The sequence below is a fragment of the Mya arenaria genome, chromosome 3 (genome assembly GCF_026914265.1).
Source record: "Mya arenaria isolate MELC-2E11 chromosome 3, ASM2691426v1".
NCBI lineage: Eukaryota > Metazoa > Mollusca > Bivalvia > Myida > Myidae > Mya > Mya arenaria.
In genome coordinates, this window is record NC_069124.1 from 63,463,191 (window position 1) to 63,751,548 (window position 288,358).

A 288,358-nucleotide genomic window follows, 5' to 3' on the forward strand; every position below is an offset into this window, starting at 1 on the left:
TGTTATCAAGATGAATGATTGCAATATTCTGGAAATGAAAAAAAAAAGCTTTCGTACGTACGAATTGAACTCTCTATATTCGAACGAAACACATCCTGAAATCATCATGTGGTCGTAATTGGTCGCGTTGTTTTCCGGGCACTTTTGAAAAGAGGTCTCTAGGTTGCAAGGAAGTGTGTACACAGCTGTCTAGGTTGGATCAAAACTGTGTTAACATGACAAAACAACACACAAATGTCGCAAAACATAGCTTGCTGGAAATATATCACTAAAATCACACCTCGAGGTTTCTTAATTACTTAGGCTTAAAGCTGTGACGGTTTACTATAACATTTTTAAACACGTTTTCTATATGTTGTTTCCATATTGACAATTTGCTGTGTTATATTATTGAAAATTCCTTTTTTTGCGTTCTGAAGACAAAGACATACATTTGGAGATTTCTCAGATACTAAGGCTGAAATTTTTGGCGTTAAGAAATGTGCTGGGTGGATTAATTGTTCTGTGAATTGTGTTTGATGGCAAATATCAATTCTATGTACAAATATATGTCATGTTGTCTTTATGCCTTTCGTCATTCCGTTTTAGAGATTAAAGACAACAAGGTGATCAGAATCTCTTAGAGCAGAGTAGTAATTGCTACCCTTGAATTTCACAGCAAATTGGCGATTTTATTCGTTAAACAAAGCGCCAATGTCGTTACCTGTTTCTTAAATCGAAATATATTGGCTTCCGTCACTACTGATCGGAATTATCTTATCATCTTAAATCTTTGTCACAAAGAACATGCTGCTTTGCCCCTACACTATTTAATATTATTCAGCATCCGCGTTCAGTACGCAGATACTTCCTCCACTTTGTTTATTGCTCAAGTACTTGGAGATAAAATATGAACTATGTACCATGCATTAGATAGCACATATGCTTTCATAAGATCAGTTTTAAATAAATATAACATTTATCAATAAATCTTCTTTCTTTCTCACTTGAATGCCTTTATCAGAACATGATTTACTTTCTATGATCATTGAATCCTCTACTATCTATTCTGACGGGTATAGCCAATTGGCTCTTTTCGACAATTATTCGAGTTCAATACCAGTTGCTTCTGAACGCTCCGGTGAGTTACATACTGAATTACATCTTCGTAAGTTATGACTAGCTGTGGATCAAACCATCCATTATATGTTATGTATTATATAATTAAAATATATTCCGCGCCCGGCAAACAATATGAATGAAATGAATAAAGTTAATGACGTTTACTCATCCTTACCGTCGTTTCTCCCTCTGTAACTGTCTTTTTTTGCTCATTTACACATTATTTTGCATTCATTATTGCCGCTACGTATTTTCTTTTCAAAATGAACGAACATTCAAATTTCCAAGTATAATGTTCACAGTAAAAGTTGGAGAAGAAGGATTTTTTTCAACACTCCTAGTTTTATATATAGTATATGTTAAGTGTTGTTTGTGGAGTTTTGTTTTGTTGTTCCGTGTTTCTGGTTTGTTTTTTGTGTTCTATGTCATTGGCGTTGACCCTGTGCCATTGAACGGTGTTAATGTTTGAACTTTCGACTATTCGACTTATTCCTGTTGTGTTGTGTGTTATTTTTTTAACATATAAATATGAATTGTCCCTGTAACCCGTCGATTCCCTGGTGTCAAGCATGTCTCAATCAATGGTTGACATTAAATTGCCATCAAACTTATTTCCAATAGCTTATACAGTGAAAGTCGCGTTCAGGTACCGAAAACTATAGAAAAAGGATTAATTGTTTAATGGTTAGGGGCAATTTGCCTTTCAAACTCAGTTTTGTTCATTAATCATGTTGGCACCGATGCCTTGGATCTGTATCAATATGGGTCAACTTAGGACATTTTTTCGGTTAGGTGGTATATTCAACAGTTTTGTCAAGATGTCGTTATCTTGGTGTGGTAATAGTCTGGCTATTCATGACACTCCCAATGATTGATATGTTCGCCTATATATGTTTAAGAGTCGGGAGAGAGGGTGGCTATGATAGGAGCTATCGCCATGCGTAAACGAAATTCATCAACTGATAGTATCAAAATAAATGAGTGAATATCCGTTTAAAAATAAGTTAAGCTTTCGTACGTACAAATTGAAGTATATGAGTTCCTACATTTTGGAATCATCATGTGGACGTAAATAATAGGGCTGTGTTCATGGCACTTTTGAAGAGGTAGCAAAATTATATTCAAAGTGGATAAACAGCAGTCTAGTTTTGCTTGAAACTGTTCATTGACAGGCAGAACAACAACAAACACATGTCGAAAGAGAAAAACAAGTGTCCTAAAGCCAATATTTAAAAAAAGTATATACCGGCAGACAATCCAGAAGGCTATCTGGCCAAATATTCAGCCTTTGAAACTAATTAAACGTAGTAGTTAGTAGTAGTAGTAGTAGTAGTAGTAGTAGTAGTAGTAGTAGTAGTAGTAGTGGTAGTAGTAGTAGTAGTAGTAGTAGTAGTAGTAGTAGTAGTAGTAGTAGAAGTAGTAGCAAAGCAGTAGCAGCAGCAGCAGCAGCAAGAGTAGCAGTAGTAGTAGTAGAGTAGTACTTTCTCCAGCCATTTAACGTGCCATTTTGCAGCAAAGTATGTTAAATTGGAATAACATTCATTTTAAAGCTACAAATATGACACCGTACATCTAAAAACAATAAAGGGGCAAAATTTCATATCCGGCCCCATCAACCCAGTGTATACCTCTAACCTAACCAATATATTTCGATTTGGTTTATTTTCAAAAATCTGCCACAATCTGAAATAAAACGTTTGGAAGGCAGGTCGCATCATGCAGGAATGATCTTGACCCAATATTAGTACGAAAATGTAGGATCTCAGTATAACTTTATAGTTATGAAGAAATGTATAGTAAACATCATTGAAATTAGAAATAAAAGAACGAAAAAAAACTTTAAAAGAGGCAGTAATAGCAGTTTTCATTTTTATTCATTTGTGCTTTCTTAATACTTTATTGTATTATACAATGCAAGAAAAATAAATGGGTAATTCTCACTGAAGTTAGCGACACTGGTGTTGTGCGCGACACATCCTCTGACTATGATGGTCACTTCTGCCAAATAATTTTATAATCCGACATTGTATGACAAAAAAAAACTATTATCAGAAAAGCTAATAAAGCAAAACATACTAATTTCAGAACGTTGCTGTGACCTTGACCATGAGGTAGGAACACGGGTCTTGTGTTCCACACATCCTCATTTCTATGATAGTCACTTCTGTCTAATAATGTCAAGATCCGACCGTGAATGAGAAAGATATGGACCGGACACGAACTATTATGACTCAGACTTATATAGCAAAACATGTAAAGTTCAAAATGTTGCTGTGACCTTGACATTGAAGGTCAACACATCCTCATACTATGGTGGTTACTTCTGGCAAATCATTTTAAAACCGACGAGGAATAAGAACGCTATGGACGGGACAAAGTGGGACATACAAACATATCATATTCAGTTCAGAAGTTGATGAAGCCTTCAACTGAAAGGTAGGGACATGAGTATTCATGATATGCAAGTCAAATCTGCCAAAAAATCAAAATCCAACCTTGAATGAGAAAATTATGGAACGGACGCGAACTTTTATCGACAATATTTATGCAAAAAGCTACAGAAACAAGCTCAGTAGCAAAATGTTTAAACATAAACCCGGTGTAATGGCACTGGGTAAACGCCAAAGACATATAACATAAAATCACAAACAAGAAACATAGAAGAACAGCACAACACACCACAAGCAGCACAGTGCATACATACTATATATAATAAATTAGGCATGTTTATCAAGAATTGGTACGCCTTGGAACGGTCAGTATAATGTAAATTTACTGGGGGTAAAAACCAGTTTATGTGCACAAACCTCACTCTTATCCCAACAATCCTTAATAAAGATAAAACGTAAAAGGTAAATCTTATCAAAGTATGCATTAACTTGAGGAAACTTATCAATAAAACAAATCAAGCCTTTTTCATCTATCATGTTGTCACCCCAGTGGTTGATATCCTAATTAAAATGAGGATTCATCTGATGACATATCCCCTGATCATGTTATATTGTACATTTGGTAAAGACGTCGTTAACTTAATGCGAGAATAGACTGACAATAAATTTAAAAAGACAATAAACACTAAAATCTTAACGGATTCGTAGTTACCGAAATGTGGAATTATTTAAGAGTCGGAGAAAAATCTGCGAAAGAACAAGGGAATGTACCCATGTGTTATGGAAATCAATGACTTGGTATTATCAAGATGAATGACTGCAGTATTCGGCAAATGCAAAAGAAATTATTTCAGCTTTCGTATGAATTAATCTGTCTGCAGTTTCTGATCATCGCGTGGTCTTAATTGGTCACGCTTTGTTCCGGGCGATTTCGAAGGTGGTATTTAGCACAGTTTAGGTTTGATCGAAGCTGTTCATTAAAAGTACAAATAAACACACACTTGTCGAGAAAAGAACACAGCAAGCAAGCAAGTGTGCTTGGGATACGATTATAAACGGCAGCAATATGTTAATACTAGTATTTCAATTGAATAATTGAAATAAAACACCTGGAGGTTCCTTAGTCATTGAGGCTACAACCTGGTAGTTTACGAGTATATGTTTAAGGGCTTTTCACAGTGCAAAAGTCGTTTGAGGGATTGAATATTAAATGTTTGAAGAATTGAATTTGATTTTAGGTTCAATACTTAAAGCATATTTCATATATCCGTTGCAATATGTGAAGATTGTCAGTACTTCCCAATCAATGACTTGAGGATTTGTAGAGATTGCAGCTTTTTTAAGAAAGATATTTGTATTTTTACCAAGAAATGAATTTAATCCACTATTGTTCAATATTTTATTGAATATCTTTCTTATTTGAAAATAAGTATCATCAAGAACCTACAAGACATTGTTCATAGGGTAGTCTGTGACCGTTATTGTAGCCTGTTTGTAGGCTCACCTGTATTTATATCCACAGGTTATCCCAGTGGACTGTTTTGAGGTGCCAGTGATAATATATGAAGCAAAGCTAATATATTAAGCCTAGCCTAGTTAGCCTATTTCTATCCCACTACAGGATGCAATGGTGCGTGAAGGCATGTCTTAGACCATTCCTGTTCCCCTGCTCAGCCTGTTGACTGCCACCGCCCTTAAACACGTAGTCTGTAGCGGGGAACACATCCACATTTACATGCTCCAGAAAGTCGTCAGATATGAGAGATCATATCAACATGTATCGGCCAATATGAAAAAGGAAATATACCATGTGCAATTTAGTCTTGCCAACATAAATATTGTCAAAATACAACCTCGGGGCATTATTAAGCAAAAGATTAAAGCTGATATTGGAATTAATTGTACTTGAATTGAAAATGGTGACTGTTATTTTAAATCAATGAAAGATTTAAGTGTAACAAAAAAAGCATCGACCCTTTTTTTTTGGCCACCTGACAATATTATCTTATTCAAAACATGGTTTCGGTAGTTCGAAAATTCCTTAATTTACTTTAATCCTGAAAAGGGCGATGGTTTGAAAAGTGAAAATGACATTCACACATAGGTTTCCCTAATGAAAATTGATTCCGACCTAAAACATTATTTTTGAAAAAATGAATATTATTAGCAAACATTAAGATGGAAGCACATTATTCTTTATTCAACGAAAAGGTGTTTACGACCACAATGTGTGAATGACTGGCTGTAAATCCCCAAAATACCGAGGTATAGACGAGAATAACAAGATGGTTGTGTGGCTGTCACAGGCAGCGATGAGCGGACACAGTTCCTACGGTTTGTGTCGGGTCTTGCACGCCTCCCCACCAACCCTGCAGACATATACCCGTCATCAACCACTGCAAGGCAATCGATATGGACGATAACATGCTCAACCGGCAGAATTGATAATGAGGGAAACGGCCTGTTTTACAAAATTTGGGCGGAGGGGAATGAGGACTGAATGTGTTGTGGTGGCACTCAACAAGTATGGGGGTGTTGAAGCCATTAACAATACGTTAAGACAGATACTCTAACAGCAAAGTTGATGGCTAAAAATGTGTTATGAATTCTAGGTCTATAAGCAAACGTTATAAACCGAATTAGTAACATACACCGTTATTGCTTCCTTCAAGTCAATGGACTCTTGGAATTTGCAAACATGTATCACTAATACATTAAATTATCACTCAACGCGCTAGTTAATTATAATATGTAACTTGAAGGCAGAATGAAGAATTTTGTATACGTGTGTGAAAAAAATGATTTTGCGAGCAAATAATATGAAAAAGTGTTAAATACCTTGCTTTGAATAAATGTAGTTTGAGCTCGTCACCGCTAAGCCGAGGGTGATTTATAAATCGTACTTTACGCCTTGTTCATGCGTTATGTTTGTTTCACGCCGAGTTATTAGACATTTACATATATCTGTGGCCTACAAAAGAGCTCATAGTTAGATCCCATACATCCTGGTGATAAAACTGAGACCTTATTTTTTATGAGAAAGCTAGAAATGCCTGAATGTTTCCGCTACTGGATCAAAGCACGCTAGAGTTCTGGTCCTGTACTGTACATCCGACATATCAACATGAATTATTATTCGCCCAAGAAACTGGTTATTACAATTTTAGTACCTTATTATTTATAGATATCGCTATATCAAACAACAGTATTAGCATTATACATTACAAACGCTGTACTATAGACGTCCTCTTAATTACACACCCAATTGCGTTTGGGTGGTGTTCAGACAACAAGGGTCCCCAGCCTCAAGCCATTTAATTCTTTATATTTCCAGTTCCAAACGGATCAACCTATAATACCATTATCATTGATTACTACGATGAAGCCTTACCTCTGCCTCGTGCTCATGAAGTCGTTCTTTCAAAGTTCGAGACGTTTCCCCCGACATTAACCATTTTGATACATTTGTTGAACAATTTAATGCGCTAAGCTCAAAGCCCTGCATTCTCGTTAACCAGCAAACTTTACCTCTCGTTTGATACAAACCACCCACAGCTTTAAATATATGGTTAGTTCATGTTGGATATGTATATTCAGCACTTAGTTTGTTGTGCCATAAACTAGTATGTGCTCCATGTTGATGTTCGTTTTATAGGCTTAAATTGGGACATTCCAAAATACTAGTACTTTCTTTTGTTTAACTGATGTACTAATTGTGCTGGTATGTTTCCATACCTTCTTGTGAATATCTGGTTTCAACCAGAAATCTTTCTGTGGATCGTTGTGTGTTTTTTTCTGAAGAAGATCAGTTCCGCTTAAATCGTACATTCAAGTTACTTGGTTCTCAATGAACTTGCCAGTGTATCCAAATCATTTTAACTGTCAAGATTTCTCTCGTCGTTTGTAATCACTTTCAATTTTTTAAGTCTGATTTGAAGTCCATATGGTATACTTTTCTTCACCATTCCAGGGTGCCCTGATTTGGACTACACATACTGGTATTTTGCCTGTTGGCTTTTCGAACAGGTCTTTTTCTAGTATTACTTTTTTGAGTCGTACCATTGTGTATATAGTGAATTCAATACTGTCATATTTCCATCCCAGCCCAACTTTAATGTTTCGGTCTCATTTGCATGCTGAAGGAAACGAATACGGTTTTCTTTGTCATGTGTCTTAACGCCAATTCCATCGTCAATGTATCTTTTTATAGAAAATAGGTAACTTCTCATCCTAGGTTTTCAAAAAGCAAAAAACACTATTCGATAGAGTTTTGATCCAATGGCCACACTCTCTGATGTGATTATTCCTTCCCGGCAAACTCTGATTAATTATTGTCAAGAACTAAAGTAATCATTTCTATGACGTTATCTGTCGGGATACGTGTTTTTGTTCTTTTAATATGCGCCGTTTTACATGCCACTTTAATATCCTGTTTTGAAATTAAAAGGTAAAATTTGACTTGTACACGAAAGCAAAATATAATTGCATATTTCGGTGAGATGTGCATTTTAATTTTAATATTTAAACTTTTGCAGAAAATCACAAGTGACTCCAATAAAACTTGCTATGTTAAAACAAAAATCCATTTATTTCTTTTTCTGCCATCTCAGTTATTCTTTCTGCCAATGTATCTATACCACTGACACAGGTTCTGAACGTGTTGTATTTTGCAGATCTTCGGGTTCCTTTTGAAGTGTTCATATCACCGGGTATTTTGGAACAAGGTATTCATTCATCTAGTTCGTGATGATCCCTTCGTTATACATTAGTTTAACAAGTTGCTTTACTCTCTTGTCAGTCTTTATTTGTTCTGTATCGTTCTGAATATCTTTCTTTAAGCATCGAATGTGCTTTTCTGCATGCGTTATGTCCAGTCGTGAGCCTGTACCTGTAGGTCGTATAATTATGCTGGAGTCATTCAATCAATTTATCATCTATCAATGGTTCCATGTACACTTCTTACCACTTACCGGATACCCCTTCCTGGTTCGCGGTAAATCTACTTTTTCTACTTTACTTCATATGCTCTGTATCACAATTAAGAGTTTCCTTATCATGGAAAAAAATCAGCAAGTCGTAAGATGTTCTCCCGTTCTGCCAGATTACTGCGTAGTTTGTGAATATCAATCCGAAGGACTCCACGTGTACTTTGACCAGCCCCATGGCGTTCATATACCCGATAATGACATCAACCCCTCCATTCATTCCTTATATTTACACCAATAGTTCATTATTTCATTCACGTAAAATAGTTTATTTCATTTAAGAAATCTTTCATTAATCCTTGCTTACCCTTTCTGTAAATAGAACGACCGACTGTAACCGGAAACATTTTTTTCAAATGACGTCACAATAACGCGGGAAAAAAGCTCGACCGCTTGAAATCACTTTTTAAACGTCAAATTGCAACAATACATTTAAAATATAATAAATTAACAATTTGTTGATTTATATTTTACGGGACCTGCTGACACAATACAAACAATAACAAGATCAAAAGTTTGCATGTATATTGTTATACGATGAATTGCGATCCGAAAATATCCGAAGATGTTGCGTTCATCGGATGATAACCGCAATTACCGAAAGGCAGTTCATTTAATGAATGAGTGTTGAGGTGTAAATATATACCGATGATATGCTTCTTACATTTGCTACCTTTATAATATCATTTACAATAACATATCGTTTTCGCTTTAACTTGTCCTTCGGATCTACAATCTATCTAAACCATGGGCTGCTTAAGATCCTCTTCTGCTTATTACTGTTCTTTTATGAATAGCTTTGGACTATGTTCTTTTCCACTTTGTGAGATAGCCGTGTTCCCACTGCCCATTCTATCTATATCAGCTCCATTAAATGAAAACCTGTCCATTTTCTCTAAGTTGATAAAGCCCGTTTATTTATGAAATTAAAATATACGCCTACAAAGTTCCAAATTTAAGTTGATATGTGTATATCAAAGTTTCAATTCCATATAGCATACATTTTAACGTTTAAATAATAGCACATGGTCCACAACTTCTTTTCTAACGATATCGTTATCAAACTGTTCGAGAGCCATACAAAGGTAGAAACAGTTCACATCACTTTTTACTGATTTTTCATGAAATTATCACGATCAACAGTAAATCTTAAAAGGCTACCTCAATATTTCGAAGGCCTTCAATATATGTTGCTTTATCCTTTTAAGTTCTCTTGTTCGTCTTGTCTGTCTCGGACACTGTGTGCTATTTCTATCGACTGTATTTTCCTTTGGCAACGAAAATTCCATAAACTTGATTGAAACATATTTCTTAAAATGTTCACAACTCCATCGTATATATCCTACATAGTCCAATTTCATGACCCTGAGGTAATAAGGACTTTCAACACAAATGTCTCATCAGGAATAGGTTCTGCACGAAATTAGTTATCAAAATGCATTTGACATATTAAAATCAATCAAGATCTTTGTTTTAAACCTGTTTAATAGTGACATACACAGAACACATACAACGCCTTACCAATCTTACAATTAGTCTCAAATATATTTCGAAGAAAAAAGTTAAAGATGCACACCTACTCCCAGATAAGATTTACCACAATTATTAATATTGATTTAATATTCCAAAAAGGATCAATTAATATAAATATGGTTCTTATGAAGAATATCGAGTTTAATTTGTAAGAAATTAGCATAAAACACGTTTTTATACTTTAGGAGAGTATAGTAGACCACAGTAAATCCTTTAGCATTCTCCAATCACTTGATAGTTTTGGGCTTTCTGCAGTTAAATACAAGGTTACAATCTTGTTATCAGTTATTAATATTTTACTTTAATGCATTATTCACTAGGTAGTTAAAGGTTAATCACTCAAAATGTATCCTTTTATGCATGCGTATGTATTGAGTTTGAATAAGAGTGTCACTTTAAATAGAACTTATTGCTATTTGCTGTATAAACAAAACCGATTCTGGAAAAGGCTTTAATAATAATCTGCCTTAATATATGATATAAGTGGTTAATAGTCATGCATGTTAAGCTTGTCCCTGTATTTTCTATGGTAGTATGCATAAATGATGAACAGTCGTTTGTTTCGTTATGTACGAAAAGTAAAATGTTCTGTGCACACATATGTTTTTAAATAATTATGTACATATTCATAAATGTTCCATGTTTCTTTCTTCTATTCATTTATATTTACTTAAGTTTAAAGACAACAAGGTCATCAGAATCTTTTTGCGCAACGAGTAGTTGAGAAGTTGTACTGTAAAATGCAACAGCACATGGATGATTCAATCCGTGCCCGCAGCCAGTTTCTAAGGTCGACAGTTTTTCCTTTCCGTCACTACTCAACTGAATTATTGAGTTTAATCCACAAACAAATAACGTTTGTGTTAGTGGATCTAGGCATATACCTGCAACGTATTTCAAATCTTTGTCGCGTAGAACATGCTGCTTTTCTCCGTCTTTATTCAATGTAAAAACCCATGACTGTTTTTTATTCAGTAGAAAAAAGCTTTCTGTGGATTCATTTACTGCCACATCGGTGACTGTGTTATTTTTTTTTTTAGAGTAAAGAACTTTAATACGCTTTCCCTTTTCTGTATATAGACAAAGTTGCTTTCCGGTTGTCACACAAAATGAACTTTTGAAAATGTCAAAAGACACAATCAGATTATCCACGTGAAAGTTTCTGATTTGTACAAATATGTCATTTTTTACACTAAAAACATCAATTTCGTTTGCTTGGTAATAACTGACGGCTACAACCTCGCCTTCCAGCGATTTGACTGTTAATGGATGTCTTTCCAATTTCCAAGAAGAAATCATACTAAGATTTTGATCAATTAATTTTACCTTACTGTTTTGAAAGTCAGATATAACGATCTTCCCATTTGGTAAACAACACAAACTTTTAACATAGCACGTTTTTTCGTCACTGTTTTCCTTGATACTGTTATCATTTCTGTTTTCCACTTCATACACGTAGTCTTTGTGTCTTATTTTACCATCTGCACATGAACTTTCCATTATTGTAACATGTATTGAACTTGTGTCAATAGAAGGTTGTGTCAATAGCAAAAGTTGTGTATCAATGTTTTTGGATGAATAATCTATTTCTGGCTTGGTTTTGTTTGCAAAAATGCTTGTTTCTTGATTATCATTATTCGCCTTTTTATTTAGAACTCTTCCACTGACCTCATAACTCATTAAGCTTCTTTCTTGATTATTATTATTCGCCTTTTTATTTGGAGTTCTTCCATCGACCTCATACCTCATTGAGCTTGCTTCTTGATTATCATTATTCGTCATTTTATTTAGGGTTCTTTCACCGACCCTATACGTCATTGTGTTTGTCTCTTGAAAATCACTATACGCCTTATCTTTTTGGTTTCTTCCACCGACCTCATACGTCACATTTCCCTGTCTGTGCCTTTTCCATTCGTCCATTCGGTCAGTTCCGTAAACGTCGTGGTCATCCTGGAATATGTCGTGTGCGGCGCTGCACGGCATACAATAATACTTCGTGCAGGATTTACAGAATGCTATTGCCTCAGAGTTTTTGCCTTTCCTTTCACAAACCGTGCATAGATAATCGTGAATTGTGTCACTCGCGTCGACATATCGGCTGTCCACATTTATTCCAAGAGTTTCACTTTCTTGTTTTACTTCTATTGTATTTTTTCCTGACAAAGATGTTTCGGAGCTGCATATGGCCCCCATTTTAGTTTGCCATAATATATTTTAAAATTAAACTAGACTGAGAGGTGAACGCATAATGGTTAGCATTGGGAGCTATAATTATATGCAATTTTAAAGAATATAGATTGGTCTCAGGTTTTATAAAAATATAACTAGTTTTATACCTCCAACATACCATACCAGCTTAATACTATCAATAAGATACGTTGAAACACCAACAAATCAATTGAGTAAAATTTTGTCACAATACATAACTATATGTATACCAAATACATTCCATGCCAACCATATATTATCAGTCAAAATATACGTTGAAAATACGTTAACGCGATGGCATGTTTATGCATAAATAAGCAAGTCACTCTGTCTAGTTGTGGCTGAGGAACGGTTATGTTCGTTAAAGTGCAATTTACGGTGGAGATATTGCATGTCCAGGTTTTCAACGTTTTGCTGGTCTTTGGACAAAATTGATAAATATACGTTCACACCAAAATCTCACAACACGAACAAATAATTTTGGGGAAATGAAATAATATTAGTTTTAGTCCTCCCAAGATGTCACAGTAACGGCAATGTAGGGGGTGCTTGATGTTGTTGTTTGTTAGTAAATAGGATCAAAAGTAAAGAGTGTTGGATCCGTTTATGTTACTGCGACAACGAAATGTAAAGTTAAAAAAAGACTGATAAATTGTATAAACTAGCACAAGTAAAAACTTTATTTATGTGTTTAGATATTATATTCAGAGCAGACAGTTTATACGAAAATGTGTTAAGATGGAACAACCATTGCCAACTAGTGGGAAATCCGGTGTCTCGAAGGCTTATAAAGAGTTTATAGAGGGAAATAGTTTATTGCTGCAATAATAATAATAATAATAATAATAATAATAATAATAATAATAATAATAATAATAATAATGAGTCAATGTGCAGAATTGTCTACTTCCTACATAAAATTGTGTGTCAGGTAAATTGTTACTCTTTATGATGATGTATTTGTTGTAGCCAAAGAAAACACCATTAACTTATTCCCGTATTATATCCTGAGCATACAGGTAAAACGACAACTTGTACGATATTATATATTAGAATCAAACACATTCAACTTTCGGCACCAGTCTACTACTTGAGATATCGAATATATTTTCAATTGTAAATCGATATGTGCACATTGGAAATTGTACAAGGACGTATAAACATTTTAACACAAAACTTTCATAAACGACATTCAACTTATCTCAATTAATTCTATATGCTACATTTAGAAAGCGAGTTTCCTATTACAATCGAAACAATGATCTACTATAAGAAAACAATCAAATTATTTTACTGTCTATGTTTGTCCGTGAAAAAACGTGGCAATTTGAGCTCTCTTATTTTTCTTTAATTGCATTTAACAGTTGAAAAGATTCATGTTTAGCCAATATTTCCTGTCAGTTTTCCGTTGAACAGACGAGAAAAAATTGAATTAGTATTTTCAGGATCCATCATAATCTGTCTTATTTATTTGCGGTGCTAGACTTCAAAATAACAATATACTCAAAAGTATTGACGGTGTCTACTTTCAAATGAGGAACTAGACGGACATATGACACTAAACAATTAAATTACTCCATACGTATATTTTACCTGAAGAACACTTTTAACAAATATTAAAGTATTGTGAAGTTTGGAAACATGTAATCGTGTATAAGAGTATCTTGGTTTATTTGATCATGCCGCATTTGATAAATGGAGGTATATCATTGTTCCTGTGAAATTTTGAGCTATGGTCATGCGCCGCACCGATCTTATAAGAAAACGATGAAATGATGACGCATTTTTTTTGTCTGTCTTATAGACAAGTTAAAACATATATAACTTATTTTGAAATTCAGTAATCACTTTTAAGTTAATTATTAAAATCTCTAGGAAATTTACCAGGTTCACAGTGGTGGTATGTCTCCTTCAAACATATGTTCATTTTTGTTTTTTGCCATTGAAATGACATCGAATATCAGGCTTAAAATTATAGTCGGCATGCAAGTGACACACACCCATCAACCTCGCCTCATGCCCCCTCCCCCCCCCACTCCCCACCCACCTAACACAATCCGGTACGGAGTATTGCTCAATGTTGGGTATCGGTCATAATCTGTATTGCCCTCTAGTGTCTGGTTCTAGAGATTGTTAAATATAATGATATGGTCGTACATCGAAACTTAAGGCTATTTCTTTCAAACTGTGTTAAATTTCTTCGACATGAAGTTCTCTTGATGTTGTATTCGACTCGAGTTCGGATTTCAAAAGGCGCGAGCCGAGTGAAATCAAAATCTGCAAAAACCCACGGGAATCGAAAACGACATTCCGTGTCAAAACGCAGTTCAAATGAACCTTTCACTGTATACATTACTGGTGAAAACAACTTTGAAGACACATGGTTTCATAATAATTTCCATTTTCATGATGCATTATTTTGTTTTATGACGTCATTTTTACATCGCGCAATGAAACGTTTACGATGTGTCGTCAGCAGAGTAGAATACGGCAGTTTTGTGCTACGTGGAGTGGGAAAATGAAAACTGGATTTTGCAATATGTATTGCTTGTGGATTATTGATGGGTATATAACAGTTTATATTGTACAGACTTGAAAGTGGAATCACGTATCCTAGAAGAGTTCATATTTATTATATTGGGAAAATGTGAACATTGTAAAGTGTGGGGATTGCCTTCTTTCCATGTAAATAACACACATCATGAGTTCAAATCATCTTAAAAGTAAGGTAAGGTATACATATTAATCTGTATTATCGTAATGGTACGGGTGAACGTTGTGCATTACACAGGTAAGTGTTCAATGTTCCTATGAAGTATGATTATAACTTGTTCAGTAATGACAGGGTCATTACAATAAATGTGTGATCTTATCTAGTAGATGACTGCCAGGTTAAAACAGAAATATAGAAACAACTAAATAACGCTTGAGAAAAATAAGATGTACAGGAAAATGTTAACAATGACATATTAAATACCAAACACTGGCAACGAAAATACATGTAAAATATATTTGGCTTTTAAAGAAATATTGTACACTTCCAAAAAGTATTTAATCATTTGGTTATAAATGCAAACTGTCTTAACAAATGTATGCATAAAAATAAACCTACCAAATTTGAGTTAAACGCGTATTTTGTACCACATACACTTTATCAACACGACAATCGTATGGACAATAAAACCCTGTTCTCAAAGTGCTAACAGCACAACTAGCCTGGGTTACCTACCCTTACCATTTCATAATCGGGCCTTGCACAAGCTGGAAATGGCTGTATCCTGTGTATTCTTTATCTTATAGGGAAAAAAATAATTTGTGGGGCGTTTCTTTAAAAAAAGGTATTTAACTCTTATATTGATGTATTGAAAACTATCGTTAGGTAGTGTTGGTTAGCTTTGGTTTGTTTGGAAATCGGATGTTTACGTAGTTGTATAGTTTTCGGACAATGAATGGAATATAGGTAATTCGGATACTGAAATCTTGTAATACAAAAAAAAACACCAATTATTCAAAACTCGATATGTCAATGTGTTCATAGTATAAAAGAATACATAGTTTAAAAATTAATTGTTGGTATACTGTGTTTAATAGTGTTATCTTTTAAAATGTATTCAACAAAAATGAATAATGCTTGGCCACTGTTAAGTTACACTGTCTATATAGTATCATTATGCAAGTATTACCAGTCTAACTTTCGAAGCAAATCAAACACTTCTAGTGGCAATGTTAGAAAGGCACGGGTTTTTATCTTTATTGTACCGTTTTAGTTATCATAAACATGTAGTTCCAATACACGTAATTCATTTAATATAAGAGAGAAACGTTCTGAAAATAGAAGAGAGTAACAATACTTATTAATAATATATATTGATCTGCAAAACAAATTAATTTAGAAATATAAGTATATATATTTGTAAATGACAGTTTATTTTAAACAGGATGTTCCTGCAAAAATGCATTCAAGAGACTGGACATCCCTTCTTCGGGAGAAATAATAAAATCATTGGAACAAGGAACTCAGACTGGCATAGTGTTGCCTTTATATATACCAGTTAAATAACGGTTGTTGATAATGTTGATAGTCCGTAATGAAATATTTAAACAATGTCGAAACCATATATGTAATGGACACCAGTGAATGGGCTACACAATAAGTGAACTGATGTATCAAGTAAATAAGCACTACCAGTATTTATATATACCATATATATATATTATGCTCAAAACTAAGACAGTGGTCTATGTTAATCACTAAAACAAGGGATAGCATGAATGGAAAGGTCAGCTATGTAATTGGGAGATACCGGTAAGACCAGTCCTTACACTTAACCTAATGCAGAAGGTATTGGCGGCTTGGCGTTAAAGTTGCACTATCAAAGATTTACTGTTTTTACAACTTCTTTATTTTTTGTCTTGGAATGAGCGAATATTTCCGTAAACATCTGCAAACCAGTGATAAAAGACTGCTGATAAAAGATCAGATCGCAGATTTCATATTTCCGTTAAAAAAATAATGTTTAATGGCTAAAAACGTTACTGATGGTTTAAGAAAAATGCATAAAACATCAATGTTTGAACTTAAATATAAAAATCTGCGATCTAGTTTTTTTGTCAGAAGTCTTATATGACTGGTTTACATGCATTTTATCATAAATTGGCTCGTTCCAAGACAAAAAAAGTTGTCAAAACGTTCAGTCAGTGAGAGTGCAGCTTTAAGTATTCAGCTTGTAACAAGAAAATAGACCAAGTTTTTTTTTCTTTTTCTTATTCCAGAAAAAAGCGGGCAAAGGTGCTGAGTCTGTTCACAAAGCTGCATTAAGACGACTCCGTCATTATGCTGAGCTGAAGGACGTTGAAAGGGTCGTTACGTGGACTTGCTTTGTAAGTTGAAAAAAGAAGTAGTTATCATTCTTTATATATTTATTTTTATGAAATTGAGCTGATCTTTAGCTGGAATTATTTTGATTTTTATATAAATTAAGATTGAGCGAATTAAATTCCTCTGTTTGTGATTGAAATTAACCTATTTATGTTTCATCACTGTTTTTGGTCATTATCGGTAGTATCATATAGATCTGATCAGACTGTATGTTTTAATAATGAGAAATAGTTTTACACTAGTTGGTTCCAAACATGTTCCTAATTGTTTCCCAAATTAAGAAGTTATTGCCATAATGCATTACATGTAAGTAAACATATACTTGACTGGGTGATGTTTTCTTGCTCTTGAAGTGGAAAGTGGCCACCTACACAATAGCCAATGGTCCTTTTATGTTAAGACACTTAGGCCAATAGAATGGTTTGGCTAGGGTTACATCTTCTTTAAAACAGTAGGCTCTTTATTACCAGTTAAAATAAACATTACGCTTTATATAAATGTCTGTATGAAGCGGTAAAGGTTTTAAACAACATTAAAAAAAAATCCTTTTATTTTTACCCTCTGACTTTAAAAACAGTAGGGTCAGCACCTTTTTCATAAGTACAGTCGGGTAACTCGATACAAATGTATTTTTAGGCCTTAGTTTTATTAAGAATATAATGGAAGAGAAGAATTTAAAATTGTAATGAGAAATGAAATCTTCATTACCCCTAGCATATGTTGACATGTAAGGTAATCAGCTGTTCGAATACATAACAATACATAAATGTAAATGTGGTTATTTCTATGAATATTATTTTTGCAACAGGTAGAGGCAGTCCTGGACAAATTACCAGAGGAATGATGAGCTCATCTCTAGCAGAGGATTTGAAGTACCTTGTACTGAATAATGTAGAAATGGAGAGGGAGTGCAACACGAAGCAGTGTTTTAAATTAAGAACAATATAAAAAATAGCAAACTTCAGTTGGGACAACATTTAACCAGATTTATGTTGGTCCATGTGGTTTTCAAAGTGCTTCTAGACTCACAAGAGGCATGTAATCAAACCAACGCATGCTCCAACTTTTCATAAAAGGCAAAAATGGAGATGTTTGATACAAAATTATTGTAATTTGCTTTTCTGTTTGTGACATATGCATATAAATTAATAACCATACATGTACACCATTATATTAATTTAAGTTTTAGTGTAAATTGATAAAAATGACATCATTTGTAATAAAGATTAAAACTTAATATATGGCTGTGAATATGCCAGAAGTAGGAATCCATATTTGGAAAATTTACTAAACATGAGAAATTAAGACTGATATTGTCCTTGGCTGAACTTTCACTTATTATCTTAAAGTTTTCCATGAAAAACTTTGAACAAATGCATTTTTTCCAGCATTGATTACTGTTGCAGACAAAATTAGGACTTGGCATTTAAATAGTTTTGTTAATTAAAAACAACTCTCTGGAGTTTGGACGAAACTCCTATCCCCAATCTTGTATATAATGTGCCCCATATCTTCCATTTTTATAGTCTTTTTTCAGCAGGACTCATTTACACATTATTTTGCATTCATTATTTTCGCGACGTATTTTGTTTCAAAATGAACGAATATTCAGATTTCCAAGTATAATGTTCACAGTAAAATGTTGGAGAAGAAGGATTTTTTTCAAAACTTTATTAACACTCCTAAGCTTTCGTAAGTACAAATTGAAGTATATCAGTTCCTACTAAAAGCATTGTAGAATCATAATGTGTACGTAAATAATAGCGCTGTGCTCATGGCACTTTTGAAGAGGGTTCTATAGGTAGCAAAATTACATTCAAAGTGTATAAACATCAGTCTAGTTTTGCTCGAAACTGTTCATTGACAGGCAGAACAAAAACAAACCCATGTAGTGTAGTAGTAGTAGTAGTAGTAGTAGTAGAAGTAGTAGTAGCAGCAGCAGCAGCAGCAGCAGCAGTAGTAGTAGTAGTAGTAGTAGTAGTAGTAGTAGTAGTAGTAGTAGTAGTAGTAGTAGTAGTAGTAGTAGTAGTAGAAGTAGTAGTAGTTGTAGTCAACACTTTACGAAACATATTATAAAATAGTATTGACTTCATAAACTTAATCTTCAATGTCAATATTTATGTTCTTTATCTTTCTTTTTTTAATGTGGTCTGCAACTCTTCTATATTAGCTGCAACACTACATCTCTTCTTCCGTTTTTTGTCTGTGAATCTATTTATAGACCGTCAGAAGCTGTTGTATCCAAAGATTTATGTAAATAATCACACTTTCTCCAGACATTTAACGTGCAATTGTGCATCAAGGTATGTTAAATTGGAATAACATTCATTTTAAAGCTACAAATATGACACCGTTCATCTAAAAACAATAACAAAAGGAGCGAAATTTCATATCCGGCCCCATCAACCCAGTGTATACCTCTAACTTTACCAATATATTACGAATGAGTTTATTTTCACAAAGTTGCCACAAACTGAAATAAAACGTTTGGAAGGCAGGTCGCATCATGCAGGATCGTCCTTGAGCAAATATTAGTACGAAAATGTAGGATTTCAGTATAACTTTATATTTATGAACAACTGTATAGTAAACATCATTGAAATTAAAAATAAAAGAATGAAAAAAAAACTTAAAAAGAGGCAGTAACAACAGTTCATTTTTATTAATCAGTGCTTTCTTAATACGTTATTGTATTATACAATGAAAGAACAGTAAATGGGTAATTCTCACTAAAATTGTATGTATCTTTCGGGAGTTTTAGCATGTTTCTGTGACAGTGACCTCGAAGTTAGCGATCAACGATCGGATACAAACGAATGCATCAAGCCGGATCAACAGTGCTTACTCTTGAGAGGTATGATAAAATACTCCAAAGAAAACCAAGCTTCGTGAACACAATAAAAAAACATTGGACAAGAGGGATATTTTTTCCGAACTGAGTTGTCCTTGTAACTCATCGATTTTCTTGTGTCAAGTATGTTAAGATTGCTATCAGATGTAATTTCAATGTATGGTACTAATTCATGAAATAGCTTATTTGGTGAATGGTACACTTAGATACGGAATAGAATAGAAAATAATCAATCGTCTAATGGTCATAAGCAATTGCTATGAAGTATTTCCATTCAAGCCGTTTTCATCTATCATGTTGTCACCCCAGTGGTTGATATCCTAATTAAAATGAGGATTCACCTGATGACATATCCCTTGATCATGTTATATTGTACATTTTGGTAAAGAAGTCGTTAACTTAATGCGAGAATAAACTGAAATTAATTTTAAAAAGATAATAAACACTAAAATCTTAACGGATGCGTGGTTACCGAAATGTGGAATTATTTAAGAGTCGGAGAAAAATCTGCGAAAGAAGAAGGGAATGTACCCATGTGTTATGGAAATCAATGACTTGGTATTATCAAGATGAATGACTGCAGTATTCGGCAAATGCAAAAGAAATTATTTCAGCTTTCGTACGTATGAATTAATCTGTCTGCAGTTTCTGATCATCGCGTGGTCGTAATTGGTCACGCTTTGTTCCGGGCGATTTCGAAGATGGTATTTAGCACAGTTTAGGTTTGATCGAAGCTGTTCATTGAAAGAACAAAAGAACACACACTTGTCGAGAAAGAAACACAACAAGCAATGTGTGCTTGGGATACGATTATAAACGGCAGCAATATGTTAATATTTCACTTGAATAATTGAAATAAAACACCTGGAGGTTCCTTAGTCATTGAGGCTACAACCTATGGTAGTTTACGAGTGTATGTTTAAGGGCCTTTCAAAGTGCAAAAGTCGTTTGAGATTTTTGAATATTAAATGTTTGAAGAATTGAATTTTTATTTGATTTAAGATTCAATACTTTAAGCATATTTCATATATCCGTTGCAATATGTGAAGCTTATCAGTACTTCCCAATCAATGACTTGAGGATTTGTCGTGATTGCAGCTTTATTAAGAAAAATATTTGCATTTTTACCAAGAAATCAATTTAATCCACTATTGTTCAATAGTTTATTGAATATCTTTCTTATTTGAAAAGAAATATCATCAATTACCCACAAGACATTGTTGATAGGGTAGTCTGTGGCAATTTGACTTAAAAACAAAGTTATAATGTTGAAAGACTTTTCGGAAAAAATGTGAATGATTTTTATCAAAAATCTGTTTAAATCTTCTTACGTAAAATTTGGCACCTAACACCTAAACATGTTACAAAAAAATGTTCATCCTCTCCAGAAAAATATCATTCCTCAAAACTAAATAAAACATGAACCAAATTATATTCGTTTCCTGTTTTACCAAACCGAAATCAGGGAAGTTATGATGCTATGTGCATATCGATGGGTCGGAGTTGATACGTCACGATTTCTTTTTCTATGGAAGTGGTGAATTCATTCCAGAAGAGAAATAATTCGAAAGAACATATCGTATATGTATATGATACATGTATTTCTTTCAGATTGAGTACATATATGTTCAGAGTTGGACGGACAGAAATCCATAAGAGAGGCATCAATGAAACCAACGTAAATGACATTTCTTCTGAAATAATAAATGTTACAGCAGAGTGCATCTTATTACAAATTTGCATAGGTGATTTAAATTTGCAGGATTTCAAACAAAATCTAATAAATAGCAAAGGTTCATTGTTCTATTTGTATGTGTAGAAAGAGAGGAAATCATTGTATTGACTAAAACAAACACCCCAGTTTTGACAGTTATTGTAGCCTGTCTGTAGGCTCACCTGTATTTCTATCCACATGTCATCCCACTGGACTGTTTTGAGGTGCCAGTGACCCTTGGTGTCGAAACATCCCCCTGAACTTCCACCAAAGTCAGGAGTAAGTGGAAAGGGTCAAAGCATGCACACAGCATGGGATACATGCACAGGTAAGGGGTTAAAGAAACAAAACATAAAATATGGAACTCTCTTTTTCCTTAGCTGAAAAAAATCAATAATGTCATAAGTTTGTACATAAAAGAACATAACATGTGCACAACACTAATTTCTTTGCTGTTTAATTAAAACAGCAAATTAGTAACAACATCATCAGAAATTGCAATAAGTTATTAAAATAATGTGACTTTTGCATTTATTGATAATTTATGAAGCAAAGCTTATATATTAAGCCTAGCCTAGTAAGCCTATTTCTATCCCACTGCAGGATGCAATGGTGCGTGAAGGCATGCCTTAGACCATTCCCGTTCCCCTGCTCAACTGTTGACTGCCACCGCCCTTAAACACGTAGTCTGTAGGGTGGAACACATCCACATTTACTTGCTCCAGAAAGTCGTCAGATATGATACATCATATTAATATGTATCGGTCAATATGAAAAAGGAAATATACCATGTGGAATTTAATCTTGCCAACATTAATATTGTCAAAATACAACCTCGGGGGCAGAATTAAACAAAAGATTAAAGCTGGTATTGGAATTAAATGTACTTGAATTGAAAATGGTCATTGTTATGTAAATCAATGCAAAGATTTAAGTGTAACAAAAAATGCATCGACCCTTTTTTGGCCACCGGACAATATCATCTTATTCAGCACATGGTTTCGGTTGTTAACTGCATCGGAAAGACGCATAATTGCCCTGCTTTCAAATATCTCTATTTTACGTTAATCCTGTAAAGGGCAATGGTTTGAAAAGTGAAAATGACATTCACACATAGGTTTCCCTAATAAAAATTGATTCCGACCTAAAAACATTATTTTTGTTTGTGAAATTATAAGCAAACATTAAGATGGAAGCACATTATTCTTTATTCAACGAAACGGTATTAACAAGCACAATGTGTGAATTACTGGCTGTAAATCCCCAAGATACCGAGGTATAGACGAGAATAACAAGATGGTTGTGTGGCTGTCACAGGTAGCGGTGAGCGGACACAGTTCATACGGTTTGTGTCGGGTCGTGCACGCCTGCCCACCAACCCTGCAGACATATACGCGTTATCAACCACTGCAAGACGAGCGGTATGGATGATTACATGCTCAACCGGCAGAATTGATAATGAGGGAAACAACCTGTTTTACAAAATTTGGGCGGAGGAGGGAAATGAGGACTGAATGTGTTGTGGTGGCACTCAACTAGTATGGGGGTGTTGAAGCACTGAACAATACATTAAGACAGATACTCTAACAGCAAAATTGCTGGCTAAAAATGTGTTATGAATTCAAGGTCTATAAACAAACGTTATAAACCGAATTAGTAACATACACCGTTATTGCTCCCTTCAAGTCATAGGACTCTTGGAATGTGCAAACATGTATCACTAATACATTACATTATCACTCAACGCGCTAGTTAATTATAATATTTAACTTGAAGGCAGAATGATGAATTTTTGTAAACGTGTGTAAAAAATAATATGAAAAAGTGTTAAATACCCGGCTTTGAGTAAATGTATTTTAAGCTCCAAACTGCTAAGCCCAGGGTGATTTATAAATCGTACTTTACGCCTTGTTCATGCGTTATGTTTGTTTCACGCCGAGTTATTAGACATTTACAAATATCCGTGGCCTACAAAAGAGCTCATAGTTAGATCCCATTCATCCTGGTGATAAAACTGAGACCTTATTTTTTATGAGAAAGCTAGAAATGCCTGAATGTTTCCGCTACTGGATCAAAGCACGCTAGAGTTCTGGTCCTGTACTGTACATCCGACATATCAACATGAATTATTATTCGCCCAAGAAACTTATTATTACAATATTAGTACGTTATTATTTATAGGTATCGCTATATCAAATAACAGTATGAACATTATACATTACAAACGCTGTACTATAGACGTCCTCTTAATTACACACCCAATTGCGTTTGGGTGGTGTTCAGACAACAAGGGTCCCCAGCCTCAAGCCGTTTAATTCTTTATATTTCCATTTCCAAACGGATCAACCTGTAATACAATTATCATTGATTACTACGATGAAGCCTACCTCTGCCTCGTGCTCATGAAGTCATTCTCTCAAAGTTCGAGACGTTTCCCCCGACATAGACCATTTTGACACATTTGTTGAACAATTTAATGCGCTAAGCTCAAAGCCCTGCATTCTCGTTAACCAGCAAACTTTACCTCTCGTTTGATACAAACCACACACAGCTTTAAACGTATGGTTGGTTAATGTTGGATATGTATATTCAGCACTTAGTTTGTTGTGCCATAAACTAGTACGTGCTCCAAGTTAGTGTTCCTTTTATATGCTTAAATTGGGACATTCCAAAATACTTTCTTCTGTTTAACTGATGTACTTAGTGTGCTGGTATGTTTCCATACTTTCTTGTGAATATCTGGTTTCAACCAGAAATCTTTCTAGGGATCGTTGTGTGTTTTTTTTCTGAAGAAGATCTGTTCCGCTTAAATCGTACATTCCAGTTCCTTGGTTCTCAATAAACTTGCCAGTGTATCCAAATTATCTAAACTGTCAAGATTGTTATCGCTTTCATTTTTATAAGTCTGATTTTAAGTCCATATGGTATACTTTTCTTCACCGTTCCAGGTTGCCCTGATTTGGACTAGACATACTGGTGTTTTGCCCGTTGGCTATGCAAACAGGTCTTTTTCTAGTATTACTGTTTTGAGTCTCATCATTGTATACAAAAATGCAATACTGTCATATTTCCATCCCAGCCCGACGTTAATGTTTCGGTTTCATTTGCATGCTGAAGGAAATGAATACGGTTTTCTTTGGCTTGTGTCTAAACGCCAATTCCATCGTCAATGTATCTTTTTATAGAAAATAGGTAACTTCTCATCCTAGGTTTTCAAATAGCAAAAAACAAAATTTCGAGTTTTGATCCGATGGCCACACTCTCTGATGTGAGTATTCCTTCCCGGCAAACTGTAATGTATTATTGTCAAGAACTAAAGTAATCATTTCTATGACTTTATCTGTCGGGATACGTGTTTTTTTTTAATGTGTGCCGTTTTACATGCCACTTTAATATCCTGTCTTAGAATTAAAAGGTAAAATTTGACTAGTACATAGAAAGCAAAATATAATTGCATATTTCGGTAATGGTGTGCATTTTAATTTTAATATTTAAACTTTTGCAGAAATTCACAAGTGACTCCAGTAAAACTTGTTATGTTAAAACAAAATCTATTTATTTCTTTTTCTGCCATCTCAGTTATTATTTCTGCCAATGTATCTATACTACTAACACAGGTTCTGAACGGGTTGTATTTTGTAGATCTTCGGGTTCCTTTTGAAGTGTTCATATCACCGGGTATTCTGGAACAAAATACTATTTCATCTGGTTCGTGATGATCCCTTCGTTATACATTATTCTATCAAGTTGCTTTACTCTCTTTTCAGTCTTTTTTTCTCATTTATTTTCAACATATATCATATTTACCTAATATATATCAAGAATATGCATATACTTAAACCATTTCTATGTTGGTTAGGAAATATTTCTAACACACACACACACACACACGTACATACAAACACACACACACGCACGCACACACACACATGCAGATACACACGTACATATGCACACACACACACACACATACACAATGCACACACACACATACACAAAGTGATGTCCCTTTTTGTGTTCAAAAATATTACTTTATTTATTTCTGGATTAAAAACTATTATGTGATATGCGTTGTTCAGGCTAGATGTTTCTTCCTATGTATATAAGTTGTTTAGACAATTGAGTACTTCCGATTTATTTCTGTGGGTTTCATACTTATCATTGTTAAATGCTTTTTGCGCTTCTATTTTGATTCTTAATTTCAGATAATGCAAAAAATGCATCGAAAGACAATTGTCTGTCATTACATTTTGTTGAATTGATATAAAATTTCATTAAGATAATTAGAAAATTACAGATTTTACTGTACTTGCTTTTCTTGACAATGCCTAATAGGGCTTCCTGTGTGTAAATTGTTATATTCATTGACGTCAATAAGTTGTTTAATTTATTCAATAATTGTTGTGTTTTTTGACACTCCCAATACAAATGTTCAATTGATTATACATTTGAATTGCAAAATTTACATAGACTACACTACAGTCGACTAATTTGAGTTTGAACAGAAATTGGTTCGTCGGTTATATTCTCATAAGGAATTTGTAGTTGAAGCTACGTAATGTTGTATCTATTGTTGATTTGTAAATGTTACCATATATGGTTTTCCATTCAAGATTTTCACTTGTATCCAGATTTTCTTTCCATTTTGTTTCAGAAGTCGGTTGAAGACTATTTTGCAACAACAGTGAATACATAAGTGTATTTGTTTGTTTTGATGTTTCAACTTTTCCTTTAAATTGTTGAATATTAGTTTGGATGATCCCATCTGTATTCAGCTGAGTCTTAATATGTATTGGAATTGATCGAACAAGTGTTTGGTACTTGGTAAAATCTGTGTTCCTTATGTTATATAGGTATTCTATTTGATTAAATTCATAAAAATTGTTTGTTCTGTAGTCAAAAATATGTTCTAGATACTTAATACCTTTTTCATACCATTGTTTAAAAAACAGAGTGTTTCCTATATTGCAAATTGTTTGGTTATTCCATATCACTGTTTTAGCTGTTTTCATTGAGTTTAAGTGGTAAATTTGTTTAATTTTACTCCAGGCTTTGAGGACATCATTAATGAATGAACCTTCTTCTGAAAGTTTGTTTATTAGGACATTGTTTAATTCACATTCAAAAACCAATTCATTTTCATAATTAATAAGCTTCTGTTTAAGAAATATTTTCCATTAACTTTTGTTTTTGTCGTCTAAATATCTTTTTACCCAGACAGCTTTAATGGAGTAAAGAAAGAGTTCGACATTTGTAAGTTTTAGTCCACAGTTTTCGTAGGTACATAATATCTCTTTTTATTTTGTCTGGCATTTTGTCCCAAATGAATTTGAAGATAGATTGTTTAATGTGTTCAATAATATATTTGCTTGGATTAGCGAGAACAGTAAATGGGTAGATGATTTTTTGGTAATGCGCATGTTTTCACAACGGTATTTTTACCCATTAACGTTAGTTTTCTATGTTCCCATTGTTTTAGTACTTTATGAAATTCTTCAACCTTTTTATATCTTCGTCTATTGTCTTTTGTTTGCTGGTCATTATAAAATGTAATACCAAAAGCAGTTGAGCATTCTGGGGTCCAAATAAATGGTTTAGTATTACAGTATTTGAAGGCCTCCGATAAATGGCCATTGTTTATTATTATTCTTTGAATATCTGTATAGAAGAGTTTAGTCCACTGAATTATCCCTGTGCCAAATTTGAATGATCGTAAACTGTCAAGTATAAAGGAATGATCAATACTATCAAATGCTTTTTGGAAGTCAGCGAAAAATAGGAGACCAGGTTGTTTATTTTCTTCAAGATATTGCATAACTTCTATAATAAGTCGAAGTCTTTGTTTGTTCTGTACCGTTCTGAATATCTTTCTTTAAGCATCGAATGTGCTTTTCTGCATCTGTTATGTCCAGTCCTGAGCCTCTTGCTGTAGGTCGTATAACTATGCTAGAGTCATTCAATCAATTAATCATCAATGGTCCCAAATGCACTTCTAACCACTTACCGGATACCCCTTCCTGGTTCAGGGTAAATCTATTTTTTCTACTTTACTTCAAATGCTCTGTATCACAATCAAGAGTTTCCTTATCATGGAAAAAATCAGCAAGTCTTAAGATGTTCTCTCGTTCTGCCAGATTACTGTGTAGTTTGTGAATATCAATCCGAAGGACTCCACGTGTACTTTGTTCATATCCCCGATAATGACATCAACCCCGCAATTCATTACTTATATTTACACCAATAGGTCATTATTTCATTCAAGAATTGTTAAAATAAATCATTTCATTTAAAAAAACCTTTCAGTAATCCTTTCTTACCCATACTCTGTAAATAGAACGACCGACTGTAACCGGAAGCATTTTTTAAATGACGTCACAATAACGCGGGTAAAGATCAACCGCTTAAAATCACTTTTTAACGGCAAATTGCAACAATACATTTAAAATATAATAAATTAACACTTTCTAAAATGTTGATTTATATTTTACGGGACCTGCTGACACAATACAAACAATAACAAGATCAAAAGTTTTCATGTATATTGTTATGCGATGAATTGCGATCCGAAAATATCCGAAGATGTTGCGTCCATCGGATGATAACCGCAATTACCGAAAGGCAGATCATTTAAGAAATGGAAGTTGAGGTGTAAATATATACCGATGATAAGTTTCTGACATTTGCTTGCTTGATCGTCTTATGCTTATTACTGTTTTTATATGAATAGCTTTGGACTATGCTCTTTTCCACTTTGTTAGATAGCCGTGTTCCCACGGCCCATTCTATCTATATCAGCTCCATTAAATGAAAACCTGTCCATTTTCTCTAAGTCAATAAGGCCCGTTCATTTATGAAATTAAAATATACGCCTACAAAGTTCCAAAGTAAGTTGATAAAAGTTAAACTGATCATTTCTTAGTTAAAACAATATATTGTTCTTTCCATCTGGCGAAGAATTTATATTTCTCTGAAGCCCATGATTCTGTGTGAGCTGATGAATGAAAAATGTGTATATCAAAGTTTCAATTCCATATAGCATACATACTTTTCTAACGATATCGTTATCAACCTGTTCGAAAGCCATACAAATGTAGAAACAGTTCATATCACCATTTACTGATTTTTCATGAAATTATCACGATCAATAGTAAATCTTAAAAGGCTACCTAAATATTCCGAAGGGCCTTCAATTAATGTTACTTTTTCCTTTTAAGTTCTGTTGTTCCTCTTGTGGGTCTCGGACACTGTATGCTATTTCTTTCGACTGTATTTTCCTTTGGCAACGAAAATTCCATTACCTTGAGTGAAACATATTTCTTAATATGTTCACAACTCCATCGTATTTATCCTTGTATTACATAGTCCATTTGCATGACCCTGAGGTTATAAGGAATTTCAACTCAAAGGTCTCATCAGGAATAGGTTATGTCCGAGATTAGTAACCAAAATGCATTTGACATATTAAAATCAATCAAGAGTTTTGTTTTAAACTAGTTTAATAGTGACATACACAGAATACATACAACGCCTTACCAATCTAACAATCAGTCTCAAACATATTTCGAAGAAAAAGTTAAAGATGCACACTTACTTCCAGATAAGATTTACCACAATTATTAATATACATGTTCAATGTATCTTTCTTCTTTTCATTTATATTTACTTAAGTTTAAAGACAACAAGGTCATCAGAATCTTTTTGCGCAACGAGTAGTTGAGAAGTTGTACTGTTAAATGCAACAGCACATGGATGATTCAATCCGTGCCCGCAGCCAGTTTCTAAGGTTGACAGTTTTTCCTTTCCGTCACTACTCAACTGAATTATTGAGTTCAATCCACAAACAAATAACGTTTGTGTTATTGGATCTAGGCATATACCTGCAGGGTATTTCAAATCTTTGTCGCTTAGATCATGCTGCTTTTCTCCTTCTTTATTCAATGTTAGGACGCATGACTGCTTTTTATTCAGTAGGAAAATGTCTTCTGTGGATACATTTACTGCCACATCGGTTACTGTATTATTCATTTTTTCAGAGTGAAGAACTTCAATAAGTTTTCCCTTTCCTGTATATAGACAAAGTTGTTTTCCGGTTGTCACACAAAATGAACTTTTCAAAATGTCAAAAGACACAATCAGATTATCCACGCGAAATTTTCTGATATGTACAAATATGTCGTTTTTCACACTAAAAACAACAATTTCGTTTGCGTGGTAATAACTGACGGCTACAACCTCGTCTTCCAGCGACTTGACTGTTAATGGATGTCTTTCCAATTTCCAAGAAGAAATCCTACTAAAATTTTGATCAATCAACTTTACCTTACTGTTTTGAAAGTCAGATATAATGATCTTCCCATTTGGTAAACAACACAAACTTTTAACATAGCACGTTTTTTCGTCACTGTTTTCCTTGATACTGTTATCATTTCTGTTTTCCACTTCATACACGTAGTCTTTGTGCCTTATTTTACCATCTGCACATGAACTTTCCATTACTGTAACATGTATTGAACTTGTGTCCATAGAAGGTAACAGCGAAAGTTGTGTATCAATGTTTTTGGATGAAAAATCTATTTCTGGCTCGTTTTTGTTTGCAAAAATGCTTGTTTCTTGATTATCATTATTCGCCTTTTTATTTAGATTTCTTCCACTGACCTTATAGCTCAATAAGCTTATTTCTTGATTATCATTATTCGCCTTTTTATTTCGAGTTCTTCCACTGACCTCATAGCTCATTGAGGTTGTTTCTTGATTATCATTATTCGCCTTTTTATTTGGAGTTCTTCCACTGACCTCATAGCTCATTGAGGTTGTTTCTTGATTATCATTATTCGCCTTTTTATTTGGAGTTCTTCCACTGACCTCATAGCTCTTTGAGCTTGTTTCTTGATTATCATTATTCGCCTTTTTATTTGGAGTTCTTCCACTGACCTCATAGCTCATTGCGCTTATTTCTTGATTATCATTATTCGCCCTTTTATTTGGAGTTCTTCCACTGACCTCATAGCTCATTGAGGTTGTTTCTTGATTTTTATCATTGACCCCATACGTCATTATGTTTGTTTCTTGAAAATCACTATATGCGTTATCTTTTTGGTTTCTTCCACCGACCTCATACGTCATATTTCCCTGTCTGTGCCTTTTCCATTCGCCCATTCGGTCAGTTCCGTAAACTTCGTGGTCATCATGGTTTTTGTCGTGGGCGTCGCGGCACGGCACACAATAATACTTCGTGCAGGATTTACAAAATGCTACTGCTTTCGAGTCTTTGCCTTTCCTTTCACAAACCGCGCATAGATAATCGTAAATTGTGTCACTCGCGTCGACATATCGGCTGTCCACATTTATTCCTGTTTCAGTTTCTTGTTTTACTTTTGTTGTATTTGTTCCTGACGAAGATGCCTCCGAGCAGCATATTGCCCCCATTTTAATTTGGCATGATATATTTTAAAATCAAACGAGATTGAGAGGTGAACGCATAATGGTTATGATTGGGAACTATATAAACAAGTTTAAAGAATATAGATTGGTCTCGGGTTTTATGAAAATGAAACTAGTTTATACCTCATTCATACCATACCAGCCATATACTATCAAGATACGTTGAACACGAACAAATCAATCGAGGAAAATAATGTCATAATACAGAAATATAAGTATACCATATACATTTCATGCCAGCCATATATTATCAAAATATACGTTGAAAATAAGTTAACCCGATGGCATGTTCATGCATAAATCAGCACGTCACTCTGCCTAGTTGTGGCGGAGGAACGGTTGTGTATGTATAGTGCAATTTTAGTTGGAGGTATTGCATGTCCAGTTTTTTTTTTGGTCTTTGGGCAAAATTGATATATATGCATTCACACAAAAATCTCACAACACGAACAAACAAATTTGGTAAAGTGGTGTAAAAATATAAGTTTCAGTCCTCCCAAGATGTCACAGTAACGTCAATGTAGGGGGTGCTTGCTGTTTATTTATGTTGTTGTTTGAGAGAATTAAAAATAAAGAGGTTGGAGCCATTTATGTCACTGAGACAACGAAATGTAAAGTAAAAAAGAGACTGATAAATTATATAACTAGCACAAGTAAAAACATTTATTTATGCGTTTTGATATAATATCCAGAGCACACAGTTTATACGAAAATGTGTACGATGGAAATACCATTGCCAGCTAGTTGGAAATCCGGTGTCTCGAAGGCTAATATAGAGTTAATAATGGGAAAATGCTTTAGTTTATTGCTGCATAATAATAATAATAATAATAATAATAATAATAATAATAATAATGAGTCAATATGCGGAATTGTCTACTTCCTACATAACATTGTGTGTCAGGTAAATTGTTACTCTTTATGATGATGTATTTGTTGTAGGTAAAGAAAACACCATTAACTTATTCCCGTATTATATCCTGAACATACAGGTAAAACGACAACTTGTACGATATTATATATTAGGATCAAACACATTCAACTTTCGGCACCAGTCTACTACTTGAGATATCGAATATATTTTCAAATGTAAATAGATCTGTGCACATAGCAAATTGTTCAAGGACGTTTAAACATTTGAACACAAAACTTCTTTCATAAATGACATTCAACTTATTTCTATAAATTCTATATGCTACATTCATAAAGCGAGTTTCCTATTACAATCGAAACCATGATCTATTATAAGAAAACAATCAAATTCCTTTAATGTCTTTGTATGTCTGTGCAAAAACGTGGCAATATTAGCTTCCCTGAATACCATTCTATAACCTCCTATAGAAAACAACAAAATCAATACTTTTCAATGGTATTATTTTGGAAGGCACAGTGAGTGAAGCACTTGGGAAACCGATTAACACATACAGCATGAACTAGCAACATGAGCAAAATATTTCTTGGTAACAACATGCCTGACAAAAATTGAGCTTACAGACATGGTCGACTGGCCGAGGAAAAACTGAGATAAAATCCTCCTTCTGGGGAAAACTCAGAAACCTCTGCCCATTTGTCATCCAGATTTACAGGATTTGTCTCGTACCACTAGATGTCGGGCCTCATCACCCATAAGCTCCTGAACAAAGATGTATAGAAAACATATCATTTTTATGATTCATGTATACGTACTTTATCAAGTGATACAAATGTGTATTACATGATTGTGTTCTTGGAAGACAAATGAAAAATATATTTACCATTCATATGAAGAAATTGCATAGTAACAGAAACCTTTCCCAATAAACATTTTCTTGTAAAATTTAACAATCAATTGAATCGATGTGAACGGATCGGTTCCCCAAAGCTGAATGCCTTTACATTCATATTCGCACGAATTCCTCGTGCTTATCAATCGCCACCTGGCGGTTATTTCATTATAAACAAGGGAAATTAATTTCCTTCTAATTCGTTTTAGTCAAACGTAGAAAATTATATTTCCCTGAATACCATTCTATAACCTCCTAAAGAAAACAACAAAATCAATACTTTTCAATGGTATTATTTTGGAAGTCACAGTGAGTGAAGCACTTGGGAAACCGATGAAGTTCAAAGAACGGGTAAGAGGATATTAATAACCAAATATTCTTAATATGATGATCTTTTCCAAATGTACTCATAATTGACATGGAATTTTAATCTTCTGTTAACAGAATAAATGCCGATTTCAAACAATAAAGAAACCTTTACACGTATCTTTGTTTAATTGATTCACTTAATTAACACCATGTTTTTGACATCCTGTCCTTAACTCCATTGTTGAACACACTTGTTTCTCCAGCAGATCTTAATCAATGTTCACTGCTTTTAATATCGTCATTATCAGGTGCAAGTGTCCGCATAACTTCACCTCATATATCCGTACAAGATGTCAATAAACAGCATATCATGTATAGTCAGTACACATTTCGGATAAAATCATCCTTCATTTCAAATCAATTAAATCCTTTTCAACAGTTGAAATTGACACAAGCTGGAATGAGTTCTAGCTATGATAATCGACGAACTGTCTCATATGAGTTTACTATATAGATTTATACCAAATACATGTCATTCATGAATACTGTACTTAAAACAGAACAGTTGCAAGAGCGAAAATCACAACACTTTAGGCAATTGATTCCTACTTTTCCAACTGAATGAATAACTTTCGTTCGAAAATAATAGTTTTGGCCATCCAGTTCTTTAGCAGTTCCGGGAGAAGATCCATCTTGCCCGCCAAGTCTTCTGGTAAAGCATCTGGTAAAATGCCATCCTTATGAATCTGCAAAAATAGACATGTACACGAAAATGTTTCTGCAAAACCATCATTTATAACTTATTCACATAAATCAATTCAGTTAACAAACATGGCTTATTGCATTCATATTAATCAAGAAAACATCAATATTTACATATAAACTAGTACTGGTGATACCACCGTGTACTATAATCATTCATTTCTGACGATCCCGCCATGAATCAGAGTTGCCATTTTAAATGACTTCATAACAGTATCTATAAATTAACTAGTACTGGTGATTCCACCGTGTAGTAAAAGGATTCATCTCTGGCGATTCCGCCATGAATCAGCGATACCGCTTATTATAACTTCATATGTTTCACATCCGGCCATTCTGCCATAAATCATCAATGTTGTTTTTATAACTTTATAATAATATTTCCAAAAAAAAATACTGGTAAAACCACCGTGTACTTTAACGAATCATCTCTGTCGAGTCCTCCATGAATCATAAATGTTGATTTTATACACTTAAAACAATATTTATATTTATATACTATTACTGGTATTACCACCGTGTTCTTAGACGAATCATCTTTTTGACGATTCCGTAATGACTTTATAGTATCGTTTGTTAAAACTTTATAACAATAATTACATATAAACTATTACTGGTGATGCCACGGTGTACTATAACGAAACATCTCTGACGATGCTTCCATGAATCAGCAATGGTGGTTTTTATAAGTTAATAACAATATTTGCATGTTTACAAGTACCGTAACTGGTGATGCAACCGTAAACAAGAGATGTTTGTCAAACATTATGCCCCCCCCCCCCCCCCCCTGAGCGCCATGTTGTCAGGATTATATGGACAATTAAATGAAATATGCATGGACCGAAATGACTGCTGATTTGTTGCTGTTTTAAGATTATGACCATTTAAGTGTGAGGATAAAGTGTGTTATGACCGTCATGACTCTATGAACTCAAAATCCAGAGTCATCAGCTGGTCACCAGAAACCTAAATGTCAAGTTTGAGGGCCATGGGTGCAGGCATTGTCAAGTTATCACATAACAAGTTTTTTTTTCCTTCAAGGTCACTGTCACCTTGACCTTTGACCCGATGACCCCTTAAATCATAAGGGGTCATCTACAAGTCAGATGCAACTCCAAGTCAAGTTTGAAGGCCATGGGTTCAGGCATTGTTGAGTTATCACTCGGACAACCGTTTACCATTCAAGATCACTGTGACCTTGACCTTTGGCTCTATGAATCCTAAAATCAATAAGGGTGATCTACTGGTCAGGCTTAACATCCATGTCAAGTTTAATGATCATAGGTTCAGGCATTGTTGAGATATCAGTGGGGGAAGATTTGTTGCGTAAAAGGTTACTGTGAGATTGACCTTGGCCTGATGACCCCCAAAGTCGATAGGGGTCATTTACTGGGCAGGCCCAACCTTCATGTCAAGTTTGATGACCATAGGTCCAAGAATTGTCGAGTTTGCTTTCAATGTCACTGTGACCTTGACCTTTGACCCCTAAAATCAATAGGGGTCATCTACTGGTCAGGCCCAACCTCCATGTCAAGTTTGAGGGCCATGGGTGCAGGCATTGTTGAGTTATCACTTGGACAACCTTTTATCATTCAAGGTCACTGTGACCTTGACCTTTGGCCCAATGACCCCTAAAATTAATAGGGACAATCTTCTGGCCAGGCTCAACCTCCAAATCAAGTTTGAGGGCCATGGGTGCAGCCATTGTCAAGTTATCACTCGGATAACCTTTTACCATTCCAGGTCACTGTGACCTTGACCTTTGGCCCAATGACCCCTTAAATCAATAGGGACCATCTTCTGGCCAGGCCCAACCTCCAAGTCAAGTTTGAGGGCCATGGGTTAAGGCATTGTCGAGTTATCACTCGGACAACCTTTTACCATTCCAGATCACTGTGACCTTGACCTTTGGCCAGATGACCCCCCAAAACCATAGGGGTCATCTCCTGGTCAGGCCAATTCTCCAAGTCAAGTTTGAGGGCCATGGGTGCAGGCATTGTTGAGTTATCAATCGGACAACCTTTTACCATTCAAGGTCACTGTGACCTTGACCTTTGGCCCAATGACCCCCCAAAACAACAGAGGTCATCTACTGGTCAGGCCCAACCTCCAAGTCAAGTTTGAGGGCCATGGGTGCAGGCATTGTTGAGTTATCACTCGAACAACTTTAACCATTCAAGGTCACTGTGACCTTGACCTTTGACCCATTGAGCCCAAAAAAAACAATAGGGGTCAGCTACTCGTCAGGCCCAACCTCCAAGTCAAGTTTGAGGGCCATGGGTGCAAGCATTGTCACGTTATCACTCGGACAACCTTTTATTATTCAAGGTCACTGTGACCTTGACCTTTGGCCTGATGACCCCCAAAAACAATAGGGGTCATCTACTGGTCAGGCCCAACCTCCATGTCAAGTTTGAGGGCCATGGGTGCAGGCATTGTTGAGTTATCACTCGGACAAGCTTTAAAATTATTTTACCATTAAAGGTCACTGTGACCTTGACCTTTGACCCGATGACCCCCAAAATCAATAGGGGTCGTGTACTGGTCAGGCCCAACCTTCATGTGAAGTTTGATGACCATACGTCCAGGAATTGTTGAGTTATCACTCGGACAAGCTTTGGTCTACCGACGGACCGACCGACCGACCGACCGACCGACCGACATACCGACATGCCTGTGCAAAGCAATATACCCCTTTTCTTCGAAGGGGGGCATAATTATTATTAGAATACAGCCTTTATTTTCACTGAACGAACCTGCAGATAAGCAATCATTCAGTGCTGAACTTAATCATTAACAATTTCAACTTTCGCGCTTGTCATATATTCCGCCTTCTTTCACTCGTTCTGTACACAATCCCTGCGTCATTGACAATGCGTTAACCAATGAGGAATAAACTCACCCCGCCTCCCCTTAATCATGAAGAATTTACTTCATATCATCTAAATTGTATGTGTTCATCTCTGGCGTTTCGCCGTGAATCAGCAATGCCGCCTCTTTTTTTTTACAACTTAATAACAATTGTATAGTCTTGGTGATGCTGCCATTAAATCTACGATGCAATTAAACTTTAATCTTAGGTTAAGAGAAGCAACAACAGACAAACTCATATGATCTTCATATTATCGTCCTTATTATTATTATTATTATTATTATTATTATTATTATTATTATTATTATTATTATTAAAGTTCCAAAGACATTGAGTAAATAACAGTTTGACAGTATACACCCAGGTATAAATTCTACTTGCAAAAACTGAAAAACTGATGTGTCAAATGCCATATCATCACAATCAACCACTCCAGACAGTGTCAAATGCCATATCATCACAATCAACCACTCCAGACAAAGTACCCCATTCATCATACAAGTGTTCTCCATACTATTAAATATAACACTATCTTTCAAATCCAAAAACTCTTTTTGTAAGCAATATAATTGTTTTACGAAAATTAATGAAATCTGAACATTCCAAGTTTGCCCATGCGATCATTCATGACATTTTGCGAGCAGTTCTATTTAAAAACTTACTACTTTTGATAAGCCTTGCGTATAACTTAGAAATGCCTTTCCCATCGACTTTGAAATATTGCGAAAATTAATGAATATACACTTTTAGAAACAGTGAGTACTTGAATATGTCGGTAGTATCACACCATTTACAAACTGAATATTGAATAAAGAGTATAAGAATTCCTTTTATATCTAACACATTTTTAACCGACATACACACGGACAGACTCCATAACGTTCCATACGCCTCATAATTGAACTTAAAGCAAATGGCTCTGCCATAAGTATCATAACTTGTAATGCTTTGCAGTACTGTTTCAAATATTTCTCTTTCAATTCAGAGATGATTAAATTTCATTTATAATACTTATCTTTTTATGTTGCCTGTATGGCCACAACTATGGCTGACGCTATCTGGTGATATTATAACAGAAAACCCCAACAGTCGAGGGAAATCCACCGGAAGCGAAGCACGTGAAAAGGCGATGACATCAACCCAAAACAGTTGTAACGAGATGACCAGCTTGACCAGCTCATGCATTCACACCTACGTGGTTGAACCGCGGAATCCTGTAGCACCGACTTCGTTGTTTTGCATCTTTCTCCAACGTGTGGCTCGCAAAACATAAATAAAAATGTCACCTAAATATTATTTGATAATATGTCAACGAAAAACACTCTTTATAGGTAAAACTCGAAGCACTAAGTATGAAAATAGCGGTAATATTTTCTCTAGCACAAATTTAAAGATGCCTTAACGAAAGAACATGTTCTCACTAGTATATATGAACTGAATAAACTCATAATTTCTTAATTTTTCACTTTTCCACTACATATATTGAATAATTATTATCATAAATGTAATTCGTCATGTCATATAAATCCAACAAACATATTTTCAATACGACTTACCCTCTGCACGAGGATTTAAACCATGCTTTATACGGCTTATTCAGTACACACGGACTTCTGCATACTGCCCGGTACGACCTCAAATTTAACAATCAATTGAATCGATGTGAACGGATCGGTTCCCAAAGCTGAATTCCTTTACATTCATATTCGCACGAATTCCTCGTGCTTATCAATCGCCACCTGGCGGTTATTTCATTATAAACAAGGGAAATTAATTTCCTTCTAATTCGTTTTACTCAAACGTAGGAAATTATATTTTCTTATTATTTCTTTAATTGCATGTGACAGTTAAAAGGATTCATGTTTAGCCAATATTTCCTGTCAGTTTTCCGTTGAGAAAAATTTGAATTTTTAGTTTAAATCATTATTGGCATTGAATATATTTTCAGGATCCATCATAATCTACCTTATTTATTTGCGATGCTAGACTTTAAAATAACAATAAATATTCCATAAATATGAGCATGTTTCTGCAGCTTTTTGCATATATACTTCAAATGAGAAATTAGACGGACAAATGACACTAAACAATTAAATTAATCCATACGTGAATTTTACCTGAATAACACTTTTAACAAATATTAATGTAGTGTGAAGTTTGGAAAAATGTAATCGTGTATAAGAGTATCTTGGTTGATTTGATCATGCCGCATTTGATAAAAAAAAAAACAATGGAGGTACAAAATGTAAAAATCATTGTACCTGTGAAATTTTTATCTATGGTCATGCACCGCTCCGACCTTCTAAGATAACGTTGAATTGATGACGCAGTTTTTATGACCGCCTTATAGACAAGTTTATACATATATAACTTATTTTAACATTCAACAATCACTTTTAAGAGATATTATTAAAATCTCTAGGAAACTTGCCAGATTCACAGTAGTGGTATGTCTCCTTCAAACATATGTTCAATTTTTTTTGCCAATGAAATAACATCGAATATCAGGCTTAAAATTATAGTCGGCATGCAAAGTGACACACACCCATCAACCTCGCCTCATCAACCTCGCCTCTCTCCCCATGTCTGGTACGGGTGAACCTTGTGCATTACACAGGTAAGTGTTCAGTGTTCCTTTGAAGTATGATAATATAATTGGTTTAGTAATGACAGGCTCATTACAAGATATATTTGTGATCTTATCTAGTGGATGACTGCCAGGTTAAAACAGAAATATAGAAACAACTGATTAACGCATGAAAGATGTACAGGAAAAATGTTAATAATCACCTATTAAATACCACTGACATTGAAAATACATGTTAAATATATATGGCTTTAAAGCAGTACTCTCACAGATATACCATTTTTACAACTTTTTTTTGTCTTGGGAAAAGCAATTTTTTGCCAAAATTCTGTAAACCAATGATTTAAAATTGCTGACAAAAAATCAGATCGTAAATTTTCATAATCCCGTTCAAAAATTAATGTTTATGGCTTAAACCGTTACTAACGGTTGAAGAAAAATGCATAAAACATCATTTTCTGAACTTAAATATACAAATCTGCGATCTATCTTTTTGTCAGCAGTCTTTTATAACTGATTTCATGGATTTTTGCAAAAATTGGCTCGTTCCAAGACAAACAATAAAAAAGTTGTCAAAACGTTCAATCTGTGAGAGTGCAGCTTTAAAGTAATAGTGTACACTTCCAAAAAGTATTAAACCATTTGGCTATGGAAGCAAACTTTCTTAAAAAGTGTATGCACCAAATTTGAGTTAAACGCATATTTTGTACCCCCTACACTTTATCAACACGACAATCGTACGGACAATAAAACCCTATTCTCTCAGCGCTTACAGCGATCTATCATGTATTATCGGACCTATTCCATGTAAGTGTCGTTATAAAAGAAAGTAGAGTCGTAAATTAATCGTATAGAAATGTCAGACATCGTACGAACGCTCCATTTTTATGTACCCTCAATTATTTTAGGTTTTCTTCGAGAGAATGTCAAAAGGGAAAAGGCAGTGACGTCATTGTTTCTCCAGGAATATTCCTGTGAAGGCCACATTCAATTAACTGTTGGCTTGATACAACTAGTTGGTGGTTATGGACTACGTCGAGAATTACTTAGCATACTCAAGCCCGCGATGCATATACCTATCCAGATCTAATTTCGACTGTTAGGTGGGTTTGTTTGCTTTTAAATCGAAGCAAGTCTTGACTGCGGCACGACATATTTTAACAGTTCAAACCATTTGTGGGCCATCCCGATCTGTGATACCCATTACACATTTCTTACAACATGCCACACTGACATGGAATTTGCACTGGATTGTGGAGAGTTGTCATTAAATGTTAAAACGGTTGTTCTAAGCCCTCCCTGCTCTAATTTTGAGCCAAAGATACGTGTTCTTAACGATTATTTGAAATCAAGGGAGGGGGCGCAACCGGCGCGTTTCCCTTTCCCCTAAAATCGTCCAAGTTTCCCTTTTATTTCAATGTAGGAGCAAAATAAGAAATAAAAAACGCCCAAAATGCACCATTTTGGACTAAAATTGTAAAAAATATTAAGGTATCAAGAGATTCTAATTACATGTATTTTTTGTTTGAAACACCGCTATGTTTTTTTGCTGTGACCTTAGTTCTCCTCTTTACCTATTCGGCTGTTAAATTATAGAAATGCATGACAACGTAGGGATTTAAAATGGTTACCTTACAGGTCATGATCCTACAATGAGATTATGAATATCAGCGACTTAGTATGATTGCACATACATTCATCATGCATCCACCAAGAATACACTCTAAATAATGTCTAGAACGAATCTATGACATTGTGCCTCAGTCAAATATCTGTATGTTGTCCCAATGATTTATAAAATCGTACTATTGTTGCTTCTGGTTGCATGCCTACGGGCCCATGAAGAGAATGCAATCGAAGGATGTCCCTACGGACATCACAAGTTGTGGATAAGTTTTCTGTTTCCTGTACATAGACAAAGTTGTTTTCCTGTAATCAAACAAAATAACCACCGTATGAGCCATACAAACGTTTCTGATTTGTACAAATGTGTCATATTTCTTACTAAAAACAGCAATTTCGTTTGCGTGGTAATATCTGACGGCTACAACCTCGTCTTCCAGCGATTTCACTGTTAATGGTTGTCTTTTCAAAGGATAAGAAGAAACCATACATGGATAAATATGTTTAAGCCTTATGTTTTAAAAGTCAATTTATAACGATTTTCCCATTTGGTTAACAGCACATGTATACTTTTAACATAGCACGTGTATCCGTCTCTGTTTTCGATTAAACAGTTATATTTTCTGTTTTTCACCTATATACACGTAGTCTTTGTGTCTCATTTTACCATCCGCAAATGAACTTAAACTTCCCATTGTTGTCATGTGTATTAAACCGTGATGGATGTGTATCAATGGTTGTGGGTGATTTATCTATGTTTGCCTCGTTTTGTTTGCAATTTTGTATATTTCTTGATTATCTGTACTCGCCTTATTATTTGGGGTTCTTCCACTAACGTCGTAAGGAATTATGTTTGTTTCTTGTTTATTAGCAAATAAGAATTGAACTGTCTGCCCACGAGCAAATAAAGTGAGGTGATTTCTGTAAAAAAACAAGATTTGGTGATAGTTGGGGCCATCGTATCGTACGATCGCTTTTTATAATCAATATTTTGATGTAGTAAAATAACCTAGTTCCAAAGTGATTGTTGAATTTGTCAGTTCAAACATTATTTATATGATTTTCCAATGAAACTGTCAACTTTATTTATAACACTGTCTTGATATATTACTGAAAAGCTTGACCTTAAAATATTTTGCCGTGCGCTCGTTGATAACATGACCTTACTGTGTACTATAATATAGTATTCATCAGTTCTAAACGTCGTTATAGGAGTTGACGAGTTATAGTTTCCAGCTAAACATGAAAGTCTTCTCCTGACAGCAGTGAAGTAGTTAATTGAATAAAATAAACTTAAAAATACGTGCAATGCATGTTATCCAGATAAATGCTTTAAGAGCAATTGAAGTGGTAACCAGTACATTATTAATTATAATACGACAATGAGCAATTTCTTGCAACTTTCAAGCGAAGCATTTTTGTAATTTTGTATTTTATTTTTCAAATACCCTTTTAGCTTTTCCCATCGCTCACCGTCCGTAGTCCGTCCGTCCTTTAACATTATTGGGATGTTCCTTGGATGGTGCCCTTTAAAAACTGCTGAAAGAAATTAATAACAAGCAGATCTCTGGTTGCCATGGCAACCGAAAGGAAAACAAGTTTTAAAATATTCTTGACAAAGCGCATGAGGCCTAGAGCTTAGATAGTTGGTGAGTTACATTATCTAGTTGTCCTCTAACAAGTTTGTTCAAATTATACCCCTTGGGAAAAAATGGCCAACTTATGGGGTTCATAAGTTTCCTATAGACTTATATAGGGAAATATTTGAAAAAAACTTCTTGTCTTAAACCGCTGGGCCCAGACCCTTGATATGTTGTATATAGCATCATACAGTTGTCATCCACCAGATGTGTTCAAAGTATGCCCCGATTGGACAAAACTGGCTACGCCTTGGGTCTGCAAGTTTTCTTAGACTTATAAAGGGAAATCTTCTTTTCTCAATCCACAAAGTCAATCCAGACCTTTGATAAAAAAATGTTATTAGCATTAGAGACGCCGGGCGTTATATGTTTTGTACACTTGATTGTTTTAGTTGTCATGAGCCAAACATTACTCTCAAAAACAAACATGTTCCATGTATTTTCTATTTACGCCAACTGAAATACAACGATTTCATCAGTATCTATCTGTGCAACGAGCAGTTGGGAGGTTTTGTTGTCGAATTCCACAGCAACTGGATGGTTTAATCCATGTGATAAAGAACCGAGAGCATAACCAGTTTTCAAAGTTGAAAGCTTTTCCCTTCCATCACTTCTGATCTGAATAATTGTATTTGAGATATAATCACATACAAATGTTGTTTGTGTTATTGGATCATGACATATACCGTAAGGTAATTTCAAATCTCCGTCGTTAAGAACATGTTGTTCTTTGCCCTCACTATTCAACGTAAGAACACAAGACTCTGCATTGTTTCCAACGAAAATATTTCCGTCGGTTTTATCAATCGCAACAGCCTCGACTGATCTGTCCTTTTCTTTAGAGTGAAGAATTTGAATAAGCTTTCCCTTTTCTGTGTAAAGACAAAGTTGTTTTCCGGTTGCAATGCAAAGTAATCCATTGTATGTATCTAAATATTCAATCTTGTGTTCAATCGTAAAGTGATTTATTTCTTCAAATGTGTCATGTTTTACAATAAAAACAAATATTTGGTATCCAAAAGCATAAGACACGGCTATAACGTCTTCTTTAACGTCGTGTTTCAGAAGTTTGACTATTAATGGTTGCAGTCTCAAAGAGCGGGATGAAATAAAATTGAATCTTTGGTCAAACAGTTTTATCTTTTTGTTTGTAAAATCAGATATGATGACGTTTCCGTTTGGTAAACAACACATACTTTTCACATTACATTTTTTTTCTTTGTCGTCACTCTGTTCCTTGATTATAAATTCATTTCTGCTGACAACTTTGTAAACATAGTCCTTTGTTTTCTGTTCATGAACGACTTTTGATTTCTTTTCCTGAACCTCTTTCGTTTTGCGTTCTTGGACGTCTACGCCATTTTTTGGAACGACATCATTTGCTCTTTCAAAAGATTTATTTCCACCAACTTCAAATGATGGAATAGATTTACTCTGCCATTTATCCCTTCGATCGGTTCCGTAAACTTCGTGGTCATCCTGGATTCTGTCGTGAGCGTCGCGGCACGGCACACAATAATACTTCGTGCAGGATTCACAAAATGCTACTGCTTCCGAGTTTCCGCCCTTCCGTTCACAAACCGTGCATGGATTGTCGTGAATTGTGTCACTCGCGTTGACATATTGTGTGTCAATATTTCTTCCATGAGTTTTACCTTCTTTTTTTTATTTCTGTTGTATTATTTTGCGACGAAGATGCTCCCGAGCATGTTGCCCCCATCTTTGATTGCCACTGAATATTTCAAAATCAAGCCAGGCTCGTGACACGGTTGTCGTTGGGGACCATATAAACAAATCATTTAAAAAATATAGATTGGTCGCAGGATTGATGAAAATGAAATAACACCATGCCTCATGTATACCATGAAAGCAATATAATTATTACTAGTCAACAAAATACGGTGAAGATAGCCCGATAACACCTTCAAACATAAATAAACACCTTACTCTTTCTCGGGGTCACAGAGAAATGGTTGTTTACGTTACAATGCGGATTAAATCAATATCAAACATTCATGAACATACTTTCACACACATATCGGACAAAAATAAAATAAAACAATTGTGGAACATGCTATAATAATATTTATTTCAGTCCTGATATGATGCTATAGTAACGTTGATGTTGCGTGCTCGTTGTTTTGTTGTTGTTGTTCCCCCTAAAGAGAACAAAAAGTAAAGTTGTCAAGTATATGTATCTCTTTTCCGAGTATAGTAGCCATTCATATCAATTAATGTGACAACCAAAAAGAGACATATAAATAGCATAAAGAAGCCAAAACGAACTCATCATTTACGCATTCGCATATTGTATCCAAAACAGATACCGTAGTTTATACTACAAAGTGTACGATAAACGAACCATAGTGGAAATCCTGTTTCTCGAAAGCCTCAACACAGTTATATAGGGCAACATATTTATATATTATTAACATACTAAATATATTATGTTAGAAAATACATTGTTCTCTATGCTGATATTTATGGAGTAACCAATGATAAAACATCATTAACGCATTCCCATATTACATCAAGATCATTACTTTTATCGACAACGTGTACGAGATTATGAATCATGATAAACACATTAATTGAGGTTCGGCACCAGTCAACTACTCGATATATCGAATGTTTGATAAGAAATGAATAGATGTACATTTGAACAATGTAAATCTAACAAGGAAGTATAAAAATTAAAACGAAAACGTATTTCATGGAATGATTGAGGCTTTTTTCTGATATTATATTCCACTTTTTAAATACACAATAATTATATTACTTTCAGTTTGGTATTTCACAACCCTTACAATTTCGCTTCTTTAGACTGTAGAACAAAAGAAAACGTTTTGCCAAAGAAAACCTTCATTCAGATAGGGAGTTTCCTATTAAAATTGAAAACTTTGACTGTACATAAATAATCATATTATTTTACTGTCTCCGTTCGAAATCTGTGATGAACATTGCAGTTTGAGCTGTTTTGTATTAGTTAATTACATGAGACAGTTTAAAAGAATTCATGTTAAGCCATTATTTAATCACATTTGTCCGTCAAACAGACGAAAACAAAAGTTTGCATTTATATTTTTACTGATTATTGGCTTTTAATGTTTTTAAGGTTCTATTATATTATATTGAGCTGAAGACTTTAATATTTTGAGCCAAAGATTTGTGATTTTTACCTTAGTACTCCTCTATACATATTCGACCGCCAAATTAAGGAAATGCCTGATAAGTAGGGCTTTATAATGTCGAACTTACAGATCATGGCCCCGATCTCGTCTGTTTGCCATGATTCTACGACGAATACCAACGACTAACTTTATGACCTTGGAGTAGGATTGTTATTAGTCCCAGGTATGACTGTAAAGTAGATTCATCAAGGATGCACCAAAATATGTAACGAATAGATATGTTATTTAGTACACTGTCTAGTGCGAATTTTCTACACGGGCGATTTCAGGCAATAAAATAGGTCTGTTCAAGATCCACTGAAGTAAGATTAACGCAGATTCATTAAGATAAATAATTTCCCATTCAAGCGCATTTTTTGCAATAATTATGTTGGCATCAGCGTCTGGTGTCATTTCTCCTAATTAATGGTTTACAGTTTGGTAAAGACGCGCTCATCTTTATGCGGTAATGGTCTGACAATAAACTTCTAACAAGATCCTTTTAAGAGTCAATGAAAAGATAGAATCAGCGGCTTTGATCGAGATCAGATGGATGGAGGGACCAGACGGCTTACAGGGGCAGGCTACAGGGGTGCCGAGCAGCAGTATGGTCCAAGGGAGGCAAACCTCATTACTGATCATGGAGAATAATAAGCGTTGTAACAAATGGAAAAATAAGTATTTTAATTCAGAACATGTTGAACATTCACAGCACACAAGCCGAATTTATAACAAGATCACATGGTGACATAATTTTAAAGCTGCCCCAAATTCATGTCGTTTTAAAGGACGATATTTTCATAGATCACATCTGTGAAAGATAGGACAAAATTCATCATAGGTGTGACGAATGTGATCTTATTTTTCACACAACACATTCACATTTCCTAGGAAAAATGATTTTCTTGTTAACCTCCTATTTGGACCTACACAAATGCATCATTTAAAAATGTGTGAAAGATGTGATATGTGAAAATATGCCCATACACAGGGGCAGATTCTGGATTTGGCATTCGAGTGGGCGCCGTTTAGGATCACAATTAAGAAAGCATGCCCTATTCCCTAAGAATACAAACTATACATGGTTTTAACCAGTGAAATGCGGCTTCAGGTTGCTCCCAATGAAAGGTTAAGCCATTTTAGTCTGAAATATTGCAATTAAGTGCATTCATTTATAAACTAGATGGTTTTAGAGGGGTGCCTGCTGTATGCTCCGCCGGTGCCACATACATGTACCATCATCATTCTCAGATAGAGTCCACACTGATGATTTCAAATAAAGACATAAGAAATGTTCAACCTATACTAGTATTTCCTTAACCATCATGGTATTCTTCACAATGGTGACATTTTACAAAGCATTTCTTTACCACAAATGTTATCGTCTGCAACTTACAATGCCATAAAATTCATAACAATACAAACACGCTTTTGTATCATATTTTTATTTTGTTTTTCAACAATTTTCATAATTTCATTTTAGAATATATTTGGCTCAAATATTTACATGGCCAATTTTGCATTTGAGGCAAGCAGATCAAGTTTCCATAGCAACAAGTACATAGCAACGACTTGACCTGACTATAGCAACACATGGCCTACAATCAACATGACAACAATGACAAAAGCACGAACCAGATTGGCTCAACTCACACATCAGTAAGATATAATATTCACAATTTCATTGACACTTGTATAACAATGTGTAGTTTATAATATATAATATAATTTAATATAGTTTAATATAACCATACTGAATGTCACAATTCAAATAAAATAAATATTAATGCAGTTCTATGAACACATGTAAATACAAATGAGTAAAATGACCTCAAGATTCTGCTATCAACAACAATTTTGAACTTGCATGATCACATCATGACAATTAATAATAGTGAATCAACAAACTGAACGATCTCAATCAAAATATTGTATAGTACTGTACAGGACATAGTCACTGTTTTGAATATTACAACAAAGAATGAATACAGCGGAAGAAAGCGGATATGCACAGGTTACTGTCACCATAGAATGAGGGGAAATGAAAACAAGTGAGAGAAATTAAGCCCTATTCACAATGATGATAAGGTGTTTGTGTATTGTACACCTAGGATATGCATAAAACGGCTGTTTGCATCAGAAATAGTCAAATACAACATAACATAGAAACAATCTTGGGAAAAACCACTTTGATTCAAAACTAGAACTCTTACTTGAAAGGTTTTAATACTTAATAATACTGTTGAAATATTTTTGAAATAAACAAGAGTGCTGTGAAGCAAATGCCAATGAACGTCTGTTATTTTCTACTCCAAAAAAGGGCAATACTTAAAAATAATTACAGCCAGAGTTATGGGCTCTGCTGTGTGTTTTTTCTCTGTCAACATATTTACCAAGTTCCATTTCGATATCTTTAATGGCTTTTGAGTTCTGTCCAAGGTGCAAGACCCCAGGCTATGACATTACCTCAACTTTTTTCCCAAAAGCAGATGAGCTAGAGTACATAAGTGACCATGGCTTTAGCACAGGAAATGGCATGAACTTTCAATGTTCGAGATTAGATTCTATAGCGCTTCGATTCAAATAACATGGGGCCAATTGTTCAGAACTTTGTAAAAGTTACCAAGATGTTAACATTACAATATTTTCTGCTCTGGAACTTACGTGGACACATTTGTGACCTGCAGTGTGTCTTACAAGATTTGAGACAACTTTCCAGCTGTACTGGTATAATTTAAATCTATGAGCACATCAAAAAGTATTTCACATTAATAAGTTTACAACGATGCCTTTAAACGCATGATTAACTCTAGCCATGTTCTGAGCAATTGGATTATAGTGTAATTTCCAAATCGTGTGGAATATAATGTTCTTGAAATTTAGGCCTAAAGCACAATACTGTTATGTGCTGTCCTCACAAAAAGGTCAAGGCCATATTTTAAGTTACAGTGCAATTCTTTATCATATAAAAACTCGGGTTTTCTGATATACATGGAACAAACTTTGGTCTACATAAACGTCATCTAGCTATTCAATAAACACAAGGCTGAAAATGGTGCGTGCTTGTAAGAACAACTGCCATCAAGAGCACTGGAAGGCCAAAATTAGACTTTGTTTCTTAAATTAAATTCTACATAACTAAACAATATCTTGTAACAAAAATGACTTTGTAGCAACTTAATTGATAAATATTTGAACATAAATAAATAAATATTGCAATAAATAACATAAATACCCAAGAAAATGAACCTTGTTGCTGAATGTGAGCACAATGTCATTAACTGAATGTATGAATACTCAAGGAAAACTAATACAAAAGTAGGAACACTAACAAAATAGTTATCTATTTGTACTTCACACTAAATTGAGCTACTTGCAAACCTAGATGTCTTCTAGATTATTTACATCAGGGACTGTTTCTTGTATGCTTTTACAGAGAAATACCCAGAAAATATCAAAATACATTTGCAATTACTTGTAACATTATAATGACCTATAAAACCTTGATCGCTAATTGCTAATTTAAAAAAAAAAAAGATCCACTAAAGCTGCTGAAATCAGCCGCATGTTCATCTGCTTGTGTAGATCGTTTTACTTATGGCACAATGTATCAAGCTTGAACAAAAAAAAACAATATTTGAACTGCATTAATTGTATGCCATAAACAACAAAACAAGAACATGATTTCAGATGAATCAGGATATGAAATGGAAGACACCCTTTCATCATGTCAGAGTATAAAGCCTCTATGGCCTACACCAAGTCTCACCTAGAAATCTATCCTTTTAGCACTAAGAAAATAGTTTACGACAATATGGCTCACGTAGGATGGAATATAGAGAGGCGGAAATAAACAGTTAGTAGAATGTTCATATAAATATATATATAATGTCACACATTTTTGTCATATCCACAGTTTAGGCAATACATAAAAAATAAATTTTGAACGAAATTGACATTAAAATCTTTATTTTTTTTACAAGGCCTATTATTCGTTTTATATCAATATATATACTGTTATCAGTAAACATCTTATTTTCTAGTGAGTTAGTATATCTATCACAGACAATGTAAAATCAAGTAACCGTATCTACCAACTCTATATCTGAATAGCGCGGAATATAACATCTTAACAAGTGTAAATCTCAATAACAAACATGTTTACTTCTATTCAGTCTTGTAATGCATATTCAAACCATAATATACTCTTTTGATAAATCTAACCTCGCTAATAATATCTGCAATGGTTTCCCATGATTTGGTGTTACTAGTGTACAACTAGTCATGATTGATTTGAAAGACATCTGTAATATTGTTTAGAACAAAGATAGAACCTATAACAACATACATATCTAATTTGACAAGCATATTGCCATGGCAACAGAGCCATATGTTTGTGTAATTTCAGAAAAATGAATAAAATGAAGTAAATTGATCTAAATCATAGATGCATCAATTGATATATGTGAACCACATGAAATCTCTCTCGATGCAGGTGATCGATGGCAGCAAGTTTCTCCACACAAACATCTTGGTTCATTCTTCCTCATCAGTAATAACAAAAATGTTCTGCATGGTAGTTTTCTCCCATAGAATCACTATGTGATCAAGTTTGTACCATGTTTGAGGCCACGTAAGAAAGGCTGAACACAAGTGTAGTCTGGCAGCATGACAAGAGCCCTGTATGTGAAGGCCTGCCCACTCAACAGGGCGTAGACTGGGTGCCACCATTCCACAAGGCATCAGTGCTGAACACAGTCTAGACTGGTACACCAACACATGGGCATTCACGCCTGCTTCCCCGGCTAGGCCGGTGCAGGCGGTCATCACACATGTATATGACTGATGGCCAGTCTAACGTATCTCACAAGGTGCTGAATACTGCTGTGTAATGTCAAAGGTCCACACTCGTGGTCAAGCTCAATGAAGAACTCTGAAATAAATATGAAATTTTTGGTCATTAATTTAGATTCTAATTTAGAAATCAGAGAGATTTGTTTTGATTCTTATCTTATTTATTACCTGTAGCATACTAACTAGTGTCCATGTTAATGTGAGACTTTTATACAACTAATCTATTTTATGGCATTACCAAAATGGTCAAAGTTAAAAGACATGCATCTATTGAAATTTGAATCTTGTCAGATTAAACAATGCATGACAAGAGTTGTTTGATTCACTACAATATAATAATAATGGCATCAGACAAAACCTGACACAATTTTGTCTCACTCTAGACTTCATTAATCATTGTTATTTAAGAAGTTTTTTCACAACTCATCACTGATTAGGCCTTTTTCTTTCAGCATTTTTCTGTGTGATTCCAATTTTTAATCATAAAGATAGAGAATGTTTGCCTCTAGTTTGATCCAGAATACATGAGAAAAATTATTACCATGCATTGTGGAACCCTATGGCAATAAATTCTTTAAACCACCAATCTTTAATTTTGAAAACAAGAACACTGCACATGCATGTCAGCAGTCATTCATGCTTTCGAGTTGGTCAAGAGGCATAACTCAAAAACTATCTAAACAAGGGTTATGGGCTTGCCACATATATGGGATATTTTTGCTGGTCACATGAGCACCTATTTTCAATGATTTCTGTGTTAAAGCCAATGTTTAAGCATGTTTGACACCAGACTGGCTACATTATACCCTAAGTTTATGTGTGTTACACCATGACATGACAAAACAGACAGCTCATGAAACATTTGAAATAAACATGTTACTCTTTTAATTTCCACCACTGACCTCTAATATCATCAGTGACCTTGTCGTCGGCCATTTCCCAGTAGTTGTGAGCCTGTATCAGGTAGTTGGCATTGGAGAAATATTTCTGGGTGATGGAATGTATGCGCTGGCTCACCACTATTGACCCAGGGGGAACCCCGCCCGATGTACCATTACACAGCTTAGACGGAGTCTGGTCACTACCCTGAAAAATACAAACCATTGGTGTTAATGTAATAAAGATTATTAATACAACAGATCGAACAATTTATAGAAAACGTTATATGCCTAGCAGTTGAACCTACAACTGTGGAATAATTGCATTTGTATGAATTGATAAGTTTTAATTTGCTTCTGTTCAGTTTTAGTTTAACATGCATCTTTCACATCAATTCAAAGAAGTAGCAGTTAACATACTTCATATAACAGACACAAATCTACAAAAACATACAACAACATTGCGCTCCCATAGCAAAATTATTTACAAACAGTTCTATAGCTACAAAAGTCAATAGACTCACTTTGCTGGTCTGTATCAAAACCAGTACAGAATTCAAAGGCAAAGATTAAGTTATATATTGGTTACTTAACCCATTTTTATTAATCTGTAAGAAGGTTTAAATGATTAAACAGCAAATGCTTCATCAAGATTAGTGCAATTAACCCATTTCTAAGAATAAATCTTTTCCACTTGCTCTTATTTTTTCCATTTAAGTATGAATAGTTCACAGATCTTATCGAGAGCAGAGATAAGTAGGCCAAAGAAGTTCTCTTATACATTCTGGCATGGAAAATTTTTATCTGTTTCTATAGAACAATTCCGTTTACTTGAAAAAAAAAGATTATTATTTTTCCACAATTTAGAATTTCTACTTTGATTGTAACCAGTAAACATGTTCTCAATTACCATATTAACTGCATGAGTTACAGTGTATTCATGTACGCAATAGGTTTAATGTCAAATCATCATTATACTCTTTCAATGTAGGCTAATTAATCAAGATCTATGTCAGAAAAACATAACAATGTGGAGTTTCTGTACTAAATAAAGCCTCTAATAACAGCCTTAAGACACAACTATTAAGATATTATACTATTCTGCATTCATTTATTGATTGAACTGGGTTGAACTGATACACCTAATCTTAAAAATCTATAATTATAAACATAAATTGAAATTTCTTATTTGGTTTATCTAAAATGCTGTCAAAAAGGCACATCTTAAGGACAAAACACCCGGAGAAAAGCAAAAAAAAAATTGAAAATTGCCAGGATAATAGACAAAGTACTGTACTCCAGTTAATATTACTCTGACTAGCAATTTGTGCTTCTTTTTAATCACCTAGTCTGTATAACCTCTCATCAATTTCATTTTAGTTTCCTGACCTTTGCAGAAAGTAACCAGGGCTGTTTCAGCTAGACATTTTAGCCGAATAAAACTATGGGCATATTGAAATGCAGTTTACGCCCAAGACAAACTTTATTGAAATGGGACACTGAATTTCATAAAACAAAAAAATCACAAGCTGAAGAAAATGCTCATCCCTTGAAGTTTAATTATCCAAACATTTGGATGAGATTGATGGAACTTGCTATACGATTTATATGCATACCAAGTTTCAGCTGATTATTAGAAAAGTTTTCTGAGTAAAGGCAGAAGGAAGAAGTTTTTTGCATGACTACTCCGCTGCTAAGATGATGAAACTTAATGTAGATGATGCTGCAACAATTGTTTTTCTTTTTTTACTTCAAAAGACGAGCGAAAAATACCTGTTAACATAACAATGTCACACATTGTTGACTGTACTCACCACAGATCCGACAGAGCAAATGCTGTTGGCGGGAGATGGTTGGGGGGACATCGGGGAGGGAGTTCCGGTGGATCGGTTCCAGTTTGTCTGATGGGGGGAGGGGGCGGATGATGGCTTACCCTGGGATGCTGCTGGGGGTGCCGAGCTCTGTGGAAATAATGACAATACATATAGCAGGGTCTCGTCAGACAGTTTTAGAACATTTAACATATATTAATTTTAGTGATAACATAATCATCACAATTATCACACTAAAGCATGTAAAACCTCATATTTAGATTAAAACAGAAGTATATGAATTTACACTGGTAATGTACCTTTGAATATACAGTGATTTTTTGGGGGATTATTTTTACTGCTTGTGCCTTGCAAAATGGAAAAATATGTTGTCTTTGGGAAAAATACAAAATCAGGCCAAAATAGCTAATATAATGGCAAATATACATGTTTCAACTTTTTTATGCATACAGTATGCTGTTAAAGAGTAGGTATTGTCAAGATTTTGTTTATATTTCATTAAATTCATTGCTTTATTATTCTTTAACGTAATGGACATTTATCAAATTGGGAAAAAAAAACATTTTGGGAACAATGGACAGTTTTTCACAAGGGGGAACAGCCTGTAGAAGGCAGTTAATTGCACCAAAAAATCACTGATATAAGAGATGATTTGCTATATACATATGTACTAACTAGAACCATTGCTCCTAAAATGCATTTCAGATGTTTGTAGTGAGCTATCACAGATATGAGATGTCATGTGACTTGTACTTATTTACTACATGGCTCACATTACAAACCTTTTTATGGTGTTCTTCAAGGATCTGCTTTAATTTTAGGGTTTCCTTCTTTTTGAGTGAGTACAGCCTCATGAACAGTAGGGACTGGATTCGCTGACTGAAATGGAGAAAAACATCAACTACCATAGAACAGTCTCAGACATAGGAAAACCCATAAAGAAACTTGTGTGACATATTGGTAATTTAAGATGGTCAATCACTCAGTAAATTTCCATGGTTTAAGAACCAATTTCTCTAAAACAAATGAGACTTTCTTTAAAACAAGTGCCACATTCTCTGCAACAAGTCATTTGATGTGAGGATACAATGCTTTGGTGTTTGCAATATAAGAAGTCATCTCAGTAAAACTACTGCGGCGTCTGTTCTCTATTTTCCAATTAACTTTTTTCCTCGCATTCTAATAAACCTACAATCATAAACAGTTCCATTATAAGAACAAATGACACAATATGGTGATTTCAAGCTAGTCATACATGCCATATTTTTAAGAGGCTTCCCTGGGGATTTTGGTTTAAATTCCAGGGAAATTTGATATAAGACAAGGGGATTTTACCCTGTGGAATTTAGAGCAAAATATTGACGTTAATAAAATACAGTAATCTGAATAACTAATGAATATGGTATGTATTTATATAAAAATATTACAAATTTTGAGCTTGATAGTTATATAAATGTATTACTATATAAAACAGTCCTTTTATATAAATTTATATACTTCTGATAATAAGTAAAAGGAAAATGACATGAGTGTGATGTTTATCAGTGATACATTTTACATCTGGGGCTAACGAACATTTGTGTGACAGTCATTATTACTACTTATATTAATAAGAATAGTACATTGTATCATTGATCAGAATATATAATCATATTTTGATGGGTTTTTTTCTTCTTCAGCATTTGCTGCTTTTTTTCTTTCTATTTTCAAAAATTAAACGTTCATCAACAACAAACTGTGTAGAAGTTGGATAGTTGATTTGAATTATCTAATTTGCTAGTCCATGCTGTTTGTTGTCTTCGTGTAGATAAAATCAGTATCAAGTAGTTGAGTACTTATAGTTGATATATTAAGACTCCAGATCATTATCTTAAAATCTAGATTTTTCAAAACTTAAACACATTATTGGAAGGTAAAAATTAGACAGAATGCAATGTGATAACCTTGAAATATTGATTTGAAAAACAAGTTTATACTATTTACGTTACAACAAGTATAATTTATATACATGTATAAAAGTAACCCTTTCTTCTCTCCCTTTCTAATGCAAGGTGTTTTTCCATATATATTTTCTCAAGTCTGCAGTATGCATAACAGTGTAAAGGGCATTGCCGGAATTGCTGGCATTCTTGTGGTTAGCCAATCCTAGCTTTTGGCTACTCCTGGTGTTTGCTAGTTGTCTCCCTTGGTCTAGGGATTATATTTAATATTGGCTCAATGATATATTAATCATATTTATAATCATATTTCTCCCTTTGTATTTTTGTACATGTATATATAAATATAATATATATTTCATGATGTTCTTTTTCTAACAATAGCCCAATTCTTATAAATATATATTGCATGTTCTTTTTCTAACAATAGCCCAATTCTTATAAATATATATGCATGTTCTTTTTCTAAAAATAGCCCAATTCTTATTATGTAATTATTTTTATCACTGTCATATTATCATGAACTCAGCTCTTTCAAGTAATTTTGTAAAACTTAAAAAAGAAAGAAGATTAAACTTAGACCGGTAAAACTTTGTATGCATTGGTGACACAATATTTACAGTGCAAGTTCAAGCCAGGGCCTACAAGCAAGAAAGTTCATGTTAATCATCAATCATATTTAATTGTGCCAATTAGACGAAATAAAATCATAATCATAAATAACCAGCATGTTCTCCGATCTATTGTGATAAAGCTTTAATTGTTAAAAGGAAATGATGAATGATGAATAGCATTCTTGTGACTGTTTTTGTTTTTTTATTGTCTCATTTTATTTCAATATATTAATTTATTGACTCTGAAACAAGTAACTGGCAAACCGCAATTCGAGAATATATCGGAGAGAGAGTGAGTGCCTGAATACCTGCATGTATACAAGAAATACTTCACCACCTCACTATACAATCACATAACAAACCTGACTCAGCCAAAACACTGCGGAAATGCATGTCTATCTTGGAAATGCATGTCTATCTTCGCACAGTTAATGACATAAGGCATGTAAAATACTAACAATGCTGCTCCAGTCATTTTCCAACAATTGTTTTGAACAATACATATGTAGCAACGGTTTTATAGAAAAATATGCAAATACTAAAATATTTCTTGTCTAGTGATGAATGGTCATTATGAAATAGTGTCACCACCACATTTAAGCTTTTGTAGGTTACTTTCATTAACATGAAACACTCATTCAACAACCTTTTTATGCGTATCTCTTAAATGGGTCGAGAAAAACTTTCTGACCAAGAACTTTGGTTAACAGTTCAGATATATTTTCATAAAAATAGATAAAAAATAGAGTATATTTGAAGAGACTGGCAGACATGTATCAATATACACACTCCAACCCACAGTTGTATCCATTTCCCCCCATCAACTATCTGTACATGACAAGATACAAGTAGCAACTGGTTTTAATAGTACATTGTGGTTGCACAAAAACAAGAATAATATGTTCATTTTCAACAACTTGGCAAAACCATCATTATGCTGTATACATGTTACATAATTACTTGTGGTTGATTTCATTTCACATATGGGTTTAATATTATGGGGTTTTGTTTCACTGAAAAGTAACACAAGCGATAGATCATCACTGTTGGTAGATTCTTACCATAATACTGCAAGTTTGTGTTCGGGCTTATCAGGGTTCTGCGGGCTCCGCTGGGCAAGCTCAAACTGATGGTACTGATGTCTGCAAAAAACAAAACATTTTAACGTTAACTTTACTTTTGGTCGAAGAAGTTAAAATTTCTATTCAATTAAAATTTGGACACAACAAAAGCATCTTCCCTAAAATACCTTATGAAACAATTCACGAAGACAGTTTAGTGTTTGTGCCCATGCCTCCTCCAATGGGAACGCCAGACAGTTTCGCATTTAATCATTTAGAATAGCTCTGACAACCAAAAATCCATAAAGAAGATTACAAATGACAAAATTCCATTTAGTAATGAAAAGATCCAGCAAATTCCCATTTAGTTATTTATTGGTTCTATCAAGTTAGTTATTTAGAAGATAGAGCATACACACTGATAAAAATAAACGCTATATTGATTAGTGCAAAAAATGCCTCACAAATCTATAAAGTCTAAACACTTATAAATTTAGCATTTATTTTTGGTAAAAAAAAAAAATACACTAACAATAACATAGTAGACTATAAGTATCTTTCATGGCCGAGAGTGTAAGATAGGTTCATCCCGACTCGAGCGTAGCGTGTTTTGGGGATACATGGTTTACCGAGTTTCCGCAAAACACCCTGCGCGAGGGTCGGGATGAACCTATCTTACATGAGCGGCTATGGTAGATGCTTTTTCTCCGACCTCAGTTAAACAAAATTAAGAAAAAATTTAAATTTTGCTGGAACTCTTTTGTGCGTAGTGAAAATAATGCGTATGGATATTTGATTACTCGTGGTTGTCATGGATATGCGCGCATTGATTCAGTTTGTTTTAATAGTCAAAACGGTCTTAAAATAGTACTGATGAGAGTGGAGCATTATTTCATGAAATGTACGTGAAAACTTTTTTATAGTGACATTTAAAGCGATAAATAGTTAATTAGCATTATAAATATTGCCATTAGACAATGTTTCTATGATGCTACAGACGACTGTCTTCAACAAGGGAGGTAACTTCAATGTGATGACCATTAAAAAGAAGTTCCATACGGGCATTTTATCTTCTTCGCCCCTGGGCAAGATAAGAATTTCTAGCATGGTTAAATTATTGGATCTACTTATCTGAGGTGGGAGAAATAATATTCTTGATGCGCTGGGCTATGGAATCTTTTCAACCAGTAACCTTACTGCACCTAATTTAGCCTATTTCTTTCCTATTTCCATGACTTGTCTGTATTATTTATTTCCTGCAATTGTTTGCTCACCAAGAACATACCTTTACATATCTTTGTGTAAAATGTAATTAAACATGAAAAGAGGAAAAGCCTGTAAGATTTATTTATGATAAAAGCATGTGAACAGCCGGTATGTGGGAGGATTAAATATCTCAACATGTATAGAAGCTATATCAGCTTATTTAAAAAGCCTTACAAGGACGACATTGTCAAGGACAAACGACAAAATGACAAAAAAACGACAAACGAGTACATGTATACTCAAAATATAATGTTCTATATCAAAGAGAAGACTATTGATTGGCTTTAAGGAAAGAGAAAGGGTTTAGAATTGCTTACTTTCTACTCACAAAATTAATGACCTTCATGTTTTGAATCATTATGAATAAACAAAGAAGACACAGAAGATACGCCTTGAAAGGACTCATTGGTGATACAGTTATGTCTTAACCTTCGGACTCGTAAGCTAAGGTTAATAAAGACCAACTGGATATGAGAGCAAGAAACACTTTCCGATTTTGCTATTCAAGTCTAAGGGTAATTCTGTCTTATATCAATAATAACCAATATTAATATATCACTGTAAATTTTTATTCTCTATTTCTAGAATAGCGAATGAATAAGAAGTTGAAATATTTGACATGAACATACCATCATATGTCAATATAAAGACTATCAACATTCCATGGGAAATGTTTTTGTCCCCAGTAATACAGACTTATAAACATACAAAATGATCAATATATCACTGTTTGTACCAAGTTAGTAATGTTGCCACTTTTCAGGTAAGAAGTAGTCCATCATAAGGAAATTAAAGGGATGCAGGAGATATGTGAATATTTCTCTGGTAAGACTGTATTTCATTTTGACATTGACACACATCATTGAATTAGACCAAGACAGAGATTCATATCTCTTGTACACAGTTATACTATATGGGACAGAGAATAGAAACATGGAAATTAAATATTTCTAAGATAACAGCATGAATTACAACCCACTCCAAGTGTTTTACAAGTAATGGCAAACAGCCTAATGGCTTATCTTGCAGGTTGCAGACTCAGCTGGTTTCAATGAGATATCAACTGTGGAATACATCATATCTTGTATATGATTTTACATAAATGTTGGACTGGATATTGAAAATTTGACTCTCATGCGCATGTATTAGTTGTGATAACCTTGTTAAGAAGTTGTAATAAAAAAAACAGTTTGATGGTATGCATTAAGCAAAACACAATTTAACCTAAAACTTATTCAAGACAAGTTAACTAACTGATGATCAAATTGCTTGCTAGATCAACATGGTGTACATGTATAATTAACTAACTTAATTCAGTAGGAAGTAGTTTACTGTAAAAAGCCTCAGGAATGTTAACACTTTCTCACATCAAATAGGTTTGATATAAATCAACAAAATTCTCATTCGGTGAACATTTTCCCCTTTCTGTTATATTAAACTTCCTTGACAAAAGCCAGATTAGCACAAAAAACACATAGTGCATCTTGCTAGAAGGTAGATAATAAATAATGCCAGTAAATGTTAGATAAGATTTGTACATAAACAGCAAAGTTTACAAATTAAGTGCAAACTAATTTATTCTTCTCTGTAACCTGCGGCATTATTTGCATCGGATTTCTATTTTGTTCTCAATAAATATTCACAACATGAAACACTGCAAAATCAAATCATTGTAAACAAATGACATCAAATATTATTTAAAAGCAAAATTAATATCATCAGCATATATCAAGGTCTTTCAAGCTCAAAGAAAAACTGTAACGTCTGCCAATCCTTTTTTTTTTTAAATCAATTGAGCATTTAAACATAAATTTGCAGGGTAAAAAACTTGCATTTCATGCAAACTTCATACAGATCTATATCAACCAGTTAAGGGATTGAAGCCCTAAAAGGCACTTTTTCTCTAAGCCTCTTGCCTCTCAAAAAAATACACCAGTACTGATTAGCCTTTCCCTCTCCCCTTCCATAAAAATACACCAGTACTGATAAGCCTTTCCCTCTCCCCCTCCATAAAAATACACCAGTACTGATTAGCCTTTCCCTCTCCCCCTCCATAAAAATACACCAGTACTGATTAGCCTTTCCCTCTCCCCCTCCATAAAAATACACCAGTACTGATTAGCCTTTCCCTCTCCCCCTCCATAAAAATATACCAGTACTGATTAGCCTTTCCCTCTCCCCTTCCATAAAAATACACCAGTACTGATTAGCCTTTCCCTCTCCCCCTCCATAAAAATACACCAGTACTGATTAGCCTTTCCCTCTCCCCCTCCATAAAAATACACCAGTACTGATTAGCCTTTCCCTCTCCCCCTCCATAAAAATACACCAGTACTGATTAGCCTTTCCCTCTCCCCCTCCATAAAAATACACCAGTACTGATTAGCCCCCCCACCCACCCCACTAGTACTGTTTTTTTAACGATTTGCCCCCCATAAAAATACACTAGTACTGTTTTCTACCGACTCCAAAAAGGGAATAATTCAGCTTAGTTATAGTGGATTAAGAAATATTTGAGACTTACGCCACAAAGGCTTGTGTATCCTTGTACATCTTTGTAGCGTCTGCAGGTATGTTGTTGCGCTCCATGGCACAGCCCGACTGGATAAAACACAGCACCGACTCCAAGTAAATCAAGTTCTTCACAAGTCCAGCATCCTAGCAATACAAATATACAAAAAAATACTTACTATTTAAAACACTTGTTAATGAACAAGACTGAAATACAAAAAAATAGGAACTTTAAACAATATAAAGCTAATCTGTAGCCAATTCCATAACAGGCCATTAAAAGCTTTTGTTGCAAGTACACACTCAAAGTTACTTATATGTTTTTTCCCTTCAAACAGATACTCCAATGAATGTTACCTGATGCTTTAAATAGACTTATCATTTTGATGAACCTGGTGCCTGACATTACTTGACAAATATGAGATTTTTTTTATAGATATTGTGGCTTACACAGCCCACATGAATTTCCTTATCCCCATAAAATCAAGCAACTTCATAAAACATGCCATTCCTCAATTTAATCCATTATGCAAATAAATTTATATTTGAGGAACTTTTTCAAATATGATTTTTTTTAATTGCTTTTCTGTCAGAAGATGAGCAATGATGTTATAGCTTTCTAATAGATATACTTAGTGACCTTGTAATTTTGGGAATCATTTAAAAGGGCATTACATAGGCAAGTGGCCAGATAAGACCTCCCAGTCAAATAATAGCCAACTTCATGATAAGCAGTCCTTATTTGTGTAGGCCCTTTTTAGGGATATTGAGAAAGTGCAAATTTATATACCTGTATGACCTTTAGATCAATATTACTCACATTAATTGTGGCTAAAGAAATGTGAAAATATTTTTTACAGATAATTAAATTAACTAATGAATGGTAATGATAAAAAAAAAATGATTACATGCGGTAATGGACAATTTCAGTCAAACTAGTAAAGGGTTCAGGTGGGTTCTCACAATGAACATTTGAACCAGCCTTGCATGGCCAGCATTTGGGTCAAGAAATGCGCCCAAACATTGGCTAAAGTACGTTTGCAAGAAGGATTTTTTACAGTCGCACTTTGAACGTTTCTGGCACACATAAACTTTTACGAATGATTCCTAGCTTTAGACAACCTGTGCTAGCGCTCTCCCAATTTTTTAACAACTTTTAGAAGCGGAGCTTGACGTTTGCCCAAACATCGGTACAAACATCTTTGTGTGAACCTAGCTTAACTGATTCCTTATATGTAAAATAAATGACTGAAAATACATTACAGTTAGAGTTATGTCAGTTAGTATTTTTGTCCTTTATCTGAACTGAAATCGAAAGTGATACATCTATTTTTTAATCTTTTAAGGTCAAAAGAGTGTGTTTACAATATTGTTATCTGCTTAATGTGTGCACATTCTTTTTCTATGCATTAAACCTTTCCCATAAAACCAAAACAATCCCCGGGTCACCAGACATGACAATACACTGGATACCTTAATCTACGCCTAACAGTATTTGCAGCTTTTAATCAATCACCATGAAAGAACAATAGAAAAAACAGTTCAGGGATGTGATCAGCTATGATCAGCTATGATTAGATCGGGTTTGTGAAGTACACAAGGATCGCCATTGTACAAGCTGCGCACAAGAGAAAATTGCACTTTCACAAGCAATAGCAATCAAAAAACTGTTACAAATAAACTTATAATCAACAGACTCTATCTCCAATATTACATTCCCTATCAACTGTCTCTTTACAATTACAATACAACCTACATTCACAGCCAATGAATTGACTCATCAGCCGGTACAAAGACCAACCAACGCTTAATTGATAAGAATTTCAAGGTTTAGCAGGATTTGCAAGCTCCGCCTACTCAGAATTTGTAAGCATTACCGTATTGTAGAAATGTATTTTTCCTGTCCGTTATAGTTTCTGCCCTTTCAAAACATGTTGACTCATTGTATTGTACATAGTTTTGTTATAATGTTCATCCAGGAGATTTTATTTGTGCATGCATTCAATTACATGAATTTAAGCGTTTTGTTTTGTTGAAATAATACCCTTGTTTCATGATATACATGGGCTTTGTGGTTATTGTTTTTAATTAAAATAAAAAAAAACTCAATCTTCAGTATCACAACAAGAGCCCCAACTTTGGCAAAATACACCCGTCCTCAGCCTCTTTGTAATTCAATAAAATTTTACTTTTTAAAATATCTTCTTAAGATTACTTATATACTGAACTGCATTAAAATTGACATTTTGCATTCTTAACAGAGGATATGTAATATTGATCATATATAAGTACCTACAGATCTATAATAGTAGATCAGACATCTAAAAGAACATTAACCATTATGTCAACCTGTAAGGTGACCTACTGCAGATACCCTAGTAGTTGTTTTATATACAAAAAGTTTATGATAAAGGGTACCTTCATGACTTTATGAATGTACTTGAGAAATTGATAGGACAAAATCTACATAATCAGAACATAATCTAAATCTTAAAAAAAAGGAATTTGCCGTGGGAGAAAACCACATCCAGCTTGTTCCATTTTGAGTTAATTCTGTAATTTCTGTAAAATGTTAGTATCTATAGTTACCATGTCCTCCGCCTGATACTTGAACTTGCGACCCCGATTATGGTACTCATCGGCAGACAACAGCCTGAAACGTACAAAGAAACAAGTTAGTTTACATGCATATGTGACTAGTTAATACAATGGACAACTTTTTTATGGACTTCATACAAGTAAACATAAGGACTAGTATTAAAACTAGAAATGTGTCCATAGGACACGGATGCCCCCACTTTGATTTTTTGTCACAGAAAATAAGCCATAATGATTATTCAGGATAATCTGCACATATAGGATAAGTTGAGTTGAGTTGGGTTTTACGGCATCGCAAGACTGTATAGGTTATATGGCGCCATTCAGGCAGGAAAAAACTTGTTGGATCCACATCTCATTTACATCGAGATGATATTTTTTAAGTATTGTTGGGAAATAAAGGGCCCTAACTCCTAAATGATTAAAGCGATTTCCATGGCTATCGAACTTGATCAAGATATTATGGTCACAATCATGTATGTAAAGTTTGGTGAGGATTGGACACATACTTTTCAAGAATTAGATTGGAAACATATATTTTTGAAGTATTTTTGGCAAAAAAGGGCCGTAACTCCTAAATGACTAAAGCGATTTCCATGACTATCGAACTTGATCAAGATATTATGGTCACAAACATGTGTTTAAAGTTTGGTGAGGATTGGACAAACGGTTTTCAAGAATTAGATCGGAAACATATTTTTGAAGTATTTTTGGCAAAAAAGGGCCGTAACTCCTAAATGACTAAAGCGATTTCCATGACTATCGAACTTGATCAAGATATTATGGTCACAAACATGTGTTTAAAGTTTGGTGAGGATTGGACAAACGGTTTTCAAGAATTAGATCGGAAACAATCTTCGGGACGTACGTACAGACAGACAGACGGACAGACGTACGTACGGACAAGGGCAACCCTATATGCCGCCACTTTGTGGGGGCATAAATAGTTCTTCTAGGTTGTATTATTATAATCTGAGATTTTTAACCCCCAAAAGGGGCCTTTTTACTTCATCCATTTGCCTCAGCTCTTTATGTTTTTCGTCTCAGTCAATTTAATGACTTTTTAGTATCTGTTTTGTCAATCTTAACACTAATTGCTAAATTATCACTAAACGATAAGCACCTTGCTCAGCAATTTTCTATGTGAGAATATAGACACAAGCTACACACTGCTCATACGATGTATGTTCACCACATGTATGTACACATAAACCTTGAGCATGGTCTAGACTGTCAGCAGCAATTACAATCATCAGAAGTCTAGAATGCACCATTCACATCATCGAGATCATCTAGACACTTTTATAGTGTTGTCTACAACACTGGAGAGCGAACATTTTTTGTGGAAATGCGAAACTAGTACTTTTCCATATGGTAATATAGTGATTAATATGTAGATTGAAGTTAAACACAAGAGTTGGCTTATTTCTCCTGTCAAAGGCATCACCATGATTTCAGATTTATTTTGTAGAGAACTGCAGTTTTAGCTAATTAATACCACAGCAAACATTCATGACTTCACAGCACTAACAACCGGCTGAATCATGTGAATGAATTGTTGGGAGTTTTAGGAATTTCTGACATTCCTGAACAGGTGTCACACAGGAATCGTTTGCTGCTTGTCTGCACTTTCTAATGAAAATTTATGAGCTGCAATAAACTGTGTGCCAAGACCTGTAATTCTGAAGCTGTTTTTACCAATAAAACAACTTTGAAACAATTCTAAGGATGTGTGTTATGTGAAAAAATCAAATTTTCTATATGTCAAGGAAAGTCATTAATATATGGAACTCAAAAACAGAACTCAATCCTAGATCCCACTCAGTTATTTGTCTTAAAACTAACAAAAACATTCCTAAAATTAGTATATTACTTTAATGTAGATTTATATCTCATGAACTTTTATATATTGGTGACAAGCAGGAGTAACATTTCAAGTGAACTTTTCACCCCCCCCCCCGCTCTCGTAATAACATCTGAGACTGTAATTTTCCTATAATTATCTTACAGTTAAATACATAATGGTCATAAAATTAATACTTCATAGCATAAGTCTGGTCTATAGCAAACACTCATAAATATTACTAATAAAATCTGCATTTTTAACAATATTTAACGAGTAGTTTTACCGAGACAAACAAAATGCTTCAACAATAATGATGAGGGTAATATCAGCGTTTGACCCACGAGTCATGCTTACTAGTATTTTGCCTCGTACTCAATTCCTCGTAACTGCAAACACATTTTTCTTCTAAAATGGTGCTTGTTAAAACGTTAATAACTGTCATTAAGGAATGAGTGAGATCATTATTATGCTTAATGATTGCACAGTCATCATTATGAACAATTATGGTAAAAAGTCATTTTGTTGGCACTTTATGCTCTAGAGTTATAAACCTTCAAGATCAGAAAAACTGACTGTTGTTACATGTATATGACCTTTGATGTCATGTGACCCACAAATGGTTACATTGCTATTTGACCGTGATTTCATGTGACCCCTACAGTCATGTGACCCCCTACTGCCATGTGACCCATACTGTCATGTGAACCCTACTGTCATGTGACCCCCTACTGCCATGTGACCCCTATACTGTCATGTAACCTGTAATGTCATGTTACGCACCTCTCGTCGTCTTTGTGGTGTTCCAGCAGGCTGAACCCTCCCCGTACAACTGGTGGCCCTCTCAACACACCGTTGTGCTGACTCGTGTCCACTGGAACACTCTGCAATTAAACAACATAGAATCAGATATCGCATAATTGGAGACTTACATTTGTGCATTTAAAATATATGGCAGTTATTTTAGAGGATTTTTTGCAGGCCTGAACCTAAATTAAGAAGCTCTTCTGTTTTAAAGTGCAAACTGTTCATGGTGATCTTAATCATCTTTTCTGATTCTAAATATATTTGACAGCATGCATAAAACATTAAATTTAAACGATAGATTCTAAATTATGCCAAAGAATGTAACATGCCACTTCTGACTAATAAACAAGTGAGTATGCAAGTTGTTTGAGAGCCAAAGTTAAAAATAGACATACAAATAAATAATAAATATAGTACTTGTTGATGCTAACAAGGTTCTTCAAATTCTGACTGTTAGGCCATTGGCCTTTTACTTAGACTGGACAACAAAAATTGATTAACAACTTAAAATGTACCTGAGCTACTTTTATAATTAATTTTAGCTAGGTCTTAAAAATGTGTGTTTTCACAGGAATGAAATTGACATTTTAGATCAACCTTGCAGGTGAGTAACTTATGTATGTCATCTTCAATACAATACAGCTATGATGGGAGACTAAAGATCAGTCTTGCATGCCAATCAGTTTTCAAAGAAATGAGCACTTCTCATGAAAAATGTTCACATTGTCATATCAGAGAATCAATAGAACTCCGGAGAAATGTCATTTTCACAAATCTGTTGCCTGTAGCCAACTCCCTTAGGCCTGTCTCGTTTGTGTTACAAACCTACAGTAATTACAAGATCTGCTATTTTGTGCTGTTTTTTTTCCCACCTCATTATAGATTTAGTTTCAACATATGTTATCCAACAATGATTGCAACAGTGTATGCTATACCATTATAAACTTGATATATTGAAATTGATTTAAACGTAATAGAACGATGTCTCCATAAAAGGAGAGATTATAATGTTGTTGTTTTCTCTGAATGGACATATTTTGATAAGATAAGATGTGATTTAAGCTTAATTAGCAGACTGCATCATCTTTTTTTCATGATGTAAAAATTTAAAACATGCACAAATAAAGCCATTTAACTGAGAAAACTAAATAAAACAGATTTCAGCTTATCAAATGATTTGAAAGAAATTTTTCCACCTACCTGACTATTTAAAGCCCTATCTGACCTATCAATGGAGGGCAGGGTAGGTTTGAGATCTTTGATAGTGGCTGGAGATGGGGCCACCACTGTGGCTGTCCCTGGGTTCGCAGCGACCTTGGGCCGCTTGTTCCCGCGAGAGGAGGCCCGGCTATGGGTTGAAGCCAGGCTGTGTGTGGAGGCATGACTCCGGGTGCTGTGCTGACTAGACCCACTGTTGTGGCGCTCCCGTTTCACTGAGCCAGGGAGGCGAGACCCACCCCGTTCCTCCACTGGGGAAATGGCTACTGGCTCACTGTAATAGACATAACAACATGAGAAACTTAAAGATACTAAGAATAAACTTTTTTTAAGTTTTCAAATTTTAAATGTTAATGGCTAGGATACACCATCAGCTATTAGCATCCCTATTCTGTTATATTGCCAGTCGTGTGTACAAAATGTGCTACAGAAACTTTTACAAACTAGACAGTGTCACATTTATTTTCTAAATTGTTTTTGACATGGTCTTCTTTTCCATTTCATAAGCATCTCCAGATTAATCTTTGTTATAATCTAGTTACAAGCTTTCTAGCAGGCTCTAGCTGAAAATAACTTAGCGCTCTTTAAAGGCTATTTTGAACTCATTTTATTGCTAAATTTGAATTTTTAAGGCTCTATTTAAAAAGTATAAGGCTGTTCCAGGAACTCAGGGCTTATTTTTTATGGTGTATTGACTGGAATGTGATGAGGATTTAAAAAAAAAAAAAAAGCAAAGCTCTAAAAAATAGTGTGGTTTTTTAAGAATTAAGAGCTGCTGGAAAACCTAATAGTGTATGTGCATATGTCTACAACATTTAACCCCAGGGGTTTTGAGACTTCTTCAGCTGTTATTTGTTCCATTTTGTTTCATGTAACTTTTAAATTTTACCTCAATGAAATTCACCTCTTTTTGTTATGAATGCACAAACAGCTTTATTGTATTTTTCATTCATTGACATTAAGTTTCAGAATCAATATCACAAAGCAATAATGGAATAACAGGAGGCCTTATTTATGTCATACAATCATATAATCTGAGACACAACATGCAGGGCTTCAGTGAAATCAATACATGAGAGATGGAATCCAACATTTCTCATGAGACACTCAAACACTAATTTTAAATACTCCACTTACAGTTAAATTGCTTCAGCAAAACTATCAAGGCAAATAACATGATGCCAATTGGAGGATCGTTCAGTTCATCGCTCCTCCTTGTCACTTGTTCAGGTTGTTTGTCAGATGAGCTCTATGTAATCCATTGGATAATACAGCCATGTGGTATTATACAGCAATTAAATACATTTCCTTGATTGGTCAATTGAATCATTTTCTGTGGCAAGGCATGTTGATTGATAATATGGATTTTAATACACAAAGTCCTTTTGCTTTGAACACTAAATATTTCAGGTACATGTACTTATTTTACGGAACAGGTTACAGTAATTGTGTTAACGGATCTTCTGTGAAAATTAATATATATTTATAAATTGTTGTGTTTATGTCTCAGTCACATTTTTAGGTTTGTTGTAGCAATTATACATGATGTAGCCATGCAGCAGAGCTTATGTCTGGCTGCAAGGTCGCCGTATAGTCCCCTTGCGGCCGCCATATGGTCCCCCTGAGGCAGCCTTCAGGCACCGTGCTGCTACCTTAACTCTACCTTTGTATTTGTCAAAAACCTATAGCCGCAACAGGGACGCCAAAAGGCGACCGTGCGTAATCACTTCGAAGGCGTACAGCTGAAGGTTTTCTGTCTCCACAACTTCAAAATACACCTTGCAGCTAGCCTAACATTGGTGTCTGCTGCAGTATGTGACTGTGGGATTATCAGATGCCGCCGCAGCCCTAAAGTAGGTATTTTTTACCCAACTTAGCCGCCATGGCAAATGTGACAGAGGCATTATATGCCAAATGTTTGCTGATGTGGCAAATTTGCTCCAAGGGGAAATTTACCCACATGGGTTGATTATCTTTTTTTTGACATGTTTATATGTTATGTCATTTGAGGAAAATTGAATATTTCTAATAAAATGCTGTTAGTGTTGACAAGTACATAAGACATAAGGCCTAAAAAAATAATTGTTTGGTTAGAGTTACATCCTTTTTAAAAATAGGTAGGGTAGGTAGGCTTTTTTTTTTTTTTTTTTTTTTAGCTTTATATATATAAGAATGTTATTTTCATCATTGGGTAATGGTGTTTCATTTTCATCATTGGATAATGGTGTTTAAGTTATATTCTGTGTAAGCATTTCAGGTTTTCAACTACAAAGTGAAAAGCATTAAAAAAAATAAATAATAATAATAATTTTTTTTAGCTTTTAATTTTTTTTTCAAACTGACTATAAAAACGGTAGAGTCGGCGCCTATTCCGTAGGTAGGGTCGGGTTACCCAAACCAAATGTTGTTTTTTTTAGGCCTAATGATGAAGCTAATATTACTTACATATGATATTATTTTCTGTATTTAATACCACTCATATTCAATTAAAGATATCATGTTGCAGCAATACTAGGAATATAATAAAGATCTCTTTCTTTAAAAGAAAAACACTGTTTCACAAAACAAAAATTAAACTGTACATATTTATGTTTGTTGTATTCAAAGAAGAAACAAACATGTTTGATAACTTCCAAACTATCAGCAGAAATAAGAGTGCAACAGGTTTTATAAGTGTATTTGCAAGTTTAGCTCTCAATTTTGCTAGCATATATGAGATTAAAAGAAGATCAAATGACCAAACTTTAAAACAAAATAGTAAAATCCGACATTTAAACATGGCTTTCAGTCCTTTGTAGAATTGGTCTGCCAAGAAATTTAAAAAAAGTTTGACAGAATAATATATACAGTTGTATTTATAACCATTTCCTTCGATCATTTATTTCCTTTTTGTCAATTATTTAGTGTAAAACCCTGCCAAAATCAAAACACCCCAGGGGCATATCAATTGCTGCATTTATCTGTCAATACCCATGGGGGTTAGTTTACCCCATGTCCACACTTAGAGCAAAATGCCCCCCTCGACAGGGTCAATTTAAACCCATGCATATTTGTACAACACAATTTTTTATTAAAAAATTATCATCGGAACATCACTTAAGGTCAACCTTTGGTTTCTTTATAGATTCTAATTGGAGAATGTAACATCAATACAGAACAATATTATAAGTTGCGGGGTTAGTAGGTGACCCGATATGGATATACGGGGCAAAGGAAACCATATTGGGTGAGAGCGAAGCTCTTAGCAGTATCATTTCCTGCGCCCAGTATATCCCATATCGGTTCACCTACTAATCCTGTAACGTATATATCAAGTCGACGACCTATATACGGGGCAAAGGAAACCATATTGGGTGAGAGCGAAGCTCTTAGCAGTATCATTTCCTGCGCCCAGTATATCCCATATCGGTTCACCTACTTATCCTGTAACGTATATATCACGTCACCGACCTGTTTACATGTTTAAATATTTCATTTATTCATCGGAATCGGAAAATAGATGCCATTTTGGTTCGATATAAACTTGGTGACCCAATATGGAAAAATATGGGGTCACTGCGGACCAGCCCTGGACCAATGGCGTATCATCATTTATATTGGAGGCGTGATATAGAACAATATGAGACTATTAGCATAATCTGTTTTTCCTGAACTTAATTGTCTTACAAAGAAAGTGCCTGTCATGTTAAAATACATTGGTCTCTGTCATAGTAAAAGCAACTTGCTGCATTTGAGAAATTAAGTTCTTTACCAGATATCATAGTGTAATCATAAATTAAAATCAGTTTAAAGACATTAAAATAAAGGATACATGGTCTTCACAGCATAATCATTCATTAAAGAGCAGTTAATTCAGTAAAATAATGCTTATAAACATCAAGAAATGAAACCAACCCTCATCTCTTTTTTCTCAGGGCATTTAATAACTCTGTAATTAATTCAACTAGAGTGATGGGCCGGGGTATTCATATGTAATGTCATTGAAAATATGTGTACTAAATTTAATGAGACTATCTTGAATAATTTGAATATAGTAAATATTCCGCGAGATGCCAAGGTTATGACAATAAGATATCGAGGTCTTTTTATTTTTGAAGAACAGCCCAAGCTCACAATCAGTAACAGTGTTTATATCTGCTTATTCCCCTGACTGTATGTGTCATTAATAACATCAAGTGACATCACCTACACAGTACAAATGACTTTATTATGGAAAAAGATCAAACATATTCATATTCTTTTCATTGTAAATTAAGCTTTTTTCATGAAAAAACACACTAAGAAATGTAACAGTAAATGTGCTCAATAAAGCAAGATAGTATATTTTACGCTTAGTTTAAGAATTACATAAATATAATAATTTCTCAAAAATAAAAATAAAATTCCCAAGTAATGTTCGAAATAAATAAATATATATTTGGACTCCAATTTTTTTTAGTATAGAATAGTTGGTGTATTCTTAAAAGATTCACCTCATTCTCGTAGGTTTTCTGTTGTTGTTTTTGAAGTGGTCTTTTTTGTTTCTGTACAAAATTGCAACTCCTAATTTTAGTAAAAACGGCGCATTTTTGGCAATATAAAGAAAGGCCCCAAGCCCCATTCCAAAAATGGTGGAAAAAACCTTTATATAACAATCTGTAATCTTTGCAGACAAAGACATAAAATTCATAGCTTTTAAAATTACAATAAACTTAACCTACAAACATAGTTAAGATAACTAGAATGAATCAAGTATTTGTCATTTACATACATTTCACATCTTCTAAGTTCTTTAGACATTTATCTATAACAGGATCTGTATCTTTCATTGATAGATGCGTTTGCAACCAAATCAAATCAATACCATTCACCATCTTCACCTCAAAAAAAAAATGTAGATGGATATTGATACATTTTATAAAAGTAAACGTATGGTAACAATTTAATTCACTATCATAAAAATTATATATATTAATGAATGTGGACTATAAGCTCTGTCAAAAACTAATAAACGTTCAGACAACTACTAGACCACCCAGGGCTGAAAATGACCAAAAAGACAGACAATAGCTTATCCCTATTCCAAGACACATTAATAGCTCCATTGCAGACAACATTTCATTATTTTAGCCAAGGAAAAGTCTCCATTGGCCATGAAATGGTTATAAATCATTCATAAATGGGTGAGCAAAAAAAGGAGAGAAAATGCACTGTAAATGCCATGCAGGGGCATTGTTGTTAACGATGGAACACTTCTGTACTTGGACACTATTTCAAATCTTGTCTCTGTTCTGGTTTTCATTACAAATATTTCATATTTTTCAGTTTATGCACTAGAATGACCTCTAAATTACTATGTGTTCTTGTTATCTTAGATTTAACCACAGGTTAATAGAATTTTACCTAATGTTTACCTATAAACTAAATGTCAGTGTCACCTATGACCTTTAAACAACACCAAAACTCTTCAAATTCAGTGAATAACAAAAGCAGAAAACATCTTCAATAGCCATGTTATTGAATTTTGCAGTGCTTTTCTTGATTTTGCCAAACTGATGTTAAAGATTAAACCATGCAAGTTAATTTGTTGGGATTTTATTCTACAAATATGATTTTTGTTTATATTTCAATAAAAAATTGTGTTTTTTTTCCTTGTTTCCATGCAGACTAGAGTTTATAATAGTACCTGATTAAGGAAGTAGAATCTAGAGGCCAAATGACATTATTTTCAACCAATGAATGTGCTCCAAAAAGAAGTTAAATTTCCACTCAATTTTTACAACAAAAGTTTTCAAATATCAGGTAGCTTCCCCAATTATCACTAGCAGGATTTGTAAGCGATATCGGCATGACCTGTGGTTCAAATGATAACCGATTTACTCATTTAAAGCAAAGAAAAATTTATGCCAAAAAGATATGCCACGGCTTCCTCATCTATTTCACATATTTAAAAGCTATTGTTTTACATTCTAGTGCGGTAATTAAACACATACATCTATAAGATTAATAACCTGTTAAATGTTCAACCTTTTTTCTCATTTGTTTGGTTGTGTGATGAATTATAATCATTTTACCTCTAGTGCTGTCCTAATGCATTTAATTGTGTTTGCTTGTACTCTAATGGTTACAAATGAGTTTCTGAAGTTTTCTGCCATGTTTAGGGGTAAACCATAGATCAGTCTTGAAGAACTGAAGAAGGAATGTGCTGATTTTTTTATGTTAGGCGCAGACACATTTCTGCGATCGATGTCCATAAAGCAAAGAAGAGAGAAGTTATCTAATTCTTAAATAGAATTGCACGTTGCTTGATATGAGATAATTAATCCCGCTAACTGTAAAGTTTAGCCATGAAATGTTTACATTTTACACCAAAGTATTTAACACTTGCAGTAAAATCTGATGTCAGTTTGTTATAATTTACAATCTAATTATATCCAATTTATTAAGAAGATGGAAGTTTATGATGAATATTAACTTTAAAGATTAACATTTTTATTTCGTAACGCAAATAATAACATCCATTGATGACTATCATATAATTTTTATATTATTTTTGCACTAACAAACAGAAGACAATACTTGTTAGTTTTTTTGATAGACAAGGGGTAAAGCTCAACACATATTTTCATGCTAGCGATAAAAATTGCCACAAATAAGGTCAATGTGAACATGTATAACAAGTTCAATGTAAATATCATTGACAGTTTTCAGAAATTGTCAACATTTTTGTTTTGTACGACAACAAGCAAAACCATGTTACCAAGTCAATGACTATTAGCCACAACTCTTTCTTTCTAAAAATACAATGGATGACCTAAAAATGATATAAAAGAAATATTATAAATATAAGGTATACCTGTTTTGTACTGGTGTGGATTGCTTGAATGGTGAACTGGGAAGGGTTCTTCTCCGTTTTGAGTCATCATTTCGACTAGAGTCCAATTTCCGCTTCTTGACATCTGGCGGAGACTGGTGTAACGAATGATTAGATGCGGTATTATAGTCATGAATGGGTGACAATGGCTTTGAGCTCTCATTCTCAACTTCAGAGTCATTATCAGAGTCAGAGGAAGTAGAACTACTTGACCCACTACTGCTACTCGCACTCTCAGAGTCGCTAGATTCCTCTGACTCGCTGTGTTTAGTTGGCTCACGAACTGGCAATGCATCAAAATCTGGAATTGCTTCAATATCCTTTACAACTTTCTTCTTAGACACACTCTTATTTGAAACTAATTTCTCACTAGAATACACATTTTCTGTACTTACACTACTATTTGCACTAACATTTTTAGTTCTATACGCACTATGAGCACTAGAACCTTTCTCATGTACATCTTTTAGCACTTTATTTTGAGACTTTTTCATATAATTTGGAAGATTTGATTTGGCACTACCATCAAATGGTTGCTTTGAAGGCTCACTTTCACGTATATGCTTTGGCTCAAGGAACCCTTGACTGCTCCTTTCCACACACAAATAACTATCCAAGAGGTTCAGCTCAATCCGTACAAGGACAGAAGGTTTTCCTTTTACCCATGATATGTTGCCATTTAATGGAAGTGGTTTCACTGGCGAGGTTGCCAGCCCTGCCTTGGCTAGCTTCTCTCTATTGGTGTGATGGGAAATGTCTATACTTGGGTAGTTAGGAATAGGCGAAAGGGGTTTTGCACCAGGGAATGAGTCCAAAATTTGCTCTACGCTTGGATCTTTTATACTGCGAGAAGGTTTTGATGCTGCTTTGCTATTATCACAGTGAGTAGACTTTTCAGGCACACCAGAATTACAGACTGGTTTTAACTTGACCCTGTCTTGTTCTTTTAAATGTTTATCAAGCTTAGCTCCTTTCCTACGAGCAGGACTTGTAATAGGGACACTATTACTACTGGAACACAAAGAATTGCGTGGATTTGTGGAAGAGGATTGAGATTTTTGTGGAAGAGATTTATGCGGAGATTTGATTGGGGACCGAGATGTGTTAACAACATCAATCTCACTGTCAGAGTCACTTATATATGCTGGCGATATGACGGTTTTCATGCGAGCTTTACGCGCTCTGACTTTTCGAGGCTTTTCATTGTCTGATATATTTACATCTGGACTAGCTATTGACTGAGAACTTTTACGCTCTCTTGTTTTAACATTGTCAAATTTGTTTGTGGAATTAAATGCTTGTTCATTATTTTTCACAATCAACTTCTCTGCAGCACTAGAGTGTCTACTATGAATTATTTTGACTGGGGATTTAATTGGAGATAACACAGACAGCTTATCAATAGGTGCAGGGGGAGAGAACTCATCTGCCGACATGTGCTTGAAAGAGGTGTCCTGGTCTATTGAGGGCGGATTTTCGTCAGAGATGAAATTGTCAGCCCCACGCCTGTCCCCGTCAAAGTGGTCCTCAGACTTATCAGAAGGCGGGGCCTCCACTGATGGGGGTTTTCCGTTCAACAATGACTGAGGCCCCTTCTGAAGGAAGTTGTCTAGCTTCCACTTCCCAGACTGCTGAAATTAGGCCACATATTAAACAAAAGCACACATACCCATGGCACATGAAATGGTTTCTTACATTTGCGTTCATAATTCTGTTTCTTCAATCAATATAATTATACTAATTCAATTATTTTAGATATTAGGGGATATTTTGACATCACATTGCAGATATAATGTCTACATTACCATATTATGTTCAATTTCACAAAACTATACCTCATCTGTAAGGAATGCCTTTAACAGACACAAACAAAATACATTCATCAATCATTTTCAGAATCAAACACTTAAAAAGAATGGTTATAGAATATTATCTTTATAATGATTTGGAATGTGTTGGTTGTTATGGAAACATAAAGCATTCAATTTATGTAAAATTTGAGGACTATTCAATTTAACTTTATTTTGTCCAAACACGATTTAAACAAAAATCATGTCATTGCTTTAATGATAGTGCTTGGTTAAGACTTGCTACATTTAAATAGAGTTAATTCTCAATTATAAATGCCATTCCATGCTAACAATTTTAGATTTTCTTAAAATGCCAGAGGAATATCCACAAAATAGTTTGAGTAAACCAGTGACTAAGACCATAGTACATCACTGACTAGGGCCACTGTAAACCAGTGCCTAAGGTCATAGTAAAGAATGATTAAGGTCATAGTAAACCAGTGACTAAGGCCATAGTAAATTATTTGCAAAGGCCATAGTAAACCACTTACTAGGGCAATAGTAAAGCACAAATGCAGGCCAAAATAAAGTCCTGACTAGGACCATAGTAAACTGGTGACTGAGGTCATAGTAAACTGGTGACTACGGCCAAAGTGAAGTCCTGACTAGGACCAAAGTAAACTGGTGACTGAGGTCATAGTAAACTGGTGACTACGGCCAAAGTGAAGTCCTGACTAGGACCATAGTAAACTGGTGACTGAGGTCATAGTAAACTGGTGACTACGGCCAAAATAAAGTCCTGACTAGGACCATAGTAAACTGGTGACTGAGGTCATAGTAAACTGGTGACTACGGCCAAAGTGAAGTCCTGACTAGGGCCATAGTAAACTGGTGACTAAGGTCATAGTAAACTGGTGACTACGGCCAAAGTGAAGTCCTGACTAGGGCCATAGTAAACTGGTGACTAAGGTCATAGTAAACTGGTGACTAGGACAAGTGTAGACTGGTGACTAGGACCAGTGTAAACTGGTGACTAAGGTCATTGTCAACTGGTGACCAAGGCCAAAGTAAAGTCCTGACTAGGGCCATAGTAAACTGGCGACTAAGGTCATAGTAAACTGTGAACCAAGGCAAAAGAAAAGCCCTGACTAAGGCCATAGTAAACTGGTAACTAAGGCCATAGTAAACTGGTGACTAGGGCCATAGCAAACATGTGACTTAGGCTATAGTAAAGTACAATAAAGGCCAAAGTAAAGCACTGACTTAGGCCATAGTAATATACAAACTCGGGACATAGTAAACTGGTGACTACTGTCATAGTAAGCTGGTGACTTCTGTCATAGTAAACTGACTAAGATCATCGTAAAGCACTGGCTAAGACCAAAGTAAGCTAGTGACTAAGGTCATAGTGAACCAGTGACTAAGGCCATTAGAGTCTTACATGTGCCATATGGCATCTACTGGAAAAACTGAATTGTGCATACTTTACAGAGCTTCAGCTCAAAACATTTGCGTTCATGACACCAAGTGTATCACTTACCTTTGTATCAAATCTGACATATTCATTTTCACAACATAATGAGACCATTAACAGTGCCCTGTGATAACAATTGGGATTAACAATAAATATGACCAAAGCTAGCCAAGCTGTCAACATTGTATGAGATATTATGAAATTTGAACCAAGCAGACAACCATTAAGTTGGACATTTTTCTCAAAATAAATCAAATGTAAGTGACTTTCTAGATGCAAAACAATTATTGATCAAGCCAGGACAGAAAATGAAGAACAAAGCCATTTCATAGGAAGCAATTTAAGATATTGACTGATTTCATTTCAATCTGTGAGAAGTAATTCATTATCAAGATTAATGGCCATATTTATTTTGCCCCTAGATGAGTCAGCCCAAAGAAGACCAACAATTGATATTTTTGATCCAATCTATACAATAGGAAATGCATTTACAGAAAGACCTACTTCGCATATTTGCAACTGAGCCATGTTATTAAAATGGGGGTAATAGAATATGGTACACATTGGGGGGTTTACAGAGGTGCACAATTTTTTTCAATCTAAAATATTATCAATCATCTTACATAAAAGAAAATCAACTATTAATTTATGGCTAGTTCTGCTACTTCACATAAAATATCTGGGCCCAAAACCATCAAACTAAGATATGGAATGACAACAGGGTCATTTACACATACTTTAAAGGTTGTCATGTTTATACGGTCACTTAGTGTGTACAGTTATACGTGCAAAACAATTATTCATCAATCTAAACTTCTAAATAACTATATGCGCCTACTGGGCGCACATCACATACGGGAGAAGGCGTTGTTTCCGTGCCATACTCCGGGGAGGCAGATTTCTGTGCCGGTGTTGTGACCTGCACATGGCCCACGGGCCCTTCGTTGTCTGAGTCCCGGTCTGACTCCCCATCGCTGCTGTCACCAGAATCACTGCTCGAACTGTCACTGCTTGAACGACCAGAATATGTGTCCATCCTGCCAATGTATAAAAAAAATGCACTCAAACTTTCTATATAACAAAACGTGTTATTCATTATGTTTGTTACAACATGGAGGATTATAATTCACTCTGATTTCATACACTCTCCCTGAAACAAAAAAAAAGTCAGCAAGCATTTCCTGTATAACATGCTTTAAATAAAACATTAGATCAACATTGGTATAAATACTATTACATTCCACGCAGTGAAAGACTATCTAAAGTGTTCATATCTTGTTGTTGTTGCCCTAGTTTCTGTTGCTCTTGTTGTTGATATATCTTGTTTTGAAGAAACACTCAGTGGTTGACGCAGATGCCAAGGCCAATGAGATATTTAAAAAGTATGGCAAACAAAAGTTCACAAGGCATCTCTGAACGCCTAATAAATGACACCAAACATTCAATGTAAGGTTCAACTTGAACAAATGCAAAGTAAACATCTGCATGAAGAATAATCTTTTCTACCATTTAATAAAGATCAAGCAGACACATTTCAGTGCATTTTAATACTTAAATGTTACAACTGGTTGTAAATATAACATCAAACAACTGGGTATACAGGAGTGCTGATTTCTAATACATCAACTGGTATTCATACAAGTTAAAAGGTTTTGGCAAGGTTCGCTTGTACTAACAAAAGACATGAGGGAAACCAACATCTGTGAATTTAAATACAAAGACATTCTTTCTATCTATGTAAGAGCCACCTGTCCACTCATTCATAAGAAATACAGATTTCCATTAACAGCAATATACTGAAACCTTGGCTTGTTATAATTTTAAACAATTTTATAAGCAAATAGGAGTAAGCAAACAAGTAAACCCATAATCTAAATTGTGATATAACCAATCAACTGGGTTGATTAATTACGCACTTTGCTTGCACAGAGAACTACTGTGTTTTTCTTTGCATTCAAAAGATGGAGAATAATTGTTAAAAGTTTCAAACAAATATTACATCTCAACAATCAAAGTTTCTTAAAGTAATTAGAATAAGGTGTCGCTGATACCCAATAAATCAACATACAAGTCAGACCGATTAATGATACAAAGGCAGACATTCTTAAAGATATTAAAGTGAAAGCAAGAACAAGAGACCAATAAAAAGTGTCAATTATTGTTTGAACTTGAACACAAACCACAGATAGTACTCTTTATTTCTTACAGGCATTTTTGAAATTCTATTTTAACATATAAAGGATCAGAGGAAAATAAGTGAAATGCCTTGAACCTTTCACAACAAGACGTTCCATTCTTGAACAGTCAACTAACAACTTAGACAGTTTAAAAAGCTTTATAGTAGGTACATTCAAGAACCAATCATATAACTATCCATACTACCAAATACCTGACCATAATGCCCATGAAGGCAAGCAGGAACTGCATAGGAAACCTAGACAAGAATCAACACTACCAAATACCTGACCCCATGCCCCATAATAGAAGGCATGAACTCACACAGCATAGGAAACCTAGACAAGTATCCACACTACCAAATACCTGACCCCATGCCCCCAAATAGAAAGCATACACTCACACAGCATAGGAAACCTAGACAAGTATCAACACTACCAAATACCTGACCCCATGCCCCATAATAGAAGGCATGAACTCACACAGCATAGGAAACCTAGACAAGTATCAACACTACCAAATACCTGACCCCATGCCCCCAAATAGAAAGCATACACTCACACAGCATAGGAAACCTAGACAAGTATCAACACAACCAAATACCTGACTCCATGCCCCATAATAGAAAGCATACACTCACACAGCATAGGAAACCTAGACAAGTATCAACACAACCAAATACCTGACCCCATGCCCCCAAATAGAAAGCATACACTCACACAGCATAGGAAACCTAGACAAGAATCAACACTACCAAATACCTGACCCCATGCCCCATAATAGAAAGCATGAACTCACGCAGCATAGGAAACCTAGACAAGAATCAACACTACCAAATACCTGACCCCATGCCCCATAATAGAAGGCATGAACTCACGCAGCATAGGAAACCTAGACAAGTATCAATCCTACCAAATACCTGACCCCATGCCCCATAATAGAAGGCATGAACTCACGCAGCATAGGAAACCTAGACAAGAATCAACACTACCAAATACCTGACCCCATGCCCCATAATAGAAGGCATGAACTCACGCAGCATAGGAAACCTAGACAAGAATCAACACTACCAAATACCTGACCCCATGCCCCATAATAGAAAGCATGAACTCACGCAGCATAGGAAACCTAGACAAGAATCAACACTACCAAATACCTGACCCCATGCCCCATAACAGTAGAAAGCATGAACTCACGCAGCATAGGAAACCTAGACAAGTATCCACACTACCAAATACCTGACCCCATGCCCCATAATAGAAAGCATGAACTCACGCAGCATAGGAAACCTAGACAAGTATCAATCCTACCAAATACCTGACCCCATGCCCCATAATAGAAGGCATGAACTCACGCAGCATAGGAAACCTAGACAAGTATCAATCCTACCAAATACCTGACCCCATGCCCCATAATAGAAGGCATGAACTCACGCAGCATAGGAAACCTAGACAAGTATCAATCCTACCAAATACCTGACCCCATGCCCCATAATAGAAAGCATGAACTCACGCAGCATAGGAAACCTAGACAAGAATCAACACTACCAAATACCTGACCCCATGCCCCATAATAGAAAGCATGAACTCACGCAGCACAGGAAACCTAGACAAGTATCAACACTACCAAATACCTGACCCCATGCCCCATAATATAATAGAAGGCATGAACTCACGCAGCATAGGAAACCTAGGCAAGAACCAACACTACCAAATACCTGACCCCATGCCCTATAATAGAAGGCATGAACTCATGCAGCATAGGAAACCTAGGCAAGAACCAACACTACCAAATACCTGACCCCATGCCCTATAATAGAAGGCATGAACTCATGCAGCATAGGAAACCTAGGCAAGAATCAACACTACCAAATACCTGACCCCATGCCCTATAATAGAAGGCATGAACTCACGCAGCATAGGAAACCTAGACAAGAATCAACACTACCAAATACCTGACCCCATGCCCCATAATAGAAAGCATGAACTCACGCAGCATAGGAAACCTAGACAAGAATCAACACTACCAAATACCTGACCCCATTTTATTCATATTCTACAGGTTTATATAGCATTATAGATGTTGCTAATAAAGAACAAGCCAAAGTTCTATGTTCAACAGCAGTATACAAATTTAACAACTACACACATAAAGTCAACTGTGAAAAATCTAAACAATTAATTCTATTAGCTGAACTTTAACTTCAGGTCTCTCATAAAGAATTTAGTTGAAAAATAAAACACTAGTAAATATCACCAGTAATCCTCCTGAAAATGATCTTCCTGAAAATCTAGAAGTGCTATTGTGTAATTGAAAAGGTAAAATTTCATTAAATAATAGCAGTATTATTGCTTGCCAGATAACAATCAAGTCAAATAGAAAACTAGAATATGATAGGAAATCCATTCTCCTGAGAAAATCTTCAAAGAGATTGCAGATGCGGAGAAAGCTGATGGAATATCATGATAAACAACATAGCCACTCTAGTTTCACTGTCAGCAAAAAGAATACCTTATATAACACAGGAAAAGCATCAGGATAAAGTTTTAATTTAAAACAGTTAACTCAGTGTACATTTCCATCAAGAGATTGGGCCCCAGCCTGACGGATTCCCATGTAAAACAGCCCAGCTTTTTATTCCTGTGGCCACAAAGTTTCAATTTGAAGCAGATGTGATTAATTGAGCATGTCAGGATCTTTATTTCCTTATTTCATCTGCTAAAACACACAAGCACATGAGGAATTAGAATGAAAGTTAATCATGCCTTCTTGTGTTTCCAGGGATGGAAATTGAATTAGTTCTTAAAACAACAGGAGATTAGACTGAAGCTGTTATGGCCTAACTCTGATTTATTGGTATCTGGAGGCCTGTCCTAGCTTGGTCTTCCAGGAACTTTTTACTCAAGCCCCTGTCTACCACTTGCTACATTGACAACTAACTTTCTAGGAAACATGACTGACAAGGGAAAACACAAGTAGACCACACACACACACACACACTAAAAATGTAAACCATTCTAAACTTACAATAACCCTGGTTATTCTACAGACAGTACTTAAAACACATTATGAATTAATTTAAGCTGTAAAAATAAACCACTAAAAGATATAATAGCCATTAAATTTTACAAGAGTCATGACTCAGAATACCCATGAGCAGCTGTAGTGCTGACAAGATTCAGAACAATAATTCAAAGTATGTACCAATACATAAATCTTCCATCCATTCCACAGTATTATAATGTCAGAGCTGACAGTTTCCAGCCAGACAGTCCTAAAACATTTGTCCTCAAACAATCCTCCAAGGACCCTTTCAAAGTTCTGGTGTCAGTACCCACTATGTTAACAACCACAAATGCATTTTTGTCTGGTAGCTCAACAATAAAGGTTAGTGTTAATACTGAAATCCTAAACAAACTAGAGCTATCACTGAAGGTGAAGGTAATACCCCCGAACGCCACCTCTCATTATGATTTATCATTGTATGAAGTTTTATTAAATTCCATCTAGTAGTTTTCAAGTTACTGTCCGGACAAAAGTTTGACAAAAAAACCACAGAAAAAGGCAATGACTCTGTAATTTGCTAAAATAGTGTAATGATTCATGTACACTGCACTTCCTCTCATCATGACCTATCACTGTATTAAGTTTTATTAAATTCCATCCAATAGTTTTCAAGTTATGCTCCGGACAAGAAAAAGTAACAAGGGCTGTAACTCTGTAATTAGCTGGAATAGAATTGTGGTTCCTGTACACTGCACTACCTCTCTTTATGACCTATCAATGTATGAAGTTTTATCAAATTCCATCAAATAGTTTTCAAGTTATGCTCCAGACAAGAAAAAGGAACAAAGGGCAGTAACTCTGTAATTAGCTGAAATGGAATTGCGGTTCCTGTACACTGCACTTCCTCTCATCATGATCTATCACTGTATGAAGTTTTATTAAATTCCATCCAATTGTTTTCAAGTTATGCTCTGGACAAAAAAGGTAACAAAGGGCAATAACTCAGTAATAAGCAAGAATAGAGTTATGGTTATTGTACACTGCATTTCCTCTCATTATGCTTTACCATTGTATGAAGTTTAATCCAATTCCATCCAGTAGTTTTTAAGTTATGCTCCGGACAAGGTAAATTGCAACGCACCAACGGACCGACCTACAAACCGACCGACTCACTGACCACAGGGTGACTCCAATATACCCCCTTCAAACTTCTTTTATCGGTATAATAATTATTAGGAAAAATGAGCACTTTTTTTCTTCCAAATTTTCTTCTAGAACTAACTATATAAGATCAATCAACTTGACATTAATTCTGTTTTCGTGCGCATCAATATGTTTTAAGTTGGAGGGTACCAATACCAACATGGTGAAAATCTTCCCTTCCCATTTGACCTCTACAAATTCTGCACAATTGAGCTTCATGTTGCTGACCCTTGTAATTTACACATTATTCTTAATTTAATCTTAAAAAAAACGTATTTTGCATTCAAGTCCGTTCATGTGCCTTGGGTATTTTTTTTATTTTTTTATTTATTTAAATTTTGAAATGTTTTCATGTTTCTGAAATTGATCAAAATAGTACGCCCAAACCATTTGAACCAACTGACACCGAACCTGATATCACACCTGATAAAATATGCACTGCTCATGCTGAGTCAACTAATTCAGATCCGGTTTCCACCTGAAACACCCAGGTCCCATTTTCTACACCAAAGCCCTATTATGACTGCAGCACATTACATTTGAACATTCCAATTTGACACAAGAGAGAAACCCCAGGCCCGATTTCCCAGCAGCAACTGGTATTTGCTACCTTATGAACAAAGATGACCTTTGCACATACATCTGTTAATCACAAAGTTATCAAGAAAAAACCTTAAAACATTCAACATGTTCTCACAATTGCATTGCTATCAAGGATATCTCTCATACACAGCTGGAAAAAACCAGATAACAAGAAAACAAGATATTGCTAAAGAAGTTGTTATTGACAACATTAGGCAAGAATATTGGGTTTTAACAACACCCAAGTGAGCAAGTGATAAATAATCGCAAGTGAGCAAGTGATAAACAATCAGTGCAGTGCTTTTCAAAAAATTAAGATATTATTTAATATCTCGAATTAAGTGATTATTAAACCTTGAAATGCTTTTCAACAAAGCAATTGGTAAATAAACCTTGAATCAATTGATAAATAAACCTTGAATCAATTGATAATTAAACCTTAAATCAAGTGATAATTAAACCTTGGATCAAGTGATAACTAAATATAAAACATGCTTTTCATCCATTCAAGGGATAATAAATTCTACTTTAATTAATTAAGACTACATAAGGAGACAATACATTTACAAATAGAGCTTCACTTGACAATGTCAGCACTAAAGATCTACTTTAAAGATGGCACAAACATGTGTCAGGAAAGCTCTTAATTGAAGGTACACATGACATAAAGTCTTTTTAACAGCATCAAGACATTCTTAATATGCCAAGAAATGCTTCCCAAAAACAATAACCTTTTTATTTGAGTATACCCCTGTTCACATAAGGCGTGAGATTTCTGCAATCATTCCATGCAGTATATGATGCCATGGGTGTGTGTTCCACTCTGTGTTTGTGTCAGACACAGGAATTATGGCAAAGGCACAGAATGTAACACACTGACATCCCATGCTGTCTAGTACGTTTTAAAAAAAAATACACAATATTTATAAGACTGATATAGAATCAGTTACCATAACAATGTTGTCTCTGTAATGTCACAAGATCATCACTGTCAGGGGGGAAATCCTTTCACAGAACATCCATATCAACGTTCCAAGCCTTTACTTTGACCAGTCCCATTCCACTCATCAACCCCACAAAACCCCTTCACTCAGAGACATAAGTAAGTCTAACTACCCACCTTTCCAGCACAGGCATCTGCCTCTGGCCCTGATGTGTCCGGGTCTGGGCGGCCATCAACTCACAGAATTGACCCCACATTCTGTCCACTTTACGCCCACTAATCCAAATGTAAACTTTCACCAAATACGGGCTAAACAAACACCATCAAATTTTAAATCACTCACAAAGCTTATCCAACACCACTCTCAGTTTGTGTACAATTAATTACATCCAGGTATAAATGTATCATATTCATAATCCACAACATTCTGTAACAGCTGATTTACACTGGCAAAACAAATCAAATATGAACATCTGGGAATTGAACTGTATACCAGTATATTATGACATGTACAGTATCAAGTGTTCACATAGAATCTACACAGTTTTCCTGACACTGCACGGTCACTGGAAATACACACATAGAGCTGTGCTTTCTGAGATCACTCTACAACCTGACGTTAATTATCTGGCAGAACACTCAAGAACACTCCGTGTAATAAATCCACATGTAGATACACAGAACACCGAAAACCAGAGATGACAAGTAACCCAGAAATGAGCAGCTAAATTCACTGATCTCAGCACAAATTATGTAATGATACAATCATTCATCTGAACTGTTCTGAATTAGTACTACAACTACATGGCTCAGCAAAGCTGGCTCTGCTACCCAGCTGGCTCTGCTACCCACTTTCCATAACATGTACAATATGAACTTAATTCCCAAAATCAGTATACATGAGCCCGTGAAATTCATTCACTTCTTTACTATCTATCACTTGAATAATATTTGACAACTGAACTATCCGATATCCCATAAAATAGGCTATTCCACATCACTATACAAGGGTTGTCAATGCTGTTATTGTTCCTACTTACTTCCCATGAACTGGGGATGAATCAGCCAAAGCTTATCATTCAGAGATGACTACTGGTTATGAATCATGATACCGAAATACCACCAAGAGTAATTCCTAAAACTCAACAGTTAAATTAGCATTAACACCGCCAGCGAATTGAAAATGATCTTTGTTCTCAAGTACCAATTAAATTTCAAGGTGTTCAAACCTAAATTTTGCTACATATTTTCTATTGTTAACACTCATCCAATCATATCAGATTTTTTTTAACAGAACATCAGCTATTTCCTCATACAGGATTTAAACACTGTAAATAGATACGCGCACACATATCCCAGTACACTCATTAAATTTAAAACGGCTTGTGTGTACAAGTTCTACATCCAGTATAACAGTGACGAAACACGAACAGTTCAGTGAAGCGGTGCACATGAAAAGGTCATCCAAACCGACTCTCTTCATTGTGGTTGTCACAAAGCCGCAGTACACAACGACACAGGTAGCTAGTAATAAACATTATCAAAATAGCGTATCAATCTTCTTTTATGCAAATAAATGGCTGATAACGTAAGAATTCTCAATATTCGTTTCAAAAGAAACAAAGTCATAAAATCCTACCGACAGAATACAAATTTAGAGAATTAAGCAAGTGAGATAGGATATACAATCTCCAAACACTGGCTGTATTTGTAAAGACAGTAAAAGCTAGTCCAAAATAAACTGTGGACATAAACTGGATTACCCGTCTTCTTATTTATCATCTAACAAGTATAGAAACTTTAAACCTATCGTTAAACTGTTTACTTTACCATACAATGCCAACAAATTGAGAGATTTTTTAATAAATTTCTGGAGAAAAAAATAAAATAAAAAAATTGTGAGATTCATTATTTTATAGGAGATGAAAAAAAAAGAAATGCCGACTTAAACAATATCACTTTGCAAGTTGTATCTCATTATTTTTGTATAAAAAAAATAGAACAGAATATTGAGTGATTATCCAATGAATCCACAGCAACTGCTTCAATTAAACTGCTCCCTGATAATGATCGAATCTATACAATATTAAAGTCACATTGGCTGCTTGTTAAGCAGACTGCAGTGTAATGGTGATGTTGTGGCAAAATGGTGTCGGACATCATCATATCACTGTCAGCTTTTATTGCTCAATTTCGCCTTCAGACATGAATTATAATTAAAAACAGTAAATGTCACAAGCAGGAATACCAACTAGTGTAAGAATTATTGTATGTCCGATAATGTATTACTAATACAAGGGATATAATCTCAAGTTAGATCATATACCTGTATCTTGATAATCAATTTAGGACAGAGGAAGAGTAAAAAGATGTTGAAAGAAATAATTATAGGATAGAAAGTTAGAAACTTCTTTTCTTGATGGAAAAAAGCAAAGATCATTTCAATTAAAAGGTTTAATATTTCCATTAAACTATTTTCCAGGTTCCTGGTCAATGAAAAGGCAATTTTCCATCTATTAATTCTTTAATGAAACCTTAAGGACGCCACAAGATTGGCTAATTAGAGATCAACAAGCAGACAGGAAAACACCCTCAAAATGGATGAAAAGTTTTACAACAGTTTAACAACTTTGTCCCAATAAGGATGTTTACAAAATCGACATCAATAGAGATAACCTGTTCAATTAAGATGGTCAGGGGAAAAACTTCTTTCTTTAGGGCACAGAGCATTAGAATTTCATTGCTTTGCACATAAAGGGTTTTCCAAACGAATGATTATCTAAAGCCTAGTTCAGTTTCACTGTCATTTAAGCTATAATATGTTTATGCATATAATGATATATATTAGTGCATTTTTTAATAGTGTTCTTATCATTTAACAAGGGGCAATAACTCAGTAATAAGCAAGAATAGAGTTATGGTTATTGTACACTGCACTTCCTCACATTATGCTCTACCATTGTATGAAGTTCGATTACCATTGGATAAAAACTCTTGATTTCATTACATAAAATGAAAACTTTAACGCAAAATTGTTAACTACCGTCCGCCCGCCCACCCGCCTGGTTTTCGCCTTCCTATAACCCGTAATTTTTCAATGAGAAATCCGGCTTAAAACATTAACTTATGTGTTTACTTGGTATCACCACACTGCTGCATAAATAGGCCGGTTATAAATAAAATAACATAATTATATATTAAACCTTTCTTAGCCATACTTATGTATAAAATAATTCACAAGTCTTTATCAATTGAAATAGTTATACCTTTGAATAACACAAAATACAATGAACATCCTAAAACTTACCATTCTACATGTAAAATAAACAAAGGTCAGTTTAATTCAGAGCTTAAAGCGGCTGTACTCCGTATGATGAAATAGCGAAAAAAACAACAAAAAAAAACGTCGAAAACTTACATTAACATGGTATCGATGTGTACAATGCATTGAACCTACTAAATGATGTACCATATAGTTTCCAATTAATTTATTTTTAGCAGTTTTTTCATATTTTTCCATTATATCTACCTAGTAGAAATCATTCCTTATGCGTGATTGGCTAGTCAATGTTATCACGTGATATTACCAAGTTAGGTATATAGTGTAAATATTCCAACCGTTTAGGGTAAGCCTTTGTGGCACAGTGGATACAACACTGGACTGCAATTTTGGCGACACCCCGGTCTCTGACTCAATTATTTTTTTACATTTTGGTATTTTTTTACAATTATGATATCAAAGAGTAAAGCATTTTATTAAATACTTGTTCTGAGATTCGTTACAGAAAAAAACTATAATATTATACCTTCCATAAATGTGTCCATTCTTTGTAAATAAAAAGTTGATCGATCCGTATATCTCTGTATTTGATTAAAATCCAGTTTTATGACATCAGCGGTCCTTATCATATTTTTGGCTGATCTGGACCGCTGACGTCATACAACTGGTAAGTGCGGCTTGCTATTTTCACAATGGCGAAAATTTGTCACAAGTAAACATTATTAGCTTTGTACAATAAAACACATATAAAGTGCTTTAAAAATATTGAATGGTAATATAAAATGTTTTGTATAATATAAGAAATATTTACAAACCACTTCGGGCCATATCATTATGGCATTATAAGGACCGACCAGTCAGCCCCAGAAGGTGAATGGACCTCGGCTAACACCTCGGTCCATATACAAGGTGGGTGGCTGACTTGCTGGTCCTTATAATATCATATGACCCCCAGTGGTGTGTAATATTTTTTAAGTGAAACATATACAAGATTTAAAGTTAAAACAAGTTATAATTCATTTGAAGAATACTTGGTTTATTTAACATCTGATATGTGCAATTGGGCTAGTTATTTTTTCGTATAAGAAATGACCAAGGTCCTTTGAAATATAATACTATATTATATATAATATATAATTAAACATCATTCTGATTGAGTGAGGACACTCTTTCCCTTCCTTTTTGAAAATGCAAGCAACAAAAGATAAGCTTACTCCCACAGACTACATTAGCTGTATGCACTTAACTTACTTTTTACCGTTGTAAAACACTGATGTTGGAAGTAATACATCTCAAACCTCTTCATAAATGCGTGACAATTTTTCATGACAAACTGAATGACAATTAAGCTGCATATTGAATTTCTAATTACTGTAGGTCAGGTCTGCATATTTACGAACCTTATAAGGTCAACAGAAGAGATCAAATACCAGCAGGATTAGCAAGTACTGGCTGTGGAATAAGACTATAATTAAAAAGAATCAGTATTCCTTATTTCAACAACATCTTTATGTGAACTATAAAAGTTTAATGCCAACGATTATAATTATACACTCGTAATATGTAAAAACCTTCAGAACTCATTACTTTGTCAACTTATGCCAAGTGCAGACAGATGGAAGGCAGTTCCCAGTCCAGTTGTGGCACCAGTTGTAAGACAGTGTTGTCTTTAGCACCCCTTTATTGAATAATCATGATGTTTCCTGGAAAAAAGACTGCCTCTATGCACAACACTAACTACTGGCTAGACCTCCAGAAATATAATACTACATAGTAGGAGACAAAATCAATCTGGAACAAGCGTTTTCACCAGATTATACACACTGCCCTATCATAAATATCTCCATAAAAAATATGGTAATTTACTTGTTCTAGCTTTCACAGAAAAACAAATATGTCCTTTTTGCTTCAAAAAAAAATCCAATCAATTCCAGCTCTATTAATGCAACGATCCCGGTCTTCGTTATCAGGTTGCAAATGCTAGAGAATGGTGTAATAGCTATCTCGTGTACAACTTCATTAAAACAAAGTTGCAACAATAATCATTTGACTGAAATATAATATGTATTCCTGTATAAATAACTGGAACTAAACCATCTCCTATTGGGTATTTCTATAATTCTCCATCTATCATGAAACAGAACCATAAGATGAGATCAGCAAGGAGTACATACAAGTTCTGACATAAACAATAACAATTCGAAAACTAATCTGCTCTAAATATTATGCATTCAAAACGCTTTATATCCATTATTTAAACAAGAAGCCTATTTATTCCACAAAGAAAGTGTTTCAATATATCTGAAGAAAAACAGAGAGTACCAAACAAAGATTTATTTTAGTACATCAAAGCTGACATTCACCCCATTTCGTGACATTTACCTTCCTCATGCAGCACAAAACACCTAAATATTCACCTGCTGAGATATAATACAAGTGTATTATATTATATATATTCTATGTACATTACTATGTAACCAGATTAAAAAAAAATAGTGTTAAGTGGATGAATGCCAAACATACATTAGATTACAGACAACAGGTTGCTATGCAGTAATTGTGTTTGTTAGAAAGAGTACAACCCTTCTCAAAAAAGTGTGTTTAATGACATTAAATGTGCATCTAATCTGCATAAAATGCAATGGTATTGGCACTGTATTTTTAAGCCTATTTTTTCTTACAGCATGAATTGAAAAATAGACAAAAGTACACTTTTGTAACTGAAGTGCATTTATTCTGCACTAAAAGCATATTTATTTCTAACTAAAAGTGCATAAATGCTTTAAGAGCATTTTTTCTGTGTTAAAATCTCATTTTCTGCATTAAAAGTGCTATTTTTCTGCATTTTAATTCGTCTGGGTAAAAAGCATTTTTTTTTTATTCGAGAAGCGACCATATTACAGGAAAAATTATTTTCAGGCTCCAAAAATTCTGAGACCAACATGCAACCCCATTAAAACTGGCAAAAAATTATGAGCATGAAATGGTGATAATACGTCTGTGTAATGTATGTCTACAGCTGTTTTCTATAAAAAAATGTATAAAACTAAATCACATTAGTTCATTACAATAAATCTCATTTTAGCTTCAAAGCAAAAAAGTGCAGGAAAGCATTTAGTGTAGTGAGAATATCTGGATAATTCAGCGCACCAGGCCATATGTGTGCATTGATTATCAATCAACCCACTTATCCATCAAACTCTTCAGGTATTTATCAGTCTACTGATGCACTTGCAATATGTGTAGCTCAGTTAAAGAACAAAGCTTTCAATTGTTTGAAAACTAAGCAGCTTGTTAACAAGGACTTTTGAAGAGCTTGTAGCATTTATTATAAACATACTTTTTATCAAGTCATCTCTCAATTTCAACAAAATCAATAGTAAAAAATAGTGCATGTAGTTTGATACCGCGATCAATCAAATCTAGGCATGAAACACTGTGATTTTGAAATCGGATTTTGTAATGGTTATGGATTGAGAGAATGAAGTTGAGAGTCCACCACTCCCTGTTCATGGAAGTGGTGGGTGGCAGCTTCATAAATAAACATCCTTCCCCACTGCTTCCACTGTTTTGTTGTTTCCACCAATCCTCATCTCATTATTTTCCCCACATCTCTTGAATATCTCTATCTTTGTGGCACCAAACAATGATTTTACAAACCTTTTAAGCATTAAGTTTGTTTCTATAAATAATTTGTCTTAAACAGTAACTGTTAAATTATGAGAGCATTATGTGACAAAAGTGCTCATAGCCCATGTCATCATAATGAAACTTATACCAGGGGGTCCAACGTGAAATGTGTTCGCCGAATTTTAAGTGAGGGAAATTGTGTGAAGCCGAATATTGTGGCGGCATTGAAAGGAATTTCGGTGTTTCAAGGATGTATTTTCACATGGTAAGTAAGTTATATCACCTTTCTCGCAATATAAATACGCCTACCCGGAGACCACACGTGTAAGCGTCTCTCGGTTTTTTAACATATGTTTCTAGAGGCCTTTACAAAAAAGTTATTGAATGTATAAGCTGAACGATTGATTGTTTACAAAGTGAAAATAGAAAATTGCGTGACTTGAAACTGTGTTTTCGGCCCAATTTTACCATTCTTGTACCTGTTTTAGCTATTTGTTATTGAATATTTGCATTATTTATCTTTTCGACCGCTACTGCACTTACATGGGTATTATACGGCCGATTTTTTCATGTTTAAACACCTTTTATGTTGGGCGACGAAGTTTTATGCAGTTTTTGTGTGAAGCAGAATCAGAATATACATGCGTTAATAAAAGTTTGATTAAGACATGAGCTGTAACGCATGTTAATAATTATATCAAAAGGAAATTTGAACGTACCGTGTATTTGTTATGCAAAATTACTTGTATAGTATTCAAGCAATTCATCTATATAAACTCGGAAATCAAATTATTACTCGGTAAATAAATGTAAGAACTCTTGATGTAACACGAACGTCCCGCAATACGGCAAATACAATGAATGCAATATTATCGGTCTAATTTTATCTTACCAACGAAAATACGTTTGAAAGCAGTTAAAGTCTACCCATACCCCACCAACCCCGGCAGTTGTCTTGCAATGGATCTTTGGGTACAACACTAAATAACAAAATATATGTATGAAATAAATGTTATGATATAATAATAAAGCACAATGACTTACTTTCACTGAAATGTACTGATATTTATGTTGTCTAACCTGGTCTAAAATAATTTGTTAAGAGTATGGTATTCTGTTCAATGCAGGATTATAGATAGTGGAATTTCACGCAAATGTATAACCCACTCAACAATTTATTCTAGACCCTTTAAGACTACCTTAACATTGGTACACGTATTTCAGTGAACTTAGTTATTGACCGCAGTGAAGTGTTTATACCCTCAACATCGTCTATGAATTAAAAGAGGCTGTGGGGTCTTTCCATGCGATAAATTTATCTTCGGTCAGTGTAAAATGGTGAATTTTAGAGTATACAATCTTGCTAAAATAGTACACAGGTGTATCTGGTGTGTAATTTTGCATTAAAAACACGTGGTATGTTCTTATCGGGTACCACATTTTCTTTTATTATTAATATTAAAATGTGTCTTAAGAACGCTATTAATGTTGCACTCACACAGATATTCCGTTTTTACAACTTTTTTTTATTTTTTGTCTTGGAAAGAACAATTATTTGCGTAAGTAATAGTAAACTGATATTAAAAGATTGTTGATCAGATCGCAGATTTTCATATTTCCGTTAAAATAATAATGTTTTATAGCTTAAACCGTTACTAACGATTTTAAAAAAAAAATGCATAAAACATAAATTTTGGAATTTAAATAAAAAAAATTGACGGCAGTCTTATAAAGCGGGTTTCCATGGATTTTCGCAAAAATGGCTCGTTCCAGGACTAAAATTAAAAAGTTGTCAAACTGTTTAATCTGTGAAAATGCAGTTTTAAAGCACGCTTATTTTGATTCTGCTTCACACAAAATCTGCATGAAACTTCGTCGCCCAACATAAAAGGTGTTTAAACATGAAAAAATCGGCCGTACAATACCCATGTAAGTGCTGTAGCGGTCGAAAAGATAAATAATGCAAATATTCAGTAACAAATAGCTAAAACAGGTACTAGAATGGTAAACCTGGGCCGAAAACACAGTTTCAAGTCACGCAATTTTCTATTTTCACTTTGTAAACAATCAATCGTTCAGCTTATACATTCAATAACTTTTTTGTAAAGGCCTCTAGAAACATATGTTAAAAAACCGAGAGACGCTTACACGTGTGGTCTCCGGGTAGGCCTATTTATATTGCGAGAAAGGTGATATAACTTACTTACCAGGTGAAAATACATCATTGAAACACCGAAATTCCTTTCAACGCCGCCATTTTATTCGGCTTCACACAATTTCCCTCATTTAAAATTCGGCGAACACATTTCACGTTGGACCCCCTGTTATTCAGACGTCTTAAGTACACCACAGGTTGCATAATAAAAATTCTAGAAGTAGAAATGCTTGTTATATATTTCAAATGATTGGGTATAAGCATGAATATAATTGATGTACTTTCTAATCCCCTGTACTTGGAGCTTCCCTATAAATAATTGGTAATGGCACTAAATAAACTATATAAAGGGGAACATGATAACAATCAAACTGGAGTATGAGTACAGTACATTATCTGACCATGTACTATTAACAGCAGGAACAAAAATATCCATGTGGGCTCAACTCAAAGCATGTTCATTTTTATACATGAGGAATATAAAACATAAAACATGGCAAAGGTTATGTCCTCATCCTCATCTCAAATCAATTAGTGAAATATAAGTAAGTACTCCAGAGTATATAAATACATAAAACAATGTAATAAACATAAACTGACAAAGGTGGAAAAGTGCCACTGTGAATCAAGATATTGACTACACTAATTGACAAATGATAATTAAGTAATAATTCTCATCTCAGTCTGTAGACAAGCACCGGATACAATAAATTCCTGCAGTAGACAGTAATTACATTTTGGCTGGTTAATACAGATAGCATTCCAGATAAACAATCAACAAAGTCTGTAAAAACAAACAAGCATATTGGTGTATCTGACTACGTAATTCCCCACCCGCATCCCTGATAATGTGTGACTTACCCCTGTTGTGTTTTATCCGGTGCCATTGGGCCCCTAGATCCTGGCCCCACCCTGGGGGGATCTGGCCCGGTAATCTGAAACATAGATAGTATATCCTCTGTCACTTTGCGAACTGTCTGCACACTTTTCACATCATTATCTGACAGCCATAACATTTTCTTCACATAACTTCTGTCTAATCAAGAAGATGGACTCTTCCAATACAGTTCAGTCTGTTCAGACAGCGATTGTTCCATTAAGTCCAATTGGTGAAAAGCCAGAATTGCGTACTAGTTCATCTAAGGTCAATTCCAATATTTTCTGATGATACTGTCTTACGTATATTGTACTAATGCTTTTGACAGTCTTTATTAGTAAAGAAATCAGTCTCTAAATTTCTTAAATCAGATTTTCTATTACTTGTGTAAATAGAGAATCAAGTATTTGTCTCCAAAGGACTGTTTTGTATGGGTGCGTGTCTGATTATAAACATGGGCTAAATTATTGGATTTTTTCACTGCCAGTACAGGCTTCAGCCATGTTTGTGACAATAACATATTGAATACCAACTAAGATCATTTAATCACTGTGATAAAAGCGCTCTTATCAAGACCAGGTATATGGAAGAAAACTTAAGAATTTCAAATTACTAAATTAACCTGCAATGTTGATAGATTGAAAACCATAAATAAGATCATAATAGTCGATTTATCTCAATGAAAATTTACATTTAACAGATTTTAAGGGACTTGAGATGATCAGGCACGAAATCATAAAAACAAATTTAAATACAAAGCATAGGGCAAAGTTTTAAAATGTTATCTTCAAGTTTATAATTTTGTTTAACGCATTATCATATTGATAGCCAAAAAGAAACTGTATGTACACAGTGTGTGTACACTAGGTGATAAATTACGTCATATATGCTTCGTCAGAAGGCAACATTTTGCTTATAGTGAGGACTTAAATCAAAGATAACTTTTCTTTTACTACACCATTTTAAATGAAAGAAAGGGCAGTCTATGCCTCTTAAGGTGCCCTGTCTTGTTTTATTACCTGAGTTTGATAAGGTGATTAGTTTCATCAAACACTTCGACAAACATGGTTCCAAAATAATTTTTGACACTGCTCTGTCAGATGGCCGTTTTGAGAAAAAGTTTGTTGAAGTGTTTTAAGAAACTAAATCTCAATCAAATTCTGGTAAAAGACCAGAGGCAGGGCTCCGTAAGTGTTTCATTTAAAATGGTGTAGAATTAATAGTAAAGTTATCTTTGTTTAAAATCTTCATTTGTAGCAGAACATTGCCTTCTGATGTAGCACTCATGCAATTTATCAAGTGGTATACACACACTGATAAAGGCTATCAATGTTTTTTCCACTTTTAAGGGAATAGTGGCAGGGCCCTTTGGAAAATTAGGGTCATTTTGGGATAAAGGGGAATAATTGATACTAAAATGATTCCTTGTGTTACCAGTTTTGACGGGTCTTATACCTTGCGTTACCAGTTTTGATTGGGCATTATTCATTGTGTTACTTGTTATTATTGGGCCTCATACCTTGTGTTACCTGCAGTTTTGAATGTGCCTTATTCCTTGTGTTACCAGTTTTGATTGGGCCTTGTTCATTGTGTTACCAGTTTTAAATGTGCCTTATTCCTTGTGTTACCAGTTTTGATTGGGCCTTATTCCTTGTGTTACCAGTTTTGATTGGGCCTTATTCCTTGTGTTACCAGTATGAATGGGGCCTTATACCTTGTGTTACCAGTTTGGATTGGGCCTTATTCCTTGTGTTAACAGTTTTGATTGGGCCTTATTCCTTTTGTTACCAGTTTTGATTGGGCCTTGTTCCTTGTGTTACCAGTTTTGAATGTGCCTAATTCCTTGTGTTACCAGTTTTGATTGGGCATTGTTCCTTGTGTTACCAGTTTTATATTGAGCATTATTCCTTGTGTTACCAGTATGAATGGGGCCTTATACCGTGTGTTACCTGTTTTGATTGGGCCTTATTCCTTGTGTTACCAGGTTTGATTGGGCCTTATTCCTTGTGTTACTTGTTTTGATTGGGCCTCATACCTTATGTTACCAGTTTTGAATGTGCCTTATTCCTTGTGTTACCAGTTTTGAATGTGCCTTATTCCTTGTGTTACCAGTTTTGATTGGGCCTTATTCCTTCAGTTACCGGTATGAAAGGGGCATTATACCTTGTGTTACCGGTATGAAAGGGGCATTATACCTCGTGTTACTGGTATGAAAGGGGCATTATACCTTGTGTTACTGGTATGGGTGGGGCCTAATGCCTTGTTTTACATGTATGGGTTTGGCCTTATACCTTGTGTTACTGGTAGGGATGGGGCCCTATACCTTGTGTTACTGGTATAGACGGGGCCTTATACCTTGTGTTACCAGTAAGGACAGGGCCTTATACATTGTACTACCAGTATGGATTGGACCTAATACCATGTGTTACCAGTAAAGACTGGACCTAATACCTTATTCTGCCAGTATTAATAGGGCATCATACCTTTTGTTACCAGAATGAATGGGGGCTAATACCTAATGCTGCCAGTATTAATGGGTCCTAATACCTTGTGTTACCAATATGGATGGGGGCTAATACCTTGTGTTACCAGTATGAATAGGGCCTAATAACTTATGCTGCCAGTATTAATGGGGCCTAATATCTTGTGCTACCAGTATGAATGGGGCCTAATACTTAATGCTGCCAGTATTAATGGGGCCTAATACCTTATGCTGCCAGTATGATTGGGGCCTAATACCATGTGTTACCAGTATGGATGGGGCCTTATACCTTGTGTTACTGGTATGGATGGGGCCTAATACCTTGTGTTACTGGTATGGATGGGGCCTGATACCTTGTGTTACTGGTGTGGATGGGGCCTAATACCTTGTGTTACCAATATGGATGGGGCCTAATACCTTGTGTTACTGGTATGGATGGGGCCTAATACCTTGTGTTACCAATATGGATGGGGCCTAATACATTGTGTTACTGGTATGGATGGGGCCTAATACATTGTGTTACCAGTATGAATGGGGCCTAATACCTTGTGTTTCTTGTATGGATGGGGCCTAATACCTTGTGTTACCAGTATGGATGGGGCCTAATACCTTGTGCTACCAGTATGGATGGGGCCTAATACCTTGTGTTACCAGTATGGATGGGGCCTAATACCTTGTGTTACTGGTATGGATGGGGCCTAATACCTTGTGTTACCAGTATGGATGGGGCCTAATACCTTGTGTTACTGGTATGGATGGGGCCTAATACCTTGTGTTACTGGTATGGATGGGGCCTAATACCTTGTGTTACTGGTATGGATGGGGCCTAATACCTTGTGTTACTGGTATGGATGGGGCCTAATACCTTGTGTAACTGGTATGGATGGGGCCTTATACATTGTGTTACTGGTATGGATGGGGCCTAATACCTTGTCTAACCAGTATGAATGGGGCCTAATACATTGTGTTACTGGTATGGATGGGGCCTAATACATTGTGCTACCAGTATGGATGGGGCCTAATACCTTGTGTTACTGGTATGGATGGGGCCTAATACCTTGTGTTACCAGTATGGATGGGGCCTAATACCTTGTGTTACTGGTATGGATGGGGCCTAATACATTGTGTTACTGGTATGGATGGGGCCTAATACCTTGTGTTACTGGTATGGATGGGGCCTAATACCTTGTGTTACTGGTATGGATGGGGCCTAATACCTTGTGTTACTGGTATGGATGGGGCCTAATACCTTGTGTAACTGGTATGGATGGGGCCTTATACATTGTGTTACTGGTATGGATGGGGCCTAATACCTTGTGTTACCAGTATGAATGGGGCCTAATACATTGTGTTACTGGTATGGATGGGGCCTAATACATTGTGCTACCAGTATGGATGGGGCCTAATACCTTGTGTTACTGGTATGGATGGGGCCTAATACCTTGTGTTACCAGTATGGATGGGGCCTAATACCTTGTGTTACTGGTATGGATGGGGCCTAATACATTGTGTTACTGGTATGGATGGGGCCTAATACATTGTGTTACCAGTATGAATGGGGCCTAATACCTTGTGTTTCTTGTATGGATGGGGCCTAATACCTTGTGTTACCAGTATGGATGGGGCCTAATACCTTGTGTTACTGGTATGGATGGGGCCTAATACCTTGTGTTACCAGTATGGATGGGGCCTAATACCTTGTGCTACCAGTATGGATGGGGCCTAATACCTTGTGTTACCAGTATGGATGGGGCCTAATACCTTGTGTTACTGGTATGGATGGGGCCTAATACCTTGTGTTACCAGTATGGATGGGGCCTAATACCTTGTGTTACTGGTATGGATGGGGCCTAATACCTTGTGTTACTGGTATGGATGGGGCCTAATACCTTGTGTTACTGGTATGGATGGGGCCTAATACCTTGTGTTACTGGTATGGATGGGGCCTAATACCTTGTGTAACTGGTATGGATGGGGCCTTATACATTGTGTTACTGGTATGGATGGGGCCTAATACCTTGTCTAACCAGTATGAATGGGGCCTAATACATTGTGTTACTGGTATGGATGGGCCTAATACATTGTGCTACCAGTATGGATGGGGCCTAATACCTTGTGTTACTGGTATGGATGGGGCCTAATACCTTGTGTTACCAGTATGGATGGGGCCTAATACCTTGTGTTACTGGTATGGATGGGGCCTAATACATTGTGCTACCAGTATGGATGGGGCCTAATACATTGTGCTACCAGTATGGATGAGGCCTAGTACCTTGTGCTACCAGTATGGATGGGGCCTAATACCTCGTGTTACTGGTATGGATGGGGCCTAAAACCTTGTGTTACTGGTTTGGATGGGGCCTTATACCTTGTGTTACTGGTATGGATGGGGCCTAATACATTGTGCTACCAGTATGGATGGGGCCTAATACCTTGTGTTACTGGTATGGATGGGGCATAATACCTTGTGTTACCAGTATGGATGGGGCCTAATTCCTTGTGTTACCAGTATGGATGTGGCCTAATACGTTGTGTTACTGGTATGGATGGGCCTAATACCTTGTGTTACTGGTATGGATGGGGCCTTATACATTGTGCTTCCAGTATGGATGGGGCCTAATACCTTGTGTTACTGGTATGGATGGGGCCTAATACGTTGTGTTACTGGTATGGATGGGGCCTAATACCTTGTGTTACTGGTATGGATGGGGCCTTATACATTGTGCTACCAGTATGGATGGGGCCTAATACCTTGTGTTACTGGTATGGATGGGGCCTAATACCTTGTGTTACTGGTATGGATGGGGCCTAATACCTTGTGTTACTGGTATGGATGGGGCCTAAAACATTGTGCTACCAGTATGGATGGGGCCTAATACCATGTGTTACCAGTATGGATGGGGCCTAATACCATGTGTTACTGGTATGGATGGGGCCTAATATCATGTGTTACCAGTATGGATGGGGCCTAATACCATGTGTTACTGGTATGGATGGGGCCTAATACCTTGTGCTACCAGTATGGATGAGGCCTAATACCTTGTGTTACTGGTATGGATGGGGCCTAATACCTTGTGTTACTGGTATGGATGGGGCCTAATACCTTGTGTTACTGGTATGGATGGGGCCTAATACATTGTGCTACCAGTATGGATGGGGCCTATTACCATGTGTTACCAGTATGGATGGGGCCTAATACCTTGTGTTACTGGTATGGATGGGGCCTAATACATTGCGTTACCAGTATGGATGGGGCCTAATACCTTGTGTTACTGGTATGGATGGGGCCTAATACCTTGTGTTACTGGTATGGATGGGGCCTAATACCTTGTGTTACTGGTATGGATGGGGCCTAATACATTGTGCTACCAGTATGGATGAGGCCTAATACCTTGTGCAGACAATGCGAATGTCCGTCGGACAGTCGGACATGTCCGGTATATTTCCATTTTGACCGACGAAACTTTTGTTTTGGTCGGTCACAATGTACGGTGAAAAATTACAGTCAGCACTGTTAAATTTTCGGAAAATTTACTTTCAGTTTCTAAATAAATGTTCAGAGTTATTTTTAAATATTATCTCATGATTATTCAGCATGTTAATCCGTGTATCACTATTTGTAAACCCCGTTTTGCACATGTTTCCGTAAAAGCCGAAAATACACGTAAGGTTCCGATTACAGCTCACACTCTGATACTTTTTAATAGACGGAATTTTACGGAATTGTTCGGAAATTACAAAAATTCCGTATGTATTTATTTCGGCCAATTGGTTCCCGGCAATCATGTTAATTTAAATATGACGATGAATATACCGAGCTGACACTCTTTCCGCTCTGTTTAACATTGCCAATATCAAGAACTTTACTTTCGTTTTCGCATAAATGTTGTGTCTGAGTTTGACTTGTAGTCAATTCGTTATATTTTATAACTGTACTGTATCTTTAATTTAAAGATGAATTAAAATAGTAAGATCTAGCTGCTCCATTGGTAGACAAACCGGATACGAGTTTTTTTGGGAGGCAAGGAAGGAAAAAAATTATTTTGACTCAAGATCCGAAATATTGATTTTTTTCCCCTGATGTTTGGCTCCTTTTTGTAATTTATAATAGTAGGACACATCTAACCAAGAAGATCTAAACCTGTTATAATGGGGAATTACAAAACTTAAATAAGAGGCTTTAAATCAAGGTTTAGGCTGGTGTAACTGAATACTGTTTGTAACATTGCGACAGGTAAATATTTGTTGCGACAGGTAAACTTTCAGTGTTTACCTGTCGCAATGTCCTGTGAAGAAAAAAAAGTTTTCGCGTTGTCTGCTTGTGTTACTGGTATGGATGGGGCCTAATACCTTGTGTTACTGGTATGGGTGGGGCCTAATACCTTGTGTTACTGGTATGGATGAGGCCTAATACCTTGTGTTACTGGTATGGGTGGGGCCTAATACCTTGTGTTACTGGTATGGATGAGGCCTAGTACCTTGTGTTACTGGTATGGATGGGGCCTAATACCTTGTGTTACTGGTATGGATGGGGCCTAATACATTGTGCTACCAGTATGGATGAGGCCTAGTACCATGTGTTACCAGTATGGATGGGGCCTAATACCTTGTGTTGCCAATACCTAGTGTTACAAGTATGGATGGGCCTGAATTGCTTTCAAATGTAAAGTGTGACTAAAAATATTCCCTTAATGTCACCCCCCAAAAAAATGCTGTCCTAAATGTGTTTGACATTTTAACTTTATAGTTCTTATGAAACTACATTAACCCTTTAGCACATAGACAAGTGGCCAGATTACACCTCCCAGTCAATAGCCATCTTACTGATAAGCAGTCCTTATCTGCATAGGTACTTTTCTGGATATTTGAAAATGAGAAAATGAATACAGCAGTATGACCTTAAAATCAATGTTACTCCAAATAATTGTGTCCAAATCTTTTTTTATGTGAATTCATTTTTTATAGATAATTAAATTATCTAATAAATGGTGTCAATGATGAAATATTAAATTATTTTATTTCAGCTGTGAATGTATTTTCAAGATGGATTTGTAACATTTCTTTGAAATGTCATAATTGCATTAAATCAAAGGGTAATAAAATGCTGGGATCGATCTAATTTTTATTACCCCTATCATAAAAAAGACCCATCTGGATTAAAAAGCCGACAATTTATGTTCTTGTGTATTAATACATAGAAATATGTCAGGAATATCCGGTGTCATCCAGCTGAGAGATCCAGTCCAAGGTGTCTGTTTAACTTTATTACCCCCTCATAAAATTGTTTACAAAAAAAGAAAGCCGATAAATGATTTTCCGGTATGAATAAAAAGATCTAGATCAAACAAAACGCTTGCACATGACCTATTTTACAGCCAAAACTATGATGGACATTATATAAGCTTCACAGAAAATTTACCCATCATTTTCTCATTTACTAATTGTTTCTTTTGTTTGTAAACAAAATATTACCTTTAAGTAAATATAATCTCAATTGATTTTAATGGTAAACTGAACTGACGTAATATATTTAATGATTTACGCATCAGTGAATTTGGGGGAAATTCCATACAGTACTTAGCTCGTGGTCTTATTACGTCACAATGGGATATCACACCTGCGATTGGGAGTATAAACACCTTCTCAATTTAGCAGACGATATTTTCAAGGGAAAATCAATACACAAAAGGTTAAACTTTAATTTTATAAACATCCGGGATATTGTTTACAAAAAGAAAGATGCAAAATTGAAATATTGAAATGACCCTTTTGAAATATGCGGGCCATGCGTTTACATCCAGTAATGGATACGGTCGGCCAAATGCGTATACATCTGGTAATGAGCTATGTCGGCCTATCTCGTATACATGCGCTAAAGGGTTAAAAGAGAAATATAAACTGAAAAGAAACTTGTATTGATTAATAGCACCTAAATTACGATTTCTACTAATGGTGTAGAGGTAGAAGCTTGCATGCAAAAAGACTAGGAAGTACACAAAATCCGGAAATAATTTTCCAAGATGGAGGTGTCTCAATCAATACACTAGGAACAATGAGTGAGCCCCAGTAAAGGATAGCAGACAGTTTGAAGTGTGCAAATACAAAGGCTTCAGTTTAAATTGTCCTAGAAAGGAGCTCAGGCTTTGCGATATTTGGACCTAGAATTATCATGACACTATCAATTTTACAGGTTACAATGCAAGGGATGAATGAGGAAGTATTTCAAGTGGCACTGAATATCAGAGCACCCTTCAATGGAAAACATTTTCAGCTACTCAGCATGCTAAGACACTGGGCCCAGTGATTTTTCTTGGCACACTTTTCTACCTCCTTAAGTTTCAATTTTCCACCATATAATACATATTTTCCCGAATTTGGTCAACACAATTTCAGTGATTGAATAAAAGAGCAATGCATTTCTTAAAAATAAAAATACCAGCTCTTATACAGTAAAGAGTATGCATTAAAAAGTAAAAACATGTAAATTTGCTATTATAATATATCAGCTGTTTTGGCATGAGGTTGTAAATTTCTAAATTTGAAAAGCACAGGCTATGAGCATTTTCCCTAAAATGTCAATAAGGCCCATCATTGGATGTCACTTATTTTTTTCCTTTTAGTCATTATGGTAATAATTACACATAGCTGAAGGTTTCCCTCAAAAAAAGATTGTGCGAGATTGGTTTACTCCAGAACAATGGACATCTCATTTCAATACCTGCTTTTCCAAGTTTTCATTCACTGAATTCCAGTTATGGGACAAAAATAATACACTTGGCAGTCAAATATGTGAGCAAATTAAACTATTGATTTTACGCCTACAGTTTAAGGTAATGTTTCTCCTTTGCAAGGGGTCATTTCACTTGGCTGCTATTTCATTTGACAGCAGGAGAGTGCATTAAAAGAGCAATATCACAGTATGCAGTCTCTGCAGGGGGCTTATGATTGCATTATAATTTGACATTTGACAATATCCACATGCTTAGAGTGTATTTAAGAATGATATAAATGGGCCCTATATGTGATTACCTTTTTTCCAGAGGGTTCCTGGTGGGTCCTGGCTGGCTCCACACTGAAATACACAAGCAAAACATGTAATGCGCTGATCTTCTAACCTATAATTCAATGGATTTTCTACACACAATAGCGCAGTCTTAAATATTTAGCAAATTGATTAAAAAAAGATATTGACAGTTTCAAATTTAACAAAAGCTTTGTATTATTTGAATGATGATTAATATAACTACTATGGATAAGCAATTATTAAAGAAAGGGAATTTTAAGAATATTAAGCAAAATAACCCAATTATGACACTAAGATGATTTCAATTTACAAATAAGATTTGAAATGGGCCCAAGTTCCTTGATTCATAGCATTGCATACATTGTTGATGTTATGTAATAATATACAGTAAAATCCTTGAGGGCTTTGAGTTATCAATTCAACAATTTTTCAACAATTTTTACAAACACAGTAACCTTTTACACAACATGTTAGTCAACAGTGCTCCAGCCAGGATTTGAAAAGGGCAGGGTGGAGTTTTGAAAAGGGCAACTACATGAGTCGTGTAGGGGCGATTGGGGGTGGTTGTGGGAGGGGTCCACCCCTGTCACAAGGTTGTTTGTTGTTGTTGTTGTTGTTGTTGTTTTGTTTTTTTTTTTGGGGGGGGGGGGGTCTCCACCTAGAATTTGATTTGTTTTCATACTCAATTTAAATCATTTTCCATGATTTCCAGACTTGAACAAAAAAAGTTTGTTTTTTATCTCCAAATTTGGAAGGGTGTGTTTGAATACCAAAATTAAAATTTGTCTTTTTGTCTGTGGTAGTATGATTGTACTTGTCTGGAGACTCCTTTAGTGCAATGTCACATATTTCTCCAAAAATCGAAGACAGTTAAACATTTGAAGCAATCAAATAAATAAATACACAAAAAACAAATATGTAGGTGTCGAATCTTAGTTTGGTACGATCGGGATTGGGTACGAATGTTACATTCAGCCTGGCTGTTTTTAATTGTCTTTGGTAAAATAATGTTTAATATGCTAATGTTTTAGAATAAAATGACAATAAAAATCACTGCCCTTTCTTTAAAAATCACTTATAAAACATAGAACATTGATAAAATAACTCCGAAATTTGTTCTGACAAAATGGCGGTTTCGGCGAATTTTGACATGATCATAACCACGATAGGTAAACACTACATAAAGCATCAGCATATATTTGTAGGTTACAATAAAATTTTCATCAAGAATATTTTACAAATAAACTTTAAAAAACATTTACTGAAATAGTGAAGTATTTGATTGTGTTAGCGCCACCTTTGTTATGTTTACAAATCGGCAGTGACCGTCTGCTTCAAATCAACAATGTTTAAATGACGATTTTCTTCAGTACAATACAATTAACAATTATTTTAAAAGATTTAATTGTGCTTGACAACATTTTTCACCATCCCTTCCCATTTTCTATCGCATTTTACGAACTTTCATCATTAAATGAACGAATTCTCAATGTATATTCTGATTGGCTGACATTCAATAGCTCCGCCTCCTGCCGATGTTTCCCTATTTGTCTCTTCTTAATTATTGGATTAGAAGATGACCGATTATGAATACACAGGTTGTCTGCTCACTACACAAATACACAATCAGCTGTCATATGACTTGGACAATGCACATGGTAAGATGAAAGGGCAGTACGGCATATTTTAAGCAGTCAATGGGGGCATGGTGACACCAAGCGGGAACACTATTATCATAAGTATTACGTAATTTGTCTCAATTATGACAGCGGATTAAGGGCTGCCGATCTTTTATAATGATTTCAATAGTAAAAAGGGCACAAACGGGATAATTGGTGCTAATAGAGCATTTGTGAAAAGGGCACTACTCAAAAAGGGGGCAGGGCGGTAAGAAAAGGGGCACGGGCGCTGCGCCATTGAAAAACGGGCCAGCTGGAGCACTGGTCAAGATTAATCCTTTTCTACTTTGCTGCATTGGCCTTGAGAGAATTGATGACATTTACTGAACAAGATTTTAATGTGAACTAAATTTTGAATTTTTCATTGTTCAATAAGACAAAAATTCTCAGAAAAAGCTTTACTCTATTCATAAGAATATCACCTTACTCTGTTCAGAAAAATATCATCTATCATTCCAAGTAATAAAATGATGTATCCTTTTGCCAAACAAGGACACCAGTCGGAAGGCATATTTATATTTTCAAAAGTCCTCAATTTAAGTTAGGCCCAAAACTATTTCTTGATTAATACCTGTCATGGGCTTGTTCGTCATCATCATTGCTGTCATCAGTGCCTGACTCGCTAGCGCTGTCATCGTCGCTGCTGCTTGTGTCTTTCTCCTGTATCTCCTCGACAACCCGTGACTGGACCGGGCTCAACATTACCGGGGCTCCACGAGGGCCCTTTCCCCCTAAATCCTCACCTCTAACATTGCTGCCAGCTCCAGCACCCAAAAACAGGTCTGTAATGGCAAAATCAAATTCTGATAATATGTTTTATATATGATTATCTGGTATGTTCCTGGGTTAACAAGTACTTGTGTTCTTATGAGAGGCCAAGACACTGTGGCCCTGATGATCTTCAGCCAGACATGCATTGTACATTCCTTCCTATTGCCAAAAAAATCTTGGCATACAATCATGAGGTGCTATGAAAATTGCTATACTTACATTTCAAATACCGGACCAACAATTTCCTTAATACTGCAATATGCAAATACTAAAAGAACTGTGCAAACTATGGCATGAAACTAGGCACAAGTGTTTTACATGCCATAGCCATCACAAAAAAGGGGAATCCCAGGGTACAGTGACCTACTTTACACTGCTTAAATGGACCATCCATTTTTAATCAGTTTCTTAACATGTCTTTATACTTGTTTTGCCGGCAAAATCTAAGGAATGGTAGTATTTGCACGTTCAATAATTTTTTCATCATTTAATTAGTAAATGACTTCAATCTAGCCTTCTCTTGCACTGAAGCAAACATTAATCAGTCTGGCGGATTGTATATCATATATGCTGAGCTGCAAAATGGCATGTACAAATGAAACTATTTTTTTTTACTGGTAATTATACTTGAGGAAATGACAGTATAAATAGTTAATAGTGTTCATGTTACAATTCAGCTGCTGTCATTACAGAAAAGTCCAATATGTCTGCTTCTTGTCAATAATGTCCTTATCTGGATTTAACAATGACAAATGACTTATTAGGGTTTTAACAAGGGATTAGCCGGGGGGGCAGGGTGCTGCAGAAAACAACAGGGTGCTTATAGTGAAAATGGTACATAGTTTGGGCTGTGAAAAACTTAAATATTATAAATTTGATAACAAATGTTAGAAATAGGATTAATTGAAGTACTAGTAGCTTTCCACTACCAAAGCTAATGTACGTATTATATAATCATAAACTAAATACGTTTTTAAACAAAACATTGAAATTTTCTGATTATCTAAAGCATTCAATTCTAGTCAGGCAGAAGGGTGTTCATGCTGGTTTCCATGAGGGCAAGGGGTGCTACAAAAAGGGCAGGGTGCAGGGACCTCCTTCATCTCTTAAGCAAAACCCCTAGATTTATTGAATAAATGAGACCAACACTAGCAACTGTCGAAAAATAAAACTCTTACATATATATTTTGACATATGTTTACATCTGAGGTGTGTGATATATTTTACTTTTAATAGAAAATCAATACCATTATTATTGATGTGAAGGTACAGTCAATTACAACTTTCATTTGATAAAATCAACCTTCCTCTCTGACATTAAACCAAAAAAATCATGGGGTAATGTTGGAAGAAATTTCAAAGGTCAAAATATTGACAAAAGAAATGTCCTCAGACAGACTATATTCATCCTGACATAACATCTTCCAGCCTTTGTAAACCACAAAATCGCCTGGTAATGTCAATGATCTAATCTTCTTGAACTTAAGAAAAGGTCATCAGTCAAACAAGAAAAAGCTAGTTTGATGGATGAACACTGCATGGAAGTTTTCTCCAGGGCATGTTGTCTGTTTAAACATGGAGGGGATTGAGCGTCTGTTACCAGAAATCTTTCACAAAATAAAGATAAACTGATTACCACTGGGCACACTGGCTATACTTTATCAACTTAATTACAAAACGTGTTGCTAAATGATTGATACTCCTCTTACGACATATGACACCACTTGCATACCATTTTGTAACTTAAATATGAAATATTACCATTTAGTGTTTGAAAATGTTTAATAACTCATTTCAATACATGGAGGCTATTAAAATGAAATCAATCTATAGGAACACCTGTGTTTTGGTTTTCCTAGAATGTATGTTAACTAATTTTATTTTTTTAAACCTTCCATTAAAAAAACAACTGCCATAATAACAAACTCTCACTGGCCAATTAATATAGACGGAGTTACCTTTCTTTAGAAATAAAAACTACATCTGTCGTTTTATATGAGTGCGTAAACCAGAGTGGTGTATTGTTAAAACTACGTCATCATGATGTCAGTCCAATAAACTCTATTATCTTATCGTGAAAATAAACTAGAGGTCACTTATGAATAGTAATAGCACTTCAAATTACTCTGCCTTACTATATTGCATAAAGACACTTAAATCAAATCAATAAGAAATACTTGTTTATTTTTGCGTAACTTAAGCATTAATTCTGCATAAGTCGGGCAGTCGTTTTCATTAGAGGCTTTCTAGATTATTAAATAAGAAGCAGTACGACAATCCCTTAGGCAAAGGAATGAGCGTTAACACTTACATAATAGTAATGTATATTGACAATTGCTTTCATTACAGCGTTGTTTAAATCACTCTATTATATAGTACCATTTTTGCTTTACAATTGGTCCGTAGTCTACTTTCAACTAACCTCGTGATCTTTTAACACCTCATGAAACACTTAGCATTGATGCAGAGAATTTTCTTCCAGTGTGAAATGAATAATTAATGACTAGACAAGAATTCATGAGTGGTGTAAAAACAGTGTGTTAACACAGTGTCACTGCACTTGACAGCTGGTATCCCTGACCTATATTTTAATTCACAGTACTGTTTGTAAACCTATCTGCCTTCATCTTCTCATATATTGAGAACAATCATGAAGTGACAATACTGTTCTCCCCTGAGAACAACTGGAAAATATTAATACAGATGGGAAACTTTTGATAGAAAATAATGTGCAAGGGAAAATCAATGTAGAAAGTTACACTTTCTTTTGTAATATCGCTTAAGGGAGTAGTCCAATTTCCAATGATGATTTGTTTAATAATGTATTATTAAGCCCACAGCTTACCTGACCTTCCTTTTTATCAATTATTTATTCAACAATTCACTTCACTGGGGATCAATTAGAACTTTGTAATAAAAATATCACTGTAATTGATTTATATAAGTATTACTTGTTTTACAAACGATTTTAAAGATGCACTCTTACTCCCAAATAAGATTTTCCACAATGAATACAATTGATTTAATATACCAAAATGGATGAATAAATGTCAAAAACAATGGTTCTTATGAAGGATACTGATTTTTTTTTTGAAATTAATGAGCATAAAACACAGTATTTCTACCTTATGAGACTAAAGTAGATTACAGTAAATCTTTTAGCATTCACCAATCATTTAATATTTTTGCGCTTTCTGCTATTAAATACACGATTACAATCTTGTTAACAGTAATTAATATTTTCCATAAATGCATTATTTAGTAAGTTTATAAAAAAAATTCAGTCATAATTGATAATTGTTATACATGTGTTTATATTGATTTTGAATAAGAGTGTCACTTTAACTAATGCACCGGCATATATCCAAGGCTTGTCAGATGGAGGTGATGTTATGATTTTTTTGTCTAATAATGTTGATGACTAACAGGGAAAACACTCTGCCTTATCTTTATTAAGATTAATACCTGTTTTGGCCTGGTCTGCTTTGTTGCTTTCCTGAAATATTAACAAAAACAACAAGTAATAACTTGTTACAAGTTCAAAATAAATTCTATTTAAAAATATTCCCATACAAATGTGATGTAAACACAGTCAAGCATATCTGATGCTATCAAATGCTAGCATAATTATGCAATAATGCCAGACTGCAGGGATTGTTACTATTGAAAAGTACAATTATTCAATAATTATAAAAGCCACATTTTTATGGGCTTTGTTAAACACATGAACATTGTCGCTGACAGAATGGGTACTAAGTTTCACATGAATTTCTTGCACATTTCTTGAGTTGTAGCCAAGGTAGAATGTTTTCCATGCAACCAACAAAACCAAGCTTTTCACAAAAATAAGTCACTGAAAACAACAAAGATTCCAGATGCATTTTGATGATTGATCATATTGTGAAATTATCTGGCATGCAGAAAAAGACAGACCTTTATTAATGGTTTGTCATTAAGAGCAGGTATGGAACAAACTGAGATGAACATTGAAGACTATTAAAACAAACATTTTAAGGTTATAACTGCAGGAAATCATGTATAAACAATAAGTAGCAATCGACAACATATTAAAGATTTTGGCCTAATGTTTGGACAAATCGATCGGACAATGAATGCATCAAGATAGAAAGCATACTACAAGCCCTAGAAACACAGGGGCAACACAAACATGAAAAATGTTTCCCTGGGATCCTATAGGGACATCACCAGTTGAAATCAAGTGTCCCTTTTTGTTGAATACCAGAATACTGCAAGGGGAATACGGGACACTGAAAGACTTGGTGTAAAACACTTCATGTATGCACATATTAAATACAAGAATACTGAAAGGAAAATCCCTGACATTATAAGATTTGATGTAGAACACTAGGCACATATGGAATACCAGAATACTGCAAGGGGAATCCCGAACACTACAAGACTTGGTGTAGAACACTAGGCACTATGGCACACCAGAATACCGCAACGGAAATCCCGAACATTATATGACTTGCTGTAGAACACTAGGCACTATGGCACATATGGAATAACAGAATACCGCAAGGGAAATCCCGAACATTATATGACTTGCTGTAGAACACTAGGCACTATGGCACATATGGAATAACAGAATACTGCAAGGGGAATCCCTAACACTATAAGGCTTGGTGTAGAGCACTAGGCACATATGGAACACCAGAATACTGCAAGGGGAATCCCGAACACTACAAGACTTGGTGTAGAGCACTAGGCACATATGGAACACCAGAATACCGCAAGGGGAATCACGAACACTACAAGACTTGGTGTAGAACACAAGGCACATATTAATAACCAGGATACTGCAAGGGGAATCCCGAACACTACAAGACTTGGTGTAGAACACAAGGCACATATGGAACACCAGAATACCGCAAGGGGAATCCCGAACACTACAAGACTTGGTGTAGAACACAAGGCACATATTAATAACCAGGATACTGCAAGGGGAATCCAGGACACTATAAAACTTGGTGTAGTAGCTAGGAACATATGGAATATCAGAATACCGCAAGAGGAACCAGGGACACAAAAAGTGTAGAATGCCGAGCACACCATTAGATTGAAACACTAAGCACATATAGAATACAACAACACTGCAGCTAGATGAGGAAAAAGCTGTTACTGTTACCTGAAAAGGGAATTTGGGTTCCTTCTCCTTGAATGGTGTCTGTATGGCCGTCAGGGGTTGAGGAACATCAAACTCCTGTAATATACAAATTTGCAAAGACATAAACTAACAAGAATCAGTTTATGTTTGTTTGTGGTCTACCAACAATTATTTTAGTTTAAGTCAGGCATAGCCCATTAATGCCTTAGTTGTTTTTAACCAAAATAAATACTTTCTCAGTACCAAGTATAAAAGTATAAATACTAACTCAATTTGTAAAATCAGTTAATGACTAAGCATTATCCTGATGGTTTGTTTTGTCAACAGACTTCTAAATAATTCATTCAGAAATCATCAGGCAATTGTTCTGGTGGAGACAAGAGAACAAACACTAAACAAGAGCGCGGCAAAGCAAATGCCAATGTTTGCCTGTTTTTTAGACAGATAACGGACATTTCTTGCCAATTGTTGAAGTCAGAGTTATATCTGCATGTTGTTTCCATCAACAAGTGAACAAAAAGTTCCATTTGCATCCCTTGATTGGCTATGACAAAACCTAGAATATATGATTGTCTCCATGATGATGTACACAGGTACCAACTATCCATAATAGAAAGCTTACAGTACCAAATGTGTGTTTGGGTTAACATGTTATAATAATATCGACACCATTTTTGGAATATTGCCTTAATTTAATAAAGTTAAGCCTTATATAAAAAAAATATATTAAGGTCAAATTCATACTGTGTCATACATCACCTAAAATTTGGAAAATTTTCCTCAGTTTCCAGAGAGTTTTGTGTATTAATTTTCATTTATTTACTATAAAAGGCTGATGACAAAACCTGCTAGCTTTAACAGTCCCACATTTTAACAAAGTATGTTTAAAAAAAACATTAGTTTTGCTGGAAGACCTGGATGCTACCCATACGCCCATTTTCTAAGAAAAAGCAGAAATGGTAATACAATGTGCTGGTAGAAAGTGAACAGATGTAGCATTATTATACACTGTGGAAAAATTCCAATAACATGGAAAGATATGGACACGCAGGTTTGACAATTAGATTTTTAAGTATATCTCAAGCAATGAAATTGAAGTTGAAGAGGAATGTTGGATGATAACCTTTTTAAAACTTCAATCTTTTTTTTTATGTCATTGCCATCCATCTGTTTATACCAAGTTACTTTTCAATAGCACCTTAGAATATTCACAGTTATGGCCCAAACAAGAATCGGATATGGAAAAATATCTGGATACAGGGAGATAACTGAATAAATATTCAGGCTAAAATTATAAAGTTTTGGTACTACACTTCCTGTCATTGCCATTTATTTATATTCTTTATTTCATTTGAATCTCCCAGGTACATTCCAAGAAATGACCTTGATAAGCATCGATATGCAGGATAGGATGATGATTCTAGGGTATTACACTTCCTCTTATTTCCATCAATGTACAATTTTCAATCCCTTTACAAAAACATATCAGGATAAGGAGGTATTTAAGAAAGATAACTCAAAACATTTATAGGGCAGGATTATGGATATCATGCAGTTCACTTCCTGTCATTGCCAGGATTTCAAGTTTCATTTTAATCCCTTTTGTATTTTCCAATATATGGCCCAGACAATAACCCATTTTGAAAAATATGAGGTAAACAAGAGATGTTTGTCAAACATTATGCCCCCTCTGAGCGCCATGTTGTCAGGATTATATGGACAATTGAATGAAATATGCATGGACCGAAATGACAGCTGATTTGTCGCTAACATTGTATGCCGTTGAGGCAGTTTTAAGATTATGACCATTCAAAGTTTGAGGATAGAGTGTGTTATGACCATGACCTTTGACCTCAAAATCCATAGTAGTCATCAGCTGGTCACCAAAAATCTAAATGTTAAGTTTGAGGGCCATGGGTGCAGGCATTGACAAGTTATCACACAGACAAGCATTTTTTGTTCAAGGTCACTGTAACCTTGACTTTTGATCCAATGACCCCTTAAATCATAAGGGGTCATCTACAGGTCAGACACAACTCTGAGTTAAGTTTGAGGGCCATGGGTGCAGGCATTGTCCAGTTATCACTTGAAACATTTTCGCATTCAAGGTCACTGTGAACCTGACCTTTGACCCAATGACTCCTAAAATCAATAAGGGTCATCTCCTGGTCAGGCCCAACTTATATGTCAAGTTTGATGATTATAGATTCAGGCATTGTTGAGATATCACTGGGAGAAGATTTGTTAACTTTTTTGCGTTAAAGGTTACTGTGACCTTGACCTTGGCCTGATGACCCCCAAAGTCAAGAGGGGTCATCTACTGGTCAGGCCCAACCTCCAAGTCAATTATGAGGGCCATGGGTGCAGGCATTGTTGAGTTATCTCTCGGACAACCTTTTACCATTCAATGTCACTATGACCTTGATCTTTGACCCGATGAGCCCCAAAAACAATAGGGGTCAGCTACTGGTCAGGCCCAACCCCCAAGTCAAGAATGAGGGCCAAGGTGCAGGCATTGTCGAGTTATCACTCGGACATCCTTTTACCATTCAAGGTCACTGTGACCTTGACCTTTGACCCGATGACCCCACAAAACAATAGGGGTCATCTAATGGTCAGGCCCAACTTCCATATCAAGTTTGATGACCATAGGTCTAGGCATTGTTGAGTTATCACTCGGACAAGCTTTAAAATTATTTTACCATTAAAGGTCACTGTGACCTTGACCTTTGACCTGATGAGCCCTAAAATCAATAGGGGTCATCTACTGGTCAGGCCCAATCTTCATGTCAAGTTTGATGACCATACGTCCAGGAATTGTTGAGTTATCACTCGGACAAGCTTTGGTCTACCGACGGACCGACCGACCGACATACCGACATGCCTGTGCAAAGCAATATACCCCTCTTCTTCGAAAGGGGGGGGGGGGCATAATGAGAGATTACTAAGAAAGAGGAAGGGCAGGTTTATGGTTCTTGAGCACTGAACTTTCTCTCATTGCCAACTATCTGTTTTTGAAGTTTCACTTCAATCTCTTTAGTATTTTTCAAGATATGGCCCCAACCTGAACCAATTTTTGAAAAAAAAATCAGGTAAAGGGGAGATAACTTAAAGAGAGGAAGGACATGATTTGGGTTCTTCTGCAATGCAGTTCCTCTCATAGCTATGGATTTATATTAGAAGTCCCTTTTCAAATCCCTTTAGTATTTTTCAAGATATGACCAAGACAAGCTTCGATTTTGAAAAAAAATATTATGGGGAGGTATCTTCATAAATATGCATGACAGGATAACGGTTCTTGTGCATTTCACTTCCTCTCATTGCCAGGTATCTATATATCAAGTTTTATATCAATCCCTTTATTACTTTCCAAAGTCCATCATGGCCGGGACAAGCACTGATTATTAAAAAATGGTTAAGGGGAGATAACTTGCCACCTAACTGTTTTATTCCAATCCCATCAACAATTTATGAATGAAGTTATTTTTTTGGACAAGAATGTGCAAGCACTGATTATAAAAAAAAATGGTTAAGGGGAGACAACTTCATTAATAAATATGCAAGAAAGGCTTATTGTTCTTTAGCACTGCACATCATAGCATTACCCTCTATCTATATACCAAGTTTAATTTAAATTCCATTATAAGTTTTGAAGATGAAGACAAGGACGTGCAAGTACCAAAAAATATGAAAAAAAATGGTAAAGGGTCACTGCTTAGAATCCATTGATACTATCTTGATTCTTTATCATATGTGATGCAACAAAACATTTTGAAATCATTGTATTGTGGAATAGGTAGCATTGCTTTCATCTGAATTTCCTTTTTGCGACAAAAAATCCCCCTCGAAATGGCCCATGGGTTCTCAAATAGCTGTAATGAGCTTACATGCAAAACTTGGTCAAAACAAAGGGCCATAACAAAGGGCCATAATTTGCATTTTATGCATAATAAGAGTTAAAAATTTCCCTTGATAAATTAAGTAGGTTGGATAGAGATATTGACTTAGGCCACACCAAATTAATGTTTAGTTCCTCGGATTTTTGCCAAAAAAAATTGGAGCGAGCGAAAAAAAATAAATAAAAAAATTGTCAGTTTTCATAAAAACCGAAGCGAGCGAAGAGCGAAAAATATATTTTTCCTTATATTCAATATAAATAAGAAAGATTGTTCAAAATAATTGCCCTTAAACCCATTTTAATGCCATCTTGAACTGAACCTCTAATGGACGGACATTGGGAAAATGTCGGAATACATACTATTTATTCATCCGTGTTTAGTACAAACATTATATGGATAAATCTAATTTCTTATATAATTAAAACGTACTTTAATATGACGATCATTCATAATAATAAATAACCCTGCTTTTCGTAAAAAATTTGAAACGACTTAAATAAATCTACCTGAATCAGTTTAACATCATATGCAACTGTATTTAGACATAACTTAGGATTGATTTTGGATTTGTAAAAAATGATCACTTACACAGGCATCATCAAACATCAGACTCCATATAACATAGACTAAATTTTGTTTTTATTATCACGGGAAATGCAATGACATGTGCTTATTAAAACCAAAAAGAACAAGGGTATTTTTCAGAGTACTTTTTTTGGTTATTTAGATGTTTTTATGCACCAGCCAATTGTATATGCCCCCCCCCCATAAGTCCGGAATAGCGGGGACTATTAAAAGATATTTGTTCAAAACTGTTGTTTTGTCAGAATTTGATCAAAAATGAGCTTCATACATCAATTTGGACCAAACAATGACTCATCTTTCAGTTAAGATGATCTTTCTTCTTCCGCATCTTCGTAACGAGGTAAAATTTTGGTCCCTTGTATTATGACTTGAATATAATAGTACTTAGTTGATCATTCCGATTTCCATTCAAAACGAGTCACTAATTACGCAATATAATCGCTACCAGACTCAGATACACATGCTTTATTGCATAATGATTGCTTTAAATAATGATCCTTTAGTGCATGAGACGATCAACAATGACTTCAAGCATGCTCAAAACATATTTATTGTCAAAAATAAGATTTAATTTCCAAACTTCGAGCCACATTGTTTATACCGGAAGCCGCCATTTTGATTGAATTTATTGAAACCCACGCTAAACCGATCGAGATACAGTATACAGGGATGATAACAGAGCCAAGTTGCCAATCCTGAAAATGTCTGCGTGGGGTTCAGGGGGCCGCCGAAGGCCCCGATGGGTCCAGGGCAAAGCCCTGGTGGGGGACAAGGGGGGCGAAGCCCCCCGAAGCTTTCCGTATTTCAAGGATTCTAATACCCTTTTTTGCCTTAGAATAGTGTTCAAGGAGTACACCTTTCGGTTTGGTAGATATAATTATGTACAACACGAGACATCCACAATCAGAACAATTATCAGGAATCTTAGCAGTGAAGTTTAACACCTTTGTCTTTAAACAAAGTTAAAATTACTTTTTTTTACCTGAAGTCACAGGCATTAGACATGTACCTGACATTTTGGTTCAGTTGTCCACTTCCCATAAAACTCAACTGGCTATGATCAAATGCCTGTGTATGAACAGTCTACACTGTGGGATGTTTGATTTATAATAATAAACAACATATCGATTATCATGCTTACAAATGTTCATTGTAAAAGTGTTAATTATTCAATTTTTATGTATCATAAAAAGAGTATTTATTCCATTTTCTGCACATTTGATGAGAATATAGTGTTATTAATTATTATATATATTATTCCAAGTAATATCCAAACAGGACTTAAATGCTTTGGCAGCGTAGCCGTTGTGGACATGGTGGACTTTGACGTATTCTGGTCCCTAAGCCAGATTTTTTCCCCTCATGGTGTTACATGAGTCCAGTAGAACACAAACTAGATTATCCCACGGCAGTTCAAGTCTCTCAAACAGGCTTTCAAATTCTATGAAAATTGATTCAGAATCAGCCCTAGTGATTTTTAAGGAGGCCAAATGTCTCAACACTATTTTTTTCTCTATAGCAGAAAAATAGCTGCAACAGTTTTCTCATTGTGTTTGTTGACTTGTCTTAGTTGAAACAAAACCGAGATCCATTAACTCTTCCACATGTTCATCATTGAAATGGCTAGCCACTCCGTACGTCATCTTGTATGATGCTGTACACCTTTGAAGTTTTAATTCGCTGAGAGCTTTTGTATCTTTGGCAAGTGTCTTAAGTAAGACACACTACTGTGGTGCCAGGGAGCATGTTCAGCCATAAATCCAAGTATCATGGCCTCTGGATTGAATTGTCAGTCATTGACAGGAACAACTGGATGCACTGGCTGAGGTGTCTGTTCATCCCTGACTTTTGTAACCATCAACATAACTGGAAATACAACTATAGAATTTAAATCTCACTCAGACTGGGTCCTCAAGAAGTTTTGTTGAACTGTCTCAAATAGAAAATAAATGACTGCCTCTACGTAATATGTATTACTACTAAAAAATATTTATTCATTTTTTTGTTTAAATTTGAACCAAACCAATTTTCATTTGAACCTCCCATTATGGTCAACAGCCACTTCTTATTGAGAACCATGCTTCAAACATTATGAGAATAATAAAGAAACGGTTTACAGCGTAAACTTCAATCGGCCAAATAAAATTTGTAAAATAAAAATCGATTATTATGACACAATCCGAATCGGGATATCCGAAATAATGCTACATGCGCAAAATTCATAATCAGTTTGATCACTTTCTATTAACTTAAAAAGAAACATTTCGGGAATTTCTCTTAAAAATAAATGGCAAATATACCCTTTAAATCGACGAATCGATGTTTTTAGAAGTTGGTGGTGGTCGTTTTTTTCCAATTTTCCAATACCCGTTTATTCGTCTTCGTCGTCTGTCATATCCGGATACGACCATCCGGATACTGTCTTCTAGCCCCATCGGTAATTTCCGTAATCACCTAATGCTATCTTAACCAATCATATAGCTCGATTGCCAAGACGTAAATAGGTTCGTTAATTTCCGACTTTACGCTTCCGGAAAACTCACCTTTCGTACCCATATTGTTCGAACTGAGCTCGATTCGCTCCCCGTACCCCTCCCCCCTAGAAAAAAACTCAACGGATTTACATTAATCTCAAAATCGATCCGTGAGGCCTTAAATCCGGAATTCCGGATTAATCCGGAATTTTATCATCCCTGAGTATAAAAACACTACGCATCGGTAACTTCCCTTTAAAAAAACACGAAAACTAGCGTAGAAAAATTATACTTGATTAGTTTTAGCCTTTTAATAAATTATTACTTGAAAAAAATATGTTTGGCGATCAAAATGGAGGTGCGGGCGCACAAAAAAAAAAAAATTTTTTTTTTACATTTTCAAAGAAATAGGAGTGGTAAATCCGAGGAACGAAATATCAATTTGGTATGGCCTTATGGGTGCTTACAAAACATTAATCAAGGTGTAAAACTGACCTTTGATGATAAATTTTAAGTACTAGCTTCATACATGTTAATTAATAGAATTCAATGTAATACATAAACATCCATGTATATGTACTTGATCATGACCACTAAGAAACTAATTATCTTACCATAAGCATTTCCTCAACATTCTGAAAATATAAAAAACAAGTGTAAGAACATGCATCTTGATCATTTCAAAGAATGATACAGCCTGTAGATTCACAGAATACACATTATTATGCTAAGAGCCTTAACCACATTTATTCTGGACTTTATTTACACTACAACTGTAATGAAAGAATGAAATGTTACAAACAGCCTTTGGTAAAAATGCACATTCATACTTATGTATGTTCTTTTTGCACATGAACAATATTAATACTAAGTATATAGTTGGCAATATCCAACAGCTTCATGTACAAGGAAATAAATAAAAAATGGTCATTGATTGAAACTTTTTAAACAAGAGGGCCCTGAAGGCCCTGTATCGCTCACCAGATCCAATTCAAGTGTGAAATAAGTGTTTTCAGAGCGAGGGCCATTGAGACAGGGTGAGGGAATAAGTGTTTTTCAGGGCGATGGAAAGTGCAACGAGAGGGGACTTAATTAAAACCAATTTAGGACTACCTAAAGATCATCAAGAATAACATTCTGATCAAATTCCATGAACATATGGTCATAAATGTGGCCTCTAGAGTGTTAACATGCTTTTCCTGTTATTTGACCTAGTGACCTAGTTTTTGACCACACGTGACCCAGATTCAAACTTGGCCTAGAGCTAATCAATATAAACATTCTGACAAAGTTTCATGAACATACAGTCATAAATGTGACCTCTGGAGTGCTAACAAGCTTTTCCTATGATTTGACCTAATGACCTAGTTTATGACCGCACATGACCCAAATTTAAACTTGACTATAAACATTCTGACCAACTTTCATCAAGAAACATTTATAAATGTGACCTCTGTATTGTTAACAAGCTTTTTAAATTTGACCTGGTGACCTAGTTTTTGACCACACATGACCAAGATTCGAACTTGGCCTTGAGCTAATCAATATATACATTCTGACTAAGTTTCATGAACATACAGTCATAAATGTGACCTCTAGAGTGCTAAGAAGCTTTTCCTATGATTTGACCTGGTGACCTAGTTTTTGACCGCACATGACCCAGATTTAAACTTGACTTAAAGATTATTAATATAAACATTCTGACCAACTTTCATGAAGATACAGTCATAAATGTGACCTCTAAGAGTGTTAACAAACTTTTCCTTCAATTTGACCTGGTGACCTAGTTTTTGACTGCACATGACCTAGATTCGAACTTCACCTAGAGATTATTAATATTAATATTCTGACCAAGTTGCCTGAAGATACAGTCATAAATGTGACCTCTATAGTGTTTACAAGCTTTTCCTTTAATTTGACCTGGTGACCTAGTTTTTAACCCCAGATGTCCCAATATCGATCTTGTCCAAGATTTTATTGAGGGTAACATTCTGACCAAGTTTCATTAAGACTGTGCCCAAATTGTGACCTCTAGAGTGTTAACAGTCAAATAATTGAAGACGGACAACAGACACGGCGATCACAATAGCTAATAGCTAAAAACTAAACATTTATTTTTGTAATACCAAAAACTGATGTTTCCCCTCTGCACATCATCTCAATATGGTGGAGATTTGTGGAAAGTTATTTCAAATCCTTCAAGAGGTTTAAGAGATATAGAGCAGACACTGAAATGTAGTCATACAACCTTTGACCTCTAGGTTTTGACCTTGAACTAAGCTGATTGAAACCTGGGCTCTGCACATCATCTCAATATGGTGAACATGATTATGTGGTAAAGTATTTTCAAAATCCTTCAAGGGGTTAAAGAGATATGAGGCAGACACAAATTGTTGTTATATGATTTTAGATCTCAAAGGGTGACCTTGAATCAGGTTGAACTGATCTGACGGTAACATGCGCTCTGCACATTATCTAAATATGTTGAACAGTTGTGTATTTATTTTAATATCCTTCAAGCAGTTCAAGAATTAAGGAGCAGACACAATCTGTGACTGACAGAGGGACAGACAGATAACTCTAGTAGCTAAAACAATGTCTCACCATTTAGAGGGGGGGGGGGGGGGGGGGGGGGACAAATATAATTAACCATAACTAGAAGTGAATAAAGCCAATTAGGAGATGCCAAGTAAACTTATTGCATGATATTGTAATGTGATACACATGGAAATTAGCAGTACTGAACCAAGTGTGTACATGTTTTGAGTTGACATTTTATAAATCATACTTAAAAAAACGTATTATTTTGATGTATTCAGCAATGTAATGAACTAACAGGGATGCTAAATTTCCCACAAATTGTTCTGTACCAATGGTCAAAATCAGTTCCTTAAATATCTTATTCATTCAGACTGATATTATTTATTGGTTTTGCGTAGGATTGGATCAATTTAATCTCCTAAAAATATCTCAATTTTGATTTTCTTACGGGATTGTTGTATAGAGAATCCAACTGTTTTTATTTAGTTATAAAGGTTAGCATAACTCTACAATTTGTTAGAGTTTACATGTGGGTACTTCTTATGGCAACATAATTGCCAATTTTCATATGAATATCTTGAACAGTGTTTGAGTTATGGACAAGCGAGTTAAAACTACATGATTCTAGCTATGAGACTGTTTACCAGCACAAGGATCAAGAGCTTACAGACGGTGCGTCCTATCAAAACTTCATTCAATACTGCAATAATCCCTTGTCTGCTAACTAAGGCATGTGATAGTTTTAAACTTATTAATGTGTATACCTCGGGTATATGTAGCTGTGGGCGTGGCTTGATACGACCATTTACATTCTTATACCCTTCCTTCTCCTTTAACACAGGTCTGGACTCTGTCGATGTCTCTGGGGCTTTACTTGTCAAACTTGGTGCTGATTTAGTGGCCGTCTTCGAAGACTCTCCCTTTGACTGAACAACATATTTTTGATTGAAAGTTTCAAGCACAGGTTCCCGCTTTATGACTACTGGGTTTTTATTACTGGAATGTAACACTGGTGTTTGTTTCACACTATCAGGTTTTGGCACTTTCTGACTACTGGATGACGATGTTTTTTGGTTGCTATTCACAGACTGTTGGGCAGGCTTTTGATCATGTTTGTGTACACTACTTGTCTCGTTAGACAGCCTCTTACCAGGGTCAGGCTTCACCTCAGGTTTTACCCGAGTGTCTGACCCTGACCTCACGGTGCTGTCACTCTGTTTTCTGGTGTCACTCTTTTGTAAACTGCTCCCTCCCCCCTCCCGTGGTTTACTACTGGGTGGTGGCACTGTTGGGAAGGACTTGCGTTTCTTGTCCCCAGGAAGTGGGGTTGGAGGCTGGCGCTCAATGCCAAATGCTCCATGTTTAAATAAACCTTCGGCCGCTTCAAAACTGCCCAGGGCATGACGTACCTTTACAAAATCATCAGCGTCCGTCTCAGACTGAAAAACATGTAATGAAATAACTTCATGACATCGTCATTAAACACAGTACATGTATAAACAAGTTGAAATATGGAAGAAACATATTGCACACCTAACTTGTTGACATAAATTATGATGGCTAGCTTTTTCAACCAGATCATCAATGAGCAAAGTCTTTTTTTCCCCTACAACAAGACATTTCATCTGTCATGTCACTAGCCCTGTCAAAATGTTGTTCGATTGATCTTGAGAAACAATCTTGAAAAAAAGGTTTTCTTCTATTTTAAGACACTATGTTTCCTAATAAAGCTATGGGTTTATGCTAGTTGATGACATTCATCACTTTGGCTTTATTTTCCATAAATAGGAAATGATAAAAAATTCTGTCTAAATAAAGACGCTTGGAGATTATAAATTCTCATAATAATTGAAGATTTGAGAACTGCATTGTTTATGATATACAGACTGAGACAGGGATACTATGTTGACACTATGCGTATCCCCAGTACAGACCCTCCTTCAGGGTCATAACTGTCACACACACCAAGTAAAGGGCATAACCAACTTCTCTCCAACTTATACATGTAGCACACTAAAGGTCATTCAATAAATGTATTAATAAATTGACATTACTTGTGATTAATGGTTATTTCAGAAAATGCAGACAATCACAAAATAATCTGAATATTATTGATGCATACAACATCAAAGACTATTTATTAAGAAAGTGCCTTCAACAGCCTTGTAACTATATCAGACAGTTAAACATAATAATTGTATGAATGATTTTGTTTAAAAATAATTTTACTTCCACACCATTATTGATTAAGTAAACAAACTGAGAAAATTCAGTGTGGTTATTTTAAGTAAAAACAGTTCAGTCTTTTTTCTTTTGCCCAATATAATATCATGTCTTTATAAATCCTAACAAAGGGAAATGGATGTTTTTTGCATTTATAACACTTTTCGTTTTTTAAATGGAGGTATTGAAACATGAAAAAAGCTTTTTCTCTTCTGCTGCCATGGCAACCAGAGTTCTGCATAGCAGGAATCTGAAAGAGGACCACCCAGTGAACATTCATGTGAAGTTGGGTTGAAATTGTCCCAGTGGTTTTGAAGGAGAAGTTATTTGAAGGGAAGTGTTGACAACAGACGAAAGACTTCGAACAATCACCCCAATCACAATAGCTCAGATGAGTTGAAAATATATATCACTAATAATAAAATATATTTATGTAGAGAGAAAGAGGCAGATTCATATATCTATACATATCATTGGATCTCATTCATAGATCATATATACCAGCATATAGCTTATTCAACTTACTGATGGTCGACCATTACACTATGAAGTTTATATAATAATAATAATAATAATAATAATAATAATAATAATAATAATAATAATAATAATAAAAATAATAATAATAGACACTATCAGACAACAGAAAAGGTGTTCTCATAATCTTATGCCTGATAACCCTCTGTGCTGTCGCTTAACGTTTCTACATAAACACAGGCTAAGGCTCTACATATGATGTTGTCAGTCAACTTTTCTACAACATTTAAATATGGTGAACATATGGTCCATTGCCAACAATGCCGGACATAGTCACATAGCAGATGTGCTGTAAACACAAAATAATTGTGGTTTGACCCCCAAGGTGACTGACCTTGTCCAAATTATACAAAAAAATGCCATTGAACTTCTGTTGATACTTCAGTATATTTTAAACTAATTAAAGCCATGTGCACAGGGATCAAATTTAACTTTTTTTGCCACTAGCAATTTTTTGCTAGTGCCATTTTTTTCAAGTAGCAAAATGGTGGGTTCCACTAGCAAGTATTTAAAGGCTGTTTTACTTCATGTTAGTTGCCAAATTAACAAGTTGTTTTATTGTAGCATTATGTACATTGTTTATCAAGTGCACTGAGATAAGAATAAACTATAAACCTTTACATTTTGTTTTTAATTTTTAATGCAACACCCCTTGCTTCATTTCCAACAAACTCCAGTTATATATGTGTATGAATGGTTTAATAGCTTCTTTCCAAGCTGTTGCAGGGCACAATGCTATACATCACATTTTGCTGCTTCAGCAATACCATTGCTTGGCTGATTTGTCAACAACAGGGAAGAAATCCATTCAGAGTATTAAAGCAATAAGATGTGTTTCTGTTTGAATGCTGAGATAAAGAAGTCATGGTTTTACTTTGCAGACTTTTCATGTAAAAATCCTTTAAGTACATTAATGCAACACCATATTGTTGTAAAATTAATGACAGAAACAATTTAACATGTTAGGCATGCAATCAAATACAGTTAGGCCAGAGTTTTTATATCTTTAGATTTACAGGAGCGCCGTACCTAAATATTGCAAAACCCAAATAAAAATAAAATTCATTTTTGTAGTTTTATTTTTATTTTTTCTGACGAACGTTGCTCCAATGTTAAGAAAAAAATAAAATTAGTGTTCTATAACCCATATCTCAGAACCAACTGGTGTACCAATTGTCATTCATTATCGGTCTTTTTACTGCACAAACCACGTAAACCAGTCGGAAATACGCGGGGAAACAGAACAGGTACCCGTTACCATAACAACGTCCTGTCAAAAGTGAAAGTACTTTTTGTCATACCCCTTATTTCTCACAATTTCTGCAGCTATATATAAATGTTTTACTACAAAAACGTTCCGATGTTTATGTTTCATTATTTAAATCAAACCGTGGTGAACTTAGAGCGTGTTTATTGTGATTTTTTTTGTAGATTCAGTATGTTGTTCACGTTTCGTGGAATAATTGCGAAACTTCAAGTCAAAATAAGGAGACAGAAATTCGTGGGTTGTATTGTCTATTAAAAGTCGTTGCCGCACGTCGTATATTAACAAGGATGAATTGGATTACAGCGCAAAAATGTATAGCTTCTGACAAACACAAACTGCAAAATGATATCTTGTTCATCATAGTCAAAATGGATATTTTTTCTGAATTTGACTCTGAGGAGCATTGAACACACTGCTTCACGATCACATATTTGAAGAGAAAAACACAAGGTATCGTGATATTCGTAGTTGTTAATTAGTTTAATAATGATTAAGAATTTAAATCGTTATAGAATACTGAAAATGATGTAATAATAACATAGTGTGTGTTTCCGATAAAACAGAAAACAATCTGAACATAAGATATCTGGCAGTCAGTGCAAGAAGTCAAACTTATCCGTTGCTTATTGCCAACGGGCATAGCTGGAATTAGAAGGATATTTTTCAGGACTGATTCTAAAATCAGTTCTTAGACCTGGTTTTTTGAAACATATAACACTTGTAAAATTTATCTTAATGCTCCCGAATTTTCTTTGGTGAAGTACATAAATGTAGATTTTGACTGTCTGTGTATCCGTAAGCCTTGTCAAACTTTGAAGTGAAGAGGAATTTCCATCAGGGCTTCTACTTTTTTGGTTATATTTTCTATATAAAAACCACATCACGGTAAATTGTCACGGTGCTATTTCGTTAAAGACAAAAAAAAACATTTGACCTCCTTATTATACTGTGTCTGAAACTGTGTTCAATGTTTGATAACTTCACAATGGAAAGGATATGCTTATATTGTGGGCAAAAGGTTAGAATTGGCCATTTAAACTTCTTTATTACACAGACATGTTTCATAAAATCCATGGGTTGATAATATATGGACCTCATATGCATAGATGCATTCAAACAAATATATACAATTAATTTCAATGAGCGCTTGAACTCACAGTGTTGAGGTCAATATTTTCAGTCATTAAAAGGATCTTTTAATTATGCTTTTGAAACTTTATGGTGATCTATCACCCTTTTTTCAGCCTATGAAAAAGCTGACACAAGTAAGGTGTGTTTTGTCTTCATGATATAAGAAGATTTAAAAAATAAAAAAAATCGGAGAAAAATCCGTTTTATTTTTATTTATTTCTCCTTTGGGACATTTTATGCATTTTATTTTTATTTTTATTTCCTTCTCCTTACCCAACTTTTTGAAAAATCTCCCGTAAATCTAAAGATAAAAAAACTCTGGCCTTAGGAGAAAATGTAGGCTCCATATAGGATGGGCAGCCAAATAGGCCTAAACTGTTTACTGCCGAATATTAACTTTTTTCCAGGATGTTGGGTAAACTATCACCTTATTTTTAAGGGCCAATTTCAAAGAATGACATCCCCTGTCACTTAAAAGATAAGCGAAAAGACAGTGACCATTTAGTGAATATAACTGCTATATGACTGTCACAAAGGCACTGGTCGGATTTGGAAAAAATGCATATTTTAACTAAAATTTTGTCTAGAAATGAACAAGAACAATCAAGAATTTGTCTGCAAAGATTAAAGAATGTGATGAAGTTTGTTCCTTTCAGAATTCTTCCATACAATAATTGCTTTAGGTTTTAAAATACATTTACAAAAAAGACATAAACTTGGAATTGTAATTTCACTTTAATGTATTTCATGTTTTATTTGGTCAAGTTCAATATGGAATTATGATTACAACATTATTGTGTTGATTGTATGTTATTAACATCCAAATGCTGTGACTACCCTTCTGTCCCTCTTCATTACACTCCTGTCATCCTTGTTACTCCTTCAATTGACTATTTACATTTTGCTCGCCATTATTTTCACTCAGTCATGCTGCCATTTCTACAACTCAAATGACGACAAAACCATAAGGCCTGAATTAAATTGTTTCTTGCCCAAATTAACAAGAGTCAGAAAGTATGGGTTTTTAGTTGTGAAATAAGCAAATGCCATATTTTCAGATACCTCATTTATTTTGCAAATGATTTTTTTGGTTGGACAATAAGAAAAATTGAGTTGGTGGAAGATGGATAGGGACAATAGTAATCAGAAACAAACCTAGTTTTTAAAGTGTTATTACTCCTGTAACACATGCCGTTTTGTTGTTGATTCAGTTTCTGTACCATGGCCGAATTTTCTGCTCCCTACTTGGTTTATTTCAGCTGCTGTTAGTGTAAACATCATCTACAGCACCACATTTCGACTGCTGTTGGCGTAAACATCACCTATATGCACCACATTTCAACTTCTGTTTGCTTAAACATCATCTATATGCACCATATTTCAACTGCTGTTACCGTAAACATCATCTATATGAACCATATTTCGACTGCTGTTGGCGTAAACATCATCTTTATGCGCCATATTTTAACTGCTGTTGGCGTAAACATCATCTATATGTACCATATTTTGACTGCTGTTGGCGTACCGTAATCATCATCTATATGCGCCATATTTCAACTGCTGTTGGCGTAAACATCATCTATATGTACCATATTTTGACCGCTGTTGGCGTACCGTAATCATCATCTATATGCGCCATATTTCAACTGCTGTTGGCGTAAACATCATCTTTATGCGCCCTATTTCAACTGCTGTTGGCATAAACATCATCAAACTGCGCCATATTTTGACTGCTGTTGGCGTAAACATGGTCTATATGCGCCATATTTTGACTGCTGTTGGCGTAAACATGGTCTATATGCGCCATATTTTGACTGCTGTTGGCGTAAACATCATTAATATGCGCCAAATTTCAACTGCTGTTGGCGTAAACATCATTTCTATGCACCACATTTCAACTACTGTTGGCGTAAACATAATCTCTATGCACCATATTTCAACTGCTGTTGGGGTAAACATCATCTATATGCACCATATTTCATTTGCTGTTGGCGTAAACATCATCTCTATTCACCATATTCCAACTGCTGTTGACCTAAACATCATCTCTATGCACCATATTTCAACTGCTGTTGGGGTAAACATCATCTATATGTGCCATAATTCAACTGCCATTGGTGTAAACATCATCTGTATGCACCATATTTCAACTGCTGTTGGTGTTCTATATGCACCATATTTCAACTGCTGTTGGTGTAAATATCATCTGTATGCGCCATATTTTACCTTACTAGCATTGTATAGTCTCTGGTCGCCATTGTTGATACCTCTGTTGCTTTTGTTACCCCTCTCAATGTTGTTATGACAATTCCAGTCAACGTTTACTTGGTATCCTTCCTGTCGCTGTCATTTTCTCCCTTGTCATTGTTTGGATTGCATTGTTACTATTTTCTTCATCAACACTGCAACTTCATCATACTCGTCAGATAGAAATCAATGTTTTAGAATTAGGTTTTTGGTATTTTGTTTTAACTGAGTGTCAATATTAGTTTATTGTGATTGTACATAATGCATACTTTGTCTCAATGAATATTAAAGCCATGTAATTGTATAACAGTCTGCATAAGACTTGCCCATAATAGTAACATAGCTAACTGATAAACACAAGTAGCAGGCAACCGCGTGCACTTTTGTGTTTTTCCCCAGCACAGTTAAGTACAATATCATTATGTGAACAAATATTTTTATCATTGAAGGATGGCATACTTTTATAATTGGGAGACTGAGCACAAATGAAGCAGTTATGTTTCTGCAGTTCATGATGTGAAAACTAAAAAAATAATTTCCCTTTATGAAACTGACATTAATGAACATTTCAAGTCTGAGAAAAAAACGTGCTAGTAATAAAAACTTCCTGTAGGTATCAAAACCATACAATGTTTGATTAAAACATACTTTCATTGATATTTGACGCTGATCATAAATATTAAAATTTTCATTCAAAAGAAACTAAATTGTCTGCGTTTTTTGATATGTCATCGTTACAATAGTTGTTGTCTGTGATAGAATGTGGGTGTGTCTTTTTAGATTTCATCAATGGTGACTGTGACTTCTGATGCTTCATACAATACATACTATTTGTAAATTCAAACAAATCAAAAGAAGATGTATCTCACATGTATAAAGTTTGCAACAAATACCAGGATTTTATAGAGCCATTTTGTTACCAGGTTTGCCAACTCTTCAAGTGATATGCCACGGTCGTCTATCGATTAGTGTTGGGAATTGGTTCCAGTTTGACTATCTATAATTGGCTCCAATCAAATAACCGATTATCGATAGTACAATCAGTTGATGACATACTGTAATTGTGGTTTTATTCTTTTACAATATCTCGTTATCCTTGACTATGCTTATGCTATGCGTTTGTTTGAAGTTATTTAGTGTTGCTGTGGATTTCGTCCATATTGTTAATGATAACAACTGAGCACTTCCGAAAGCATTGAACTATCACAAAGTAGAAAATTAACGGTAATTTAACCAAACACAAAAAATGAGAGGAAAGAAGAAAAATGATTTAGAAATTGATGTAAATTTGGAAGCCCAAAGAGTCCTCAGATTGAACTTTACCCTTGTTAAATATGGATTATATAGTCTGCACTTGGTTTTAATAACAAAACAGTTCATGCATGGGTCTCAATTCTAGTTATATTATTATACCCCTAAACTTGACTGTTCTACAACCCAATCATGAAGCAAGGTTAGTTGAGTTTCTACTCTCAACGTACTCCCATGTTTTGCAAAAGGTTTTAAAAGATCCCCGTTGTCCTGTCTCATACCTTTATGGCTTTAAAGCTGACACTAGCCGGCATTGGGGGAGAGCGTACATGATTGGTCAACTTGCGCTGGCCAACAAGCTCTAGTCGCCTCGCCTTGTCTGCCTGCCGTTGCAGGTCCTTCAACATTCCTTCTGTCACATCTGGCAAACCAACACTGTAATAACAAAAGGTTAACATTAACTGAAATATTGACATTTCTAATTTTACAAATTCTCATTTCTGTGTACCTCGGATCGAGGCCCATTGAAGTTTATCCTAGCAATTTATACAACATCAAGGATATAAAAATTATTGGTTCCCTTTCCCAGAGATTATCAATAATTCAAAAAGCCCTAATTGTGGTACTTGCTTTACACATATATGGTACTTTGGCAATTAAAGTGCGACATTACTTTAACCAAAAAAGGCAAACCACCTTTCCCATCATTGTTGACACATGCCCTCTGATCATTGGTACTGCTGCTAAGCAAACTACAGGGGCTAAATCAAAGATTTTAGAGGCACAACTTAGGGTCACAACCTTTTGACATTTGCCTCTCTATAAGAAGTGAAATTTTAATGGTTTTTAATGTTGGCTCCCTAGAAAATAACAACAATTTTGAGTGTAAAATGGTGCATTTGGAGTGTATTTCTTTACATTTTCGCCGGTCTTGACTTAAAAAGTATACTTGGGTGATATAAGAGTTGGTTCATCCCCCATCCACTAAAACCCCTTGCATATAAAGTTTGTTGTGATGAAGTTGAACCTTTACACAGCATTATGCATAGTGTTATGTTACAACATACATGTGTGTAGTAAAACAGTAAACAAATAGCTATATGCATCACAAAAGGGTATTGAACAGAGCAGATGGAGACAACTGCAATACTGTATAAAACTAGCTCAATGGCGGGCCATTATATAAAAATACCAAAATACAGCTTCCAGGATGCACAAGGTTAGTGTTTGGTTACAGTTTTCCTTTCAACCGCTGATTATTTGATAAATATTCTGAATTATTATGTGCCATTAACACTTTCTGGCAACGAACAACCTGACTACTAGTCATTTCCACTAAAACCCCTTGCGTATAAAGTTTGTTGTGATGAAGTTGAACCTTTCCACAGCATTATGCAGCGTCGTGTTACAACATACATGTGTGTAGTAATACAATAAACAAATTGCTATATGCATCACAAAAGGGTATTGAACAGAGCAGATGGGGACAACTGCAATTATAAAACTAGCTCAATGGCGAGCCATTATATAAAAATACCAAAATACAGCTTCCGGGATGCACAAGGTTAGTGTTTGGTTACAGTTTTTCAACCGCTGATTATTTGATTAATATTCCAAATTATTAAGTGCCATTAACACTTTCTGGCAACAAACAACCGGACTACTAGTTATTTTAAAGACTGCAAGCCCACTGTCCCTGGATGGTGATGTGGGGTGTTATAAACAACAATTGTCAAAGTATCCTTATGCATTTGTATTCGGCACATCTGTCAGCAATACATCATGTGAACATATTTGTGGACTTATTCAAAGAATTTGAATGTTACAAACATTTTAATGAACACATATTTAATATAAACGCCGAAAAGAAGCTGAGCACCTGCCATCCATATGCTAATTGACTTGTGCTTGTGTTATAAACATTTAGGACGAAATGCATCTTTAAAAACTTGGAATGTGTTGACCAACTGTCTTACCTATTTAAGTCTGTCATTCTGTAAAACAGTAATTTATTGAGCGCTGCAAGAACAAATGCGATTTAATTAGGGAATTTAACCGAAAAGTCGTTACTTCGGTTGTGCAACTTGTCCCAGATAAAAACTTATGGCTACATGTTTGCCCGATAGTCCGTTCAATTCCCGAGACTGCGACTTCAATATAACAGTTTTGACAACGCTGACAAAGTCACAAATGAGATAGGAACTACATGTTAACTTCTTAACCCATACAACTCCGTAGTCCATTTACAAAACATTTTATTTTTGAACATCAGAAGATCCTCCATGGAAATCATATTTACAGGATGCTCGCGTACTACTTTTCCTTCCGCCCTTTGGATCTGTGTCAAAAGAAAAGTGAGGTAGAAAATCAATACGATTGAGAAAGTCACAATTCAAATAGATTCAGATTGTTATAACGTTTTGATTTCTCTTAAATTAGCGTTTTTTTATTCACTGAATGGGTCACTTTGAGAACTATTTCTTGTCAGTGACATATCGTGAGCAGGCCTTACGTCAAAAAAGTCATGTGACCAAATTTGGGTTGAAGTACCAATCAAAATTCTACTTTCACTTTCATTTCGTAGAGATAATGACAGATAAAACGTATCTATTTTTTTGCGATGATATTTATTACCATTAACATTCGATGCAATATGTATACGACGAGACGATAAAGGGTGATATGAAATACTTTTGTGTTATGCTATATCTATAATGTAAACGGATTTTTGAATTCATGAATGTAAACATGTCATCGCCACCCCATAGGGGTTTCTCTCTATTGTGTTACCTATAGTCAGTAAATTATCTACAGGGTATTTTTTTTAAGGAAACCCATGTTCGTCATCCTTCGCCATATTATATATGGTTGTCATCGAAAAATAAAAAGTTTTCACCACTAACAGCCATCTACTTGTATGCTGGTGCTTTGCATATGAAACATATGTACATTTTTGCTTCTATTCAGAATGAAGTTGTTTTATTGCGCACCAAAATAGCTTCAGCTGTAAATTTCTAGCTACATCTGTAATTTATAGTTTTTTTCTGTAGTTCAAAGTATAACTTCATATACATAGTTATGAATGAATCAGTAATTTACTGTTGTAGATATAAATAAAATACAACAGCCATAGATTACAGCTTTTGATATATTTGTCACTATAACTATAAAAATGCAACAGTCTGATGTAAATATACAGCTATTGGTGCAAAAAGTATACTGTAGTTACAAATCGGCTGTATGTTATACAACAAAGTTTATCGATTGAAGATATTCTTACACCATTAAAAGGGAGACCATCACTTATAAGATTGAAATTAAACAGGAGCGATTTATTTCCCTTTTCGATTTTGATCAAATCAAGGGGGACAAAAATGAAAGTGACAAGAACCCTCACAGCAAGAGTTGCAGTTCTTCATTCTACAACAACACAGCATCTCAATTTAACAACAGTATAATAGTTGTGTTGTGTGTAGCGCTCGGCATTTCTGTGTAAGAAATGAAGATACTTGGATCGTTCTCTTTATTGACGTTTGAAGAGTTTGTGAAGAGCAGGAAATCATCACATTTTCTACAGTTCGATCTGCTTAAATTTAAATTATGAACAGATAGTTGCTCTTGATAATGTTGTTATATTATGAATTAATAGTATAAGGAAAACTGTGGATAAGGAATAAATGTATATTGTGTTATCGTTAAGCATATGAGCTGCAACACGAGCAGTCTACTCTAACGGTAAGCTGATACAATTGTCTTTATTCGTTCTAACCACCTGTGTTTTCATCATGCATCATCTATTTTAAATGATGCCTTGTCCTACGCGTGGGTTGGTCGGCCAAGGGTTTCAGAAGTTCACCATTTTTAAGGATATTGAATGTGCTTCAAGAATCTGTACACGGTCTTAATTGCGCATTCGGGGAATCTTCTTTAGCTGTGTTTCCCGTAACACTAGAGACAGCCAAGAACTGAACATGTTTATGAACTACAGTATCTAGTTGTGGTGGGAAATCTGAAGAAGAAAAATCATTATCATTAATTATTCATTATCGATAATCTAGTACAATACTAGTGTAATATTTAACGACGCACCGGTGGTCAAAACAAAGTGACACGCGATTCGCGAATTCCTAATACACAAAATCATTTTGACATGTTTGAACAAATATATGTCCGGTTTTGTGAGGTCAAATTACGTTGACAACTAACAAATTTTCTTGATGTTTTGTCCGGTATCCGGGGTTCCGGTTTTGTAGGGATTTTTTTACATTGAAAATAGAAGGGGAAAAACGGGACTCCGGTATCCCGAGGATTCCGGTTTTGTGTAGATCCGGTTTAGTGAGTTTCCACTGTACAAACATGTATACATTGCAACAACTTTTATGTCATAAAATATTAGCTGCATATTTTAAAATTGAAGTGAAAATTAAATATATTTATATTTATTTCTTTGTGCATGCAAATCCCATATTTTATATACGATAGTGTAATTGTTTACTCATGTGTTCTCCCACAGTAGTTTAATGGAAATGAGCTCCTGCGTTGGTGGGCATATGACCTGTTTAAAAATTTAGTGACATTTGACCTAAAATAAAAAAAAATGTATCAAAAGGATCACTCCTACCAACTATCTAGCATAAAATAACTATGAATTATTGCGAGTTTAATAATGTCAGTAGAAATATACAGGTCATATGACACGAAAGCAGTAGTTCATTCCCATCAATCTTATGTGTGTTCGCCCGTTCGCCAATCGACGAGTATTTGATTATATTTTACTATCGCTTCACAGGGATGTTGATTATTGCATGTTCTCAGAAACAAGCAACTTTATGAACGATGATGTTGCACAACATCATAACCAATTAATAGGAGCATTGAATGCCTCGTTTATATGTATTCATATATATGCGAAGTAGCCCACAACAATCGATTACTGGTTGACAATGACCACATGAACTATATAATAAGATCTTAGTCGAAATGGTGACATAAAACAGCCACCGGCTACACAACACTCACTGACATGTCAGATAAGATCACCAGTGCGTCTATATGAAATCCTATTAGGGACATCGTGGTTTGTCCCTCGAGAAAATACGAACTATTTCTTCTTTTGGTTTGAGCGGGAGTTATGCATATTTCCAACGACGCCACTAGGAAATTCATACATCGTCGTTGGTCCCAGTGAGAGTGTAAGTCCTGTTTAGGTTGTGGACAATGGTGTACATTATTTTACAGGATGTTACCCTTATTAGAGCTTCTTTGGTTCTTTAATGTGCACCAGTGACTAACACTGTAACACGGGACTTATATAAATGTCATCCCTCTGCCGATACAGTTTCAGCTCCGCGCCACTGTGACAGTGCTACGCACTGGTGCACGTTAAAGAACCTGGGAAGCTCTTACCAGTGTTACATTCTGTCTATGCACTACTAAGTATGCTCCAAAATACTTAAATGACTTACAATGTTATCGGAGCATTCGCCGAATGGGCAAGGCCCGAGTGCGAGTATTGATAAGCTAACACACCACCCTATTCAGTTTCTTTGTTGCATTCTCGCATGTCTCGCATACTTTTGTGCTATGTCACTATGTACAAACTTATCCATTTTATTGATCCAAAACTACAATATATTGATTTGACCCGACCGGTGCCTTCCATAGTCAAGATGATCGCGGTGTTGCAGGGTGGACTTAGTCATGGTTGTAGGTCTTCGCCTTTTCATCCATAAGATTACCGGCCCTAAATAGTGTATGTTCGTTATTGTTGTTGTTCTTTTGTTGTTGTTGTTGTTGTTTGTTTTTGTTGTTGTTTTTGTTTTTTTTTTTGGGGGGGGGGGTCAGATTTTGACATTTCTTTTTGCCGGTTTGGATTGGTAGTGGCAAAATGTTCAACCGCCTAATGACTATATGTGACCCGGCTATGGCAGTGTTGACACGGTGTTGTTGAGACTACATTAGTTTATCTATTGACTTGCGCACCGTGACAACCATTGAAAAAACCGTGACATCGTACATGGTATTTGTAAATGGACCATGGCAATTTTGCCGATATGTCAATAATATCTGACTTGGTATTGAGCATTTTCTTGTTCTAAATCCTACCAAGTTAAATGATATGTCGAGATTATTCCCGATAGCTTAACATTTGTTGTTAACGCATGTAATTGTTTAATTCACTTATGATAAAATGTCATACACTTTTTGACTGTTTGGTTTCATTGATTTACAATTGTTTAAGCGTAATACATATAGCTTATAGAGCTTGTTAAATGCGCATTTACCATTTCAAAGTATAATATTTGTTTTTATTAAATTCTTTCTGAGGCTCTTTTGATCCCGTGGTGTGTACGATCTATAGACCGACAACCGTGACCGATACCGCGTTTATATGACAAAAAATGCCTCTAGGGATATTTTGGACGCTTTTATTATCATTGAAAAGTAAACAGTTTGTGTAAGAAAAATGTATATCATATTGATAACTGTGTCGATATGCCGTTATATTCAATAAAAGATATATTTCGCTCAAGTAAGTAATCATCCATCCAGTAGAAAAATAGAATAACGAATATAAAAGTCCTTTGGCATCTCATGAATTCATTGTTAGACTGTGAGAATACAAATTTTAGCTGTAAACATTCGTTTAACTATTCTGAAATTTATAAAACACAATAAGAATCAAGTATCGATTAATTTTTAATTACTTTAAAAGTTAAATCCAAATACTGAATGGAGTGCGGTAGCTTTGAACTTTTGAAGGAAAATACAGCTATGTCGTCATTTATTGTATTTTATTATTTGAACTGTTCAGGTTTATTTAGATAGGGATGAAAACTGTCTCTGGAACATTCTTATTATGAATATAATAATTATATGAAAACAATCACTAGGCCTAAAAAAAAATACATTTGGTTCGGGTTACCCGACCCTACCTACGGAATAGGCGCCGATCCTACCGTTTTTATAGTCAGTTTGAAAATAAAATAAAATAATTTTAACACCATTCTCCAATGATGAAAAAAAACATTCTTATATAAAGCCTAATAAAAAAAAGCCTTATAACCTACCCTACCTATTTTTGACAAGGATGTAGTCCTAACCAAACAATTTTGATACTGTCACCTATGGGAATTACGTTTTAATGTTAAACATAATAACAATGGCATACTACCTTCAGGCTGTCTGAGCGGGGCAAGATCTTAACCGAGGGCTTAAATACCTAGCCAAACACCAGCATTTGAAAACGATTTTCAATTAAAGTTTGTTTAAAGTAGGCATTGAAAGTGACCATGCAGCCGTGGCAATATGTGCTAGCTTGATAACATATACTGGAATTTAATGTTTTTGGATTTGTTCAGAGTAAGTTCTTGTAGTTTTCATGAAACACAGTCTAGAGGCCGACGAAATACGCTATTGTAACATTTCAATAATATTTATAATTACCCATACTTTAATTAATTTAGCAAACACATATAAGAACAATACAGAACAGAGTTGATTCGACTTAAATAATAACGGTTTCCCATCATCATTAAAATAATATACAAATAGATAAATACAAACGTTAAACAATAAACGAGTATGAGTTACTAAATATGGCATAACAACAAAATAGTACTTAAATATTAAGCAAGGCATGAGTTCATGAATATGAAAACAACATAACAGATCCTTATATTTCACCACATCTTGAATATATTACGCAAAGATTAAACTCATTCAGTGTTGTTTAGTACGTTAATTATTATTCCATATGCATCTCTTATATAAGTGGCAAGATTATTACGTTCGTTTATCTTATTTAGAATTAAGCAGTGAGGTTATCTTGAACAAACACTCGGATTTCTCCAACTAAACAAAAAATGGAATTCATCTTCAATGTCATTTGAGTTGCACACTTGGCATAAACGTTCATGTCTTTCAATACGGTTTCGTCCGTATCTTCCGGATTCTATTTTTAACCGAAGTTCTCATCTGAACAATTCAACATCTCTTTTCTGCACCCCAAACAATGTCCACGTATCGGTCGTACTCAAAGTTAGTTTTCATATGTGTATATATATGATAAGGATTATACGATGTTTTTTTTTTTGCAAATCCTGCATAAAATGGTCGATCAGGGTTTGCTTAAATTGTACAATTAAATAATTACAATTAATAGATTGTGGATCGTACATATGCGTAGCCATATCTGCACAATACGTATTTAACGTTTAATAACCAATATGATCTACCATCGATGCAGTCTTGAAAAAATTATTTGCACCTAAAATGGGTTTACAAAACTTAAAATTTATGCGTTCGATTTCCTGTTCATTAACATGACCCCATATTCCACACGAATGGTTCAAAATTGACGCTTTAAATGAGTCAAAGAGCTCACAACAAACCTTAAGAGTAAACGTTAAGTGCTTTGTTTTTGATAACATCATGTTCATGGCTCTTAGTTCTTTACTTTCTCATTAACTTTGGATGAATATGTTTTAGTCTAAGACGTGAACAATCTAACAACTAAGTAACAGTTGTTGCTTTTAGCCGTTAATGCTTACTTTGTATAAGAGTCTAAATATATTTTACTGGAGGACTTTGTCTATGGTCGATATAGCCACCTTACTTCCGGGATATATGGTCCTCAGTCCTCGTTAACAAGGTTAGAAAGTGCCAGGTCCATTTGTCAAGCTGTCCATGGGTGAGGTTCATTGATTGATTTTTGCTAAACCGTGAGAATACGTACTTTCATCGAATTACACCATAAAAAATGGAATATCAAATGATTGAATAAAATGCCAGTAAAGGTACGGTTTTATGGGCATGATATAAATATAATACACGGATTTTCTGTAGTGATTCAAACGTAAGGGGTGATTAGACGTATCTATTTCGACTTTCATCATAAAACCCGAATTAAAACATCTTCTTTGCATTTGAAGTGTTGCAATATCGGGAATTAAATGTGGTTTAAATTTGAATGTGTCTGACGTTTATTTGGGCGTAATTTATTCATCGATCAAATATGAGTTTAGCTTTTTTTGCCACCACGTATAATTGTATCTATTTATTAAATGATTGTATGCCCTTTTTAACTGGATGTTTTCAAATTGTATAGTTTTAATTACTATAATAACGAACCCAAAAATCAAATCTTACCGCGTCTGTTTCTTTTTTTTAAACGCAAACTCGCCTAATTTTAAAAAGAGACATTTGAATGAGATTAAATTCATTTTGCATGGACTAGTCACAAACATTGTTGCCTTAAGTTACTCAGTGCATGGTCGCTTCACCTGCGTCCTGATATGAACCAGTATAAACAGGATAATTTTACTGTTATGCATCAATTAAACCATTTTGTACCAGGCTGGTAGGATACAAGGGCCGGGTATACATGTTATCAAGCAAAACTTACCTTTACAACTTTTTCTGTGATAATGCACCCATGTAGCGGTGGCGATGATGGAGCGGTGACGTTGATGGAGCGCTGACGTTTCCGTTTGGATACGTGATGTAGCAGTTAGTGGTATTGTTAGTTTGATGTGTGTAAACTCAGTGACGCGATTGAACGGATTTTGAATGAATTTATCGTTGAACATAACTGTTGAAACACGATTGGATGAACTCGTTAATTTCCGTATGATGTCGTATGACCAGGACGATGTGATATGACCTTAAATTAAACCATTTTAAATCATGTTTTGGCAAATTATAAAAAAATAACATTTAATTAATGATATGAGTCATATTTGGTGCATGGTTCATCGTTATTGGGGATGCTGGGGTCACGTGTTCTATCCCAAATATCGATCGAAAAAGAGATCTCAGCTCCGCTGTCTCTTCAGAAGAAGAAAAGGGTTTGGCAGTGTCGATCGGTAGCGGTGAACACATAATGATTGTGATAATAAATCATAAAAAGAAAGTATCGAAGACCGCTTTCACAAGTGTTTGTTCTCCCAAGTCCTCCAAGGCAAGTGAAAGGATGTGTTTATAATTTGGAGTATTACTTAGATTTTCAGCTTTATTGGTGCCCTTCTTGTATGTATTATTATATTCGCGAAATTTAGATTCAACATCATTGGTCGATCCTCCCATGATGTGTTAAGCAAAACAGAAGCATCATTCTGGTATTGACACTTCACATACGAGGAGCTTAGACAATCGTGCATCCATCTATCTTTCAGACAATTGTGTCGTTTTATACTTTGCAGTTTCCTGATGTATTATTTATGTAACTGTCATAATCACACTTGTATGAATCTGATACTGAATCAGGACGTACATTAATGAACCTCACACTAGGCTTCTGCAGTGTGTACATGTATGAATCTGATACCACGCTGATGCGGGCCGTACGTGTATGAATCTGATACCACGCTGATGCGGGCCGTACGTGTATGAATCTGATACCACGCTGATGCGGGCCGTACGTGTATGAATCTGATGCCACGCTGATGCGGGCCGTACGTGTATGAATCTGATGCCACGCTGATGCGGGCCGTACGTGTATGAATCTGATGCCACGCTGATGCGGGCCGTACGTGTATGAATCTGATACCAAGCTGATGCGGGCCGTACGTGTATGAACCTGATACCACGCTGATGCGGGCCGTACGTGTATGAATATGATACCACGCTGATGCGGGCCGTACGTGTATGAATCTGATACCAAGCTGATGCGGGCCGTACGTGTATGAATCTGATACCAAGCTGATGCGGGCCGTACGTGTATGAATCTGATACCACGCTGATGCGGGCCGTACGTGTATGAATCTGATGCCACGCTGATGCGGGCCGTACGTGTATGAATCTGATGCCACGCTGATGCGGGCCGTACGTGTATGAATATGATACCACGCTGATGCGGGCCGTACGTGTATGAACCTGATACCAAGCTGATGCGGGCCGTACGTGTATGAATATGATACCACGCTGATGCGGGCCGTACGTGTATGAATATGATACCACGCTGATGCGGGCCGTACGTGTATGAATCTGATACCACGCTGATGCGGGCCGTACGTGTATGAATATGATACCACGCTGATGCGGGCCGTACGTGTATGAACCTGATACCAAGCTGATGCGGGCCGTACGTGTATGAATATGATACCACGCTGATGCGGGCCGTACGTGTATGAACCTGATACCAAGCTGATGCGGGCCGTACGTGTATGAATCTGATACCACGCTGATGCGGGCCGTACGTGTATGAATCTGATCCCACGCTGATGCGGGCCGTACGTGTATGAATCTGATACCACGCTGATGCGGGCCGTACGTGTATGAATCTGATACCACGCTGATGGGGGCCGTACGTGTATGAATCTGATACTACGCTGATGCGGGCCGTACGTGTATGAATCTGATACCACGCTGATGCGGGCCGTACGTGTATGAATCTGATGCCACGCTGATGCGGGCCGTACGTGTATGAATCTGATGCCACGCTGATGCGGGCCGTACGTGTATGAATCTGATACCACGCTGATGCGGGCCGTACGTGTATGAATCTGATACCACGCTGATGCGGGCCGTACGTGTATGAATCTGATACCAAGCTGATGCGGGCCGTACGTGTATGAATCTGATACCACGCTGATGCGGGCCGTACGTGTATGAATCTGATACCACGCTGATGCGGGCCGTACGTGTACGAACCTGATACCAAGCTGATGCGGGCCGTACGTGTATGAATCTGATACCACGCTGATGCGGGGCGTACAGGTATTAATATGATACCACGCTGTGGGGGGGGGGGCCGTACGTGTATGAATCTGATACCACGCTGATGCGGGCCGTACGTGTATGAATCTGATACCACGCTGATGGGGGCCGTACGTGTATGAATCTGATACCACGCTGATGCGGGCCGTACGTGTATGAATCTGATACCACGCTGATGCGGGCCGTACGTGTATGAATCTGATACCAAGCTGATGCGGGCCGTACGTGTATGAATCTGATACCAAGCTGATGCGGGCCGTACGTGTATGAACCTGATACCACGCTGATGCGGGCCGTACGTGTATGAATATGATACCACGCTGATGCGGGCCGTACGTGTATGAATCTGATACCAAGCTGATGCGGGCCGTACGTGTATGAATCTGATACCAAGCTGATGCGGGCCGTACGTGTATGAATCTGATACCACGCTGATGGGGGCCGTACGTGTACGAATATGATACCACGCTGATGCGGGCCGTACGTGTACGAACCTGATACCACGCTGATGGGGGCCGTACGTGTATGAATATGATACCACGCTGATGCGGGCCGTACGTGTATGAACCTGATACCAAGCTGATGCGGGCCGTACGTGTATGAACATGATACCACGCTGATGCGGGCCGTACGTGTATGAATATGATACCACGCTGATGCGGGCCGTACGTGTATGAATCTGATACCACGCTGATGCGGGCCGTACGTGTATGAATATGATACCACGCTGATGCGGGCCGTACGTGTATGAATATGATACCACGCTGATGCGGGCCGTACGTGTATGAACCTGATACCAAGCTGATGCGGGCCGTACGTGTATGAATCTGATACCACGCTGATGCGGGCCGTACGTGTATGAATCTGATACCACGCTGATGCGGGCCGTACGTGTATGAATCTGATACCACGCTGATGCGGGCCGTACGTGTACGAACCTGATACCACGCTGATGGGGGCCGTACGTGTATGAATCTGATACTACGCTGATGCGGGCCGTACGTGTATGAATCTGATACCACGCTGATGCGGGCCGTACGTGTATGAATCTGATGCCACGCTGATGCGGGCCGTACGTGTATGAATATGATACCAAGCTGATGCGGGCCGTACGTGTATGAATCTGATACCACGCTGATGCGGGCCGTACGTGTATGAATCTGATACCACGCTGATGCGGGCCGTACGTGTATGAATCTGATACCAAGCTGATGCGGGCCGTACGTGTATGAATCTGATACCACGCTGATGCGGGCCGTACGTGTATGAATCTGATACCACGCTGATGCGGGTCGTACGTGTACGAATATGATACCACGCTGATAAGGGCCGTACGTGTATGAATCTGATACCACGCTGATGCGGGGCGTACAGGTATTAATATGATACCACGCTGTGGGGGGGGGGGCGTACGTGTATGAATCTGATACCACGCTGATGCGGGCCGTACGTGTATTAATCTGATACCACGCTGTGGGGGGGCATACGTGTATGAATCTGATACCACGCTGATGCAGGGCATATGTGTATGAATCTGATACCAAGCTGATGCAGGGCGTATGTGTATGAATCTGATAACACGCTGATGCAGACTGTGAGCAAGGTCATGCCAAGTAGACTCCATGCTAAAGCGATTAAAGGGGTTTGTAGTCTGATTTATGTACAAAGATATTTTATATACAGACTTAAAACATATACCACGAGATATATTATGCATAATTATGACCATTACCACTATATTTACACTCGTGGCTTTGCCACTTAAAAATACCTGTTGTATGACACTCGGGAAATAAGATACGATCTTACACTGAAATAACAACAAAATCATTTCATTATCCTTAATAACCTTAATTGAAACAAGCATATACTGCTCACAAACAGGATGATAAAAGCAACAAAACGTGTAAAAATAAACAAAATTGGGTTTCCGAAGTAAAACTAATCTAGTCTGAAGAGAATAGGAAATACGCATGAAATAGAAGAACTGAACAATGATTGTCTTGAGGTGATTTGGTATTGGTGAAATAAATAGCCACTAGCGAATTTAGAGGGGGACGCACCAGGCGTGTGTCCCCTCTAAAATCAACCAAGTTTACTGTTTTCATCAATATGAGAGAAACAAATTAATAAAATTAGCTCATAATGCACCATTTCCAACTACATATTGTAAAAAGTTCCATGAGGGAGTAACCCCAAATCCCCATACAAACAGTTCATGCCATATACTTTCGGTTCTGCGGGAGGGGCACATGTCAAAAGTTGCGCCCCTAAGTTACTCTAACGTCAATTCCTGGATCCGCCCCCAGATAACCCTTCAAAAGTAAACAGTTCATGCTATATTTAAACAATGTTGCACGACGGAGAATCTCCGAACCACTTGTAGAACGTTTAAACATATAGGATCAGGGTAGGATCAGGGCTTTTTTTGTCTTTTGCACATTGATATCGCGTGTTTTATCTGCCGGGTAGGAAGTTTTGAAACTGGAACGACGCTCAACTTAAAACAAATTTGGTATGGCACAAATTAAGCAAATTAAACATTGGACATTTTATAATTTATTTAACGCCATGTTACATCATGTACATAATAAGAAACAATTCGTGGGGTGAATGCGAAAAGGTTCTAAGTGACATTAAATAAAGAAGCAGATAGAACCTTTTCGCTTTCACCCATCGAAATGTAAACACATGAACGCGGCACATTTGCAACTTTTAATTATGATTAACAGAGGTTAATATTCATGACTGATGTACTTTAAAGTTCAGAAATTGGTGATACTATTGACTTCAAAATTATCCTAAACTAACAAGAAACCTTGAGAATTCTATTGACTTTGGAATCGTACAAGCCAAAGGAGCCTTTCCCATGTTTGAAGTGTTAATATGTATTGTACATGAACGAAGCTTATCTCTTCTCCAATTCCAGAACTATGATATTGTTTTTTTATACGCATTTAGGTTTAAGCAGCGGCATATACATAAGTTATTTATTTCTTATTCTGGAAAGATTTCAAGCTGTGCGTTTCGTTGAGTGCTGAGAAGGTAGGGGTCTGCAGGTTTTTGTGGAATACGTGCTTCAATCAATAGTCATTCAGTTGGACTATTTTTTGTTTATTCTTTTTCATGTTTGGCGTTTCTGTTCTTTGCGTTCGTTTCTTGCTGTTGTTGTTATTTATTTTTGTTGTTGTTGTTGTTGTTTTTGTTTCCTTTTTATTGAAGGTACATGTAGTATATAAATATGTGTACTGCCAAAGATATCTCCGTCTGTGTGAAACATGTGTGTAGTTGACAACCATGTCTGTCAGTTGGCAGTTCTATTGTATGAAAATACATATGTACGTGTGTATAGTACTGTATACCGTGGAAAAATATGATACTTTGTTTTTCAGAAGAATTGCTGCTATCGGAGATTCTAAGAAAACATGTGTACGTTACCATGGCAACGTGTCAACCAGGCCATCAGAAGCAGACTCTTTTTGTAAGAATTTATTTTAATCATGACAAATAATATGGAGAATATCTGTCTAAATAATATGGAGAATATCTGTCTAAATAATATGGAGAATATCTGTCTAAATAATATGGAGAATATCTGTCTAAATAATCACCTTCGATTAACGACACAATTTCTAGATTCTTATCATAATGAGTTTAATATTTCAGAAAGGAAGAGTTTTTTTATACTTAAAACTCTAATGCTAATAAATACTTTGAAAGTTTGTCGAAAGCTAGTACAGCCAACAATAGTGGTAGAATAGTAATTAGATTTCGTTTAAAACCTCAAATAAATGTATTCAAAGAAAAGTGCAGACGCATCAAAATACCCAGAAAATTGGGTTTGTGCATAATCAAATCCAATATCTTAACACTTTATCTGGGTTTAATATTTCGCAAAATAATTTTAAAGACATTTTCCATGTGTCATGGATTTAAGATTTGTAATGCATGTTTTCATTATTGAGTTTCTGGAGTCTTAGTTTGCTTCTCGGACAAGATGCATTGTATCCTCAATATAATAACATTTGACAAAAGACGCGTTAATTATTAATTATTAAAAAATGAGTTGTTGTTTTAAACATGTACCAGTGTTAACAAATATTGCTCTTCAAATAGCAATTTAACATGCAGTTATGAGCCTAGAGTCCCACTGGGACTCAAGACCTTAATGAAAATGGTTATCTGGTTAGCGCGCTCGCTTCTCACCAAGGCGACCCGGGTGTGATTCCCGTCTTGGGCGCATGTGAGTTTGGTTTGTGGTCACCAAGCCGGACATGTGGATTTCCTTCGGGTTCTCCGGTCCCCCACCCCCCTCCCCTCCCTCCAACTCAAGACCACACTCTCGCGCAAAATCGTGCCAACGAGAGTGATTAATATAATGTTGAAATAACTCGTTTCACAACCGTTGTAAAATAAATATGATTAAAATAATGAATATGAACACTGATTGTCTCTCAAAACTGCAGCTAATGGCCCTTTAAAATATAATAATAGTTTTATAAAATAATACAGATAGTCCGTATTAAATTCAGATACACTATGCAGGTATATACCAAAGGACCCGTGTTGTACATATTTGGTCATTTACTGAATTGTAAACTTGAAGTTATTTCTGTTTCCAGGCTGTTTACCATAGTTTTACTGGCGGGGTTTCTATTGATACACTACTCCGGGCCACGTGCCGAATTGTTGCCAGGTAACCGAAGGAAGTACGTTCTTCGTCCGAACATTCGGGCGGTAAAATTAGTCCAGGCAACAGACCTAGCTGAAGATTCGTTACCCACACCTTATTTATCAGAAAACACAGGACATGATTTGATCATCAGTGAAAGTGTTACATCGACTTTGAATGTGTTGTCGGAAACCGAAGGATCTCAGACAGTGCCAACCGCTTGCAAGAAACAGTTGGATGTAAGTTTTTTAAAAGTCCACAAGGCGGGAAGTACAACAGTGATGAACATATTTCTTAGGTTTGCCATTAGTCATAACATCAATATAGTATTACCACACAAGTCTAATGGATTTGGATTTAACTACCTCGGTTATGGCAAGACTGTGTCACGTGATGCCATTGTACCGTTACCTCGCAACGAGACATACAACATCCTGTGTAATCACGTGGTGTACAATAGGGAGGCTTTCCGGTCTATTCTTCCGGCAGACACTACGTATATGGGTATTCTAAGAGAACCGGTGAGCCATTTTAGGTCTGCGTCCTTATATTATGGATTTTACAACCAATTGAAGGAATTTATACACGATAGCAGACCTCCTCTCAGCGAGTTTTTGAAGAACACAGATATGTATAAAATTGGAACATATTTTGTCCATAACAGAATGTCGTATGATTTAGGTATACCGCCAAAGAAGTTCAATGACGATATATTTGTAGAAGAATATATACGGCAGTTGGACCGGGATTATGCCTTGATGATGATCATGGAACGATTTGCAGAGTCCTTAGTTTTGCTTAGGCGAACACTTTGCTGGACAACCAAAGACATTTTGTACGTCCCACTTAACGCCATGATAAATAAACCCAACATTCATCTAACCGAGGAGGATGTAGAACACTTATCGGAGTGGAACAAAGCTGACTTCAAACTATATGATTATTTTCGGATTAAATTTGATAAAACGGTACAAATAGAAGGCCAGGATCTGCAAGATGAAGTAGATAGTTTTACTGCCATCAAGGACAGCGTCATTAAGTTTTGTGTTGATATACTCAAGTTTCCTAGCAGCAGTGAAGCAGTAAAGCACGTTCCAAATACTCGCTGGAGTCCCGGTTTTGACGTCACCAAGAATGACTGTCGTCTGATGACGGAAGAAGAACTCCCGATGATGCACCGACTAATCAATCAAGCGTGGCAACACTACAATAGTTCACTATGATCTTCTTAAGAAGTTTATAGTCGAACAAAAAAATGATGCCTGCCTACCTACCCTATTTTATTTTGTGTTGCTATTGGAAACAAAGACCTTTGTTTTACCTTATCGATATGCAACGCCATACCAATCTTTACCTTGAGGTATTTCAGTCAATATGTATTATTTTTGTACACACGCTCCATGTAGCCATTGAAGGTCTTTTTTAATTCCAAATGCTAATTTGTTACTTCTAAGATGCTGTCTCAAGTTGACCGACATTGAAATTATTTGTGATTATTTTTATGTTTGATGTTCTCATAGTTGTATGTAAGACAGTCATATAGTACATTGCACTGTCCGTCAGTCTGGTAATATTGTTTCTAGCGATTCATTTGTCCTGGCTTTCCGGCGCAGCGATTATTCGGTACTAGTAGAACGTAATTTTATTATACTTGTAGTACATTTCTGCATAAAACCAAAACCTTTCAATCCAAAGAAAATGGTTCAATATTCACTAGATAAGCATATTGTTTTTAGTGGTTTAAATACCATATAATTACCTGAATTTCTTAGTACTGATTCTCTGTCAACGTATGTCTTACATTTAATAATTCAATGAATGTTGATGAACTGGTAGCAAGTTGTACTTCCTGTTTAAAACAATCAATTTCAACGAACACTTCAAGTCTAAATATAGACAGTATGTACGCAGTCAGAAAAAAACTTGATACAATTTGCCCCTTTTTTTGCGTTCGTCAATGTCAATGTTAAAACACCATAACAAGTGGGCGTAGTGTTCACTCGCTTGGATACTTCTCTAAATTGACTTCGTTTTTTTCTAATTTAACATACAATTTGAACAAATTGACATCATATGATTATAGATAAAATATTTATACTATGTCGTGGATATCATAACGAAACATACAGAAACGAATAAATTCACATTGCAATGTTCTACAGGCGCTCAAAAAGCCAATAATCAAAAATCTGTCTGGATCGCTGAACATATTTATATGTGCAAATAATAACAAAAAAGGCCTAAACACGTATGCCCAACTATGAACAACGTCCCGGCTCCGAAATGTATTCTAAAAATACAATCTCGCGGTTAGTGTTCATTGTTAGCTTTTTTATGTTTGTTAACAATTTTCTCTGAATCATTCACGTTTTCTATGTTGAAATTATCCACAATTTGATGTTTCATCAATTCATATTTTTTTCTATTGACATTGTTTAAACATGACATTATAAAGTTGTTATTAGTGTATACAAATTATTTGCTATTCTTAGGCTACAATTTTAGTAGATTTTACATGTTTTTACAGTATTTCATGCCAAATATTTAGTATGGTGTCACACGCTTTATGGCATGGTACTAGTCGTTAAGTAATTGTATATGTTTATAGTCTTTCAAAACCTTATTTTCAGTTACATTCAAACTGATAAGTATTACATGTACATGTATTTAATTAATAAAAGAATAAGAAAAACTATAAACTGTATTTTCGTACATTTTGACAGATAACAAATGTCCAGGAATTGTAAATAATAAAATTTTGGCAACCCGGTAGTGGCATTATCCCCGGAACCCAGACCACATCGTTCACTCGGACAGCGCGAGGAACCTCCGCGCGTTAAGGCTTAGTTTGTGTTAATCCCCAACTGGCCAGCCCCGGAACGTGAAGAAACAGATTCCTGTAACGCAACAGGACTCCAATCGGATTACAGAAATCCACTAAAAACTTCTATATTTGTTTACATTTTTTATTATATGCGTATTTGAAAATGATTTAAACGGGGTTTATATTTCAATTTAATGTAATTGGTCCCAAATTGACGAATTTATGAAAACATTGTTACGAAACTCGGAAGTTAAATCCAATTTTGCATAACAGGAATTGACTTATAACTTATTTAATTTTGACAGATGGTGTTTTTTATTGTATGAATATTCGAATTTTATAAAAGAGGTTATATTTCAATTTAATGAAATTGGTGCAAAATTGACAGATTTATATAAACGGAAATCGAAAGCGAGATCCAATTTCGGATAACTTGCCATTCACTAATATCTTCAAGAAGAAAATGAACAACGACATTGCATTTAATATCGTGTATCTGATACGGCTCCCAGCCTTTCAACCTACGTAACTAATTAAGCCAGATAATTATTTTGCATGCACTGCAAATTATGGCCCTTTATTATTTGACTTGGAAATTCTGGTTAAAAAGCGTTGAAATAGTCCAGCGTGCTGTCTCTTGTTAACACTAGTAGCTAAAGTCGTCAAAAGGTCTTTTTTGGTCGGAATTATTGTCGTTGTAAAATGTAGGTAGAAATCAAGTATTGCTTATATCGGGTAAAACACTAGACCACTCATTTGAAACCATGGACAATGTTGTGAACAATACGTGTCAAGTTATGGGTCGCGTCATATACTAGGTCAAATCATAGTCACAGTGTTTAATTTTGACTAGCATGAAACGTATTCAAAATTATTATCCCCATGATTTCTAAGGCAAGTTTTATATGGGTTATATCGGGTCAGAGTTAAATCATAGAACAATCGTGTGAACAAAATAAAAGATATACCTTTATCTGACCAACAAAAAAACTTGCTTCTAATTCTGAGGTTGTCTTAATGAAATCTTGGTCACGTTCCAATATGGGTCACTAGGTCAAATAGCATGGACAGAATAGCATGGTGTATGTTCATCGTATCATGAAAAATCTAGGTCAAGTTCATACATGGGTTATGTTGGCTCAAATGGTAGAAAAAATATGAATCAAATGTGCAATTTTCTTCTGATCATTACCACGGACATATATCACGGTTTATATGGTTATTATAAAACTCGTTGAGAATCATTGTCCTTATAAAGCTAGGTCATGTCTGGTCAACCATCAAATGATCTTGTGAACACTATAGAAAGTATAATTTTCATCTGTCAAACACGAAACTTGTTTAGGATTATTGTCATGCTGGGTCAAATACTAGGTCATATACTAGGTCATATACTAGGTCAAATACTAGGTCATATCATAGACAAATATTTAGAACACTGTACAATATCTACTTTTTATCCTATCATCTAAAGAGGTCTTCAATCGCTTTGATGACGTATTCATTATAAGAGGTATCTAATTATTTGAAAAAGCTCTTAAATTATTTCAGTTCTGTATATTTGGCGTTCTATGGCACTCTGGCTTCACCTGCATGTACTTTCCTCCAATCGAATATTCCTCGTCTGCCTACCCCAGTTTGAAAATATTTCCGATGATTGACCCTGTCTCGAATATAAGTCCCCGCTCCGGGTTTTTATTACGCCACGTAATGTACCACATATTGCACGAAGAATTTGAACTTCTACGAGATGAGATGACGGACTAAACCATTTATTAATCCGCTGGTAAAGGAATGCACAGTGGGTGGATTAAACTTGTGAAAAAAAAACGGTCATGTCTTGATTCAACCAATTACTAGGGACACAACATGGTTGGACCATGAAAATTAACTGCTAGGCCCTTGAGACGCCTTATAATTTGGGGATCAGTAGGTCAAAGGTCAACGTCGTAACCAGTCGTCGTAACCAATGTTTATAAAACCTTATTTTACTGTACCAACATTGATACTACACCGACCAGTATGTGACTTTATAGGAGATGATGCATGCGAACGGATTGGTATTGGACCATTGCACTTCAGTGATAGATAACCGTTAGAAGGTGACTTAAAATATTGTCAGGAGGTCCAAGATCACGGTCATAAGTCTTATAAAAACTTGATGTGTACAAACACTTTAAATCGTTGGAAATATCATAAGTAGGGTAATCTTGACTAATAGAAGACCCATATTCTTTGAGGTCAAGGTCATTGTCAACAGCCTCGTGAAGTACGCACAATAGCCCAAGAAAGTTTAATGTTAGACCATAAACCTTAAATGATAGGTTGCCCTTGGACCTGTTGATAACCCCTATTATTATTATTAAGGTCACGGTTTGTTTACGGGAACTGTGTCGGCACAAAATATCGAGAACGGTTTGATGTAGGACAATGAAACTTCTGTAGTAGGTTGCCCTTGACCAGTAGATGGCCCTTTGTGGAGCGGTCTGTACGACAAAGGTGAAAATAAATATGTTTTCGATTATAAAATAACTCTAAAACGTTTTGTTGTACCACTATGTTAATGTAATGGTAGGTTGTCTTTGAGATCAGACCTATTATTTGCCACAAACAAAATTTGCACATCACTACTAGATGTCCCATTGTTGATTTAGAATCGAACAGTCCCGATTTTGTCAGTCCTTTCGTGAATACTGAGCAACCAGTACTAGTCCAGACCTTTTCAGTCTATTACAGATATAGATAGGTCTTTAGTTGTGTTTATTGAATAAAGTCACTTTATTCTCCATATTACAAGAAATTCGAGACAACATGATGTTTAACTCGCGGACGATTTCACAGAGGGCCCTGCAAGTGTGTTGGCATGTAGGACTTGGCGTTAAGATTAGCCATATTGTTTCGGGTCTGTAGGTGAAATGTCAAATTCACAATCGTTGATAATGTTTTTTTTCCCTTTTAACACAATAATGCATTGTACTGTGTGCATGTGTTTGTCAAAGCATTGCTCAGGGGGACATACTAGTTGACACACAAATTCAATCCGTTTTAGCAAAACCTTAAAGTGACACTCTTATTCCAAATCAATACATACACATGTATAACAAACATCAATTTCGACTGATAAACCTTTAACTACTTTCTAAATAATGCATTTATGGAAAATATTAATTACTGATAACAAGATTGTAACCTTGTATTTAATAGCAGAAAACGCAAAGTTTTTAAATGATTGGTGAGTGCTAAAGTATTTACTGCGGTCTACTGTCGTCTCACATGGTAGAAATACCGTGTTTTCTGCATCTTTCTTTCAAATTAAACTTGGTATCATTCATAAAAACCATTGTTTTCGACAGTTATTCATCCTTTTTGGTATACAAAAACAATTATATTAATTGTGGTAAATCTTATTTGGGAGTGAGAGTGCATCTTTAACAACAACGTTTTTGTTTGGGACATTGCGTCCACGTATTGGCTGCCTATAGGGGCGTTTTGTCTGAAATTGGGATATTGGGCTATGAAGGTAGCAAATCAAATTGCCACCATTTGATAATCAAGACTACGTTGAATCCTCGCTTTGGTAAGAACATTATGGTATGGAGGGTTATAAATGGTTAGGGTTAGCGACCGCTAATGTCTATTGCTAACAGCTAGCAACCTCCAAATCCGGCCTTGTTGAACGAGCTCTCCTGGAATATATCTTGGTGTAACCTTGTCGATATCTTGGTGTAAGTTTGTCGAACGACCTCTCCATGACGACCTCAACTGAAGTGTATCTTGTAGTGACCTTGTTGGACGACCTCTCCTTGAAGGGCCAAGCGCTAGTAGCATTTTATGGCTGATTTTTTTTTAACCCCAAACCCCTCTGTATTTCAACAAACTTGGACAACAATTTTGCCAACTGTATCGTACTGTTTAAACCCGAATTTCAATTAAAGCTTTAATAAAGGGGAAAGTAGGCACAATGTTGAGAACAGACCGAATCCACGGCCCAACTAGTGCTTGTGCCACAACTTGCCACGGCCGCTGATTCTGCGGTAACGGTTCCGGTGCCATATTATTTAGTTTAATCATATTTTATTGCTCTTTTGTAAACAGAATTATTTTGCATACAATGTACACGTACACTTACAATCAATTAAAACAAAAAGAACAAATGGGTTGGTCTACCAGTTATTACAGCATTAGTTTCAGCCCTTCCCAGGCGTCTATATAGCGTCAATGTCGTTTAAATCTATGATTAAACGTAACTAGAAAAATGAGAAAACGTTAATTACTTTTGAAAAAAAAAATGAATTGGTAAGCACCAAAAGAAAATACAATGTTATAACATCCAAGACCGTTTATATCGTGAGTGAGGGTGATATCAAAAGAAAGGTTTCGTTAATTTTATGTACTTGAAAACTTATAAAAAAAGCATACTGTTTTCATCGACTGTGTTATCTTCTATCCCAAATAATAATTTAGATGTACTTAAAGGATGAAATATTCGAGTATTTCGAAAAAATAACACGCGTTCTTCGCCGTATCTACTTCATTTAAAGAAATAATGTTTTGCATCTTCTGTGCCTTGTCCACAGTCACAAATAGGAGTATCACGAAGAAAGTTTATGTGGAGATGTGCATTAAGGTTGCTACAAGCATTTCGGATTCTTGTATGGTGTATATCCCCGACAAGATAATATTTCGGGAAAAAATGTGTATCTTTTAAACGTGCCTTAAATTCATTAAGCGTGTTACTGTTACGAAGGTGAACATCAAGACTGTTCCACAAATCTATGGTAGATGGATTGTTGATTTCGAGTAAATACTTGAAACGTCTAGGTATGGTGACATAATTATGTCTGTTTCAAGCGGATAATTGGTTGTTTGATCAATTGTCTGTGGTATTTGTTCGCGAAGATACTGTGGCAAGCTACCGAACTTTTGACGATACATGAAAATTAATTTTTGCATTTCCCTGCGCTCACTTAGTGGAATCCAACCAATTTCAATTAGAAGTCTATGATTAGAAACTGATCGGGTTAACCCAGTTACAATTCTAGCCGCTTCGTATTGCATTGTTTCTAAACATTCCTTCTCATAGACGGCACAATTATCCCAAACTAAAGATGAATATTCAAGCAAAGGTCGCATAAACGAGATGTATATTTGTTTAAGCGTTTTTCTACCAAGTTTATATTTTAACAACTTCATTGACCCAAGCACTTTAGAGACTGGTTTAATAATTTGGCTTATATGTTCGTACCATGTTCCATTAGCTGTAAACCAAAAACCTAAGTGTTTATGGTTTTGAACAAAGTTCAACAAGTTGCCCTCGAACACGATATTTGGTAGAATCTGATTGCACAGCGTAAAAAACATAACTTCTGTCTGTAGGGGATTGAACTGTACAAGCCATTGTTTTGCCCAATCTTTTTAAGATCGCTTTTTAATGTAGATTCAATATGGCTGGTTTCTGACAAAGAATCGGCTAGAGAGCTATCGTCTGCAAAGAGTCGCGTTGTACTTACAAGGGAGTCGGCAATATCGTTAACATAAATAAGAAAAAGCAGCGGACCAAGTACAGACCATTGAGGTACACCAGCATTGACATTGCGAACTTTAGATAACGTTTGTCCAACAATAATTCTTTGTGACATATTATCAAGGGAGATTCAAGAGAAAGGTAGGATATTGAAGCCGTGGCACTGAGCAATTTTAATCGATCTGACACGGTGATGTAATTTGTATGAAATTAACTTTCCACCGTTATTGTCATGCGCAGACAAACGTTGTTATGTATTGTCTCATTTGTTGTTTAAGTTTACCCGTCAGCGTTTGTGTCGTCAAGTCGTCGTTGTTCGGTTACAATTCGCGTTCAGCATAGTGTATCAAGTCGTCGTTTTTCTTGAACCCATATGTGTTTTCTTATAGTTCACCGTCATTATGATTGATATACTAACCTTAAGCCTTATTAATATCCATTGCTCACTCACGGTTTATGTTTCTATGTTTAGTACTGTGCAATGGCCTATCCCCTGGTGTGTGTTCGTATTAGATATGTTGTGTCCCAAGTACAATAATTATGTTGAAAATACCCCATCCTTATTGTTTGCACTGTCGGCGTTGAGTACAGCGTTTATAACTTGCGCCTGTCGTCATATGTGATGCCTCAAACAGACGTTCTCCGTGCCTCAATCCATTCGTCTCCCTTGTTCTGAATGTTTTTTTCTTCTTATATTATGTCTAGCAATGGATATATGCAGCAGTTATAAATGGAGCAATACATTGTAATAATTACTGACATGTTTTGCTATCTCTGTCAGTTACAGTTCCCTGCATATCGTGTTAAGATATGCAACTTGGGTCTCCAACTCTGCTCCCTTACCCTTCGAATGTTTTAGCACTTCTGACTGGCGCATGAATGGTACTTGTTGTTGTTGTTGAGTTTATAAAGGTCTGCCCGCGCCCTATGATGGCTGCATTATGGCTTGACCCCGTCACATCCCCAAGTGTGACTTAAACAGAATTTTGAAGCCAAAAGGGGAGTTTTACCCCCATCGGTTGATGGGATATTCGTCAAAGGAGTAATTTTTTACCCAAAATGAATGGTACTCACAGACGTATTGTACGTTACGGCAACAACGTCGCGGCGTAAGGAGTGTTGCGTGCGTATCTATATAAATGTAGAATATAATTTCAATACGAAAAACGATACTGTATTGTTTTACATATTTTATGTTTCTGTTTTAAGCCAACGTATGAAACTAAATTAAATATTATTTTTTCTCGTTTTTCAATACGATATTTAAAAGGAAAACGGTGTTTACACGAAACGGGTATGGTTGAAGTCACAGTGGCTTGATGACAAAGGCTCATTTAAGTCACAATAAAAAAATTCAACTAGCCAAAATTATATTTTATACATACTTGAACATGAATATCATCAATATAATACATTGCCATAAACATAAAGTGAGATTTGAAAAAAAACAACCCTATACTGTAATATGAAAAATACTTTAATGAGCCTTTGTCATCAAGCCACTGTGGTTGAAGTAGGCTGTTTAATATTAATTTTGAACAGAGCGCTCTATTCATTACACATTTCAATTATAAGATTGACGTTAAAACTGTTTTCAACATTGACCACGATTTAATTATATATCTAATATCAATTAAAAAAAACTAAATATTTATGTTCTTGCAATTGGCCTTTGACCTCAAATCATTAGGGATATGTTCTGGTCAAGTGCATTCAAGTCCTAGTTATTTCCTGGACATCCTTCCTGAAGACAATTTGCGTCAAAGGTATGTCTTATGACCGAAATTCTCCAGATTATCTATGTATAGCCAATACAGAATGAGATGCTACACAAAATGTTGACCTTGACCCTGACATTTGAGGTACTGAATATATCCAGGTTATTCACTGGCCAAGGAGAGACTACCAATGAAATAAAGATTTATTATCAAAGGCCTAACAATCGAATAATATTTGAGATAAACATGGTCTTCCTAGAATTGTTGAGTGTGATCTTGACATTTGAATTTTGACCTACTAACCCCAAACAAGGTAGGGATTACTTCAGGCCCCAATTTCTCGAAACTTCTCAAGTCCCTTATAACAGGATTAAGCTAATCTCACTATTTTTGTTGTTCTATAAAATGTGTTATAGTTACTTCTTCAAGAATTTTTAGAAATTATGTAGGAATAATCAGTATGATTATCAGAATAAACCATTTTTCATTTATCAAAATCCATTTTCAGTATGTATTTTGGCTAATTGAAAGAAGCGACTTAATTCTGGAAAGCTTAAGACGTTTCAAGAAATTGGGGCCAGGTCCTGCATCACAATATTTAGATGTTTGTAGTGTTGCACATAGTATGAAAAAAATAAGGTTATTTTCAGCTATTTATTAAGATCATAACAAAGACACCAGTAAAAACAATATCTAAGACATATTGAAACTATACGAAATGATGACTAGCAGACATTGTCAGATTTAAACATGAATATGATTTATTTTGGATAATATCATAAACATATGATAACATTAGTCGAATGGCTAGACATAAAATGCATTGAACTAAATTAAATTACAAACATTTTTGTACATGAGGTTTGGATATTTGAATTTTGTATTTTGTTTGTACATTTTTATTGTTGATAAAGGCACTACCCTTCCTACGATATCAGTTTGTCATTCTACACAATTTACAAAAAATAGCATAAGGCTTCCATTGGACTATAGAAAAGTTGTATACAATTCTCAGTGGGATTCAATATCTCTCACTGTAAATACTTGTATGACAGTGTTAGTATGTGTTAAAATTTTGTAGGATCAGACATTGAAAATAATGTGTGGAATGTGAATCAAGTGCTTGATTCAATTAAAAAATCATCAGAAGTTTAAAATAGAGTTATATTACTAATACCAAATTAAAAATGTGACAAAAAATGCATGTTGCTGTTTGGTGCTTATTCTTAAAAGAAAGATTTCAATTCAATAGTTTAAAAAAATTGTTGACAACATAAAATCTGTAAACTAGTCCCTTGAACTTGCATTGAATTAACATTTATTTTTATTTGTGACAGACGATGCATGCTAAATATACTGGAAAACCAACCCAGAATATATAAGATTTTAATAGTCTATTTAATACATACATGTATGTTTACGTAAACTATTAATCACCATTATTATGAACTCTTATACCTTTGTTCACTGCTATGCAATTACTTTAATGTATAAATTTATTACTAAACAAAAAAACAGAGAAACATGTCTGGGTGGTTTTCCAGTCGAACAAGGGGTAGAAATCAACAAGCAATAAAGCTGGAGTCAATGTCCTTGCTACAAATGCGCCCACTGTAACTTGCACCATGTGTATCTTGCATCATGTGTACCAAGTTTCATAGCAATATCTTGAAAGTGTTTCAAAACAGATCAGCTAAAAACATGTTGTTTAAATTCTGCGTCACAAAAATGTGCACATGTATAGCAAATAATAATAAATGTGTTAATACTCATTTTACCAAAAGAGTTATCATCCCTACCATTGACGAGATCTGGCATCATATATAAGTTGCATTGTTATTAAATAGCAATGACAAACTTTGGAATGGTGATAATAATGGTCATCCTAACTGAATGATCATCCATAAATAAACTGGGCATCTGAATAGAGAATTAAACATGTAACCATAATTATGATGATACAACCTTATTGAATAATGGACGGTACACATTGCATGAAGTATGCAACTTCTGTTCAATCCTGACCTTTTTCAATATTTTTACCCTTTAACCTTGAACAAAGTAGTGATATACGATCAGATGATCGACAGGTTTTGTGCCGAGAAAATAATCATTAAACTTGCAGGAGTTAGCTCCCTTTATATAAAAAACAACACTTTTTTCCAATTTGTTTCTAGTAAAGTTTCCAATTTGTTTCTAGTAAAGTTTATTAAGGTAAAAGGTCTATCATATCCACACTGAAAACTGTCACGATTAGGTCTGGTTACATTTACCTATCTTTCCTGTGCAAGAATCTACCATAAATATTTCTCAAAAGGAAAAAATATCACGGTCAGAAAAAGTTGTCTGTGGGCAATAAAAAGATTGTCTGCTGGAAACAAAAAGATTCCGATCCGGAGCAAAAATTTGATGAGATCCCAAAACTAGAAACAAACATTTTAATTGTTATGTCTAACTTGAAGGACTATTCTTTACTGTCCAAGTCCCAGACTTGAATGAATTACAAAAATACAGTAAAATATAGTTCTGAAAGTAATAGTGAGCACTGCCAATAGTTCATTCTTATTACATTAAATAAACAAAGAAAATAAAAATATAATTTATAAAAAAAGTACTGTAAACTTTAAAAAATATCTTTATGTTCCAATCAATGATGAACAAAAACAAATCATGCAATACGGATAAGAAGAGTTGGCCGGACACGACCAACATGTATAGTGATGATAGGACTTTCTATGGCAATGTTTTTATACAGGCAATTTTTCTGCCACAATACACCAGTTGGCATGATCATAGAAACACTGCGTGATGTGTAGATCATGTACTTCCTCTGAGATCAATGCATGCAGCTCCCCCTCTTTAAACACGTGATAGTATCTGCTCAGCCGTGTAGTGGAATCATCTACAGAGATGTTTGAATCTGCTTGTTCTAATGAGCCAGAGTGTTTCATTTCATCCAACATTTCAGGGCCATCATCATTTAGACCATTCTCTGTACAGGTGAGATCATTACTATTTTGACTAGGAATTCTGGACTCCACTGTGTATTGACTAGGATAACTGGATTCCATGGTGTTTTGAGTATTAGTGCTAGATTTCACAGTGTTTTGACTAGAAGTATTAGATTTCACAGTGTTTTGACTAAAAGTACAAGGTTTCACTGTGTTTTGACTAGGATGACTGGATTCCATGTTGTTTTGACTAGAAGAACTGGATGCCATTGTAATAGTATTAGGGGTGGTGGGTTTCATGGTATTTTGATTAGATTGACTAAATTTTTTAGCTAAAATGTGTTCCCTTTTGCACTCTTTGACAATTTCAAAATCATTTTGGTTTTCACAATGCTTGCCACAAATACTTTTACACTGGCCTGCTACATGACTGCCTTTTTGACTAAATGCACGATTTGACACTAAGGCACAACTTTCTTCGTTTAGCAAGGAAGCATCTTCATCATTTGAGAGATGATCAACATCTATTTTCATGTAGCCATCATATATCACCTCATATGTTCCTTCAATATCACAACTCTTTGCGTCCTTTCTAGCAAACGCTCTTGACATTTTGGCAAACTTTTCACACTCTTTGTTTAAGCTGTTGAGATTATTTCTACTGAGCATTTGATTTTCAGACCCGTAATTAACTTCTACCGGTTTCATATCTTCCTTGTCTGGAGTTACAACATCAGGACAGCTGCTCAAGGGAAACTCACGCACCTGAAAGTTGAGTTGTTGGGCCAGTTTAATCTGCTCCTCAGAAAATTCTGGTTTACTTCCAGCCCTCGTTAGTTCAGGCTTGTCATTCCTTTCAATTTTTGATTTAAGATTCAATGACAGTTTTTCATTTCTTTCTTTTGTTTCACTATCGTTGCTATCAAAAATTCCTTTTAATTTTGCCTTCACAGATCTAAAGAAAGACCTTTCAGGTTCTTTTTGTTTTGTCTCAGGCTTAAAGTTAACAGACGTTTGATCAGGGTTGCTGAACTCTTCATAATGTTCATAGATCACTTCAATACTTCCAGATCCCTCACTGATGTCATCGGATACATTGTTAAATGAATACGGATCTAAGGAGTCCTGTTTCAAAAATGGGTTTACATGTCGTGTTTTTGGATAAGACTTCTGCCCATTTCTATCACGAGCAAAAGAACCTAATGCATTTAGGCTGCTGTCTTTTTGACTAATAACAAACTTATCACAATCTTCTTGTACATTTTCTGAGTACCCACTATCTATTATCACTGGATTACTTAGAATTTCATCTTCAAAATCATCATCTATTTCACCTATATTCCAATCAAGATTGATTTTCAGATCATCAGCTAGAGTTTTCACAAGATACTCACTAGAATCCTCTTTATCTTCAAAAGCATCATCATCAACCTGCATTTCCTTCAACTTAACCTCACATGTTCCTGAAGGGTCAAAGTGTTCCAGAGAATGGCTGCTGTTTCCACATCTCAGTTCAATTTTTAGGTCATCATCAGTTTTCTGCATCAAGTCTAAACTTCCTGATGACAGTGCTCTTATAGAAGCCTCGAGCTTGCGACATTCTTGGATTAATGTATCTTTTCTGGATTGGGCCTGCCTGTTTGTAAGGTCATTGCTCCATACATAGCTGTCAGTGTTGGATTTTCGTATACCACGTTTCGGACTTTTGGTGAAATCTAAAGAGTAGTAGTTTGGCTTGAAATCACTCAATTCCCTGAAAAGGCAAAGTCTATCATTAACCAACATGCTGATGTTCTCAAACAAAGTTAAAACATTTTCTCCGTAGAACTGAACCATCTTGAACCTAGGATTGTAACTGAATATACTGTCTCATTGGATAAATTAGTTTTACAATTAAATGTACCTGGTAGAAAGGAAAACATTAACATCTCTCTTTTTCAGATGTTCTTCACAATGTTCTTTCAGATATATAAGTAGAACACCTGGCATTATATAAATAAAGCCTTACTTTAAGGGTGACAGTGAATCTTGTCAGCCAAAGTGATCATTGCAGCCTTTGTCAACAATGTTTGCCGACAGTTTATGAAATGTACTCTACCCCTCTAGAAAGGCAATGTTTATTTCATTGAGAAACTGAATAATTCTTTAGTTTGGTTAAAGTTTGGTAAAAAGCCAAACTTTTATTGATTGGTCAATATTTACCCAATAATTGATGTTGACCTGTGGAGTACTTATTCAGTCTTATTGAATTGACCATGATAAGTTTACCCGTATTACTTTGGGCTAGTAACTCAATTTATTTTTTTTAATGCAAGAATTCAGAAATAGAGTCAAAACAGCTGAAACAGTTACCAAAAATAATATACTCTACTTCATCTACTAGTATCTTTTAATCCTAAAAGAACCTCTTTTTTCAAAGTAAAATTCAGGTTGTTTTTTGTACTGCCATGATGACGTCACAGGTTGAGGCAGTATGAAAAGGCAATGGAAATTGCTGCTGCTGAAATTTACTCTGTAATATGTACGAAAATGAATGACTGAGTCAAAATAAAACACATATTTCAAACTGACCTGACTGTCATGAGATCATCGAGGCTAACAGAGCCCTGCCTTCTGAGTATTTTGTTTGTGCTGGCCCGGGCCCGTGGGCTTGACGTGGTCGCACCGCCTAGGTCTGACTGTTCAGGTTGGTTGACAGGTCTCGGGCTATCGCTGGGCTCGTCTTCACTGAGAGAACTAACACTAGACAGCCCGCCCAGGCTGGAGTGAGTGGAGGATGTGGACCCTGGAACCACAAAATATGTACATGTATATTCAGGCCAATTTCTCTGAGTGAAATATGATTACAAGTATCTTTTATGAATTTCCAGTGCAAGTAGGAAAATCAGTCCCGAGGACACATGTGGAAGCTAGGAACAAGGTGAGCCAAGGTACCATCCATGCAGTGTGCCTGAGGGAAGGATTCTCAAATTTGCACCCTAAAACGCTTAAATCTTTTTTTATGAATGATGATATTATATATGCAGCTTTTATTCATTTCACTTAAAGAAGCATGCGGCTCTCTTTAGTGAAATCGTGCCACACAGCTGACATCAAAACATTCCTATAAACCTAAGTATTTTTACAGGGGTTAAATAATTTTTTGCCTTTTTTCAAAAAAGATTGTTTTATCTAACTGTTTTGAAATGTTTTAACTTTTGTATAATATGGCAAAAAATTTGGAACTATTCAGATAATTGCATCCCCTATTCATTGTCGACAAAAGGAAACAAAAAATAACCATAGTTTTGGGTACATCCAAATTTCCCTAATAAAACGTGTTTGGTCCAATTGTACCCAAATTGCAAAATTGTTTATTGTGAAAATAAACTCCAAATCAAGAGTTAAATATTACATACCAAATCTCTTCTCTCTGTGGCAGCCTTCATGCCAAGGAATCAGGATGTCTTGACCGTCAAACTGGAATTTTAAATCTCAATGTTTAGCTAGCATTTATGCTTTTTTATTTTCTTAATAATATTGAAATTTTACAGGAATAAACATTGTTAGGTTCGATATTTGAGAACAATTAATCCTCATACACAACGTTAAACATTCCCAGATTTATTTAAAATAAACACTATACAGCAAAATGGATTTACAAATATAATTGATACTTATTCATCTTAACATTTAAAGTGGGTTTTTGATATGTGGCATCACCTGCGAAAATTTATGTTGTTGTTGGGGTGTTCATACTTTCTACAAAACACATTTTAAACAAGAGAAACAATTACAAAACATACTCCTAACAGTATGTAAAATTAAATAATAGAATCTTTGCAATCTCTGCTTTTGAGACATGAAAGGTAAACTTCCCGCTAATAATTGCTGACAAACACACATATCATTAAGATATTTCATAACCATGGTTTTACCCTTCTATGCTTCTGCTCAAAGGCCCAGACATAGAGCATGAGCTTGCCGCCTGGACGTAGTATTCGCGCTAACTCTCTCAGGGCCGCTACTCGCCTTGCCTTGGAACAGAAGTGGTGTATCACGCCAATAGACACAACACCGTCAAACACACCGTCGCGGAACGGAACATGCAGGTTGTCTCCATAGAGAGTCTCATGACCTGTATGTACATATAAAACCATAATAGCAATTTTTTTTAAAAGTAAAAATACACATTTTCTAAAAACGAATGGTTAAAGAAACACACATGGTTATTGACAGAAACAATATAACACACTCCACTATATGGTATGTTTAAACAGATTTGAATATAGTCAAAACTTGCTCTGTGGAAATCTGTTATCTCGATGTTCAGGTTTTGTCAAACTTTTTCTGATTTTTTTCAGTTTATTAATACACTTGTTGTAATTCAGTTATATCTAATATTCATTATCTTAGAATAGGTCGCAAAGACCTTGACATGGAGTTTTGACCATATTAAAATACTTGACTATGTTTGTGACACCATCAATAGTTTGGTATTTGTTACCAGTAAGTGACCCACTACCAACCTTTTTCTCGAGCAAAGTCTACAAGGGGACAGCAAACATCTATGCCAACCTTGAAGGTAGCTTTGTTGATGTCCATGTAACGCCCATTCCCACAACCTGCAGTAACAAAGGGATATCATGCTTTTCCTGTAAATATTTATCAGAGGTGAATAACAATACCAAAAAAAGGCAAGTGGCCTGTTTTCACATAGCTTTTTAGCTAATGGCTCTAAATATGATCATGTTTAATACAAAAAAGATCTGATTTCATTTGCAACAGCTAGTCAGTATTGGTATCCTATAATGGCAACAAATGCAATACTAGACTATGGTGGGCATGTTACTATGGATTGATAATCAGAAAATAGTACAAATAAGTAATAGCGTCACTGTGGTAACCCTGTGTTAACAATCAATAGCTTTACCCTCATGAAAAAATATTATTTAATGGTCAATATTGAATGACAATTAGATATGTTTTGTCATTAAAACAGCAGATAAATTCAATGAAACAGTATTTATAACAAAAATAAAAAATATTGTAATGTACAACATAATTTTTATGTATAAATGATTGTTTTACTCTTAATCCAGAATTGATTTCATATCATTTTGAAATGTTTCACTTAAAAAGATATTCTCCAATGAGAGTGGGTTTTTATTTCACTTACCAATATCTGCAATGACAGCTCCAGGTGGAAACCTCTTGAGGAATCGTTTCACGTGCGGCCATGCTTTATTTTCAAGGTTGTTCATGCACGGAGCAATCTCATTGTAGATGTTTTGCACATGCAGCGATTCAAACTTGGCTCCCTGCCTCCCATGCGAACAAGACTTCACAGCCGCCATAGTATTCATCAACTATCCACAGCCTAGGTATGGTGAACCGATTAAGCAGTGTAAAGACAGAAAATAATAAAACCATACAAATCTGCCTCATTCCATCACGTTAGCTTCAAAAGATATCCATAAAAGTTGTCATAAACTTGTGTAACAGATGGAAATGCAGATTTAAATGACATATTTATGACAGTTAAAGATGCATAAACCATTCACCGACCATCTGCACCAGAGTCACGAAATCAGACTTTTGGATGAACACATCTGATTTCTAACTCTAATGCTTTGCATTAAAAATTAAACACACCCTGCCATTTAAAATCCAGAATTTGAGCAAGCCTGTAGTGCAAGTTTAGGTCGCAGGGTTAACTTAGACCACTGGCATAATTTCACAATAATTTATTTCACATTTCTTTAAAATGAATAAAAATCACCAGTTCAAATTTTCTCACTCAAAAACATTGTTATCATTTAAACAGAAGCTATCACAATGTGTACCACGAGAGCTGTTGATCTCTGCCCGAACCATGTGGCCTCTGATTTTCTATGGCAACATCTCTGAGCTGTGGATGACAGTGAGGAACCTCTCTTACCAGCCTCTCAGTTTTCTCCAAACCTGTCAACAAAAGGACATAATCAATACGATGCTATAATAATGATATTGTCTTTATACTGACAGTTTATTACTTTATTATTATACCTTTTAACAATGTTCCTAAACTTGAGGCATTTAGTAACAATGTACTTCATTACAGCTAATCAACCTCAGTAAGGTACACACTGATGTTTTATGAAAGGGATTTACTATCAAATTGTTCATGAAGGAAATTGTCTCCTTTCCAAGGGCTGTGCAGAATAGTCCGTCAACATGCCAAGGAACTGCTGGTTTAAGTTTAGTTATTTTACTATGGAACATTCAATATGGCAACATCAAGTATATGACAATGCCGAATGTCCAACATATATGAAACACAATTATGAATGGATATTCCATATAACATGTAAAATTTCTGGAGGTCCGCTTAAGGCACAAACTGTGATTGTTAAGAGAACATCTTGCCCTAAAGATGCTTTTAGACAGCAAGTTTATCACAGTGAGATAAATTGCAATTCTTAGGCTTGAAAGTACTGAAAGAAGTGACAGACTGTTGCATTGTAACTCTGTTAGCAATGAATCAAATAATGACAGAATGACACTTTTGCATCAATTTGATCATAAAGACATAATAATTGAAACAATATGATTTTATCAACAAGTTATAAAAATGCACTATGTAAACGATTTCAATTATGATGTATTATAATCACTTTGAAAACATCAAGATGTCTACAAGTATCTTATAAACCAGTACATAAAGAAGTGAACTTGACATGTTAAAACTACTAGTTTGTGTTAGGGAGCAAAAGCAAAAATACTTCAGTATACATGTAAAAGAAGAAAAAGCTATATCCATTTATTGACCAAAAGTTTTTGTTGTAGAAGAAAGTTAAAAGATTCATGATCATGCACTTTAACTACAATTCCTGAGTCCAAACAAATGTGTCCTCTATATCCATCAATATTCCTGACATGAATTTTCTATTACCGTGCAGCTGAGAATCTTCAGATAAAACCAGTAACTACACAAAGGCACTCGATTTATTTTATTTACTCCATCTTTTATTCTAAGTCATGCTTCTGACAATAATAAGAAGAGGAAAAAACTAAATGGCATTGTTGTAGCAAGAAACAGACCGCTAAGATTTCTCTTTCTTCACAACTCACTGGGGAATTCCAACTAATGTTCTTTTACCAGTTCCAGGATCATGTCAAAAAAACATTTACACACTGCTAAGCTTTCAAATTGAATTGCCCATTACGTGGCCATATGGCCAATGTCCCAACCAGCCTCAAGGGGGCCATGTCATTATTAAAATGTTCAATAATATAACAATACAATCACACAAAGAAAGAACGGATTATTATTCAACTTGTTTCTTGACAATGTTTCCAAAATGGAATTCTGTGAATACAAGCAGGTGTTCAAATATTTGCTCTTTTTATCTACAGCTGACTGTTAGTTTCTTTTGGGGACCAGCAAACACAATTCCATTGATTTATATTGAACAGAGACTACGGGTAATTAGCAGAAGTTGTATGTTAATGACTTCCTACACCAATGCTTTAATTCTCTAAGGAGCCGCTAAAAGGACTTGTAGCCAAGTTCTAGGAAATAAACCAGCTTTCTAATACTCAGTACACCAACGTCTCATCTTCAAGCACAGCAATTTCAGACATCTTGATCTTGTTTATAGCGCCAGGAATGGAACAGTGTGGGTAAATGTTCATGGCAACCAACATTGTTACTCCATAATGTACAGTACTTCAATGGTGCATTTAAAATCATGATAATACACAATTTTTGCTAATACTCAGCACAGAAAATTCCTTATTTGCCTAAATTAGATCTCCTTTTAATCAAGGCTTGGTTTATATAAGTTATAATCTACAATTATTTGAACACAATGATACAAAATTACAGTTTATTTCCAGTTTATTTCCCATAAACTCTCAAGGGACATCCAGTATCTCAATTTAATAGAATTACATTTTTGAAGAAAGTTCTACATAATTACATTGGCCTCAATTCCAAAGGAAATTACAAAGCTGAGTTTATTGTCTAGCAGGAGCCAAATTCCTGAAATAAAAAGTATACAACTGACAATATTGCCAAATTCATTACAAACACTGTCATCTAAGTCTGCTAAAAAACAAAATCAGACATAACAGAGTCTCCATTTTCTCATGTTTAAATGTAAAAACATATTTATCATTGATGGATAACTCTGACATTCACCATTTTCTTCAAGTTCACTTCGGTCATAAACATTTATAATACCACTACAGTTGTCACAGCAACCCTTTTGAATTTGAAGAAATTACCAATTTCTGAGCTGTATACATAGTTTAATTTTATAGAAGAAAAAGATGCAGTGTGAGGGTCAATGTGGCAGATCTGTGATCTAGTGGTAACACACTTGACTGTGAATCCAGGTTCAACTCCCCGCTGCAACCAACACATACTAATCGTAATATTCAAACATTACCTAGGGCTCTTTTTGAACTTTTCAGAAGATTTTATCTTTATAAAACAAGCTCTTTGTTTACAATTCACACTGAACTATCTTTTTTGATGTCTGACCCTATAAAATGTGGACCCTATAAAACATAAACATTAAACAGTTTTTCAGTTATGGGCAAGGTTAAAGTTTGTGGCTATGATAATAACTCGACTTTTTTCATTAAAACAACAACAACAACAACAACAACAAAGAACAAGCTAACAATACAAGACATGATTGTATTATTGTGTAAAAAAGTTTTCTTTCAAAATCCTTCATAAAGCAAATACCCTAAAATGCTGGGTTCAAACTTACTAGTAGTTTGGCCGTCCCTGGTCTTAACTAACACATTTGCAATGGCTCTCTTAACAAGTTTTAATATCAAGCTTAAAAGGTTGACTCACACTAAAAAAAACTTTTGGAGTCACACCTTTCAGATTCAAGTGAGAAAATCCAGTCAATGAAACACAATTCATCTATGACTATGATAAAATTTGTATCTGTATACGGTTAGTGCACTATAAGAATTAAATAGTTTGTTTCAATCAAAATACTGCTGTTAAAAATAATTCTTACTACTTTGAAGCTGTTAATACCTGCATTGATGTGATCACTATCCTCTTGAAATATTGATTTTCTCTCAAACACAGCAATCCAAACAGAAGGAAAAGTGTTTCAGTCTACAAAGACAAAACAGTTGTAACAAATAAACCAGCCAAACACTTTGGCTAGAATCTATACTTGTAAATGGTTGTCATAACTCAACTATTGACCAGAAGGAGGAAAGTCTCTCCAACAAAACTGACAAGAGCATGGAAGAGAGTGAAGGTGAAAGGAATTCAATATTCCCCATACTGAGAGGGCCATTCCTGTGACAGATGGCCACACTTTCTGCCAGGTTTCCAAACCAAACCAAACTAGTTATGCAATCTTAAATACCAATGAGATTGCGGAAATATTGCTTATAATTCAATTCAATTCAATTCAAAAATACTAAGTTTGGTATTAACAAAGTTTCTTTGTTTTTTCTTTAAAAACCAATCAAAACAGCAAAGCAAGTCACAAAGGGTTAACCAAGCCATTTCAGTATATTGTGTATCCAATAACTAATACTTTGTTTTAAATCGTAATCAACGCAAATGGTTTTGAATAACTTAAAAACAGAAGAACAGATTTTTGTTCATCCAGGGTTGAAAAAACTCTAGAATGAGGGTTTTAGCCAGGTAGTGTTGGGTTGTCCTAAACACAGATATTTTCCTAGGCCTTATGTCTTTCAAGCACAACAGCCAGCATCAATAAAGGATTCTTTTGGTAAAACATTCCCAGAACATATTCATTACTGTACATAAACTTTTATACAAATATCTCAACTCCTCAAAAATAAAATAAACAAGAGATGTTGTAGGACAGCGGGCCCGACTTATTACACCACTTTGTCTTCGAAATGCATACAATAATGGTGTAATTTGTTCCTATCAAAGGCAATTAAAAAAAAACATTTTAAAAGGTTAACAAGAAATGCCGCAATGCGACGAAACCAGGTTTTCAATGATTGACAGAAGAACTTCAGCCTTTGTTGTGAGATTCAGTTTAATCAGGGGTTCATTCTATTTTTAGTAAAAGATACCTTGACCTTAGGGGCCCAAAATGCAATCTCATGGAAATCCTCCATAAACTCTTGAAGTCTTCTACAAACCAAGTTTGGACACAATATGTCAACCCTAACTTAAGTTATTCAGTACCAAACCGTTATCTATATTTAGTAACAGTGACCTTGATCTTAGGGGCCCCAAACAATATCATGAATGGTCTCCATAAACTCTTCCTATATACTTAGTTTGGCTGCAATATGTCAACCCTAACTAAAGTTATTCATTATTTACCATTTTTCTATTTTTAGTAACAGTGACCTTGACCTTGACCCTTGGAGCACCAAATGCAATCCCATGAAATGTCTCCATAAAATATTCCAATATACCAAGTTTGGTCACAATATGTCAACCCTAACTAAGTAATTCATTACCATTGGTGTGTTTGACACAGCTCTCATGCTGGCCCGCACCAACAACGGTGTACGTCATTCTGATAACCAGGTTTCACTGAGGTTGAAGTATAAACAAGAGCATCCCCCTGCGGGTGCTGAACGCTCGTCTGATTTTATCCTTTTACGGTTTATTTATTTCATATTGTAGATTTGATAGTGAACAGATATTCTAAAGTTTGAAAGTGATAGCATTGATAGTTTGATGTCCACTTCTCAAAATCAACCAAAATCCATCAAAAATCATGTTTTTTTAGCCCCCCCAAAAAAGGTGAGACTCAGCATCTTTAAAGTACAATGTGAAGAAGGGTACAAGATGAATAAGTTCTTCATGTTTCAAAGTGAAAGCTTTGATAGCTTCCATGTAAGTGACCTTAAAGCAAAACTTAACCAATGTCTCCAATGACAACTACGACAACAATCAAGTGACGACAATAACTCAAAAATAAGACAAGCAAAAAATGTGCCTGTCGAGAGCAGTAAGAAGAGAATAAAAAAAAAAACAATCAAGGGGCATAATTTATATTTAGGGTCAATATTGAGTTATGTTACCCATTTGTCTGATTGCCATAATCTACTGTGTGAAGTATTAAGTCAAATGAATGAAGGGTATAAAACAATTAGTGAAAATCCCAACTTGCCCGTAAACATTAAACAGACATAATGTGCCCTAAAACTTAAACCTAATTGCATAAGTTAATCAGGGGACATAATTTGTATTAAGAATAATATGGAGTTATGTAACTTCACAAACTGAGTTAAGTGAATTGAATGACAGGTATTGGATATATACATGTGAAAATGCAAAAACTGTAACAAACTGCCAATGCCGGGGCGAGTAGTAAAGCCTCCTAATTCTTCGATTATTCCAGCTAAAAACAAACGAACTCAGAATTTATGAACATGTATAGGAGTGATAAAAGCAAATAGATAGAGATGATCTTAACAACAAGACAGCGTTCCACAAAATATCGTAAGATCATGAATTTCAATTAAATATATAGTGGGTGTCACAAAATGAATTGATTCTTTTATGCACTTAAAGGCAACAATTATGGGTTGAAGTAAAATCCTCTTTCCATTACGGCGAAAAAGACTTAATGGTATACCAAAGAGATCATTAAAAACAGACGTAAACCATGCTAATATCGCGGAAATATTGATGAAATTCTTAACGATCAAGTACCAAACCATTTGTGGATAATAACTCTCAGGAAAACAGTTATAAGCATTTCTGGCGCTTTCATGGAGCGTCTACTGATAATGAAGCAGAAAAGTGTAACACTCCGTCAATTATTAAGGCTCTGACTGAGATAACTCAAAGCAATAATGAAGACTAGCCTTTCGCTGAAGTGCCTAATTTTCTTAGGAAATTGATTTGTGACATGGCGTCAACAACACAATCAATTTTCCACAGAAATATTAACTTGGTAAATCACTTTTATCTTGATAACATATAAGGCAACATTTAATTTGCAGTTAAACCTTTCTGAACTAAAAGTATTGAATGCTTCACATATTGTATTTTTTTTTTTTTTTTAATATTTCCCGTATTGTTAATTATTTTTCATTGAAATTTGGAGGAAATATGTGTCTTTGAACGAAGTACTAGATTTTTTCTTATTTCATTTATGAAGAGAAGAGTTGATTTTGATAGGGAAAAATCAAATTTGAAGAAAAATAATCTCATTTCAATTAAAAATATTGGTAAATACCATATATGTCCTATAAAATGTGCAGGGTGCGCTAAAGAAGAAGCATTTGTCTCCCAATAAGCCACTCAAAATCCTCTAAATTCAGACAAAAGCATCAGTATCCGCCGCGCCGCATTTTGTATACAATGCATGGAACCTGCAACACTACGCCTCAGCATCACGCTGGTGGTGAACCTCTATGGCAAGTGTTTAGAAAATCCTTTAATGCATGGTAAAGATACAGCCCTGATAAGGATCAGTCCAGACCAGTACTATCAACAGTACTTATTCTGACATTCAACCTTCAAGTGTGACCTTAATCTTTGAGGTACAGACCTGGGTCTCGTGGCAATATTTTTGAAAATTCTGTAATGCATGGTCAAGATACAGCCCAGACAAGGATCATTTCAACCTTTGACTTCTAACTTTGACCTTTGAAATACAAAGCTGGGTTTGTGCGCGACATGCCAACTCATTATGGTGAACGTTCATGGACTTTTTTAAACTTTTAATGCATGGTCATGATACAGCACGGACAAATTCAGTGAGGAAAGACGCACGCACTAAGACACATACACAGAACTACCATTATGACAACTTTGTCTCGCTCACCACAAGCGAGCTCCACAATAAAATGTCCATAAAAGACCCTGCACGTTTAATAGAACATTTAGGGTATCAGGCCTTTTTCTATGTAGTTCCCATTGGTCTGATTATCAAAATATGTGATATTTTCCCAATCTGGAGAAAAAAATCTGAATAAAAAAAAATATATTTTTTTTTTATGAAAGTCTTTTTACCAGTAACGGTTCATTTTACATCCTAATGAATTGTGTGATGTAAAGTTTTGGGAATTATTGAATTCATAAATCGTCGTTTTTCATCACATTCAGACATCAGCATGCAATATTAGCTGTCATGATTTATTGCAATAGAAATTTATACTCACACAGATTAATATTTCAGCCATTTCAAGTCTTTTGAAAGGGGTAAAGAAACTAATATTTTAATAATTTCCTCATTTGCAGGAGACAGAAAAGCTTGTTCTTTGTACTGTTAAATTTCCTTATTTTCATGTAAAGCGATTATTTTTTCTCAAAATGTCATATTTTGCCAAGCAAAGTTTCCAAAAATGTCTTAGGGTCTTTTCCCATAATTCGCAGAAAAAGGCCTGGGTATTCAAAGTAGGGTATGTTTTAAGACATTGGCTCTGTCTGTTTTGTATTTCATTTTCACTATGGGTTGATTATCTATAGATCAAAATTGAGTTTCAAGGAAATTTTTGAAACCTTTGCATTTACATTTATCGTAAAACTTTTTATGTCATAATGATATGATGTGAAACCATGTTAAACTCATGTGAATTTTTAGCCAATTTTGTTTAATAGCATTTGAAAGAAAAACTAAAATCTGTCACTAAAAATGTTGGTTCTAGTCAGTGAATTGGTATAACAGAAATTCTTTTTTCCTTTTTCAGGTTTTTCTTTGGTACATAAGACAATTAACCTGAAGATAATTTAAAACAACACCATGAACTTTGATTATATCTGACACAACTGTAATCCAATTTGGCTGTTAAATCTAATGTTGTGTTCAGTCTTCACGAAATCAATATTGTTACCAAATGCAACGGCGTTCAACTTGGCTTGAATTTCAAAGCTGAACTAAAAGCTACATTAACTGTCATATGGTAGTAGTGAATGAGTGTTGGAAACACATATTATTTACCATAAAAAAACACAATCTTTTGAAAACAGACTTTTGTCTAAATATATTCTGGCAGTCTGCCATTATCTTAATAAAACAACAAATCTATCTAAAAAACCACTTAAGGGATTAAGCTTGTAATAATTGGAAAAATTCATGTCGTTATTTCCATATTCGGAAATTGATATTTAAAAGCTTCAAATGCATAGAGAGAACACATATAATACATGTAAATACATTATTATTACAAATGCATAGAGAGAACACATATAATACATGTAAATACATTATTATTACAAATGCATAGAGAGAACACATATAATACATGTAAATACATTATTATTACAAATGCACAGACAGAACACATATAATACATGTAAATACATTATTATTACAAATGCACAGAGAGAGCACATATAATACATGTAAATACATTATTATTACAAATGCACAGAGAGAGCACATATAATACATGTAAATACATTATTATTACAAATGCACAGAGAGAGCACATATAATACATGTAAATACATTATTATTACAAATGCATAGAGAGAGCACATATAATACATGTAAATACATTATTATTACAAATGCATAGAGAGAACACATATAATACATGTAAATACATTATTATTACAAATGCATAGAGAGAGCACATATAATACATGTAAATACATTATTATTACAAATGCATAGAGAGAACACATATAATACATGTACATACCTTATTATTACAAATGGATTAAAGAGATCGAAATCTCACTCAAAACTACAATATATCAATCAAATCTTATAGAGCATAACTAATACTGAAAACCTATATTGTAAATAATCTAAATTTTGGCCATTGAAAGTCTTATACAGAATGAAGTTAGAGTTTGAAACTATCCAAGTGAAATTTTCATGTCAATATCAGTGCTCCAGCTAGGCCTAATAGCAGCAAGGGATGCCACGCTGCCCTTTTCTGGCACCCTGCTGCCTTTTTACTTTCCCCACTGTGCCCTTACAGTTTTTAACTATTTTTGACTGTTAATGGACATATTGTCAAGTCATTTTTCAGAAATAAGTATAGAAATAATAAATATACATAATTTTGACACTAAAGATATTAGTATTGAAAGTAGTTACAACACATGCACATGAACATTGCCCATTGCAAGTGCCCCATTAAGGCTCATTCAATGTGCATCAAAAGTGCCCTTTCTGACCTATCACCCTGCCAATTTCAAATCCTTGCTGGAACACTGAATAAATTACACCAGAATGCACTTTATGACAAGAATTAGCCAAAATGTATATGGAAGTGGACCCCGAAACCGCCATAACCACATTTAATCTTATTTTATTTGGGTTTCTGGGGAAGGGGGTCGCATATCCTTACTTGCGCCCAGTATTCAATATGTAAATTAATACAAATAATTTTACATATATAATGATATTGTAACATATCTCTGATTTTTCTAAAACAACAGTCCCACTAATTGTTGAAATGAATTCCCAGTGGTCTTTATATAATTTATTCCATTTTTTTTATTTAGATTAATCATTTGGAAGAAGATTTTAGCAAGTATATATTATTGTTATTTAATTTTTAATTTACTGGTACGTTTTCTTTGCTTATTCCCCAAGTTAGAACAATGAAGCTTGCATTATGAAATTCTATGATCACATAGTTTTTAACCTTTTATTAACCACCTTCTTTGTATGACTGCCTATTAAAAATGAAGAATCAACTTCCATGCCCACAGAGTGAAAAAACTGTTATGTTTGGAAAGGGAGAGAGGGACAGAGAGAGATATTCTTTATTTCCTCCATTACGAAGAGACATAAATAATAATAACAAATCATGCAAAAGAAAATACCCAAATTTCCATGTTACATAACTACAAAAAGTCCTAGAGAAGAATAAATGAAGAGATCTGTAATACTTATATAATAAATCCAATTAACTACAAAAAATCCACAAATCACATGAAATAATGATTATAAATATCTAAAGCACATTCAGCCATTGTTCTTAGCTTTCCTCATATTGAAAGAAGAAAAGTCAAAAACATATTATCAATCCCGTTAACAACCACTTATTAATATTTTCAGAAGTTCAACAGACCATGAATTTCATATGAATAGTAATATATGTTTCATTAATGCACCAACTATCTTAAAAACTTCTGGATGGAAAATCATTATGGATCTCACAACAGAACAGCAATTATTTTCACTTGGATGTGTATCAAAATGATTTATTGAAAAAAAACATTAAGTTCGTAGGGAAATTGCTTTTAAAACTCCGTATTTAAAAGTAACACTTTTTTATGAAATTGTATCATTGTATCATTTACAAAATTTTATTTTTGTTCATGCTTTCTAATTAATTTATTCCTTATTCTCGCCAAGTTTTAGCATTTTTTTTTGGAAATCTGAGGGAAAAAAGTGCGTTTTATAGTAATAATCAGTAATTTATGGTATTTTAAGAAATCTATTTCATAACAAACTTTACTAAACTTATTTTCGCAAAACAAAAACCTATTTAGCTATTATCGTATTTTAGTCATACACCAAAAATCATCAAGTACAAAAATCTATGGTTTCCATTTAGGTGGACTACATCTACAGCATATGTCAGCTGCGTTGCACGTCATTTTTATTAACCCTAACTTGCCAATAGTGGACAGTCACTGCTAAAGGTACCAAGTTTTGTATCATATGAAATATTGTGACCTCTGACCTCTAAAACACATTAATTTATTAGTAGATTATAACCTTCGGAAAAAATAAAGCACAATAATTAGTTGGATGTAACCAAACAGTGAAATGCGGAAAACTCGCAGCAATACGTCAACAGCGAATGCATTCTTCGAAGCAAATGATGCATCAGTTAATATCTTATTTGTTCTAATTCAAAAGTAAACTCATAAACCAAAGTAGGGTATTTACCAATATATTTACCGTCTACTGTCAAATCTTTGATAACTACCGGAAGTGCCTCATAACACCCAAGAAATTTCATACGTATGATTAAAGTAAATCCGAATATTGTTAGTGTTTGGTAGGAATTAACCTCTTTGTTATCAACCATATATAAATAACTTTCTACGTGAAAATAGTGCGGCAATTTTTATTAATTTCAGGTAAAATTGGCTTAAATTCAGTTTTATAACCTTCCGCTTTGAACCCAACGAAATATTTTCGCGACCTTCACCTCGTATTGTCAACATCAGTTACAAACTAACGATGAGTCTCAGAACCCAATTTACTGTCAAGAAAATAAAACATGTTCACGATATGTTTAAGGTACAGTTTTTTAGATCAACTTATTAGATAGTTACATGTTTCACGAATAAACTAATTGATGACAGGTTAAGAGCACACGCTCAATGTCATTTGCATAAGCAGTGGCCATTTGTCTCTGGACTAGTCTAGTCATTCTAAAATGCCGTCCAGGATTTATTTTTTAATGATGGTTTAATGATGGTTAGCCTGGACGTCGTCCAGGCTAACCATCATAAAAAAGCAAGCCTAGACGGCAATTTAGAATGACTAGTCTCTGGACTAGTCATTCTAAAATGCCGTCCAGGCTATTTTTTTTAATGATGGGTAGTTCCAGGCTACCCATCAAAAAAAAAAAAAAAGCCTGGACAGCATTTTAGAATGACTAGTCTCTGGACTAGCCACAATAATGCGCATTAAGGGAACATTTTAAATTTAATTTTTAATAGTTGGATATTCATTTTGTTCCCTAAACGCCACAAGTCGACCGATCCATACCAATGTAAAATATATTCTTCAGCTGTAAATCCACAATACTTGACACTTCACTGTTAATTAAAAACACAAAAGTTACACATTAATTATTTTTAGCCAATACCTTTCTCTTATTACACTTAGTGTTTAATGATACACAAATAATAAGTCTAATTCATACATGCCATATTTTCTGGAGACCATTCAGGGGGATTTGATCAGAAAGGCTGAAAAATTCAGGGGGATTTTGATAGTTTTCAGGAGGATTTTTTAGCAGTTTTAAGTTGGCAAAATTACAAAGTAATTTTAGACGCAAGTACGAAAAAATGTATTCACATATTTTTTGCTATGAAAACCACTAACTTTTTCATTATACAGAATTATTTCATGTCATGATTTATCATATTCTTATGATACACTGTCATGTCATACTGTAATACTGTAAATTAAATTTAACTTTCTCCGAAGTCTTTTAAAAAATTCTGCTTAATACTATCAGCTATGATGACGTTCAGACACTCAGAGAATGGAATGAAAATTATTAATTTCTTCCTTTTCCAAAATAGTAATATTTCTTTGCCTTTGATCATTACTTCAAATTAATTGATCACTTGTTAAGGTTTCCTTTTGGCATTTATCAAACCTTTTTTAAACAGTCATTTCACCCCTGCAGAGTTGTTTCTTTACATTCAGTTTCGCTCACATACTGTGGTTTCACTTTGTCATTAGAGTATTGCCTGATGTAAAATATATAAAAAAAAAAAATGCACCAACGATCTTAAAAAACTTCTGGATGGTAAATCATTATGGATCTCACAACAGAACAGCAAATATTTTCACTTGGATGTGTATCAAAATGATTTATTGAAAAAAAAACATTAAGTTCGTAGGGAAATTGCTTTTAAAACTCCGTATTTAAAAGTAACACTTTTTTTATGAAATTGTATTATTGTATCATTTACAAAATTTTATTTTTGTTCATGCTTTCTAATTAATTTATTCCTTATTCTCGCCAAGTTTTAGCATATTTTTTTTTGATATCTGAGGGGAAAAAGTGTGTCTTATAGTAATAATCAGTAATTTATGGTATTTTAAGAAATCTATTTCATAAAAAACTTTACTAAACTTATTTTCGCAAAACAAAAACCTATTATCGTATTTTAGTCATACACCAAAAATCATCAAGTACAAAAATCTATTGTGTGACCTCTGACCTCTAAAACACATTAATTTATTAGTAGATTATAACCTTCGGAAAAAATAAAGCACAATAATTAGTGAAATGCAGAAAACTCGCAGCAATACGTCAACAGCGAATGTATATAAAAAAAATAAAAATTCCGTGGGATTTTTATCTCCTGCCAGGAGACCGGGGGATGGATTGAAATTCCGGGGGATTTTTCCCCCCGCCAGGGGATATGGCATGTATGCTTATTCAGATTGACTGCTGTCAACAAATCATCGCCATTTTAGAACCATCGAGCAGGTGCCTGTTATCTTTCCACTCAATATACTTCGCGCTAGGATTTGTCATTCTTGGCTAGGAAAACAACAAGTGGGATAACGACGCGTAGAGTTGCCAAATCAAAAATCGTTAAAGACTCTGAAGCGGCTGTTTATATGGACTATCTCAGGACTAGCCACAATAATGCGCGTTTAAGGAACTTTTTTAACATTTGGACATTCATTTTGTTCCGTATATGCCACAAGTGGAGTGTTTCATACCAATGGTCAAATATATTCTTCGGCTGTAACATCCACAATATATAACACTGCATTGTTAAATAAAAACACAACAGTTACACATAAATTATTTTTAGCCAATACCTTTCTCATATTACACAAGTGTTTCATGAAACACTTATTCAGATCAGATTCTGTCAACAAGCATCACCATTTTCGAACTATGTAGCAGGTGCACGTTATCTTGCCGCTTGATATACTGGGATCTGTCATTTTTGGCTAGGAAAACATCAAATGGGATATGGACCACAACAAAAATCATAAAAGACTCTGAAGCAGCTGTTTATATGAACTATCTCTGGACAAGCCATTGTCCAATCTAATTAGGCCTTTTCTGCTGTTTAGCTCCACTCAAGTCTAAGACTGATGCTCATTTAAACTCAACTTATTTATGTCCTAACTCTGGATTTAATGTTTACACTTCATCTAAACAACCTTTGCCAGAAATAATGTTAAAATTATAACGTGTTGTGTCAAAAAGGCCCAGTACCACAAAGGCCCCGCCCTGAAAAGCCAACTTTGAAATCATTGAAAATACCTATAGTTTATTGTGTTGGACTGGGTTTGACTTTGATAGGATTAGCTGGTTGTCTTTATTGTGGTGATGATAATAATTATAATGTCCCAGTACTAGCTACATTTTGTCTGTTACATTTTGATGTTTAATGGTTAAGTTTCATTGGCCTAGGGAAAATAAGTGTGAAAGATATACATTTCAAGCAGGGTCTCACATGTTAGCCGATTATGGCTCCCGTTTGAGATCAGACAGCAAAAAAGTAAAATAATGATCCTGAATGATTGAGAATGTCCTTTCATTGCCTGAATGCATTCCTATACATTTGTCATGAGTCCTACTGATGGAGATATGTCCAGTGAGGTCCACCAGACACTCTTGACAGTTCGGTGTCGTACAGTCAATTTGGGAATCTCAGCTATTTTTTTCTTGTCGGAAGGCAATCGTGACTTTGTCGTTACAGATTCTGCTGTATCGGATGAAAATCCTTACAATGTCCTGTGTTGTCTGAAAGGTGTCTAGACTGTGTCTTTCGGAACAGGCATGATCTGGAAAAATATGTCATTGCTGTTTCTTGCCGATTGTGTCCAGATCTTGCAGATGACTTCAGTCAGAGTCGGTTCACTGTCTGATCTCTGTCAGAACGCATTTTGTGAAATTGCTGAATTGGGACACTTCCAGCCACGAATCACAGGATTTTGATCAGACTTTTGACAAATTTTAACTGGTGTCCATGTTTGAAAGTGACATTGAATATATATTTCCTTTCAGATATTCAGCTGTCATCTATGTGGCACCTCTAAATTGTCTGCCAATAAACTGTCAGAGGAGCAGAGGAAGAAGATCCTAGAAGGACCTGACCTTGCTGATTTCATAGAGGCCACCTTCGCAGAGGATGGTTTTGGTGAAAATGTTGTACAAAAGAGAGGGGAAAGGTAAGCAAATTACTGATACCGGTACATACTCTAAGTCATTTTATGGAATTATGCTTTACCCATAAATGGAGGGACATAATGTTTTAGCTGGAGTTGTCCCTCTCTTTGTCTATCCGTCACAAATTGTGTCCAAATTTGAAATACTTGCCATAAATGTTCACCATATTTAGACAATGTGCAGAGTGCATGTTACATTCAGCCCAGTTCAAGGTCAAGGTCAGAAATAAAGGTCATATGGATACATTTCTTGTTCCCTCCATATCTCGTTTACGGCTTGAAGGATTTTCAAATACTTTGCCACGAGTGTTCAACATTTTGAGAGAATCTGCAGAGTGCATGTTACAATCAGCTCTGTTTAAGTTCAAAGGACATATGACTACATTTCGAGTCCACTCCATATTTCTTGAACCGCTTGAAGGATTTTGAAATAACTCCACAAATTATCATATCTATATAAAAAATACTACAGTTGTTGAGTTGTACCAATCGAGTGCAGTTTCCATGACATACCATTGTAAACTTTAAGTACAGTGTCTAGGGCAGGTGTCCCTAGTCGGGGATCCATCACCATTTTAATGTTACAGCAGCATACAGTATTGTTCATCAGGGGAATAAACTGATCAATAAAAATGAAAAATACTGCTTATCATTCAGTCCCATTTCAAACTTGGCTTTCAATATATACATTTTACATAGAGTGCAGCACTTTAACAAGACTACCATGTTAGCAAATACAGTTTACCAAGTCTCAAGCATTTTATTCAGATGACAGTGTCAGCAACAATAGATACTTTTTTGTATGTCTTGCTGTTTCGAGCATTCTATGCTTTTCCATACATATTCTTTTTTCTATTTTCTAATGTCAATTGTCATGGAACTGAATGAGACAACCATTACTTTCTTTGTATAAACTTACAATAATGCTTATTTTGTGTTTGCTGTTTTAATTACTAATAACATGATTGAAAGAACAGTGTCTATACATGAAATGTAAGATACATGTTTTTAAAATGTTGTTACACATATTACTTTATACCTTGATACATGTTCACAAGTATATTTTATACTTGCAGGGTCAGGCTTCCAAAATGGTTGCAGACAAACATTCCTGTGGGGAAAAATTATCACAGAATCAAACAAAATCTCAGAGAGCTTAATCTTCATACAGTAAGTTTTACACATTGTAAGTTTGTAACCATTAATGATTAAACCATTATCATATATATACCATCTCATTGAAATAGTTAAGAACAAGACAATATTTGCATTTACAAATGTACCTCACAATGTCTTTGTACAATTCACATCAATAACTGGAACCTTTCCAGCAGTTTATTTGGAAACACCAGCAATTTGCCTTGTTTTTTAACTGATATTATAGGCCTCAATAAAGGTAGATTATTGGACATCACCTTTATTATCAATGTTTTTCTTTTTTAATGTTATGTGAATAGGTTTAAATTGTCATCGTTCAAATCCATTATTCATTTAAGATCTACTACTAATAACATACTTGGTGCGATTCAATAGAAGGTCACATTGTAAATACAACTTTTCTTTGTAGTGACGAAATTCAATGGTAGCATATGATTGTCCTTATGTGTTACCTTCTTTAAACAAATGATGTTACATGTATTATTAATATTCTTACTATATAACAATAATGTGAGTTACAGTTAACCATATGAGCATGATTTGCCATAAAGGTATGTGAAGAGGCCAAGTGTCCGAACATTGGTGAGTGCTGGGGCGGCGGGGAGCATGGGACAGCCACTGCAACCATCATGGTGCTTGGGGACACTTGCACACGGGGCTGCCGCTTCTGCTCAGTGAAGACAGCCCGTAATCCCCCACCCCCAGACCCAAACGAACCCAAGAACACAGCCAATGCCATTGTGTCGTGGGGACTTGACTATGTGGTTCTCACTTCGGTTGACAGAGATGGTATGGTTTGAAATAAGTAGTAATGGATTGATTTCATATTGCGCCAACTGTTCTGAACTTTGTTAAAGTTAACAACATTGTTAACAAGATTTGAGACAAATGTTTCAGCTTTTCTTGTTTGTGTGCACATTATTAAATATTTCACATTTAACAGATAACAATTAGGCCCATTGTATACTGATATGAATAATATATTGAAGACACAAATTAGTGAACTAAATAATTTTTCTTAATAATTTAAACTAGAATAATGGTTGCACAGGGTTTAGTAAAAACATCTAATAAAATATTAAAACAAGTATCAAAATTCATCTGTGTTTGCTTTTAGTAAGACATCTTATTATTGTCAGATCATAACTAGATTCTAAAGACAGGAACAAACTGCATCCTATAATTCAATGAATATTTTTAGAAAGAAATATAAGCCTTCTCTGGCCATAAAAGACGTTATAACTACAAGACAATGTTGTGTTTGTTGTTAGACATCCCAGATGGTGGAGCCGCTCATTTTGCAGAAACTGTCCGAGAAATCAAGAAAGGGTAACTTGTATAATTATTTATAGTAGTAGTTTGTCAATACATGTCAAATATCTTATGAAACATTTGGCTGTTATAATAACACAGTGTTAGTGACTATGGTTATTTTATTAAAAAATCATGATAGTTATAATGTAAATAAACAAATTTAATTGACATTTATATAATCATCATTTATAAACATGATACCAAATCAAAACAATTATAACTTGGGGTGGTTTTATGAGCAGAAAGCCATCAATGCTGGTGGAGTGTTTGACTCCAGACTTTGGCGGGAACCTATCTTGTGTGGAGACAGTGGCTGGCTCGGGGCTTGATGTGTATGCCCACAATATGGAGACTGTAGAGGACATGCAGAGGTTAGTGAGAGTGGTGTATAGTTATTTATAGTTTAAACACCTATAAGCATATATAAATCATATTGGAGTCTGTTTCCTGGGTAAGAAACCAGTATTGGTGTCTTGTTTGAGAGATGGAAAGAATATGCTGTAGTTTTGGCTCAAACCCACACACTCTTGGATGAGAGTAGAACACCCTAGAGCACTAGACCACTATCACTCACACGAATTGGTTCAGAGTTATGGAAGTGTGTTCTCATTTTAACACCAAAATGTGTTTGAAATTGAATTCATATTTCTCTAAAAAAACATAATGGCTGTATGGTGTTGAAAAGGTTTTTTTTAATATTTGAGCTTGTAATGTACCTTACAGGGTAGAAACAGCTGTCCTACAACTATTGAGTCTCGAGATAAAGTTATATCTGATAAAGAAAGGAAGCAAACAATATCAAAACAGTTTCAAACATATCATTAAGTTTCCTCTAAAATGAAGACCAAGGAAGGATCAGCTTTGAACTTTCTATTACAGGCTTGTGAGAGATCCGCGTGCAAACTATCGACAATCACTATCTGTTCTGGAGCATGTGAAGAAGGTCAACCCGGACATGGTGACGAAGACATCCATCATGCTGGGGCTAGGCGAGAGTGACGCCCAGGTTATTAGGGTCCTTGAAGGTAAGGGGAATATATCCCTAAACAGGATTTAAAGGGGCTATACCGTATGATGAAATAGCAAAAAAAAAAAAAATTGTCGAAAACTGACATAAACTTGGTATCATGAGTACAATGCATTGAAACTAACTAATTGAAGTACCACATAGTTAACATTTTTTTTTTTCACATTTTTTTCGTTTTTTCCATTAAAATAGATTACTAGATATGTATACGTAGTAGAATTCACTCTTATGCGTGATTGGCTAGTCAATATTATCTTGTGATATTACCAAGTTAGGTATATAGCTTAAATATTCCAAATGGTTAGGGTAAACCAATTATGATATCAAAGTGTAAAACATTTTATTAAATAATCGACCTGATATTCGTGATGGAAAAAAAACTTTTTTTGGTACCAATCTGGTATATAGTCCCTTTAACTCATCAGGTTATCAAAGTGTTAACCACTCCGATATACTGACTGCATTTTTTTATAATGAATTAAGTTTGGAAAATGGATTAGCACAGTGGGTTTCAGACAATAGGTTTAATTTTAATTCTTAATTGCTTTTTGCATAAACATTATTGTTAAGGTGAAATAGGGGGAGAAAAATTTGTAATTACATCGCACTTGTTTTTGACAGTAAAAGTTTGAACAATTAAACAATTACATTCTTGCCTTTAGACTCAAGTATTTACATCAGATTTATTTACTATTAGCATGTTTTTGTTGGCCCATTGCTTAAGTGAAATGCTATTAAACGTTCTACCACATGTTTAAGATCTGAGGAAGATTGATGTTGACTGCCTCACACTAGGCCAGTATATGCAGCCAACAAAAAGGCATTTAAAGGTTTGTTTTGATTGTAACTTCTTGTAAATATTTATTTATTTTCTTTTTATTTACGTTGTTAATTTGTATTAATAAACTGATGACATACTTCTCTTAAATTATAGATCAAGCAAAGCAAAAGGTATTTCTGATTAAAAAAGATTGCAAAATATTCACTGAAATAGCTAACTGATTATCAATCTTGGCCTAGACATCATGTGCACAAAATCTTTCATCAAGAGCTTAAAGCTGCACTCTCAAAGATTTACCGATTTAACAACTTTTTTATTTTTTGTCTTGGAATGAGCAAATTTTTGCATAATATCTGCAAACCAGTTATTAAAGACTGCTGACAAAAGATCAGATCGGAGATTTTCATATTTCCGTTCAAAATTAATGCTTTATGGTTAAACTGTTACTAACGGTTTATGAAAAATGCATAAAACATCAATTTTTGAACTTAAATATAAAAATTTGCCATCTAATGTTTCGTCAGCAGTCGGACATAAATTGGCTCATTCCAAGACAAAAAAAAAAGTTGTCAAATGTTCAATCTGTGAGAGTGCAGCTTTAAAGATTGAAAAATAATTATCTAATTTATTGTAAATTTAAACATGGTTTAGCCGTTTATTCAAAACAGGCATAACAATCTGATGTCTTATAAGTAATTAGCTTAACATTCAAGGTGAAGGAGTACATTCATCCTGACAAGTTCAAGGCGTGGGAGGAAGTGGGTAACAAGATGGGGTTTGCCTACACTGCTAGTGGCGCTCTGGTTCGCTCCTCATACAAGGCTGGTAAGTATCAAGGTTGAGAAACTGGGGGATAGGCAGAATGGGGGTTAAGAAGAACAGGTTTGCTTAATCTGGGCTCTTGTCCAGTGGTCATACAAGACTTGTAGGTGACATGGCAGGAAACAGGGTTTGCTTTTACAGCTATTTGGGCCCTGTATTGGTCTTCATACAAGGCTGGTAAGTGAAAGGGTTGGTGCAGGGAGCTAAGGTGTTGTTAAGACTAAGAAGAATGTGATTGCCTACACTGCTGTTGAGGATCTTGGTCCAGTTTTGGCACAAAATTATTTGTTGGTTGTAAGGAACTCTAAAGTACATGATTCATTGATTTAGAATTTGTTGTTTTCTGTTACAATTATTCCATATGAGAGATTTTTCATTATTCACACATTTATTAAGAAGAGCCATCACATGCTTTACTAGCAGGTGTTGTATATTAAAGAAAAAAGTAGATTAATAGTTTGAGTTTTCCAAGAATTAATAATTTTACGCAGAATGTTTTCAAATAACAAGGAATGTCTGTATTAGACACACTTTATAACTAGCTCTATTACATGGTATATTCTGGTTTCAGGCGAATTTTTCCTGAAGAATCTCCTGGAGAAACGCAGGTCAGCAACAACTGTGGCAAACGAAACCAATAAGATATAATTCATGGGATGAAACTGGCTGTAAATCCTGAATGTCATTGATGCACAATGTGAGACAGTTACACACCTGTGATAAAGAGTTATTGGGAATCATGGTTTCGTCTTATTAATTTGTTATCCCCTACTGTGTGATGTCAGATGTATGTTTCAGGTATTGGAAAGAAAAGTTATGGATTTGGTGTCTTACTGGGTGATATTAAACTGTTGTGTTATGTGGGTAAATTCTGTTTTAAGTCCTAGTGAATAGATTGATAAATGATCTGCCCATAAAGTAGTGCTGTACATTTGTTGATTGTTTTATTGAATAAATGTAATTGATTTAACATTTGTTTTCATTGTACTACCCATAGTTACTAATGCTACAGTGTAATGTGATTTACTGTAATTTATTCAAATACCTAAGTTGTCTGTGTTTCTTTCGTACAAGTTCCAATAAACAAAAAGTGCAAATGCATCTTGGAGGTCACCATTAGGGAAATTACAACTCAATTATCTCGAAAACCAAGACAATTAACAAGTTCAGTTTACGAAGGAATAACATAAAACCTGCTGCTCCTCAGACATGAGATCCAGGACAGTCCTTGAAGTAAATTAATGGTTACATTTTGTGGTAATTTTATCTCTGACATAGCTGAGCAATGTTAATTATTTTGTTCAGACAGGGACAGTGTATTTTATTTGACATCCCTTGACAGTTAGTCCGATTTAAAACGCATTATTCAGTATTAGTTGACAAGAATAACACTTTCCATTGAGTAAGTTCAGGAAACTCAAATTCATAATCTGCCCTTTAGCTCCATTTATAAGAGCTAGCATGACAAACACCAACAGACAGATAGCTATTTGTATATAATTTTAAATAAAAAGTTGAAACAATTGAACCAAAGTTGAGCCTTAGTGTTGCTATTAAATCCCTTTTTTGCACAATTTGACCTATCTAGGCAACAATGGGAGACTCTACATGATTGTATGTAAACTTTGTTTATTGTTGAGATACAAAGCATTGGTAGGAGATGATTATTATTGGGCAGCATTGACCTTTAACTGTGACCTTGGGCTTTGTGCCGACAGCATGACTGTTATGACTACACACATTCCGATTGACCTTTACAATGCTTTGAAGTATGGTTGAAATTCATAAATAGTAACACATGTATAGCTGTTATTAAATAAATGCTATGAAATACCCATCAGACTCCTAATACCATAAGTGTGACCTTGACCTTGAAGCTCAGAGCCCGAGTGTTGCACACGAGTCTGTGAAGTTTGATCAAAACAATTTGACACAATTTCATTCAACTGACTAACAGACAATTAGTAACATTACATTATGTTTCAGTTCAAGGTCATAAAAACCTTATGATAGGAAATAGAAATACAACACGGAGTTAAATAATGTCATTTTTATTAGTTTTCATAAAATACAAAATGTCAATATCGACTTATGATCATAAACACATGTCAAAATATACTTGTGAAAAATGACTGAAATAATGAGACAATAAACTTTTACATCATGTAACCCATCCGTGCACAACTCCAACAGTGTCCACTCTCAACACATCGGCATACTTGCAAAATCTCCATCTATTTGGATAACAGATACACTCAGGTATTTATGATCATGTTTTATACTAATGATACATGCTTGATTTTAAATGAACACATAATCTCGTGAACAATTCAATGGGAGTACAAGTTGGTGTTACATATAGTATTGTATATAGATGGATTTCAAAATTTGTAGATTGTCTCTGGTTTGATTCATGTAGTTTTTAGTAAACTGAAATATTGTATTTAACATTGCAATTTACTAAACAATCTGTAAAAGTTATAAAATCAATAATTGTTAAAATACTTAATATTAAAATAATGTGTTTAAAATATGAGGGCTTTTAAGACAATGATTAAGAATCTATATCAAGCATTTAATTTAAAATACCTCACATTATTATTTATGAATTCTCGTGTTAGTAGGAAGCAGTTGGTAAAATACGTACGAAAATAATCACAGTTGTTGAATATACAAACACAGCAATATATACATAACTATAGTCTTAGCTCTACAACATAACAAACATATATACATAAACAACATATATAAACAGTGGTTCCCAGAACGTCACTGCTGTACACATGACTAGAACATTAACAGTTTGGATAGCACAATAGTTATAAAGGATTCTTTAATCATCCTTTCTCATATATAATTCTCATATATATTGCAAATTAACATGAAGAAAGTCAGTAGTCCAGTCCTTTAAAAAAGGGCCTTGTGTCAGAATACATGCACTTTCATTATACTGAAGCAACATTTGTTTAAATTTGTAAGAACATGCTCACAAGTAATGGCACATTTAACATTCCTATAAATATCTTCATAACTTAAGTCACAAACAATCAAAGTCTTTGGTACAAACAAATAACAGTTTTGGAACAACAAAAAGCTTGTCAATGTGCATGTGTTGTGTTTCTTCACCTTTGATTTTGAAGAATTGTTGGTGTATTCAGCTGTTATCCGAGTGGCTGATATAACACTCGTACGAGACACCCACCCTGATATGGGCAGATATTTTGATTTAAGTTTCCCTAGACATACATGTAGTCTATACCATCAGCAGCAGCAGCCTAGACATACATGCAGTCTATACCATCATCAGCAGCAGCAGCATTAACACATGAGTATGGTCCGGGCTTTTTAAACAGCCATTTTACTGTTACAGTAATGAACATTCTCTTCGTGTCTTTCAATTTAATAGCTTTAAAGCTACGTGACATCTCCATGGAATGATGCATTATTTAAAACTGACTGATTCACAGCACTATTCTTGTTTGTTTAAGATAAGTGTGTTTTACTTAATGTCATAAGATTATATACTGGGATGAAATGTTTATCACAACTACTCTTAACAAATTAAATCTGTATCGTCATTCTTCATCGTTTCACTTTTATGAATTTGATATTATTACAATCGTCCGCAATCTCCGGATACTTTGCGGGGTTTTTCACATATTGCACATCAAAGTCGTCCAGGTAACCTATGGTCACAATGTCCTTCTTTTCCTGCTCTGTCCAACTAAAGTAGGTGGGTAAGAAGTTCTGTATGAGCCACTTTTCTCTTGACCACGCCCGTTGAATAGCACGCTCGTTTGCATGCCGAATGACACGTTTTCTCTCGTGATCAAAATTACTGCCATACCTTACATTAATCACAGAAAAGTTACCATGGAAACGAACATCAGTCTCTGTGTAGGAGGTTATTCTATAACCTTCTGGATGAGATAATCTGTTGACAGTCACATTTATACCTTTTTCATAGGTAGCTGAACTGCCATGTATACCCAAAGATGAAAGCTCATCTGTTACTACCGAGGCATCAGGCTTAACAAAGTACACAATATCCCTGCCCAGTATAGTGTATCTCAAATCAAGCATTTCGGACTTGTTTAAAAAGTTACTGAATTTCTTCACCCAGGTGGGGGGATCATCAGGCAGAGCAGTTAGCAGCTCATTGTTCACTGACATTAAGAGCAGGTCGCTGTACATGGCCAGTTTTGGTGCGGGCAGGATGGGGTCATACTTTTGAATGGGTGACACCCTTGATTGTGGGACTGTTGAGATGGACAGCATGTTGAGCATGTCCCGGTGGAATGTGCACTCGAAGGCAGATGATATTGGCAGAAGGTTGTAGCCACGGCCCTGTGACCTTGGCCTCACAGTGCCGTCATATCCGACATTTGGGGCCATACTGTCCAGGTCAAATCCAAGCAGCTTCAGCCACTCTGTAGTGTCTACAAAGTAAGAACAGTTTTATGTATCGATTATTTTTTTCTGGGGTACCAATAATGTTTTTAGCAGCAATAAATGTTTATATATTGAATAAAATAAAATTCTATACTATTAATACTACTTATATTTGTATGTATCTCTCCAGGCCTGAAAGTTCACTTTATTATTTTTTTTTTAAACCTGCTGTAAGTTATTATCATTAAAACCAATCTGTGAATTAAGGAAGTATTTAAAAAAAAATCATTCTACATACCAAGCGTTGGGAAGCTCCGGCCTAGCATGTGTGTGTTGACTATGTGTCGGTACTGGTAATTGTTCATCATGATTGGGTCCTCCACCAGATACTGAACATTACCCAACATCGCTCTGTAGTCAGGGTTCACAAACCGGCCAGTCATTGTGTCGTACACACGCCCACCCATCAAGGCCAACCGGGTGAGGGAGTTGTATATGGAACCTTGGAAGCCAAAACTGAACTCGAACTGTGGGTTAGAGTCGGAAATGACTTGCCCTAGAGGGTCATATGAAAGTTTCTTTTTAATGAGGCCATCTTGGTCATAAACAACAATAGGGCTGCCCATGGGGTCCAAGGCAACATATAGGAGCTGGTTCTGTCTTTCAAAGGCAATAAGTTTGTCTTTGGCATCATAGAAGTACTGGCTGAGCTCACCATTACTGTGGTTGTATGTATGTGTGACAAGACCAGGACGAAGCGTGTCAGCATAGAAGTACTGCATGATGTTACCAAGGCGATCACTCTGAGCAATCACATTGCCCTGGCGATCATAGTAGTAGGTAAACTTGAACTTGCCTGAGTTAGCAACGGACATGAGCTGACCATTTGAATTAAACAGCAAATCTTCATCATGCCTCTGTACCATGAACCATCTTCATCAAACTTGTACCTCAGGCTACCAAATATTTTATCTTATCTCCGACATCATATTCAATATCATAGTTATTGTCTAAATTCTCAATCCTATTAATGTTTCCATTGTTATCATAGCCGTATTTCCACTCTGATTCACCATTCACTAGCACCTCTATCACATTGCCGTCTATCGTACCGGTACTCAAACTGGCTAGTGTCTGTTTGCCCAACAATCTGACTCCAACTGCTAACCCTGTTCATCTTATCATACACAATGCTCAGTTTAAACCTGACATTATCCCGAACACAAACTCTGTATTCTTAGCTCGACCATACAAGTCCAGTTCACGGCTAATCACAACATGCTCATCATAAATTTTCTCCATGTTAACAAGGGGCCACTGTATTTTCATCAATTGAACACTCTTCAAAAAACCATTATGGTCATCGTAGCTGTAGTTCATATTCATACTGAGATTTTTAGAGAACACGCCGTTTATTTCAACCAATCTAAAGTTCTTGTCATAGGTGTACATGAACTTTGCATCCAGGAGCCTGTAGTCGTCAGGAAAAGTTAAATGATAGGAGTCTACAAGAGATGAATCATATGTGTACGACTCAGCAAGTCTGTAGCCCCGTCCATGTACCTCTGACCATGATATCATAGATATTCTAGAGTCATACTCAATGTTTATCTCGGTATCCCCAAACAGTACAAGGGTAGGCTGGGCAAAAGTGGTTGTATCGATATACAACTTTGCGATATTCACTCGGGATAAATGATCTGCATAAGCTTCCCATTGCCACTGTAATCCTCGATGTAGGGCAGTTCGAGGCTGGGAATCTGGTAAAAGTACCGCTGCACGCCTGTAAGCATGACGCGGGAGAAGAAGTGTTTGCCAAGCCCCGGTGTGCGAACCATCCTCAGGTTCCCCTCATCATCATACTGTAGTAGGTACTGCAGGCCACTTGGCAAATGGATGTCTGTTGGCTGAAATTATCAAACGTGATGGTTTGTATACAAAGATAGTAATGAATAATAGTATTATTTAAACATGTAGATTATAATGGATACTACTATATGAGGCTTATAATTCAACACACAAGATTCTTACAAAGCAAGTAAATGTCCAAAATATTTCCATTAGAAAGTTGACACATGCACATATCTTCTGAGCAGTTATGTCATCATCTTTAAACCCACCTTTTTCCCGTATCTGTAGTTGTATCTGAACTGTGCGCCATTGGTGCCCGTCTTCTCTTTCAACACACCATTTTCAAATATCTGCCTTTCCTCCAGATCCCCATACTTCCAATGGATTATCTCCCCTGCTGCATTGTACGTCACATTGAGAGAGTGGTGGTTCTTGGCAGGCAGGAAGTGGGTGGGGAGGCCAGAGTTGTCGTACGCCATGGTGATGATCTCTAGAAGGTCGCGGTCCAGTATTGTCTCCGTGTGTGTGTCACGATCGTACTCAATTGTGAGCAGATTTTCACCATTCACCTGAAGTAAAGCATGCTCATGCACAATTTGGCTGTCAAGTCATGTTTAGGGACTTAAGGTGACAAATCTTAGGAAAATAGAAAGAACACTTATTGGAATGCACTGCTAATCAAAAGGAATTAAATTAATAAAATTTTAGATCAATTAAATCTATATTGCAATCAACCCCTCTGTATGTGTTTCTTATTTCTATAAACTACACTAGAAATATAAAATAACTACTATGAACGGAGGTTCTATATCAAGTCATAGATTATATTAAATTTTTGACATCTACTAAATTTGAGTACAGATAATGGGTGCCTTACATTTTGATGGTAGTTACATGATTAAGTTCATTGCCGGATTATTGCAAAAGGCAGTCACAAGCTTGAAAAGAGACTATCAGATGATGAACAAATGAATTAAGTGTCATGCAGAAATGAAAAGTTAACAAAATGCACTCATAAATGAGAGAAGAGTATATTATCATAGATACTGGCCTACTATATTAATGATGTTAAGACCGAAACATTGTAAACATATCTGAACTTTTGTTAATGTAACAGTTCAACAAGAAATATATGGAAAAATAATACTTTAAAATTACAGAAATTGAAATATAAATAAGAAACCTAAGAGGGGTTGATCACAAAGTATTGCGGAATCTTCATGCTATGTATTATATGGCATAAAGAAGTTTAGGACAGTTGCGAATACATGACAAATACTTAAGCTTACGAAAGCCTTCATCCAGACCTCTCTACTGAGTTTATAAATTCCATGCATGTAAAGAACATCAATATAGTTGTAAGATCAGCTAATATTAATTACATTTCAGAAATAGGACCATGGGCAAAGCATTAATATGGACAATAAACAACACTCACAGTATTATATGAGAATGTAAATACATACCAAAATTAAACCTTACAGAAGAAACAAACTTCTGAGAGTTCAAAAATTGTATATACATGTATCATTAAACTATCAAAATTTAATATTAAACTTTCTTTTAAATTTCACTCTCATATATCAGAAACCAAAATTACCCAGTCAATAAGGAAAAACAAAAATCTTATCTGATCATATACCACTTAGACATGAAGGTTTTAAATTGTTTACAGATAACAAATTTTAACCGAAATATGGCCTGTGTGTGTTGATATTGTAGCTGCGAGGTTGGTCAACATACCAAGAGGGCTTTCTCCTTGTATCCGCCAGCCTCATGCGAGTCTAGCATGCTTTCATGCCGCGTAAACACCTCCCCTACCCGCATACGTCGACCAAGTTTTGCTATACTCTCTTTAGGACGACCCTTCCTCCGCAGGTAGAATCGCCATTCCAGTCTGTGCACCAGTTTGTTAGGAGCGATCAGTTTACGCTTGAAGTGCATGCGGTGCTGGTTCTCTAGGACAGGGTTGCCTCCTGACTCTAGGGCGATGGTCAGGTTGCTAGGAAACACAACAACAACAGCTCCATCTGGGAGATAGGTGACCTTGGTCTCTGCGGATCCTAGAAAGAAGAAATGTAAATCTCATGAAATGTTGTACGTAGGCATTCTTAACTCTCATTAACAACAAAACTGATTCATGCATGTAAAGGAAAATAATTAAAAAATAAAAGTGCTTTAATTTTTTGCGAAAATATTTAAGCAGAATTTGTATATGTGTTTGAAAGTTTAGATTCTCTGATCATTTTTCAACAACTTTCATTATTATCAGCAAAGCGTATTTTCCCAATAATGAAAAGCTATGTAGTGTGTGATCAGCAAGCGTTCTACATTCAGACAAAGGGAGTGAACTGGTAAAATATTTGGGAGGACAGGAACATGATAATGTACTTCAGAGGAAAATGTGGGTTCAAAATTTATTTTTTAGATACTTTGAGTCAAAAGCCAAATGTACATGTCTGCAGTGGCAAGATATTCACATCTAGTAAATCCAGCTATATTTTCTAGAAGAAATCACATGTTGTGCTAAAAAATAATAATGTTGTCCTCTACAAATAATATGGCTATGTGAAATTCCTCAGCATGTTACATGTATATACTGAAGCTTCCTTATAAACAGTACAAACAATTAAGTATATATATGTATAATTGCATTACTTACTACAGTTCAATTATAAGCAATGGTGGTACAGTTCAGCTATATCCTTAAAAGTATCACTTTACATTCATAAGAGAAAGTTATGAAACGTTCAAAACATGTTTCACAATGATTCTTAAAAAATATTTTATCTTACAATCACTTTAAATTATTGAAATAAAAAAAGGTAAAATGAAAAAAGCGTAAAGACAGATAATTATTAAACTATAAAGACTTAAGAGTTCTAATGAATATATATAGAAAAAGGGTAGAAAAAGAGCCTTGAGGTTATAGAATTCACTCCAAACGCTCGAGTATTACTTACTTTAAGCCTTCAATGTATGCTACTAACAATCTATAATGTAGTCTTATAAAAGGAAATTTTAATTATTAAAGAAAAAACACATGACTTAATATATAATTGTGCTTGTTTCCCCATTTACTGACGAAACTCCGATAAAACATGGTCTGTGAAAATAAGAATCTATTTTTTATTAACCTAGTGTTTGAAAATAACAATTATAAATACTTATGTTGAAGCTGAGCACTATTCTTTTCTTATAAAGTTCAAGTTTTCTACACAATTCTATTATTGATCTGTGCCATGCATTTCACAAATGTGTGTCAATTAGTTTGGTAAAAACCCGAGGGACATTTCCGATGCAGAGGTGAAACTATTACAATGATGGAGTAGGTTCGCCACAGCTGAAAGTGTGCTGATCTGGGGTTTAATTGCTACTCAGTGATTTCGCATTCAGCATTCATGTGCAGTTGCAACACTTCACAATCACATAATCATGGCTTTATCAAGAGAGATGTGATTTTTTTCTAATGACTTTTTAACAAAAGAAATTCAGAAATTTTAAAGTTTCTTCAGCTAAGTGCCACATAAGAAATTCATGAATATGCAAAGATTGATTCAGTATTATCAAAAAAAATTAATAAATGACTAACAAAGTTTCTACATTAGCTATTTAGACAGTCCTTTAGTGTTAATTGATATAAATGACATTGCAGGTTTGAGAAAAGGGAAAATATGTGACAGATAACCCAAACTTTCACAGGTGATTGGACACAAACATTGAATTTTTCACAAAATCTTTATCTCGATAAAACATCTAATAAAAGTTTATTCCTGTGAAAGAACTGGGTATCAAAAGTGAGAGTGTAAACTAGCGAGACTTGCCATGCAGAGCTGACTGTACACTGCCATAGGTTGCCATAGCAACAGTGTTACTGTTATCTGTTGTCACGTGCACGATAGAACCTGTTGCATTCACGTCAGTGTGCAGGTGTGTGACCTCCCCTGTCGGCTGGGTGGCAGTCAACAGTCGTCCCATGGTGTCGTACGAGTACATGTAGATTTTCCCATCAGAGAGGCGCTTTGTCTGTAACAGACCAGTGCTAGGTTCGTAGGTGAAGGTCAGGGGCTGTGTTGTCAGGTGACATGAAGCGCTGCAGACGCTGCATGTTGTCCATCTGTAGCTGACTTTTCTCACCAGTTGGTGAAAGAATTTCCTTGGCCTGGCGTTCATAGTCACGCTCTATCTGGATGCTCTTTCCTGCATTGTCTGTAACAGCTACCACTTTACCATAGAAGGAGTTGATATTGTAGGTGAAGTTGTACATGTATTGATCAGTCATGAGGTTCACAGTGTGGATCTGCTGGCCATATCTGTTAAAGATATACAGTTCCTTGGTCTCTGTGGAAACCACCTCGTACTGCCCTAGCCAGTTCAGGGTGGGGAGCTCAGATATTATCGAGAACACTCGCAGATTTCCAGAGTCTGCAAAGTGCACAATGCCATCTGGTGTGACAGTGATGGCAGTCAGCTGTTCAAACAAAGCCTGAGCAGCAGAGGACTCCTTGGGATCATAACATTGGCAATTGTTCTGCTGGCAATCACACTTTGACTTGGTGCCGGCAAAATGGTGTATCCTGCCATCGGTGGTAACCACGCGGACCCGGTTAATGTGGTGGGTGTCACTCTCTACCACATACAGGTCACCATGGGGACCAAATGCCATGCTCTCTGGCTCAACCAGTTTAACATGATCTGCGATGCTTGAAGCCTGCTCATCATCAGCCAGGACTCCCATGGGCAGGAAGTTGACATCTATTTGGGGACATGTTATTGGTCGGCCAGCCACAGTGACCACTCGGTTGTCCTTGGTCAGTTTCAGCACAATGTGGTCATCCAGAATATGCAGGGTGTCATCCAGAGGGTCAATGGCTAAGGCAGTTGGCCAGTGCAATCGAACCTGAAAGGTGCAATATAAGTATATAATTTCTGCAAAACATATTTTCATTATGAAAACGCTTTTTACTTCTTGGATGAAATCATTTGTAAAGCAGATATTTATAGCCATGGTTTTGTTCTTCTTTTATTATCTCATGTCCCAAGCAAATACACATTATGATTACATTAATCCATACCTCATCAGCTGGCATGCTAGAATCACATGACATTGGTTTCCATGCACGAGGCTGGTCCTGGGATCCAATCACCGTTGTGATAATGCCGTCAGTGCCGATCTTCCGGATGTTTGCTCCATCAGCCACATAGATCACACCATCCTTGTTCACTGCAATACCTGCAAATGCAAAAGACATTCTTTTCTGATCAAACAAATATAAAGAATGAAATTATTTATTTTTGTCTACTTATTTCATTGTAATAAGGAATTTATGGTTATTCAAACACAAAACATTCTATAAGGTGCTAAATTAATGCCTGATAGTTTAAGGAATTTAATCTGCAATCAAACCTAGCTAGTTTTAACTTCTTTGTAATGGCATATTTCCCTATCATGTTTCTCTACCTTTAGGGTGGAGGAACCTGGCTGCCAGTGCAAGTTGTCCATCCCCACACAGGTCACGTTCCCCAGGGGTACACTCATCACCGGTACCCGCCACAACCTCAAAGTTCTCCTGAAGGTCACGCACAGGGCCCATGGTCTTGACATGGATGATACGCCGGTTCATGTAGTCAGAGATATATAGTCGGCTGTCCACTGGGCTCACTGTCATGTACGGCTTGTGGGAAGTGTATGTGCTATGGAGGGAAAATTCAACGATTAAAAAAACACGAACGATTTTAAGTGACCTTTACTTATAATGAAAGCTTTCTGTACTTATTTGCTTTATGATTTAAAAATAAATTGGTTATTTTACTCTTATCTTAGTGTAGTAAAACATATTTATTTGATCTTCTAGAAAGTGTAATTAGATCACACTTGATTATTTTGAAATTTTAAACTTTTCAATCTAGACATAATCAGCACATTATGTCTTATTTATTAAATTAAGTTAGTTATATACATACCCAATCTGGAGGATGCTGGCAATCTCCTCTCTGCTGGGTGACAGTTTCCTGATAAAGTTATAATCCCACACATAGAGACTGCCGTCCCGACTACTGGCGAGGGCAACGGGAGCGAGAAGACGATTGTCCCGTGCCGGGCCATTACATCCATCACAGTCCGCTCGTCGACGCTGGCCATTACCAAGGATACTGATCAACTTCTTGGGCTTCTCTTTCAAGTAAACATTGGTGCCATCTCCCTTGTGAAGAATGCCTATGGATGAACAAAATTTAACTGTTAATATTGTTTTCACTAAAACGTAATCAAACTGCCATATTACAGAAATGTCTTTCTAAAATTATGTCATATAAAAATGGTTCTATATACGACATTTTGACAATAAGCTTTTAAAGTACAAAGCAATATTTTATTGTACACATTACAACAACAGTATTAAAGTTAAGTTTCAAAACAAAATGACATGAGGCACATACCTTCTTGGAAGTTGTATGTGTGGTGCAGGTCAAGGTTCCAGTGGCCAATCTCCGATGACGTGAGGTCAAACCCACTCATGGTCGTGCTTCGGGACTCCCAGAATATGTACCGACACCCACTGTACTGGTAACCAACACTCACTGGAAATATAAAGATCAAATATAAGCAACATTTTAAAGTTACCATCCTTGCGGTATTTTCACAAATACAACAGAAATTTCAACATTCACTGAAATCATGAAAATAGAAAAGGAAATGATTTTCAAGTTTAAAAAGTGAAATTGAAGGTCTCTTCTGATTACAATATAGAAAATATCATTCAAGGCTTACAAAGTACCATTAACTTGAATACCTCTGACAGGGACTATCCCATAGACTTTTTGCTTGTAGGCGTTCCTCCTGTCCCAGGCGTATGTATACTTGAGCTCTGGGTCGGCCTCAAATGTTTTCTCATACAGAATCCCCTCCACAGAGACGCGGAGATGGACCTGGGCAAGAGCAGGGGGCATCTCCCGTGGAGTCATCTGTATTAGGATAACAGAGCGGTAGCCTGGGGTCTCACTGCTGTGGTACACTAGATTCACACTCGTACCTGGTATACTGATACTCTCCTGTAACACCTGAAAATTTAAGGAAGAGAGTGTTCATGAATTGTTACCAATGACATTGTTTCAAATACTTTTATCTTAAACAAACAAAGAATTTTTTTATTGTTGTATAATTTCTTCAATTAGCTTGAAATTTGAAAACCAAACAAATTTCAATATGTAATCATGATTTAATAAAACTGATATGATAGTGAAAATCTAATACAAATTCAAATACAGAATGTTTGAATAAGCATATATATTTACCTGAGATTCCGGTATAATGGTACTTTGTTCAGGACAGGATCCCAATTGTGTGTGCTGCCACGTGGACAGCACAACAGGCTTGAGGGCACTGTTCATGAGCCACACTGCACACATCTGGGTCAGGCATGGTATGGTCAAGGTCAGTAAGCACCATGACAACTGTTTCCATAGTGATGATCTGGTTCCATGGCACAAGCACACTCAATGTTTGGGGAAGAAAGGGCTGGCGGGAGAACTTGAGAGTGACCGAGCCCCCTCCGTTCACAAGGATGTCAAACATGCCGACAGCGCGGGTGCGGGTGTAGCCATACAGAGGCTGCTTGTCTATGTCCACCCTGACTCCGACTAGTGGGGTGCCGTCAAGGGATTGAACTCTCCCTCGGATCACTGACACTTGGCTGGAATTGAACGCAGGACATTCATGTTGTTGAGGGTTTTTTTTATCAATCAATCAGCTCATCAAGGTTACAGGGGAGATGAAAGTGTCTAATGATTACAAATGTAATAACAAAACTAATTTCATGTTTTCTTATGAGTCAAATTAAGTGTACAGCTAAGATATAACCCACCTTTCATTAAACGCATTTTTGGAAGTCTCCATCTGGACGCTGTTTTCCTCTACAAGAAACTTGACTTTCTCGTAGAATGATGCTGTTGTGGAGGGAGGTTGTTTACGCAAAAGGATCTCTGCAGGGTCAGGGGAAGCCCTACAGTACATATTGTCCACACACTCTGGGCTCTCACAGCAGTCTGGGTCCATACAGTCACGCAGGCCATCTACAATGGAAGTAAAAATGAGTGTTGAAGTTGAAGGCATTGCAAGATATGCATTATAATGAACTTTAATATATTTTCACCATATAGAAATTATTTTACTCTTGATCAGAGCAAAATCATTTATGGCATAAACTGCATTAAAACCTTGGAGTATATAATACATTGAGGGATGCCTGTAAACCATAGTAACTTCTTGATTTTAAAGAAGGACTAACTACAGCCTTTCATGCAACCCTTCATATAGATTTCTAAAATTTTCTACTTGTCTACAGAAATACACAATCCTTTACCTTCATCATTGTCTACGTGGTCCTTGCATGAAGTTTCCATGTTATGATCACAGGCCTCCCCCTTCCAGCCAGCCTGACATTTACACTGCCAGCCTTGCATTGATACCACACATACACCGTTGATGCTACAGTCGTTTGGACAACCATCTGTTGCAGCATGATAGAGTAATACAACTTTATTTGCAACCAAACATGAAACAATATTTAAAAACAATAGTAACACTTAAGATATTACAAATGCTGTTTCCAGGATACTGACCTACATCGAATCTTTATTGATATTTTAATTCAACTTTCATTTACGTATCTTTTTAAGACCTTACCTATTACAATGACGATGAAAATTTTATCAACCTTTGATTCAAACATGTTAACCTACCCAGACTACAGTGTTTGCCATTCCATCCCTTGCGACACTCGCACGAACCATTGTTACAGAATCCCCGAACTCCATCGCAGCGGTGGTCGCAGCGTAGCTGGTCACACAGCGCCCCACCCCATCCCGTATCACATACACACTTCTGATTCTGACAGTTGCCATGGTAACACTCCAGACGACAGATCTCTGTAGGGGGGAAACAGGGGATGTGATTAAAATATGTTTTCTAACACTCAATGGATGACACTTCAGGTTTATGGATGGACAATGAAGCAATGTTACTATGGAATATATTTTTCCATTATAAATTGTAATGCTTGAAAAATTAATATTATATATGAACAGTATTATATAAAGTGAACTATGAACAAAATAATTAAGATACAATCCATACATGTACATAAAGACATTGTATACTAGGTAATCTATAACATAGGACTGAACATATAAATAGATTTTGAAGTAGACAAAATGCATTTAAATACTTTCCTACATGCTTTTCAAACATTTTTACAACACAGATTGGATAGAGGCAGGAAGCAGGGGAGGTAAGCAAGCAGAACACATACAATGTTGAAACAGGCATAAATATTACATGGCAAGATTCCCATAAGCTGCACTCGTGTACTTACAAGTCGTATGCTCCATACACTTACTATACTGCTAACAGAGGTAGGAAATATTTGTTATGAGACTGTCAATTGGTTAGTTTGCTGGATTTTATGTATAGGAGCAACAAAAACATTGTATTTCAAAGAAAGGCAACTGTGGCATTAGTTTTGAAGTCCAGTCCATTCACATATCTGGATTCAAGCTCTTAGGAAGTCTGCAAAATATGTTTCTAGCTAGCAATCAAATTCCAATGTATAAAATTGACATTCCAAAAATTCTGGCTTAACGCTATGGGGTATGTTAGACATGGACATTCGTTGGTAGTTATTTTTTAAACTCGAGGCAGAAACTTTCAAACAGGAGGAATAAATCTTCAACTGTAGGATGCAAACCAAGGAGTTCCAAATGCATCATATCCTGGCTATTCCATTTACCTGTCTCACAGTCAGAGCCTGTAAAGAGGCTCTCACACTCACAGCGGCCCAGGTCAACGTTGTACACACCGTGCCCTGAGCAGTCATTGGCACACAGATGTGTGATATTTATCTTATCAGGAATGCTGCAATCTGTGCCCCTAAAGCCCCTATAGCAGACGCACTGCCCCAGGGAGCAGACCCCATTACCAGAGCAGTTAGGCAGAAGGCACCCCACTGGAAAAAGTAGTCCTCTGTGCAGTTAAACATGGTGGATGAATACAGTAAAGAATATAGTGCATGGTTAGGCATAGTAGAAAGGGTCCAGTTGCTAAAAACGTGCACTTAGTTTACATTTTATTATGAACGCTTGAAAATTCACTAACGCCCTAACTAATTACTCCTCTATGGAACCAGTTTTGTCAATAATAGGACATAGTTAAACTATGCAGATTTCCTTGAGAAATGGTGTTATATACCTTTGAATGTTCTCTGAATGGTTAGATTAAGACGTTTGGTATAGAAAATGCTTGTCTATAGCAACTGGGCTCAGGTTTTCTGGTTATACTAATAGTTTTACAGCACAGCACAGAAATAGAACTCGAGCACATTGAGCAAGAACATGTAGACCAGACACTGAGGGGGTTTAACGAGTCAGATTTATTTCAGGTACTAAAACTCTATATAACATGATTGTTTAAGTAATTTTAAAATGGAAAATTTAAACTATATACACAGACTTCCCCCAGAATCTGTCTTTTAAATGACTGAAAGAGAAACTGAGAATGCCGATCCAAGATTTCTCTCAATAGACGCTTGATGTATTGCCGCATTTCCTGAGAAGAACAGGCCAATTAAACCGATATTCGTGCAATACATCAACTGCCTATTAATATTTAAAAGAAAGCTGCAAGCAATGTACAGATGGTTAGCAGAAACCTTCTACCATACAGGCAAAGCAAAGATTAGACAATAAAAGGCATTGTTCACACAATCATTGAAGATTTATTGCAGTTTGCAATTTAAATTGCATAGAAAGCTAGAGATATTCTAAAATACTGTCTTGGTTGTATGTTTTACATGTTTAAAAAATGATCTTATAGCGGTATTCTGGAAACTAATTTTATCAGCTTATTAAATTATTTTTACAATAAATATTTTCAAGAAACTGAGATGCAATGCCTTTTAAATATTCCTAATTATATTAAGGGCTTAATCAGCAGAGAGAGAAACAGATTTAATTCAATCTATGTTTTTTGGCAATTTCCTAGATTTTTTATTGGCTACATTAACACAGCAGTGCCAAGGTTTCTTCAAATTAACAGTTTTCCTTCCAATTATTTCTTAATGACTGATGAGATAAGCAAATGTCAAGGAAATTACCTCATCAAATCTGCTTTGAGAACGAGATAAAATCTGATTGGTTTGCAATTTACATCATAACATGTAAGCAGCGAATGCATTTGTTTACGTTCACACAGTTTTACAACGTCGCTATTTTTCTTGAAACGATAGCTTTACAACATTTTTTTACATAAGACACTACCCTACAAAACAAGACGACACTTCACGCTACAGTGCACAGTGATTCCACAAAAGCCCACGCCCTACCTTCTCCACAGTCGACTCCCTGGAACCCTGGGTGGCAGATACATTGGCCGTTGACACAGCGCCCGTTCCCATTACAGTTGGGCACAAGGCACTCGTCTGCACGTAGGTCACACTCGCGACCCTTCCATCCATCAAAACATTGGCACTGACCACGAATGTAGTTCCCGTTACCACTGCATAACACCGGGCACGAACCTGAAGAAATATGTAAGCAACTTTTTATTGACTTGAGAATACAAAAATTATTTTCAAATACATAAATACTATTGCCATTGCATTCTTAAACAAAGCCTTTACTCAAAGTCTTCTAATAATGTGTTTCAAGAAAAAACTAAATATTTGAATCATCAACACTTTCTTGTTAAAAAAACAATGAATCACGTTCAAAGATTGACATTCATATCCCTTATTTTTTATGACAACAAAAATTGTTAAAAATTACTAAGATGTTATTTCTAAAGAAAAAAATAAGATTGTAAAAATGGCATAATACATTAAACTTAATTAATATGTCACATTCCGAAGAAATATTTCTGCAAAAAACAATGCATATTTCATGTTTTTGAAGAAATAAAAATCTGTTATGCAAAATTCTGCCAATTTCAACTAGGAAAAAAATCTAAAAATTTCCATCAAAGTCTCATATTTCATGTCCCTATGACAGTAACAATGTGAGTTTTTAGGCCATCAAATCAAACACAAGCCTGTAGCAGCTCTGAATTATGGTATGATGTGTCCGCTAACTGCTGTAAAAATTTCAATCAGAGCAGTTCCAGATAATTATGGATGCAAAAGTGGGAAAACTCCTGAGGTCTGACTAACGATTGCAGGATATTGCTGTAACAGTAGCATTTCAAGAAATATTTATACGAGCACCGTCAAAGGGTGCCATAACATTTCCGTATTCTTCTATTAATCCATGGATGTACCGGTTACTCAACAAGTATTTCCGTCAGAGTTATGGGCCTTGATAAACATACCATATATGTATGCATTTTCGCATTGTGAATTGGTGACTGAATGTTATGTTATAATATCAAATGGTTTCAAAGTCAATGATAGTGCAGCAGTTAATGATAGTGTAGCAGTCTATATAGTGCAGCGTCCAATGATGATGACACAAAGGCGACGACCAGCACTCAGGTCTCTCGTTTGAAAAACTTGAAAGACAAGTTAAGACTCAACACAGGCAGTGTTAGCTGACTATTAAATTCTTTCTAACTTCAGTAATTTTCTGCAGCACCATATTGAAAAAATAGGTCATCTTCAAACAATAATTCAACAGAAGTCCTATTAACATACTCTGTAGGCAGTCCCATCCCATGTAACCACGGTAACACACACACTGTCCGTCAATACAGTCCCCATGTCCATGACAGTCTCCAGGACAACCTGTCTCCGGCTCTGAAATGAAAACACATCATGATTACCTTCATCATCATTATATCCGCACGTGGATGATAACAATGTTGATACTTCAATGTTTCCAAATATCTGAGAAAGAATCAAACACATGGTCAGATTTTTTATCAAGACACAGTATGTTTGCGTCTTGCCACTTAAAGAAGCTATGGAAGTAATTTAGGCTAATAAATAAAGAATGAGGTTGTTCTAGAATAGTCAAATGAAAACCAAGTCAGTCATCGAAATTAGACTTTTGGATGAACAAGCCCGAACGCTTATACTAATGCTTGGCATCAAATTTTGTAACAAACCCTGCTATATAAAATTCAGAATTTGATCAAGCCCGAAAGACATTTTACCAGTGCCGGGCTTGCGGGCTTTTGCTAATTTTGACCACTTCAAAGTAACACAAATAGTTTGTCTTTTACTGATAAGACAGTCTATTCCGATGAACATCTGCCTTTTCTACTCTATATGATAAAGGTTATGTGGCATTACAACACAGGCATCTAGGTCTTCATGCCTGACAGTTTCCACACTTAAAGTCTGAGTACCAGACAATATGAACTTTACATCTGTCTGAATTACACTGAATATAATACTATTACTGTGGCATTACCATCTATCTGGGGAGTTGACAGTCTGTCTCTAGAAATTCCACGACAAGTATTAAGTAACTAAGCTCTGTACATAACATACTGGTACATCCTTCCACATTCATCAACGTAGACCATTAACTGATTATATTGCATACTAACCGACTTCTATCAAAAGTTAAATTACAATATTGAGGAAAAATGAACCATTAACTGATCATGTTGCATATTTACAGACTTCTATCAGAAGTTAAATTACAATATTGAGGAAAAATTAACAATCGGTGAAATTTGAAAATCGAAATAAACCACCCATATTTGGATGTGAATGTCACAGCAAAGTCATACATTCGATCTAAAAGCAGACAATATATTGATGCCTATCTTGCACATTTGTATGCACAAACATGCACATAAAGCTAAATGTTAATGTCCAACTTGTTCCATAGAATGGAAGAACACAGTTTGAGTCACATAAGTGTCTGGAAGGTAGAAACAACATGAGGTATGTTTTTGAAAAACCTGGCCTATTTCATAACCAATTAGATGCATTGTATATGAAACGACAGGATTCAAGTGTTGCTATCAAATATGTGAAACAAGCTTTTCCTTGAAAACCTTCATTTTGTTTATAAACTATTATGTGAAATAACATTTTGCATCCATAATTGAGATCTATATTATTATAATAAATGTTCCAGTAAAAAAGCCTAATAATTTCCAGTAAGCTAACGAGCAACCGGAGACAGCTATTTAAGGCATTTAAATGCCGCTTCACTCTTTTTGAAGGATGAAATTTGCATGACTTATAACCTGAGACAGTTATAAAACGGCATTTATCTATAGCTTCACTCTTTTTGAAGGATAAAATTTGCGTCACTTACAGCCTGAGAAAGTTATAAAGGGCATTTAAATGTCGCTTCATTCTCTTTCAAGGATAAAATTTGCATGACTTATAACCTGAGACAGTTATAAAAGAGCATTTATCTATAGTTTCAGTCTCTCTTAAGGGTGAAATTTGCGTGACTTACTGTAGAACTGTGAGTTGAAGACTACAGTCTGTGGTCTGTCCTGGTCGTTGTACAGGGCCACGAACCACACGCCTGCCTCCAGAAACTTGGTCAAGGCCGTGTCCAGTGTACCCTGAAATATAGCAGGAAATAGAATCATACTAGGTTCGAAGGTAGGGTCATGTTAAAGATAGCGAAACACCTCACCACATCCACTTTATGGCATCGCAGATATTTTTGAAGAGAAAACAATACTTTGAACTACATTTACTTATAAAAGTCTGCTGCTTGAAAACAAAAACTTACAACAAATGAAATTCATAAGAATCAAATCTTATCTTCGGAAAAAAAATTCAGAGTAATGCATTAAAACAATCCTCCTTAACTGAAGCCTTTAATCAATCATTACAGTGCAGCTTGGCATCAATACGATTCTCTCAAATAGCTTTTCCTCCTTAATGCAAATAAATTTATCAACCCTATCTAAAGTCCTCCATAAATTGCAATAAACTGCAAACAAATTGCAACACAAACAACACCTCCTGTGAATAAGTTCTATTAAAGTGCCAGACAGAATTTCTCAGCAGGTAGAACCGTGTCTTTGTTTGGGAAGTAATGAAGTTTAAGTATGCAAGCTTTTCAAGCTGATGTGCATGTGCTATCAAACCCAGCATATGTTTCTTTCTGTAAATGGGGAATATATTACATTTGACAGAATAAATAAATACAAAATTAAGGAATATTGCTCTTTTGTCGCTTCAGTCTCTTTCAAGGATAAAATTTGCATTTCTTACAACCCGAGACAGTTATAAAAGGGCATTTATCATGATGCATCACCAAAGGAACAGTTTAAGTGAATAAACTGCAAGTTCAATGGATTAAATTGATTAACCTATTGATTTCATAGAAATTTAAGCAGTTGCTTCATTGTTGCAAGTATTATAACTCCTTACAGGGTCAGTTTGATGGACATGTGCGTTTTATGGTCGCGTTTTCTATGTAGCTTTCAGCCCAACACACCAACACAATGCAGGGAAAAAGTGTTACACTTACTCTGAACGCGATCTTCTCACAAATATGAAACCTAAATCCACAAGTAACCAGAATAAGATGGCGCCACTAAATTAGACAACGTTGCTCAATTCTGTATTCAACAAAAACCACAAGTTATTGTAAACCCTCCCAGACCAGTCTGTTCAGACATCCATCATAATTCTGGCCTGTGCGATGATTTACTCCCATCATTACCAAACAAAATATTCATAAGCTTCATGATCTAATTCCGGCAAAAAGATTACAACTTGCCTACCGCATGTGGCCAGCTTGCAAATGTGACAAATTAATATTGCAATGAAAGGGACAGGCCTCCTTCGAAAACCGGACTGTAGTATTAATTTGTTTGTGGCTTCTATTCAATATTATTTGTATTTGTTTGGTCCAATACCTTTCTTTTACAACAATGCAAAAAAGGCAATTTTACAATACATGAAACAGATGATGAAGCTAATTTCAACATACATAGAACTAAAATCAGAAAAAAAATAGTTGCATCATGTCCATCCTACAATCCCTGATGTCGTGTGTCGACTTTCAGCGCACCAAATTGAACACGACATTACATGCGAGATGTAATTATTGAGCCATTTTTCTTTCTTAAATATCTCCCCCAAATGAATTTTGTTTAGACCGTTAAGGAATAGACAGTATGGCTAATTATAAATCCACAGGGGCTAATCATCCACCAAAAAGTTCATGTTTTACTCAAAAAACATTCTGTAATGGGATACAAGGAACATTTAAGGCAAATAATGGTGTGTATAAATTCATGGCATTTTCAGGAAACAGTATGAAAACATCGATTTTTCTTTTCTGTTGTTCAAGAAATATAAAGGAAAACAGCTTGAGTTCGACTCTACATAAATACTGATATACACTGAGAGACGGAGTTATAAATCTTCACAGTGTTTCAAACACTACAATTTTCTCCCATCTCTGCAGATAATTATGCAAATATTTATAGCTACCAAATTCAGAGATAGTTAGCGCAAAGTATCACTTTATTAGGTATTTGCCCTGGGCTTTTCAGAAAGAGCTCTCAACCTCTCCATTACATAATGCTAGGATGACAATTATTGAACTGTTTTGCAAGGACGAAATGATTCATTCCATTGTCATAGCGTTTATTTACATGGCGACAAATAAAAATTAAGATATTTGCAACTTCTGATAGGCTTTCATGTAAGAGTGACAAGACATACCTTAACTGCTCGTTTTGTTCTTGCTGACATCGATCGTCCATCAATGACCTCAAAGAAGTCAAACTGTGCGACCGAGGGTGCCATACCACGTCTGCCGTACACGCCAAGTACGCCATCTGCTGGGAGCGTGAGGTTAAACTTGACAAAGCGATCCTCGTCCTGGGCGAAGCGTGATTGCCAGAATGCATGGGGTGGAATCGTCTGTGTTGTTCGCTCCCCTACCTGGTACATCGCCACTGGCAAGTCCACCGGGGAAATTGTACTACCTGGGAGATGGAAGGTAAATGAATGCTTGAACAAAAAGCTTATACTTATTAAAAAAAAAAAATCTCTTTGGTTCTACATATTTGTCTTTGTACAAAATTTCTTGAGGAGTAACTTAATGAAGACAAATGCATATAAATTCCAATCTACATTATTTTTTATTGAATAGTATATTCTGTATTTTTGACATCAGAATCAATCAGTTATGAACCCACTATAAACCCATCTTTGAAGAGGTTACACTGCCATCTGGACATGTATTTTGTCATAAGCAGTATATTGAAGCAAACACATAATTAAGAGCTAGCTGCTTAACATGCAATGGACAAAACCCCGAGCCACAGCAAGGGCCGGTGAGTGACGCAAGATATGATGAGTGCTGACAGTTATTTTTACTGCTGACAGAAAATAACGGGCCAGGGAAAAATCTACAAATGATTACTTGGAGAACAATCATCAAATACATCATAATTATGATACAGTTTTCCTTGGGAAACTTGACATATCTAGCCTTATTTACTGATCAGGGAATAGATTTGTGTAGATCAAATTTGGCTGTAACTAGATTACTGGCTGGTTGAAAGCTTCTTTCTCTCCCTCTCTGACGGACTGTAAAACACAAACTCATTTCCAAAGTAACTGAAACCCAATTCCATTGTACAGGAACTATTGTCATTCAGGACCAAAACCTATATAGATTGCAACATGTATAACGCCTTTGTCGGGAACCGACACAGAATAGAAATGCCTAAAAAAGGAGAACTAGCTGTTTGTTTCAGAGCCAAGTGTAATTAATTTTTATGGTGAATGTCTGTCAACGACACAAAAGTAACAAAATTGCATTATGGGATAGCTGGTCAAGAGCTAGCTGTGGACTTTTTTCACCAGCACAAGACATTTCTATCCAATAAGTAATGATTGGCCACAGTTGTATGGCATTAGCCAGACCTTAAAGTAATCCAATAACTAAACATTTTTGAGGGGGGGACACTGATAATCTCTAAGCTCTTATAAAGTGAAAGCTTTTTTAATTAATTTGTCTTCCATAGAGAAGCACTGTAAATGTTCACGGGGTATTCAATATCTCCTGAGTTTTGTATCAATTTACAGGATTAAAAGGCTTGCTTTTGTAGGCCGGAGAGGAACATCCTAATCGCTAATGACTGAAAGTTATTGAAAAGACTTCTGTTTAGTGTATTTCTCCTCTTAAATACAAATTGGTCAACTACCTTTGAACATTTATGTGAGAGATGATTGTTAAACCATGATTGATTTATGAATGTTTTATTGGCTTGTTCAGAAAATACTCCTCATAATCAATGTATTAAATAGCATTAAATGTACAAGATAAAAGCATTCATAGTACTTCAAAAGACAACTGCAACAGAATTGATGGAACGATATTGATACAAGAACTAATCTATGACATTGAACACTCAACATGCTTTGCAAGAAAATATGAGGATCTAAGGAAAGAAGACAGAAACAAAAAAATTAAGAAAAAACATGCGGTAACTTGACTCATGCTCGTCTGTTTAAAAAAAAAAGTGTATCGTGAGTGGATGTCCATGCTTGTCTGTTTTTCACAGTTGGTCAAGGTGTGTAACTGGAGACATTCATAGCAAGGGGTATGTGGTTTGTCAGTAATATGCCTATTATCATTGCAAATATGGGCGCCCATATTGCCTGTCAATATCTTTATAGTTTTGAATTACGGCCCAAGGTTACAGTTTTTGAAGTAAACTGCCCACGCCCAAGGGTAATACAATATGTTGACTTTTTTCTCAAAAGGTATAAAATTATTGACTGCAACGAAAAAAAGCACTACTTTTTGTGAGGCAGAACACATTGTATTCATACCCCACTCACCTGAAGCATGCACTACTTCAGGATAACTAGCACAGAGCACATCTAGACTAGCAGCCGACATTTCACTGTCATTGATGCAGGACAGACACACAGACGAACATGATGTGCTTGAATTACCGAGTCCGCCCGAATTGTTTGGACCCTGAACGTCTTTAACTTCAACTGCATCTCGGTCGAATCTTGTTTCTGGAACAAAATGAAGATGTCACACTCAGTATAAACAGTGGAAGAAAAGTACTATAATTATGCGACCTGAGTTCAAAATTACCCGCATGCAGAGCTTTCATTAATGGCTCACTCTGGCATTGTTAAGCGCCAGATCTTAAGATTACCCGCATGCTATTATTATGTAATTGAGTAATGCCAAAAAAATTACAACTTTACCACCAAAATGTCCAAATTTCTTAGATCCCAAAGGAGCCATTTACGAATTGCAACATATTTTAACGAAAGCTATGGTATTATACGAGTTTCCTATTTTGTATGACAGACAGCAGCTGATACACATTTAAACGATTCTAGTTCTTAACATCCAATTTAAAACCCAATTCCAAAATGTAATTGCAGTGCATAAGATTCAAATTTGTTTTCGGGAAAAAAACTCAAATGACTGGTCTCGTGAAATGCAGATATTGTGAAAAGCACATCAATTTCTTAGTTTTCACTGAAATTTGCATAAAATCATGTATGTCTTTAATACACATTTCTTACAAAAAGGGTTATTTTAATGCAAATTTGCACTATGAAAGAAGTTGAAACACCATGCAGTGATCAACATTGCTGTGTTCAGAGAAGATGGAATGTTTAAATAAAGAAATAGAATAAAATAGGGTTTAGTAGCTAATTGTTACTTTAGGGGATGCATGATGTCTTCCTCATGTAATTAAGGAATATAACTGATTAAGTATTATACGCCAGTGTTACTGGCCTCTCTACAAACATGAATATACATTTTGTTATAAGTAACACGAGTATAAAGTTTAATGTGATTGTCATGATTTTTTTTCCAGTTATCTTGTATTTAGTTTTGGGGTGCTGCCACCACTTATCCCAGCAAGACTTTATCACAAATATAGCTTTGATCACAATGTAGCTTTCATCAAATATGTGGCTTTAATCACAAATGCGGCTTTTATCACAAATGTGGCTTTTATCACAAATATATTTTTTGATTGCTAACCTATATTCCGAACCTGATTCTGCAAAATCACCAGCAACCCAGAGCTGTTTTATGAGGGAATGAATTTTATTATTGCCCAATACTTATCTGCTTTCCTCTAAAGACAAAGGATTTAGTGCTAAAATGAATTAGTTTCCCCAAGAATTTCCATGTATATTCAGAATACATAGCCTCAAGACAGCTTTAACAAAACACAGAGCTTCCTTATATTCATTTCTTTCTGTCAAATTTTGCCTTCACTAGATCCCATTGCTCCCTCATGTTTAGAATTTTTACTGTATTGTTAATATATTTACAAATCTAATTAATCAAGATCCAGCCGCCGATTGTATAAAACTGGAAAACTCTTTGGTTTTGTTAAAGTAACACGAAGCGTTTATTGATTGGTCAATATTAATCCAATAATTGCTATATCTTCTATAATTCAAATGTGCAAACTAGCCAAAAAATAACCCGTGGACAACTTATTAAGGCTTTATACAATTGGCTGCAGAACACTGGCATCCTGTGATCGTTTTTTCAAAAGCACAATTCTCAGAAAAAAAATAAAACTAGAAGGCAATGATAGCTCTAGATTGACCACCTGTATTTCATAGCTCTACAGGACATCTAGCAAATACTTAATATAAACTTGGTGCAGGACCACAAACAAAATTTCATGCCAAATAATTATCTCAGGTATTTTTTTATTCCATTTGCGGCAACTTATAAATACAACTTTGGAAGAGGGGCATCAAAGACGATACAATACTTTCTCCTAAGTAAAGTTACAAAATTAACAAATCTAAATTCTATATGTTAAAGCTTCAACAACTATTAAATAAGTATTAAATAATATATTTTAATTACGCCACTTACTTAACAAATATCCAATGAAACCAAGGGAAACAAGCATTAAAACTAGCACAATGATGGCGAAACATTTCCACGAACACCGTTGGCGAATCTTCTTCTTCCATTCATGTTTTGTGTTTTTGAATTTATCATAATAGCCAAAGTCCTGTGTTGTCATCTGGCCTGCTGGGTAGAAGGGGACAGTTGGACTGGTCGCAGAAATCTGGTGAGGGTACACAAAATTTTGCCTGAAAAACAGAATGAAATTATATTTTTATCTTTTAAATATTTTACGATTTTCATCAATTTTTACAACATGCTTTGAGAGGCAAACTGGATTGGAACATATGTAAAAAAACAACAACATCATACCTAAAATTGAGAGCTTTCTTGCAAAATCGATACAACAAATAAGATCAAATATTATTTAGAGATAAAATCTTAAATTTCAATACTAGTAAAAAGAAATTTGATTTAACAAAGATGGACGCTATTTTCTTACTTGCTTATTTTCCTTCTAGCAACCATATCCTTTATGCATAAGAATTCACGGAAAGCAAATCATAAAATTGTGAAACTAATCTTTACAACCATCCATAAAATTGCAGGAAATCACATCAATATGATTGCATCATAGAACCTAGCAATAACGAATCTTTAATGCTCAATATGACACCGCAGAAAAGAGCAAAGAAATCTAAAAAAAATAATTTCGCCTTCTTCGGAAAGCGGCAAGCAGTGTATCAGAGTTTCCAGAGAAGACGACAGTCGTAATCACAGACCTCCACGAAAGTTCCCCAGTCTCAGTATACCACTATACGTGTATCGACTCTGAAGATTGATTTTTTACCATTTACAGACTTTGTTAGCTTTATTTCACTAATATTGTTCTCAATCTTACCATCTCGTTCACATATTTATAATTAGTGATATCAATGGGGATACTGAGTTAATTCAATTGAGAATTAATGTCAACCCGTTTAAAAGCTGTTCACTATCATCATTCAATTAACATAAATATTCAATACCGTATTCAATACTTAGGACACTTTCATAAATGTAACAGACAGCCCAGTCTGTGTCTTTTTAAACCTGTAACAAACAAACAGCCCAGTCGGTGTCATTTACACAAAAACCTTAAATTAATAGCGCTACCCATATTAAGATTTCAGAAATTAACAATCTGCTCAAGATTTTAATTCTGGAAAAAGAAGTATGAAAAACGCACATTTCATTATTCCCCATGGATTTAGTTAAAAGATTTCTTCAGACATTTAACTTTTAAAAGATGTCATAATCTGCATCTTTAGCCGATCCATTCCGCATCCAACATATAATTACTGTCAATTTTCAAATAAAATATTTTCAGCTTGGGGAGAAAGATCTCACTTGAAAAAGTCATCTCTTTGTGAACGACAACGCTGTTAATCAGTATCACTATGACAACGTTTTTATTATTTTGATCGTCCAATTTGGCTGACGATGTTTTTTATATATATTTCAATAATGTTTAAATACAAGTCTTTAATAATTGTTTGACTTAATCAAAATACACAACAATGATTGCCTTCCAAATTGATTATATTATATTTTTATTTTCCATCCACCTGTGGATAACAATTTCTTTAATAAGTATGAGTATCAAAACAAAAGCACCAACTGTCACGAAATATGCATGTCCTAATTTTATGACACCAAGTTTGGTGATAAGTGGTTGTACAAAGAGGCAAATTTAGAGAGGAAACACTGTCAAGACAGATTTTGTCAATTCAAGGGTCATAACTCTGGAGTGATTGAGGTGATATTGCTGGTTATCAAACATGACCAAGATATTCTGCCCATACACATTCTGATTAAATTTGGTTATGATTAGAAAAAGGCTTCTGAAGTAATTCATCAAACAGGACTGATTTTAGGTAATTTATGTAATTAAAGGGTGATTACTCTTGAGTGACTCAAGCGCTATGGCTGGATAACAAACTTGTCAAGAATATTATTCCCATATGCATTTTGACCTTATTTAGTTATGATTGGACAAAGGCTTCCTAAGTTATTGATCAGACAATACCAATTTAATGTTATTTCTATGATTAAAGCTCAATCACTCTTAATGTGACTATAGCCATATGGCTGATTATCGAAATTGTCCGAAACATTATGCCAATACACATTCTGACCAAATTTGGTGATGAGTGGACAAAGACTTCTAAAGTTATTGAGCAGACAACATACTGGAAGCCACCCGCCTGCCCCCTCAACCACCTGACTGCCAGCCCGCATGCCGCAGGTAAAACAAAAATACATTCTGGTTTTTGAATAAGGGTGAATGAAAACTTCACCTAAGGTGTCTACCACATATACAATTCTAGGTAGTCTTAATTTATAACAATGGTTATGGTAAGTTATTACAAAATTGATACTGAAAAAAACCTGACACAGTTAAAACTCATTCAGAAAAAAATAATCTCATTGAAAGTTTAGAAATATTGTTTGAAAAGCTGATCAAATGCTTTCACGCCATCAAGGACAATGTATGGCCATTGATTTCAATTAAGGTATATCACCATGAGCTCATATTATTGTGGCCAGAGTAGAGATATAATGAATTTTTCTGTCAACCTGCTAAGCCCTTTAATGGGTTTTAAGAGACTCCCCGGTCCGGTTCAAGTGATGACAGGAATGTCCAGCCAGTGTTGTGACATATAGGGTAATAATAGCAAGTTCTACTAATCATGAGTAGCAAGTGACAGGCATGTTTATATAGGTGAAATCAGAATTCATGTTAAAGCATGCAAAGCACTGCAAGATAATATGTTGCATGACTCCAAAAATAGCTGCAAAGATGACACCCATATCTTAACAAATATTTAAAGACTGCCATAACTCAACAATAATTACAGTCAGATTTATGGGCGTGCAATGCATGTGCATACTGTCTCTGCAACATGTTATCCAAGTTTCATTTGAATTCTGTATAGTTTTTTATTTATGGCCAAGTTTCATGCTTTTACACAACAAGGCAAACTTAATGAACAAAAACTCAACATTTTTTTCTTAGTAAAGCAGAGAGCTGAAAAGGCTTATGAACAAAAGATCAGTATTTACAGAAACATAAAAAACAATCGTACATCATGGCTTCAGTAAACTGCTAGGTAGCCAGGGAAGCTTCTTAGCATTCATTACAAAGTCGCCAAACATAAGGACACTTGATGTCAGCCTAGCTGTAACGTTCAGGGAAATAGGGCTGATATTATTTACAAACACCACTTCATTACAGTTTATGATCAGATCTCGTGACAACCACAGCAATCATGTTGATTTGTGAATTAGCAAACTAAGCATAACTTGATGCCCAATGAGCTCATATTGCTTCAATGAAAAACATCCAATTAATTAGTAACTGTTGCACTATATAAATTGACCACATTTATAAAAGTATAGTCACTACCATGTATGACACGAGAATTTCAGAAAATAACATTTTCCTTGCATATTAGACATGGTGGAGGTTATATGGGAAATGTTTTCGCATTATTTAAATGATGGAGGGGATTCAAAACCAACCCTAACCCTTGACATTATTCAAAAATCAAATGGCCTAAATACTCGTTTCCGTGTCCCATATAACACTCTGAAATCCTTAACAAATGATGGGAATGGAGAACTTTTTTGTCACTACAAAAACACAGCCAATGGATTGACGAATATTCCATTTTTCATGCTCTGTTATAAAAGGGAAGAAATTTAAGAATCTTGGCTCCTTGCATGACACATGCATGAAACATTGAATTTTGAGTAAAATATTGCAAAAACCAACACATTTGAAATCTTAATTTACAATGCAGTCTGAATGTTAAACCTGCTTATTTTGTCTTCCAAGTTTTCCCCACTGATCAGAAGTCCTAGCTGCTCAATGAAAATTCAAGCAATGACACATGAGGAGAACAAATGAACCAGAATATAACTGAAGAATTCACAAAAATATGAGTGAAAATTATAATGGCATTGTGTTACTTAATATTCTGCTCAATTACTGCAGGTATAGCACTGCCTGTCAAAAAGCAATGCTCTATGTTTAAAACTTAAATACTAAAGCCAGAATTTTCGAGGCTGAAACATTATCATACCGGGGAAATCTTAAAATTATGATCCAACCCACTTCTTCTAGCAAGACCATGTTTCCAGTACTGAGGAGGAGATAAGAGATGAGTACTTACGTGTCCCAGGCCTCCTGGTACTCATGGTTCTGATTACTGCAGCCGCCATTTGGCACTCTGTACATGCAAAACACAAAACAACACATAGTGCAACACCCTACAAGATGCATAGGCTGTCTAGAGCTACAATGTACCAACAGTGCTGAAGACTATACATATGAACACAATGTTAATAATGCATAATGGTTGTATAAAATAGTTCTATCATGTTAGTTTGTCTTCAAATTCAGAACATTCAGATCTACCATTGCTACAAATTTACAGAGCAACCAGCTGAAAATCATCCAAGGGAAATAACCTCTAAATACAAATGTGCAGTTCTAGACATTATCATCTCCCTTACAATATCTTGGATTTTTTATAACTTGGCTTTTATTATAGTAATCTTATTAATTAGGTAACAAGACAAGACTTAATCACTTGTCTAGCCATGTTACATATATCAGAAATCAGGGCAAATGTATTTCCCGGTATATTGCAAAACTAGTAACAAATGTGCTTACGAAATGCACATGTATGTGCCAACGTCCAATATAAACTATCTTTATGTAAACTTAATACTAAACATGATGATAAATGTACTTTCTGCCCACTACACAGCCATGCACTATCTGCTGTCTAAATGGCTTGGTTCATTTTTAAAAGCAAACACATTGTCAAAGACTCTAAAAACAATAGTGTACCTGTCATTGCGTGTGAATGTGACTGGGTGGTCGGAGTTTGCGGCGAACTGTCGGGGCATTGTGGCTGGTTCCAGGGGTCGGACAACACCACCATTGGGACTCTGGGGATCACAGGCGAGCAGGTTAATTGGGATGGAGCCCGACCTCGGAACGTTGAGTGGAAATTTGGGCTGGCCATCTGGTCCCATAACTGGAAAAAGTGAGAGAGGTTCTTGCATTGTGCTTCTGTATCACAAAATGTAGATTATTTTACTGGCTAAAATTAATATATCAGATATATATTTTTTCAAAAGAAAAATTTCATGACTGACCAAGCTGAGCAGCTTGTTCAAAGAACATTAAATTTGTATGCATTCAAAATTAATCAAAATGTTTGTATTTGATTATGATGTTACTATTTCAATGAAGAAAAGCAATTAAAATGAATCAATTTAGAGCACATCGTGATTCCCAATGACAAAAAATCAAGAACCATAGCCCAGTACAGAAATCTCAGCCATGACAATGGTTGCCTCCCTTATATAACATATTTGATATGACAATATTAAGTTCCAGGCATATCATAGTCCATCAAATGTGGAAAATTTAATTATGTGTTCAATCAGATATAAAACAGCCCATTATTTCTGTAATGTGTCGTCATCTAAAATACATTTACACTCCCAAGACAGTCATTTAAATTCTTCAGGGGGACAGATTTTCAAGCATATTGAACATTATAGACATTGCTATATATCTTTTAGTCTCAATGTTTTCTAAATGGCAGATATTAAATATGATAACTGACAGAAAAAACACATTAAAGGTTCCAAAGAGTAAAATGGACCAGGCCCATAGAAGCATTGTGATAGTTGGAAATAGATCACTAACCCTCTAGCGGCGCAAAGCTTCATTAAGCTCTACAATCTTAATTAGAAAATCATAATGTTTGCTCGAAGCATCCATGTTTGAATGTTACCGACATTTTGATTCTAATTTCTGAGAAACCACCACACTTTTCTTAATGTCTTTTTAATTTGAAATCAATATAATTTCATTTCATTCCTGATAATCAATGATCAGATTGATTGTAAAACTGTTCACTGTGAGGAACAGTATACGGTAATTGTTTTCCAATATAAATACAAAATGTGACATAACAACTTTGCTGTGTGATTTTGTATGGTCCTCTTCTTTTAAACACTCATTATAATGCATATGGAGAATGAATGCTGAGAAATATAACAAAAAACCAGTAGTATAATTAATTAAAGAATAATTAAACATATTAAGAGCGCTTTTAAACCAATAAATTGAGGCTAAGGCAATGACAATATCTCCTCTTTTTTCTTCAAAAGAGCCAGGCAGTTTAAATAATTGGTTTTTCTGTCAATGGAAAATAAATGAATTCTGCACATTTGTTATAACATTGGGAATCATTAGAAATTAATTTGAAACTGCTGCTATTGCTGCTATTTCAACAACAGCCTTTTCTAAACTTTTGTCATTATTTTTGTGATAAGAATCAGTGTGTTAGAACGGGCTGTGATGGATGGAATTAATTTCCTGCTAAACAGACCAGCGATGATCATTTCTGTGTAGCCAACAAGACAATTTCTGTTTATTTAAACCTCATTTGTCAATGTCAAATCAATGTTGAAGGTCCAGCTCTGTGTGCCTGGGGTGGGGGATACATTTTCCAGCATAGGAACTTTTTAGAGGTTCTTAAGTGACATCATAGACAAGTGGCTCCAGAAGAAAGTTTCACAGCAAAATTAAAAGTTGTAAGTCTTGCCATAATCTATGTGCCTCTTTTCATCTAATTTTAAGTATAAGTAGATCATAACTTATAAGAATTAGTGAAAGTAAGCCTTGGCCAATCTTTCTGGAAATGGAATCTGTACAATAAATTGTGGTCACAGACCAATAACCCAGTTTCCAATGCATTTAAATAACCAAAATTAACTACTGAAAACTTCTGGTGAATCAGACGCCTTAAATGAAATGCCCATCAGCGTTTAATTTCATTTTTGCCTTTAGGCGGAAATTGCTTTTCCGGAAAAATTTCTAATTTAAAAAAAACATGGTAATTTCAATTCTTGGGGACAAAATTCAAGTCTCTTCCATTCACTGATGTCGTTTGTTTTCTTGTCTTAAAATTTGTTGGAATCACACATTTAGGCATGTAATCACCGTAAATGAATGGTTTCTAGTGAAATATGTGACAAATAAATGTCGAAATGAGCGTTAGTTGCGTATTTCTTCATGGCTGTTCTGAGACGTAAAAATTAGCATCTTCCCATTCTACACTATAATTAGTGAAGGTGATTGATTATATTGGGCAAATTTAGATCCCCACTGTTGATTTATCATAAATTTTCTAAGAGTTCTACATGTTTTTTATTTCCCAGATTTGTTCTCTTATTTTCGCTGTAAAATTTTAGCATTCAATGATCTTACTTGTGACATTAGATGCCTGTTAAAAGAGAAATACTCTACCTTGTGATTGTGGAATAAATATATTTCCATTTGGAGTTTGCACTAAAAAATGGGGTTCATATTCACTACCATCACCTTCGGAGTAATGATTTGCACCATGGTTACACGAAAAACATGTCTCTGAGTCTGAATGCTGTCTCCGTATGTGTTCATGCTCAAGTTGTTGAGCGCGTCTAAGGTTTTCTATGTCCGAGTAATTTCCACGTATTTGAGGCCCAAACTGTAGGGATCGCTGTTGGGCGAGCTGATGGTGTTTACAGGGCCCGCCCATGGGCAGCTTAGGTTGGTGTTGGGGCGTTGCCCGCTGTGGAATGTCTTCTATTGGTGGTGGAGGAGGTGGGGGAGCCGTCGGTGGCGGCAATGGCATTGTACCTGCAAGTATAGAATATTTTACAAGATATATAACTATATTTAGTACTTATCCATATCTTCCTAAATCTTTATTTATTAATATCAAGTCAATTTTGTTATGTTAATTGGAACTTAAATCATTGCTCATACTATATCATAAAATTTCCATTTAAAACAATGCAAGATATTTTTTTGCGCCAGTCTGGTTTCCAAGTGTAAAGCTATTCAAGCAAATAACAGGGCTTAATTACTTTTCATTTTCCTCTTGTAAATACCAGAATTTCCGAAATATCTGTAGTTTAAACAATAATGCACAGAAAAATTTAATCAACACCAGAAACAATAGACATTTGTTGCCCGTTTAATGAGAAGCAGTACAAGCCTAAATCAACATATTTCTTCTGTTTATCGGCTGTCTACATTCGGTTCTGTAAAAAGAGGTCTGCTGGGAGCTGCCATCACCATTCTATCAAGAAACATGCTGAGGGAAAATTGTCTAAAAACATATCAACATGCAAATATGGAAGAATATTTGAAAGGCGTGTCCCTCCGGTACACACTGAGGGCATGCAAGAGAGACACTCTAGTGGGTAGAATTAAGCACATACGAATAAATTTGTAACCCGTCAAATATGTTGAAAAAGCTGGATTTTGAAAAAACATTAAGTATACTGTGAAGTATAATTACTTAATTAAGAAAGAAATAATCCATGAAACGCTTTGAAAAACTTTTCTATTTTAAGTTCAATCATATTAAATGGTTTTGAGCTATAAGTACAACCTATTCTTTCAGAATGTTTTTATTGTATTTCACAAGAGATTTTTAAGGTTTTGAAGAAAAATAACCTCTATAGAGCCTGAGTGTCAAAGACTACCAACATATGAAACAAACTTAAGTATAATTTGTGTTTCGACATGAAACCGAGATACAAGTGATGTTGGCCAATATTTGTCAACCTATGGTCATTTCTTGACATTGCATAATTTTCGAATAAAGTTTCAAAGTTGTGTCTCATGTGTATTTGTTCAAGTTTTGAGCCTCAATGCCTTCAATTCAGTAATATACGGTAACTCACAATAGAACAGATCTCAACTACTTGGGAAACTGGTGTAAAAAAACTCATGTTTCTCAAAGCATTTTAAATGGTAGATGTCAAAAACTGCAATCAGATCTTTTGTCAGCAGTCTTATATCACTGGTTTTCAGACATTTACGAAAAAATTGGCTCATTCCAAGACAAAAAAAGAAGAAAAAAGTTGTCAAAATGGTCAATCTTTGAGAGTGCAGCTTTAAGTCTACTATACAATGACACACATCTTATAATAGAGCAATTTTTTGAAGTATGTCTTACGGGGATTACCTCAACAAAATCATAACCACTAAATGTTTAGACCTCATTGCACGCCTTGATTATAATGGATGCGAGAATAGGCATTATGTAGTTTAAATTACCAACGTTTTCAACAGTTTCTAGCATATAACCATTATAGGCCCATCTGGCTGAGCCTTTCTCTCAGATTGTCTTTGGAGCCAATCCAAATCACTTCTATTTCGAAGCTTTAAGCCATTGCAAATTACCAATCTATATTCATTTTTTTGCCTTAATCTTTAAAGCAGCCAAATATTTTGTTTTTATAAGAATTTTAAACAGTTCTGAACTACACAATGATGTTGGTAACTTGCACATTGAAAATAGAATAGACCAGGGGCTGTATTCAATAACTGAGTTAGATCTATCATAGGTTTAAGGTAGTTTCTTAGTGTTTTGATTGGATTGTAAAAATACTTGGCCAATGGACTGAATGAGGCATGTTGGTTGTCCAGTCAGCACAGTGGTTAGCGCACTGGTTATCACCTAGGCGTACCAAGTACGATTCCCAGTCTGTGTGCACGTGAGTTGTGGTCACCAAGCCAGACAAATGGGTTTCTTCCGGTTACTCTCGTTTCCCCCATAACACAAGACCACACCCTCGCGTAACTTCATGCCAATGAGAGTGATTAATATAATGTTGTAATAACTTGTTTCACAATCGATGTAAAATAAATAAATTTAAACTAAGAAATGAGGCATGGCTAAGAATAAGGGTAAGAATAATATTGAAATATTGCCCCTAGGGAACTAAAGTCATATCAGTTGTAGATATCAGTTGCTTGCAAAAAATATACAATTCTGAAATTAAGCACAAATATGTCAATATTTTGACTTTCTGATAATTAATGGCACAGACATGAAACTATCGCCTTTGTTGCTGGAGAGGGTGTACCATTCTGACTGAAAGGGTGTCACCATTCTGACATAAACATTGGACAATTAATGATAAGATATTCCCAAGAACTTGTAAATATCCCGCAAATCACAAAGAACTGACATTCTCAGAAATCAGCCCATGACAAACTAACATCAACATGAGAAAATAAATAACAATTTCATTGGAACAAAGTGCCAATTAACCGGTTTGTAAGATGGCAATGAGATAAGACTGGGAACAAGGAAGGGGGGAATGTAACAATATTCCAATTTGTAATTATGTACTGTCAAGGTTTTCCTGGAAATAGAACTGACTACTTGTAGGAACTGATAAAATCAACTAAAATTCACATGTCACTCATGGTTTGTGGGCAATTTACATTTTGATAATAAACAAACTGAAAAAATTGAACTAGCCTTTAATATAGTTCTTGTACAAATATATAGCTATGTAACTGTGTATAACAACTGTTTAAAAACATCAGTTCCCCCACCCTTTTTTTGGTGGGGGGGGGGGGGGGGGGGGGGGGGGCGGGGGGGGGGGGGGGGGGGGGTGAATGTAAGGGGAAATATACAACTTAGTTGATGCTCAAACATAAACAAAAACCTAGCCGTGATTTCATCTGCCCCAAGCAACACATGCAAGCTATTAATTCACTGCTGCGATCATTTAATAGGTTCATTACAATTCCCGCCATGGGATAAGACGCCGTACAGAGCAATTAAAGAATGAACCAATTCCAATTAGGCGTAGATTTGAGAACTCATATCACTTATAAATCCTATTTATTTTCATCACAGGTGCACGTAACTGCAGCATTGTTTAAACGATTTTGTGCATTGATACTGACAACTGTCTCCGCAATTCTAATAACAGTATTAATGAAACTTCTAACAATTATGTTAATTTTCATGCCGATGTCATCAAATTATCGTTTGTCTTGAAAACATGCATGTCAGTTTTCACACAATATTGCAGGCAGCTCATTAATATTGGCATAAGATATGAACAATACCCAAAACTCATTAATCTTTATTGTCATTTTACAATTGCTACCGACAAGTGGCCATTGTGCGGGGAGGCCGTGCCTCTGAAGGGGGCCAATACTTCCATCACAAGTGGCCCTGTCCCCTTATAAAAACATGACTCACTGTTTTCCTTCACCAAAATTTCCCTAAAACCCTTGTACATTGCCCGGATGAGATGACACAGTCACTTACAAGTATTCAAGCACATTCATGAGGAAGTGCTTACTGCATAGTACCCCTCACTTTATTCCAAATTTACTCCAACAGATCTTTCTTTAAAACTCACTCCACAGTAAAATATAAGGACAATCCTGAGGGGGAAAAATCACTCAGAAACAAAACACTCAATGAACAGCCAGAGATATTTACCAGGAACAACAAAACATATTAACCAAGAATTAACCAGGAGCACATGAGTATGTAACAATTACATGATAACAGCCTACTGGCTTATAAGCATGGCATTAAGCAGCACTTACAAGTTAATCATTAGTTAATCAAAGATTCCCCTGCCAATTGCACTCATATCAATGTTGTTATCAACATTGATCAGTGATTTTATGGTCAATAACTCACACCCAGGGTGGTGCCATACCTAGTTGCTTGACAGGTTTAATCTCACATATACTTAGCAGAATCTGTTTGCACTGTAGGTCATTGAAAAATATGATAAAGTCAAACTCCTGGGACCGTGGTCTATCTCCTGCTAGCATGACCTTATCATGTCGGTAATTGCTGGTTGCCAGGCATAAAACTGTCACCAGCCCATTTGCCTACTGCCTCACTTCTATGACTATCAGGAAGCTGCCCTGTCACAAAATGAACTCAACACTTCATGTGTTGGAAACGAATCAGCAAAATTAGCAATGGTGTTCGCTAGAATACTCTTAATTTAACAACAAAAGTGCCTGGCAAAAGTATTCTTGCACTTGTGCATACATGCACTTTAATTACTGTGACATGTCAAGATGTGAAAAGTGTTCATCAAAAAGACATTAAAGTATCATGTAATGATCATCTATAATCCCAACATGCTGTGAAAGTGAAGTACACAGCTAACCCTTGATTGCTACTTGAGTGTATTTTACTACAATCTAATGAATGACTTTCTTGGTAATAAAATTCTATTGAAATACAAGTACCTCCTCCTCCTGATCCTGATTCTGAGCCTATCTGATAGTAAATTCCAGAACTGAAGGAGAATGCACTGCCGCCATGGTAACTGGACCGTTTCATCACATCTCGTGCACAGTCACATGCGAACATTCTGGTGCAACTTTTACAAAGTCTGACAATTTAGCAAAAAATTGGCAAAAAAATATATATTTATATTTATAAAGAAATTACACAATTATAAATACACTGTCCTTTTGTCAGGAATTCAATTTAGTTTGTGTTTTTGTCAAGCGTCCAGAAAACAATACCAACAAGAACGTAGCAGATTAATATACTGCCCAAGACATCCAATTCTCATTGGCATCATATTAGGGATATTTCTGAGTAGAAAAAAAACTATCACACAGAATATAGATAGTTTATCCCTGATCCTGTACCTCCAATTATTCCAAACCAACAATACTTTCACTGAATCAACCTCAGCAGTTTTATATTACAGAGTATCTTTTACAGCAGTTTTGACACATGCTAAGTCAACATCTACCAATCTGTTCTTCCAATCAATGTCAGCCTTTATCTCAACTTCTCCAATAAAGATTAAGATCTCTTTATCATTTTCCACTGTAATAAAATGCACAATTAACGTTGTTGACTTAACTATGCATAATCCTGCAAAATAAACCCAGAAAATCCTCTATCAAAGGCAGCTCTAAGCCTAACTGCACCTCCACAATGTTTTTCTTTGATTATTTCATTAAAACCTCTGAAAATCTGTGAAAATCCCATCATGAAAATGACTGGCAAAGAAAAGACTCTAGTCGCACGTTTTCCGAGTGACTTTCCAGTAATCCACCCCTCTGTTTTTCCACTTTGATTTTCGAAGAAAATACAGCAAGGAAGCAATGATAGTCGATAGCCATGCCAAAACTTCTTGTTCTTGTTTCTCACTTTATTATTCTTCAGTATGTCAATTTATAGTTACCAATTTGCAAGTTTTTTCCATCATTTGTCAAAAATGCACTCATCCGGATTCTGGTTTTTGTTATTATGAGGAAATATACCATCAAAAATTGCAAAAACTACAATATAATGCAATCACATGTAAATCACTTTGGCAACTCAAATGTTTTCCATCTTATTTTATTTTGTTCAGCAAGAGAAATTTAAAATCTTCCCATATCACTGTTCAATTCCTTCAAATAACGAGCAAAGTAAAATCAGTCCTTCTCCTAAAATGTTATAATTGCCACAAAATGTTCCATAAAAAGCCCAACTCACAGCCTTTATTCAAATTATTATCCACTGAAATGACAACTAAACACAACAAAGTATTTTCATATTTAGCTATTCATGCTGAATGCAGCCAATTTAGAAGAGGAAGATTTAGGGATGCCCTGTTATGAGAGGCTGACATTCCCCTCTAATTGACCAACCATCCACAGTGGAGTGGCCAACTCGGCTCATTTTCCAACATGTCACATAAATCATAAGCAGGCAATCTTCTGTAAGAAGGGTCCAGCTATTATCTCTGCAGTGTTCATGTATGTCCCATGGTGAACTTTAAATCTAGGTCTGCTATATTCCTGGACATGCTTTATTATTACATTTACAAGTCAAAGTAAATTGATGGTACATAAAATCAAAGACCTATAAACCAGGTCTGTGGTAAAATCTCCTTAAATTAACGATCACCTTTCAGGCAGCATAAAAAGTTAGCGGACCTTTTATTTCCCCATTTCATTTCATTTTAATAACATAGCAAACATCATAATCTTTTTTAGGAATTTACTTGAAATGCTTGATATATTTTCTTGAATAATACTCTTTTCTGTTATCTTAATTACCAAGGTATACTATATTGTAATCTACACAATGGTGTAGGCCCAGGTTCTTTGATCTTGGATGTTATGGCATTGTTCAGATTACCTAGAGCTGTCAATCAAAGTGCCAATTGATGACACCATCAATTATCTAACACCAGGATATGTTTTTCAGATCAATACATGGCCACCAAAGAACAAATGGAGGCAACTCTGTATGGACAAGAAAGTCAAATGCCTAGGGGTGTCACATGATAGGCTTTTACATTTATCCCTTTAATTAGGAAAGTCACCAACATGAAAAGAGTTATATTTGGCACGCTTTCGATGAAATGCTCAATCAAAGTGTTAGATCTATTACTACAGTGTTGTTTTCTGTGTAATATTGCACAATTCTAAAAGGAGGGTAAATACCCTTTGGATCCGGTAATCCCTCTTTTTAGGTAGAATGTTGACAGTTGACCACAGTGGATCAATTTACAAGGTGAAAAATACTTTGTCAGGTCATCAGTGTTGTTTTGGCTAGATCAGATTACACCACAAAGCAACCTATAATTCCTTCAACACTTTAATAAAGTTGTTTAACTATAGCAATCAGATAATATTATGCAACAGCAGAAAATTCTGAAAGCAGGAATTTAGTTATAATACATTTAGGGTATCTTACCAGAGCAATGCAAATAATTTTGCAGAGATGATATACAAGATGGTAATTGTGCAAAAAAATATAATTCAATGGACGACAATAGCATGCAAGACTTGTACCCATGCAACTGAGGCAAGTATAAAGGATGTCTATAGGCCTACCTGTCTGTGAAAACCTTGCAGGACTTGCGGTGAGTGCAGTGTGGGCATCGTCAGAGTCCTCGGACATTGAGAGGTGTGACACCTGGTCATTTCTCATACGGTACATGTCCATCTCATTGGATGACGAGGCCGTACTATGTGACCCCTTCCTCCAGTGGCCATGTTTGCGGTTGCTTGAAGATGATGTGTCATTCTCATCATCGTCACCATCTGACCCACTTACGTAACTATAGAGACGACCTTGAGAGGAGGTGGAGGCATTTGAGGCAGTTCGAGCTTTGACCTTTCTGTGCTTGTTGCCGCCATGGGTGGGTCGGTCCATCAGCGGTGTCACTGGGGTGCTCATGTATTCATTTCCTGTACTTGGGATTCCTACAAACAACATAGAACACGATACAACACAGGGTGCCATACAGCTATAATTGTGCTTATGTTTTTTATAAACTCACGGAATAGTACACTCGTGCAGTACAGTTGTGCAACATCAACACCAGCGGTCTCAGGTTTTGAGAAAACAGTCAGAAGAATATTCATCCTCATTTTCTGTTTTGGACTTGGATATGTGGAATGGATATATACTTAAGATTATTCCTAAGATTGAGATAAGATAGTCGTTCTGAAGTTGTTGAAACAATAACTCAAAATTCTTACATCAAACATCAATTCAGTATTAATGTAAGTACTTAAACATGTCTAATTGAACAAAACCACTCCAACAAAGGCAATACAGAAATATTACAGAACATTAAAAGCTTCAATATGCCTTTTTCATGTGTTTTTACCTAAGCAATTACAAACCAATTTCAATGAGATGAGACTTTACACCACATTATGAAGTCATCTTCTATAGATTATCAAGAAATTGTGAAGGAAATATTTGTTATGAACACATCACAACAGCACTTCTGATGAACAACATGTGAACCCAGGCAGTATAGAAATGAAATCATGGAACCATGTAGGTGGTCTACCAAAGGCAGTATCATTCACATGGAGATAAACAGCAATTTCCATAGACAGATTTATTTCAAACAGCAATGTGATGCAGGCTACACTTCAAGTGAAAATATGTAGCACTAATCTTCATGCCCGAAATTATTCATGAGCTATTTTTATTATGTAAGATACTGCCGACACAACCCCTCTCAATCAAAAACAACTGATTCTCTTACTAAGGCCATGTTAAGAACAACTTTCAACAACGAAATTGATGCTAATGTCAGATCTAAGCAGTTGATACTAATAGATACTCTAACATGATGAAACCATTTTTACACTACAGAAAATCAATTTATTTTCACTTTTTTTTGTAAGAATGTTGTTAGCAGGTCCTGCATGATTTCAACACCGATAGATCTGCCTTCTTGTCTGACAGAAACCCAATAAATGGTAACAGTTGCTTGTTCCTAACTCTCGCACCCAACAATGCCAAAACACCAGAGGAAACATGACAATCAGCATGTGGTGGCAAAAACTGCCATGATATGTTTTCCCCATATTGATAAGTAAATCATTCAAAAGATTATAAGACTTACTGTTTCAACAAACCAGCTGGTGCTCTTGCTGAAAAAAATGCAGCACAGGGTTGCTACAAATGAGAAAACTGCAGGAGCTTTTTCTTCTATAAGAGAACCCGAAAATTGAAGAAATTAACTTATCAAAGCAAGGCATTTATCATTTTGAATTAGCTTAAGAGTGCCATTATATCTGTTACTGAAAGCATGAAATTAAGCTTAGAATAGCTGTCTGTAAACTACAATGTATTACTGGTCTTATATTTTATAACACATGTTACTGCATCACTAAGTATTTTTCATAATGTCTAATTATTTAAGCCATGAAGTGTCCATTTGTGTCATACATTGAAGCCCTGGAGAGGGCCACTAAAATACCAGTGTAAGATAGGTACAAAGTAAATAATCAAAGTGCAGAGAAATAGTTCTGGAATTACCAAATCAATGCGAATTCATCAGACAAATGAAAGCTCTTCATATTCCAGTAAGACATACAACATCATCTCCAGAAAAAGGAACAAATCATAATTCTTCTCAAGTTGGCCAAGCAGAAACCCAAAATCAAATTTGGTGAGTTCCCGCAATCGACTAGGGCCATATTGAGACTGTACAGATTCGGTAAATTTGATTTGCTTACCAACTTGATCATGTTCAATAATGATACATCACAATATTAACGGCACTCTGTTGATCAGAAAATGACCAGCCATTCATCTGCTCACGGAATATATATAATGAAATGATGGTAATACATTTTATGAAGGTCTTATTTTTTCAGAGACCTCAAAGAAACTGTTCACAGGCCCTGTATTTCAACATTTCTTTATATTATACTGTCATGTTCATCCATTTAGAAAAATCCCTAGGTTATGCTTAGACAGATTCCGTGTCCTACACAATGCTTATACATATCTAATTATAATGTTCAATAACTTTACTCCAAAGTCCCCTGTGGAACATTGCCAACTTGCCTGATCTTCAACATGGATTCCATAGTTCCTCAAGGCTTCCAAATATGCTTTCACTGCTGATGTACAAACATCCATCAAATGAATAGCTAGCAGACAAATGAACAATTAGAAATCTACCAAAAGTCACTGACATTCTTATTGGTTATTACACCATTCCTGAACAGCCTAGGTTTATCCAAACTACTCCATCCAGCATACCTTATTCCTGAATTGGATACTTTTTATTGCTCTATTATTCTTTATGCCACCAATTAGACAATCATATCCAGGGAAGGTAATCCTTATCTTATCATTGTGATATCAGATTTGGCCTTGAGAGCCTAAGACATATACATAAAAAGTCACTTCCAAGGATTATTCCATCAATTCTTATAACTCATATTTTAGTCAAATTATACAAATTATTGACAAATGTACATCATAAAAAGAGATTTCTTGGAAATTCGAAAGATAAATAGACAACAATTATGAAAGACCATCTTTACTGGATCTCAGTAACAAGGGAATTCACTTTAGTGTATCTTTGCATCAACAGACCTAGAAAGTCATACTTAGTATTTCTCAGAAGCCCTATCTATCCTTTAGACACTCTTATGAGAGAAAATCTAGTCAATGATATACAAAACATTCATCAATCATTTGGTAAATGAGTTAACCATTTGGTGTGGCTGTATCATCAATAAAGGGTAATGTTCGCAAAACATAACCCTTCAAAAACAGCAAACAAAAAAGAGGGTGGAAAAGACTGATAGAAGTGCTCAATGTTCCGCTCAAAGGTCTGTCAAACACAACATTTACCAGATTGAAGATGGCTCCTGGCATGAAGATATTTATGTTTTGTTTTCTTTGAGATAGGAATCAGTAATGGAACTTGGTAGCTGTTTTATAGATATGTAATATTATCATGACTAAAAGATGGACACCTGAATCTGAGTAATGAGGTTTTCTGACTGGTTAGACCAGCAAAAAAACTATATTCCTTCACATACTTTAAATAGAAAGCTTTGAATAAAGTGCTGAAAAAACTTCATCAACACAACAACTTTCTAAATCTACATGGATGAGGAAACTATCTAGTGACAACATACATTTTTAAAAATCCATAAAGTTACAATAACTAGAGTAACAATTAATAAGGTGATTAGAATTCCCTTACTGAAGTTGGAAGATGCAAATCCAGGTAGAGGGATGATTGAGAAAACATGATTAGCAATTCCAAACACAACACGACCAAAGCATGGGGTTGGTACAAAAAGGTTACAAGATTACAATACAGAACGGTTTTAGATCCTTCTGGAATCACCCCACAAAATTCTAAAAGTGCACAATTCTATAATTCTGAAATGGTACAAGGGTGCTAATAATAAAACCCATGCCACTCTACTAGATCTTTAGATGACAACACCAGAGAATTCAAGGAGAGAAAAACAACACAGTGTCAGAGCCACAACAGCAACTCCTGAAGACCACACTGATACAGTTGAGAAAAAACATCAAACCTTCACTGTTGTAGGGTATGAGAAACGTGTGTTTTGGGTATCCATAGACCGGGTCCTGGTCATTGGAAAGGAACCAAGAGAGGCGCTTACAGTTATGGCAACTGTCCTTTTCTGAATCTACAAGCAAAACACCAGCAATTGTTACACCATCTGTACACTAGCATTTGAATACAGCTGAAACTCTTAGACCATAGCTTAAAGGTGCAATTTATTGAAGAGAATTCATTCTCGTATGTTCATAATGTTCTATCTATTTAGTTTCAATTTATTTATAATCATTTAAAATGTTTTAAATTGTATTTCTATTTTGCTAATACTATTAAACTTTAATCTTATTTGAATGCATTTATTATCTTCCAGGTTCTGAAAAGATTTTGTCAGAAAATAGCTCTGCCAGCTGGTGTTGAAATTTTTATGTATATCTGATGTGAAATAAATGGTCTGGTATTTTGTATCAAGAGAAATATATTATTAAATGGCAATGACATCTGCAGTAACATTAAACTCTTACATAGCGACAAACTAAAATTTCAAAGGTACGCTGCCAGAACCTCTTCAAGTGTTTCGAATCTTTTCAGGTGTTGTTAAGTGTTCTAAAATTTGACTACAGAAGATAAATGATTATTTACCTTTATCTATAAATATCATGTACATAATCCTCTTTCTTAAGTCCAACTAAAGTATTCCTACAAAAATATTTTTGAAAATCTAACACTGATTGAGTCACACAACAGATTATGGCACTAAGTTTAGTCAACTTTGTCAATGTTTTATCATTAATGATATTAATGGAGATATAATTCCTTCTTCTAAATATCCTTAAGAGCTTTGTAATATCAATCCAATATACACGGATAATATCTTAAGAAATTATGCAACAACAAGTAAGGCACCATGTTGTAGACAGTTTAACCACTTGTTCAATATTTACATCATCTCTCTGGTCATTTTCTTTATCTAGATCAATAGGCTCTTAAATAGAAATAGTAAATAAACAAACAAACATGAAGATGGCCCTAAATCTACCAATGATACTGCTGATGGTGATCTGTGATAAGAAAAAAAAATACTTTATAAGGTTACATCACCACAATGACCAGGGGCCCCTACCAGTCAGCACCTACTTAACAAACCCAGCTGGGGCGGGCCCCTATTGCTGTATTTCCTTTTCGACTTGGGATATCGGCAAGGCTGTCCACTGACACCTGACTGTTGTTTAGTTTGTTAATCACAGGGAGTTCACAAGACAGGTGGTGGGAGGGGGATCTGACAAGTTTGGCACATGTTGATTGAGTGTTGCAAAATAAATGATTAAAGTTTGACATTGTTACTCTAAAGTTTTGAATGGACATTCATTGTCAATGGGTTAAGCAAATTTGGACACTGTATGTAAACAAAATACATGTAGCAATTTCAAATTAAAGGAACATAATGGCTTTGAATTATTAACCAACTACTTTGTAGTGACAAAAAGTAGTTTACTTTAATAATTAGACACTTAATAATGTATTAGTATCATATTCCATATTTGAGGTTACATTTAAGATAATACATTGACCTTTGGCTTTCTTCATGAAACGTATAGAAATCGAAAACTTGAAAGAGAATATATTAGTTTTCACATTTAACCATATAAGGTGTAATCTATTTGATCTTCATGTATAATGCCTAATGACCAGTAAATATGACGGTTATTAAACACCATAAAATAATTTTAGCACTTAGAAAGTAGTTAACTTGTAAGATGAAAGTTGATAATATGGCCAATGGCTCACATAAATCAAAGCCAGCACACTGACACACTTCAGATGTCAATTGATGACCACTGGTCATTTCAATTTTATATCACATGTACAATTTTATTATTAATTGGACTCTTCCTTATGCAATTGCCTCACAGGTTTAAACAGTTTATGTCAGTTAAAACCATTAGTAAACTATAATTGTCCTTTTCTAATTATATTTCCTATATTTGGTTTCAATTAAAAGTTTATTTATGCGTGATTTTTTTAAACAAAATATAATGGCGAACTTCTTTGAAATTTGGCCTGCTGCTCCCTCTGTTGTCACTTCATGCTTGAATTTGTATAATTCAAATAAAAAGCAGTAGGCTGCAAAAGCTGACAATAATTTTGCTTAAAATGCATGAAAACATTGTTCATAAACAAAACCACTTCGCACATTTCATAATTTATATGGGGAATCAGTTGTTAAATATAAAAAACAAAAAACACTTAAATAATTGATAGACTTTCACTCTCATATGTTTCAAAGAAACAATTTACATTCTGTGACTAAAAACAGAGAAAAAAAATCTTAGTACCATCACGGACCTATAAACCAGATATTATCTCGCACTCTATACGAGATGGCGTTAAACGCTCTAATACACATAGAACGCTCTAATACACATAGAACGCTCAAATACACATAGAACGGGAGTTTCCAATTCATGGTTTATAGGTTCGTGGACCATGTTGCATTCATGGGACAAAAGACAAAATTGATTAAATTATGTCAGTTAAAGCCATTAACGTATCCTCTGGGCTCTCCATAATAATTTAGATTGCAAAAAGTTGAGCAATACTTCATAACTTGCAAAAAGAAGCAAATTAGAAATTTCAATAAACGTATAAAGCAGAAACATTAACGGCAGGTCCAAAAGAATAAATCATGCTTGAATATGACAAGTATAGTTCTTTATGAGGAGTCAGATTGAATTAGACATCCGGAATGTTCAAACAAAACCATCCCTCTTGTCTTAAATATTCTTTATTGTTCAAGAAAAAGATTTACAATGGAAATTGATAATCATATTAATTACATTGGAAGTTATGGTAACAAAATGGTTTATGTTATGATCCTCTACCATTTCAGTTAGACTTACCAAATGAATTTAGCTTTTTCTCATGATGGGACATTTTGATAGCTTCGTATGGACGGAGGTTCTCGTCTGAATGCAGGTCGTCTTCAGAAGAGCTGTACGTCTTGCTGCCTCGCTTATCGCGCCCGGACACTCTCCGACCTGCAGGACGGGGCTTGGGTTTCAAGCCTGGTGTTGTACTCATTGAACTCATCTCCATGGCAACAGGGGAAACCACTCTCATCAATTAGGCTGTTGTCATGATAATTCTAGCATCACCGGTAACTGTCAACATCTTCTGCTTTTCATCTGAAAGTAGAATAAATCACTGTTCTCATTTATTTTTCACATAGAGTACATCAGCATACAGTTTTAAATTTTCAACCTATATTACAATACTATGCATTTTGTCAGGATAAACATGAATACAAAAAGCAATAATCTCAATCACACACACATACTCATATACATTTGCATACCTAAAAAAACAGGCACATTCGTATATGAACATACACTCATACACATGATACACACACATTTGTAAGATGTGCGTACGAGCAATGTCAGAAAATTCACAATAATAAATATACGGGAATGTAGGCATCACTATTTTCAACAAAAGTTCAATATCATTAAAAAAAATCTTCAAACAATCATTAAAAATTTACAAAAAATCTGATTAGCAGGAAAGTGAAATCGTAACTAGCAATTTACATGACATGTATAATGCTCCTCAGGTTTTCTTCAATTTCATAGATCTGTGGGACTGCATCTCCTTGCAGAGTCTCCTGATTACAAATTGAACTATCATTTTCTTCCAGTTTACAAAATTGAAGAAATAAATTGGTGTGTTGAATTTTTCTTAATCAGAGGATGTGCAGATACAACCACTGATGGAGTGCAAACAAAACTGAAATCAATATCAAATGGCGCAAAAGAAAATCAACTCCAACGAAGGTTTGCATTTTTCAAGAAAAATTTAATTTTGTTTCTGCATTAAAAGGTTAGCGGAAATAATTAATCTAGCGCGGATAGTTCATAACTTTGGGATTAATTACCATTTTTTACACATCAGTATAACCCTGATAGAAATCTGTAAAATCTTTGAGCAAAGACAAACCAACAAAGTGGCAGTGAGAATTGACAGGGAGGGTTATTCTACAGGAAACATGAGCACACTGCATATAAAGTGCTGAAGCTGGGAAATGCATTTCAAATCTTGCAATTTCTGATACCATCCCAGTAAGTCCTGATCGTTCATCATTCTGACAGAAGACATTTCGAATATGATTCCAAATATTGCAATTGTACTGGTCTGTTTCACATGATCCTCTCTGATGCCAAGTCCCCTGTAGTGAAAGCAGTTTGAAACCAACAAAACATGCAGCGACTTCGATCTCAGTTACAATAAAGTTAAAATGTGTGTCTGGTTGAGGAGTTTGAGATTGTACTTTATTTTGTGTTAAGTTTAGATCATTTCCAGCTATGATGCTTTTCTCATTATAAAAACCAACTCATGTTTTATTATGGCTTTTAAATTTAACATCGCCTCGTCACGTTGAAGTGCAAGAACTCCATAACTGCATATGGAAATAGAAGAGTTATTTAGTTCCTACAGGAGACACATTAATAATTTCTAATATTTTCAAACCATCTTCAGCATGTGTTTCTTACCCTTATCTGACATCCTTTAACTGACCAAACTAGAGGTATCACTCAACAGATTTTGACTGGTTCAACCACAATTAGTAAAATATAATGAGCCTCTTAAGTCACACAGATATCAATTTGACCAAACTTTAGTGGGTCACTATAGAGACCCGATGGTTGGTGATCAAAGTCACTTGCAAAGAATGTTTTGACAATTAAATGTAACGGTAAAAGATGCTTATAGTACCAAATGAATATTTAAGACCATCGTTTCTGATCGAAAAATTGATACAAAATAATGCTGTGTTGTCTTTTTTGAGAGATCCATAGCTCCTTGTCTATCCGCGCAAAATTGTAATATAGACAGGAAAATAGTCCCTTCATGCTCGTAACTTAGCAATAGTTTCAGGACTTCCATAATTGGATAATGCAGGAATTATGAAGATTCACACCAATTATGACAAACCAATTAGAAGGCTGCCAGGATATGATGAATGTAATGGTAGAGCGGGGATTTGGATAATACAGGGTCGCGCAGCAACAAACAATAATGCACTTGTAATTGAGTTAATGGAAACAAAGAAAAATGGCCACTAATCAATTCCATAAAATGCTGCTGCATGATTACTATCATATTTTGGCACAAGAGGAAAGTAAAGCACCCTAAATATAGTCTCCAACAAAAGTGGAGCCTTCTAGACATTAAACTCACATTGTTGGCAGATTTCTTACCACCAATACATATAAGTAAACTCAAGAGATGCAAATAAAAACATATTAGCTACACATATAATTTATCGTCTGAAATGTTAATAAATATGGCAGCTGTGAATTTCAATCTTCATTTACATTCCTGCAAAGATATAACTCAATTCTTCTCTATTAAATAACAAATAATACATTTTGAATTGATGAGAATCGATTCAAGTCAAAAAGAACTGATATGTTTGAAATGAGTCACGAGAATCAATTAAGGTCAGAAATATTAAGCCAATCATCACCATAATGAAGTGTAACAGACGAAAACATCCTGTATGGTGTATTTTTAAATCATGTTAAAAATTCAGCAGAACTCTCTAATGAACATCATGTTTGTTTTTTTCACGAACATGACATTCCTGATTGGTGCAGAATACCAGTGGGAATTAGAAGTGAAAGTGTTTTAATTTTCCAATTTTGGTTATAATAGGAATAAACTGAAGGACTTCTAGTTTCCTGACATTTTTTCTCTTCAAATTTCGTGTAGGGAATACAAAATGAGGTTGAAGTTAACATTACGGTTTGATTCAACTGTGTGCCAATCTTGTGTCAAATTTAAATATAAATGCCCAGAACCATTCCAGACAACATGTTACTTTAATTGAATTGCTTTACTGTATAATAAAAGCTTCGTAAGAACAGTTACCTAAAACACGAAAGCAGTCTGCATTGATTCTCAAAAACGTAATTTAGTATGTATCATAATGGAAAACACTGTTGTAACAGCCATAAAATACATTAGAGTAAGAAAAGTCGCAATAAATCTACGTTCAGTGGGAAAATGTATAGCTATTTTGAAATAAAACACATCAGCGTTTGGTCATAAATACTGCTTTCTATCTTTTCGCGTATAACAATGACCATCGCACGATTCTACGGGAGCAATTCATCAATAACTATCAAATACAATTCCCTTGTTTTGTTTTTTTATCCTGGCCATGTATGAATCAGTATCTTGTCCATTAATCACCGTGTACGAGATAAGCTTCCTGCATGCCTTCTTGAGTTTCCCGCTCTGCATATCAGCCATATTTGGGCGAGAGACTGGGTTTCAGCCAAACTCATCAGTTTTCTTTAATGGTCACACTGCATCTGATTTTACTGTCTGGACGGCATCAGTGCAATAACTAACCAGATATTATTTCATTGGCATAAAATCTTAGAAACAATATTTGTACTTAGTTATTAAAGGTACTCACTCATGCTTCTGTAAAATGCACTTTTTTATAGGACGAAATTAAGTGTGAAAAATCATTAGGAGTGCTAAACCCAAGATACCAAAAGCCGGAACTCTTCAGCAAATGTTGATATTTGCTTAAATATGGTCTTTAAAGACCACAATTTTCATTAGCATTAATAACGGCGATGAGTAATTGGTTGTTGCGTGATTGGCTGATTGACATTATCACGTGATGTTATCAATACATTGTTAAAAGGTCAACATATCCATCATTCTTGTATAAGTCCTGTTGGCCTAGTGGTTAAGGTATCTGTTTTCTATTTTTTCTTTTCTTTTCAAGTGTGGATTCGCACCTTATTAAAACCAAAACACTTTTTCAAACCAGAATTGAACTTTTCTGCAATTTTGATTTCATACAGTAAATAATGATTAAATAAGTGTTTTAGATGCATTACCAGGAACACTTAAATTTCTGGTCTAAAAACATAAGTGGGTCCCTTTAAAGCAGTCAAGATATATGCTGGTGAAAGTAGAAATGTTCTTAATACAAATGCATATGGATAAAAACTCTGTTAGGAAGATCTGAAAATGAACTTCTATTCTTCCAAAATGTTGAACATTTATTTTAACCAAAGTTAATTGCTTAAATGCTGGAAGGCATTACAATAACAAATGGCAGATTTATGTGTTTTTGAGATATTCCTGTTGCTTAAAGAAGGCAGAGATACTCCTTACTGAAACCTGCATGGAAGTGACAGTCTTCACTAAATATGCACTTCCCTGCTAACAAGGCATCACCAGTGGCCCATCTATCACACGAAGCCAATCTTATTACCAAGACTGCATTTCGATGATCATTTTCATGAAGCAAAAGTGGAAACTCTGCATGAAGCACATTTAAGGACATTCGCTATCCCTAAATTAATGACTGACCCTTTCCGAACTTTCCCTATTGATTCCCAACATTTGTCCCCAAACATTTCTGTTGATTACTTTCAATGAAATAAATTGTACCAATCAGTCGTGACTTCAATAGCGACTTGTATCAATTTATTGTGCCTGTTTTAATAATGTTGGAATTTGTTCCTGACAAGTAGCGGAATGCTCTCCGAACATGGAACACAATGCCATGAAATTTCATTAATCAGGCACCTTGTACACTTTCACAAGATTAGTTTCCCTACAATAATAAGAAATTAACCGTTTCCATTGAAAAAATGTCTAGCAGACTATAGCACAATACTGTATTTAGATTTGCCTTTATTGAAAGAGGAAATGATCGCCAGCAATAAGAAATGGGTGGTAAATTGTCCAAGTCCGTGAGCAATTATCAGCCATTGTCCTGCCTGCCTACACATCTGTCATTGTACAAAACCGTTTAGATTCAAGCACTTCACTGTCCAAGGATGTACTCCGAATACAACAGTCACTGCCCAGTTAAATTATTGCCTCAATATACTGTCTCCTTAAATCATTTTGACTGGAAATCTTATATGTTTATCATCAGAACACTAGAAGCTCCGATGTTATATCATGTAGCAACTCTAAAGACAATATTCTGGTGCCTCCAGTCTGAGATTCCATGTCTATAAGCATCTATATTACTGTTCCAGGACACTTAAGCACATGCAATATAGACTGTCACAAACTCTTAGACAAATGCCTCACAAGGATCAAGATTCAATTTTTCAAGCAGGAGGCTTGGAGACATTATTCTGAAGATGGAGCAAAGTGAACAGCCGAAATTTGCATAAATGAATTGCTTTTGTCTCCACCATTCCTGACTGACCTTAATGGCTCGATCTCTAAGCATGCTTCTACCTTTCCTCAGGCAAAATACTAATATGCCAATTAAACCACAGTAGTCGTTCTGTCATTTTCCAATTATGAATCGCAGATACAAAATGATGACCTCCATAGCACTAACTTTGATTCTTTTGTTTAGCTTTATTAATTGCCTTTAGGATACATTGTAACCACTGAACTTAAACTGTTGAAATTAGTTGGCATTATGAGCAACAGCAACAAATATAACACTGGGACAAAGCAGTGCTAAGGATAGGGCAAAAAGCTGAGCCTCACAACTACATTGACCTCAGCCTTTATTACATAGCTCGCTTCTACAGCCTTACTTTCATCTGTTGCTGATGGGGTAGAACCTCTTGCCAAGCAAAGAGATTTTAGAAAAAAGATGGACTCAAATAAATACAATAGTATTCAGACAAACATCAGCCATATGTACTTTTCTCTATGTGTGTTTCTTGTTCTATAAGGGCAATAACTCAACAAATAGTTTGGCCACACTCAGTACAGAAACCAAATTTAAAACAAAATATTTCTGAGTTCTGGTTCATGTTTTTCACTATAGTCTCTCTTGCAACATAGTCAATGCCTCATTACATTTTTTATACAAACAGACGAGCTAAAAACCAGAGTGACTGATGGCTAACATTAAAACTTTATCCCTCCGGCATCTAGCACTGGCTGTACCCTTGATGGTCTGTCCCATGGCTCCTGCAGAAGAGCACCAAGTAAAATATCACCCAATCTGTGGCCAGTCATTTTTCTTCCCTATCTTGAACACTTTTGGGATATTATTTCCTCGCAATAAATGAAGGGCAAGATTTTTGTAAATAAAACCGATCCATAACTATAAATGATTTGACATCTCATCTAGAATGATGGACACCAAATGAAGTATAGAAATTGCATTTGGAGAATGGAATACTGCAGATATTACCCGAGTAAACAGTAGTTTATCAAGATTTCATTTATAAATGGGAATATCCTTTTTCAGGTTCTCAAAGAGCCAAGATAAATTGATGGTTTCACTTCTGCAAGTAACCTTAGCTCTAAATTCAACAATGTTTTTGACGGTCCTGTCTGGAACTGTGTAACAGTAGTCAGTAACTTTATTACCTCACTGTAATAAAATGCAAATCTAGCAGCTTATAACAAATCCTATTCCTTTTTGTATGCATTTATATACTTTTTTCTGTCTTAAGTTATTGCAAATTTATTGCAAAATCCCCACTATGGTCTCAAACTGATGGCACTGTAATGCCTTCAACTTACACCATCCTATTTCATTTAATCATAAAATCCCTGAATTCTATCTTTTTTTGCCGAAGTATTTCCTTTATATACAAATTTCTTCGGAAATCAACAAAGCCCTCACATAAAATAGGCTAAGTAATGACAGCAAATAATTGTTTTCGGCAATTACTACCTATAATTACTGTAATGAACTGTTTTGCAATTCACCAGGAAAATTGCTGCACATTTAATCACATTATCATAAAAACGAATGCGCTATAATATTCCCATGAAATCAGTAAATTACATAAATATTTTGTAAAGGGTTTATCACACATGGACAGCTATACAAGATTGATCAAGGGCCACAACTCTACAATGATTTTGAGTCATGGCATTTGCTATACATTTGGGGTGGTATTCATAAAACATCATAAGTCATGTCTTAAACTTAGTCAACTTCCTAAGATTTTCAGAGTCAAATTAAAAGAAAAGTAGAAGTGTTTTTTAAATGAAAGCATGTATTTTGAATGGAATCAATGAAAGTGAAAGTATTTCAGATATCATGAAGCGATCGTAGCATATGATAAGTGAGATACTTAACTTAAGAAAATGACTTAAGTTAGGAAATTACTTCAGATGTTTTATGAATAGGGCCCTTGGGTAAAACATGGGCCACATACAAGAGTCTCACTGAGCATGCAGTTATCTCTGATACTGATGGTGCCAGAGCTTTGACAATATTGTCTGATTTTTTGTCTGTGAATATTTCTGAATCATTATGCACAATTGCCTTTATAATAAAGCATACTCAATTTCAAAATGTTTGATAAAACTTAATCTTCTGAATCTAATTAAATTCACGTCTAGAGTCCACCATGATGGAGCGATCTGGTTGTTTTGTTATTTCTGTTTTATCACATTCTGCCATAAACAATGTAGATAAGCCGACCCAAACCTGGTCAGAAAGTCTGCCCTCTGTCAGCCTGAGTGATTTGTGGTCACTTCTGAACCCATCTGCATGTTCTACCCTATCTAAAACACATAAACCATCAACAAAATACATGAACTGAATGGACTTATAATATACCCCTTCTTTAACCTACAAAAATAACAACCATTTGATTTATATCCTTTTTTTTCAATCTACTTTTATACATTTAATTCTCATTTATGAGTAGATAACTGCAACCTACTAAAAATGCACTCAACTTAATTAATAGCCATAAACATAACTGAAATGATACAAAAATCCCACATTATATTTTTACAGGGCCTCTTCAATAAATCTGGTCTATTTAGCAAGCCTTTGAAGAGTTTCTATATATTCTCCCATTTTATAATCGTTTTCAAGAGCATGCATGCATGATAGAAAAAAACCTTTGTTTTGGTATAACATGTCTCCGAAAAGAATCCATTTAAATTTATGGCCTGGTTTCCAGCTGCTCTGTTTTACAAGCAAACTGGGCTTATCAGTGAAAGAAGCAATTAGAGAGATGGCAATCAGTGTTGATATATCTGAAATGTCCAGGCTCAGGTTTGGACATATCTACCCCCAACTGGACTTGAAAGGGAAACTTAAATGAAGAAATAAACCAAATGGCTCCACTGAAAGAATTGTAACAATGACAAAGAGAAACAGTGTCAATGATGCAAATATCAATATTAATGTTGTTGCGATGATCAATTTTAATCGAAAATTGATTTGTTTGGCCTGAAACTAGCGTCAATCAATTGTATATGGTCATAATTGATCATCGATACAAATATGGCTAGTTGGTTTTCATCTTATTTGTGTTCGGTTCATTTCTGCCAATTTTCTCAAGAGTTCATTTATATATTCAAAAGTGGTCAGTTGTTATGGTGAACAATATGGCCGAAAGTAACATCAACTCTAAGTTACTTCGAACAATTTCACATAACATAACCATTACTAAGTTAACGATTACGAGTTATTGTACAAAAATAAAACTACAATTAAGGTATTGTCAGAAACAAATTGTACTATCGATAAACTGTTACTTGAATGGAACCGATTATCGATAGTCAAATTGGAACCGATTCCCAACACTTATCAATATACCTTTTTCTGAACTGCAAGATATAGATATAGCAGCAACAAAGAAAGCGATGTCCTGGATACAACAATAATTGTTGGACATATCAAACATTTATATCAATTTTAATTCAAACCAGAATCACAAGAATGAGAAAAGATGATGTTGTCCATATTACATACAGTTCAGTGAACTGAAAGCTTTTGAAAAAGAATTGAACTGAAAATGAATTTGTCACCTCTCAAGGGACCTAATAAAAGATCATCTGGAACTTGTCTTCATGTCTGTATTTCCCACACTGAGAAACAATAATTTATCGGCTAGTTCCATTGCTGTATCACTTTGTTCACAAGCCATGGCAAACACAGTACTTCAACCTACACATGTACTGAGTGAGACTGCCATTCAAAAGGCTACAAACAGTCTTACTATTGATTAAAGAACAATTTATGATATCATAACAACAACAAAGTTATCTTGGTTGATCAAATGGAAGCAATCACATGTAGAATTTACATAAAACTCGCATTAGGCCCAAGAAAAAAACTAACCACCACCATAAAATACACCTTGTTATAGCCAGCTTGCTGGAGACAAGATCAAATTAGGTCCCAGCATTTTAAGCGCCATTACATCTATTGTTTACAGTCCATTATTTTGCATTTGCATATTACAAGCATTAAAATCACACATCAGCAAAACCCTTATCTGATTTCAATAGGTCCCAATCTATTTAAGATTCGGAGAACAGTTGTTACATTGAGGGATTATTCAAGAAGACTTAAATGCTGGAGACACCCAGTATGCTGGAATGATGGATAGCTGTTTTATTCAAATTTTACGATTTGTTCCTCAACTGGGTGCATCCATCCAAAAATGCAAAAAGAACACCAATGCAGACTCTAGGCAATTAAGTCACAGAGCTGAGAAGACTGCTCCTGCTAGAACACACCATTGGTTATTTACTCCACAGTGCATTTAAGTGTTCAAACATTTTGGAAAGATTATTCTCAAATTTAAAGCAATAATATTTCTTCCTTTTATCTTAAACACTTTGATTCTCTTGGATAGCATTTTCTGAGGAAAACTGACTCCAGCTGTGGTGATTCTATTTTCCAAATATTTTATCAATACCGGAATGCTGAAATGTATTTATCACTTCAGAAAATAGCAACAAGTTTCCATGAATGCAACATCAAATGCCACATCAACCGGCATGCAAACTTCTCAAGTTATGCCATGTTTCAACATGTGCATTATTTTCTATCTCTCTAGAAGAGAATTAATTTTGATGCAAAAAAACGAAATTGGGAAAATGCTATCAAAGACAAATCTGAGACCAACATACATTGTAAGTTGTGGGTAAGTTGTGGATACAGTGCCAGTAGGTACCAGAACCTTGGGACATTGTGGCAATAACCCCATGGAAACCTTGCTTTATTTCATGTGGGTTCTTTACAAGGCTTATCAGTATATCCACATGACTCTATTTATTATGGTTTCCATATCCCTGAACAACAAACTTGAAACATATCCTGTTGCCATTACTTGCTGACTGTCAAAGACCATTACTATCAAATAATGTTGAAAGAAATTCATTTGTTGGTATAGGTTTGAAAGTCAGACAAACACTTCAACCTTTGACTTTTAGTGAGTTGCCGTTGTGCCTAAAATACTTTAATAAAGGCATTTTTGGCTTTGATTCTGACCTCAAAGTAATACTGGACTTCATATATACAAACTGTTAACATGTTCACATTCCAAGACTGATTATGATCAGGATGTTTGTATGTTCCTTTACACCAAATTTCATTTTCACTGAATTTTTAAGATCATTTTACAGAAAATATCCATCCAATGTGTTTGTTCATCGTTTTTGCCTTCATCACAGAATGTATCTGTTATGTCAACAAATTTTCCCTAATTTGATTTTTTGTTGCCAGACTGGCACCAAACACTGCAAAAATATGGCATGCGGCCTACCATTGAACAATTCTTACACAAGAAACAATTGGTTTTACAATGAAAAATGCAGAGCTGATCACTTCTATTTAAACTTGAAATATTATCAGCAACTCCACCGAAACTGAAGGGTGCTAATTGGCAATTAGCATGTTGGCACTTACCTTGGGTGAAAAGACCGACCACATCAATGTAACACTATTGCACATAAACCTCACTGCCAACATCCTAAATTCACATGATTTGTTATTGCATTTTCTATAGAAATGTTCTTCATCTGTACATAAATTGCTGGTACTAAATGTGAAAACCTTAATACAGAGCCTCATAATGCCTACATTTTTACATCCAACGCTGAAACAATGAAAAAGACGGAGGTATAAACATACCAGTGCCATTCAAAAATACTTTAGAAAAAAAGATGAGATCCTAATGAAGGCCAAGTTTCTTTATCTTTTTGTTAATGACAAGAACCTGTGAGCTATTTATTTATATTTACCAAGAAGATTGATCATGGTTATTGAAAGGCTTGGTATGTCCTTCATCAGCTAGAGGCTTGCCAGCTGGGTTACAAAGTACCCTGATGACAGCAGACAAGTGACCATGGCCAGGACCAAGGGCTTAAGAATACCGGGTAGGCTTTGCTAATTGCTTGGGCCAGCAGAAACACACATATACAAGGTTGTACCTAAATGGCTGTCAACCAGTCTTTTGACAATTTTTATTACTATGGCAGACTCAAAATGTCGTTCCAGGATACAGAGGAAATGTCAAAATAATAAAAAGGATCCCTGATCGCTTATTATTGTAGCAAGGTTGTAGTGCATAGCCAATATGACAGAGAGGGACCAGAAACATGCAATGTTCATTGTCCAAGCAATGGTAATTAACCCCCTTTGTGTTACGTGATAGAGCATTCCCTCAATTTAAAACTGATTTGAAGATGATGGCAATAGAAATAAACAGACAAGTCACATGCAAAAGTTGGTCCTAAAGGCATCTCAAATTCCCTAATTTGGACATGCACCAGGTTCCTTTTTCTTTTTAAACAGATAGGCAATTTTTAAATTATGTTCAACTAACGGTGTAAAATAGCTGCCATAACTGCAAAACTGCATGGAAACAAGTGCTTTGATATATCTTCAAGAGTCCCCAGGAAACCAGAACGGACAAGTGGCAATCAGCACTATAAAACAAATGCATGGAGTGTTTGCATGTCAAGTGCAGATATTCTGACAAGAAAATAGATTACTTTTGAACATTTTAACTCTGCGTTATCTCTTCTTGGAGCTACTTAGAAGATGGGTTACAATTAGACAAGATAAAACCCAATCAATAAGATATACCTAGAAACAAACATTTCAATTATCTCAACACCATTAATTAACCATTTTGAAATATTGTTAATTTCACATTTTTAGGATTTAAGAAGCATATATATTCCAATTTGAAAGGCGTTCAAACAAAATTTCCACATAAAGTCTAAGAACTGAGGAAGTCTGATTTTTTTTTGGTTACAGAACTGGAAAAGCTTGTTTATTTCAGAAAAAGAATGCCCCCAATATTGTGGCTTTAGTTGTTTATCTTTGTCATGCTTGGCGCAGTTAAACACATGTTGACTAATCAGGGTTATGGCTGATTATGGAAACTGAAACCAGTCTGGTGCATAGAATGTTTATTGTAGCAGGATCTGGAGAGGTTTTATAGTGAAATCTAGAAGGCTTCCAGGCAAATCCTGGCAATTGTTGGTGGCCCACAGCCTTCATGGTTTGCAATCTGGAAACTTGTGGTAGGAGGAATGAATTTAATCAAGTTGAAAATTTGACTTTTACAAAGGTACATGGCGACACACAGGCTTCATTATATTACTAAATACATCGCAAAAAAACATTCCAGTACAAGCACTCCAGATAACATTTCAACAAAAACACCAGAAAATGCTTCTGAACTTCCTCCATTAGACCACCCAATCCTAAATACACTGAGAACAGTTCAACTATAGAAATGGACAACTGTTTTGATTATAATGGTGCCAATTCCACCTAAAATCTAAGGGCAAACAAGTGCTGTGGCAGAGTTTGAGCCAGAGGATACAGATAGTTGAAACCAGGTTTACCCTTACTGGTTTTAAAAGTAGGGTGCAAAGTATAATTCCCTAATGTCTTACACTGAACAATTCATTTTTTTTCTTTTATATATTCTCCTTAATAGCAATTTAATAATATTTAATTAAAAGCCTACCTTTTTATTGTTGTAGATCCTGTCACTATTTCACAAGCTCTCGGCTGTCACTGCTTCACAATTGTATATATTGTCTGTCACTATTTCACAAGCTCTCGGCTGTCACTGCTTCACAATATATTGTCTGTCACTATTTCACAAGCTCTTGGCTGTCACTGTTTCACAATATATTGTCTGTCACTGTTTCACAAGCTCTTGGCTGTCACTGCTTCACAATATATTGACTGTCACTGTTTGACAATATATTGACTGTCACTGTTTTACTAGCTGGTTCACTGGTTCACAGCTCTTGAATGTGGCCTCGATCTGAACTGAAACTGAAAACAAATCATACCTTTTTTAAAAGCAAGTATAAACACCATCAATGTTTGCTGACATAATGTTAAACGGCATTCACATGATAAACATGTGAATTTTAGTTGGCATTAACAACATTTTAGATGAAGTCCATACTGTAACTACAACCATCTGCAGAAAATAATAAGTGCGCATGTTACAGTATCATTACATGGACTATTACAATTAAAATCTGCTACAAACATTAGAACCTTTATCTCCAGGGGCTGGAATCTGAAACCTACATTCCTCAGACTCAAAAAATAACTTATCAATTCAATGTTTTCTGGCTTCTGAATGTCGTATTAGATGAAGTTATAACAGCCAGAAATGTTTGCAACATATTAAAAACATATTCTGTAGTGTTAGAATCTGAAAAATTGCAAAGCAATTATGGAAAAACTGGAGCCAGTCGGTTTGTAAAACATGTCCAAATTATACATCAATACCACAAAGACCACCATTTCTAGCTTTTTTCATTCAACATTTCATAAAATGCCAACACAACTCCCATTCTAGTCATTAAACTAGTGAAGTGCTACAATTAATTGTGTAACATGAGACAACTGGCAATAATTCTTCACCATAATCGGAGCTGTTTCCAAGAAAATTGCATGCAAATTAGCCTGAGGGTATCAAACCAGCCATGAGGTCTATGCCTGGGGTGCATGTTTACACTATCCCCCACCATGACACCAAAACAAGTGGCAACAAGACCACTAGGTACAACAACACACCAGAAGTAGCCAAAACAATCAGAACCTGCTTTTACCATCAGTAGCTGCTTACTGACAATATACACCGCACATGAAGTGGGGTAGTATTACAAAGCAAAGTGCAACTCTAAAGCATTTGTGCAGCTGCAAGACCTAATGAGGAAACAAGACACTGTGGGCTACTGAATGTTTTAAGAAACCAACTCTTTCATCCTGGTCAGTGATGAAAGTTGTAGATCTGTTAGTGTAATTATTCCATTAGTGTCTGGTGTGGTGAGTCTCAAAGGTAAGTCTTCTTTCAACTCTTTATTTTCCCTCTTTTACTCTTATTCAAAATATACATGTACTGCTTTGACTCACAAAGTCATGTCCATAACATTCTTAAATAACATTTTTTTCAGTGAAGGGCGGATTCCTGACAACCAGATGGCCAAGAACTTCAATGGTTTCCAATATCAAAGCTTACTCAGATCTTAAATAACAAAGTCACCTCATTAGTGAATAAGCTGATTTTATGACTCTTTGTGCTATGAGAGTAAAACATTACCTATTGCATTTAATAGGTGGCCTGAAGTTTAAAAAGAAATCAATTTCTATTTCCACAGTGGAATTTCTGGGCAACGAAATCTGACAGTTGATAATCTGTCTGCAAGAGCAATTAACCACGAGATAAAAATAATTAGCCACAAGATAAAAGTAATCAGTGGAAATCATACCAGAAAGGTAAACATAGGCTCCTTTGACTTGCCAATTTCCACTGACCACCTGACTGACCGTAAACAAGATATGTTATTTTAAATAACATACTGACCGCAAACCAGTTCTAATCAGCAGTCCCAAAACAACTATGGCAGCATACCCTAACCATCTTGGTGTTGAGGCTTAGTGTTTCATTGTGAAGTTGTGTAATCCATTTTCTTTTGGAGTTAATTAAAAGGTTTTTATGGTGTACCCCCTTTGTAGCACAAAGTGTTAGACATAGTGCTTTCTGATGTAAAACAATTATTCTCCAATCAATGGCACCATAGTCATTACTGTCGGAACAACTATCACTTTATCGACTTTCAGACAGTCTCTCTTTCAACTTAAAACTATTAAAAGCCATTTTACTAGTGAAATAAAAACTGGGGAAATTATTCCCAGAAAATCTTTCCACATGCACTTCTATTGTTCTTTCTTACCAAGGGGTTCATTAAATTCAAATGTTTAAACCATAAAACAAAAACACTTTGAAGGCTTGTGACAATTTTATGATAAAGTAAGCAATTCTAATTTCTACCCCGGAGGTGTGCTTGAATAATAAAACCAGAGATACAGCTTGCATGTTCTCATTAAATTTATAGCCCAAAAGCCACCACCATGGAATTGCATTTAAGTGCATTTAAGTGTGCTCTGTCATGAAAACTAGCCACCTATTGCCAGAAACCAGGACACTGACATCATCACATCATCTTAGCGAAATAAATATAATAAATAATTTAAGATTATTGCAATAAATAATGGCACTTAAGCTAGATGCTGCATATACATGTGGGAAGTGATAGGGAGACAGTATGATCCTACAATAAACCACACATGACCATTACATTTCACTGCTTGACATTCCGAGCATGGTGCAGTGACTGTAATGAAAGTGTGCTGAGAATTTCAGCATGTACCTTGGTTCCTTTTAAGGATGGCATTAATGACCAAGAACTTTAAACAAACATTAAGTTAAAAATGATGTTCCATGATGTGACTATAAATCAGAATTCTTCTTGAGAACAGCATCAGACATGGTAAAACACTCCAGTCCATGGCAGACTTGCAAACAAGGGGGGTAAATGAGGCATGAGAGGTACAAGTAGGCAGTAGTACAAGACCTGTCAGTTTTGACACTGGCATCTTGAATGGGAAAACCTCCGTACATTACTCTTCATCCCAAGCACATTCTTTCTCTCTTTCTAGAAATCACAGTTATACTGCTACAATTTTTTATAATAGCATTATATTGGCATTTCTTGCATGGAATCCGGATTCATCACATTGAAAGTAAACCATACTTAAGTTTGACCATTTTGCATTTCCTTTTAATATTTTAAAGGTTATTAATTATTTCATTTTAAAAGCTCAAATAAAAGTCTATAATGGCAGTATTTTCAATAAATATGTCATAATTAAATACCAGTATGTTGATTAAAGGATGTGGTGAGCTTGGACTAAATATACAAAATAATTACAAACAGTTTAATTATCCATAAGATGTGCATCAAATCTTAGATTCAACTAACATATAACCTGTTATTTCACCGAGGTATTATAATGACACCTTAAATGGTTGATGTATTTCAAGCTTTATTTCACTCAAGAATACTTTTATACATGTTTTAAGGGAAAATAAGTATGTTTCTATGTATTTCAGAGATTAAATTTAATTATTTAGGTATCGATTTAAGGATAAATTAGGTGCCCCCCGCCCCCCTCCGATATCCCGCTAGATTTCCCACTGATTATAGAAACAGAAAATACAACAACAGTTACGTCACAGTCACCTGTATTTTTTCATCTTTTAGAAGTCCTGTCGTTAGTTCCTCATTATTTGTGATATTTTTCTACCCACAATGCATTTTCCATGTGGCAAATGAATAAAACTCATAATCTGCGTAATACTTTCCAAAACATGGAAAACTAGGCAATAAATTCTGAAAAATGTTGCTTTTAAAAAAGAAGTGCTTATATGCAATATGACAGGGTTATTTATAGTACTACTCTCGATGAGGAAGGTTGTATTTCACTTGTGTGGATTTTTCAGATTCAGATTTCAAGGGTTTCTAGCGGGAGTGAAATCAAAACCTGCAAAAAATTTAAACCACAAGAGTTAAATACAACATTCGAAATGTAATACTAATAACTCTTTTAGTTTAAACATAATATATTTTACAACGTTTGGGAAGAAAGTAATGATAACTTATACAAAGACACTCTCATTGGCACGATGTTGCATGAGAGTGTTGTGGGGGAAAACGGAGTACCCTGAGAAAACCCACTTGTCCAGCTCGGCGACCACTAACCAAACTCACACGCGCCCAGGCTAGGAATCAAACCCGGGTCGTCTTGGCGAAGCGAGTGCACTAACCACTGCTCTAACCAGGCAACCAAATAACTCTTTTATTGAATACATTATTAGTTTAAAGGTACTTGCTCATGTTTTTGCAAAGTGCACTTTTTTAAGTGTGTGTTTACTTAATTACGACTTTGTTGTTACATGATTTGTTGATTGACATAATCAAATAATGTTATCAATATATTCTTAAAGAGGTCAAAATATCCACCACTTTTGTCCAGGTGGCCTTGTGGTTAAGGTGTAGGCATTTTTTTCTCTAGACTTTGCACCCCACTGAAACCAAAATGCTTTCTTTTATACTTTAACTGTATTTTTTTTGCAATATTAGAGAGTAAGAGATAAAATAAGTGTTTTCAGATGCAATACCGGGAAAACTGATTTTTGGTCCAAAAACATGATCGAGTACCCTTAACCGCCACCTAAAATACATATGATTTCATAATAAATACCATTTTAATGATGCACAAGAATGTTTTATGACGTAATTATGAAATTGCGCAATTTGTTATCATGTGACATCAGCAGAGTGGAATACGCCTGTATTACACTGGAGGGGAATACAGACAACTGTATTTTACAATATGTATTGCATGAGAACTATATGGGTATATAATCAATACAACCACATACCTGCCTCTTAAGACAATAATCCTTTACAAAGTCCCTTCACAAACTTGCATTTAAAGCAATTCAAAACAAAACGAAAAAATGCACACCTGAATTCTGCAACAGTTTTGAGATTTATCACTTTCTTCCTACAGCAAACATCTTGCAAATTGTCAGTAAGAATTCTTATCTCCAAAACATATCTTGCATTACCTTGGAAAAATATTCTTCCAGGATAGGTCTTTAATTGCAGACAAATAAAATAGTTAACATGAATGGTTAGCAATCATTCTGCACTTTCATATGCACACTTTGTACACTTGATGTTAAATGCATGGCACTCTTGCGCAGAATGTAAAGACTGTGAGACTAGTGTACTTCAAAACATGGAGACAAACCATTGAGACACACCACTCACTAGCAGTAGGCCAAGGTTGATTAACTCCGCATGTACTACAGTTACCAAGCCATCTGCAGGTATCCAGGCAATGTTGTGGTACATGGAGTCTTTCCTTGTCCAAACAACCTCTGTAATTGTTGTATGACAACAATGTAAGTGTTCGCCCAGCTATACTGCATGACTTACCTTCCTGGAGTAAATAATAATAGACAACTCTCACAGGGTGCCAAGAAAAGCTGTATAACTGTAAAGGTGGTGAGATACTCTATGCTCTAGCACTGAGGGGAATAACTCAACTGTTATTTTAGCCAGAGTGATTGGCCTTGATATGCATGTAGGTTTTGTCTTTGCTGACATGTTTATTAAAGTCTGCTACGTTTCATACAAATATATTGAAGGGTTTTTGAGTTAAACATACATTTTAGCTCGACTATTCGAAGAATAGGTGGGCTATACTACTCGCCCCAGCATCGGCGTCGGCGTCTGGTTAAAGTTTTAGGGCAAGTTGGGATTTTCACTTATATTCAATTGACATAATACTTCACACAGTTGTTCAGGGCCATCACATGATGAGGTTAGATAACTCCATATTATTCTTTACACAGATTATGGCCCCTGATTGACTATGGAACTTCGGTTAAAGTTTTAGGGCAAGTTGGAATTTTTATTAATAACTTCTATATCCTTTGTTCAATTGACTTATTACTTCACACAGTTGTTCAGGACCATCACACAATGAGGTTACATAACTCCATATTATCATAAATACAAGTTATGGCCCCTGATTGACTTAGGTTAAAGTTTTAGGGCAGGTTAAAGTTTTAGGGCAAGTTGGGATTTTCACTTAAAACTCCATTCAATTGACTTAATACTTCACACAGATGTTCAGAGCCATCACATAATGAGGTTAGATAACTCCATATTATCTGTTATACAAAGTATGGCCACTGATTGACTATGAAACTTAGGTTAAAGTTTTAGGGCAGGTTGGGATATTGTTTAATAACTTCTATACCCTTCATTCAATTGACTTAATACTTCACACAATTGTTCAGGACCATCACTCAATGAGGTTACATAACTCCATATCCTTAATACAAGTTATGGCCCCTGATTGACTTAGGTTAAAGTTTTAGGCAAGTAAAAGTTAAGGGCAAGTTGGGATTTTAATAAAAAAAACTTCTATACCGTTCATTAAATGCACTTAATAAAATTCAAAATTATTAACGACCATCTTACAACAAGAAACTCCGCTTTAAGCCTAAATACAAATTATGGCCCTTGAATTTTTTAATTTTTTTTTGATTTCCTTTGAAAGGCATATTTGTATATTCTTAAACACATTTTCATAATGGGAAATCAAGTTATTTGAATGACTTGCATCATTGTTTGGGCGGGCTGGTGGGAAGGCAGCATCAAAGTCACCTTATGTATCAAATAATTTTAGTTAGGTTTGACATAAAGAGACCAAACTTGGTATTATTACATTGTTATTGTATTCTAAGTCAAAGCGGCGTAGTCGAGAGCGCTGTCTTACGACGGCTCTTGTTATGTTACCATTGATAAATGTTTTTGTTTTTTTGCATGAATGGGACAATGTTGGTGCTGATCAATGACATCAGCAGCTTAATTTGACAATTTATCACCTTCTTCTTCAAAACACATATGAGGTAAAAGCATTTCTCAAACTACTTATACTCTTGTAATGCTCATAAAGTCGGCAAGGCAAGAAACTGTCCAGCTGCTGCATTCCCAGAATTTGGCAACTGATTTTTCACTAAGATGACTGACTTAGGCTGAGGGACTCTCTTGACAAATTAAGTACTTTCTGATAAGCCCAGAACTAGCCTATTAATACAATGTCTTTGCACTCAACAAGATTATTACCAATTAGTTAAAATAATTATGAGCGTTTTTGCAATAATTACTACTTCAAAGTCAGAGGGAGGCCATAATGATTTTGGTTAGATGTTTTACACAGCAGGTCGGATATCCACTTAGTTCTCACATAAAGGGGAATGAAGGCTTATCATTTTAATTTCCCGTCATAATTTGATACTTTCAGATAACCACCAAGAAAATTAAACTAAGGTTCTGCAAGAGTACACCAATATTATCTATTGAATGCGCCATGAGTAACCTCTGCCACTCCGGTACCATTTTCTTACCACGTAATAGTATCGATTTAATTGCTTAGTAAAGCAAATATAAATAATAAATATCTCAGTCTAAGTGAGCAAAAACACTAAGTGCATCTAGCTCAGATGTAAATCAGAGTTGAAAATGACTCTTTCCAAGAAAAATATTAGAATATCAAATTTGTCATATTTATAAGGCTCCCATTTAAATTAACACATGTACTGGCATATTGTATGTTTTTTCTTCCATAAGCATTTACCAATTCTCAGACCATTTAACCGAAAAGATCATGTGATTATAAAGTGCACACAAATATTCCCAGTATTCTCCTTGTCTTGTGTAGTTAGCAATGGCCGATTCCTTAAGCAAACGGTTGACGGCACTTCCTGCATATTTCTGCAAACGTTCTGTAGTTGTTTCTGATTATTCTAGTGTTTAAACATTTCACAACATTATTTTAAGTGAATTCTACATACATTTTTTGCGTAAAATCATTTAAAACAAAATCGCTTTACTGACGATATCTACTGTATACTGGCGTACAACATTTAATAAATAGCATTGTTTCGTTTTTTTATGTCTTGTGTACACATTTTCAAAAATCTGTATATGTAGAAGCCTTAATACTTATATGTATGATGTCAATGATTCACACAATACACATTCAACCATTGTGTATGATTCATTTCATGCCTAAGATGGAAGTTCAGGATAAGAAAATTAATATTGAAGTGAAATTGACACTTACTTCCTACATTCAGCAGAGAAACCTTTGAATTGTCTAAGAAGTTTTTGTTGCCATATCTGATCAGTGGCAGGCCGGTGCTTTGAGAATTCCAGTACAATATCAAATAATACATATATGCCACTGATTCCAGACAATATTTCTTAGAAAAATAACAGTACTTAAGCATAATTTTGAGAAATATGACGCCATGGTATTCGAAAAATCTGTTTCAAAGATCTGCAAAGATCTACAGTAATTGAATAAATGTTGATGTTATTTATGCTTGCAAAACTTAAAAATATGAAATCTGCTTCGAAATAGATTGACCAGAAATCAAACAAGCTTATAATAAGATTATATGTCATCAGTGAAATATTACAGTTAACCTCAGGTATGTCTGAGAATGTTTGTTTTTCAGATACCTTTCAAGCAGACAACACTATCTCATTGAAATTTGTTATAAGGAAATATAAAACATTGCTGGGAAATTTAGAAAATGAACTCAGCATTAATAATACTGCCAGACTCCCGCATATTTATTTTTTTAAATGGTCTTCCTACACTACATGGAACCAAAAATAATTATAATCATAGACAATTAAGGTGTCTGTTTTCTTATCAGTTCCTGCTATAATGCACATTTTGTTTCCATTTTTTACTTCATTAGAAAGACTTAATTCCATTCCCAATCATTCTTTCTTTTTTTACATTTCAACACTTCAGTTACAGAAGCAATATGTTTAACAGCCAACAAAAAACAAAAACTGTACAGATTCAGCATTAATTTTCCATTTCAAAGAGTTTGAGAAAACACCATACCTACCTTAAAAAGATTATTTTGTCTTAAATATCCATTATATGAGATGAAGTAGTAGAAAAATAATTCCTTTTTAATGAGGAGAAATTTCTAATCAGCTAAAAATAAAAATGACATTAGCTTTTAATAACCCCAGTGTAATAATGTGTGTTATCTGGTAATTTCCTACAAAAGATCACATTTTCAAAACTTTTGGTACAATGTTCAGCTTTCTTTCAAAGAACCACTTATGCTGTTTAGGAAAGTCCTTGAAGAAATCTCTGATCTTACTGATCAGGTAATAAGATATACATCAAATTTAAACTATAATCTGCCGAATAAATTACTTACAAACTTCCATATGTATGATTGTTATTAGATCTATTTGTTTCAACTCTTATGTTTCATAAAGATGGTTAAATCATTGTAACAAATCATAAATCATTTTTGTAAATTCTGACTCAATACTCTTTTAGTTCTTTATCAAACTTTCAAAAGCCATCTTAGGAATTTATATGTCTTGTCGGAAATTGTTCACATACTGCGAAAAGATCCAACCTTTATGTTTATTCAAGAACGAAAAGCCAGGTTGTATTGTAAATACCTTATAATAGAAAGTTAAAGGAACATTTATAGTTGTTTATTTTTCATCTTTCAATAGGTGATCAATATCTATGATCTGTTCATCATTGGTTTATTGTCTGTTTGTTGACTCAAACTGAACATCAGAGTCATGCCCCCTACCCACACAAACATTCTGACTAGATTGGCAGAGGAGAACACATAAACATTTCATGAACAGAGTTTGGAAAATGTATCATTACCGTACAACGTACATTATAAGAAGAACCCAGGGCCCAAATTCACTTACATCTTGAGTCTGAGTTTGCGACTCAGATTCAAATTCAGAAATGCAATATACAAAATGTGATAAATAAGCTTTAATGTAGTTAATTTTGATGAAAATGTGTTAATAGTTATTAAATATTGTATTCATATTCTGCAAGTTTTACCATTATTGCTCTTTAATAAACTTTGTACAATACAATGAAGATTTGCAGTTTTGAGTATTGAGTCTCAAACTCCAGACTCAAGACGTTGGTGATACTGACCCTTGTCGTGTCTGTGTTGATGCAAGGGAGATAATATTTACCAGAACACTTAGGCAATAACCTTCTTTTTGTAGTTTACATTAATTTTCAGCGCACTAAACTCAGATTATGATAACCAATAGATTAGAATCTTAAATAGCTTTTATCAATTTTATCATTCAACAATAATAATCACATCTATTATAGCTTTGTTCTTAAATTTCTTAGCTCCAATTGTAGCCGCCAATTTATTAACTCTCTTAACAGATATCAATTTATCGTCTCCCTTTGCAGGTATTCCATTCAAATTATTACCCCCCTTTGGAGGTATTCCATTCAACTTATTAACTCCCTTTACAGATATTCTATTTAATTTATTAACTCCCTTTACAGGTATGCCATTCAACTGACTAATTTCTATTGAATAATTATATGCCATTCAACTAATTAACTCCCTTTACAAATATTCCATTCAACTTATTAACTCCTTTTACATATATGAAATGCAACTTATTAACTCCCTTTACTTATATGCCATTCAACTTATTAACTCCCTTTAAATATATGCCATGCAACTTATTAACTCCCTTTACATGTATGCCATGCAACTTATTAACTCCCTTAACATGTATGCCATGCAACTTATTAACTCCCTTTATATATATATATATATATATATATATATATATATATATATATATATATATGCCATTCAACTTATTAACTCCCTTTACATATATACCTTGCAACGTATTAACTCCCTTTACATGTATGCCATGCAACTTATTAACTCTCTTTACATATATGCCATTCAACTTATTAACTCCATTTATATGTATGCCATTCAACTTATTAACTTTCTTTTTCATATATGACATTCAACTTATTAACTCCCTTTACATATATGCCACTCAACATATTAACTCCCTTTACATGCCATTCAACTTATTTACTCCCTTTACATGCCATTCAACTTATTAACTTTCTTTTCGTATATGCCATTCAACTTATTAACTCCCTTTAATAATACCTTTAATACTATTCCATTCAACTTATTAACTCCCTTTAATAATATTCCATTCAACTTATTAACTTTTTTTTTTATGTATGCCATTCAACTTTTTAAATTCCTTAACGGGTATGCCATTCAACTTATTAGCTCCATTAACAGGTATGCCATTCAACTTAAATCTCTTTACAGTTATCAGTTATGAAAAAGAAAAAAATCTCTTTACAGGTATGCCATTGAACTTATTAACTCTGTTTCTACGCATGACGTTCTATTTATTAGCACCCTTCACAGTTCTGACATTCAATGTATTAGCTCCCTTTATAGTTATGACATTTAATTGATTACATCCCTTATTTTTTTAAATAGTTTTCACACCAATTTGTTATGATGGACAAAAATACAAAAAAGATAGAACCAACATAATGCCTTATCACTTCAAAATGATTAGACCTTAAAAGTATTTTTGAAAAACATTGCATTATTTCAGATGCTTATTCAACTTGTAACATGAAGCATTTCACCAGAATTTCACAAGTGCTGATCGAAATTCACGATATATGAGTGGATGAAGACAATTTGCACATTTCTGACAGTTGCAATATTGACAGACCCATTAAACACTTGAGTTTTATAAACAGACGGATCAAGTATCAGCCATTTTCTTATGTTTATTTTCCATTTCCACGTAAATTAATCTTGATAAACAATCAATGAAGTCCATTCCAAGCAATTTACAATTATCTCCACACATTTCAAACCGTCCAAATGTATTAAGTGATAGTTGATACACTTCCTGTTTCTCCTCCATACCAACAAACTTGCACTTTAGGAACCGTTTTAGCTGTCAACTTTGAAAAACTAGCTTCCTGAAAATAGCAAGCAAACTAGGAATGGTCTAGGGATCTTACAGGTTAATACACAAACTAGGAGTGGTCTATGGATCTTATATGTAAATACACAAACAAGGAATGGTCTATGGATCTTATATGTAAATACACAAACTAGGAGTAGTCTATGGAGCTTATATGCAAATACACAAACTAGGAGTGGTCTATGGATCTTATATGTAAATACACAAACTAGGAATGGTCCAGGTATCTTATATGTAAATACACAAACTAGGAATGGTCCAGGTATTTTATATGTAAAACACAAACTAGGAGTATCTTCAGGATCTTATTTGTAAATACACAAACTAGGAGTGGTCTATGGATCTTATATGTAAATACACAAACTAGGAGTGGTCTATGGATCTTATATGTAAATACACAAACTAGAAGTGGTCCAGGTATCTTATATGTGAACACACAAACTAGGAGTATCTTCAGCATCTTATTTGTAAAAACACAAACTAGGAATGGTCTATGGATCTTATATGTAAATACACAAACTAGGAGTGGTCTATGGATCTTATATGTAAATACACAAACTAGGAGTGGTCAAGGGATCTTATATGTAAATACACAAACTAGGAATGGTCTATGGATCTTCTATGTAAATACAGGAATGGTCTAGGGATCTTATATGTAAATACACAAACTAGGAGTGGTCTAGGGATCTTATATGTAAATACACAAACTAGGAGTATCTTCAGGATCTTTTTTGTAAATACACAAACTAGGAATGGTCTATGGATCTTATATGTAAATACACAAACTAGGAGTAGTCTATGGAGCTTATATGCAAATACACAAACTAGGAGTGGTCTATGGATCTTATATGTAAATACACAAACTAGGAATGGTCCAGGTATCTTATATGTAAATACACAAACTAGGAATGGTCCAGGTATTTTATATGTAAAACACAAACTAGGAGTATCTTCAGGATCTTATTTGTAAATACACAAACTAGGAGTGGTCTATGGATCTTATATGTAAATACACAAACTAGGAGTGGTCTATGGATCTTATATGTAAATACACAAACTAGAAGTGGTCCAGGTATCTTATATGTGAACACACAAACTAGGAGTATCTTCAGCATCTTATTTGTAAAAACACAAACTAGGAATGGTCTATGGATCTTATATGTAAATACACAAACTAGGAGTGGTCTATGGATCTTATATGTAAATACACAAACTAGGAGTGGTCAAGGGATCTTATATGTAAATACACAAACTAGGAATGGTCTATGGATCTTCTATGTAAATACAGGAATGGTCTAGGGATCTTATATGTAAATACACAAACTAGGAGTGGTCTAGGGATCTTATATGTAAATACACAAACTAGGAGTATCTTCAGGATCTTTTTTGTAAATACACAAACTAGGAATGGTCTATGGATCTTATATGTAAATACACAAACTAGGAGTGATCTATGGATCTTATATGTAACAACACAAACTAGGTGTGGTCTATGGATCTTATTTGTAAAAACACAAACTAGAAATAGTTTAGGAATCTTGTATGTAAATAATTTGTTGTCTTCATGTTTAGCATTTAGTTATCAACACAACTTTTAAAATACATAGACATTTTTCTTAGGACTGCCAGTTCTAATAATAAATATTCTGATAACATTTGGAGAATTGACTTTTATTCAAGCACTTAGGATTTCTGTGTTGATCGCTTCGTTATTATGCAGTAAAAAAATAATGTAAAAAACTTCAGCAAATAATATAACAAACATGTACTTGTGGCCATTACAAAGATTCCAAAATATGTTATTTATGTTCGATTTCAGTTGAAATGAAAAGCAAATAGACAAGACTGTACTATTTACGAGGTCCAACTGTATTAGTAGTAATCAGAAAGCAAATGCCTTTCAAATGATACCAAATGTACATGGGATCATCCATGGTATCCAAGGTGATCGTCACATAGCTTGGTCACTAAAATAATGGCCCATCAGTCCTTTGACATATAATTTATAATATTTTTTCAAGTTATACTCTTTGAAATTTATTGAAATGGCATTTTACAATTTTAATTAGTTTTTGTTAATTTTTATTATTTAACAATATTATTGGACTGAAAGGCCACATTTAAATCAATATTTTTTTTAAACAATATCAAAGAACTGAAGGGCCATATTTTAGTGACCAAGTTATGTGACGATCACCTGTGGGATCACCAGGAATCTAAATTAATGGAGTTATGAAAGAACAAGCTTATTTGTGGGTCAAATTCCGAAAAAAAACACCATTTAAAAGCTATTAGTTTAAGGCAATGAACAAAATTATAAAATTTAAAGAACAAAATAAAAAAAATCATCTTGAAACATTTCTGAATAGTTTAAAGAACCTCAAAACTAGAAATGAAATCACCAATTTGATTATAACTTCCTGAAGGAATAAGAGAATCTGGTATTTCAGGGATGGCCTGTAGACGATGTCACAAACAAACCATTGTTTATAGCCTACAGGTCCCCAGAATAATGAAATCCAGAACACCTCTCACAATAAATCTTCAGTCCAAAGTTTACATTCAATGTCCTGTAGTTTATTCTTTGTGGAAAGGTTCCCAGAATTAATGCCTGCATTATCAGGAATGTTTACTCACCTCAATCATCACATCTCATCAAACACACAGCTCAATTTTCTGGTTATAATTAATTATTGTAAAACAACAAGTTGCCTATTAATTTCACCCAAGCCAATTGGACATCATTTGTCAAAGTTCTAAAACCAAGAAACCATGTAAATTCCAAAAATTCCAAAGACAAGATTAAAACTCAAAATGACAATGCACGCTCAGTCATTAGACAATATAATTACACAGAATCATGCAATGCAAATGAAAACATCGACAAATCTACAGAGAAGTCCAAGAAATTTCATCAGTGCTACTTTTAAAGAGCTGTAATCAAAGATCTTTAATATTAAAAGAGCCACGTTTGGAGATATTTTGATGCATGTAGGCGAGATCAAAGAGCAATCAATGATGAAACCATACAGCTTCAAGGTTCTCCTCACATGTTTATTTAACATTGCATATGCTGAAAGGCAAATGATGGATGATCATTACTTGTTCTCATCCATCACAACTCATGGCAGTATTAACCGATTTCTTAAATGCTAAAAAACACCATTAAAAGAGTTTCACTGGAAACTGATCTGAGGCTACAGGAGTGATTTCAAAAGACCAACACTACTAAGGCAAGAAGTCGGGCAGCCCTTTTAAATCACAGGCGTCTGGCTCATTGTACAAAAATTGCTCCTATATAGATATAAGTAAATCAAAGGCATTAAAAATCTTCTGATGTTGTTTATAATCTCATTATATGTACCCAAAATGATAATGAATCAACATTTTAGTAACAAACAATGAGCCAGGTGCCAGTGTGTTTTAAACATATATTTATGTTTGTTTGTTGTTGTTTTCTATCAAGGTGGATAACTCAACCAGATGTATAGCCAGAGTTATCACCAGGCCTGCATAGATACAACAATGTATCACTTTGACTCTGACAATTAATACTTCTTTTTCTTCTTCCAAAATTAAAATTTGCAATTAAGTCACCCAACTGATGACATACTAATCTGCATTAAAAATGAAAGGAATATATCTTATATCCAACACACAGAAACATGTATATAAATAATCTGAAACCCACCTTATATTTTTGTTAGTTCCACATGAAGTCTCACTTCGTTTCACATTTCAAATAACAATGATTTCACATAACAAGGCACAACATTACCCAGTCACATGGTAGAGTTTGATTCAATGTGATAGAGCACCTGACATCTCCCTTCTAATCCCAGAGAACAAAGCTGCAGATCCCTGAATATGGCCCCTAAATCAGCCCCTTATCTCAGCAATGACAAATAGGGCCTGAAGATTTAGATAGCACCCAGCCGTATTATCTCCCTTATCTGACCAAAGTACTGCACACGTCTACACCTTCCTGGCAGTTAACAAATTAGTAAGTGTTTATTGATACATTTGTAGTCACTGGTTTGTATCATCCAATTGTTTGTGGTTTATATGCTTGGGTCAGAAGTGAGTAATGCTTTTAATTCAAATAGATGGAAGTCATTCATTTCACAAAATGGGGGGCATGGGTAAAAAATCAAATCAACATAAAAGGAACGAATTGTTGAGGGCTTAATGCAATATTATGAGTATGGGAACTAAACGCATTGGAGCCATTTCCCATGAAATATTTGCCACTCTAATGCAGATTTAACACATTTAAATTCCTCTTTTCCAAGCATATAAAGTGGACATGCATCGTAATTTCATTAGCAACTTTATCCTGCAGCTCAAAATGCAATTTAGGACAATGACCACAAAGGCAGGAGTGGACATTTCGTCAATATCCGCCGTCCCTAGACACCAACACAGGGAGCTCAAAAAACATCATCAGGATTAACAGCTGATCCCTGCAGATCTGAGAATTATTAATGACCTACGAACTGGTCCCTTAAATCATTAATCATCATGGCTGAAAACACATCCTAATGACACATGTACCCAGTTAATGAATTAATTCATGCAACTTTTGGTGTTCTTAGAGCTGTATTTACAGAGTGAAGTCATGAACAGGAGACAATAATGCATCAATATTTTGACATGTACATGAATCACTCTCTTCATACCGCTATTATTGATATAAAACAGTTACCCAAAATAATTCCTGAAGGACTTTTGACCATTCCAGTTATTGACATTTTATTTGATCGGTTGGCACGAGTGCTTCATAATTTAATCATGGTTCTATAATTACAACGACTTAATAGCTGGATTCCTCGGACCTGATAAAAATCTTAGTACATGTTTTATTAAAGTCGAAAATCACAATATTATAAATCCACATACATATAGAAGCCAAATACAACTTTTGCAGGTTTTGTTAATAATATACACAACTATATATCATATAAGTTCCCTGAAAATCACAGTTGCACGAGATACATGCAGGAGATGCACATATTCCTCCCGAGATCGTACAAAAGAACAGAATAATAAAGGAAAAGCTTGGAATAAAGAATTCACATTATCGGGAAACAATTAATTATTCATTGAAGTTTCAATTGCGCTGACTTTAATGTGTAATAATATATCCCTCACTCCAGTGTTAATTCCACAATAAATAGTTTCACCTGACTGACATAAAGAATTTGTTAATGTTGCATTTGATAAATATATCAAGGAATATATCACGCATCTCTTGAACATAGAAACATGTCCTTGCTTACAAAAGCAGAGCAAGGAGACTGGGCTAAAAAAGCTTGCGCCAATACTAAAATTGTTCAAGTGGAAACGGAAGAAAAAAATATGTAGAAAACCCCATTATATTCATATTATTTATATTAATACTTCTAAGAGTAGTATTAATATAAAAAAAGTTCTTAAATTACAGCCTAAATTATTTGATTGTTGGGGTAATTGGGGACACATCCAAAGGTGTGTACCCAAATTTGCAACCTCTTTGATCCACCACTGGATTAGATCAAATTCATTGCAGTCTTTAATAATTTTGCTGGAAGCAATTGCATATGAATGGAACCTCTCTGTTTGTGCTCTGTTTGGTTTCATTCTGATGGTTTAAAAAATATCACAAACAGCATTATCCAACTTTTAAAGCAATGTTTGTGTTCCATCCATTTTCAGATATTCATGTGCAAAATGTAACTGAAAAAATATAATGAGAATGACACATGAAGCAGTCAGTACCCAAAATGTTTCCAAAATGGAATGAGCTCATGTACAACTGGCTGACAGATTATTTCATTAGAGCGGTGCTGCTGTCACAGACAGATTCAGTCAAGTTACTAGAATCAGTATTTATTTCAGTCTGATTAAAACACTGTGACTCAATCGAAACTTCTTCAGCATGATCGACCAGGCTTACAATAGTTTAATTACAACGTTTTCCAAATGGAACACCAAACTGGTTGCAATTATATCTTTAAGAGCTCAATATAATTTTTAAAGACCCTTGGACATTACAAGACTGTGAAGTATCTTGTAGAAACAATTACTGTATATTTTATCGTTGTTAAGCTCCCAAAGAATTACTTTAATATCGAACATTAATTCACCTCGAGGGAAAAATATCAATATTTCAACAAAACTTGAACAGACTACCATGTTACAGATCTGGAACATTAACAGACTACCATATTGTAGATCTGAAACTTTAACAGACTACCATGTTGTAGATCTGAAACTTTAACAGACTACCATGTTGAAGACCTGAAACTTTAACCGACTACCATGTTGCAGATCTGAAACTTTAACCGACTACCATGTTGCAGATCTGAAACTTTAACCGACTACCATGTTGCAGATCTGAAACTTTAACCAACTACCATGTTGTAGATCTGAAACTTTAACCGACTACCATGTTGTAGATCTGAAACTTTAACAGACTACCATGTTGTAGATCTGAAACTTTAACAGACTACCATGTTGTAGATCTGAAACTTTAACAGACTACCATGTTGTAGATCTGAAACTTTAACAGACTACCATGTTGTAGATCTGAAACTTTAACAGACTACCATGTTGTAGATCTGAAACTTTAACCGACTACCATGTTGCAGACCTGGAACTTTAACCGACTACCATGTTGAAGACCTGAAACTTTAACAGACTACCATGTTGAAGACCTGAAACTTTAACAGACTACCATGTTGCAGATCTGAAACTTTAACAGACTACCATGTTGCAGATCTGAAACTTTAACAGACTACCATGTTGTAGATCTGAAACTTTAACAGACTACCATGTTGTAGATCTGAAACTTTAACAGACTACCATGTTGCAGATCTGAAACTTTAACAGACTACCATGTTGTAGATCTGAAACTTTAACAGACTACCATGTTGCAGATCTGAAACTTTAACAGACTACCATGTTGTAGATCTGAAACTTTAACAGACTACCATGTTGTAGATCTGAAACTTTAACAGACTACCATGTTGCAGACCTGAAACTTTAACAGACTACCATGTTGCAGACCTGAAACTTTAACAGACTACCATGTTGTAGATCTGAAACTTTAACAGACTACCATGTTGTAGATCTGAAACTTTAACAGACTACCATGTTGCAGACCTGGAACTTTAACCAACTACCATGTTGAAGACCTGAAACTTTAACAGACTACCATGTTGCAGATCTGAAACTTTAACAGACTTCCATGATGCAGATCTGAAACTTCAACAGACTTCCATGATGCAGATCTGAAACTTTAACAGACTACCATGTTGCAGTCCGGAATCTTTTACTGTCTACCATGATGCAGACCTAAAACTTTAACAGACTCTTTGACTTTCTGTCATTCCTTTAGGCAAATGGAAACATAGCAGAAAATATTTTCAGGTCTTTTTAAAGTGACAAAAATATAAACATCTTTGTCTATTACAATATTAGCCTTAAGTTATAATATAGTCAAATATTATGGGAAATTTTTCTTGAAGATTCCAGCCATATTGAAGAAGCCATTCTAAGCAGTCTGGAACAAGAATGTCATTGTTATTTGATCATTTAATGGCTCAATAATAATTTCCATTTATATAGAAACATGTCTGCAGTTTCTAGAATTAACTGCTGTAAGCCGATGGAAGTGCTATGTACACCCAATCACGAAAATATGATTTGATGTAAGAAACTATATGTTTATTTGAAATTAGCCGACAGTACTGGTTGAGTAACTTAATCCAGCCACGTTTTGATGTTTTCTAAATGTTTAAACAATTTTATGATAAATCAGCTTGTACAATCTTTTCTACTTTCTCAGGTTTTCCTTTAGAGAAAAACACTTAATATGAAAATCAAATTATTTATAAAAAAAATGTAGAGGGGTAAATCAATGCTATTTTAAGTTCAAAAAAATCTAAATATTTGCCACTTTCACAACATTTTTTTTTCACATTGAAAAGCAAAATAAAATACAAGGTTCTTGACAAGTATGTATGAAAGTCTGATAAAGTTACAAAAGACAATCATTGTACTTAGATTGTTACTCCTACTTGTATTGGGTAACATGGCAATTTTCTTGCTATCTTGATGTCCATTTCCCTAAATAGTGGATGGTTTGTCCCATATCTCATTAGCAAGAGAATATGAGTTATCACTGTCTGGGATCAGCCTTATTTTATGTTATGACATTGTTCCCATCTTTCTAAATCGCTGTTACTTACGCAAAGTGTCTGTAACATGAAGGAAAGTGCTTCTTCCAGACTGGTCCATATCAAAGGTTTGTATGATCAACGTGCTGATCAAGGCGATGTTCGTTAAGATACGAAAGACCAAAAATAAGGTCAGAAGGGGTGTTGTATGTTAAAAATATGTCCTATCATACATGCATACACAGATTTTTAGAGGATATAAATTTAAGGTTCTCTAAATGTTTTAAATAGATACAACAAGACCTACCAAGGCTACCAATATGTTACAGATTGTCTCCTTACAAAACAATATCTAGTAGGCGGAGCTTAGCCATGCAATAGCTAGCATGCGTGGATAAATGACAATGCTTAGAATTCACTTAATCAGCAAACTAGTTATTGAATGTTGTCCTCGACAACATGGTACAAAACAGTTAAGCCTCTACCCTTAATGTGATTGAAATCTTTCACATGTGTTGAAGTGCTCAGGAATAATTTCAATATTTAAACTTCAGTTGTGGATGCAGTAATTTTTTGCCTGCATAATGCTTACGATTCTTGGCATCAAATGAATTTTCTCCTCAGAATCGTTTTTTAAACAATCCAGCTTGGTTTTGAATCTCTATAATTATAACAGTTGAATCTGAACTTTTAACAACATGTGATATATCACAGGCAAGTAGCAAGCATGTGCACCTATGTCTTTCAATACGCCCATCCATCACAGCACAGACAGGGGGTTCAGTTGTGCACAATAATCTCAGAAACAAGAGGGGAAAAAACACACAGCAGGCATGGGAAGGCCATTTTTCAAACTGATACACAGGAATGATCATGGTGATAAAGCATGAAATGTATTCTTAATTGACCAAGCATTGCCTGCATTAATTTCTCAGGTAGAATCAATCCATGCAGTCTCTGTGAAACAAATTAGCAAAATGAGCAGATTTTCAATTGTCATGTAAAATCTTTGTCTCAATTTTGTCACTTAAACCAAAATTCAATAAAAAATATTTTTTTACCTTTGTTGAATTAGTGTCATTGGCATATCAGACCAGATGACCTCAAACCTAATTTGACCGCATCTTTAACATTTCATGCAAATGATATACATTACATATGGTCAGGATCTGTGTTTTACTCCGCCAGGATGCATCTTTCAGTGACATCTAATGAGAATCTGATTCTCCAGGGATGGTATTCCCACTATCAGGCTAATTAATTACTGTAGGACACATATAAATGACGGAATTATAAGCCCACGTTTATTTACAGTGATATGTGTGGCAATATAAATATGGAAATGGATGAGTTCGCATGCAGATTTAATTGTTTTTCCTCTCTCATATTTGGTCAAGTTGTAGTGAACATGCATACAATCTACAAAAACTGATTTATATTGATTTATAATTATCTAAGCAAAGGATACATGGTAGAGCTGTTGTCAATTTACCATACATTTTATCAAAACATGCAGAATAACCAATGTGATATTGCAAACCACCTGCACATGAACAACTAATATCCCTTAGAAGTAAGGTGACAGCCCACAATGATATACTTCCTGGTTGTCACATAATAATGCCTTGAAAAAGTTATCAAAAACAACGACCTTCCCCATTTATGTAGCATCTCGTGCTGTGTAGATTTTTGTTTGTATTTTAATGTTTACATATGATTTCTATCACATTTCAAGAACTCATCATCTTATCATTTCAGTGATATTTTGCAGGACCTTTCTCTCGGGTGGATGGTTTCAGAGATGACCCCAGGGATGCGGCTATATCAATTTGATAGACGATATAAACAGTGACTGTAAACAATGAATGATAGCAAAAGATCAAAACCATAATCATGTGGGTTTCTTGTGTTTAATAAATAGATAAAACATTCACAATTTGAGGATATATGGGGTAGTGTTAAATAAAGCTACCTACATTCTGTAAGTTCAGAATAAGTGTGCAAATCGGACTGTTTCTATATATATCTTATGTGGTTGGATCCTTATACATAGCACCATAGGTATTTTCACACCAAAAACTAAATGTTGCCTATCAATGATACCCCTGTTCAATATGAATCAAGGTTGCACTCAAAAAAAACGGGTGTTAGGTTATTGAAATGCATTCAACAGTTACTCCCACAGTCATTCTGTACCAAATGATGGCCAGAGTGAACCGTGTGATCAAAACATTAATATTTATTTTAAAGCACCAAAGTTTCAACATATAGTGTTTAATACTGTGGTGCACAGAAATATCAAGAAAGTACATTTGTACATTAAACTGAAGCTGGCATATGTTTGATTACCTTTCTCTGAGGCCCAGTTGATAATGTCTCTTTAATATACCTTTACAAAAAAAATCTCAGAACAGCTTAAATTGCAAAATACGCTTTCCAACTAAACTCCTTATGGAGTTAATAACAGATGTGGGAGTAATGAAAGGGACATATCTAACATTATTGTAACTAAATCACGGCCTTCAGATGGAACAGTGATAAAAACTCCATTTACAGTCCAGAAATTCTCCACACTGCCAAAATGGCCAGACAGCTAACACTGTAAACAAGAATAAAGTGTCTTTTATCGTTAAGAAAACTCTCAGCATTTATTCATCCCTAATGGATTGAATTTGTCATATACTTAAAGAAAAATAAAGTCTAACACGAAAATCTCACAGATATTATTGTTCAATATTAATGTTGTTATCTAAATGTTTTTGCTGGAAAAACCTTTCAATGTTATGAATAAAATCTGTCTTCCCAGCTTGCATTCAGCACAGCTTGTACTCATTATGACATTGTCCATATATCACTTCAGATACCTTTTACTTTTTGTAAATAGGTTTTTGGTTACATTAATCTTAAGGAATTAATGAAACTCGATGTTGACGAAAGCTGGTAAAAGCATGTATGTCACTGTGTCCATTTCCTAGGTAGAAATCAGTACTGAGGCCATAAGAAAGTCCCTCTGGTTGGGATCAAACCAATATCCTCTTGGGTAAGAAGTGAACACCTACATACTGCTAGACAAATCTCATCCCAAATTTCTGTATTAAGATCTACATTAAGACAGCACAAGTGATAGCCTTCAGTCCATAAAGCTATCATGCTTGCTAAAAGCAATTCTGAGAGGTATTTTATATTCAATAATACAAAGAGACAATATAAATAATATTTCAGATGAATCAAGCGCCATTCTAAATGGGTTCATACATCAATATCCGGAATTTTTATTTTCCCGATGTGTCATTCCCTTAGAAAATGCCAGCTCTATTATTTTGATACCATCTAGTTTATGTGCCTTAAAATTGACTACCAAGAGCCTTTCTGGTCACAAAGCAATAAAGAAATATCATTCAGCCTCAACAAGTCAATAAAGATTTTTTTCTTCTCAGACGACAATATCTATCACTGAATGAGACAGGAAACTACGGGCGCTAAACGGACATGAGAACTAAATAACATAGACAAAATGTAAGTAACTCATACGAGAACAATATTTGTCTCAGACTTTTTCACTTCCTAGCGGTAAGTTGACATAGTTTTATTGCCATTCATGGAACGATAATTGTCACAATGGACGAGGCTATTTCAAATATTTGTGTGCACTGAATACACTGTATTTTTATTTGCATGAAGGTGTGATGTTTCCGCAAAAGTTAAAATGTGGTCAAACAGCACAAAACAGGGGATTGTATTCTAGTAACTGGGATAAAACTACTTAAAGTATGAACTGATTCATAAGAACCCAAATCAATCATCATCATCAACCATGGCACCATGACTATAGCGGTATAGCATGTCAATTTCACATGTAGGCCTGAACAAACAATAAATCTGTATCATATCGACCACATTGGGCAGTCGTCAAGTACCACTACTCCTCAAATACGCATGCAATGACAGATTCTCTGCCCTCCACTAAAGACCTTCTCCATATTGGCAAATAAGTTAATCAATCCCTTCGCATCCAATGTCCTTATATAGCAAAGCTCTCTTAAGTGATCAGCTGTTTTTTGCTAGTACAACTTACAAGAGACAGTTTGTAATCCCATAATACCATATAATATCCGTCACCATCACATACCCATCACATTACCCTTGAAACTCAATTGTTCCGATTAATTTTTGTTTTCTTAAACTTGAGAATAACGTTGATAAATGTTTTCATAGAAATCATTCAATCGATGCTGCAAACCATTAATAAAATTGCATTAAAAGAACACAAACTTGGGAAAAAATCCTCAAAAGGAATTGATCAAGACCGCGTTGACTTGATTAGGCAGCGGCACGCTAAAGGACCATTACGTTATCATTCGACTGAGGGCTGGACCCTTCCACTATAATGGGCTGGTATGATTTCATTCTTCATGGGGGGAAATATGGTACCATGTCCTATAAGATAAAAACTTTGAAGTGTTTCTTTGCCCCGGAAATAAACTATAACAGCATTGGAAAGAACTTACCACGGCTTAAGGCAAAGCCATATATTAAATAATCAGGAAAATTTGTTTCCAGCATTTCACATTTTCATCAATGCTATATAGAAGATACGGTAAACCTCAACTATAGACCTCAACTATATTTTTGCTAACTGTATTTTATTCACAGACCCAATATTCATTTTTATTACCCTGGGGCTGTTTCAATAAAGGAGTTTAGTCTTCAATGATCTTAACGCTGTATAAAGGTTACAAATGGAACACATTGATTTGTTTTAATTCCTCAGCTTCGTACTCTGTAAGTTCATTTCACTAAAATATGAAACAAAATATTGAATCTTTGACACTCAGATTATTTCCGTTCCAAGAAAAACATGTTTATTGACCAAAAGTTTCAGCGAGAAAAATAGCTTAGACATTTACTATCCATTTATTTCTAAGTTGACATTTTAAATAACCTTCATGACAGTGTCACCAACAGATAAAGCTCCTGTAGAATCCAGATTTAAGGCCAGTGGCATGCTGGGATTAGCCTAGATCAATCAGATGCTTATTTAGCGTAGTGACAGATGTGGAATCCATGTTAAAGCCTCTGCGGGATATTGAAGAAGCAACATTTGTCTTACCTCGCAATCACTTCTGTCACACTTGTTGAGTGCTGCAATGTTCAGGAGGATTATTGTGCTTTTAGCGTCCACTGATTAACAGCAGCTTCTGCAGCAGTTCACACCATTCAATTCTGCAGATTCCTGAAATTACACATTAAAAGAAACATTTAAGTCAAACTGGGTCTGATGAATTAACAATGCTTTCAAAGTATTGACATTTTCATGAAGTTTAATCAATAATATTTAAGCTCATTATGTCATTTGAGGTGCAAGCGGAGACAAAAAATATGACAACGATGAAAGCTGCCGAACGTGTGCTGAATGACAGGTTATTACATGACAATTACCAGGCTCAAATAACACAATTAATTAGCATGTGACTGGTTGCAGACAACATGGAATCAATTATGAAAATGTACAGGAACCATCGGTCCCATCGTGTGATTTATCTGATATGGTAATGCATCAGAGGCTTTATTTTATAGTCGCTCAGATTTCAATGCCTTAAATCACTAATGCCACAAGAGTACCATAAACATGTAATGAAATTGCTAATTAAAGTCCCTTCTTTTCCCTTCTTCATGGTAAATCTGTTTGTGTAATAAATTGCATCAAACAAAAGTAGTTATCTTTAAAATGTTGGATTCCATAACAGTTGGACTGCAAAGGCTTTAACTACCCTGAAATATCTCGGCTCAAAATGTAGCCAACTTTTGCCTGATAGGACAGAGAAGGAGCATGCACATTTACAACAGGAGGAAGGCCAGTACTCGAGACATTCTAATTTACACTCGATCAGTATGCATATAACTAAAATACTTCGAAAACTATAAAGTTCATTTCAAATATCTTGAACCAGAATGAAAATATGATATCTTTAAGAGTTTGTAGAATTCTTTCCCAAACTTCCATTGCATATTTGATTGTTGAGATGAAGTGAAGCCATATTTTGCAATCTGGCCATTTTTACTTCTTTCCAGACGCTTATGACAGCAGTAATTGCCTGCTTGCGAAACCCTGCAACATGTTTTCCAATTGGATGCACCTTTACATGCATTGGCACACAATGGTTCTGTAATTTTACGACTCAACATGAAAGACCATTCATTCAGAAGCAATAATAGAAGAATAGCAGCCCACAAAAGTTAATGCAAAAGGCTGATTAAAACTACAAAAGTAAGGCTAAAGAAGTTATGTAACATATTTCCATTACCCTTCGACATAAAAAAACGGCAAAAAAGTAGTGAGATATTGGCTAAAAATAATACTTTAGACTATTCACAAAAGCATCAAAACAATTTTGATGAAATATAGTCGACATCTTGACCGGATTTCAATTAAGATGTCTCTTCAGATATGCTCATCAGTATGCTCTGATGGGACAATAGGGTGCAGGCCTGAGAATGATCAGGAAACAGTAGGGTAGTGGTCAGACATTAGGGCAGCTGTTAGGACAGTAGGGCATGGTCTTATCTCTGCTATCTCAGGTCAGCTAAGGACAGCTACTGGCTGACCTGGTATGACTTCAGCAATGACCAGCTCCAGAGACACTGACATCATTCATTGTGATTTAAGTAAAAAGAAGGTCTCCAAAATGTCCTGGAGCTGATTTCACTCTTTCAGACTGTTGGAGGCTTTATGCAATGATTACTTTTGACCTCCATATTTGTGCCTGTATCATACATGTATGCTGTTATGCTAATTGCATGCATGGTGATGTCCCACACTGCATGTACAATATTGCAATGGTCTTGGAGATTTCTTGGGGACACTTAAACGACCACAAAGTGCTCATAAAAATCAATTGTTCCTGCACCACACTGCCCTAACCAAAACTGCATCATTCATTTGGAACACGGAAAACTGGCATATTGAGCCTATTAGCGGGACAAACTTCCATTAAAGGGCCACTTGACCAGGGACTGACCAGGCTTTAACCCAGTCTGGGACATCAAATATTGATAATTATAGGCAGAAATGAATGTCCTCAGTAAATGTTGAGCTGTCACGATTCGCAGGCAATTAGCACACATTGTAAATGCTTAAGCATGCATATATGCTTATAGATAACAATGCAATGCATGATGCATTATGGGAAATCAATGATGAAAATGGGCCGTAACAGTGTATGAAAAACAATGATTCTCTACAAGATTAATTGCAATTGCTGCAGGGGACATATTACTGTTGTGGACGGAATTTCCTCCGATATGACTGCAAAATTTGAGTTATAGCTTCTATGATTTCATTTCTGGCGCCGCAAGGTTTGAAGCCACAGACATTTGAGTTAACTTGAGAAAGAACAGTCACAGCAGTTTTTGTACCATCACTTTCACTCGAAACTCAGCAACACACAAAATGTATTGTTTTTATGGAAAGATGACAGCCCATGCAAATTAATAAAGCAATGAAATGTTGCAGATATTTAGTGCATCAAAAGCTAAAACCCCAAATATCAGAGAGCAATGGTTAGCTTTTGAATCACAGTGCATCACCATAAACATCAGGAATTTGGAGATTTTTTCTGTGAAATATCTAATGCCGAACTCTAAATCGATCCTAATCAAATCAGACAATACATGCAGTTCCATTTCAATATTTCGTGACACTTATATGCATGTCTGGCAAGGGTAAAATGAACGTCAAGTAAATACTTTTGTACATATTTCGTGTGGTATGTAAATGGAGAAGTTCCTGATAATGTTAGGACTATTTATAAAATAATGAAGACAATCAAGCCAATCCTGGGCAAGATCGAGCACAAAATCCCTGAGGAGCTGGGATCCAATATAAACACTAATGCCGATTAACTTACATTGAAGTTTACATGAAAGCCCTGTCAATCCTGGATCCAGAGAGCTTCAATCAATATAACAAACAAGTGACATGATTTTATACACTCCTCACTGTGTATGTCAAATGGCGAGGAAAATGATTTGCTTTTTGTTGAAATTGAGCGGGTGTTAATATGATGAATGGGCAGCTAAGTTAAGATGTGGATTGGTTGTTGCAGACAGGATCTTTTTTTTTCAGTTGACATAATGAGGCAGCTGAGCTCACATACTGTGACCTTATACTAATAACAGATTCAGCTTTAAATTGAATATCAGTTATAATGGGTAAAAAAATGAAATTGATGTATTTTAATAAAAGTAGTATGGTTTACCATCAGCAGGAAAAACGTCTGTGACACCACAATACCTGAACTACAGACAGACTGGTAGTTATGAATTTCTGGGGGCAGAATTTGGTACGCTGTATTCAGGGGTGTTTTATGAAGTAAAGGGGTCATATGTAATACACATTAACTAAGAATTTGAATACTCACTCTTAAAATCGTTTAGTTTTTAATATTTTTTGGCAGGATTCAGTTCGAAGGTATTAAAGGATTATTCAATATTCAGTAGGAGGGGAGGGGGGGTCTTTACATTCCTCTGTATACAATTGGGTCAATTGTACAAACCTTGTTAAAGTTCACGACATAGTTGTTAACTTTTAAACATGTTTACTTTGATGCCGATCGACCTATGATGTCTTAATTTTTGTTTTAAACTCTGCAGATCACAAGCGTTCCCATTTCACTTCCAGAGCCGTAAAGATTTGAAAGTTGTTAATCAGGAAGTAAACTTTTACATTTCTGAACAATCGGCCCATTGTTTTATTAATCTACATGTAAGTGGAAGGAATATTAACAATGTCAGATACTGTTGCCACAGATGCCTGTCACTTTAGTGGAAATTATTATTGAGAAGCTATCTCATGTGATTATGGAACATATCCATTTTAGTCTTAGAGAATACAGCAATGTTTCTTGGAACAACACAGAAGTTGTATGACTATAGTTAACCCTTGGGAAATCTTCTTCTCTTGAAAATATGCTTGCTTAAAAAATAGATTTACACTGACTTTAACATTGAAAAATGCTCAAAAACATTAATTCTAATCAGAGTAAATGTATTTAGCCTATTTAATACAATAATATTGTAGTTAAATTCTCCTTTGAAATCTCTTTTAAAAGTTTCATTATTTCTTTTTTTCACCAATATAGTCACCGACTAATACAAGTAAAAAATATTAATACTTATTATACGCATGTTTATCCAGATTTTTTATTGCCATGGAAACAGTAATCGCCATTCAAGAATCAAAAAGAGATTTATCTTTTAAACATTGCTATTTTCCTGACTGCAGTCTTTGTATTATAACAAATTATTTTAAACAGACTCTGTTTTTCCACAAAAGGAAGAGTTTTCATCTAACACAACATCAATTCACCTGGTCAGGTGATGTATGCAAATCCATAACAACCTTGAACATCAAACATGAGACTGAATTAATTTGCTCTTAACTTCTTTGTGGCATATGTAAACAGCTTGGAGATGGAGGAGAAATCATGAGGAGATGAGTGATTGAACATAGCACGACTCCTACAACAAATAATTAATAATCATGCTTTGTCTCAATAATCATCATGTTCAATATAACTATATGGCATTTCACTGTATCAAGAGAGGGTCTTAAGTCTTTAAAAAACACTAGAATATTCTTAATATCTGGACCTTTAAGGCAATAATCTGGCTATGTATCGTAATTTGCCTCTATCTGTTTTCAATACAACTATACAAATTTAAAAGTTTGTCAAAAGAAACAGATTTGGACTTTCGAACACATGTTCAGTTTTAAATTTAAAGGTTACCTGTTCAACTAGGAAATGAACAAAAAGTGTTAATGTAAATTCCAAAAAACATTTCACACTAAAGAGCAATACATGCAAAAACCATGTAAACAAATATATATCCGGCAATAAAACAGCTTTAACATGCCTGGTTTGAATCAACCTACCATGCCGTTAATACCATTTCCCTGACATCAAAATGACACTATTCTAATATCGCTTTTCTCCATATTGAACTATTAGAGCATCCATTAAAACTCATCCATCCAAGAGTTAATAATATCAGTGTAATGTGATCGCCAACCTAGCATTGTGCACAAAACGTCTTGTGATTATGACACCATTCTCTACCCACTGCGAGAGAAATGATTCAAAGCTCTCTTGACACTTCCTTTATGCTATTGTGACTTCATTATGTCAAACTGTGACTTTTTTCTCCCCAACTTCAAGAAATCATTACGGACTTTAATCCATAAGCAATGTTTAAATCACAAATGCCGATTTTTCTCTCAGGAAACAAATCAGCCAAAGTCTGAGTTCCGAAATTTTGACTTTCTCAGAGATTTCTCATTCGAAATATTTGGCTCACACAAAAACACTTGTATCTATGAAGATTTTAGATGTTTACTTCATGAAAGCCATTCTTAAAGTACAAAATTTATGTTCCATTATTATCAGCAGCTTTATAATACATGCAGTTGTTCATCATAGTCACAGTATACGAGTCCCATCAATGTAAAGACCACCGCAGTGCAATGCTTTCCTACACTTACATGCCATTCTCAGCAAAAAAAAAATCTAATTCTCATCATTATTTAAAAAGTTGCATCTAATACATATCACTCAATATGCTATTATATTTTAGTATATCTAAATGTTTGACAGTATATCCACAAAGAAATTATCAACGTAACAATTACTATGGACAAATATGAGAAGCTTGTCACTGCACACTTTGCCGATGGTCCTGGCTACTAACACCTTATCGAAGATAATAAACGAACCAAAACCAGTTGCTCCTGCTCCAGGATGCTCACAGAGGCAACCAAGCCTGGCGCAAGACAAACTGCGAGTAAAAAAGAATCAATATGAGGAGTTTTATATTCCTTATAGAGAACTTTCCCAATCCTTGCGAGAGTTAATCAATTATCAAATTGTAAAAGCCCAGTTTTAACTATTGTCAAAGCCATGGCTTAATTACTTCATTGTCACTGTTATCTCATTAAACATTTAAGACATTTAATTATGCTTCTGTTTTAATATTTCTAGTGAAAAAGAGGAAAATTCAGTGCTGTGTTAAGCCAACTAATTGCTGGTCAATATCGGCATTCACATTTTTTGCACGCTACATTTATTTAACAAGAGTGGGAGTAATTCTTTGTACGGATGAAAATCAGCAATTTTAAATGAATGCCACAAGTTATAAGTGACAAGAATTTCCGAGTTTTGCTGAAAACGATTCAGCAGTTGTCATAATAACATTGTGTGTTTTATGTTAGGTTCGTCCAATTATGTTCGTTGCAAGAAATTCTGATATGTTATCAAGAAGCTTATTTAACGCTAATAACAACCGAATATTGCCTGTCTCGGAAAGAACATACAAAAAGAAATAGAATTTGTTATGCCAAGTTGCGCAACAACATTTCAGTAACAAATCAAATTTGCTTCCATAGAAATCCGCTCCAGATATATGGCTTGATCAACATATTTACAATTTTCCAACTCGTGAAATTTGCAAATTAGTTTTTACTGACATTGTTGTACTACATGCCCCAGGATTGAAGAATTGATCTTCATGAGAATTTTATAATCAGAAATATGAAGTTTGGAGCTGTGGATATGAAGTGCTGTCAAAATCAAATGGCTGCTTAGGAAAACTAATTCATAAAATGTCTAATGAACCCTCGTGGACTATTTCATTATGTCCTCTAGATTTTGCTGACATGCAGGAATGCCAGAAATGCACAAAACAACATAAAAAGAATCATTCATTTTTAGAATCATTCATTTATTTTTAAATATTCAAAACTTTTTGTCTTGGAATTTGAATTTCGTCACACCTGAATTCAATTATTGTCTTCTTTTTTCACTTACATTCTAAGCCTGTGGTATACATCTGATGACTTAAATATATACATTCTCAGCAGCAAATAAGATGTTGAAAGTTTGTTACTGAAATGATGTTTGTCATTTCCGATGCGCCCAACGAAACAGCTAATCCTTTTCTCAGTGAATCAATCTACTTAGATGTCAACCTTAAACACCGAAAATTTAGCCTTTGTCTATAATCAGCTTTTTCTTCCTAATTGAGCACATCTTTAGCTAACGTTGGAGATGGTCAATAGTGTTTTTTTGTCATTTATGCTGGAGTTTGTAGGCTGCGGATGTCAGGGGTAATTTTGGGGAGCTGTTAAAGTGGTAATGACCGACCTCAGAGAAACTACCAACAATTATGAATGTCCGGCACGACATTCTGCAGTCATCGGTAACTTCAACTTCAATTTTAACCAAGGTTCTGCTATTATGGTCAATTCATGGCAAGAAGGAAAAAAACGGTAAGAGAATCAGTAACATAAACCTTTAACTGCCGCAAATATGGTTTTCCCTTTGGTTATTTCACAGGAAATTATGGCAAAACAAATACTGGAAAACGTAATGATTATGCTGAAGGCAGAAACAGAAATTTCGACCAAACCAAGCTTTCCATTACAAAATAACAGAATCCGTATAAATTCTGAAGGAATGGTTTTTCGAACAATTTTATCGGACAAATAACTGATTGGAATTCTGTCTATTGTCAATTTTATTATTTATTGGGTACCCTTAATGTGTGAAATTCAATAAAGCCCCAGATTTAATACCTCAACTTGGCAGTGAATGGTCGAAGGGGTTCAGCAGTAGGCAAAGACAGGGATTTCCCAGGTCTCTCTTATGGCCCTTTTATAGTCCATGGCAGTGGTTTGTGTGACTATATGGAAATTTTGTGACTTGATAATTACAAACACCGTTAAAGCATCTTAGAGGTTTGGCCAATAAAATAGGATTATAATCACAAACATCATCAATGGCATCAACAGATCTTTTATTTGTGAAAACTGTGAAGAATTTTATTAGAAAGTAGAGAAAAGACTAATTTGGCTTTATAAGGTTTCCCCTGTAACATTAAAAACAACTCGAGCTTAAGCCAATAAATGTTAATGTTTTAATAAATGCCTTGATTTTCCATTCCATTGACATCATATTATGGCACATGTCTTAAAATAATTAAACCAAAACTGCTGACTTATAATGTTTGATAACATACACAATATTCTGTGAAAATTGTAATCAATGCCTCTGATGAGCAGGATGAAGCCCTAGTTGTGTCCCCTGAAGGAGATGCATGTTGGAGGATTCAGTCCACAGTAAATGGACACAATTGACCGAACAAGTGCTTTTGTACGCTTAATTGGATCTCCTTAAATGGACTGATTATTTGTTGAAAATATCAAAACATGCTTGTTTAGATATCATTAAAGTAAAGAGCAGATAAGGTGGTTTCCAAGTGGAGGAGCTTGCAAGGATGATCGAAAGAGGTTGACCTCACATTAGGGTAAATGACCAGCCATTTACGAACAATGGCAAAAAACGTGGAGGCATTGTCAGGGAAATATTTTTTGCTGTGAATCACCCATCACATGAATCATGGCCTGAATATTAATTATCGGCGCAACTGTTTGTTGATCAGCTGTTGATATAACTGTCCAAGCGCCGTGTGCGGAGCTCTCGTGCTAAATGGAGAATATTGTCAAGTATGTTTACAGAATTCTTCACAAAAAGATAGGAAGAATCGGTGATATCTGAGGAGATCGTTTATGTCAATCCCCGATAACATTTTCATATTTTCACCCAGAAAATACAATATTTCATTAAGCCTACGCAAACAACCGGCTTCTGAATTGTATATTTTGTAACTGAAGATTCCGTAGCAGATGGGCAGTATATGGACCTGTCACAATATTCAAATAATTCTGGCCAATTAAGCAACAATGAAGAATGATTCTCAGACATCAATTTCAAGGAAAGTCTACACTGTCAAAAATCCATCGAGACAACTCTGCCTGATTCTCTTTATTGATGATGTCTGAGTACTTTAGCATTTCTTAGAAAGCTGTCAAAAGAAAACAAATGATGCCATATGATATTCATATTATGCTGTAAAAAGCATCTTGTAGCTGAATCTATGGTTATAATTTGGTTTTATCTTTGACTGGTACAATTTGTGGTTGCATGTAAAATTTAAGTTCCCCAGCTAGCTGAAACTTTTGACCCACATTGCACACCATAACTGTTCTTTTATCATGCTATATTAACATACTTAAAATTTGGGGCTTATTGATTTTTTTTATGAATATTCCTGACTAAATGAGGTTTACTTTTCCTTATACCTAGGCCTTAAAAACCACATTTGGTTATGTAGTTTAAAATCTCAGAAGATTACTTTAACACCATTCTCCAATGATGACAATAACATTAATTCTTATGTAAAGGCAAATAAATTTTTTTTTTAAAATAACCAACCTGTTTTTGGAAAGGGTGTAACCCGAACCAAACCATTTTTGTTTTTCCCTATGGGAGTTGCCTCCTAATGTTGAAATGGTGCCTTTCTTTCACTTTTGCAGTTTTTATGGCAATTAGCTTGCATAAGGAAGAGTCTCAGTCATGTAAGACATGTCTCAAGCATGTACTTGCTTTAATTGCTTTGATATGAGTGTGCCATGGCGTACATTAATATTCAAGAGTAAACTTACAAGGAAATGCCTGTTTTATTCAAGAGCCATATCGAATTTCAACTTTTCAACTTTTGAACTGAGATAAGCGATATGGCCTCTCTTGGCGGTCATTTAAGGTAAGACTCCAGTAAATTAAGTCAGGTTGTATGACGTTTATGGTCACCATTGGACATCAAGAAATCAGAAGTATATCACAACCAGGCATGCGTATTTTGATAAATGCAATTGAAAAACAAAAATAAATCTGAATCAAGCATGTAATTTGGGCTTGCCAAGAGAGGCTGGAAATCAGGGACTGTAATAAAAGAAAAATAGCCTAAGATTTCCTTGCCTTAGCTTCATAATGCCTTATATTATCATCTCTCAGTTTCCTCCCATCCATCAAAACATGCAACGTTTCAAGTAATTATTTTAACTGAATCATGGGGATTAATTTTTTGCTTTATACAACAATCATTTGAAGAGAAATTCTAACAAAATGTTTTGGAAAGCAAATATTGCTTCACAAAGACTCCTTTGTAAAAGGCAAAAAGAAGAATTAAATTGCAATACAGATGTCTCCATGCCATGTCAGATCTGTTTGTTGCCCTATCTCGGATGCACTCACTCGCCGCGCAGATATTTTTTTAACATTTATTTCAATTTCTTCTGATTTTTAATGGTTTCTTTTTTATGTAAAATTGAAATTTTAAATACAATAGATATAAATGCAAACATTTTTCTTGAAGCCTGCGTATGGGTTATACGAGTACATAAGACATCATGTTCTCTTGAAATTTCGACATTACAATTTTATTGCCCTAAAAACCTATTTGTCAAATGAGGTATTTCTTCAATGTTCGTAAATGTCTCAGAACTAATGGTTTAGACAAAACTTAGCATGAGGCCTGCTAAAAAATATCTGATAGCAAAAAGATATGCCTGCTTGCAGTTGGAAGCTATGAACAGTCACTTATTGAAACACTTATTACACCTAATTTGTTTGTAATAGACCTGGCACCATGTCGGAGTCTTTAGGGAGATGTTAGATTTTATTATGCCACACTCATAACACTGCAGATAGCTTGGAAGATATCACACCAGGAACCTTGGTTTTGATGTAAAAACTGTTTGTCTGTAATCCAAGAAACATGATAAAGCCATCAGCTTTAATAACAATGAATGGAAAATGTCACACTGTAATATGCCTTCAGGAGTTGCTCCCCTTGAATGGTCTAAAAACAACATTCTCATCACCCTTGCTTGTGCACCATTCACTGATCAGAAGTCTATGATAACTCTCCAATGAAGTCAACCTAAACCCAGTATAATGGCAATATAAGCCACTGATACCATAATACCATCACATATTGTCATCTGATAGTTGTATCGTAAGCCATCACATGTCAAATAAACAGGTCATTAAAAAATCCAACCATTTGGTATGATTAATTCTTTAGCACTAAAATCACTTGAGTAGCCCCATAATGAATTATTATATTCCAATTATGCAATTATGTGACTTGGATCAATTAAAAAAAGACTCATGAAGCATGCAACATGGCAAATTGAAAGATACAAACTGGAGCAGAAAAAACTTACCTACTTGACATACAATTAATTGAGTACCATACAAATGTTTCATAGTTGCATTTTTGTGGAACTCTTCTTTAACCACATTTACAAGATTAAAGCTCAGCTCAGTGGAATGGGATGTGTGTCAAAAACTGATTTAACAAATAATACGATGTACAAAAATAGAGGTACAAAATTGTTCTATACAAAATTATTTTATCTTTCAAACTTTTTTATCTTGACAAATTGCAGGTTTCTTAATAGGAATGAAATTCTTTAAATACCATGACTATGTCTGATTGAACAATTTTATTTCAATTCAGTCTATTGGGACTTTCTTTGAGACTCAAATGGAGTGCTAAACTTTTGAAATACATTTGATTAAACACTATGGAACACATATTTCAGTGGATACTTTGAAGCTTTGAACTACATAGACTTTATATTTATTTGGAACTTTAAATTAAACTTTCATGAACACCTACAGTTCAAATGATCTCCAACAGTCTTACCATATTTTTCAAAGGACACAGTCATGATTATTTATATTATGGTAATTTCCCAAAATTTCTACAACATAATATTGCTTTGTGAATACTATACCAGTGGTAGTGAAAAACAAGTATTTCTATCATATATTTGTTATTACAGCAACATCATTAGGTCAAATGTACCATACATTCAACACAAAGTAATAAAATTAAACTTTTTATTTAAAATATTTTTTGTTCTAAATTGGCACATAAATGTGTTCAAATAGTACCCCAAGGCCAAATGTTGGTCATTTACGGCAAATTGGGTATATGACCCATCATGACTTATTGACTTGTCTACTTTTATCTAATGAGGCAATACTTCTTCGTCAGCCAGAATATATCCTGTAATGTTCCAGACTACTGCATGTAAAGAGGCTAAAGGCTCGGAGCGACATCATGTATGGTCATTTATTAATGTCCGCGTATGAGCAATTACAGTTGTAATGGTCACTAATGGATCTAATGGAGCTATGATGACCATGCATTGCTGGACAGTCCATCAGATTGACCCCACAGACTGTGGTCAGCCTGACCAGCTGATTAATGCCTCATTTATTTATCTATGTTCTATGTAAATTTTAATTAGAAACCAAAAAATGCCGATAACATGTTTCTTCCTTATAGGCTCTGTTGCAAACATAGTGAAAATCTGAACCTTTCAAATATTGCAATGAGCAGTTCCTATATATTGAAACATAATGAAATTTAAGAACTATATAATAAATTAATATAATATTATTATTTACTTTGAAAAGAATATCTGATAAAAGTTAAACAGGCACATCCACTTCAAGACACTTAATTTACCATAATTATTATCCTTATATTTTATATGGATGATTAAAAAAAAAAAATCTATCATTCATCAATCACCACAATAGAACATGAGACAGATAGTGGGAAATTTAATATAAACATTCGAGACTTAGAACTGGAGATAAATCTTACTTACATTTAATAAATGTAAGATATCCAATTATTCACAAATAGAAATCCGCAAGATATGTGAAATAAAACTCCAAACAACTGCACTAGCTGTCAAAATCCCAATACAGACTCACGCATTAAGCAAGAGCTCACGTTTCAGTTTATGGCGGACTCCAGCATAAGGTCATCTCTATTCTGAAGTGGACAAACATTGAAGGCCACTAATGGCAGGTTAGATTTAACAGAGTACTTATTTACTTCCTATGAGGTCGCAAAGATCCCTCTGTCCTCTAACAAACTGTACGAAGGACTTGCTGGGACCCCCACTGTCTCAACTGTTGTCGACTTTCAAATCTTGCAGTATGGTTTACTTTAAATAAAGCTATCAAATATTAGGAGGAGTCCATTATCCTTTGTCATCTGTGATAATCTGGGGCCCCTGCTGCAATCCAATGGTTTTTCAATTGATTTCTGAAAATCCTTCAGGTATAAATATGGATCGAGGAAATCTGAGTTACATCAGGATTATTTGAAAAAAATAAATCCAGGGCCCGTGCATTTCAATTAAAAACATTAGATTTATAATTGTAAATTTCCTGACATTAATTGCATCGAATCTACTCGTAAATTTATGGGTGTACCCGAGGGCTCTTAAGCAGTGAAGGTATCCCCTGTCAGTTGGTGAACATGAAAATGTCAATTTCTTAAATCATAATATAAAAAAATAAAAATACGTAAATAATCTCAGTGTCTATAATGATAATGTTGAAGCAAATGATGACATAAGGCTATAGTGAACTGATATCGCTAAAATTCTGTAAAAAGGTTTCTGAGTAATATCACGGCAGTAAACAGAATTCTTTTTACTTTTTATGCAGACTGTTGGTTTTAAATATATGATGTTAAATGTATACTTTGTATGTACATTATATCAAAATTAACCATATTTTTAGTGATGAGGTTCTATATTCATTTTTCTAAAAGCATTCCTTAATAAAAAAAATGCCGTATTATCCGTGTAATTATCGGCCAGGTCCAAATTTTGTGGTTAAATACATGCTTCTATTTGAACGCTTAATTTAACAAAATTATAATTACGTAAATGTAAATACCAATTTCAACAATGCGCCATTGACAGGTAGCTATTTTCCAACATTAATCTAAAGTCATGATAGGAATGATACCATCTCCGGGCTTGCCTTAACCAAGGGCAAATCATTTAACAAAATATTTGGGGAAATCCAGGGGGTGTTAAGTGTATAGTTTATAAAAGTAACTTTAAGCTTAAGGATAGTTTCTTTTAAAATTAAAAAAAAAATCAACAAATAAAGTTACCGGGTACTTCTTTTTTAAAGGACATTCTTTATTTTTAAAGTTACCGGGTACTTCTTTTTTAAAGGACATTCTTTATTTTGTCATATTTTTGTTATATAAAAGGATACTGCGATTTTTTCTATTTTCTTCATTAAAAGTTTTGAATTGCAGACTGGTTTGGGTTACAATTTATAGGTTCCCATGAAGGGGTGACTGACATGTTGGATATTATCTTTAATGACTAAAATTTACATATTCATTCTATCATGTCACATTCTTAACTTTCATATACATTTTCCATATATATCAAGAGTCCAACTTTAAATCTAAAAGTCCTACCAGGAAAATGAAAAAGGATTACATGCAATGACTTTCAAATATTAAGTATGATTATTTATATAATAACAATAAAAAGAGAAGTATTAATACAACTTCCACGATCAGATAAGTATATATACAACTTCACTTGTACTAATTAATTGTTAGTATGTACTTACAAAAATAAATGTTTGATGCATTGTTGCATAACCATTTATTTTGTGTAAGTATATACTCATAACAATCTTTAAGTTTTTTAGTGAACTACATTTTATTGCGTAAACTACCCAGCCACTGTAATGTCAAATTAACCGCTGTCTGCTCATTTACTGAAATAAATGTATTGAAAATCTTGAAAACTAATAACTGCCTTCTCATTGGACAAAATATAATGTTGACCACTAAACTAAAGTCTGACTTTTTCACTAATAACAATGAAATCAACATTTTAATTTTTATACTTAAAATTTAAGTTGTTTGATTGTTATACTTAATTATTTGAGAAAATAAATATGCACTTATAATCTTGTTGATTAGAATATTATATTGATACAGATAATTAATCAATATTTTTCATAATTGTATGATGTTGTTTTGACTAATTTTTATTTTACATTTTAATTTTACTTTTTAAAAATGAACTTAGCCTTTTTTCATTGTTTATTTGATTAATATTTGCTTTGTTTTCTCTGCTTATGTGGCCTGTTTTGCAAGACTTTGCATTTTATTTGAATAAAGTGAAAACATTGAACTTCTGAAATATGAAATAAAGTTAAAAAATAAAATTGTCCAACAATTTGCTTGAAACATTGCAGACAGCAGAACAAGGTTTTCTGTCACATTTCATACCAATAAACCTCACAGGAAATGTATTTACGTTCTTGAAACAGCTGTTTAAAATTCATAAGATGTTACAATATTGATAATAAAAGTCATTATAAAAGACAAAGGACTGGTTAAACCGGCATTTTATGCAATAAATGGCTTTCAAGTGACTCAGACCTTACGGTTTATTTGCTTAACTTTAATAAACGTGAATCAAACTTTTGAGTATATTTGCCTTCAACTTTAAAATCACATTTTCTACAAATTTAAGATACCACAGGCACCATTATTCCTCAATTAATAATTGCTCACCATATAATGCTGCAGTCATATGATGTTTGCCTTACCACACTGGGGCAATATTCACCAGGAACACTTAAGTTTTTACTGACTTCCATCAGATGGAAGTCAACTGTTTTGCACCTAAACTGGGAAAATGATAGGTACCAAACGTTTTTGGTGTTTGCTTTTTGTGTTGCGAATGACGATTGTAATCAAGTATTTTCCAAATTTTCTGTTTATTTTTTAAGATCGATTCTGACGAATGCACCAAAAACATGCGCTCTATTTACTGTATATTTCCAAAATTGAACTTTAACATAATATATGAGGTAAACAAAGCCCTGGGACGGTATTCATAATGCATCTTAAGTCAATTCCTAATTTTAATCGATTTCTTTAAATTTTCATATTCAAAAGATATGTATCAGTGTTTTTAACATTAAAGTGTGTGGTTTTTTGATGCGGTCAATGAAAATAATGTATTTTGGGAATGCTTAAGTTTTTATTTCATATGATTTAAAAGATACTAAATTTATGAAAGTGACTTAAGTTAGGAAATGATTTAAGAAGCCGGTTTTATGAGTATCAACCTGATGTTCTACAAATAAGTTCTACAAATTTATGAGTTAACATAACAGTAAGAATACTGATATACCATATTTGGCATAACTGAAGAAAATGAATTAATCCACATACTCAGGCAGTGCTTCATATTTGGTTATCCTGCATGGTCTATTCTTAGTTTAAAAAAATATATGTGTACTCATGCAATAATTAGTTTTTCAAAATGTTAAATATTTAATTGAAATTTAAAATTACCAAT

General features: G+C 35.1%; 5 protein-coding genes across 17 annotated transcripts in view; 2 read left to right on the forward strand and 3 right to left on the reverse strand.

The window, feature by feature from the left end:
• Window positions 1-47,255: 47,255 nt before the first annotated feature.
• On the reverse strand, window positions 47,256-132,759 carry LOC128226777 (AF4/FMR2 family member 4-like). Of its 2 annotated transcripts, none has more exons than XM_052936823.1 (20): window positions 132,431-132,759; window positions 130,736-130,889; window positions 122,563-123,237; window positions 119,872-119,892; window positions 112,321-112,395; window positions 110,637-110,667; window positions 106,972-107,182; window positions 104,727-104,769; window positions 95,200-95,273; window positions 78,221-78,401; window positions 74,083-75,728; window positions 67,230-67,521; window positions 66,006-66,106; window positions 63,371-63,434; window positions 60,795-60,928; window positions 57,005-57,085; window positions 54,175-54,271; window positions 53,375-53,521; window positions 51,585-51,768; window positions 47,256-50,761 (listed from the first exon to the last, which is right to left on the reverse strand). In XM_052936823.1, exons 1-20 carry the CDS (start codon window positions 132,445-132,447, stop codon window positions 50,655-50,657), a joined length of 4,335 nt encoding a protein of 1,444 aa, XP_052792783.1. In that variant the 5' UTR covers window positions 132,448-132,759; the 3' UTR covers window positions 47,256-50,654. The 2 variants fall into 2 exon arrangements, with proteins under 2 accessions (XP_052792783.1, XP_052792782.1); XM_052936822.1 differs by having other exon boundaries at window positions 74,083-75,731.
• Window positions 132,760-133,939: 1,180 nt separating this feature from the next.
• LOC128226651 (galactosylceramide sulfotransferase-like) lies at window positions 133,940-149,526 on the forward strand. Of its 7 annotated transcripts, none has more exons than XM_052936611.1 (3): window positions 133,940-134,189; window positions 145,565-145,653; window positions 146,795-149,526. In XM_052936611.1, the coding sequence occupies exons 2-3, from the start codon at window positions 145,598-145,600 to the stop codon at window positions 148,065-148,067; spliced, it is 1,329 nt and encodes a 442-aa protein (XP_052792571.1). In that variant the 5' UTR covers window positions 133,940-134,189; window positions 145,565-145,597; the 3' UTR covers window positions 148,068-149,526. The 7 variants fall into 7 exon arrangements, with proteins under 7 accessions (XP_052792571.1, XP_052792575.1, XP_052792573.1 ...); XM_052936615.1 differs by having other exon boundaries at window positions 145,568-145,653; XM_052936613.1 differs by lacking the exon at window positions 133,940-134,189 and adding an exon at window positions 137,728-137,816.
• Window positions 149,527-157,563: 8,037 nt separating this feature from the next.
• LOC128228556 (uncharacterized) lies at window positions 157,564-176,722 on the reverse strand. 6 transcript variants are annotated; one of them, XM_052939929.1, is made up of 9 exons: window positions 176,673-176,699; window positions 168,887-168,970; window positions 165,687-165,804; window positions 165,020-165,220; window positions 164,370-164,465; window positions 163,779-163,978; window positions 163,260-163,320; window positions 162,433-162,646; window positions 157,564-161,614 (listed from the first exon to the last, which is right to left on the reverse strand). In XM_052939929.1, exons 4-9 carry the CDS (start codon window positions 165,204-165,206, stop codon window positions 159,658-159,660), a joined length of 2,715 nt encoding a protein of 904 aa, XP_052795889.1. In that variant the 5' UTR covers window positions 165,207-165,220; window positions 165,687-165,804; window positions 168,887-168,970; window positions 176,673-176,699; the 3' UTR covers window positions 157,564-159,657. The 6 variants fall into 6 exon arrangements, with proteins under 6 accessions (XP_052795889.1, XP_052795886.1, XP_052795888.1 ...); XM_052939926.1 differs by lacking the exon at window positions 168,887-168,970 and having other exon boundaries at window positions 176,673-176,722; XM_052939928.1 differs by lacking the exon at window positions 168,887-168,970 and having other exon boundaries at window positions 176,685-176,717.
• Window positions 176,723-176,926: 204 nt separating this feature from the next.
• Window positions 176,927-186,734, forward strand: LOC128226758 (lipoyl synthase, mitochondrial-like). The gene is made up of 10 exons (XM_052936792.1): window positions 176,927-177,029; window positions 180,508-180,671; window positions 181,745-181,838; window positions 182,378-182,615; window positions 183,098-183,155; window positions 183,383-183,511; window positions 184,020-184,165; window positions 184,927-184,997; window positions 185,662-185,773; window positions 186,342-186,734. The coding sequence occupies exons 1-10, from the start codon at window positions 176,970-176,972 to the stop codon at window positions 186,416-186,418; spliced, it is 1,149 nt and encodes a 382-aa protein (XP_052792752.1). The 5' UTR covers window positions 176,927-176,969; the 3' UTR covers window positions 186,419-186,734.
• A 1,071-nt stretch (window positions 186,735-187,805) lies between these two features.
• Window positions 187,806-288,358, reverse strand: part of LOC128227059 (teneurin-m-like) — a 104,880-nt gene continuing 4,327 nt past the window's right edge. The window contains 36 exon segments of the mRNA XM_052937255.1: window positions 187,806-190,209; window positions 190,461-191,093; window positions 191,096-191,128; window positions 191,131-191,267; window positions 191,269-191,380; window positions 191,383-191,812; window positions 191,814-191,852; window positions 191,854-192,069; window positions 192,283-192,582; window positions 193,757-194,076; window positions 195,838-196,078; window positions 196,080-196,913; window positions 197,089-197,246; window positions 197,475-197,707; window positions 197,978-198,230; window positions 198,452-198,592; window positions 198,805-199,072; window positions 199,307-199,397; window positions 199,399-199,704; window positions 199,876-200,083; window positions 200,374-200,520; window positions 200,753-200,938; window positions 201,799-202,014; window positions 203,389-203,583; window positions 204,691-204,792; window positions 206,420-206,531; window positions 208,657-208,922; window positions 210,790-210,975; window positions 212,828-213,051; window positions 217,021-217,077; window positions 217,704-217,893; window positions 220,182-220,553; window positions 227,553-227,924; window positions 234,424-234,708; window positions 247,285-247,601; window positions 272,351-272,473. Coding sequence (XP_052793215.1) covers window positions 189,353-190,209; window positions 190,461-191,093; window positions 191,096-191,128; window positions 191,131-191,267; window positions 191,269-191,380; window positions 191,383-191,812; window positions 191,814-191,852; window positions 191,854-192,069; window positions 192,283-192,582; window positions 193,757-194,076; window positions 195,838-196,078; window positions 196,080-196,913; window positions 197,089-197,246; window positions 197,475-197,707; window positions 197,978-198,230; window positions 198,452-198,592; window positions 198,805-199,072; window positions 199,307-199,397; window positions 199,399-199,704; window positions 199,876-200,083; window positions 200,374-200,520; window positions 200,753-200,938; window positions 201,799-202,014; window positions 203,389-203,583; window positions 204,691-204,792; window positions 206,420-206,531; window positions 208,657-208,922; window positions 210,790-210,975; window positions 212,828-213,051; window positions 217,021-217,077; window positions 217,704-217,893; window positions 220,182-220,553; window positions 227,553-227,924; window positions 234,424-234,643 — 8,655 coding nt within the window. The 5' untranslated portion in view covers window positions 234,644-234,708; window positions 247,285-247,601; window positions 272,351-272,473 and the 3' untranslated portion in view covers window positions 187,806-189,352.

Coding starts and splice junctions, on each gene's coding strand:
- LOC128226651 (XM_052936611.1), top strand. CDS start 145,598: ATGTGTACGTTACCATGGCAACGTGTCAACCAGGCCATCAGAAGCAGA. Junction 145,654..146,794: donor ATCAGAAGCAGACTCTTTTT/GTAAGAATTTAT, acceptor TTCTGTTTCCAG/GCTGTTTACCATAGTTTTAC.
- LOC128226758 (XM_052936792.1), top strand. CDS start 176,970: ATGAGTCTCAGAACCCAATTTACTGTCAAGAAAATAAAACATGTTCAC. Junction 181,839..182,377: donor GAGAGCTTAATCTTCATACA/GTAAGTTTTACA, acceptor TTTGCCATAAAG/GTATGTGAAGAGGCCAAGTG. Junction 184,998..185,661: donor CAACAAAAAGGCATTTAAAG/GTTTGTTTTGAT, acceptor TTAACATTCAAG/GTGAAGGAGTACATTCATCC.
- LOC128226777 (XM_052936822.1), bottom strand. Junction 112,396..119,871: donor ATGTTGAGGAAATGCTTATG/GTAAGATAATTA, acceptor TGTATATTACAG/GAGTTTGATGTTCCTCAACC. Junction 95,274..104,726: donor AGGAACCCTCTGGAAAAAAG/GTAATCACATAT, acceptor TCTATGTTTCAG/ATTACCGGGCCAGATCCCCC.
- LOC128228556 (XM_052939926.1), bottom strand. CDS start 165,206: ATGAATACTATGGCGGCTGTGAAGTCTTGTTCGCATGGGAGGCAGGGA. Junction 164,466..165,019: donor AGCTGTCATTGCAGATATTG/GTAAGTGAAATA, acceptor TTGTTACTGCAG/GTTGTGGGAATGGGCGTTAC. Junction 163,321..163,778: donor TTGAGCAGAAGCATAGAAGG/GTAAAACCATGG, acceptor TTAAAATTCCAG/TTTGACGGTCAAGACATCCT.